At 36.3% G+C, this 288,358-nt stretch overlaps 11 protein-coding genes across 14 annotated transcripts; 6 read left to right on the top strand and 5 right to left on the bottom strand.

Moving 5' to 3' along the window:
• Positions 1–82,443: 82,443 nt before the first annotated feature.
• On the bottom strand, positions 82,444–127,468 carry LOC127176604 (polycomb group RING finger protein 3). The gene is made up of 10 exons (XM_051128366.1): positions 127,346–127,468; positions 115,358–115,461; positions 111,737–111,854; positions 109,230–109,326; positions 102,563–102,618; positions 101,824–101,934; positions 98,752–98,840; positions 91,088–91,225; positions 87,245–87,325; positions 82,444–86,855 (listed from the first exon to the last, which is right to left on the bottom strand). The coding sequence occupies exons 2-10, from the start codon at positions 115,370–115,372 to the stop codon at positions 86,808–86,810; spliced, it is 753 nt and encodes a 250-aa protein (XP_050984323.1). The 5' UTR covers positions 115,373–115,461; positions 127,346–127,468; the 3' UTR covers positions 82,444–86,807.
• Positions 127,469–129,313: 1,845 nt separating this feature from the next.
• On the top strand, positions 129,314–139,250 carry slc49a3 (solute carrier family 49 member 3). The gene is made up of 10 exons (XM_051128365.1): positions 129,314–129,763; positions 133,403–133,561; positions 134,593–134,809; positions 134,896–134,972; positions 135,061–135,198; positions 135,371–135,487; positions 135,661–135,813; positions 136,212–136,369; positions 138,017–138,129; positions 138,523–139,250. The coding sequence occupies exons 1-10, from the start codon at positions 129,599–129,601 to the stop codon at positions 138,687–138,689; spliced, it is 1,464 nt and encodes a 487-aa protein (XP_050984322.1). The 5' UTR covers positions 129,314–129,598; the 3' UTR covers positions 138,690–139,250.
• A 1,637-nt stretch (positions 139,251–140,887) lies between these two features.
• Positions 140,888–153,366, bottom strand: LOC127176602 (nuclear cap-binding protein subunit 1). The gene is made up of 23 exons (XM_051128364.1): positions 153,156–153,366; positions 152,368–152,459; positions 152,178–152,278; positions 151,922–152,078; positions 151,722–151,829; positions 151,521–151,642; positions 149,565–149,634; positions 148,982–149,197; positions 148,574–148,671; positions 148,153–148,216; positions 147,944–148,054; positions 147,762–147,826; positions 147,428–147,490; positions 147,253–147,327; positions 147,059–147,162; positions 145,836–145,958; positions 144,718–144,820; positions 144,435–144,528; positions 144,245–144,348; positions 144,049–144,166; positions 141,993–142,136; positions 141,586–141,699; positions 140,888–141,499 (listed from the first exon to the last, which is right to left on the bottom strand). Exons 1-23 carry the CDS (start codon positions 153,187–153,189, stop codon positions 141,386–141,388), a joined length of 2,394 nt encoding a protein of 797 aa, XP_050984321.1. The 5' UTR covers positions 153,190–153,366; the 3' UTR covers positions 140,888–141,385.
• Positions 153,367–154,531: 1,165 nt separating this feature from the next.
• LOC127176590 (thiosulfate sulfurtransferase/rhodanese-like domain-containing protein 2) lies at positions 154,532–157,983 on the top strand. The gene is made up of 9 exons (XM_051128352.1): positions 154,532–154,889; positions 154,968–155,242; positions 155,327–155,435; positions 155,522–155,644; positions 156,132–156,237; positions 156,798–156,910; positions 156,984–157,142; positions 157,218–157,356; positions 157,432–157,983. Exons 1-9 carry the CDS (start codon positions 154,776–154,778, stop codon positions 157,662–157,664), a joined length of 1,371 nt encoding a protein of 456 aa, XP_050984309.1. The 5' UTR covers positions 154,532–154,775; the 3' UTR covers positions 157,665–157,983.
• atp6v0e1 (ATPase H+ transporting V0 subunit e1) lies at positions 157,793–159,895 on the bottom strand. The gene is made up of 4 exons (XM_051128353.1): positions 159,662–159,895; positions 159,141–159,188; positions 158,563–158,682; positions 157,793–158,079 (listed from the first exon to the last, which is right to left on the bottom strand). Exons 1-3 carry the CDS (start codon positions 159,763–159,765, stop codon positions 158,589–158,591), a joined length of 246 nt encoding a protein of 81 aa, XP_050984310.1. The 5' UTR covers positions 159,766–159,895; the 3' UTR covers positions 157,793–158,079; positions 158,563–158,588.
• Positions 159,896–161,362: 1,467 nt separating this feature from the next.
• Positions 161,363–164,891, bottom strand: rpl26 (ribosomal protein L26). Of its 2 annotated transcripts, none has more exons than XM_051128307.1 (4): positions 164,801–164,891; positions 163,915–164,090; positions 163,661–163,801; positions 161,363–161,532 (listed from the first exon to the last, which is right to left on the bottom strand). In XM_051128307.1, exons 2-4 carry the CDS (start codon positions 164,080–164,082, stop codon positions 161,404–161,406), a joined length of 438 nt encoding a protein of 145 aa, XP_050984264.1. In that variant the 5' UTR covers positions 164,083–164,090; positions 164,801–164,891; the 3' UTR covers positions 161,363–161,403. The 2 variants fall into 2 exon arrangements, with proteins under 2 accessions (XP_050984264.1, XP_050984265.1); XM_051128308.1 differs by having other exon boundaries at positions 163,915–164,087; positions 164,801–164,875.
• A 3,426-nt stretch (positions 164,892–168,317) lies between these two features.
• LOC127176503 (interleukin-17B) lies at positions 168,318–169,826 on the top strand. The gene is made up of 3 exons (XM_051128210.1): positions 168,318–168,504; positions 168,589–168,908; positions 169,103–169,826. The coding sequence occupies exons 1-3, from the start codon at positions 168,481–168,483 to the stop codon at positions 169,353–169,355; spliced, it is 597 nt and encodes a 198-aa protein (XP_050984167.1). The 5' UTR covers positions 168,318–168,480; the 3' UTR covers positions 169,356–169,826.
• Positions 169,827–175,466: 5,640 nt separating this feature from the next.
• On the top strand, positions 175,467–247,516 carry ppp2r2ba (protein phosphatase 2, regulatory subunit B, beta a). 2 transcript variants are annotated; one of them, XM_051127795.1, is made up of 9 exons: positions 175,467–175,851; positions 230,448–230,545; positions 233,556–233,721; positions 234,216–234,328; positions 240,494–240,671; positions 241,234–241,398; positions 245,095–245,264; positions 245,763–245,854; positions 246,000–247,516. In XM_051127795.1, exons 1-9 carry the CDS (start codon positions 175,773–175,775, stop codon positions 246,277–246,279), a joined length of 1,341 nt encoding a protein of 446 aa, XP_050983752.1. In that variant the 5' UTR covers positions 175,467–175,772; the 3' UTR covers positions 246,280–247,516. The 2 variants fall into 2 exon arrangements, with proteins under 2 accessions (XP_050983752.1, XP_050983754.1); XM_051127797.1 differs by lacking the exon at positions 175,467–175,851 and adding an exon at positions 209,629–210,088.
• A 2,038-nt stretch (positions 247,517–249,554) lies between these two features.
• On the top strand, positions 249,555–251,588 carry gpr151 (G protein-coupled receptor 151). The gene has a single exon (XM_051127903.1). The coding sequence runs from the start codon at positions 249,850–249,852 to the stop codon at positions 251,131–251,133; it is 1,284 nt and encodes a 427-aa protein (XP_050983860.1). The 5' UTR covers positions 249,555–249,849; the 3' UTR covers positions 251,134–251,588.
• A 115-nt stretch (positions 251,589–251,703) lies between these two features.
• On the bottom strand, positions 251,704–272,266 carry tcerg1a (transcription elongation regulator 1a (CA150)). Of its 2 annotated transcripts, XM_051127965.1 has the most exons (21): positions 272,199–272,266; positions 271,566–271,767; positions 271,264–271,434; positions 270,465–270,753; positions 268,170–268,406; positions 267,567–267,629; positions 266,779–266,976; positions 266,355–266,464; positions 266,192–266,280; positions 265,843–266,003; positions 262,996–263,074; positions 262,480–262,615; positions 259,647–259,736; positions 259,428–259,546; positions 257,519–257,669; positions 256,614–256,778; positions 255,367–255,549; positions 254,287–254,466; positions 254,112–254,195; positions 253,908–254,008; positions 251,704–252,784 (listed from the first exon to the last, which is right to left on the bottom strand). In XM_051127965.1, exons 1-21 carry the CDS (start codon positions 272,243–272,245, stop codon positions 252,583–252,585), a joined length of 3,057 nt encoding a protein of 1,018 aa, XP_050983922.1. In that variant the 5' UTR covers positions 272,246–272,266; the 3' UTR covers positions 251,704–252,582. The 2 variants fall into 2 exon arrangements, with proteins under 2 accessions (XP_050983922.1, XP_050983923.1); XM_051127966.1 differs by lacking the exon at positions 267,567–267,629.
• A 1,180-nt stretch (positions 272,267–273,446) lies between these two features.
• exosc3 (exosome component 3) lies at positions 273,447–276,474 on the top strand. The gene is made up of 4 exons (XM_051127149.1): positions 273,447–273,718; positions 274,031–274,180; positions 274,301–274,452; positions 276,006–276,474. Exons 1-4 carry the CDS (start codon positions 273,491–273,493, stop codon positions 276,211–276,213), a joined length of 738 nt encoding a protein of 245 aa, XP_050983106.1. The 5' UTR covers positions 273,447–273,490; the 3' UTR covers positions 276,214–276,474.
• Positions 276,475–288,358: the final 11,884 nt, after the last annotated feature.

The raw sequence follows: 288,358 nt of genomic DNA, 5'->3' as shown, positions 1-288,358 counted from the left end.
TTGTGGGTGCTGTCAGAGCCCAGCATATTGTGCAACAAGCCGCTATTTTGCCAAAGACAGGAGAGGAGATGACACAAGGTGGGGGGTCTTTTCTCAGCACAGGGGTCTGTTTTCAGGCCTGGGGCTTCGTGAGTGTACAAACAGAGAGCTGACAGTGAAATGAGTCAGACTCTGCCACGGAGCCAGCGTTAACAAGCGATCTGGAGGTCCTCCTTAGCACCAAGACAAACAGAGGAAACTCTCATTTAACTCCTGATTAAGCCCCCCTGATTCTCAACAACGTCATGCTGGGAGCCTTCAGGTAATTGTGGGTCAATCACAGCACAGGACATCTAAAAATAAAGCTTTACAGCCAGCCTCTGATGCTGACATTCAGGCTGAGCGTGTCGTGAAGCTCGGCCCTGGTGCCAGGCGGCACAATAAGGATCCAGGAGGAGTTGAGAGAGCCATGGAGACATCGGGGGTTGACTTCTTCTCACCGGCAGACAGGAACGTTGTCCATCTGTCTCTCAAAGAGACAGAAAAAGCATGGCACAGTGCTACAGAAAGACCATGGCCCTATGAGATAATGAGCGCAGATGTATAGGAACTGTTATGAGGAAAGACAGAATTTGCTCATGGGTTTGAGATACAGGGACTAGATGTCACACTTCTTTTCTGGGTAGCCACATATTTTAAAGTCTTGGCTCTCAAAAATAAAAAAGGTATTTCCACCATCATTGCTGGTCAAGAAAAAAAAACTTTGACCTTTTGTGACAACATGCCAAAAACCATATGCTACAGTATATAAACAGCCTACTGTATATTGTCAATAAATGTATAAACTTGAAAATGAAAACCATTATATTAGGCAAAAATCTAAACTGCAAACATTTCAAAGTTGCCGTATAAAATAATCATATCTAAAAGTACAAAGCACAAAATCAGTATTTTAGAATGATTTCTGAAGGACCATGTGATTAAATTCACACTTTTGTGATTGACATACATGCTATTAATTATTATTATAATAGTATAATACACAAATAATATAAAGCCAGTGCAAAAGTAAACAAACTAGATATATTATATACAATTTTATATATTTTCTTCACAAATCATACAAAATTCATGAGTGAAGTTGTACAAATGTGTACAAATAAGCGACTTTGTAAAAATATATTTAAAAAAAAATCACAAGTTGTACGAATTTGTATGACTTAACCACCTAGTACAATATGTACGAGTTTTCACAAACCTTACAAATTCATATGAGGTCATACGAAATTGTAATAATTAGCCACCTCGTAAAATATGTACGCTTTTTCACAAATCATACTAATTCATATGAGTAAAGTCGTACAAATTTGTACAAATTGGCCACCTTGTAAAATATGTACAATTTTTCACAAATCATATGAGTGAGGTTATATGAATTTGTACGAATTAGCCACCTCCTAAAAAAAACTAACAATTTTTCACAAATATGAATTCGTACAAGTGAGGTCATACGAATTTGTACGAAACAGCCACCTGGTAAAATATGTACAATTTTTAACAAATCATACAAATTCATATGAGTGAGATCGTAAGAATTTGTATGAATTAGCCACCTCATAAACTATGTACGCTTTTTCACAAATCATACAAATTCGCATGAGTGAAGTCATACGAATTTGTATGGATTAGCCACTTCATAAAATATGTATGATTTTTTAGAATTGTATGAATTCATATGAGTGGGGTCATATGAATTTGTATGAATTAGCAACCTTGTAAAATATATATACGTCTTTTCACAAATCATACAAATTCATATGAGTGAGGTTGTATGAATTTGTACAGATTAGCCCCCTCGTGAAAAATGTATGATTTTTCATAAATCGTACAAATTTGTATGAGTGAGGTTGTACGGATTTGTACAAATTAGCCACATTGTAAAATGTGTACAAAATGGCATGAGATTGGGTTGGATTTTAATAAAACCGAACAGCAAAAAAAAAAAAAAAAAAAAAAAAAAAAAAAAAAAAAAAAAACATCAATTGGATTTATAGTACTTGAATAGCATCTATGGTTAGGGTTAGGATTAGGGTTTGGTTTAGGATTACTTGCACATAACTATGCATTATTTATTGTTATTATGATAGTAAGTATACGTAACGTGTAACAAGGACACCTTACAATAAAGTGTTATCGCATCTCTTTACAGGAGAGATTTGACTGAGTGAATATGATTTACACACCGTTTCAACAGTCACCTCCATACACACCATTTGAAACAGTGCACTGCTGCATTTGTATAGGTTCTCAAAGCTGCTCTTCTCTGTCTATTTGCAATCATTTGTGTGCCACATCACACAAAAACCTGCCACAAGCATATTTCTTAAGAGATTTCCTGGCCGTGAAAGGCCCTTTGTAGCATCTCTAATTATAAATCTGTTGTCCTCGCACGTTTTGTATCCTTGTTGCTACACTGAAAGACACTTTTCATACTCTGTTGTTCCATTCCGAGGTTGACTGAACATTTTTCAGACTCTAATTTCTGCAGCAATTTTAGACACCTTGCCCTGGGAACATTTTCTCTGTGAGCGGCATCAAAATAGAGACAAACTTCCTACTGGATTTGCATCAGGCTGTCAGATGCCGTTGATGAATGACAGAGACAGTGAAAGGCCAGACGGATCTTTTACACTTGCTCCTCATCAGCACTCAGACTTCTCCAAAGCTTTCAAAATCTCTCCAAAGTACACGTCAAATAAGTACACAAGAGCACAGAACGAAAATGTTAAATTGTGCAGAATTTTATGGCCTACTTGAGCGCTACTGAGAACAAGATGACAAACTGAGACCATAAAAATGATTTATTTGTCACTGAGAAAAAATATATTACAAAACATTTTGTATTTGCCACATTTAAGTGAGGCTGATGTGAAAAAGGGATCACTGTAGGATGCATGCAGCTTCATAATAGTAAAAACAAAGGAGTAGTAAAAAATAAATAAATAAATAAAAAAGATAAATGAGAAAAATACATGTCCACATTCATTGCTGCCCCCAAAAAAATACATAAATAAAATAATATGTTTGAAACTTTTCTTTTTAATTTTGAAATTCAATTAAAAAGAATTATTACAGTAAAAACTTTTAAATTGTTACAAATGTTTCTATTTCAAATGCTGTTCTTTTAATGTACGAAATTATTAAAAATGCATTTGATTACTCAAATATTATATAATATTAATAATAATATTAATGATTCAATTATTTTATGCATAAAATAGATTTCCACCATCATTTCTGCCCAAAAACAGAAGTTCAAAAAGTTCAAATAAAACCTTTTAAATTGTTACCAAAAACTCAAATAAAAGCCATTCATTTTAATTTTCCTATATATCAATATTGACAATATTAAACCCATTACAAATGAATGCACTTGATCACTCATAGTATTTATGATAAAATTATTCAATGCACAAAAATAGAAAAGTCTCACCACTAGATAATGATACTGATACTTTGCCACATTCAGCACAAGCAAAGAAGGGCATCGGGGAACCATAATAAATGTAGCACATTCATACCCGAGCTTCTAGGCGAGCAAAACGTGATTGCGATCATCTGACTTCCTGTCATCCAAGGACTCAACATTACATCTTCATAATAGCCGTAAAGCCCCATTCAATTCCCCTGACCGCACTCTAACCCCTCAAACCACCAGTCGCAGCTCACCGTTAGCAGTGTGTCGCATTGGCGTGCCACTCAGAGCTGGAGCAGTTTAACACCACCTGCTAACTGCCATCGTGAATGAAGCCCCAAATCCCTATGTGTATATCCTCCAACCACCTCTGCTCTGAGAGATTTTCTTTTCATCTCGATGGCTTAAACCTATTGTTTTTTGATCTGTAACTCCACTCCTCACAAGCAGACTGGTGAGAAGCCTGCCATGCCTTTACATGTTTTCCGTGAGACTGAAAATGACTTGAATGCCAACTGAATGATTGATTATATGCAGCCAGCTAGCTGTGTTGGTAGCATCAAGCCAACAGCTATGCATGTTTTCGAATGACTCGCTCATTCTAAATGGTCCCAGTCACGGCAATTTGGGGAACGTGGTCTGAAAGGCGGTTTATTTCACAGTCGATGCTGAGTTGGGGCACAGGAGAGGATGTGTATACACAGATAAAAGAGACTGTTCTAGGGAATACATTTCATTATGCATGAAGGGGACCCTGTCTGAATAGCAAATCTTCTATCAAAGTAATAACAATGTATTGTTTCTGCTTCTACAAATCAACCGTGGTGACTGCGCTGGAGCCTTGCCATTTACTTCCATTGTGTTGATGTATAGCTATGCAAGGACATGTTCTCTGATGGTGTGCTAACATGTACTGTAGGACATATTCATGGGTTCACATTGCTTACGGAAGCTATATTAATTCAACTTTAGCAATTTTAGCTATAAGAATCCTGGAGTATCTATTTATACTAAGTCCAAATAGCCTGCCTTGTTGGCAAAGGCTATTTTCAGTTACTCTGCCCACCAGGGTGTGATTGGACTAGAAGACAAGATGCCTACTAAACAGCTAAACAGCTCCAGTGGTGTAGGTCGTAAAAAGCATAGTACTGACTTTTTGACGCAATCGACGCGAGTTCGAATCCGCCTTTCTCGTTCTTCTCCCTTTTCACAACACAAATCAGATCGGAAAGGCATTTATTTAAAAAAAAAAATGAAGGAAATAATCAAAAAGTGGAAAATAAAGTGCCTCAAAGGTTTTTACCGGTTAGGGTTAGGTATAAGGAGGGCTTCATTGTCCCAATGTGGCAGCATCTGTTTAATAATTGGATTTTTTTTTTTTTTTTTTTTAATACAGCAAAACCAGTAGTATTGTGAAATATTATAACTATTTAAAATATCTGTATCATTTATTTTTTTGATAGTAATCCTCAATTTTTAGTAGTCTTCAGTCTCACATGATCTACCAGTAATCATTGTAATATTCTGATTTGTTGCTCAGACATCTTAATATTAGATAATAGCATATATGTTACAAAAGTATGGATATTTTATTGGAATATTTTACATACCAATGTCACATGATCCTTCAGAAATTATTCTTACATGCTAATTCTGTGTTTTTGTTTTATTGCTATCAGTGTTGAAAACAATTTTGCAGTTTAATATTTTTGTTGAAAATGTTACTTTTTTATGATTGTTAAATAGAAAGTTCAAAATAACAGCATTTACTCAAAATAGAAATAATAATTATATTCATATTTTTCATTACTGATTAGAAATAAAATATATTCAGTAATATATTATTTTTATATTCTCTCAAATTGTGCACACTATCATAATGGTTTTTAACTTGGGACAAAAAACAACCATCAATTTAATAATTTAATCCATTCCTGCTGATTAAAACTATTCATTTCTTTCTCTCTTAAAAAATAAATAAACAAATAAATAAAATCTGCCCTCAAAACTTTGAACAGTAGTGTATGTACACCTAAAAATAATCTACTACAAAATCAAATAATTATATTCATATTTTTCATTACTTGTAAGAAATCAAATATATTCAGTAATATATTATTTTTCTTTTCTTTTAAATTTTGCACACAATCATATTGGTTTTTAAATTGAGACAATAAACAACCATCAATTTCATAATTGAACGTATCCCTGCTGAATATAAGTATTAATTTCTTTCAAATAAAAAAATAAATACATAAATAAATAATCTGCCCTCAAATCTTTCAACAGTAGTGCATATACACCTAAGAATAATCTACTATAAAACCATATAATTGCATTCATATTATAATTACTATTGATAAATACAAATATATTCAGTAACACATTATTTTTATATTCTCTCAAATTTGAGACACTATCTTATTGGTTTTTAAATTGGGACTATAAACAACCACCAAGAACACCCCAGACACACACTAAAACCCACTCAAAACACTCCAGGCAAACCCCTAGCAACCTCTTAAAGACACCCTAGCAACCACATATCAACCATACAGTACACCTTTGTAATCACCCACAGCACTTTATTATCATGACAGTGAGCTCTGCATGAGCAAGCACTGTTTACATCCTCAGAAAACATAAACTTTCCATCATTACTGGGTTTTTTCATTCATGCTCAGCCAAGGAATGTTACAAATCATCATAAGAAAAAGCAATAATACCCAGTGAGCCATTATGCAAGCATTATATTGAATGAGATCACCAATAATTCCAGATGTAAAGTATCACAATACTAGTGTAGCCAAACACCTTGTCAAGAAGACAACCGAGCTCTACTACCATAATTGAGACCATAATAAAAGAAATCCCACTTTTCTGTCATTCTTTTGTGTTGTTCAGACAAACTACCCAATATGTGAGAATGTTATAGGGTTTCTATGATGAATACGAGGCTGATGGTTATGAACGCAGTTTAATCAAGAGACTTTGAGAGAGATGAAGGCAATCGTCCACAGAGGGCTGAGAGATGGGGCTCATGGGGGTTTTAGACAAACAGCGAGAGAAATCGTGATACATGGCAATGCGGGTCTCTAGAAACTGGAGCAGGAGAGTAACAGGAAAGTAATGGGGGAAGAATTCTTATTTACCTGCAATGGATTTTCCAAGAAACCAATTGAGCTCTGCATTAGAGGTTGTGGAAACATGGCCAGAAGGCTGAGATGAGTCAGTACAATGCAGTAAAATGAAGCAGAGTAAATCATTACTTAAAAACTGCACTCGGAAATGCACTCGGTTACTAGATTGTTTACTCTTTAGCTCTGCTGTAGATCAAGTTTCCATTTCAGGAGGCATCTGTTAGATGTTTTTTTCCATGCCAGTTGGGTCAAAAGCTAGCTGGCTACAATAAACTGCTTTTAGCTTAGACTGTGAGAGCGGCTCTGTTTTTAAAAGAGCGTAAAATACGAAGTTTAAATAGAGGGACTCTGGGGTTTGACTGGGGTTCAGTTTTAGATAGTGTCCCTTGACAGCTGAGATATGAGCGCTTTGATGTGCCAGAACTGTCAGCTCTAACACTCATCTAAATTCTTTTAGCTGAAGTCCAACAAATTCAAGTCAGCCATCAAAGCCACTGTCTGTTTGGGAGAAGCCCAAGAGTGCTAAAGAGAGGTCTTGGGAAGGGCTGAATCAATGACATAAAGCTGTGCTTTAATCGTTAGGACACTTCCAGAGAGTCTAAGGAAAGCGTGGCGAATAATTGCAGTACAATTCCATCACCTCTTGCATTAATATTTCAGTATAATCAGAGGATTTTGACACAAGTTAAAGCAAAATCTTGACCTGACATTTCACATTCATAACTGACCCTGCATAGACAGCAACGCAACTGACACGTTCCATTAAGGTATAAGGACATCGTTAAAACTGTCCATGTAACATCAGTGGTTCAGCCTTAATTTTATGAAGCTACGAGAATATCTTCACACACAGTACGGTTATTTAAGGGTGTGACAACATTCTGTAACCACACCGGTAAATTTTATCTACGTGAATGGAACTGGACAGCTAGATGTCTGTTACATCATACAGTGCAAGAGTGAGCTACTGCTTCACAAATATGGAAGGCAAAAACACGTCAACAACACATTTAAATAGGTGTTGCTTATGCGTAAAAAATCAGAACGTATTAAACGTGCAAACAACACATTTTAAATACATGTATTTTACATATTGTTGACGTGTTAAAATCCACATGTTTTTGAACCATTTGGCCTTCCATACACAAACGCGTGAATGCCATGTGTTGCGTGTTTTCATCATAGACTGTAAAAAATATGGACGTAGTGTCCATGACGTCACCCGTAGGTTTCTGAAGAGCATTTTTGAAGCTCTTAGTGGGCGGGAGTCGGCCGTCGCCATTTTGGAATCACGTCACTGCACGTCACTCCCGGATAAGTATTTACCAGAGAAAAATTATTTACCAGAAAATTGTAAATACACAACATAGTATTTCTTAAAAAATATATATAATAATAATAAATAAATAAATAAATAGCCTATAATAAATTAATTATTTATCAAATCTAATTATCCTTTATAAATTCATTAGACATGCTTTTGATTATTAAAATGTAATGAAACAACTAAAATAGAATCCAGATATTTAATGGAAAACAGATTTACAAAAACAAAACTGAATTTGAGAAAAGTAATAAAACGTATTTCATTACAGGGCCTTAAAAACAAAAAAAAAATGTTACTTTTCTGTAACTTTTAATAAACTGCTGTTAAATTGTTTCATGATTTCAATTAGTTAGACATGCTTTCTGATAAATATTTTTAATGTAGCCATTAAAATAGAGTCTAGAAAAATTAAAATGGAATTTAGGAAAAAAATAAAACACATTTCATAGGGCCCTGTTTAATTCATTTGTGTCTTTGTTTTATTGTAGTTGTCCTTTAGTTTGTTACTTGCATCTAGGTTCTTATTATTAATAACAAAGATAAAATAAGAAAAAATGACTATCATGATATAAATTGTTATTGTGAAAAAACTTACTATATCATGAAATAAGATTTGGCTTACCACTTACCAATATAGCAAAGATCTCTACATACCCGTAGGCTCAGTAGTTGCTCACCATAATCACATGCAATTATTATTATTTTTCTTTTTAAAGGGGGGATGAAATGCTTTGTTTTAATAGATAAAATAACTATAATCTCCATTTGGATCATCTATTATTCAGTGACTTTTCTTGTTGTTCTGTTTTTGTCATAGTATCGGTTCAGTAGTAGTATTGTGATATTTTTGTCAGGTATCGCATCAAAATCAAACTATTTTGGTAATTATCGCTATATGGTTAGATACGGGCTTGACTCTAATTGCACATTCATACAGACAGTATTTAAGACACTACTGTAAGCTGCTGTGTGAATGGGACATTTTGAGACTCACACCTGTTAAGTAATTGCGGCTGTCAGTTCCAAAAACTGACAGTGTGAGCGTAGCCTATTTGTTGTTTATACAGGTATAGATTTTTTTTTATTTATTTAAGAAAGAAAGGTAGCAATATGGTAAATGGTAAATCAGGTAAAACAAAGTTTAAGTACACATAAATGAGTTTTAATCAGTAAACACAACTGATTTGAGTAAACAATCGCAATTTATCACCCTTGGAGCGGAGACCCTTTACTGCTGGCACATTCATTCAGCTCAGCACATGAGTACTGCAGTTCATGAATATTATAAATGTGCTTTGTGCCTCTCATGTTTGATGGACACAAACAAGCGATTAAACCAATGTTAACTGGCAAAAGCCATGTAGGGGGCAGTTTTTGATGAAACCGCACATTCTGTTGCCAGCCTCTGCGGCAAATGCTAAACAGAGTTCAAAAAGCACTTCACTGTGTTCTAACAAGGAAGAAATTACATTCAGAGCACACTAATTAAGAGCAGCCAATAGTATGTATTATTGCGTCACTAAAAGCTGTTAAAAATTTCAGAACTTTAAAGCTGCACTGATTCAAGGCCAAGTCTTCAACTGTGATTTTATTTCCACTGCACAAAACGGAAACAAAACCAAAAATGTGAAGGAAAAGAAGCGTAATAGCGTTGAAACCAATCTCTCATAAACAATGAGGATCTCTCCTGTCACAGCTGCAGACGTACACCTGCGTGTCTCCTTTCATTGGTTCCTTTAATTTGACACCCTGTGTGTGTGTGTTGAGAGAGAGAGATGGGGTGAGAACAGGGAGAAAATACAGTAAGGGGGTGAAAGAGTAAAATATGGAGAAGGAAGGAAAAGGGTGAACGGAGAAACGCATCTCTCGCTTCACTAGTTTCACAGAATGACTTGTTCTTGCTATAATGTGGTCCTCACTGATATGTTCCCATTTAGGTTAGCAATAATTCACCCCGTCGTATTTAAACTTTCATTCAGAACCACATTTTGAAAAAGATAACACATTCTGTCTGTAACCTCCCTGAATTACCACATTTATATATTTAGTAGTGAAACGAAAGGTTTTCTTTCTGAACACATACTCAGATATATTTGGTGTGCTGTCAGGCTGTGATAAATGTTTCTGAAATCAAAATAGACCCTATTTAATTTCTTAATGCACATTCCTGCATGTTATTATAAAGAGATTACTGATTTGACATGCCTTCTTTGCCAGATACTGGCTAATGACAAATGAGTTCTATTTGAAGTAAATGCTGTTTGAACTTTCTATTTATGACAGAATCCTGAAAAATGTATCATGGTATCATATTAATCAGAACAACAGTTTTCAACATTGATGATAATAATCCACCTTATTTGTCCCGTTTGAGCGGGCATGGCCATTTGTAAATTTTATGGGCCTGGCTTCGGTCTTATCTTTCAAGCTGTACAAAACAGCTTGTTTTGCTGCCTGATATTGCAAACTGGTGTGTTTTACTATATTATTTTAATGTATTATCTTAATTATGAGCACACTGGTTTGTAGTGCAAACAGTTTTACCAATTCCTGCACGTTGTTATTCTTCTCTTTATTTTTGTTATTACTTTCACATCACTGTATATCAGTTTAGGCACAAATCTAGCTATCTGTCCATTTTGGGGATTACATAAAAGTCTCTTGTTTACTTTAAGTTACAAAAAAAGAAAAGAAAGAATGAGAGAGTGAGTGAGAAAACAATGAATACCTGAAATTCCCAGGACACACAGTATACTCTAACTTTGTGTTCAGAAGCAGGACAAGTATGTGAGGTCAAACCAAATTAAACATGAGCCCCTTATAGTGAGTTTGGATGGGTGACTGCATGATCCAGTGGGGCAGAGGCTCATCCGGGCTACAGCTGCATCTGAAGAGGACGAGCGTGTTTCTCATGGCTCCTCTAGGGTTCATGATGAGGAAATCAGCAGCTGCCAGTGATGAACATCAAAGTGGAGCATTCTGTAAATTATTCATGCTGCTCTGAGCTGCTGAGTGTGTGCTTTAAAAGTTAAATCCAGCCTGGACTGTTCATAATTTCTATGAACACATGCTAGTATATAAATGACGCATTTGCTTGTTATTAATAGTTTAATGAAGCTAAAATGCTTAGATGTTTTAGGTTTTTTTTTTTTTGGTTTTATGAACAGGTGTGATGTTCAAATTGTCCTGTTCATAGTGTATATCATGGATTCTCAACTCTGGCCCGTGAGATCCATTTTCGAGTTCAGCTCTAACCAAAATCAAACACACCTGAACAAGTTAATCAAGATCTTTAGGATCACTAGAACATTACAGGCAGTTGAGTTTGATCAAGGTTGGAGCTAAACACTGCAGAAAAATGGATCTTGCAGGCCAGAGTTAAGAACCCTTGCTGTATATGAACAAATAACCAAAGTTAAGCACCTTTTCTATGGCAATAACTGTGAATAACCCTGTAACCATAGTGACAGTGACTAAAGTAAATGTCAAAGATAGTGACTTTCATAACATCATAAAGTCTTATCGCAATTGACATGACATTATTTAATAAACGAGTCTCATCTAGGTGCAATTTAATCCGTCAAATCTTAATTAACCAAGTTGAGTGCAGCATTCTCTCATGTCATGCCCAGAACACAAAACTATGACTGAATCTAACCTCTTTGGGTGGCATAATTACAAGATTATGAGTTACAAGATCCACACATCAAAAACAGCACACACAAGCATTAGGTGACAGACAACTACAGTAGTTGCTCGCTGCATTGCATTCACAAAGCACAGGCTGAACTCAAGCCCAAAGTTCATCAGTGCTATTATAGTGCTATTATTAGTTTTCACTGATATGCAACCTGTACATATGTGTTAACATCTCAAAAAGGCCACGTTCACACTGTCAGTTTTTGGGATTGACAGCTGCATGTACTTACAGGTGTGAGTCTTGATATGTCCCGTTCACACAGCAGCTCACACATTTCTCGAATACTGTCTGTATGAACATGCAACAGGAGTCAAGCCCGTATTCCTTATGAGTAACCATAGTGATAGTGACCAAAGCAATATCAAAGAAGGCGACGTCCATAAAACTGAAAGTATTACCACTCTCTGACACGACAAGAGTCCAATCAAGCCGCAAGTTCATCCATCAAGTCATTCGAAACCACACATGAAAGCATGCAACACACGGCAGATGCGTGTTTGTGCAACAGAGCGTCTCTCTCGCACTGAATGATGTGATAGACAACTAATTGTCCAGTCCTGTTCCGTTTACACAGCGTGTGTGTTCCGAAAATGCGGTTGTGAGTCCTGAAAATTTACGGGTGTGAGTTCAGATATAGAATCCGTATTAAGGACTCAAATACACTATTGACAACCATATTCTGCTGCTGTGTGAAGGTGGCCAAAATGTGTTTTAGGGTTTCACTTTAATGAATCCTGTACTGTAAATGAGAGTCACTTCAGTTACAGAATGTAGTTGTCAATCTCACTAATAACCAAACTGTGCTTGAATCAGAGCTGTGGACCATTTAGATCTGAATTGAGCATGTTTTTAAAGATTTCAATTTAATTGGAATTAAATTTAAAAGGGGACATTGGATGTCCATTTTTCACCAACTGGTATGATTCTTTAGGGTCTTCACGAAAACATCTGCCACACACTTTGGCCAAAATTCCTCAATGGTCATGTAAAACAATACCCTTTCTACCTAGCCAAAAACAGCTCTGCTCACAGCGACCCGTTTCAGTGCATGTCTCTTTAAATGATAATGAGCTACTGCTCACCCCGCCCCTCTCTTCCAAGTACAAAACACCTGCATTGCTTATGAGACACTGTTGTCGCTAGAGCTGCTTGAGAGCGAAGAAAATAGTGGACAGCGTACAACTGGTTGAGGGCTGAAATATGGTAATACGGGACAGTCCATCAGCAGTCGAGGGCAGGGCTTGAGCAGTAAATCAGAGTGCTCTACTTTTTCATTTTGATTGGAAGTCATTTCACTCATGAAAAACAGCTGTTGTGATTCAAATTCTTGCTAAATTCTTGCAAATTCTTGCTATTGTATTCTAAATTATCTATGCATTCGAGAGACGCTTCCTTTTACGGCAAACGCCCATTTACACCAAGAAAACTATATTAGTGTCCACACCAACACATGTTCTATTTATTATAAGCACATGCTGCAGTCTTGCTTTTTACTGCTTAAAATGCTCAATCTCTTTACAGAAAGATGGATTCTGTTAGGCTGGAGTTGGAAAAATAAATCTTTGAAAGTCATTCCAACAATATCTTTCCTCTGTGTTATCACTATTATAGTTATGTGGCTCTGTTATTCTTCTATATTTTCAACGATTTTTAAAACTATATCTTTGCAGTTATCTTTACAGTTCTCGTCCTTGGTATGAATGGGCCTCAAATGCTTCTAAATCAAAATTGAAAGGGAAAAAAGGAGTCAATAGGAAAGTAAATGCGTGCTCATTCAAGAGATTGTCATGCTGAGAGCTGCAGGAAAGAAAAGCATGCTGAGACCCCGGTGGCTCTATGTTTGTATCTCTCTCTAGCTGACACCACCCAACATTGTGTGGGTGGCAGCCTATCCCAGGATGCATTGCAGAAACAGAGTTTCACGCTCCAAGGGCATACGTTTGAATCCAAATAACTTCTGTTAAAAGTTTTACTTTTTAGAGCTGTAGACCTAGTTTGCGCCTGCGTTTGTGAACGCTGTCATATGTTTATCTATGAATGTTTCATAACCGACAACAACAGCAACGGCAGCTAGCGCAGAAAATACCTAACGGAGCTGCAATACAGAGCGTGACAGTGAGGATTCTTTGAAAAGTCATAGTTTAAAAAAACACTGGCCCTCCAGTGTCAGAACTTGTTTCTGTATATCTGTTTGCTTTCCAGAGAGCAAAATAAGAAGATTATTTGAATTTTTTTTAATGAGCTGCAGGAAAATCATCCAGGATTCATCATTCATATGTAAATGGGATCTATCCTAAAATCCTGATGAATCACCTGCAACAAAGAAAAATCACACACACGTTTTTAATATCTCAGTTATTTCTCCTAGACAGCAAAGAGGTTTCACAGAGTTTTTTTCATGAGTTACATCAAACAAAATGATCTTGAACTCAGTCTAAGTATGTAAATGCATTTTGTAAAAATCCTGGGAGGTGTTTCTCAACAAATGGAGATTTTTTGCATACGCTGCATACAGTACTTCTAAGATTATTCTCCTGAGAAAAAATAATTTCACATACTGTACTGTATGTCCCCATCAGAAATTCTCAACGTCTCAAACCGTGCTTAGATATGAAAATATACTGTCCGCAATCAAACGTCAGAGACTCAAATATGAACTCAAATATTTCTTATCTAATATTGTCAAAATTAAATAATCTGGGTTGCTATTCACATTAATTTCATACTTCTATGCACTTGCTCTACAAGTTTATGTTTTTGAAAGAAGTCACTTATACTCACCATTGCTGCATTTAGTTGATCAAAAATGAAGAAAGGAAATAGAAATATTGTGAAATATTTTTACAATTTATTATTTTACGGTCTATTTATTCCTGTGATGCCAAGCTGTATTTTCATCATCATTACTCCAGTCTTCAGTGTCACGTCATCCTTCATAAATCATTCTAATATGCTGTTTTTCTGCTCAAGAAACATTTCGTATTATTGTCAACATTGCTTTTTTGAGAACTGAGAATTTTTTTTCAGTATTCTTTTATGAGTAGAAGGTTCAAAAGAGTGTTTATTTCAAATAGAAATCATCTGCAACATTATCCATGTCTTTACTGTAACTTTTGGTCAATTTAGTGCATCCTTGCTGAAATAATAATAATAAAAATATATAATACTGACCCAAACTTTTAAGTGGTAGTGTCAACCATGTGTTTTTTTAACACCTGGCAAAGGAAGTTCAATGAAATACAAGGAACCTTCTTACTCGTTCAGGCTGTTCTGGCCCAATACAGTTGTTTCTTTTGTCTGACAACATGGTAAATTGAAAGTGAAGGGACATTTAGAGTTGTAGTCACAGCCGTGAATCACGCAAGACCAGTGTCCATGTGTGCTGCTGTTGACCTTTCACTGACTTCACCGTTTTTACACGCACACAGACACAGATGCAAACAAAAGAGAGAAGCGAATGGTTCTGCATGTTAAAAGGCTGCTCTTAAAACCGACAAATCAATTCAACAAGGAACATGTGAGATATCAGACTGATCTAAATTACCATGTATGTATTTGTCTTCATTTCCTCCATGCTCACTTTCCTGCAGAAGTTGATGGGAATTAGAGATTTCCACAATGAGATCAAACTATCTATAGCTGTCTAGATGTCTTTGCCAGAGGCATCGTGGAACTGCACTGAACCGTACACACACTGTGTGCAGCAAACACACTGTCCCTTATCAGTTTACCCTATAGCTGCCTGTGGAATACTAATGCACTCTTACTGCAGTCCTGCATGTGATGCATACAGAAACAGAGCTTCCATTAGCTCGCTGTACATCCAGGTCACAAAACGGGAAGCTACATCACAGGAATGCTGAAAGAGAGAGAGAGAGATGTTGTTGAAAGTGATGGAAGGAAAAGAGAGATTAAAAATAGAATCTGTGTTGAATGTAGAGCGGTTAGTTCTTCATCTGTGTACTTCGGTTCAAAAAGGTAGGGCGAAAAGCTAAAAAAGATCCAACTTCAGAATCATCCAACATCATTGTTTTACCTGTTTTTTTTTACCTGTTTATCTGTTCTTTGTATGTTCGCTTTGTAAACACTGAGTTGGTACTTTGACCTATGCCACGAATGACCTTTCCAACGTGACTATGTAATGCGTAGTCGAGCTAGTGCAAGATTATCATTTGTGGTTAAAAAATATATAAATTTTTATTTATTTATTTATTTTCTAAAATGACCAATTGTTTCACTAGATAAGACTCTTATTCCTCGGCTGGGTTCATGTAGAGCCCTTTGAAGTCCACTATATAAAGAAAAATCCTGAAATGTTTTCCTCAAAAACCTTAATTTTTTTTCATCTGGACAAAGAAAGACATGCACATCTTAGATGACATGCGGGTGAGTAAATTATCAGGATTTTTTTAATTCTGGAAGTGAACTAAACTTTTAATGTGAAAATACTAGCTGTGTATATTGCAGAACTTCCTTACTAATTTTCCTGCCAGCCCACATTTTATGATTGATGGCAATGGCAGCATCCAAACATTTTAAATGGCACCCCAAAATGACAAACTATCATCATTAATCTTCCTTTAACAGCAGAACTACACCTGTTGCATTTACATTACGTTTACATTTATTCATTTAGCAGACGCCTTTATCCAAAGTGACTTACAAGTGGGGAATACATCAAGCGATTTGTCCTAAAGAGGCAAAATGACTTAGGAAGTGCTCATAATACCATATAACAGACATTGTTTAGATTAGTACAAGCTAGAAAGGGAAAAAGAGTAGAACAAAATTTATTTTTTTATTTTTTTAAGTCAAATAGTATCGAAAGAGATGAGTTTTCAGCAAAGTTGTTAGGGAGTCAGCATTCCGGATAGCGGTGGGAAGATCATTTCACCAGCCAGGAATGGTGAAAGAGAATGTTCTGGAAGGTGATTTTGTGCCTCTTTGTGATGATAGAACGAGGCATTGCTCACTAGTGGATCTCAGATTTCTGGAGGGAGTGTAGATTGGTAGCAGTGAGTGGAGGTAGGCGGGTGCTGAGCCTGTGGCTGTTCTATATGCAAGCATCAGTGTCTTGAATTTGATGCAAGTCGCAACCGGGAGCCAGTGCAAGGTGATAAAGAGAGGTGTGACATTGGCCTTTTTGGGCTCATTGAAGATGAGTTCTGAATCATTTGTAGAGGTTTGATTGTGCATGAAGGAAGACCGGCTAAAAGAGCATTGCAGTAGTCCAGCCTAGAAATGGCCAGAGCTTGGACAAGAAGTTGTGTGGCCTGCTCTGTTAGAAAGGGCCTGATCTTTTTGATGTTGTGCAATGCAAACCTGCAAGATCGAGCAGTTTTAGCTATATGCTATACCTGTTGCATAAAATACAGCTTTCAAAATGAATGGTGCAAATGGTACTTTCTAAAGAACCCACCAGCTCAATCACCCAATGGTCAATATCACGATTTGGCCACCCTGCCCTCAGTTTGACATGCTCTGACACTGCGTGGGCCAGTGTTCTTATCATTTGCAGTCAGCAACGGCCCGTGGGCCTCACCCTCTGTCTGCAGCCTTTGAGTAAGAGACATCTGTCAAACATTTATCCCACTCACAATCTTCAGAGCGGCTCCGCATCAAGAGAGTGACAAGCCTGACTACAGCCACGGATTCTACACATCACTGCAGTGCTTGATGGAACCACTTTTCAATAGTTTACATACAAAAATAGGAACAGGCAAATAGCGTCGCTATAGCAGGCAACAGAATTGTGTTGGTGGTAATGAAACGTGAGGCTCTGTTGGGTGTGCACCTCAGGGAGCGTGTGCCATATGTTTACTGAGGGGACTGAACCAATTAGGGTGTCACACAAGATTGTTCATCTAGACTGTCATGGCACTAAGATGGTCTCTTTTTTTTTAGGAATGGTTTCCACCACCTGCTGTGATCATTAAGAGAAATAATGCACCATGAATGCAACTCCAGTCGTTCCAGAGTGTTTCAAGGTTTTCTGTTTATAGATAAAACCTAGTTGGATGTTAATGCATTAGGGGCGCTGATAAAGAAACATTTTCTTCTCACACAGTAATATGAATATAAAAATGTAAAAAATAGTATTAAGAAAATCCCTTCAAAAGTCCAAAGAAATCCAAGAGTTTTCTGATCCTGCATAGACAACAATGCAACTGACACGTTCAAAGCCCAGAAAGGTAGTAAGGAAATCATTAAAATAGTCCATGTGACATCATTGTATATTTAAAAAATATATATTATAATATAATTTAATAATTTGCATTATTTAAAATAATAAATATAACAAATAATATAATTAAATATATATTATATTTATACAGTATACAGAAAGTCCCTGTCTACAGCACCATTGCAAAATCAAGTTGACCTGCTTTTATCTTGAAAGAGATTTTTCATCTTGAAAGGGATCTTTCATCACTCAGACATCATGTTAAACTCACAATAGCACAGCAGTGAAGTCATTGTGACTCTAGTGGCAATACAGTAAAGCATGTTATGTAAAATATTAATACTTCATGACTTAAAAATATCTTTCCTGAAACACCTGCAGTCAGAAGCTGTAATGCAAGTTAGAACTACACAAATTTAGTTACAGACAACATACACAGCAACAAAACTGACACGGTCTAACGTACTAAAGTAGTAAGGACATTGATAAAATAGTCCATGTGAATTCAACTGTTATGTTATGAAGCAACGATAATTCTTTTGTGCGCAAAGAAAACAAAAATAACAGCTTTGTTAAACAATTTAGTCTCTTCTTCAAATTAAATAAGTTAAATATTAATGGTATAAAAATTAAATAATGCATTCAGTATGAATCAATATGAATTTGAAATATTTTAGATTTAATTTAATAACTACATCTTTTTACATACATACAATAACAGTTTTATTTTGAACTGTAAACACTATATTCAACCAATACAAACTTGTTACTGCTGTAGTATTGTTACTCTGAATTTAGTCAGAATCATTTAATGCACAGCTCTATTTTTGACATCGCCTTGTTGGATGTTTTTCAGGTTATTACTGTCAATCATATCAAATGACTAGCGCATATTTAGCGGATTTACTTGCGTAATTTTGTACACTCGCATTTGTCATTCTTAAAATGGTATACATTTTTTGGTAAGCATTTCTCTGAAGAAAAGGGATCTTATTATAATTTTACTGCCCCTTAAACTTCAAGTTTCCACCCACGGTGCCACCAAGCAACAACGGTGTACCCGTTCTAACGCTATGGCGAAAGTTCAAGCAAAGCATGCTGTATATTACGCTGCTGCCACACAGATCCAATATAAACATGCAATTTATTTCCCAGCTGTTCACCTTCAGACATAACTGACTGTTTTTGTAACTCATGTGTTTTTAACATAAAATTTTTTAGCGCAATAAGACATGAAAAAAAAACTTAGTTTAGAACTCACACCCCGTGTGACAGCCGCTTTCTGTACGTGTGCTTTGGATGCGGGTGTTCAGAAAACCAGAAGAATCAAAAGGTTAAACTAATATGATTCAAAACGCATGATTTCAACACGATAGACATGATAATCAAAACCAAACAGATGTTCTTTGGCGTATCTGAGGTATGAGCTGTAAAGGCACAGCCCTATTCTGAAAAAGAGGGTGGGGAGCAGCAGCTCATTTGCATTTAAAGAGACAATTTAAACAGTGTGTTTCTACTTGCACTCAAAAAGGGCATTTTCAAAATGATATTATAAATGATCTGTGGGGTATTTTGAGCTGAAACTTCACTGAAACATTCTGGGTATCCCTGAGACATATTGTAAAAAGGAGCATAATAGGTTTCCTTTAATACACATTAGATATATACCTATTTAATAAAGACAATTAGTAAATAAACATTTAAATTCATTAAATCCCTAAGATGTTACCACTATCTTGAGTAAGTTTTTCATAGGTTGCCCTTCTAATAAGGACATACTGAATGTGATAATATTGTGACAAATATAAGTTATCTTAGAGAACAGTATATAATGTCACTTTCTGCAATTAGATACTGAATTCACATTGGGGGTGTGCCTATGATAGCCCCAAAAAGATCTAGATAAACAGCTCACTAGATTTTGAGACACATGAGCCCCTATTTTTTGTGCAATATTGACATTTGAAAAGGATCATGGGCTCATATCCTGGGCTCATATCCTGCCTTGCTCTCTTCCAGCAGACACCAATGACATTTGGCCTTTCCTCCTCCTCATGGGAATGGCCCTGTCAGCCATTTGCAGCACTGGAGAAGCATCTATCTATGAAATAAATCTCTTCCCCCCTTGAACAATATGAAGTTATCAGCTGATACATCTTTGTCTAAAAATACTAGCTACTAGAGCCACCTGGCATGTCTCCTGTTGTCTTTCTGTCACTGCTGGCAAAGAGTAGTGTCCAGCATAATATCAGATGTTTAATTTGATTTACATGTTTGACAATTTCCTGCACTGTGTGTATTTGGATGGAATCTACCCATGGTTATGACCATATGATCTATTCACAGCTAAGCCACATTTGTTTTGCTCTGAAGGTCATCGGCATTGCATCCAACACAACAAAGCAAGTATTGAGTTCATGTCAGTTTAAGCAGATAAAGGGTCCAAGGCAGCATCATTACACTGATAGATGCACATTATTAGAGGTAAAAGCATCAGAGAGTGCAAAGATGCTCCTAATTAAGGCTTGAACTCACTCAAATGAAATCAGAACAAAAGATTCATGAGGTATTATCCAAAACTATAAAGCATGCAGGACAGAATGGTAGAATGACAGAATGATAGACAGAAAGATCGAAAGGCAAATAAACAGACAGACAGACTACATGAAACAGCGTAGCAAATTCATTGCCAGGGACAACTGTCAATTATGTAGCTTACAAAAATATAAGACGTTGTAATTGACTAATGAGAATCAAGTATCCCAGAGGACAGAGAAATAAATTTTAATAGTTGTAGCCCCACAGTGTGAATTGTTTGTGCCGAAATTCCAGCTGAGCCAAAGTGAGACAAGCGGCTTTGTGGGTGGATTTCTCACATTATCCCTCAAGTAAACAAATATCTGTCAAGTTCTCCCAGGAGAACTATTATTCTCCATTGTCCAACAAAGTCGACATCAAACGTCCTTAGGCTTACATCTAATGGATGTGATATTTTAGGATCTAAGATACATAAGCTGTTGTAACACCTTAAGACAGATTTAATTTCTTTTCCAGATTTCAAAAAGTTGAAGAGAACACAGGAAGTGCTGCCCTGCTGTGTGTGAACATGCTTTATCACACTTCTGAAGACACATCAAACTCCAGACGGAACAGAACCTGTCATTTTGTAAATGTACAAAAAGCATCCTTGTTTATGTGGGTTGAAGAGGAAGCAGCGGAGTAAACATGTCGCAAATGGATGGTGATCACCGCTGGATGCTCGGGGTTGGTCGCTGATTGCTTTCCTTCTCACGCTCCTGAATCAAAATGTCAGCCAGCATGAGCAGGGCGCCCATGCTGTGTGTAATGATAATTAGGACAGCTATGGTCTGTCTGTGTAACCAAACACCAGGCATGAACCAGAAGTCTTTTGCCATGAAGTTACACTGAAGAAAATTTAAGTATGCCCTGTTTTGAACATCCTTAAAATAGGACTAGTTTTCAGAGAATGTATTTGATTCATACTCCAATGTTTTTCTTCTTTTTCATCATCTTCTTGTTTTAAGCATAAATCTCTGCCAAATGTTAGATGGTTAAAACAACAAAATCAATAGGGTTGTTTTATTCAAGCAACTTTGTCTCAGATGTTACTCTTAAAATTATTTAGGATAAAAATAGAAATATTTAGAAATAAAAATGGACACAAACGTTGACATTCACTGTTCAAAATGTTGAGGTTGGTAAGTTTTGGTGGATTGATTGATTGATTGAAGTAAGATTAACAGTTTAGTGATGAAAGCCAAAGTATTAAATGCCATTGATGTATATTTATTGAGTAATCTGCTATTTTGTAGAGGGGGGGTCAAAATGACAATTTTCACCTGAGATTTGGAGCCAGATTACAAGGGGTTAATAATGACTTAAGAAAGCTGGCAGCATCATCATGTTATTTTTACTCGAGAATGAAAGGTCTATTAGTAAAATCTGTTGACTTTAGCAATCTTTGCTACATTATGTGCCAATGGTGACCATTCAAAAATGGGGAAAAAGCACTTTTCAAGTTTCTTCTCTCAAGTTTGCATGCCTGTAACTCAAGAAGTATTAAAGATATCTTAATTTCCTTTTTAGATATTGGGTCTTGACAAACTTTCCTTGTGGCATCTTAATTTTTAAGGCCCTGTATGGTTCAGTTCCAGAGATACTGCAATTTTAATATGTCTCCAGGAGTAAATTGTATACATTTTCATTGGTCAAAAACCAAATGTGGATCACTTTTCATAAAGACGATACCTCTTTTATTTTGCATGCCCATAACTTAAGAATTATTAAAGATATCATAATATGATTTTAGATTCTAATTCTTAAGAAACTTTTCTTTTGGAGTATTCCTTTTTAGGTCCTGTATCATTCAGTCCCAGAGATATGAGGATCTCAATGCAGCTCCATATTCAGATTGTTGATTAATACCATTTTCAGTGGTTGAAAACCAAATGTTGGCCACTTTCTATACAGCTGATATTTATTGAGTTTAAAGGGGAATGTCTGAAGAATAAAAAAGTGTGTCTTGTTCTTGTTTCTCAGGTGAAAATTGTCATTTTGACCCCCTCTACAAATTTGTAGATTACTCAGTAAATAAACATTTATGATCGTTTGGCTTTCGTCTTCATTTAGGTATTTCTTTCACCAAAAAAAAAAAAAAAAATTAACAAAATAAAAAATTTGAGACTGGGACCTCTGGTTGAGTTGACATGGAATGACCCTATTACATTTTAAATTAACCAATGACTATTTTTATATATTTTAAAATGTAATTTATTTCTGTGATGGCTAAGGTGAATTTTCATTACTCCATACTTCATTGTCACATGACCATTCAGAAATCATTCTAATATGTTGATTTAATGCACTTATAATAAATGTTTTAACAGTGCTGGATTTCAGGGTTTTTATTTTTATTTATTATATGTATTTTTTTTCTGTTTTATATTTTTACATTTTTTACATGACCCCAAACTTTTGAACTGTAATTTACACTAAGTGTATACAAATAAAATTAATGATCATTTGATCTTCTAAGAATTTGATACAGTTCAGTAGATCATACTGTTCATACAGATTTCTGACTTTGGATTGCTGACTTTGGCATCTTGAAAAATGTAAGCACAGTTTGAGAAATTGTAGAGATGTATCTAGAATGAGACATGTCAGATTAGTTTTTTCGCAGGAGAAAAATCTGTGAGAAGCAAATTCAAATTGGGATCAATTTGGCATTTTCCTTTAGAAGGACTTTTAACCATATTTACAGTACATCTATTCCACATATTTATCATCTGATCAACAAAAGTACACATATTTAAAAAGTTTTTCTATGTCAATTAAGGTCAGATTGTTGTAGCCATTTCACAGGCCTCACACACAGTCCAGATCCCTGCGCATCCAGCAAGCCTTCTCGACGTGCCCGAATCCTGGATGTTAAGCATGATATCATGCCAAGTGTGCATGTGAAAGGTTTCCCCCAACAGCATTACCGCCGTTATTACAGTCCCGAAACCCGCAGGTGTGGGGCGGCTTTACTCACACAGCGCGGCAATGCAAACCTTCCCTGCATGCACAAGGTCAACGAACAAGACCAGCTGACACCTCTGTGTAGTCCTCCCACCAGGGGATCGCACTCGGTCAGAGACATAATTTCATAGCGCAGCATGACTGACTTGAAGGAAACCTGCAAAGAATCCAAAGCAGCAGAAATAATCTGAAGTATGTCTGATGTGTCCAATGGCGTCTTATCTACTGCAGCCTTGAAGATGCTTTGAGCATCATGCGGCAAAGCAAAGCAGTCTACGGTTTACGGCTTCAGCAGTCTGTGTCAATCATCTTCAATCAAGCCTTCCATCCTTTTCTGCTTTCTATTGTGCCAACCGTCCATCCGCCCCCCCTTCCTCCTCCTTCCGCCGGGCTGATTTTGAAAACACCACCTCTGATCAGTTTTAAGATGTTATGTAAGACTTAAAGCTGCAGACTTTAAGTTTGTCTGGAGGCTGTGTTGGTTTTCATGGTGAGTCACTAAACCACTTTCACAAGTGTTCAATGAACATTTTCACAAATGTGATGCTGTGAAAATGAGAAAATTAGGCCTTACGAAGCGAATGTAATGACTTTGCTAGTGTCAATATAATCTGCAAGAACAACATGCATTGTGTTATGCAATTCATGTCAAATTCATCTTAGATGTTAAGAGTTTAGGAGTGGAGGAAACAACATCACTATTTAAGTTAGACTAAAATGAACAGAGATTAAATGTAAGATGTTTATTCCGTTTGTAACCCAGAACAAGATCAGAACCTTAGGGTGACTAGTGTAGCATGTTCCTATAACTACTGTATGTACAGAGGTCAAAAGGTTACATACACCTTGCAGAATCTGCAAAATGTAATTATTTTACAAAAATAAGAAGGATCATACAAAATGCATGTTATTTTTATTTAGTACTGACCTGAATAAGATATTTTATATAAAAAACGTTATATATATATATAGTCCACAAGAGAAAATAATAGTTGAATTAATAACAATGATTTTTTTAGAAAGTTTACATACACTTGATTCTTAATACTGTGTTGTTACCTGAATAATCCATTTTTGTTTTGTTTTGTTTTTTGTTTAGTTACAGTTGTTCATGACTTCCTTGTTTGTCCTGAACAGTTAAACTACCTGCTGTTCTTCAGAAAGATGCTCACTGATGCCCCAGAAGGAAACACAATGCATTAAGAGCATTTAATTTGATGCATTCTTTTCGAATTTGAAGATCAGGGTAAATTTTATCTTCTGTAGCTTCTGAAGGGCAGTACTACATGAAGAAAAAAAGATATTTGAGCAAAATAAGAAAAATGTACACTTCTTCATTCTGTTCAAAAGTTTTCACCCCCAGCTCTTCGTGTTTCCTTCTGAAGCATCAGTGAGCATTTTAACCTTCTGTAATGGTTGAATATGAGTCCCTCAGTTGTCCTCAGTGTGAAAAGATGAAAAACAAAGAATCTATTACGGGATGAACGAGACGAGAGGCAAGCGGATCCAATTGCGAACTTTTATTTAATGGACGAGGCAAAGACATGGTCAGACAGGCAGGGTCAAAATCACAGCAAACAGGTATGTTGGGGCGATGCACAATAGAAGTCCGTGAGTCAGGCGTGGGTCGATCCGTGGCGAACATAATCCATAAAGGGGCTGAGCGAAGGGAATAATCCGTAAACACGAGCGAGGGTTCAAAAGGCAGGCGGCTAGACAGACGAGAACGAGAAGACCAGGCGATAGAACTAAACACTAGGAACTTGGAACCGGGAACTAGGAAACACAACAATAACAACAACAATACTCCGTGAGTGCACTGAGGGGGAGCGGGGTTTTTAAGGATGCCTGATTGGTCACGGGGACTGACGCAATAAGAGCGGTGGAGGATGGGAGATGCAGTCCGAGATTGATAGTGACAGTCAGAGTGTGTAAGTGATGCGAGAGTGACATCTGGTGGTTGGTGGACAACGAGACACAGACCAGATTCGTGACATAGCCCCCCCCAGGAGCGGCTTCCAGACGCTCGAGGGAAACAACAGTCCAGGGAGCGGTGGGGTGGGAGCGAGACAGGGCGAGGGCTGGAGGACCAGGTCCATGAGGGAAGCCCAGAGATTGAGGCAGGACCGACAGAGCAGGTACCCTCCAGGGTGGGGCCGGAGGCGGAGCAAGAGCCCTCCAGAGCGGAGGTGGAGCAGGAGCCTTCCAGGGCGGAGCCGGAGGCAGAGCAGGAGACCCCGGGACCTTCCAGGACAGCACCGGAGGCAGAGCAGGAGGCGCCGAGGCCCTCCAGGGCGGAACAGGAGGCGCCAGGGCCCACCAGGGCTGAGCAGGAACCCGCATAATAGACTGGGACCTGGGGAGAACAGTGACAGAGGAGGCAGACAGAATGAGGGAAGAAGCAGAGAGTTTGTAGGGGGGCGCCACCTTCAAGGGAGGATCCACAGCCACGGCTGACACCTCAGGAGGCATTGGCGCGGCTTCTCCAACTGACGGGACCTCTGGAGCAGACTTGGGACCAGACGGGGCGTGACTTGAGTCTGGGCCGTCAGGCGGGGCGTGACTTGAGTCTGGGCCGTCAGGCGGGGCGTGACTTGAGTCTGGGCCGTCAGGCGGGGCGTGACTTGAGTCTGGGCCGTCAGGCGGGGCGTGACTTGAGTCTGGGCCGTCAGGCGGGGCGTGACTTGAGTCTGAAACCGCTTCGGGAAGACCGGCCATGATGGGTGCCGACTCAGGAGCAGAAAACATGACGTGACCAGGCTGTGGCTTGACTGAGATGGCCTGAGCAGGCTGTGGCTTGACTGAGATGGCCTGAGCAGGCTGTGGCTTGACTGAGATGGCCTGAGCAGGCTGTGGCTTGACTGACGGGGCTTTAGCAGGCTCTGACGTGGCGGCCATCTTGTGCGGTGGCTCTGGCGTGGCGGCCATCTTGTGCGGTGGCTCTGGCGTGGCAGCCATCTTGTGCGGTGGCTCTGTAACTTCACTTGAGACAGGAAACACAGTTTTAACCCGACTTGACACAGGAACAACAGTTCTAACTTCACTTGCCTTAGGAAGAGCAGCTCTGACTTGACTTAACACAGGAAACACAGCTCCAGCTTGATTTGACACAGGAACAGCAGCTGTAGCTTGACTTGACTTGGAAACTTGACTTGAATCAGGAAACGCAGCTGCAACTTCATATGGCTCAGGTATAGCAGCTGTGACGTGACGAAGCTCCGTTCTCGCCGCCATTTTGCGAATGAGCTCCAAGTTCGCCATCATTTCGAGAAGCCGATCCAACGCGGCCACCCCTGCTTGAGCGTGCTCCAGCAGAGCCGCCGTGTCGTGAGCAGGCCAGGCGGCCGGCGTGTTCGTGGCGTCGCGCTCCGGCGCGGCCGCCATTTTTGCGAGCCGGCTCCACAGTAGCCGCCATTATATGACCGCGCTCCGACGCGCCCGCCACTCCGCGAGCGGGTTGCGCGACCGGCATCACTGGGGTATCGCGTTCCTCATTAGCGACCCCCACCGTGAAAGACGAGCCCACAGTCAAATAAGTACAGTCCATACCTGGATGATGTCCGTGAAAAAGTTGCTGGATCCTTGTATGACGGAGTATTCTATTACGGGATGAACGAGACGAGAGGCAAGCGGATCCAATTGCGAACTTTTATTTAATGGACGAGGCAAAGACATGGTCAGACAGGCAGGGTCAAAATCACAGCAAACAGGTATGTTGGGGCGATGCACAATAGAAGTCCGTGAGTCAGGCGTGGGTCGATCCGTGGCGAACATAATCCATAAAGGGGCTGAGCGAAGGGAATAATCCGTAAACACGAGCGAGGGTTCAAAAGGCAGGCGGCTAGACAGACGAGAACGAGAAGACCAGGCGATAGAACTAAACACTAGGAACTTGGAACCGGGAACTAGGAAACACAACAATAACAACAACAATACTCCGTGAGTGCACTGAGGGGGAGCGGGGTTTTTAAGGATGCCTGATTGGTCACGGGGACTGACGCAATAAGAGCGGTGGAGGATGGGAGATGCAGTCCGAGATTGATAGTGACAGTCAGAGTGTGTAAGTGATGCGAGAGTGACATCTGGTGGTTGGTGGACAACGAGACACAGACCAGATTCGTGACAGAATCAGTGGGACCTGAAGGATTTTTCCGAAGAACAGCGAGCAATTTAACTGATCAGGACAAACAAGGGACTCATAAACAACTATCACTAAGCCAAAAAAAACAGCTGTGGATCATTCAGGTAACAACACAGTATTAAGAATCAACAGTATGTAAACTTTTGAACGGGGTCACTTTTATAAATTCAACTATTATTTTCTCTTGTGGACTATATGTAAATGTCTTTTATTCAGGTCAGTACTAAATAACATTCTTTTTGCAGTTTAATACTTTGGTTGCTGTTGTACTTATCAGGACTCAATCCAGCTCCTCCCCACTGTGCTCACAAGATGAACCTCACTGTTCTTATGAGCTGAACAAATGTACCTCTAATTCAAACCTCCCATTCATAGTCATGCTTTCCATTTCTGACCAGATAAAAGGCATCAGGGCCATTAGAGCAAAGGGAGACATACTGATGGCTTATGATTGTACGTCTCCACTTGATGCTACTTGAGACAGGCTAAATAATGTTTTTTGTGCAGTCTTTCGAAATAGATTCTCCCAAGCAGAGGGAAAAGAACCATTTCAGTGTTCCGCAGTCATAGATTAAATTGACCTCTGTTTGAAACCTCATGAAAATGGAAGCAGCATAGGCACACCTAACCTCAGCTATATCAGGTCTACATCGTAAAGGCTTGGAAATGTATTCATAATTTAAATCATACACAGTAGGATGCACGTTAACTATAGATTTACTCCTTCCTTTGCTGGAAAGCACTCATGCTGCAGTTGCACCAGTTTTACACTGAGCCTTTTTGCATAAGTGCATCTATATTTGAACATTGCTTTTCAAAAGTATTAAAGGGGTCACCGGATGCCCATTTTACACAAGTTGATATGATTTTTTAGGGTCTCAATGAAAAGTCTATAATATACTTTGGTGGAAAATTCTCAGTGGTTGTGTAAAACAACACCCTTTTTACTTTGTCAAAATGAGCTGTGCAAAAATCATCCCATACTGAGGGATTGTTCCTTTAAATGCAAGTGAGCTCTGCTCGACCCGCCCCTCTCTTCTCTCTGTGGAGTGACGAGCTGCTCGGGGAGATTGTTTACTTTAGCCACATTTAGCGCGTTTATCTGCTAAACTTGCTAACTAGCACGTTATTAGGAAAGGTGATAGCAGAGGTTCATAAAAAAACCTCTTATACTCACTTCTGCTGTAGGTGAAGCTGGATCACAAATGATTTGCGCGAACATAGACACATTTATGTAGATCGGGAGGCGCATTCCATTCACAAACAAATGTAATCCACTGCATCTTTAGCGGCTCAGATGTAAAATGACGAACACTATGTTCATTATTACATCCAGCAACACAACACCTCAATCGTTCAATCAGAGATATTCTTGTCTAACTTACATCCCTGCTCCTGCATCGAAACAATGGAGGTCAGACTGTTACAGCTGATCTGAGGTAAGAAGCTCATGTCAATCAATCAGTCAAAGGCCGAATCCTGACTAAACGAGAGGAGGAGCTGGGGATGGAGAAGGGTAATTAGCTATTGAGCAACACATGAAAGCTGCTGATAATACTGAAGGACCTTATATATGAATGCTGAGATCATATTCCTATAGGTAGATGTGGATCAGCTGAGAGTCAGCTGATGTGAGCTTGACTGTCACCTGCCACTAATGCTACTCTTGATTTTCTCCCAACATCTGAGCCACTGAGGACCAGTGTTGGAGTAACGCATTACAAGTAACTTGAGCAATCAGTTACTTTTATTAAGTAACTAGTAAAGTAATGCATTACTTAGTAATTTAGAGCTTTTCAAATAAGTAACTCTGTCCCCATGTTGAGAGAAAACGGGAGTAAGTGCAGAGGCATTGTGTGCGCTGAACATGATGAGTACTGTAGTTCTAGACTAAATGTGAACATGAATTTACTCATCTCACTTGCACAAAAAACGGATTCAGGATTCTTCAAAATTAATAAAAACAGTGAGATGCAAATCCTGCAATAATTATATACGCTAATAATTGAACTTACAATTCCTCCAGCATGAGGCTTATTCATTTCACATTTGGGGTGAAAGGGCTTTTTTATATTAAAAATATACAAGCAAGCCCTGCCAAGATAAGAAAAAGTAACGCAAAAGTAACATTTATTTCAGTTTTTAGTGTTGTTGAACATAAATGCGTGTTTGCAGTGTGTGTACACATCCACCTTATAATTATAAAAAATCCATCCAGTGGTTTTTATTTAATCCTTAAAAATATCCCCTTTTTCAAATTAGGCCATTTCTCAGCTTGTCTGTGTGACGTCACACCAACCGAGGCTGCTCCCACAATAGTTGATTGACATGACCGCCTTACTTTAAACCCGCCCTGAGTGAGCTGTAACAGTCCGACCGTCATTGTTTTTCACGCTGGAGCAGGGACGTAGACAAGAATGTCTCCTAAGCAATTAAGGTGTTTTGTTGTTGGATGTAATAATGAACATAGCAGTCGTCATTTACTCCTGACATCTGAGCCGCTGAAGATGCAGTGAATTATTTTTGTTTGAGAAGGGAATGCACCTCCCGATCTACCTAAATGTGTCTATGTTTGCGCAAATTATTTGTGATCCAGTTTCACCTGCTGCGTATATTATTGAAGTCCGTTCTGTGGTGCTAGCAAACATGTCCTCCCTGCACTGTCGAGTGGGTTGCATGGCTCTGTCCAGTGAGTCGTGCCAATGACAGGTCAGCGTGGCGCAAACTCTGTTTCGTTCCACTTTTGGTATGTTTGGCTTCCTGTATGTACAGCTGAACACCAGTTCTCTCGCTCTCAGTCATGTTGCTTCTACCAATTGTTTATTCCTGTAGGTAAGCAAAGCAGATATGTGTACGCTACGCCCTCTTTTGAAGGGGGGGCAGGAACATGCAGCTCATTTGCATTTAAAGTGATACACACCAAAACAGCTTTTTGTTTTTAGACACGCCCCAAAAAAGACATTTTCCACATGGTATAATAAATGGTCTGTGGGGTATTTTGAGCTGAAACTTCACAGACACATTTGGGGACACCTGGGACCAATATTACATTTTGTAAAAAGGGGCATAATAGGTGCCCTTTAAACTTCTTTAAAAAAAATCTTGTTTACAAAAGAACCTTTGGAACTTAAGAATGGCAGTGTATGTGACACATGGTGCAGGAAATGACTTGCCAAAAAAAAAACAAAAAAACTGTTGCACTCATTTGGCATCACTATGCCATAATTAGTTTATGATTCACCTGGTACTGACCCGTTGGCAACTGACTCAGAATGCTGGGAATGATATAAAGAGAGTAGAAATGTCTTCCTCTTTGAATAATGATCAGCTCTGTGCTTAACACGACACTGAACATTCTGCTCTCTTTTGAGGGAAGGGATCAACACAGCTTCAGACCGCCATCTGGACCATTGGACACAGTTTGCACCCTTGTTAAATAAAGTCTCATGACAGCTGCAACTGAATCATAAAGTAAACTTCAGTTTCACAAGTCGCCCGCAACTTGGAAAGAGAAGCAGAAGAGGCTGATTATATGTATGTCAGTCTAATTTAGTCTGTACTTTTCGCGTTTTATCAGTTTCCTGCACCCAATGTTCAGCAATGGCATGGCTACAAATAGCTGTTATTTGAACTAGAAACAAGTCGGTTTTGATGTTATTTATTAAATCTTGTTGCTTTTCAGTAGCAGGTTAGCTTTGACACATGCTGCATTGTAACATTTTCCCTAACAATATTTCAGAAACTGAGATGTGTGACGTTTTCATCTGAAAAAAGAACTAGCTCTGTCTGATTCATGAATGAATCACCTTTTGAGTCAGTGTTATTTTCGTTTCATTGAGATACTATTATATATTTATCAATATTTTAAATGTTTTTTTAGTGTTTTAATATTAGCTAAAGCTTTAGTTTTGTTTAGTGGTTTTGTCATTTTTGTTTAAATATGTGTGTATATATTTTTTATTCATTTTGATGGTTTGGTTTTAGTTACTTTAGCACAAGTCAAACAATGAAAATGAGATACTGGAAATAAAAAATAAAATATATTTTTTATTGTATTTATTTGTTATTTAATTATTATTAATTTTTTTACAATATTATCCTTGATTTGAGTCTTTTTTTATGAATTTGACAAAAGTATCAGAAATCTTTTGGAGCTGTTTTTCTTTCTCATTCAGAGAGTATCTTCATACTTTAGAAGACTCAGAATGATTATTTTAATGCAGTTAGAATTTTTTTTTTTTTTTTTTTTACATTGTTTCCTAACGCTATTTTAAACTATTCTCATGGATGTTTCATCTTTGACAGTACAAACTTAGCTTTAAAAGACCACAAAACCAGTCATAAGGGTCAATTTTTCCAAACTGAGATTTATACATTATCTAAAAGCTGAATAAATAAGATTTCCATTGATGTATGGTTTATGACAGAACAATATTTGGCCAAGATACAACTATTTGAAAATCTGTAATCTGAGGGTGTAATATTGAGAAAATCACCTTTAAAATTGGCCAAATAAAGTTCTTAACAATGCATATTACTAATCAAAAATTATGTTTTGATATATTTACAGTAGGAGTTTTACAAAATATCTTGATGGAATGTGATCTTTACTTAATATCCTAATGACTTCTGGCATAAAAGAAAAATTGATAATTTTGACCCATACAATGTATTTTTGGCTATTGCTACAAATATACCCCAGCGACTTAAGACTGGTTTTGTGCACCAGGGTCACATATTAGATCAAATTACAGCTGCTGTGTTTAATATTTCATATTTATGAAAAGTACAAAGTAGATAAAATGCAGCGGGCTTTCGGCACTAATATCTACTTTACCTGTGGGAATATTTTCGCAAGACGCAAAATACGTACCGCCATGTTTTTTTCCTCGGAACAGATGAACGTACACATGGTATGTTTTGAAAATCTGAAATCTGTACTTTTCCCAACTCAGAGCGTGAAACCTGCACACTGACACACAATGATGAGAATGAAGGTTAATTAATGTAACTTCACGCAGAGTAACAAGCATATGCATTAATCATCCCTTCTGTATTTAATAGGCTTTACTTGCTTTTTTTAATTCCCTGTGCACAGACGAATGACACTCTGCAACTAACCTCAAGAGGTAGTAAACACATGGTAGATTGAATATATTACCACTGCTCCCTTTTTAACGGCGAATGAGACACTTCAGAAACATTTGCACTCACAATTAAGAGAGAGTGCAGATGTGGGCCTCCCTACAGGCTGTGGTGTCAGGCCAAATTTAGAGCAATATGGCGCCTCTTTTGTTTAGGTGCACCTGAGGTCTGTCCCCTGTCATTATAGTTGCTGGAAGGAAAGACACTGCAGATAGAGAACACATGTGGGCACTACTATAGAAGTATTTGGACACTACTAGTCACTTAAGTCAGGGGTTTTCAAACTGGGCTCCACGATGCAAAGACAGGGGGTCCACAAATTAATTTGGTATTATAGGCTATCTCATTTTCCAGACTACAACTCGTGTTTTTTATCTTCTGAAATGTGCTATGATTAATATTCAAGTGACTTAATGCTTAATGTCAAATAAGCAAAACGTAAACATTTAAAAGCAGGCACTTCAAGGTTTTTGATATATTTCATCTGTCTGTGTGACAAGTAGGCAACTGACACATTCAAGGCCCAGAAAGGTAGTAAGGACATTGATAAAATAGTCCATTTGACATTAGTGGTTTACACGTAATTTTATGAAGCTATGAGAATACTTTTTGTGCGCAAAGAAAATAAAAATAATAACTTTATTCAACAATTTTTTCTCTTCCGTGTCAGTCTGCTGTTTTAAGCAGATATTCAGACACAAGAGAACTTCTTTATGTAATAAATTACAGTTTAGCAACCACACCGTGTCTAACAATTCACTCATGAAAACGATTCATGACGAATGAGAGGTTTGCTTTTATTAGCTTTTAAATAGCTTTTAAATAGCTTGTAAATGCCTGTGCGCAGTTTACTTTCACTTTCGAATCAGCGGCAATTTGGCGTCAGTTGATTGAATTGACAACAACAAAACCATGACACCGCTGTGTAGTAGGCCTATCAAACCGAACCATGACTTTGTGAACCATTACACCCCTAATATATATTCATTTATTTCTGTTCTGTTTTGAATACCACTAAAAAACAATTTGGAGTGAGAGAAATTAAAAAACATATTAGTGTTTTCTCACGTTTCCTAATGTGCTAATGTGCCTATTAGTATTTACATTACAGGAAAATGTGACTTACATGTGACTTATGTTTTCTTCCCCCTGACCTGGTGCAACTTTCTGGAAAATATGGTAAATTTAATTATATTATGCTGTAAAAGGACATATACAATGGGGACCATTTGCACCAATAAAACAGTCATACTTTGTTCATTATTCCCACCCACATTAAACTTTAGCCTTAAACACTGTTATAATTATGAGAGGGTCCTTGGAAAATCCTCTCCTCTGTAAGGGGTCCCTAGCTCCAAAAAGTTTGAAAACCCCTGACTTAAGTTACATTAAATCAGTTATTGAAATACTAAATATCTGGTAATTAAACATTTTAATAATTGCATTAAATTACATATTTTTTTAAGAGATAGTTCACCCAAAAATTAAAATTCTGTCACCCTCATGTTGTTCCAAATCTGTAAGACCTTCGTTCATCTTCGGAACATAAATTAAGATGTTTCTGATGAAATTCGAGAGCTTTCTGACGCTGCATAGACAGCAACGCAACTGACACGTTCAAGGCTCAGAAAGGTAGTAAGGACATTGATAAAATAGTCCATGTGACATTAGTGGTTCAGATGTAATTTTATGAAGCTACGAGAATACTTTTTGTGTGCAAAAAAAAAAAAATATAATAACTTTATTCAACAATTTCTTCTCTTCCGTGTCAGTCTCCGCTGCGGGTTCACAAGAGTACCACGACGCATGAACGAGACAACATATTTTGAGTTTTAGTTTTTACTGTATTTTTGATCAAATAAATGCAGCTTTGTTGTGCATAAGAGACCAAAATCTCAATTATTCCAAACGTTTTGCCAGCAGTGCATAATGCAAAGAAAATTACACATTTTTAAGCAAGGCTTAAGTGCTTTAAGCGGTTAAGTGTCCAGATGCTTTTGGGGGCATTGCCTTCCATTATTGACAATCTGAAAGCACTACATCCTTTCAGCGCTATCCTCCATGCCTTCACTGCATCCATGCCAATGCTTATAATCCAGTACTGAGAGTTGGCCATCTGGGTAGGATGTGCATCAGTAATTTAGAGGGTGGGAGTGAGAATTAACATCAGATATCACAGATGCAATACAGTGAGCTGTGATAGTCTTGCAAAATCTTGTTTAGAATACGAGATGCTGCTTCGTGCACAAACAAACCTGCTGGATTCATTACAGCTTCATATGGAACATCTACAGGTCTGAAGCCTGATGCACCGCTGACCTCACATCAGCCTTCCGCACTGAATTTGTACTGTCAGGTATGGGTTCTTCTGTCCGTTCGTCTGTTGTTAAGCAACGCTAACATCTCATTATAGGCTCATCAGAAGACAGTGAGCACATCTAACAGAACACAGACAGCGTTATTTTAAGAGTGTTACAGATATAATTACCCATATACAGTACCACGCACAGCTCTAGTGCTTATGGCATGTGCTAATGACCACTCAAGAAGGAACATCCAGGTGTATAACTGTAATTATTGCCTCTAATAATAAAACAAAAACAAGCACCACAATTATCAAAGAACACGGTGTGTCATGACAGTATATGCTAGATGTGCTCACTGTGAAGGACGCCTACTCATTCTGAAAGTTTACTTCTAAAACTTTACTTGTAAATCGTGATGCGGTCTGAAATCGCAAGTAGACTTACTGAAAGTGCTAAATTACATTCAAAAAGACTAAGTCTGTTTAAATTGAGCCTCATGCCTGATCATTAATCTTCTTATTTAATGGACTGTGTCTACCAAGTGCTTTAGTCACTAGCTGTAATTCATTATACCCTGATGTTCAAATGGAAATTGTTACTGAGGCATGCATGAAATCATTTCTCATCTGGCATACAATAAAGCAGCAAAAAATAAATGAATGAATTAAAAATACAGTCAGGCCAACTGTATAGCAATGCCCTAGCAACCCTAGTGGCTACTGAACAACCACCCAGAATGTTTTAGCAACCATCTGCAAACCTGATAGCAAGCACTCAGAACACCGTAGCAGTTGTCAGAGCCACTGAGTTGTAACACTCCCATAGGCTTTCATAGGAACTGAGAAATGCAGAAGTAATGTGTGCTATGGAGCAGCCAATAGTTCCAAACAACCAGTAGTTCCACTACTGAAGCCCATTCATTTCAATGTTTCTCAAGCACGCATGTCAGAATGTTGAAGAAACTGCAGAATTTTTGACATTTTAACACATTAGTTGACCTCTCAGAAATCAGGTCAGTAGTGGTATTTTATGAAGCGCATTGTAGTTAATGTTTATCATTAGATAGTAGACAGTTATACTTACATGAGAAACACCTTAAAGGGGTCATCGGATGCCCATTTTACACAAGTTGATATGATTCTTTAGGGTCTTAATGAAAAGTCTATAATATATTTTGGTTAAAAAATCTCAATGGTTGTGTAAAACAACATCATTTTTACCTTGTCAAAATGAGCTCTGCGAAAATCATCCCATTCTGAGGGATTGTTCCTTTAAATGCAAATGAGGTCTGCTTGCCACGCCCCTCTCTTCTCTCTGTGGAGTGACGAGCTGTTCGGAAAGATTGTTTACTTTAGCCGCATTTAGCGCGTTTCAGAGGTTCTTAAAAAACCCTTATACTCACTTCTACTGTAGGTAAAGCTGGATCACGAATGATTTACGCGAACATAGGCACATTTATGTAGATCGGGAGGCGCATTCCCTTCACAAACAAATGTAATCCACTGCATCTTCAGCGGCTCAGATGTCAGGAGTAAATGACGACCACTACGTTCATTATTACATCCAGCAACACCTCAATCACTCAATCAGAGATATTCTTGTCTATCTTACATCCCTACTCCTGCATCGAAACAATGGAGGTCGGACTATTACAGCTGATCTGAGATAAGACGCTCATGTCAATCAACTATCATGGGAGTGGCCTCTTTTGGTGTGACGTCACACCGACAGACATCTGAGAACAGCTCGATTTGAAAAAGGGGATATTATTTTTACAGATTAATTAAAAACCACTGCATGGATTTTTATTATTTTAGGGTAGATTTGTACATTGACAACACACATTAATGTTCAAACTACATGTAAAAGTGAACTTTGCATCCGATGACCCCTTTAAGGGAGAAGTTCACTTCCAGAACAAACATTTACAGATAATTTACTCACCCCGTTGTCATCCAAGGTGTTCATATGTTCATGTCTTTCTTTCTTCAGTCGTAATTTTTTTTTTTTTTTTGAGGTAAAATTTCAGGATTTCTCTCCATATAGTGGACTTCTATGGTGCCCCCAAGTGTGAACTTCCAAAATGCGGTTTCAATGAAGCTTCAAAGGGCTCTAAATGATCCCAGCCAAGGAAGAAGGGTCTTATCTAGTGAAACTATCGGTTATTTTCTAAAAAAAAAAAAAAAAAAAAAAACTCCCATCTCATTTTCTTCTCCAACTTAAAAATCATCCTACATCACAATTTTACCTGTTTTACCTTTTTTTGTAAAGGGTGTTTGATCTTATTTGTATGTTTATTTTGTTAACACTGGGTCGAGACTTCTGCAGCGATGTAGGACGATTTTGTAGTTGGAGTTTTTTTCGACCTACACTAATTATCATGAACCACAATACACAGAGTTTGCGCAGAGCTAGACAAGACGAGCATTTGAGGCTAAAAAGTATATAAATTGTCCATTTTTTTTTAGAAAACAACAAAACATTTAGCTAGATAAGAACCTTCTTCCTTGGCTGGGATCATTTAGAGCCTTTTGAAGCTGCATTTAAACTACATTTTGGAAGTTCAAACTTGGGGGCACCATAGAAGTCCACTATATGGAGAGAAATCCTGAAATTGAAATCCTGAAACTGAAGAAACATAATAATCTTGGATGACAAGGGGGTGAGTAAATTATCTGTTCATTTTTGTTCTGGAAGTGAACTTCTGTAATAGCGACCATAACCAGATGCTAGTTGTCATATTTTTAAGCACAAGTGAACACAGCAAGTATTTCAGCCTCTGCCTCCTCACTAAATGAGCACATGAACACATAAATATACTCTCTAGAACTGCTCTGACAGTCAATTTATGAGCATTTTACTGATTATAGCGAAATTGTAGACTATTCTATTTAAACCCATTCAAACATATTGACAGCGCAGAGTTGTTTGGAACTATTGAGAGCTCCATGAACCACGTGACCACATGGCTGCGAGATCAAAGCATGTCGCAACTCTGTTTTTCAGCTGCTCTGTTAACAACCACCCAGAACACCCTAACAACCATCTTTCAAACAGCTTGCACCCACACTACCATATATATATATATATATATATATATATATATATATGTATATAAGAGGGAGCTGAGAGCCGGGGTGGAGCCACTGGGTCTGAGGGCCGAGGCGGAGTCCAGGACTCAAAGGCTGGAGGCGGAGATAAGGGATCCTCCAGCCATGACGCCGATGGAGACTGGCAGACCCATGGTGAGCCCACCGCACAGGAGACAGCGGTGGTGGGACTAAGGCAACCGGGACGATAGTAGGAGATAACAGAGGGAGGGTGGGTGGGTCATCTAGGCAGGCAGGTAGTTCAGGGCAGGCAGGAAGTTCCACATATATATCCTCAGAGAAATCAATCAAACCTTGTTCCAAATGGCATTCAGGGCAGACAAATAGTTCCAGGCAGTTAGTTCATTCCATTTCTATATCCTCAGTGAAATCAATCAAACTTTGTTCCATATTTAAATGTCCCAGATCCAGACATTGCTCACCCTCAGTGGCAGTACAGTGGGCGGTGCTGACCTTAGCACCCTCACGCCCCACTGGAACATCCACCGGCGGAGGCATTGTGGCCGGGAATGGCCTGTGGATCTGGATTGGGAACGGACACTCTCCAGACACTGGAGGATCCCTTCCCTCCAGCTCAGTCCTCTGGTGTCTGGGAGGTCCACAGGGCGGTTGTAATTGGCCCCAATCCAGAACAGAGAACTGATGGTGGCATCATCCAGCCCTGACATCATTGCCAGCCCACAGAACTCCCGGGCATATTCCACAAATGGGAGATCTCTGCAGGCTAGGGCTAGGGCAGAGACTGGACCTTTTTTTTTTCGTGTGAGGAAGGGGCGAACGAAGACGAAGGTCAAAGATAAAGTCTTTTTTATATTCCACAGGTAAATCCAAAACAGGTGAATCCACAGCAGGAGGGTAAAACTATGCATTAATTGACGAGACCGGATAACAAACACTGAACAGAATGCAACTTATAAAGACAGGTGATTACGATGAACAAAATGAAGGCACAGGTGATACAAGGTTAACTAATGATGATTAAACGAGGACAGGAAACAGGAACAACCAAATATGGGCACAAGAGGGAGAAACCAACATAAACAGTCCACAGGGGTGTGACACACACATTGAATACAATATTTAGATTTTTTTTTTTCAATATGTCATTATGGTTCCAAATGCATAATCACTCTAGTATACCTTATTTTATCTCACAAGCAAACAAATATTCAAGTAATTTCATATGGAGATGGCATATTGGTAGCATAAAAAGAAAAACACTACAAAATATACAAGATTTTAATATTTAGTTTTGATTGTACCTACACTGTGGTTCCCAATACTTTGTTTGGGCCTTAAGCGAAGTTTATAAATAATTTTCTTTGTTTATCTGTACCACCCAGTGGCCTTTCTGCACAAAAAGCAATTTTGTGTGCTGGATGTTCCCTTGAGAGCTGCCCTTTAACACTTCCTGAACCCAGGCTGATATCAGTATTCAAGCTGCGTACTGAACAGAATCTAAAACGACGCTTGAATTTTGCCAGTGTGGAGGTCTTGATGTGTGGCCTCCAAACAAAGCAGCAAGTGTGGTTTTCTTTAGAAGGGATAAGCAGCAGTTTAAAAAAAAAACAGCATGTAACCCTAAGACAAAGACTCCAAATGAGAAGCAAAACACCCTCGCAATCAACCCTTATTGTTTCTGCCTGGCCAACACTTGCCAAAAAACAGGATCATAATAAAAACAAATGATGCATCTTCTCAGGAGCAGGGATAATTTAGCAGGTGGGAAACATGAAAGAGATAGAGATTCTTTTATTTGAGTAAAGCAAGGAATGTCAACTCTTTCCACGAAAAGAGAGCTAAGGAGCTTAGTTTGCACGTTGGATTTACAGACAAATAAAAAAAACAAAAAAAAAAAAAACAATGAGTATTACTGCTCATATAAATCTCTATAATCCATTGTAAGTTATTAAGACTCAATGGATATTGCTTGTATCCTGGAGGAACAAGGTGGGATAATTGACCGTTTGCAGAAAGTTTGAATCTGCCATTTTGTCCTACAAACAAACCAGACAGGAGAGTAGATTTACGTTGGTGGACTTTAACTAGAAAAATGACATGTATTGACATCTTTCCGCAGTTGAAACAAAATACCTTCTGATGTTCATTCATGTTTATATCATCAACTAGTAAAGAGGAAGAGATGATCGGTTCACACGCTACAGGCACTACAGCGATCTGTCTCGACACATTAAAGAACTACAAACTGGCATATATTGTTTGAATTTCTTACAAAATGACAAAATTTGAAAACTGAGACCAAAAGTAACCTGCTCAGTCTTGTCTATCGGCGTGTTGTCAGTTTTCTCTTTGCTCCTCAATGTATTTTTCACTGTGTGAAAACATGATGTTTGGCATAAGAGCAGCATGGCTTGTCAGACGTAGCAACAGTAATGAAGGGAGTGGGTCTTTGCAAAGGGTCTGTTGCATTTATTGTTTTTGCAAATGGACCAGTCTGCATTACAACCTCTAAAATTGTACAGAATTCAATAAACAGTTTAATCAAAATCTAAATTAAATTACTCCAAATGTATTTACCAAGTATTAATGTAATACATGAGCAGTGCTTTAGCAGAGACATAAGACCTCAGCTGTGGGGATCTAATGAACACAGCTTAAACTGTTATTCCTACAGGATCAAATCTATACACATAACTTCAAATAAGCAGTTGAAGAACTAAAATACATCACTCAAAATTGGTTGATTATTTAAGTACAATCTAAAAAGTTACCACATGCATCTGTGATACAAACAAATTAGACTGCTGCCCACTGTGCACATATGCTATAGCATCCAATAAAATATAAGAATGCAAATGTGCTCAAGCTGGAGAAACAAACCCGGTTCCTCTGGGATTCAGTGATTCAGCCTAATTTGGCTCCTATTCCAAAGACTATCATTAAACAATTATATTTTTTATGTATGAGCAACAGATGTTTTGCTTTTGGTTTGTCTTAGCATTTCTTCAGATTCATTTGTTTTCCGTTGGTTCTTCCTGTGGTCTTCATTAATAAAGCCGACCTACAGCACTAGTGTAAAAGTAGTCTAACTCTGCGGGAAAACCACAGACTTGGCAACACTGGTCGGAAAATGTTAAATTAGCTTAATTGTGCATGTGTAAAACTTCATAAATCTCCCAGAGGTGATTCAGATAGAACAGGCATTTTTATTTACGAAAATATGGTATCATTCTCTGACACACCCAGGTCGTGCTCACACCATATTTAATCTATAACGCATGTAAAAATTTTTGTCATAAAGAGTGTACAAAGTAACATATCTTTGGCAACAGTGTGAAAGTGAATACCACATAGCAGGCACAATACCGTGTCCATTAACTAAACATTCATCATCGTTTTCAAAAGCCTAGATTTTCACAATCCACACGAAAACAGCGTTTCAAATTTGTCCACTTTCAAGCTCCATTTTCCTTGACAAAAACGCCCTCTCGGTGTGGATGGATGGCCAAAACAAAGAGAAATTGATGTATTTCTTTTAAGCAAAAACATATTAGGCCTAGTCTACAGTGCCCTCCACAAATATTGGCACCCTTGGTAAATATGAGCAAAGGCAGTTGTGGAAATAAATCTGCATTGTTTATCCTTTTGTTCTTTTATTTAAAAAAAAGTAAAAAGAAAAAAAAAAGTGGGGGGAAAATCTCATTATGAAATAAATGCTTTTCTCTATTTCACGTTGTCCACAATTATTGGCACCCAGTTATTGCAAAGTCCTTTTTTTCAAGATACAGCTCTGAATTTTCACCTATAATCCCTGGTAAGTTTGGAGGACACCTGACAAGAGATCAGAGACCATTCCCTCATACAGAATCTCTCCAGATCCTTCAGATTCCCAGTTCCATGTTGGTCCTTCTCCTCTTCAGTTCACCCCACTCATTTTCTAAAGGGTTCAGGTCAGAGAACTGGGACAGCCATGGCAGAAGCTTCATTTTGTCCTCAGTGACACATTTTTGTGTTTGTTTTGGATCGTTGTCCTGATGAAATATATCTAAACACGGCCCATTATAAGATTTCTAACAGTGGCAGTCAGGTTTAGATTTTTTTTTATCTCTTAGTATTTGATAGAATCCATGATGCTATGTATCTAAACAAGATGTCCAGGATCTCTGGATGAAGTTCTAGTTGTATCTGACAACTAAATATGCTGGATTTTTTTTTTGGATGAGCGAGCAGGATTTCTGTAGGGGCTATTTGATTTTTTTTTAGGCTTTTTGGCCCCCAGACTAATCTACAATTCTCCAGCTGTAATCCTTGGAGAGTCTTTGGCCACTCAAAGTCTCCTCCTCACCATCCATTATGACGATATAGACACACGTCCTTTTCTAGGCAGATTTCCCTGGTGAAAAAAAACAGCATGCTGGTAGGTATGTTTTGATGCTGGGATGCTGGTTAGGTATGTTTTGGTGCTGGTTTTTGCTGGTCCTTTGCTGGTTGATGCTGGTCCTTGACCAGCAAAGGACCAGCATAAACCAGCAAAGGACCAGCAAAAACCAGCAAAGGACCAGCATAAACCAGCTAAGGACCAGCAAAAACCAGCAAAGGACCAGCATAAACCAGCTAAGGACCAGCTTAAACCAGCATCAAAACATACCTAACCAGCATCCCAGCATCAAAACATACCTACCAGCATATGCTGTTTTTTTCAGTTGATTGGAACTTCTTTATTATTGCCCTGATGGTGGAAATGGGGATTTTAAATGCTTTAGCTCTTTTCTTGCAGCCATTTTCTATTTTGTGAAGCTCAGCAATCTTGTTCTGCACATCACAACTATGTTCTTTGGTTTTACTCGTTGTGATGGACAATTAAGGAAATTTTACTCATAAGAATTTCTAGGGGTGCCAATAATTGTGACCAACGTGAACCAGAGAAAAACATTTATTTCATAATGAGATTTTCCCCCCAGTTCCCATTGTTTTACTTTAATGAAAGGTTAGAATTTTGTGATTTTTTTGAATGAAAGATCAAAACGATAAACAATGCAGATTTATTTCCATAGCTACTTTTGCTCATATTTACCAATGGTGCCAATATTTGTGGAGGGCACTTTACATGTACACAGGTATTTTTATAAACATGAAACATGAGTTTTTCCTTCTTCGTCTGAAAGAAAAAGATCTTGTCCACATGGAAATGCAAAAACACACTATGAATCGCTGGCAAGAGCATGCCAAGCCAACATGTGACGACATACTGTAACCCTAACCGTAAAGCCATGTTGGCTAATAAGAAGCCAGAAAAAAGCACACACTTCCACGTACACAACCCAAAATCTCCAGTTTCACTGGCTACACAACCTCACTGCAACCAGAGTTTCTAAAAATCTTCACCCTGGCAGGAGTTTTCAAAAAGGTTCGGTTTCAGTGACGTGATACTGCATTTGCATGTGGATGAATGGCTAAACCACATAGAAAAGGCTGCAGTTTTGAAATACCTCTGCTCGTGTGGACAGGGCCTTAGTGTGAACGAGAGCTTTCTGAAACATTTCTTGTTGAATTTATCCACAAGTCTTAGGTACACGTCCCCATTTCTGTTTTCATATATCAGGATCAAAGGAATGAGGCTAAAATTCTGTAAGGAAATCTCCAATATAAACACAAGCACTTCCAGTAAACCAGTCTTGATCCTGTGGAAAAGAAATAAAAGAAAAAGTGGATTTGCTGAATGGACTTATGAAAAAAAATGTAAGACTTTGCTTCAGGGTTCATGGTGAGCACTGGTCTCTCTCACTCAGGCTGTACATACAGGCAGCCATGTGCTTCTCATGAAGGAAGCTGGTGGCTTTTGACTTAATTATGCAGAGTTAGACTTCAGTATGCTTCAGGCTCAATAACATTAGCGTGAGAAACCCAGGTGAGACAGGTGGGGGTTTTTACACACATGAATGGCCTGATGAATAAAAAATCCTGCTGAACCACTCTGCTAAATTCAGCATCTCCAAAGGCAATGACAATGCTAAAGGGCTAATTCTCACTTTTGTTTCAGTTTACATAAACAAACTTAATGGCGACATATTAGTAGCCATTTAGTAGCTGTAATGGTGTCATGTGGAGTCGGTTATCTTCCATTAAAGGCTTGTAAACGCAAAGAATAAAAGCTCTGCCCATGCACTGTAAAAGAGAAAAGTATTGATTTCACACAGTGCACTTGATTAGATTCTTAGCGAATATATTAGCTGATGATGTTGTTATAATAGAAATATAAAAAAATTGAATTAAAAAGTCTCGAGTTTATTTTGGGATTGTGCCACTTTGCAAAGCTACTTTGACATCAGAACACTGGCTATGTAAAAGATCTTCCATACCTCCCTTACAAGATGTTCACAAGCCCCTTCATACCTTTATTCAACATAAATCTCTAAACAATCTCAAGTGCAATTTGCATATGAAAACTTCAGCCTATTTTTCATCACTTCATTTGAAAAGGTCACTGTTGAACCTTTAAAAGATTATATTTTCTCACCTCATGCCCTAAAATTCCAGGATGGTAATAACATAAATACATACTGCTCCTGTATGACATTGCAAAGTACAATTCATTTAGCAGCATTACAGAAGAAATGTCTAAAATAGAAATATACGAAATTCTGCTAAAACAAAAATTCTAAAAATGTTATTTATTTTATATATATATATAAATATATAATTATATAAGCATCATGTGCTGAACAGATTTCTGTTTCTGTGATCTTTCTGATACATTTTGTCAGGACCAAACACTATTTCTGTGTTGAATTGAAGGAACAATGTCAAAAACATGAACACTGCCACTCAAACAATCCTGATCCACTGCAAAACAGGAGAAATAGAAGATAGGAGAAAGTTTTCAAATGTAAGTTTCGAGAGTCAAGCAAAAAGAATGATCTTGTTTATAAAACTTGAAATGCACTGGATACCCACACATCAACAGTAGGAGGTGTAAATACAAATGCCACTCTACTAAAATAATAAGAAACTCCCTAAGGCCAACTGTCTGGAACATAAAACAGCCTTACACCGTAGAATGTGCTGTGAACAACACGCATCCCATGTGGTAACATGACACACAACTGACAGTGAATAATCATGACCGAAATAGCACCGCCTTGGGCGGATTCACCACAGGTCTTTTTATCAGGGAGGTTGTGTAATAATCGGCTGAGAAACGGTCCCTGCTGTTATTAACGGGGAAAACAGACAAGTGGATTCTACCCGAAAGAATGTACAAATCCATGACAAAATCAGGATCATTGAAGTCACCCTACTGAGAGGACAAGTTCATTGTTGAGCTGTCTTACCTATTGCCCCGAGTTCAACTCTAGAAAATGGGCTAGAAATTGGTTGTTCAACACATTACCTTTAAAGACCTCAAAAAATCGTTTGACATTTTGCACTGAAAATTGGGGCTGGACATACTGGAATCTTGTGCTTTAAAGAAATAGTTCAGCCAACAATGAAAATGTGCTGAAAATGTATTGATCCACAGGCCACCCAAGATGTAGATGAGTTTGTTTCTTCATTAGAACAGATTTAGAGAAATTTAGCATCACTTGCTCATCAATGAATGCTAGAAGGAGAGTCCAAACAGCTGATAAAAACATCACAATAATTCACAAACAATCCACACCACTCCAGTTCATCAATTATCATTAGGTGAAAAGCTGCATGTTTATAAGAAACAAATCCATCATTAAGGCGTATTTATAACTTTATATACAGTTGAAGTCAAAAGTTTACATACACCTTGCAGAATCTGCACAATGTTATTTTAGCAAAATAAGAGGGATCATACAAAATGCATGTTATTTAGTTTTTTATTTAGTACTGACCTGAATAAGATATTTCACATAAAAGGCGTTTACATATAGTCCAAGAGAAAATAATAATTGAATTTACAAAAATGACCCTTTTTAAAAGTTTACACTTGATTCTTAATACTGTTGTTACCTGAATGATCCACAGCTGTGTTTTTTTGTTTAGTGATAGTTGTTCGTGAGTCCCTTGTTTGTCCTGAAAGGTTAAACTGCTTGCTTTTCTTCAAAAAAAATAAATAAATAAATAAAAAATCCCTCAGGTCCCACAAATTCTTTGGTTTTTCAGCATTTTTGTGTATTTGAACCCATTACAACAATGACTGTTTTGGGAAACATGTAAGTGTCTTCTGTAGGTTCTGAAGGGCAGTACTAAATGAAAAAATATGATAATTTAGGCAAAATAAGAAAAATGTACACATCTTCATTCTCTTCAAAGGATTTCACCCTCCAGCTCTTAATGCATCGTGTTTCCTTCAGGAGCATCAGTGAGTATTTGAACCTTCTGTAATAGTTGCATATGAGTCCCTCAGTTGTACTCACTGTGAAAAGATGGATCTCAAAATCATATAGACATTAGTGGAAAGGGTTCAAACACAAAAAATACTAAAAAACCAAATAATTTGTGGGGCCAGAAGGATTTTTCTGAAAAACAGAGGGCAGTTTAACTGTTCAGGACAAACAAGGGACTCAAGAAAAACTATCAACTATGGATCATTCAGGTAACAACACAGTATTAAGAATCAAGTGAATGTAAACTTTTGAACGGGGTCATTTTTATAAATTCAACTATTATTTTCTTATTCAGGTCAGTACTACTAAATAAAAAATAACATGCATTTTGTATGAACCCTCTAATTTTGGTAAAATAATTAACATTTTGCAGATTCTGCAAGGTGTATGTGAACTTTTGACTTTAACTATACAACTATATAACTTTATAACGTTACTTCTGGCCAAAATACGAGTTCATAATCTATAATAATACTTCCTCCTGAAAAAGTCTATCCCCTGTAGTCCCCTCACATCAAAATGCACTGACATATTTGTTTAGAAGTGTTTTCACTTGTAAACAATGCTTGATTTGTGAGTATTTTTCTCATGATTCACACAAGACAGCTTTTTCACTGGAAAAATAAATATTATGGATATAGGACCTGAAATTAAAAAGTTAAAAATAACCTAATGATATATTTGTTCTTACAAATGCGCAACTTTTCGCTTCATAAGATGTCAACTGATGGACTGTCCATGATGTTTTATCAGCTGAAAATTCATCAAAGAAGATAGTTTAAAGAAAAATGGTAACTAGTTTCAACTCCCATTGACATCCATATTATTTCTGTCCATACTATGGAAGTCAGTGGGAGCTGAAACTGTTTGGTTGCCAACATTCTTCAAAATGTTCCACAGAAGAAAAGAGGGTGAATAAATGATGACAGATTTTTCATTTTTGGATTTGCTGTCCCTTTAATAAATTATGTAAAAATGTGGTATTTAATAAAAGTTTTATTTTAAGTTTACTAACATATACTGTATATGACTTCTAGAAAAATGTGTTGTGATGGCGTTTTTTTTTCTAGACAACACAAAACTAAACTTTATGCTCTCTATATCAGAAATCATTATTATGGCCATGGTGTGTGATGAGGCCGATCTCTGCCACTGAAAACAAGCTCCTGTGCTACAAACAGATAGATACAGAAATCAATAAAATGTTTGGACTGTGTAACCACAGAGGTCAGTGGGTATTGCACAGGCTTCGTTAGCGGAACCAATCTCAGGTAATATAAGCTTGATGTGAACAGCGGTGAGAGAAAAACAAACCATCACTAAATGTTTACTGCAGCCTCCTTAACTAGCATGCAGTCAAGCCCGTCTGGAGGTCAGGGGGTCTGGTCTTGATCTGGGCCGTTTATGGCTGTAAACCTGCAACCCTCACTACCCATAATCCTCCCACCATGGGGATTAATTAGTGGTCAGCGAGGATTAGAGAAGGTTTGTGGCTTCATCAGCAGTGGTCGGAAAGACGGGCTTGATAAGGTTATTAGCTGAAGTCACGGTTCATTATGACTTGGGCTGTAACACCCACAGATGCACAAGAACCCCTGAGGAATATATGCAGAAATGTTTTTTAACCATTTAATTTAGTGTATTCTTAGAGCTGTTTATGTGAGATATTGAGAGAGACATGGTAAGTCGCAGAGAACCCAATCCAATCAAAATCTCATTTCTGTTCACTAATTATTTCTAATATCTGCCTGAGCAAGTGTTCAACTCTTTCCAGAATGTTTTAATGAAGAAATGTTCATCAAGTTTCGAGTTGGGTTGATTAGCATTTCATGTCTTATTTGTGCCGTTTGACACCTGTCGATGCTGCCTAATGAAGAACTGTTTACTGACTGATTTCCTAACTGCTAATGAGTGACGCAACATTTGAGGAGGAAGCTCGAAAACACTTTTTGTGGTTCATTTGAAGCTACTATGATAATTAGGATTTATTGATTAATGAGTACATTTTTACCAGATGTGACTGGAGTGCCTCGGTTTCAGGAGAATGTGAAACTCCAATGCTTGAAATTTGTCCTTCTCCAGCATTAAGAGGAAATTTTTTTATTATAATTTTAATTTTATAATAATAAGTGAGACTTACACGTCTCATTTTGTCTACAATGTTCTTGCTCTGATCCAAACAACAGCTGAGAATGAAGCCAGCACAAACTGTTCTAAGAGAATCCGCAATGACATATTTGCATATCCCTAAACATCTTTAAAAATGAACTCCAATGGAGGTTGTGAAAACAGATCAAATAATCTGCATGCATTTTGTATTCCGCCCGCAATGTTTTTTTCGATGAAGACACGGTTTGTGTTTTCAGGTTGTTGTAAGTCTCAATGTGCTCTTGTTCACTGATTTCTTGCGTCACTGTGCGCTTTTCACAGGTGTGAATTCCGCGTGAATATCTTTGCATATTTAAATGTGAATATTCAAATGTGACACATTTTTACTGCATTGAAAATCTGCAAATCCTTGATGAGGATGATCTGGTGTACAAGACAGCAACTTGTGCATATCTAAGATGGCAACAATTGCATTCATGTAATAGTAATAATAATAATATTAAAATTATACTTTTATAAAACTATAAATATGTAAGAGCAGTATCACACCGTATCAGTAACTGTGCAATATGGCTGTATATTGGCGCGGCTGTAATCCACAGGTAATCACAGTGTGCCGATATATAGCCATATTGCAGGGCCTAAAGTGTGATACCGCATTTATACAACAGTTAAATAACACAAGTGTGTAAATACATAAGAAACAACAACAGCGGAGTGTCTTTAAAAACCCTCTTCTGTGCGGCACTACTTCCTTCCGCCACAAATTCAAATCTCATGTTGTTGACAGTTAATAGCTGCACCCAATTACTAATTCAAAAATGTCATTTTAGAACTAGTAACGAAGGAACGTTGAGTTGTTTAATTGAAAGCTTATTGTATTACTGTATTAAAAGCTCTCTGTATTATGTATTATGAGAGAAAGACGGACTGAGTGAGTGTGATTACCTGCATCTCATACAGTAGGCCTATTCATTATTCAGCTCAATCTCATATTCACAATAAAACATTAGTTTGAATGTCTGATGAGGAAAGCAATATCTTTGTCGTACTATCCTTTCATCTGTTAAAGGAGAAGTCCATTTCCAGAACAACAATTCACAAATAATTTACTCACCCCCTTGTCATCCAAGATGTTCATGTCTTTCTGTCTTCAGTCGTGAAGTTTTTGAGGAAAGCATTTCAGGATTTTTCTCCATATAATGGTGTGAACTTCCAAAATCCAGTTTAAATGCAGCTTCAAAGGGCTCTAAACGATCCCAGCCGAGGAAGGAGGGTCTTTTTTTTGTCAAAAAATTGTTATATTAAGCACAAATCTCGTGTAGCACAGGCTCTGGGATGCGCGTTCACGACGCTACGTACTATTGAATCACGTCGAAAGGTCATGCTGAACGTAGGTGGAATGACAAACCCAGTGTTTACAAAGTGAACGCGCAAAGACTAAGAAAGTGCAAGTAAGATTGTAAACGCTGTATAGAAACAAAAAGGTACAACGATGTCCTCCTCTCAAGTCGTAGGAGAAAATAAGATGGGAGTTTTTGGCCATACTCAGTACACAGACAATGAACTTGCATGTGATTCGTAGTAGTGATGGGAAGTTCGGATTATTTTATGAACTCGGACCTTTGAGTCTCGTTCAGCAAAATGAACTAATCTTTTTTCGAGTCATTTCGTTCATTTTAGCGGAATATAATTAAAATGTTATGTGTTACTTCCCTAACACATCTACTGCTTACTCAAACGTTGATCACACTACAAACAAGACAAAACTATAATGCTATAAGAAACAGAAAAGATTAATTCATTGCTTACCTGGGTCTTTAGTCTATGATTAGCTCACCTCACCTCTTATCTGACAAGTTTTCGGGTTTGAGTCGTTCTTCCTGAGTCACATTAAAGATTCGTTCAAAATTAAAGAATCATTCAAGAATGAGCCATTACTAATTCGTAGCATCGTGGATGCGCATCCCAGTGCCTGTGCTACACAAGCTTTTGTGCTTATAATGTATACAATTTTTTATTTTTCAAAAAAAATTACAGATCGTTTCACTAGATAAGACCCTTCTTCCTCGGCTGGGATCGTTTAGAGCCCTTTGAAGCTGATTTTAAACTGCATTTTGGAAGTTCAAATTCCGGGCACCAATGAAGTTCATTATATGGAGAAAAAACCTGAAATGCTTTCCTCAAAAACCATAATTTCTTTACGACTGGAGACAGAAAGACATGAACATCTTGGATGACAAGGGGGTGAGTAAATTATTTGTAAATTGTTGGTCTGGAAGTGGACTTCTCCTTTAAGGGGAATTTCCGATGACAGCGCTGCTCAATGCAAGGTCTTGTTGAATGTAAAAACATTTTTATAAAACAGATAACTCTGGTCCTTGATTATGATTGGTTGAGCCATGTTCAAAGCTGTTGTAAATTATTCTATAAACATACACTTTTGTTATGTGTGTGTTGCTCAGCAACCACTTTGTCGCAACCACAACCATATCTGAGAAACTAAATTGTATGGCTAAAGAATAATGTTTTTATTAATATCACTACATTGTATTTGCTCTGTTTTACTTTGTGAAACCTTACTACATATATGGAATAATGGAATAACCATGTTATAAAAGCAATAAGCCCCGTGAAGCCGTGGTTTACAGTGAATTTATAACAGCTAAGGGGCGTTGTTAGGCACAACGTGAAGCGGTAAACCATGACTTCTTGGGCCTTATTGCTTTAACAACCCTGTTTTAGTCTCTTTGCTGACTCAATCATAAAAACGCTATCTTGCAGGCACCTAATAGTGGAAAGATGTAACTAAAATCACCATCACGAACATACACACACACACCATTTCGTAATACTATTATTAAATACTATATAAAATATTATTTATTGATTAATAATAATATTTAATAAACAACAATAGCCTAAAATCATAAAAGTTGCTAGACAATTCAGTCAAAAGTACAAAGGCATGAAAAATAATAGATTAATGAGACCAAAGGCTGCACGTTAGATTTACCCAAAACAAATTATATCTTGTGTTTAACCACTATGGAGATATCAGCGCCAACTTCAAATTCCAGAAGATCTGGCCGAGGTAAGACTGCTCTAGGTGGGTTCATGAGCACTGAACGGCTACTGGCATACTGGAGCTCACACCTCTAAAAACATCAAATATTAATGAACCGCACATTTATTAACAAACTGCATATCTCAAGTCTAAACAAGTACATTCTCGCCAAAAAAAAAAAAAACCTCCTAAAGCCAGAGTTCTGATATCACTAGAACATCACAGTCCTCTCAGCCAAGCAGATTCAAGGACCAGAAAGAACAGCTGTATATATTATATTGTATTGTATTATATTATATTATATTATATTATTATAATATTGCCTATTATTATAGAATCCTTGTGAAGTCAACAAAGCAAAAGGAGGTTAGCAGCTAGCATGACTTCTGACCTCATTTTCCTCTTGACTACATTCATTTCCCAGTTCATGCCATTTACATGCATGTCTTTTCCACCCACCAACTCCTTGGATATGCCTGTAATAATATCTAAATGATAAATGCTACCTTAGTCATTTCTGCAGCATGTATAATGTGTATAGTATGCAAATTGTTTGTATGCATGAAATGGCCTATTACTTTCTGCTAATTATGTGTAATATACAAAGATAATGCATAGGATATCATATCAAAACACTGCAATGTGTATGATTTTACCTTCCATTACCAAATGACAAATAAATTACAATAATATTGCAGTGACTTTTTTATTATTCTTTATTTAATCTACTGGCAAAAGTTTAAATATTTTACACAAGACTGGGTTTAAAAAGATGAAAGATGAAGCTAAATAACCTTTCAAGACAGCATTTGTGAAACTGACGCAAGTAATGAGGTATGAGATAAACATAGACTGAAAAAATGGATGTAGAAACACTTACAAAACTTACACTTACAAAGAAACAGTAACTATGTGAAATTTGAAAAAAAATAAAACACTATTTACAAATATCATAACATACCATATGCAAATGTAACATGCAAAAACAAATGCTACATTTTACACTCTATTTTCAAAAAAAAATGGAAAAAGTGTTCAGTGGATACTTCACAGTACGCAGTCGGTGCATATTCTATTTCGAACACAGCCTTTGAGTAATATCAATGCATTTAGTTTACAGTAGCTTCACGCAGTAAGATGTCTTAGCACAGAAGTGTTAAATGTGCTAAATGAGGTAAAAATGTCATGACCAGAATGGCTGAATTAAATAACATTTGTTTATGCCACGACAGTTTGAGCTCAGATAGGCGTACCAGGGGGTTGACATCAGAAACAGTGAACATGTCACCACAAATGATCTTTATTTCTGTGTCACAAAACGCTTCCCTCGTTAATTCAATTTAATGAACTCATCTTTGGCGGTGCTCCATAACAGCTCTTTATTGTTGCTGTATCCTTCCTGCTCATTGATTGCAAAGTCTAGATGTTATTAAAAAAAGACAATTATGGGAAAGAGCGATTATTAAAAAGATGATGAAACAACGGGCAAAAAAATATTTTGCACACATTTTTCATGCACTACGAAATCATTTCAGGGTTTTCTGTGTAATTATACAAGCTAATCTTACGAGAAAATAAGAGTTTTATTATCAGCTTGAAATGTATGCAAAGAAATGTGCTTAATTGTCACATTGCAAAAATATTAATGATCTTTAAATAAAACCTCTTTCATCAAGAGGTGTGATATTAACCTGAAATACTCTAGTATTGCTATCGTATCATGTAAAATTCCTTTAAATTCTGATCTGGGCGCTGATTGTCCGATTCTTAACCTGTTTGTGATGTAAGTCAGGGCAAAGAGCTTAAGGTAGTCTGGCGTCTTTTGAAGTCTACCTCAGCGTATGTCTCCACCCCTGTGCCTTCTTATGCATGTGTCGCCTTTGATCCTCCTGACATCCACTGATGGAAATCCAAGGAGGTATTAGAGATGACACAGGAAACAGAATAGAGACAAACACATTAATATGTAATCGAGGAGAAAGCGCAGATGACTGAGCCATCTGGCCTGCGAGCGGCTGAGGGACTTAAAAAGAGGGATGCTGGGGAGAAGAAAGGAAAAGGTGTGTGCGAGTGATGGGAAAACTTCCTTCCCACCCCGCGTCGTCAGCAGTCCTTATGTCATGGATGTACAAACTGCTGCAAGTATACTGACAAACATCTTGACATCTTGTTGTGTTTACCTGGGTGTTCATTTCAAATGGGTTTTAAGTATTATTTCAAGAGGCTGATACAGTATGCATGACAGTAATCTGGCAGCGTGATTGTAAGACATACATCTCAAATGTCAGAAATAATGTTAGAAGATTGAGTCACTGCTATGGCCAGCATCACTAACACTATTACTTAAAAGGTTATTTCAACCAATAAAAATTCAGTTATCATTTACTCACCCTCATGTTGTTCCAAACCAGGAAGTCTTTCTTTTATTTTCTAAACATAAATGAAGATATTTTTTTTTTATCTTTCCTTCCACTGACAGTCTAGGCAACTACCACACTCAAGCTTCAAAAAGTTTATAAAGACACAGCAGCAGATGACGTTCGAATCTACCTTTTAACCGCAGACTTACATGCGCTATTGCTAATTCCGTGAAATTTGGCTACGTTAACACTGTTGCGGCAAGTTGTTTTTCATGACCGCGGCTTGAAGCGAACCTCAATAATGTGATGTTTAGCCCCTGAAATGCGAATTTTATCAGGGGAACCCCAGCGACAAAACGTATATTTTACCCTCTGAAACGCAACTGACCCTTTGCAAAAACCTGTCCTCTTTAGTTACCGTTGCTATGTCAGACAAACAATGCCGCTCTCACACTACGCATCATCTTCTCAAGCAGTGAAACAAAATCGCGGAACAATAAGGAAACTGACAACACGCCGACAGACAAGACAGAGCCGGTTAGTTTTGGTATGAAGCTTTCGGTCTCAGCTTGAAAACGTTGTAATTTTTTTAAGAAATTCAAACAATAATTACCATTTTGTGGCTCTTCAATGTGTCATGACAAATCATTGTATTGCCTTACTATTACATCAATCGACACGTAAACCGATCGTCTTTTCTTCTTTACTTAAAGCATGAAAAAAACATGAATGAACATCAGAATGTATTTTATTTCAATTGCGGAAAGACGTCAGTACACGCAGAAAGCTCTCGGATTTCATCAAAAACATCTCAATTCGTGTTTCAAAGATGAATGAAGGTTTTACAGGTTTTGAACGAAACAAGGGTGAGTAATTAATGACAGAATTTTCATTTTTGCGTGAACTATACCTTTAAAAATATCTTTATTTATGTTCCAAAGACGAACAAAAGTGTTACAGGTTTGGAACGGCATTATGGTGAGTAAACGATGGGTAACATATAAACTATCCCTTTAAACTTACTGTTGTACCTAATAAGCAACCACCTAGCTGTCATACAAAACACCCTAGCAACTGCATAGCAGTATGATTAAAAAACACCACGTCTGCCTTAGAAACTGTATAGCAACATGGTTAAAAAAACCCACCAAGAACATGTTATCAACTGCTGGTTAACTCTTTGAAAACCATTTTCATGATATTCTGACAAATTTGAGGGTTGAAAGACTCTTCCGCACAACGTAAATATGAATGACAATGAGACAATTTAATCAAAATATATATATGGCAGAGGCTTCAGAAAAAGCTGCACTATTCACCTTCAAAGCCGCTCAATTTAAAAGGATCCTTTGGTTGAGGGGAAAAAAATAAAAATAAATAGTACTCCAAGTACACATGGAGATTGACACCAACACAGCTTAGCGGGAGACAGCAGAGAAAGCAATAAAAAATAAATCAAATAAAAAGAAAAACCTAATACTGCCTTGTACTTGGCTTGGATGACATAAATGCCCCTTATTTCCCTGTGTGAAATCAAAACGTCACCTTTAAATAACATGCAATAGCGATTATGCCAGCAGAATTAAAATGTGCCTTAAACTGTTGAACTTGCTAAGCTTTGCCACAGCACAAAAATTGCATTTCATAAAAAATTCACTATTTTTCCCACATTTATTAGTAATAACTCGCTCCCAATCTCTCAGGATTTTGTATTTGTGCTGCAAGAAGAGTGAAGAAAAACAGGGGTGGGGAGGAGAGGCAGACTGAGCTAAAGGTGTGTAGGTGGTTTCTGGAGGTGGAGTAATTCTGGGCCGTGGGATCCAGACATCCCACATGAAAAGTTTAATTACAAAGTGTCAATACCAGATCAGTTGGACAGAGCCAGTAATAATTGGGCATGTGTTTCTCTGTTCTCTGAGATTAGATGCATGTAGGTGTGGAAGTGGGAATTCAGTTTCCCAAATGCCAGAATCCTGAAAAAAGTATCACAGCTTCCAAAAAAACATTAAGCAGCACAATTTTACAACAACAATAAAAAAGTTTGCAACATTGATAATAATTGATAATAATAAAAAAGACATTTTTCATGCTTCTTGAACACCAAATCAGCATATTAGACTGATTTCTGAGACACAGGTCTGGAGTAATGGCTGATGAAAATTAAACTTTGCCATCACAGGAATAAATTACATTTTAAAGCATTATAAAATAGAAAACCGTTGTTTTAAATTGCAATAACATTTCACAATATTACTGTTTATATTGTATAGTCAGAGATATAAACTTGCAATTGAGAAAAAAAGCCTGAATTGTGAGATATAAACTTTTAATTGAGAGAAAAAAATCAGAATTGTAAGTTATAAATTTGAAATTGCAAAAAGCTATTTAAAATTGTGATATATAAACTCACAATTGCGAGAAAAAGTCAGAATTGTGAGATATAAATGTGCATCTGAGAGAAAAAAAGTCAGAATTGTAAGATATAAACTCGCAATTGTGAGAAATAAAGTCAAAATTGTGAGATATAAATGCACAATTTAAAAGAAAAAAAAGTCTTTAAAAAAATGTAAGATTTTGAGGAGGAAAAGGTCACAATTGTGAGATATGAACATGCAATTGAGAGAAAAAAGTCATAATTGTGAGTGTATATCTTGCAAATCTGACTTTATAATTCACAATTTATTTCACAATTCTGAGAAAAAGTCAGAATGGCGAGTTTATATCTTATATCTGATATTATAACTTACAAATGCAAGTTTATATCTCGCAATTCTGAGAAAAAAAAATCAGTTTATTGCCAGTTTTTTAACAGCCTTTAACTTTTTTTTAGCTTGTTAAAAAAAAAGATGGAAAAGAGAAAATCAGAAAAATATATATACAGTAGTCTAGTGAACATACCGATCAACTTTGTCAATCCATCTGTAGACTGCTGGACACTGACCCAGAGATGTAGCAATTTCCGTTTCAACAAAGAGCTTTTCTGAATTATATCTCCTCACGTCACATACCTCACAGCCCCCTGAGAAAGACTCCCGCAATACAGCCTATTGCTGCTAGTTTTAGTACCTATTTTCAGTGCCATTTATATCCACATGGTGCCACTTCTGAATGAGAGCCTTCTCTACCAGATCTTGTCTTTGAATGGGCATACGGCCAAAGCCATCAAATTTAATACAACAAGCTATCTATAGCTTCAGCAGACATATATATATATATATATATAGCACATACAGATTTGAAACAGCAATTCATTTTACACAAATTACATGCATAGCATCCATCACCAAAGGATCCCTTTTAAAATTCTATTGTATGCTGAAACTCTCTCTAATAGCCATGAAATCTCGAGAATATTACCCTGCACTTTCATGCTGCGAGGCTTTAGTTGTTTGTTCGGAGGTCGTAACAAAATGGGAAATGTTCTGAGCTGTTGATCATGGGAATGCTGGCAGAATGCAGTATTTCAAAAGCATACGCCTTTCTTTCTGGGGTCAGTCCAAGAGATCAAAGGCATTCAGCATCAGCATGACGCTAAAATCCCACAGCCTGTATACATAAAGTGCAGGCACTGGGCACGACCTCAAAGAACAGGTGAACCAGTCAGTGGGAAACTAAGAAGCAGAGAAAGAGGAAATGCGACAGGGCAAGAGCCCTTGTAAACGAATAGAGAAAAATTCATAATGCACCGATTCTCTGCCCACCCAGGGTGAAATTGAACACACACATTAAAACTACCAGAGCAAACTGAATCCCTTCTTAAGAAAGAGTCCAGAGCAAAATAAACAGACCTCACATTTGAGTGATCATATAGTTGGCTATGGAAAATCCTTCATCAGCCAGTGCTGTGAATGATGCAATCACACCGTTATAGCAACCGTTTCCCCTGACACATGATGTAAGAAGATCCCTATATAGAAAGCCAAGTACATCCACCATCAGCAAGATGTATAGAACTGACACTTTACAGCCAATCATCTCTAACAGGCCCAGACATGCTAGATATCATAAGCATTGCTTCTGTTCTGAGAGATTTTGATTGTCTTCACAGATGTTTTAGAGAAGAATTATACTGTTTTTTCCAGAAATAAAAAGTTGCACGTGGCAACAAGTTGCACTATTGAGAGATGAAAAGACATACTAGCGGCATCGGTGTATGTAGTCATATTTTATTATTACATTTAAAAATAAAAATTAAATACTGGTAAATAAAATAAAAACATTTATGAAAAAACATTATAAACACATCATTTAGTTTCCAGCACTCCACAACAGCAGAAAGGGATTTTATATGGAAGTTGTGTTAAAAAGACAAGAGAAAAACTTAATTTGCATAACAGTTAAACATATACAGTCAAAGTCAAAAGTTTACACACACCTTGCAGAATCTGCAAAATGTTGATTATTTTACCAGAATAAAAAGGATCATATGCAAATCAAAATGCAAGTTATTTTTTATTTAGTACTGACCTGAATAAGATATTTCACATAAAAGATATTTGTGACCCTGGACCACAAAACCAGTCTTATGTTGCACGGGTATATCTGTAGCAATAGCCAGAAATACACTGGATGGGTCAACTTTATCGATTTTTCTTTTATGCCAAAAATCATTAGGATATTAAGTAAAGATTATGTTCCATGAAGATATTTTTTACATTTCAAAACTTAATTTTTGATTAGTAATATGCATTGCTATGAACTTCATTTGCACAACTTTAAAGGCGATTTTCTCAATATTTCGATTTTTTTGCACTTCCTGCTGTTCTTCAGAAAAAATCCTTCAGGTCCCACAAATTCTTTGGTTTTTCAGCATTTTTGTGTATTTGAATGCTTTCTAACAATGACTGTAAGACAAAATAAGTCAAATTTACCCTGGTCTTAAAATTCAAAAAAAGTTTTCAGTTGTCCTCAGTGTGAAAAGATGGATCTCAAAATCATACAGTCATTGCTGGAAATGGTTCAAATACACAAAAATGCTGAAAAACCACAGAATTTGTGAACAACAGTGGGCAGTTTAACTGTTCAGGACAAATAAGGGACTCATGAACAACTATCACTTAACGAAAAAACAGCTGTGGATCATAACAACACAAGGTAGGTAACAACACAGTATTAAGAATCACGTGTATGTAAACTAGAACAGGGTCAATTTTATAAATTAAACTATTATTTTAATTCAACTCTTGTGGACTACATGTAAATATCTTTCATGCAAAATATCTTATTCAGGTCAGTACTAAATAAAAAATAACATGCATTTTGTATGATCCCTTTATTTTGGTAAAATAATTAACATTTTGCAGATTCTGCAAGGTGTATGTAAACTTTTGACTTCAACAGTAGCTCACCTAATAATGAAAAATCTGTAATCACTTACTTACCCATTTGAGTAATACCCTGACCTATGTCTTCTGTAGAACACAATTTCTAGGAATTGCTCTGGTTGCACTTTTCTATGCAATGACAAGCTTTCAAGCTAAAAAAAAAGCATTATAAGGGTGGTCAATATGACTCATAAGCTATGTTTCAAACCTTCTGAATTCAAAAGAATTGTTTGTTAATAAATCAGATACCGCTATTCTTTTTGTAAAATACACAACAGAGGGTTGGGCTGAGCACAAAATGCTTTCAAAAAATCTCTTATTCACACAAGTCATAATTTATGATACTTTTATGATACAGACAGTCAGCCTTTCTACATATTATCTCAGGAACAATATAAGCAGGAAGAAACTGACCATTTGTGGAAAATGAATAGGAGCAATTGCAGTGTTCAATACGACAATTATAGTAAAGGAAAACTTTCAGCTGAAATGGCCAATTACCTTATTGACAAAGGCACTACATGTGCATTAGCTCAACTAACCAGAAAAATTGCTATTTTATCTTGATTTAAGCTTAGATGAGGAAAATCTTTAATAACTTTGTCAGATTCTATTAGTGAATTTGACATTTTGGGATATTTTGGCGTTTCCCCATTCAAGTAGACACAAGCTATAATGGAATAGCTGACTGGAGACGTTACCACAATCGCCGCCAAGGGAACTGACTTGCTTCATTTTGTCTGAGTGTGAAAGTAGTTCATCTTTGTGGATTAATCAGAAAGTCCATGAGGTCTTTCCTAGACAATAACCTGATAGTAAATCAAGACCTAGCTGCAGCCTACCTCAATTTATTTTGCTGTAAAGCCTCTGTGCCTCAGCGTATGGCTTTAATAAACATGAACTCACGAAAGAAGAACTGAGCACTCGGGCTCTTAATGAAATGTGTGTGAGTAACACATCAAACGGAGGAGGAAAGCCCTTCCAACTCAAGGCGGGGGAGTAAACAACAGCCGCTGTGAGTTATTTTACTATGCTTCAGTAATGTGCAGGCACAATGAGAAGCATTCAATGAAGACAAAGACATTTATCAAATTCAGGCCGCTGGACGGTCAGTGTGCAGAGCGGTTAATGTCTTCTCTGCTGTGCTTGCAGGTTCCTCCTGTCCTATTATTGAGACGGTGACATTTTGCTCATTGCTATAATTCTCAGAAGTGGATTTTGAAAACACTAATCCTATAATGAGGTAAAACACCATTTTAATCCATTTTAAACCCTTTTACTTTTAATTACTGGATTTGAGCAAACTCCTAACCTTCAGCATTAAACTTTGGTGCACAACTTGTCATGCATCGTTTGTGCTGCTGACATGAATGATACCTCAAATCATGCAGATTTTTTAGGAGAGCTGTGCTGTTCTTTTTCCAAGCAATCTGACTGACAATTTCTGATGAATAAACAAGCACAAAAAGACATTGACGGATGATCTCAGGAACAGAATATCAGAGATTTTGCATTGGATTTCAGATTTCACACTGGATAAATAAGGCAAAATGATGGGATCAAAAAATAGCGATGTTGTTCTCAAATATGCCATGTTTTTTACAGCAGTATTTTGTGTAAATTGTTGTGGAGAAAGCTGCTGACTGAATGAACCACATGTACACAGAAGTAAAGTGTACACCAATTACACATTCCATATAAACATGATAAAAAAAAAAAAAAGGGCTTTCTGCAGTTTCGTATAAATATACGAACCTGACATTAATTGCGATCTTGAATTAATTAATTTGCAAAAGTTATTACTTGAGTATTACTTCTTGAGCCAATGTGGTTCAAACGAAAGAAGTGCGATCACATCATCACAAATAAACTCTGCATGCCCTCCTGACCTGAACAAACTGTTCTTTGAGAGACTCACGCTTTGAGAAATGGAGGCCAGATTCTCTCGATTCGAAAACAATTTAAACAGTTGAAATTTGGAAGATGCACTACAAAGATAAATTTGCTGTTCTGCCAGTGTAAAGAGCACTGTGTGTCCTCCATCTGTCAGTGATGCTGCACTCAGCATTTTATCATACCACTCGAGTTTGGAAATAGAAATGTGTGCAGTAAACATAATGAAATGTGCATATGCCACTTAGTATGTGGATGACAAATTTCTCAAAATAAGCAGTATTCAGTAATAGCTAAACAGCTGGGGTAACATTATTCACAATGCAATCCATTTGCATGCATACTTCGGGTACTGCATTTTAAATCTAGTAATTATGTAGACTAAGGCAGGGGACAATAATCGTGACTTTGAAAATGACCAAATAGCATGACTATGCAACATGATCTCATGATAATTCGTAAGACTATGTAGTTTATGTAAAACGCAGTTCAACAAATTGTATCTACTTACGTTTTTACAAACACTAAAACATACAATACTGACAATTAACAGCATCTAAACTTACAATACTGACATATTTTCAGCATTTTAACAGACAGTACTGACAAACCCTGGAGAATTTTGATGCTGGTTTATGCTGGTCCTTGACCAGCAACATGACCAGCTTAGGACCAGCATAAATCAGCAAAGAACCAGCATAAACCATCTAACGACTATCTTAAACCAGCATCCCAGCATCAAAACATACCTACCAGCATATGCTGTTTTTTTCACCAGGGAATCGACACCTAAAATGTTAATTATTTAAGTATGAACAACTTCACTGACTTTATTGATTGTATTCACATTATGTATTACGTTGGCCACGTCCACACAGCAGCAGCCCTTACCAAAAAGTAGTATACTTCAAATTTATTTTATTAAGTATACTTAAGTAAAGTTCAAGTATATTTTTAAGTATACTTTATGTAGTAATTATACAAATATCAGTGTACTAGTAGTATTCTTGTAAGTGTACTATTTCAGTACTCTTTGGGACTAAATTGGCCCACTTTCTAGTATATAAAAGTATACTTTTAAGTGTACTCCAAGTATAACAGTACTAAACTTTGAGTAAACAATTAGTTTACATCTAAGTTTTTAGTTTGTACTGCAACTACACTAAAAGTGAACTTATAGGTATACTGATAGTTTACTAATTAAATACTTGTAGCATTTTTAGTACACTTTGAAGTATAGTCTCAGTAAACTACTAGTTTAGTAGTTTCATACTGCAAGTATACTCAAGTTTTCTTTAAGTGAACTTTACATCATACTATCATAGTATACTACTATGTCCCTATTTAGGTATTATTTTTGTATATATTTTGTTGTATGAATATCTGAACATACGAAACATCAAAAGAAAGAACAGGGTATCTGCTTGTAAACAAAAACATTTTATTCTAGCTTCATGCATTCTTTTATAAACACTTGAATGTAGGTAAGGTTCATAATTAAAAAAATAAAGAAATAAATAAACAATATTTTGAACAAAACACTGAATAAAGTCTGAACTAGATTCAAAATAATAATCAAAACATGGAGTCGATAAACACCCCAAACTTTGGAAGACTTCATTACCTCTTCATGGGTCGACATTTTATTCCATAACATTACAGTTTTGATGATTTTTTTGGTCTGATGACTGTGTTAGATTACATGTGGAAGCATCTATTGTTTCGGTTTCTTCTACACTTACACTTACACTTTTTTTACAGAAGACGTGTAATAGCGCCCCCTGCCTATAACAATGAAAACATGGATTCTCTAAGCTTAGTACAGTATAGCTTTAATATATTTAGACCTTTTCTAAGTATAAGTCAAGCATACTTAAATGTCATTTTAAGTATATCTCTGAGACGTACATAAAGCACATTTCTGAGAAGCACTTGAAAAGTAGACTGAAAGTATACTTTTCTATTTTTAGTTTAAAAGAAGTATACTAATAGCACACTTGAATAAACTTCTATTTCGTAAGGGAGAATACGGCTGTCAATACCATATTTGAGTCCTTAATACAGTTACGTTCACACACAGTGCGGTTATTTACGAGTGTGACAACAGTATTCTATAACCGAACTCACACTCGTAAATTTTCAGGACTCACAACTAGTTGTCCATTACGTCATTAAGTGCAAGAGAGCCACTCTGCTACACAATTTCGACACAATTTCGACATTTCGAGACTTACACAAGTAAGTAAATGCGGTTGTCAATCCCAAAAACTGACAGTGTGAATGTGGCCAGTTATGTTTTCAATTGCATTATTAAATTGTTTACTTCTTTTTGTAATATGTAATGACAACATTTCCTTCTGTTCTGTGTGATTTCTGCTGCCAACTGGTTTTGAAGAATACATAATGTTAAACAAGACTCTAATTTAAACCCTTAAAATAAATAACATTTCTACAATTGTTTAGTCATTACTTATCATGTAATATTTACTTCGTTTGCCATGGGACACAAAATATTTTTTCACCAACATGCTGTGACTGACAATAGAATCATAAAATACACCAAAAATGCAACATAATTTCAAAAGGAATCAACTTTATTTGTGTGCTGTAATCCCAGTCTTCAGAATCCATACAACTACGAGGAACACAAAGTCAAGCCTTTATTTAGCGATCTTCATCTCCATCCCGAGCAGTGACCATAAGAATAAATATGCGCGCTGACGCATTTGTTACAAATTCAAAAGTTGACTCTTCAACAAACTTTATGGCAGAAAATCAAACGCTCATTGGTTCTCACCTGCTTTGTCACAGATTGAGCATGCTATGTTTCTGGTGAGGTGAGTTTGAATGAGAAATGCATGCCTTCATGGAGTGGATCAGGTTGGGGTAATAATCTGGATAGTAATTTCAGCAATTAACAACTTAAATTTTGCTCTGCATCTCATACAAAACTATTGTATTCCACCAGAGAGGGCTGCAGCAGCAACAATCATATAGTTAGATTACTTTTGGTTTTGGTACTGCTTTTGATATTTTTGCAATAAATAAATTATTGTGATTGGACCTGCATCTGTCTGTCAAGTTTTTACTGTACAAAAATAGTTACGGTTAGGTTTAAAGGAGTGGGATTAGCGACTATAAAAATATCTTTTTAATACTATATTTGTTAAAATAGTAATTTCCCTGCATATTTTGGTCAATTACATTTTTTATCTTTTTATATTCACTATAAATGGGTAGGTTTAGGTTTTGGGGTAGGTTAATGGATCCAAAAATCTATATCGCTTATCAATAAAATGATAAAAATGCATTATGAACATCTTGATATAAAACATTTGTAAATATTTGACATTTTTTGCTAAAAATACATAGCCATTTTTATGGTATGTTAAAATATGCCCAAATGTTTTAGCATCAGTAAAAACATACAAAAAGTATGTTTTGTGCTTCTAAAGGTTATGTACTAATTTATTTGTTAAGTCTGACGTCACGTGTCGCTTGTTCCGTGACTTCTGGGTCCAAACGCGCTATCAGATGAAACAAGAAAACAAAAAACAGTGCTAATTATACACTCGCAATGTCATATAATACTACCAAAAAATTATAATCCTACCCTTTAACTCCATACCGAAATCCCAGATAGCCAGACAATGAAAATATAATTATAAATAAATAAGTATAATATTTTTTTTATATTTGGGATGCTGTGAGCACAGAGACTGTAGTGTACACCGTAAATTTGAAAACGTTTAGCTTAAATGTTTAATATTAATAAACAGTGCTCATAAACAGCTGATAGTATTCTCAAGTGAAATGAGTTGGGGCTTGGACCCAGAAACAGCATTTGTTGGTGCGTTGTCATGTTTTTCTTTATACTGTACAAAAATAGTTATGGTTTAGAGGCTGGAATGGGATTAGTGACTATAAAAAAAATATATTTTTAATGCTATATTGTTACTAATATGGTAATTTCCCTGCATATTTTGGTCAACTGCATTTTATTAAATCTTTTTTTATACTTTTTTTTATGTTCGTTAAAAATAGGTTTAGGTTTTGGGATAGGTTAAAGTGTCTAAAAATCTAAATCACTTATTGATAAGACGATAAAAATGCATTGATACAAATATCTTAATGATATAAAAGATTTGCAAATATTTTACATTTTTTTAGCTAAAAATATATAGCCATTTTTATGTTTAAAATGCATCCAAACTGTACATTTTAGTATAAATAAAAACATACAAAAATGTACATTTTGTGCTTTTAAACGTTACATACTAATACCTACATATAAACAGTGAGACCAGGCTGGACTATAACGTGTGTACATTGTATATTAAATAGAATTCACTATACAGTACACACCTAGTCGCAATTCAGAATGTTACTTCTGCAAGTGTTTGATAAGCTTTGTAACATCTGATATCATAATTACAGTTCCATGTTCCAGCCAGCTGAGTATGACGTGTGTAAGCTGGGAGTCGCACATCAGGACGAGCCTGTGATCGCTTTGAGACCCTGGAGCAACTGCACAACCTAATTATTCTAAGAAAGAGATGTTTCTGAACAATCTCTGAGATTCTGAAAAATCTCTCATGAGTGCCACTGACTCTCTTTGGAAAACAGGACTCCCTAAAAGATATTAATACTCTTATTCAGCAAAGACACACTAAATTGATGAAAAGAGACAGTAAGGCATTTATAAAATTTAAAAATAGATTTATTTTTTAATAAACACTATTCTTTTGAACTTTCGATTCATCACGGAATCCTGGGAGAATGCATCATGGTTTCCAAAAAAACATAAAATAAATAAATAAATAAATGAAACAGCACAACTGTTTTCAACTTTGATAATAAGATATATTTCTTGCGCAGCAAATCAGCATATATAAATGATTTCTGAAGGATCAAGTGTCACTGAGACTAGGTGTAATGACTGCTAAAAAATTCAGCTGACATCATAAGAATAAATTTCATTTTTGAATATTATTTTGAATACTATTAGAATCATTTAAAATGTAAAAATAACTTTATAAAAGTTTAATAATATTACAAAATGTTGTTTTTGTGTTTTGATCAAATAAATGAAGCTTTGGTGAGCATGAAAGAATTATTTTAAATGCATTAAAAAAAAACAAAAAAAAAAAAAAAAAAAAAAAAAAAACAAATAGTATTCAGTATGCAACTCTTGAAGAGGCCCATCATAACAGAGGTTATTATCATATCAAAGTCTCACAATAAATAATAATCAGATATGCCACCAGAAATTTGTCTGTCTATACTGAAAGCAAAGATGCTACATAATGCTGCACAATAACAACCAATTATTATTAAAGATATTTGATGTTTTTTTTTTATGTTGTTTTTCCCCACAGCAGTCTATGGTTGTGAAACAATCTATTTCAGATAAAACCATCCATAAAAATAAATCCCACAATCTGGAGAGTCAAATGGTTTCACCTACCACAACAATGATGTAATAAAAATGGAAGTTTTTCCTTTATGTTGTTGCAAAGTTTCATGTACAGATAACGTCAAAATGATGAACTAAAACACTGTATTAAGCATCCCAGACCAGAATGAATATGTAATTCACATGCACATAACATCTCCACTTTCACAAATTTGCATTTTTGTAATTTACACATAGACGATAATGGCATTGATTTCAATAACTTGCATTATGAAACATGTTTTCAAACATGTTGCAATATAAGCGAGTGGCTAAAATGCATAAAACATTTTCTGTTTTAGTTGAAAATGGTGTTGCGTAAATGCCCCGCAAGATGCAATATGCACCAGGCTTTTTTATGAGACCAGAGGGAGGGTAAAAAAAAAAAAATAAAATAATCAAGCAAAATTAAAATTACGACTATTTTTGGAGCAAGAAACTGAGACTAACATTATAAGCAGACCTCGGGAACAAAAATAATAAAATACTACAAGACACTGTTGGAGTTTTGCATATCCTGAAGAATATGTTCGGTAGTGGCAAAACAGATAACGGCAAACACAAAGACTGTTTCTAATCATACAGGTCCAACATCCTGCATTATTATTAGAGTTTCCTGTGCTCATCAAAGATAAGGGCTACCTGTCTGAAGCTCAGAATGAGAGAGAAGACGACAGACAAAGAGAGACAGACAAGAGAAGGGCAACTGCAGAGTCAGCATAACACATTCATGCCTGAGCAGCCGCTTTCAACCTGTCATAAAAATTCACTCTCTCCACAGGAGCGGCCCAGCGTCGGTGAACTGGATGGAGCGCTGGCGTCTCTCCGACATCTCTACCATCAATCAGATGATGGCGGACGTGCTGTAAATAGCAAGTGCTCTGCTGTTTCCTCCTGGAGATGGGAGGATGTCTGCTATGCTGTTCTTTCTATTTACGCCCTGGTTTCTTAACATGTTGTGAGAAGCAGAGCTGCAGGATCAGAGCAGAGAATCAAAGAGAAAACCCCAAAGGACGGACAAGGTTTGGAGGGTGTGTAGACGAGTATTGAAAGAGGAAAGTGAGTTAACCCTTCATTGCATCGTGTTGCTTCAGGATAACAAACCTTTTTTAAAACATGGAAGTCATTATAAAATCTTTTTTCTCTAGAGAACTGCCCTGAAACAAAAATTATGTAGTTTTCATGCATCAAAAAATAATATTTGTTGCCTATAAAGATCAACAACTGAATAAATATTAATGCAGCAACTTCACTCTTAAAGTCAAAGCTTCCAAATAGAGGTTTCTACAGCGCTGCCTTATAGAAGAAATATTTCTGGTTCCCCAATAACATTTCAGTGAATAGTTCTTAAACTAACCATATTTTCTTAGTACAAAGAACATTTTAATCACGTAAAATAACTGTTTTTACTATAAAGTATATACAGTTGAAGTCAAAAGTTTACATGCACCTTGCAGAATCTGCCAAATGTTAATAGTTTTACTAAAATATAAGAGATCATACAAAATGCATGGGGGTGAAAACTTTTGGAATTTGAAGATCAGGTTAAATTTTAATTTATTTTGTCTTCTGGGGAACATGTAAGTATCTTCTGTAGCTTCTGAAGGCAGTACTAAATTAAAAAAAAATATATCATTCAATATATTCATTCTGTTTAAATGTTTACACCGTTAATGTTAATGCACTGTTTTTCCTTCTGTAGCATCAGTGAGCGTTTGAACCTTCTGCAATAGTTGCATATGAGTGATACGGTTCTATTCGTTATTTACTAAAGAGAAAATAGGTCAGTTGCTTTTTGAAGCAATAATTTGATCAGAATATTATATATGCCAGAGGGAGAAAAGAAAAAAGTAAAGAAAAATAAAAAAGTACTAGATACTTTAATGCTGTGGAAAATATTGAAGGCTCAGGAAAATATCCCAAAGGAAGATCAGATAATCAACAATAATAAAAACAAAACAAAACAAAACACACTCACTGATAAGCCAGAAGGAAAAACGATGCATTAAGGGCCAAAACTTTTGGAATTTAAAGATCAGGGTAAATTTAATTTATTTTAATTTTAATTTGAGGAACATGTAAGTATCTTCTGTAGCTTCTGAAGGGCAGTACTAAATTAAAAAAATATATATGATATTTAGGCGAAATAAGACAAATGTACACATCCTCATTCTGTTCAAAAGTTTTCACCCCCCAGCACTTAATGCATCGTTTCTCCTTCTGAAGCATCAGTGAGTGTTTGAACCTTCTGTAATAGTTGCATATGAGTCCCTCAGTTGTCTCAGTGTAATAAGATGGATCTCAAAATCATATAGTCATTATTGGAAAGGGTTCAAATACACAAAAATGGTGAAAAACCACAGAATTTCTGAAGAACAGCAGGCAGCAAAAAAAACAAAAACAAACAGCTGTGGATCATTCAGGTAACAACACAGTATTAAGAATCAAGTGTATGTAAACTTTTGAACAGGGTATTATTTTCTATATGTAAATTTCTTTTATGTGAAATATCTTATTCAGGTCAGTGCTAAATAAAAAATAACATGCATTTTGTATGATCTTTCTTATTTTGGTAAAATAATTAACATTTAGCAAATTCTGCAAGGTGTATGTAAACTTTTGACTTCAACTGTACAGGTCTAATCTAAAACTGTAGGTTGAGGATGGCAAAACTACACAAGCAGAAAGTGAGTGAAAAAAGAATCAGAAAAAAGTATTACCATGTGCATAGAATGTGGTGGCAAGATATTTCCTGCACCAAATTTTCTCACCAAACGCACATGACATGCAGTTGTTTTGCATGAATCCTTTTACTGCTGCAGCTTTAGGGTTCACATTCAAAGGAAACAGGAAAGCAACATCTAAAAGAAACATATTTCCTGTCAAGGTTTCTTTCATAGAGACTAGAAAGCCCTTATTTTGAATCAGCACTCTATTGACTGCCATTTTGGAGGCATACAGAGGCGAAAAACAACCTGAATGATCTAATCTGCAAAGGCCCTAGATTTAAAATAAGAAATGAAAGAAATCCAGCTGCAGATATATGAATGGTTGCATGATGGATAAATGCTGTCAGCGCAGACTGTGTCAGTTTCATCACGAAACCATAATACCAGATTGTGGTGTTGCAGTAGAAATGCTATTTGTCTTTGCTGCCGGCTCTACTCGTGATTTACTAAAGAGAAAATAGGTCAGTTGCTTTTTGAAGCAATAATTTTAGATATAAAATCAGAATCTTATATACGCCACAGGGAGAAAAAAGAAAAAAATACTAGATACTTTGATGCTGTGGAAAATATTGAAGGCTCAGGAAAATATCCTAAAGGAAGATCAGATGATCTGAATTTATAAATTGATTCATATTATGCTTAGCATGGAGCAAGAATTGCATTAGTGAAAAATATCTTGATTATGCACATACATAATCACATTAATATGATGATTTAGGTAAAAAATTACTTAATAAATTACTACAACTAAATGTTAACTTAACGTTGAAATTGATCTTAATTAAATTATTTTATATAATAATATTCTATTTATTATTATTTATATATAATTTGTTTTTGTTTTTTTTTTATTATTAAATCAGTGAAATATGAGACAAATCTACTTTTTTACAGAAATACGGAAATCATCATTATGTTGCTGTGTGGTTGCTAGGATGGTTGTTTACAGACTCAATTCAAAAGAGTTCAGTCTATGTTTTTTTTTTCCACCTGTTTTGCCCTCCACCAAAGTTTCTCTCAGTTTATGACACTGACATGACTTGAAATAAAGGTCCTGGTTGACAGAGAAATAGCCTGAATACAGCAGTCTTCATCATCTCCGACAGAATTGAGGAAGGCGTTTTAGCAGAGGTACCGCTGCGGCAAATTGCTTTAAAACTAAAGGCGGGTCAACAGATGGGTCACAAACGGAGAGATCAATAGAGAGTTGTTGAGATTCGAGAAATCAATAGCAACAAACACAGGAACAGAGTTTTAGCGCTGATGTCTTCTCTCACCGAGGTCCTTCTTTGAAAGACTGGTCTGAAGAAGATTACAAACTTGAAAGTGAATGGATTGGTATATACTTTAATATCAAACAGAATGAGTTTTGGGTCCCGAAAGGATTGATTCGCAAGAACAAAAGATTCAAGCTACTCTGTCTGAGCTATTTGTTGATTGAGCAGTCAGTGTTCAGTTGAGTCAATGGTATGGCGGATGGGGCAGAAATAAATCAATAAGTCAATAAATTAATGAGCTCTAACCTAAAGCAAAACTACGCTTCAGGCCCTTTTCCTAGGTTTTGTATTGCATGCATTTTCTAGAAAGTCAGCTCAAGGACAAACGTTCCAGGATGACTAATCACAAGCGGCTCTGATGTCCACTGAGGTGGAGATCGCATCGGAAATCCATCAGCGGTGAGGGACTATTCAATGCTTGTCCGAGGCAGTCCTGAAAAAGTTTCCCGTGGGGCTTATCTAGCCCGTGGTCACATGTGCTGTTGCATAAGGAGCTTTATAAAGTGCAACAATGACTGCCCATTTTTCCAGCTGCCTAGGAAATATTTTTTTCCCTTTTATTGTTTTCTCACACATTTGAAAAAAACGGCTAGGGCTGAGTGATTAAAACAATAATGATAATTATCGTGATATAATTTTCCTTGATATTACCTTTTGATAAATGCTTGATTATTTTGTTTATGCACTAAAAGCGGAATGAAAGCGCTACTCATTTGATCTGCTCACCCCAAAGTTCAAACGGCAGCACAGCGTGAGCTTACTAAAGCAGATGCATTTACTCGCTGATGAGTCTTGGTCACGCAAGCACTAAATAGCGCTGTGAAATCCAGTGTGAAACGCTTGAATTCAGCGAAGAACACAAATGACTATGAATCTTTGCGATTACCTTTCCTAATAACGTGCTAAATGCGGCTAAAGTAAACAGGCTCGTCACTCCACAGAGAGAAGAGAGGGGTGGGGTAAGCAGAGCTCATTAACATTTAAAGCTACCTCGACCAGAACAGGATAATTTTTCCAGAGCTGATTTTGGCAAAGTAAAAAGGGTGTTGTTTTACACTACCATTGATAATTTTTAACCAAAGTATATTAGAGACTTTTCATTTACACCCTAAAGAATCATATCAACTTGTGGAAAATGGGCATCCGATGACCCCTTTAAAAGAGTAATGGAATATAATTACAGTATTTTTGAGACTGCACTATAGTGCTTGTGCATTTACCGTGGTATTAAGGTGCTATATGTGCACCTATGCTATATGTGTATTTTAACTGTGGTTATCATGATTTAAATGTATGCTGCTAAGACCAATGGTTAATTTCAATAAAACTCAAATGGTTAGAACAAATTACACCATATAAAAATAAGGTTGTTACAATTTTTTGCAAATGTTACTGTTTGTGATAATAAAAAATAAATTTACATCTGTATCCTAACTCACTATTACTGCCAGCTGAAGTTACTGTCAAATGTGCATTTCTAAGAGACAAAAATATGTAATATGCCTTTACTCCAAACTATGCTGAATATACTTATCAGGCAATACAAATCTGTGTCATGATTTGAAACAATATTACTCAATAGAACATGTAGAAACTAAGAAATTATTTCTTTATACACTGTAAAAAATATTCCGTAAAATTTACGGTAAAAAAACGGCAGGTGTGGTTGCTGGAATTTTACTGTAAAAAATATGGTAGCAACATTTTGTTTTGCGGTTTTCACTTACATTTACAGGTAAATACCGTAATTTCATTAACTGATATGTTAATGTACCAACTTATTGAAGTACTGAAATCTGTTTGGTACCTTTATAATACACTGATAACCACCAAAAGCAGGTGGTGATGAGAAAGTCAAATTATGAACCAAAGCTCATCACAAACAGCTTTTAAATATTAACATATAGAAGATGCACAGTGTCATTCACACAAACACTAAACACCATCATGGTAACACACATAAAACTGAAATAATGCATAAACATTAATTTAACAACATTAGATGCAACAAATTAAAAAAAAAAAAAAAGTAACACAGGGAATTCTGGGAATGTCAGTTTACGGTTATTCACTGTAAATTTTACCGTTAACCATTTAACAGGTTTTTACTGTAGCATTTTTACAGTATTTTTACCGTTAAATTCACGGTAATTTTTTAAAGTGTATTAGATACGATTTTTTTTTTTTTTTTTTTAAGGTAAAATGACTGGAAAAGTGTTAAAAAATGTGTTACATTCTGACCATAAAGATTATTTCAAATCCAGAATTAACAGTCTCATTTCTACAACTTCAACTTGGGAGCAAATGTCTGCCTTTAAACTCAAAAGAAATTTACATCTAAAATTTATTGTGATAATTATCAATATCAACTGATATGAAATCTTTTATTGTGATAATTTTTTGTGTCCATATCGCCCAGCCTAAAGCCCAGCCAAAAAAAAAAAAAAAACATTGTGATTGATGATGTCTAAAAGTATAAAATATAATATATAAGACGTAAATTCCAAAATTAAAAGTAAAATGAATATTAAATTATTACAATAAAATAACATTACAGTATAAAATAATAGGAAAGTACAAGCAGTTTGGGAAATGAATGTGTGGAAAACAGAAGAATAGAATAGAATAGAATAGAATAGAATAGAATAGAACAGAACAGAACAGAACAGAACAGAACAGAACAGAACAGATATTACAAGTGGTTTAGAAAATTTATAAATGTATAATTTAGTGGGTTATGGTTTATATATTATATAATATGATATGTAACATATTAAAAGGGGTCCTATTATGCTCTTTTACAAAGTCTTGATTTTGTTTTGGAGGTGTACCAGAAAATCCTTTAATGCTTGGTGGTTTGAAAAAACGCATTATTTTTAACATAATTTACATTATTACAATACATTTCTCCCAGCCTGGCACATATGGCTCAATTAGCCTCGGGTTTAATGAAGGCCTGCCTTCCCAAAAAACAAAATGTGTTGTGATTGGTTAGCTGTCCCACTGTGTTGTGATTGGCGAACAGCTTAGACGGTGTTTCAGTACTGCCACACCCCTTGTCAAAGAAGCAGGATCTGTGTACAAGTGTTGCAAGCTAGATTAAAGTGATTCTTACATTTTAAATATGGATATTTTTCTTACAAAAATGCATTGATTCACTACAGGAGGCCTTTACTGACCTCCCGGAGCCATGTGAGGCACTTTTTATTATGGATGGATGCATATTATTGGACTTGTTTTGGACTGATGAGGAGAAACACCCGAAACACCCGCGGTTCTCTGCAATGCATCGCTAAAGTTAGGCTAATCCCCCACCTAGTCCCTACCCTTCCTCCAACAATTTGAATTTCTGCGGGCGGTATTTAATTTAATAATATTCTAATGGACCACGTTGTTGCACTGCATGCGCAAAACAAACACTGACACTGCAAATGTCAAAGTGGCATGGATAATTTACAGATAAAAGGAATAAAAAATACTGATAAGAGGGTTACAGCAAACATGTTGTTTGCAACATAATATAATATATAATATAATACAATATAATAATATAATATAATATAATATAATATAATATAATATACAGTTTGAATTTACTGATTAGCAATGTCCACTCAGCATTGATAATATACAGTTAAAAAGGGATTTAAAAATACTGATAAAAAGGGTTACAGTAACAGGTTGTTTGTGTTCCAAATGCAACATTTTTTTTTATTGATAATAATAATAATAATAATAATAATAATAATAATAATAATAATAATAATATAGCGGCAAGCAGCGATTACCGGGGTTCAAGCACTCTATGGAAGTTAAGCATATGTGACCCTGGACCACTAAACCAGTCTTAAGTCGCTGGGGTGTATTTGTAGCAATAGCCAAAAATACATTGTATGGGTCAAAAATATTGATTTTTCTTTTATGGCAAAAATCACTAGGAAATTAAGTCATGTTCAAATTAAGTTAAATCACGTTCCATGAAGATATTTTGTAAAATTCCTACTGTAAATATATGAAAACGTAATTTTTGATTAGTAATATACATTGTTAAGAACTTTATTTAGACAACTTTAAAGGCAATTTTCTCAATATTTGATTTTTTTGCACAATAATAGAGAAATGTGAGTTGCTTTGGGTAAACGTGCTTTGGGTAAATGCATAAATTATAAAATATTAAATGACCATTTAACCAATTACTGGAACTTATGCTGGCCACACATTTCCAGCAACATTTGTTCACAGCAATGTGGCACATCTGCTGAAACACATCATAAACTAGCACTAGCAAGTGTTAGCTGACTAGCAAGCGTAATTTCTGATGACACAGTTGCAATCTTAGGCCTAACGCCCATCAGAATGCATACGTTACTAGCACGGGAAGAAAACTAGCAGGGAAGAGAACATCTGAGTGAACAAGTTGCTCATGGCAACCAGCTGAAGCAGATGCCAAAATAAAAACACATACTGCGCAAGACATGCAACACTCCATTGCTTTTAGTAAACACGTTTATGCATAATATGGAATATACTGCACAATTACTCATGCAATCAACCGTTTAGTATTAAGGCAAGACTTAAAGAATGTTAAATCACTTTAGCATCACAGAGGGATTTCACAATGAGTAATGCAAAGTTATCCTATTATAATGAGTGGCTAAAGGGCCTTAAAGGTCACTGTTACATTTACAACTGACAAATATAACACAACCTTTTCTTTTTGCTTTGTGGTTAGAACATAAAAAATATACACATTTTCATTAAACATTTAAAATGTGATTATGCAAATTAATGTATTACTAAAAAAAAAAAAAAAAAAAAAAAAAAAAAAAACTAAATTAAAATTTAAACACTTTCTTGTGAAATGAAACACTCTATTGACCAATCACAACCACCCATTTTATAATGATTTTGTTATAGCTACAATTTCTGGACCTGCACATAATAAAAATGCAAAAGTGACATTTCCCTTCAAGGGACTTAAAACTAGTTTCTCTCAGCTAATATTTGACAATCAAACCCTGAAACAGAATTTAAACAAGGTAATATTTTACCCAATCATTTTGGTTTACTTATTAGACTGTTTCTCACGGGGCCGATTACCCTTCGGCTTTGTCAAATGTTTCTTTTTTAATGTAATCATGAGGAACTAAAATTCTCAACGAGGGGAACCAGAAATGACTCACGCAGCCTTTAGCCATTTATTGCTTCCACAGCCAAATTTCATTTATCCTGAGCACAAAATTCCATGCCAAGAATTTTTAAACTAATTGAGACTCATTCTCATCCTAATTTGTTATTGAATATTCTGTGCAAGACGTTGAATTACTTCCAATTTCTCTGAACTCTAGCAAACAATGCACAGGCTTCAGAAGACTGCAATTTCTTCATGAATACATAATCACTCTGACTTCAACAGGTGGCCAATATACAAAGAAACGCACCTCGTGGACGTATTTGGCTTCCGTTGTCAGTCGACTGATATAATCAGAATGATGTCCTAGAATACTCTGTGTTCAAAAGCCAAAGCTATGACAGCTACAGTCTCACTCGCATGTCTCAACTTGTCCTTAAACGTCAGAGACAGAAAGACTAAAAACAAAGTTCAGTGGTTTGATTTAAAAAAAAAAAAAAAAAAAAAAAAAAAAAAAAAAAGGCCTATGGATGTGATAGCAGTTTATTATTCGAAAAAGAAAAGAGCAGTATCAAAATAAATGTTACGACATCTTTGATGCTTTACAATAAGGTTAAATTTGCAAAAATTTGTTGATGCAGGTATGAACTAGCATTTAAATTAATAGCAGACTAATTCAGTTAATAATGAAGTTATTAGAGAGAGAGAAACAGAGAAAGAGAGAGAGCTGTATTGAGAGCTTGTCTGCTCACCCTGCCCCTGTCTGCCATGGGATGATGAGTATATATATATATATATATATATATATGTATGTTTGTGTATATATATGTATGTATGTATGTACGTATATATATATATATATATATATATATTTCCAGAAATACTCCATCTGACAAAATAAAAATTAATTTGACTATTAATGCCCATTTATTCCCCAATTTAGTTAATACATTTATATAACAATTTATAAAACAGCATTTTAAAATATATTGATAAATAAATAAATAAATATTCATATATATATATATTCTGGAAATAGTCCATGTATGACAAAATTAAAATGAACTTGACTAATTATGCCAATTTATTCCCAATTTATATAATACATTTATATAATAATTTATATGCTAACAATTCCACTGGGTGGATTTTTGTCATTATAGGGTGGCTGTGTACTCACACTGCCAACACATGCTCAAACATGTAAAAGTGAGTTTTGCATCCGGTGACCCCTTTAAGAACAGCGCTATTATTACCTTGTTCGAGTAAAAGGTACCCCTTCAGCATCATTTTTTTAACATACAGGGTACCCCTTTAATGTCACTTTACGACGTGCAGGGTGCTCCAATGCTTTCAGTTGTTTGTCTTAATTTAATGGTTTGCTTGCATTTGTAAAAGTAGAAATCATTTTATACAAATTTATACTTTCATTAGATCACGTAACCCCACTCCTACCATAAACCTACCCACTTCTGAACAATATAACACACGTAACAGGCCAATAAAAATACAATGACACGTATTTATTGTAAAAACTAACCATAAAAAAGCAGTATAAAAGTATTACAAACAAGTCGTGTTGCATTCCAAGTCTTCTGAGCCCGTAGAATATTTTCATGCGAAGACCAGAGTACATCATAAGGATTTGATTGCTGACAATGGAATTTTACAACACTGACGTAACGCTGCTTCATTTTTAAATTACACATCAAAAAATGATGCTAAGTGGCACCCTGTGTGTCAAAAAGTGATGCCAAGGGGTGCTGACCAAGCATCAATATGTAATGAGTTGGGAGTGAGAATGTGTTGGTTTCTGTTCGTGTTCCATGTGTGCGTTTCTAACGGAGAGAAAGCGTGAGAAAGAGAGTATGTGATTTTTGTATACAATAAAGCATAATTTTATGGCAAAAACATTTTGTTTGCTACATTTATTTGCTTAGTGTTGTTATGGTTTTTGGTTAGTTGTTGTTGTTGTAGGCTTTAAGGACTAAAATAATAGTATAACATGCAATCGTTTGGCGAGGTGATATGGACATGTAATACGGTCAAGACTTGCCTGGAACTACTTTTGCTGCAGGTTTATATAAAAATAATTGCACACCTTGAACGTTCGTCAGTCAATCAGATTCAAGCATTTAACAGCCCCGTAGTATAACTAATGTTAACAAATTGAACCATATTTTTAAGAGTTACCCATGTCAACAACAATTTCGGCCATTTTATAGTGGCTTCCTCTTTGAAGATATTTAACAGGCTTTCTAATATCTTGAGCTTGCAGCCTCAAAGCCCAGCTCTGGCACTGTGATGACTGACTGTTTAAAGTCAACATGACACAAACTTCACAACCCACTCTACTTCTGTAACCTGACATATTTATAAGTGAAAATAAAAGAGATTACTGACATCCAAAGAGGCCTGTAATGCCTAGAGAAAGCTATAAATGTAATTGAATTTTAGCAATTTGCAGCATGTACACTAACATTTTTTTCTTTGGAATAATGTGGACTGACTGACTATAAGACTAGGAACATGTATCTTGTTGACTCTAACAAATCTTATTGAGTTTGGGTACTATACTTTTGCAAGCACAACAGATCAAAGCACTGAAATGATCTATACAACTGACATTCATTTTAATATTTACATATTAAGAACAGATGCATGTTCAGCGACGTAGTTGGAAAGCTCATTTTACAACTAGATAAAACTGTGGGTCACTTTGCTTTGAATACAAATAAAGCAAGAGAAATGAACAGCACCCTCCATTCCTGATACTTCATTAGACTGCATTTTTCCAAACGTTCAGAAGTGAAATGAAAAGGAATGAGGACATTACAGGCTCATTACCTCGGTTTTTGAAAGTCTGACTGCCACCTTACCAAATCGTGGTGCTCCGTTTCGTTCGTGCCGTGCATCTTGAGGCAGTAGGGTCGGCCCCGTCACAGTTTCTTTAACATGGTAAAAAAGGCCTCATTTCAATGAGTGTTCACTTGGGAATTTACAAACAAAGAGAAAAGCAAAGCCATTATATTTGGTCACACCTCTGGGATTTCTAAAGGGGTAGCTTTGTTGTTTATATCCTTTGTTGCTTTCCTTCATTCATTCAGAACAGCTTTATGGCATGAAATGCCTGAATAGAACTAAAGCCAAATGGTTGAACTGGAATCTGAATTGGAGTGACAGAATAGAAATTTACTGCATTTGAAATACTTCACCTTTAGATTGTGCCAAAACACATAGTTTTTCGAATGCAGTTAATGCAATTAACTTGACTAATCGTGGCAATAAATTCCCCAATTTATATAATAAATTTATATAACAATTTATATAAAAGTATTTCTACATTTATTTATATAAATAAATAAATAAATATTCCAGAAATACTTTGTGTATGACAAAGTAAAAATGAATTTGACTGTTAATGCCAATTTATTCCCCAATTTAGTTAATACATTTATATAACAATTTATAAAACAGCATTTTTAAATGTATTCAGAAATAAATATTCCAGAAATACTCCATCTATGGTAAAATAAAAATGAATTTGACTAAATATACAAATTTATTCCCCAATTTATATAATACATTTATATAACAATTTATATAACAGCATTTCTATATTTATTTATATAAATAAATAAATATATATTCTGGAAATAGTCCATGTATGACAAAATTCAAATTAATTTGACTAATTATGACAATTTATTCCCAAATTTAGTAAATACATTTATATAACAATTTATATAACAGCTTTTTTAAAATAAATAAATAAATAAATATTCCGGAAATACAAAATTTAAATTAATTTGACTAATTATGCCAATTTATTCCCCAATTTAGACACATAAATATGGAAATACTCCATGTATGACAACATTTAGATTAATTTGACTAATTATGGCAATTTATAAATGAATAAACAAATAAAATAAAATAAAATAAAATAAAAAATAAATTCTGGAAATACTCCATGAATGACAAAATGTTTATAGGTAATTCATACTAAAAATGCAATAAAATGTAAATAAAGTCATATAGTAAGAAAGTAAAATTAAAATGCAAATTGCATTTCTTTATCCTGTTTACTACCATAATACAAATTCAAGAACTGAACTGATATTTAAAAGGAATCCTCAAAAGTTATTTGAGCAATAAATTAAAGAATAAATTAAAAATAAATAAAGAAATCTAAAAAACAAAAACAAACAAAAACAAATTATTAAAAAAAAAAAAAAAAAAAAAAAAAAAAGTATTTAGTTTAACTTTATGCATTTAGCATGCAAAATAACTAAATCTAAAACAAAAATGAATAAAAACATTCAAAATATTAATAAAAACTATAATAGTACCTATATTATGCTCACAATCCTGACACTGATAAGCACAAGACAGTTCACTCATATAAAAATGAATGTGAGAACCAGTAACATTCAATATGCCAGCTTTAAAATCTGTTATTTAAATGTAACATGAACAGAAAGATTCATAGATATTTTTGGCCATTCAATACTTGCCTGATAACTTTAAACTCCTTAAAAGGGATGTGATCAAATTCTAATTTAATGCAGTCTGTTGTAAGAAGAACAGAAGACAAAAGACACACTTCTTTTTAAGGCATTTATTCATGAAATACACACTTTCAAAATTTCAACAAAAGCTTCCATAAAATTGTAAGAAACTCCAGCCCAGTTTAAACAAAACTCCTTTGTGTGACTATGGAAACCATGTGCAATAAATAATCATTATGCCAGACGGAAAAAAAAGAGACAAGGAAAAGGACACTATTAAATGTCAATATTTTACCACTAAAAGAATCTTAATAGCTGTTACAAAAAGAAAAAAAAAATGTGAGGAAAACAATGTGCTATGTATGGAACATTAGTGTGAATTGAGCCAAGCAGGCACCCGTAGAATCAGAGGGATGAGAACTGTATGGACTCTATCTGTGACCTGAGCACCTAACGAACAGATATAAATCGAATGAAGCTTCCAGAGCTGAAACCAAGAACCATCTGAGAGACATATATTGCACATTTTTTTTTCCTTGGATACATAACGATCGTTCCACACGACCCAATCTGAATGCTTTTCCCCAGTCCCACCACAACCTTAAAATGAATTTACAGCTTCTTTTATACACAAAGCGCATACATGGATAAGACTATATGCTGGATGACAAGAGAAGGAAAAGGGATATAATGCTTAAGTGATAGTATTTCATCATGTTCGAGTCCTGTAAATATCAGTCAATCAAAGCATGTACAGATGAAGGCGGCGGCGAATCTCAACACGCTTTATATTTCAAATCGCTTCAGTCTTTACAGTATAAATAAATAACATTTAATGGGGGGAAACAGTTTGGACAGAGAAGTGTGATAAATATGGCTCATTTGGAGGTGCCACCATGAAGGTTGGTTTCCTAAAATCAGTCTTCAAATACATACCTGCGAATAATTGCAAAAACCGGTTTCCCAAACAAGCACCTGCTGCCAATTAAGACAGATTTCTTACAGGGATGTTGCAATGCTTTTAACTGACAGCAAACAATACCCACAGTGACATACCTGGCAACCACCGGCAAATCAGGCTCACAATCAATGCAACCTGAAAACTGACCAATCATAGTAGCTCAATCAATGCAACCTTAGAAAAGCCGCCCGCTAGCGCGGGATTGCGGTTTCTGTGTGTCGGTCTCATAGTCTGATTTTACAGACTCTCAGACATTAACGCAGAGTGCTCTTTAAACACATGGCTCTAGTGAGAATACAATCACGGCAGATGACTCAAAAGAGAGACAATCCTGACTCGAGAGAGTGACTGGAGAGAGATGATATACAGAATGAGAAATAAACCAAAATGGTGCCCTTTTAGGGCTGCTGTAAGCTTTTCAAAAGACAATAAATAAGAAGTGCTTTCCAGCGCAGCTGAAACCTCGCACAGTGGAGAAATGTAGAGTTCTTTTTATTGAAATGTTTTCTGTTGTTAGAAGTCACAAAGAGGTGAATCGGGAAACATGTCTAGGTCAAATTTCACTCCAAAGTTATTATATTTTACACATTTTTCACAAAATGAATCCTTTTCTTGGACCATTAATGGTATAGTTCTCCCAAAAATGAAAACTGTCATCATTCCCCCACCCTATAGTTGTTCCAAACCCATGTTTCTTTCCTCTGTTGAATATTAAAGAACATATTTTGAAGAATGTTGGTAACCAAAAGATTTCTTGTATCCATTAACTTACACTGTATGGGGAAAAAAACACTATGGAAGTCAACGGCTACCAGGAAATGAAAAAGACACGCATACAGGTTTAGAAAAACATGAGGAAGAATAAATGATGACAAAATTGTCATTTTTAGGTGAACTCTACCTTTGAGGTTTGTCACAACATGGCATTATTTTCCATGACAATTATGCAAAAATTGTCATTACTAGAACATATCTGGCTATTTTCCTTTTTTTTTTTTTTTTTTTTTTTTTTTTTTTTACATTGAATTGCATCAGCATAAACACCTAAGAAATATTACCATGTGTAAATAATTATATATACAGTTGAAGTCAAAAGTTTACATACACCTTGCAAAATCTGCAAAATGTTATTTTACCAAAATAAGAGCGACCATTCAGAAAAATCATTCAGTTCCCACAAATTCTTTGGTTTTTCAGCATTTTTGCCCTTTTCAACAATGACTATGTTTTTGAGATCTATCTTTTCACACTGAGGACAACTGAGGGACTCATATGCAAAAATTACTGAAGGTTCAAACACTCACTGATGCGCCAGAAGGAAAAACAACGCATTAAGTGCCGGAGGGTGAAAACTTTTGGAATTTGAAGATCACAGTAAATTTAACTTATTTTAACTTTAATTTGAGGAACATGTAAGTATCTTCTGTTGCTTTTGAAGAGCAGTACTAAATAAAAAAAAGGCAAAAAAGCAAAATGTACACATCCTCATTGTTCAAAAGTTTTCACCCCCAGCTCTTAATGCATCGTGTTTCCTTCTGAAGCACCAGTGAGCATTTTAACCTTCTGTAATAGTTGCATATGAGTCCCTCAGCTGTCCTCAGTGTGAAAAGATGGATCTCAAAATCATACAGTCATTGTTGGAAAGGGTTCAAATACACAAAAATGCTGAAAAATCACAAAATTTGTGGGACCTGAAGGATTTTTCTGAAGAACAGCGGGCAGCAAAAAAAAAACAGCTGTTGATCATTCAGGTAACAACACAGTATTAAGAATCAAGTGTATGTAAACTTTTGAACAAGGTCATATTTATAAATTCAACTATTATTTTTTCTTATGGACTATATGTAAACATCTTTCATGTAAAATATTTATTCAGGTCAGTACTAAATAAAAAACAACATGCATTTTGTATGATCCCTCTTTGTTTGGTAAAATTATCATTAAGTAGATTCTGCAAGGTGTATGGAAACTTTTGACTTCAACTGTATACTGTATTTTTTACATTGCAGTAATGAGATATTTTTGCATTACATTAATGACAGTTGGAGGAAAATGTGTTGTTAAAAACATCATGCTGTCTGTTATACAACAGCAAAATATAACTTCTTTTTTTATATATATTGGGTGAAATACAACACAGACATGTTACAGATATTTTCCTGAGATTCACCTACGGATCATCCTCTGATATCATCTCTACATCTCCAGCTTTGTAGCTCAGTTTCGAATTTCAAAATCAGTCACGGAGCACCATTGTCACAGGGCCACACGCTGCCAAAAAAACTAGCAAACGGAAATGATAAGAAGACCAGCCTCCAGTCTTGGCAACTTCAGTCTGGACACAGTCCACAGCCTCTAAAGCAGTAAAGCAGGTCTCTAGTAAGCTTCTTACAGCCTGCCTGTCAAGTGAAGTAGCGCTGATGTCTCAATGCAAGCCTGATAACACGGCCCAACCATCGATCCATCCCAATACTGCGCAGTATAGCGAATCTACACACCTCTCATGCACAATGAGGCCCTGGGAGAGCAAAAAAACCCTGTCTTCCGACTTGCCTTCAAATTGGAACAACCACACTGAGATTTGCGATAGAGGTTTAACAATACAGTTCCAGAACAAGTTGCTATGTTCAAATCCTGGGATGATCGAGCAATGCTGTGGAAATTATATACGACAGGGTTTACTCTAAATGCCGGCAGATGACAACGACGGTGTTATTTTGCCATTTAAGACTCAGGACAGCAGTAAACGAAAATTCATGAATCCACATCCAACTTTTCTAAGACAGGCTGTGAAAACAAGTTTCACAAGACCTGAGAGCACCAAACATGTCAAAAAGCTAGGTATGATGAATACAGGTGTTTTAAGACTCGCTCCTGGTCTGCACCATGTTTAGTTCAGTTTATTTCGGTACAAAACATTAGCACCAGTTATTGGCTCAAATGGGAGAAACACCAGCAAACACCAGCACAAAAAATGGCAACGACCTCTTCAACCCCACAAAAAAAAATATAGTGAGTAACAGTAAAATCATGCATTTGTTGCATTTTCATCACCAGGAATAAACCTGCAGTCTGTGTTTGGAACGCTAGCCATATAAATGTTCGCGTTAAACGGCTGATACATACAAGAACGCAATATTGAAACCAAGACATCATCCTCTTTACAACAGCATACTGGTGATGCAATAAAGCAATATGCAGTGAAGCTGAATACAGAATGCATACTGAGATAATTCACATTATGAGAGCGAAAAAAGACTCGCGGCCAAATGAAACTTTGTTTCTATGCAAGACTGCAGTACTGGATGAACAAAACGTCAGTAATGATGAGATCCAGAGAGATTTGGTCAAGCTGGTTTGGCGTTTACCCGTGTAAAAGTTGACCGCTATAGTGAATGACGCAGGTCTGCTCATTGTTTTAAAGTAAAAACAGATTTTTAAAGTCAATGTTGGGATATAAAAAGTCAATTAGCTCTTTGAGAAAGGTTTAGACCTTAGAAATCTGATTAGAGCCCTTAAATGTTTGATCAGTTGGGGGCAATTTGCCTCCAAACATCAACTATGGAAATTAAAATGACTATAATTGAGGGCTCACAAAAACAATCAATTTCAACAACCAGCCAAATTTCATTAAACTTGAAAAATCGTACATATAAAACTCTAATCTCAATTTGCCAAACGCTGTTTGCATTCTGCCATTCATGCAGCTTGCCATCCGGAATAGAGTGAAGGAACATGAAGCCTTTGGCACTAAAGACAGTGATAAAACAAATAACTGTACAATACATATGGACGGTTACTTGTGGGTTACATTCGTACTGCGGAGGAGCGGAGAACTGACATCACGTCATTGTAAGGACTGAATGTTTCATATTTTTTCTCAATTAAAAGGTAATGCATTGCATATATGACATTGAGGCTGTGGGATTATATGACTGGACATACATGTACATGAGGGGTTGGCTGTTTATGAAAGCAAGTTAGAGATATTAACATATTAGGGATTCATTCGAACGCATCCTTAATGATTCTAGAGCTGTAAATTAACATTTGGGAGGATCAAATGATTAAAAGCACCTTTCCAGAAATCGATTTCAATCACTGATGCATTTAATTAGATACATAAAAATCCTCCTTAATTAAAGAGAACTAAAATATAAGCTTTTTGCATCATAAAATGTCTAAAAAAAATAATGTACTGATAGGGTGAATTTCATAGCTCTTGTCAAATTGCTTGGGTCATATTTTACCCCAAAATCTAATGAAAAAAAGATAAATATTTATATATTTTTTTATAAAATTATTTTATAAAATAATAATAATTATTATTATTTTTATAATTAATTTATTAAATCATATTTAAGAAAAAGTAGAATGCTTTTAATGACCATTAAGATTTTTAGGTTATTTTCTTAATTAAATATTCACTAAAACGCAATGCAAATACAATTTTTTTAATTAAAAATTTGTATTTGTATAATTTAAATTGTATTTATACATCACAGATGTATAGACCATACTGTATAATAATAAATAATAATTCAAAGCTTTTACTGTAACACACAGTTTCAAAATGAGAAAAAATAAAAATCATAAAAACATACAGATGCGTTATGATAATGTCTGAATTTGGATAGGGGATTTGCGCAATTGTCATTAAAATAATGGCAAAAACAAATCTTAATGGTCCCAAAACCAAGCTTCGTTTTCTTTAAGCAAAATACACATTTTTTCTTTTGATTTTGGAGTGAAAATATTTCATGAGATTCACCCAGTTTGGAATCTACTTGAATTTAGCTGAATATTCATGTCTTTTCCATGTAGCCACATAAACGTGGGCCAAAAAAATAGCACTTTTGGAAACCCACTCTAAACGGTCTCTATTTTTCTAGCCTTTTAGTCTTTCACACACACTTTCAATACGTCTTTCATCCCTTCTCTCCACCAACAACTTTTATATACAATATTGGTAAATAGAACATAAATACTACACATAAATTTGCCTATTCACAATTCCACTCGTAGCGACGCCGAAAAGTAAAGAAAGAAACCGCTCTGAAATAATACACTCATATAAACTGCTTTATATAAGCTTAGAAAGGCTCTGCGCTCCCGAGAAGTGTTGGGTAAGACCTGAGAGAGAGCGGTCAGTACGAAACGCCTCCTCTCTTCTGGTTAGCAGTGTAAAAGTGGACACTTCCACGGAGGACGGCAGACACCGAGCACCAGCCCATAATTGAAGTGGGAACAAAGTCCAATGGTACAAAAAACTGTTAAACCTTTTCTCATGACCTTTTTTTTTTGTCTTTTTTTGTTTTAATAGTGTAAACAGCGCACCAATAGGGTCTTGGTTCCACTTCTCTCATCTATACAAAAGTATAAATATATGCTTTCTCTCAATTTTTCACATATCTAGGACATATAGCGGACGAACAGACAGAGAAAAGCGGTTGTTCCCGTAAGTCGCCAGTGTCGCAGTGGCTGTGCTGGTTTTGTTGTTTGCTGGCTCGTATCTGTGTTGACGGGTGTTTGTTTGGTGTGGGCGTTGATGGTCTCTGCATATATAGCACGTAGCACAGTCCTCAGCCACTGGGCCAAAACAACCAAGCGTTTTTGTCCAACTACAGCAGATCCATTTTGGGTCTGTAATGAAGGAGGAGGGGGGATTTCTGGAACGCACACAAAACACACAAGCATTCATGTGACTGAAGTCATAGAGCCACTAGAACAGAAACAAAGGCACAGACAGTCAAGTGCATCTATTGTTTATGCAATGGCATTTCAGACAGGCAGGATTAGATATGCAACCAGCATCTCTGCATTAAAATGTCAATTTCTGACTCGCTGTTCAATGAACATTGCTCATGATGGAAGAGATGAATATATAATACTGGTCAAGAAAATTTCAAATACTGTACTTGATTATGCATGCATGAAAATTATGCAAATTATCCATGCATGTATAGAAAGTGACATGCACATCAGTATGGCAAATGGGAAGACTAAACCAGGCTAATGTACGGCAAGCATGCATGCACACAAATTTACCACTGATTACCTTAAATCTCCATCTTGTTACCACAACAAATTTCAAAGTATGGTCCTTGCCCAAGATTTCTTCATTGCATAAGATGTCCAGCTGTGAATAAGCACACAAATATAGCAAACAAACCCAAAATGATACAAAGGTCTAAACAAAACTGTTTTCAATGATCTTAAAGGGTACTATTAAAAGGTTACTTCACCCCAAAATGAAAATTTTGTCATTAATCACTTACCCCCGTGTCATTCCAAAACTGTAGAAGCTTTGTTTGTCTTTGAAACACTATTTTAGATATTTTGGATGAAAACCAGGAAGCTTTTGACTGTTCCATTGACTGCCGGCAAGTAAATACCAATGTCAAGGCCCAAAAAGATGTGAAAGACATCATCAAAATAGTCCATCTGCCATCAGTCGTTCAATCTGAATTTTATGAAGCGACGAGAATACTTTTTGTATCAGACAAGACAAGATTTTTTTTTAACTTTTCTTAAGAAATCCTCAATGATGAAATATGTAGGGAAAATAGTCTTTTATTCAACTGAAAAAGAAAAAATGCAAAAATAAAAACAAACAAAAAAAAAGTAGGTGCATTTTGAACTTTATGAAACTAAACTTCCATTTTAATGAATTATGTGCAGTAATAAACAACATTTAAACAAGAGCTTCATGATTATGAATAAACTGAGAATCCCGTAAAAATAACGTAATTTACTAGTGGTTCTGACAAATTGTTCACTGCGTAAGTCTTTTAAAAACATATATTCATTTAAACAAAATAAACATTGTAAATTTTTTTTAAAAAAAGTCTTCATGTCTCACTTCATTAAGACTCGTTCGACTATTGAAATCTCCTTGATTCAATGACATAATTTTTTTAAACGGGCAGTTCCCGCCACCTCCTGGCGGAAGAAGATAAGCGTTACAATACATACAAGTGTTAAGATACTTTCGTTTTGATTGCTACTGTAGACAGTAAGTGTTTATACCCAAACTATAAACTTTTATCCCAGTACTTCTATTACTTAACACAGAAATAATGATTATAATGTGGTTGAAAAGACTGTCTGTGTTGCTCTTTCACATTTACCCCGACTCTCTGATTCATTAACAATGGCTGCGACAAAACGTGCTTCTCACGCTCCACTGACACTGGCGATGTGAAACAGTCGTAATAGACATAGCTCAATCGTTGTCATTCAGGAATAAGATTGCGTGGGTGTTTGAAGTCTCGATATTTTAAGGATTAATCGTGCAGCTCTAATGTAAACACTGCAAACTGATATTTCACAAGATCTCGCAAGACACATCGGAGCTCGTCACATTCCTATCATTCATACTTTTCTGGGCCTTGACAGTGGTATTTATTTGGCAGTCAATGGGACAGTCAAAATCCCCCCAGTTCTCATCCACAATATCTTAAATTGTGTTCCGAAGATGAACAAAGCTTTTATTAGTTTGGGACGACATGGGGATAAGTGATTCATGACAAAATTTAAATTTTGGGGTGGAGTAATCCCCTAATAAGTCAGCTGATCATAATTGCACAATAAACTGAATAGAACCCTTATAAGGGATGGCTCAGCACTGCAAAAAGATGCTTTTCTTCTTCAAGTAAAAATTATCTTGTTTTCAGAAAAAAAATAAATAAATAAAAATCTTTTTTTCTGAAAACAAGACCATTTTTACTCGTCTACAAAATCCTTCTTGATTTAAGAAGTTTTAGATATTTTGGCTGGAAACAAGACAAAAAAATCTAAGTAAGAAAAGCATTTTTTGCTGTGAGGATGGTCAAAGTGTCTAGTTGGCCATCCTGCATGATTCTTGGTGAGCTTATCTTGATTATTTTTACAGTCATAGTTCACCCAAAAATGAAAATTCTGTCATTAATTACTCACCCTTAAGTCATTTCAAACCCGTAAGACCTTTGTTCGTCTTCAGAACACAAGTTAAGATATTTTATTGAAATCCGAGCGCTTCTGACCCTGCATAGACAGCAACACAACTACCACACTCAAGGACCAGAAAGGTAGTATATGGACATTGTTGAAACAGTCGAACACGGAAGAAATGAAATTGTTGAATAAAATTGTTATTTGTTGTCTTTGCGCACAAAAAGTATTGTCGTAGCTTCATGAAATTACTGGTGAACCACTGATGTCACATGGACTATTTTATCAGTGCCTTGAACATTGTAGTTGCATCGCTGTTTATGCAGGGTCAGAAAGCTCTCGGATTTCATCAAAAATATCTTTATTTGTGTTCTGAAGATGAATGAAGGTCTTACAAGTTTGGAACGACATGAGGGTGAGTAATTAATGACAGAATTTTCATTTTTGGGTGAACTATCCTTTGAAGTTTAAACATTTATAGCAACCTCAGACCTCATGGAGAAGGTTTTAGCACACTTACAACTTTAGCATAACCATTACAGCAATCAAATTGAATTCACCGCCTCAAGTTAACATTTAGGCAATTACCGTCAGACTCAAATGAACATTTTCATGACATGAGTGGTAAGTTTTTAAGATAACTGTCAAGTTAAAAACATTAAAAATTCATCTCGAGACCTTATACCCCACAGCTGATAGTTGCTTTCAAAACATCTAGTTTTGCAGAGACACTCTGACATATTACAGAGCTAATCACCAAACAAATAAACTCTCTTTCTTTCTCTCTCTATACACATTTTTAAATTGTATTATTACTCATATGCTTGATTTTTTTTTTTTTTTTTTAACTTAGAACATAATTAGGACAATGCTCAAATGTACAGTTTATCAGCCATTATACAAAAATATGACCAGAGAATGCTGCAACTGACCAATCAGAATAAAGTAGTCCAGAGAACCGCATAATCAATTGCGTACAAACGTCTCTAGGGACAGGTGGGATTTTATGGTGTTTTACAGAAGAGTGACAGTCCTTTGTACACTCAAAATATTCAGTTCCACCTATTATTCAAGCCAAAACAAAAGACGCAAAACCTTTAATGCACATGAGCAGCCATAACCGCCCAGAGGATTATGTGTATCACAGTATAAGGGATGCAAATCTCTCTGGAATAGTGCACAGTGAAACACCAGTGCAGTGCATGTGTGTTTTGGCTCGCTGTGAGTAGAACGAGAGCAGCACGACCACAGCAACACCTGCTGGAGGCCACAAGCTCTCGGCACTATTCAGAGTTTTAAAGTCATGAAGGATGCGAGCCAGGGATGTTCAGAGACGGAAACGTCTGACAGTGAAACAATGAAACTTTTGATGCGTATTAGAATTTAGTTCTTCAAAGATTTTGCTTTTCTCATGTACTTCAAAGCAGAGCCGCTACACAAACGGAGTCGTATTTTTTTTATCTGTCTCCGAGCGATATTGTGCTGTTGGCAGCTATAACTCTCGATACTCGTGGAGAACAACAGGCATCTGACAGTATTATTGCGGGGGAAAGTTTTTGACGGATGTGTGCGGTGGAATAGCCCACACATTTCTAGCACAAAGGAGGAAAAAAACAGTGATGGAGCAGCAATAATTAGTCAAGTTTTGTGTTAAATTGCACTATGAGACGTTGGCAGGCTGCGAGATACATGACAGAGAGCAAATGATATTACAGGCTATTATTTGTCTCTGAAAATATGAGGCATGCTGAAAGCTTTGTGGGATTTGTGACAGCGCGGAGGAGCTTTGAAATCCTTGTGGTGACTCACGCAAGAGCCATTGTCGTGAAGGGAACGCCGATGCCGGCCGGCGTGGTGGCAAAGGTCTCTAACGAGTTAACTTCAGGGAAAAGGAAGATAATGGGTTTCGTCTCGAACTTTGCTTGCAGCATGAGGGCCTAAAGAGCTTCAGGTCTGGTGGATCACATACCTCATTGAAAGATGTCAGGTTTAGCTTCTTCGCGATGAACTTCTTGAGGTGGAGAACGGTCGCCTGAGCCGAACAACGAATCCACTTCCGCTTGAGTCCTCTGAGCTTACTGCTGTTACACTCCAGACAGATACTCACCTGAACAGACGAAAGCGAGAGAGAGAAAGTTTGACTTAGCACTGATAATCACATCCGATTGGAGCGCTTTGAAATAGTGAATCATTTTGCGATGCAAGGGTTACTGATATGGAGTTTCAAAAAGCTCTGTTTCACCCATCACTACATACTTTTTTAAAATCATTACAAGTGATGGCGAAATTCGAAAATGAATGGCTCTTTTAATTTCATCTGGTTTTTGCTATTAAATCGCGAGATTGAATTAATCTGTGCGGTTCCAGCATAAATGACTTAATTGATTTGGTTCATCTGTCCCTCTTTTCACATTTTCAGGCATGTTTACATGACACTGTCAGTACTAGCACTTTTCAACTACCTCTTCAGGAATATTACTATTTTCAAAGGTTTTCCAGGCCTGAAATTTCAAAAGCGCTTTAAGCACCTTGTATGAACTGGCACATTTAAGGCTCAGAAAGGTGAGGACAATATATGGACAAATAGTCCATTTGATATCTGTGGTTCAACCTTAATTTTATGAAGCTACAAGAATACATTTTGCATGCAAAGAAAACAAAAATAACAACTTTATTAAACAGTTGAACCACTGATGTCACATGGACTATTTTATTGATGTCCTTACTACCTTTCTGGGTCTTAAACGTTGTATGTGATGAAATGTGAGAGCTTTCTGACCCTGCAAAGACAGCAACACAGCCAAGGTTCATACAGGTACTGTAAAATGAAATTCCAGGGCTTTCAAGGCACTATTTTTTTGATTTTCAAGGACTTCAATCAGAGATCTCACTTAGGGTTTGATGTTTTCCACTGTTTAAGAAAAAAAAAAAGAAAGAAAAGAAGAAAAGATAGCGAAACCACTCCAAAATCCTGATCTGAAACAAATGATCCACGATTTGTGCTCTGAATTGAATCACATGATTCACAAACCTCGGAGCATGGATCGCTAATCATTCCATTTGCGGAATGATTCAGGAACCCGCTCTGAAGTTTCGATCTAAAGCAAAAGATTTGCGAACGAGCTTCTAAGTCCTTCTATAATGATTTGCGAACCATCATTTCAAATCAGGAGTGTGGATACGCAAAGTCCCAATCTGAATCAAATGATTTGCGAAACGCGAACTTCTGATCTAAATTAAATGATTCTTCATACGTGAGCGTAGTCCTGATCAAAATCAAATGATTCGCGATACACAATCCAGCTGGAGCACTTTGAAACAGCGAATCATTTTGCAACAAGGGTTACTGATTCGGAGTTTCGAAAAGCTCTGTTTCACCCATCACTACGTGCTTTTAAAATCATTACAAGCAATGACAAAGTTTTTGCTAGTGAATCGCTTGAAATGAATGATTGAAGTCACAGGTTTGAATCAATCTGTACGGTTCTAAAGTAAATGACTCAATTGATTTGGTTCATCTGTTCCTCTTTTCGTGTCTTCAGCCTGGTTTAAATGACACTGTCAGTACTACTACTTGCTTAGCTCGATAGTTTTATGACATTAACTGAATAAGCGAAAAAAGTATGTTTTTTTTAATTGCATGAAACAACGTGCTTATTGAAAAAAAAAAAAAAAAAAAAAACAAACAAACACTGATTTCATAGATAAAAAACATAGATCAAAAAGTGAAATTCAAGTGCTTCAAGCACTTAAAGCTCCTTGTACGAACCCTGGCAACTGACACATTTAAGGCACCGAAAGGTAGTAAGGACATTGTTAAAATAGTCCGTGTGATATCTGTGGTTCAACCTTAATTTTCTGAAACTACAAAAATACATTTTGCGTGCAAAGAAAACAAAAATAACAACTTTATTAACCGGTTGAACCACTGATGTCACATGGACTATTTTATTGATGTCCTTACTACCTTTCTGGGCCTTGAACGTGGTGGTTGAGCTGCTGTTTACTGAGGGACTCACAAACTTCATCAAAAATATCTTAATTTGTGCTCTGAAAATGAACGAGAGTCTTAAGAGTTTGGAACGTCATGAGGGTGAGTAATTAATGAGAGAATTTTCATTTTTGGGTGAACTATCCCTTTAACTGTAGACCTTGGCTGTTAGTGTAAACGCATCTTTATGCTACTGTCTCTGTAGAATGAATTTTTCATGTTAAAAGCGTCCGCTAAATGAATTAATGTCACTGCAAACCTAAACATAAACCCAGAAAGGTCATCAAGCCAAGAGTCTAAGTTAAGCAACATAATGCTAATTAAAAAAAAATGCATCACCACACAAACAAATACCATCGCCACCAACGCAATTTCCACAACAAAGCAGCAGGTGTCAGCGAGGGCTCTGCCATCTTTCAAAACTGAGCTGAGGGGTGAGTCGCCAGTGGACTGCGGTTGCCTCAGGCTGCCCGGCAGGTGCAGTGGCAGAGTGAGGGCTTCAGAGAGTCAAGACGCATTAAGGATTTCATGCCTCTCTCTCTCCCCGTCCCTCTGTCCTTCTGCCGATAAGTGACTGAGCAGTGCAGAGTGGCACAGCGGCCTATTTGGACCAGGCCTCACCAAGAACAGACAGTAATGGAGAAGGATGAGGAGGGGCAGCTGCGCCTGGCGGCTAAATGCCAGTCCATTTCAAGGGCAAACGGTGCCGAGAGAAAACAGAGGCTTTCTGAGGGCTACGTACAACCACATTCTTTACAAGAACAGTGTGCTGTAAATCGGAGATTTGCTCTGTTAAAGGTAGGTGGTGGTGAGATGTAATAAAAACATAGGCGCATTATTAAACACAAGCAAGGAACTTTGCTATTAGCTGCGTATGTGTGTGTGTGTGTGTGTGTGTGTGTGATTACTGGGTCATTACTGCACGGCCTGGGCTGCTATGCTCACCGCAAACAGTCACACAAATGACTAATGGTGAACTCACTCAACCAATTAAACCTCCAGACCCCAGAACGGCCGTATAAGAGGTCTTTTATTTGCAGCAGCCACCACAGAATATCCTTCGTTCCTGAAGATGCCACAAGCTGTTGATTATTGTTATTTAAAATCTAATTCTACAAGGGTAGATATTCTGGTTTGTGTGAAGTATCACTACAGGGTGGTATCTATCACATACTCACCATAATAATGTAAGCCCATATTCAGAGGTAATTTTAAAAAGGCCGTATTCTACACTTGCAGTGTTTTATAGTCCCCCTAGAACTAATCAAGGTCTCTTGCACCAAAATCAGTCAGTATAATTTCAAATATCCATTCTCTACCCTCTCTCTAGCCCTTAGAATTAAATCAGCTCTTTGTAATCTATTTTACAGGCAACTGGTGATATTCAATATGTGAACAAATCATTCTTATGCGTCATATGTTCTCAGTGACTCCTGTGATCTGAATTATACAAACTGGACTCATTTGGTCCTAGTGGTACTTCAGAGACTCACTCCACTATTTCAGACACATCAGACTCGCAATAATTTTGATTAACAACATGTGACGTGGTAACTATTATGTGAGGACCAAAAGTAACTACTGAAAATTTAATGTATAATTTTTTTTTTTTTTTTTTTTTTTTTTTTTTTTTTTTAAACAAAACACTTAAAAGACCCAGCTTGCAGAAATAAGTTGACTTCTCATTATTAAAGGTAAAAATTACAAATGTAAGGCAAAATAAACATGCTTTTAATTAGTTAAATGGAAAAAAATGACAATAATTTTAAATTAACTATTTTAAACCTTTAATTTAAAATAGATGCAGGTTGAATCGGACCAAGCAAATTCTGACTCACAAGCCGTCGATTAGATTCAATTCAATATTGATTATTTTGGATATATATCAGGTGCCAAACTTTCTCAAGGACTAAAAAACTAATTAAAATTAAATTAAATTAAAAACTAATTAAACTAATGCTGTAAAATATAAATGAGGATCAGTTGGTACTACATTACTATAATATTAAAGGTCAAAATTAACTGATTTATATGGAAATGCTTAAATGACAGTACTCGGTAAAGTTGTGAATTTTTTATAATAATAAAGATACAATTACATAATTATATTTCTACTCCAATTCATTTTTTGAAATATAAACAAATTCATAAATCATAAAAACTTGACGGATTTCTTCAAGTGTAAATTAAACATTGAGGTAACAGTAACACAAAATATAATGAATATTATATGGTGCATATATGGCATATATTTAGCAAATAACAAGTTTACATTGGAGTTGGATGGAAGGTGTGCTACAATGTTCTGTTCATTAACTGAAAACAGGCTAGGGTAATCGATTCTTGGGATTTAACAATTTTACGTTTTGTAAAAACAGGAATCGATTAAAATAGAGAATTCAGTATTTTTTACCCAGCCCTTCTTTTAACAGTGAAGTGCAACATTCTGCAGCAATAGTACTAAATAAAACATTAATGTGAATCACTCGGTCTGAATGATTTCAAAGACTGGACTGAATTGCTCCCAGTGTTGAAGTAAACAGTTCAGAGAAGCACTAAACTGACTCTTTTGGACAAGTCAGCCTTTCAATGATCTCAATTTATAACAATCATCATGTGATGATTATTGTCTGAGGCCAAAAAATAACCACTGAACCACCATTTCATAAACCAATTGTTAAAAACTAAAAACGGCTCAAATGATCCAGTTTGCAGAATTCCCATCATTTAAAGCAATCCTGTAATTTACATCAATTCAAAATGATGAAGCATAATGCTTGTAATTAATTAAACAGAGAAAAATAATTAGGAAGTTAATGGACAATTTTATGGACATTGAATCCCCACTTTCCACAAGTTGGTATGATTCTTTAGGGTCTTCATGAAATGTCTGCAACACACTTTGTTTAAAATTCTTCAATCGTCATGTAAACCACTTCTTTTACTTTTTCAAAAACAGCTCTATTCACAGCAACCATTTTGGTGCATGTCTCTTTTTTTGGCCTTTTTTTTTTTCATACTTTTTAACCATAGACTGTAAAAAAATATGGACGTAGTGTCTGTGACGTCACCCGTAGGTTTCTGAAGAGCATTTTTGAAGCTCTTAGCGGGCGGGAGTTGGCTGTCGCCATCTTGGAATAGCGTCGCTGCACGTCACTCCCGGATAATCGAAAATGGCTAAAGAGGCGGGACGTGGGTGGAGCTGGTTGCTGAAACCACGCCCACCTAGCATGACTGTGATGACAAGAGTGGCAATCCACCTGTCACTCAAGTGGCCACACCCTAAATTATGCAGAACTTTAAGGCTTAATCTAATTTAAAAGGATGGGTTATAAAAAAAAATTCAACGCCCTCACAATTGATATGAAGGGAAAAATTAGCTATATAGACCAAAAACACTTTTTGTACCAGGCTGTAAACTTTTTTTTTTCTGCTGTAAAGTTGGGCATTTTAACATGGGGAGTCTATGGGATTGACTCCCTTTTGGAGCCAGTCTAGCGGCCAGTCGATGAATTGCAGTTTAAGTCACTTTTGTGTTGGTTTCAATAGAGAGAGCGAGAGGTTACTGCTTGTTTTTAACAGACAGGACAGTGGAGAATGACAGGAAAGTGGGCGGTGCTAAATATGCTAATACAGGACCATCTGTAAGGGCCTGAGCAGTATGACATCATACTGCAAAAAAAAAAAAAAAAAAAAAAAAGGAGTGAATGGATTATCATTGTATGGTAATTGTGTCCACACACTGCTAAGACATATTAATATGCAAACCGATGTCCAATGTCCGATGTCCCCTTTAAACCAGATACAGAGTGAATTTTACCCAGCAATTTTTATATTAGCAGTGGAGTTAAATTTTCTGCACAAATGGTACTAAATAAATATCGGTAAAGCACTCTATTAATAAATCCATTTAATTCGTTTCTGCACGGGCTGGTTCTTTTTGGCCCCAATTCTCCTCACAAGGTCACACCGGACAGCTCTGACCTACAGACACATTAGCAGAAGTGTTCCACAGCCATCCGAGTGTAGCTGAACGAGCGCTGCTGAAATTTTTATTCACTTTTTACATTATATATGAGGCCAAAGTGCCTGTCTCAGCTTTACTACAGCAGACCACATGAACAGACAATCTGTCCTCACATTTTTGCAAGACAACTCATGACCACAGGACATCAGTAACTCTGAAATCTTCATCGATCTCTTCCTCCAACAAACAAGAACAAACACCCATACTTAAGCCATTCACACCCTAGCATAATGTCTCCATACCTTCTGTTCTTATCTGTGCTTCTGCTCTATAAATCTTACTCACACACTCCACTAGGGATTCTTAGATCACAGTATAAGTTACTTTATGAGTTGTTTTTGCTGGAAATGCAATCATTGCAAAAAACGGTATACATTTTAATATTGCCAACCATGCAAATACATCTAAGATGGTATATGCAGCATAACTCACAGAACACCCTACACTTGGCATCACAACCTGTATAAGGAAAAGAATCTGTATTCTGAATGCAGAAGCAGTGAGTAGACAGCAGCCGCACAACCTTCTGTTATTACATTATTAAAAAGCTCAGAGGAGAGCAGGAATACAAACTCCCCTATATAAGAGTCTTTAATGAAACTACCATCCCTCTAAAACACTGAAATGGCTTTACATTAAAGTCTGAACACAGACTGGATATTACAGACAGGAAGGGCAGAGCATTTGACATGATATATATATATATATATATATATATATATATATATATATATATATATGTTTTGTTTTTTTTTTTTTTTTAGATAAAACTAAATGCACTATGCAATGATAATAGTAAACAATATTATGCTACACATGACCTCATGAGAAGTCATGTACACGTTCAATTTAATAACTTATTTAAATTTAAAAAAATTAATTTAAAAAAATAATCTAAAGAATAATTATTAAATACATATTGAAATGCAACACTTTAAATGAGTAACTAGATTTAAACTAAATCATTTGATTTAAAAAACAAACAAACAGATCTTTAACTTGTAATAATATTTTTGATGCCTTTTTGTCAGCCTTGGTGAACATAAGCAACTTCTTTCAAAAAATATTTTTTATGAAAGTTTGTAACAAAAATGTCTTAATGAAAAAAAATTGTTATAAGTTTATATAACTGGTTCATTCATCACTCATTACATTATAATACATTATGGGAGTTGTTATTCTATGCTGGATCCGCTGTTGTACACTGGGAAATATATCAAGAGTTAATTTGCAAAAACAGACAATTTTCAAAAAATCATGTTTTTTCATTGTGCATCCCAATTAATCTTGATCAAAATTCAGTTGTGTTATTTTGATTAAGAAAAAAATACAGCTAACTAACACAATAAAACAAAATAAAAACATGACAACATAATAAAAAAAAAAAAGATTTATGAAAATGTAAAAAAAACAAGTTATCTGTTTTTTGCAAATAAACACTTCATATGTCAACCATGTATTCCAAAGTACAGTACACTGCATAAACAGACTAGTACAGTAGTAGGATATTCCAAACATAGCCCTAATGCGTTCTTACTAACTAGGTCACGCCAACAGAACGTGAGGCTCCCTTGTGGGACATTAATACGGTCAGATGGATACGGGGGAAATCTACCTGCTCATCACTACGATGGTAGTCATTGTCCTCCTCTGCCTTCTCATCTCCTGCTTCCTTATTGGCTGTATCTTCTGATTTCAGGTCACCTGGTAAAGTAAAACGTAAAAGAAAATTAACAAGACGGTCTCCAGACAACTATGAGAATCACTGTTATTATGCACCTCCATCCATCCAAAATTCTGCTTTCAAAATAATGTAGAAATAAAAACATGCATTTCTTTCCAAACATCATCTTTGCATTTTAAAACAATGTTATAATTCGTATTGAAGGGTTAGTTCATTTTCAGAATAAAAATTTCCAGATAATTTATGTCATCTAAGATATTTATGCCTTTCTTTCTTCCGTCAAAGAGGAAGGTTTTTGAAGAAAACATTCTGGATTTTTCTCCAAATAGTGGACTTCAATGGGGAACAAGGTGGATGAAGGTCCATACTGCAGATTCAATGCAGCTTCAAAGTGCTCTACGCGATCCCAGCCAATTTTGTGCATCACGTAGTCACGTAGTCACGTTAGAAAGGTCACGAGTGACGTTGGCAGAAGTACCGACCGTGTTTACAAAACAAACATGGAAAGAAAGTCAAATGCCCTTTACAAAAAAAGGTAACACAACACCCTACCCTACATTTTTGAACCGAAATAGATGAAGAACTGACAACACATGACCCTTCCAACATGATTATGTAATGCATGAAGTTGAGCTGGTGCAAGACAAGCATTTGTGGTTAAAAAGTATACATTTATTTTTTTTTAGAAAATGCATGATCGTTTCACTAGATAAGACCCAAGACCCTTATTCCTCGGCTGGGATTGTGTAGAGCCTTTTGAAGCTGCATTGAAACTGCAGGTTGGACCTTCAACCTGTTGGCCACTATTGAAGTCCACTATGTGGAGAAAAATCCTGGAACGTTTTCCTTGAATACCTTAATTTCTTAGCAACTGAAGAAAGTAAGACGTACATTATCAGGAAATTTTTATTCTGGATATGATCTAATCCTTAAAAATTCTAAGAATTCTCAGAGCTGGAATTATACTAAGTACAAGTTTGTGACTCTGGGAAGAGTTTCTTCATTACACAGCAGAGATATTCATCAAACACAAAAAAGCAATTATCTCAACCTGTTCCTCCACGCATTCGCTAGTCTCCAAAACAAGTCTGCACCTCATCAATAGAAACAGATTAATTTGTGATTCAACCTGCCTAAAGAACGCTTCAACACCTCAGACAGGGAGACAGCTGCCCACTGATCAGGTCAGAAACTAGGGCTGCATCTCATTACAGATTTATGGAAGCCTAAAAATACTCTGCTTTATTAATATTTATGAGAGGGATTCAATATAACCTATACTACCATTCAAAAGTTTGGGGTCGGTAAGATTTCTTTAATTTTTTAATCAATACTTCTATTTAGCAAAAAAGCAGTGACATTTATAATGTTGCATCACAGGAATAAATTACATTTGAAAAATGTATTAAAACAGAAAATTGTTGAGAATAGGATTTTTTTTCTGTGGCTGTTGACAGCAGGTCACAGATGCAGTCAATACAGTTTAACTATGAATAATTTGCATTTAAATCCTTAAAGCAACATTTTATTAAATATCAACAAAATCGGCCAATGCGGGATGGAATTAGATACACATGACCAGTACAGTAGAGTATGGTTGACTTATTTTACTGCATTTCAACGAATGACTGTCCACACACCCTCATGGTTTTGTATGAGGGGCTGTCAAACATCACCATGACATTGTCATTGCATCACCAGAAATCTCAACTGCAGTAATGGGAAAGGGAAAGAGATTTCGTGCATCTGGACGAAGCGAAGTCTGGGTTCAGTCATTCTTAAGCCTTGACTGCGACAGCGACGGGTTCTTCCCAGGACACTCCGAATATCCTTTCCGATAGTTAAAATGTTTCCCGACTGGGGAAAAAGTTCACGGAGTCTGAGCTAATCTGCGGCAAGCAGACTGTGAAGGAGCGAAAAAGCAAGACTTCCAGCGAAATAAGTTTCGTTAGGTTGGTTAATAGACAGGGTGCCGCTATAAAGCTGTCCGGGATGAGGTGGACAAGCACAGGTAGCAATTTTACCATGCTTTCCAGAAGGGTGACTTCTTTTTCAAGCTTGGCAACAGTCTGGTTAATATCCACTGTGATGGGATTTGAGAAGCACTGTCAGGCCTCTCTAAAATCACCTTTACAAAAGCACACCTGTGACACCAAGCCTAAAAAGCATTTTCGATGCTAATAAAGCTCATAAATAAAGACTGTCATGCTTTGCGTGTATTTGTGGGCAGGTAATGTAGTAATGCAGTCAATTACATCATCATTTTACCATGTGCCTCTCCTCTCGGTTCAGTTTTGATAGTTCTGTGAAGTGCTTGAGGACTGAAGACTTCAAATGAAATACTATTCAGAAAAACAGGTCTGCTAAACTAGCTGAGACAATGTGGAACAAGAGACCACTTACGTCTGAGCCTTATTTACTACAATGCATGAATCCAGCCATTACAACTGCTGACTCAACCTGCCTGAGGGCCAGTATTTGCACAGACTTTATCACTGTGCACAGTCCTGAAAGATGAAAAGAGCAAGATACTGCCTGGGTTTAGATGATTGTTTCCTCAAACAAAGGTGAAGGGCCTGTTTACCACCAAATAAACTGAAATAAAGTGCTTGTTTTGAGTCTAGAGGCTTTCAAACACTCTACCTTAACAGCTCCTTTAGACTAATATAATAGTCTATAAATTTATGCCAGAAAAAATACTCCATTTCAGTAATAACCAAAAACACTGAGATTAGAAAAAGCATCCAAACGTAAATCTGTACGCATTACAGTAATGAAGAATCATGGGGAAATATGCTTAACTACCATGAAAATGATGTCAAGCTGCAGTCCTTCAATATGCGAATGATAATTTCTTTTGTATTTTTGGTGGAAGGAGTGGTGAAGTGTGACATAAACGTTTTTTTAAAGATTTAAAGATCTTTAAAGGCACACTGTCCTACTTCCACTGTGATCGTAGATGGGCTGTACCACCTACAGTACATAAAGACAGTTGGGACGTACCATTGCGCTGTGAGTCCAGGTGGGTTTTCATGTTACATAGTTCTCCTTTGATGTCTCCAGGCACCTCCATGCCTAACTTCTGATAGAATTCTCTCTGTTTCTTCATCTCCGCTACACACAAGAGAGCAAGAACGAAAAATCATACATGTCATAAGATGCTTCATAAAATAAGCATTACATAAGGAAAACATGATTCGATACGGAGGATATTTTTGCTACCAGTCCACATTTTTATTGGAAGACCATATGTGACCCTGGACCACAAAACCTGTCTTAAGTAGCACAGCCAAAAAAACATTGTTTTAATGTTTTAAAATAATCACTTGTTTTAAAATGAATTTTTAAGTTTATGCCAAAAATCATTAGGATATTAAGAACATGTTCCATAATGATATTTTGTAAGTTTCCTACTGCAAATATATAAAAACCTAATTTATGATTAGTAACAGGCATTGCTAAGAACTTCATTTGGACAACTTTAATGGCAATTTTCTCAATATTTAGATTTTTTTTTTTTGCACCCTCAGATTCCAGATTTTCAAATAGTTGTATTTGGGCCAAATATTGTCCTATCCTAACAAACCACACCATCAATGGGAAGTTTTTAGATGATGTATTAATCTCAATTTCAAAAAAAAAAAAAAAAAAAAAAAAAAAAAAAAATCGACCCTTATGATTGGTTTTGTGATTCCAGGTCACATACTAAAACACAAATAAACAAAAAAATAGAAAGACAAACCTTCTTGTAGTCCTGGCACCAACTTGTAGACAATATCTTGCATTGTTCGGTCATGGCTGAGGAAAAGGGAAACACAATAATGAATATAATTTATTCAAACAATATGCATTATTACACCAAGGAACACAGCTGAAGGACAAAAAAAGATACGCACAAAAAAGAACACCAAGAAAATTGCAATTCGCATTTGCATTCGGTGGGCATGTTTCCTCATAACTATGATTGTTAATTAGCATAAAGTGTAGTTCTTTCTCATGTCTCTAACTCTCCTGTGACTGGCGGGTCCCAGGGCTCGGAGGTAAAACCTATTAAGCGTGTGTTGACATGTTCATCTCTGTGGCGCCTCTGGTATGGCTGCCCGCCTCCGAGAACATGTTACCATGCCACAAAACCCACGAGTGCCAGTTCCAAGCATCCAACAGCCAAAACAAGCACCCGCTTTGAGATTCACAGCTCTTGTTGTGTAGCTCATACTTTCTAGGACACTGCAAATGAACTCATGAAATGTCAAGAAGGTTTACATGAGGACTTAAAGAAATTTGCCTGCATTGTGTTGTTATTTTCATGAAAATTAAAATCTAATTCTCATTACTGTAATAAAAAAAATAAATAATAGCAATATTAAAGCACTTACACTACTTTGTACTGAGATTGTAAAATGGCAGGCCCCTATAAGCTGACTGAATCCCTGCAACAGGAGATTGTCCAGATGAAGGCCAAAGTGATGACTCTTTCAGCCATTGCAAGAGAAGTTGGTCATACTAAATCTGTGATTTCTTGAATATTGCAGGTTTACAATGACACTAATTCATTAAAAATTACCCAAAAAGTCTGGTTGTCCACGTAAGACAAATGTACAAGAAGACAGGATAATGCAGAGACTCAGTGGGCAACTGGTTTAACACTGCAGCTGACCCTTACCCTGTTTAGCACTGAACTGGCAAGCAATTCCAGCTGCGGTGCTAAACCGATTCCCCACTGACAGTCTCTGCATTATCCTGTCTTTGTTTTTTTTTTTTTAATGTAATTTATTTCTGTTGTGTCAAAGCTTAATTCTCAGCAGTCATTAATCCATTCTTCACATGATGCCACATGTGCCACATGATCCTTTAGAAATCATTCTAATATGCTGATTTGGAGCTAAACAGAACAATTCTTCTTATTATTATCAATATTAAAAAAGTTGTGCTGCTCAAACCATCATTTTTTTTTCTGGATTCTTTTATGAGAAGCAAGTTCAAAAGATTGATTTCTCGAAAATTGCAGGTTTACAATGACACTAATTCATTCAAGTCCCCCAAAAAGGCTGGCTGCCCACGTAAGACAAATGCACGAGAAGACAGGATAATGCAGAGACTCTCAATGGACAATTGGTTCAACACTGCAGCTGGAATTGCTATAGCTATTGCAAACACACACACACACACTGAAAGTGTGCCATTCAGTCCGACTTTTCTTAAACATGCCGACATCCTTACCCTGTTCAGCACTGAATTGGCAAGCAATTCCAGCTGCAGTGTTGAACCGATTCCCCATTGAGAGTCTCTGCATTATCCTGTGGTAATTTATTCCTGTTATGTCAAAGCTTAAAGGGATCCTATTATGCCTTTTCACTTTTTGAACTTTATTCAGTGTGTGGTGTGTATTTTTGGGCATAAAAAAGATCTACAATGTTACAAATCTCAAAGTCCACTCCAAAGGGAGATATTTCGTTTTTTAAAAAATCCCTTTTCAAGAACTACAACAAACGGCTCCTTTGGACTACAACGTTTGTTTTCCGCATTCAATTATGTCACAAGGCGGTCCATTAGAATATCATCAAATTAAATACTGCCCACGGAAACTCGAATTGCTGGGGGGTGGATGAGGTGGGGGATTACCCTAATGATGCAGCGTGGAGAGCCGCTTCAACAAACCACAGCGCGGTGGGTATAAACACAAGCATTGACTAGAACAGCCGATTCACAGCAGTAACACACCGCAGACCTGTGCAGGGGGTCGAAACATATGGTGAAGCCACGGTCTACTCCGGTTGCCGTGTCAGAGCCATAACGCAACCGCAGACGTGTGCAGTGTGTGGTAAGAGATTTATTCATCATACAGTGTAGATAATGTTAGCTTTACTTATAACGCGAGTGTTTTTTAAAATGCATAAACTTGCACTAGAATAGGCTAGGCTAATCAGTGATGTTCTCTGATAATGTTAGGCTGCTTTTAGCCTTATGCTGGAGCTGGTTTCAGTCAATGAAACCAAGTATGTAAATAACTAAATACATTAGCATGATAATATCATGTATTGGCGATCTCGCAGGCTGACGATAGGACCCAACACTACTGTAGTGTATTATTTACTCACCCTCCATGCATCCTAGGTGTATATGGCTTCCTTCTTTCAGGCAAGTGCAATCGGAGTTATATTTAAATTTGCCTCACACGGCTCCGGGGGGTTAATAAAGGCCTCCTGTAGCGAATTGCTGTGTTTTTGTAAGAAAAATCTCCAAATTTAAAAAATCCATATTTTTTCGGAACACGGAACCCGGAACTAATAGAGTCACTTGTGCCAGGCTGGGAGAAATGTATTGTAATAATGTAAATTATGTTAAAAATAATGCATTTTTCGAACCACCAAGCATGAAAGCCTGTTCTACTACGCCCCCAAAACAAAATCAAGACTCTGTTAAAGAGCAAAATAGGACCCCCTTAATTCTCAGCAGTCATTAATCCAGTCTTCAGTGCCACATGATCCTTTAGAAACCATTCTAATATGCTGATTTGGAGCTCAAGGAACATTTCTTATTATTATCAATGTTGAACACAGTTGTGCTACTTAAACTAATATATTTTTTTCAGGATTCTTTGTTGAGAAGCAAGTTTAAACAGCATTTATTACTTGAAACAAATCTTTTATAACATTATATATATATTTTCTGTCACTTTTGATCAATTAAATGCATTCTTGCTGAATAAAAGCAATTTCTCTAAAAACAAAACAAAATTAATCATCATAATGAAAATAATGTCACGATGCAAAAAACATTACGCATTTTTTATTTTTGAGATTTTTGGGTCTAGTTCAGTGTATGAGCCCTTGTGCCATATCAGTTCCTCTTAATAGCACATAAAGACTCAGACCAGTTGGAAACTGATCTTAGATCTGCACTCGTGCCACTTTGAGAATACAGGCCACATTCTGTGTCAGAGTCCAGCTCGCTGTTAGCTGATCTGCTCCCTGAGGGCATGATGAGAGAGACAGAGACAGAGAGAGATCAGGATTGCAAGGCAGCGGAGCACCTGTGTCCCTGGTGCACAGCCAGAGCTGCCACCTGTTCCCAAATCCCAGCAGCCTGGCAGGGAAGGTAGAGGTCCAATTAGCCACCACCGAGCCTCCACAGAGGGGGCCGGAAGGCCTGGTGGTGAGGGGGTGACTGGCATTTAGCTAGCTGATCAACAAAAGCTCGGTTTTGTGTGTGTGGGTGTATGTTTGCGCAAGTGTGAGAAAGAGCTGAGGATCAATGAGCTGCCACTGTTAATACAGACAAATCCAGTTTTCATTCACGATCAAACAGTGTGGCTCATAAACACTGCGGTGTTAAACTAAGGTCAGATTAATCATGCGGAAAGGGAGGCGAGCTGGTTTGATGGCGTACGACGTAATGTAACTGACCCCGAACTCTTATATTGTCTCTTCCTCTCGTATCCCACACGGCTTTCATCTACCAACAGAGATGGGGCGACTCTTTTCCGCCCCATTCAGAAGGAAGCACTGGGACCGTGGTGAATATTTAATGTGTTTGGAAATTGTTTCTCATCAGCGAGTGACTGCAGGCTTCTATGTTGCTAAATGACAATTATGAAAGAGCTGGCACCCGGCCCAGTGCACCAGCGGATCCATCAGACACAGAGGCACCGCTGCTCAGGGGGCAGATGGACGCCACACCCCAACAGTTTACATACACCTACACACCGAGCGCATCTGCGCGTCTCTCAGCAGCAGTTTTTGCTCACAGCATAAAAAGGTGAAGGCCTTTTCCTAGAGATAGAATTGCAAAAGGCTTGTTTGGTCAACTCTTAAAAGTACACATGCATACAGATGACCCAACGCTAACATAAGGTTATACATAAGGTAAGTTTTGCCTCTCTTTTTATATAAGTCTATAAGACTTTTATACATCTAATATTGTCTAACAAGCAAAAAAAAAAATCATCTCTCAGGAAAAGTCAGATCACTTAAAGGGATAGTTTACCCAAATATTTAAATTCTATCATTATTTACTCACCCTCATGTCATTCCAAACCTGTAAGAACTCTAATCTTCGGAACACAAATTAAGATATGTTTAATGAAATCCGAGCACTTTCTCAACCTTCATAGACAGCAAAGCAACTGACACGTTCAAGGCCCAGAAAGGTAGTAAGGTCATCATTAAAATAGTCCATGTGACATCAGTGGTTCAACCGTAATGTTATGAAGCTACAAGAACACTTTGTGCACAGTGAAAACAAAAATAATGACTTTATTCAACCATTTCTTCTCTTCCATCTCAGTCTTCCACACACGTTCACGAAGGTACCATGACGTATGCTTGACATGCTGCTGATGCAGGAAATGGCATTCATCGCTTTCAGCCATTGCAAGAGAAGTGATTTCTTGGATATTGCAGGTTTACAATGACACTAATTCACTCAAGTCCCCCAAAAAGGCTGGTCGTCCACGTAAGACAAATGCACGAGGACAGGATAATGCCGAGACTCTCAATGGGCAATCGGTTCAACACTGCAGCTGGAATTGCTTGCCAGTTCAGTACATGTGCATTTCAGCTGCAGTGTTGAACCGATTCCCCATTGAGAATCTCTCAATGAGTGTTCTGATGTAGAAAGTAGGGGCGTGACGAGACACTTATCCCACGAGACAAGACGAGATGAGACACAAGACTGGGTTCACGAGAACGAGACGAGATGAGATTTTTCATCCTCAATGATGAAATATATAGGGAAAAGTGCCTTTTATTCAACTGAAAAAGACAAAATGCAAAAAAAAAAAAAAATCTAGGTGCATTTTGAACTTTATGAAATTAAACTTCCATTTTAATGAATTATATGCAGTAATAAACATTTAAACAAGAGCTTCACGATTCTGGATAAATTGATAATCCCAGTTATTTTTAATACATTGGGGACCATGATTCTCTCACGATTCTAGAGAAAAAAAGATTAGAAAACTTGACAAAATAACGTAATTTACTAGTGGTTCTGACAATAGTCATTAATTGCTTAAGTAATGACTATTGAAATCTCCTGAATGAATGATTCAATGACATACTTGTTTTTTTTGTTTTTTTTTTTAAACGGGCAGTTGTCACCACCTCCTGGCGGAAGAGGATAAGCGTTACAATACATACAAGTGTTAAGATACTTTCGTTTTGATCGCTACTGTAGACAATAAGTGTTTATACCCAAACTATAAACTTTTATCCAAGTTTAAATGTCTGTAACACAGAAATATTGATTATAACGTGGTTGAAAGACTGTTTGTGGTGCTTCTTCTGCGTTCACATTTCCCCCGACCCTCATGGGCAGCGACAAAACGCATTTCTCACGCTCCACTGACACTTGCAATGTGAAACAGTCATAATAGACATAGCTAAATCGTTGTCATTCAGGAATAAGATCGTGTGGGTGTTTGAATCGAGATCTTGATGTTTTAAGGATTAATCGTGCAGCTCTAATGTAAACATTGCAAAATGTTTTATGTGGATATCGTCACGAGATCCCATCATATCCCCTAGTGGAAAGTCATTATTTGTGTTTTTTTCGCACCCAAAAAGTATTCTAGTGGCTTCATAAAATTAAGGTTGACCCACTGATGTCACATAAACTATTTTAACAATGTCTTTACTAACTTTCTGTGCCTTAAACGTGTCAGTCGCTCTTGGATTTCATCACAAATATCTTAATTTGTGTTGCGAAGATGAATGAATGTCTTACCAGTTTTGAACAACATGAGGGTGAGTCAGATTTTCACTAGTTTTTACTGCATTTTTGTCTTTTTTCAAAATATTAAAACAGATGTGTCTACAAAGTGCATTTTCTATTATATGCCCTTTTTAAAATGACACAGCATGCTTCAATTGTTTATGCACAATGCCCCTAGAGGTCACTTCCTTCTATGGCCACTTCCTTTCAAACTATAAAAAAACATGAACATCTAAGAAGGTGCAACATTTGGCATGATAAAGAAACACCCTGCAGTTGTAATCTTGAGTTTCCATGTGGCAGCTCTACCCTGATTCACAGTCTGGATTTGTAGCAAACCTGCAGCCGATGGTTTATCACAGCTGCTGCCCTTAAAATGACATCATGCGGAGCGATCCAGTTCCAGAAGTGCGTAAAACTTTCAGGTCACATCAGCAGATGTTTTCTCTGGGATGTGTTTACCGGAGAGGAACGCTGCACCCTGGACATCAATAATTCACCCTTCGACAAAGACAGCTGGAGGGTGCCACGTCACCTTTAAGTACCCACGTGGCTGCACAACATGCAACTAACATGAACAGAAGCCAGCCATCAAAGACTACGCTATTCACTGGTGTGCCTTGATGGACCCCTGCTGGGCAGCTCTGGGGTTTACATTGATTAAGAGGTGTTTGTCTACTGCGGTAAACTCTTACCCGATGTACTGCAGTGGATGGCTCTGGTGAATGACAATCCGACATGTGGGACACGTGTTGTTTTCTTCTAGGTACTTCACCAAACAGCTCCTGCAGACTACATAAACAAACAGACAATTTAGACACTTCTAGTAAGTTGATTCATTCTGTACACATCACATTATAAGTCAAAATGATAATTATATTGATTTCCAAGAGACAAGAATGTTTAAATGACTCAGCACAAACCCAAAGGCAAAAAATAAATAAATAAAATAAATAAAATAAATAGCCCTTCTAGTTTTATGACTCAAACTAAAGTGCTCTTGGTCTGTGGCACAATGACTCCCTCTAGTGTTCAATTCAAACACTGCTGTTTAAAGCAACAAAACCTGATGTAACAGACTAGTGATAGCTTGACCTGATGTACTTAAAGGATTAGTTCACAATAGAATTATAATTTCCTGATCCAAGATGTTCATGTCTTTCTTTCTTTAGTTGAAAAGAAATTAAGGTTTTTGAGGAAAACATTCAAGGATTTTTCTCCATATAATGGACTTCAATTGGGACCAATGGGTTGAAGGTCCAAATTGCAGTTTCATTGCAGCTTCAAAGGGCTCTCACCAAAGGAATATGGGTCATATCTAGTGAAACCAATGGTCATTTTCTAAAAAAAAAAAAATAAAAAAACATCACAAATTACGTAATAATGTTCGAAAAGTCACGTGTGATGTAGCTTAAGGCACCGACCAAGTGTTTACAAAGCGAACACGCAAAGAAAGTCAAACGCCCTTCACAAAAAAAAAAAGTTTAAAACAACGTTCTCGACCCAACCTTTTTGATCCAAAGTACACAGAAGAAAAACTAACCGTATGTGACCTTTCCAACATGATAACGTAATGCATAAAATTGTAGACACGCATAGCAGAGCTAGCACAAGATGAGCATTTGTGGTTAAAAAGTATACCGATTTTTTTTTTTTTTTAGAAAATGACCAATCATTTTGCTAGATAAGACCCTTATTCCTTGGCTGGGGTCATGTAGAGCTATTTGAAGCGGCATTGAAACTGCAATTTGGACCTTCAATCCACTGATGCCCACTGAAATCTACTACATGGATTTCATTAAGCAAGACATGAACATCTTGGATGACACGGGGGGTGAGTAAATTATCAGGAAATTTTAATTCAGGACCCAACCTCCTTTGATCTGGAAAATAAAAAATCTTTTTGCTGTTCAAACCACATGACTTTTGCAAAAGGAGATTCTGAGTCAGATCCCTTTAATGAATCAGTTTGGTTCACAAAAAAATATTAAATCACTGCGACTGCAACATTGAGTCAGTGAGCTGCACTTGATTCAATCTGATTCATGAATGAATCATTGCAGTTTTGAAAACTAGATCTTTCTTTGCTAAAACTTCGACTCAAATAAATGACCAGTTAGCAAATAAAACATTAATTCTTAACTGAACTGCTAAGAAGAGCTAGGGTAAAATAAGGTTTCATTGACCTTAAATTCAGGTCTGTTCGTCAAAGATATCACATGGCTTCAAAAGACTTGGAATTTAGTCATTTGGACCACTTTTATGATACTTTTACATTTTTTTTATCATTTCATGTCATGTAATGAAAAAGAGTGGCCAGGATGTTCTTTGCAATCCACCACTTATGGGCCATGAAATAAAGAGTCTTAAAGGAGAAGTTCACTTCCAGAACAAAAATGTACATTTATTTACATATTTTTTAACCTCAAATGCTCATTTTGTCTAGCTCTGCGTGTACTCTGTGCACTTCGGTTCAATACAGTTAGGGTATGTTAAAAGACTCCCATCTCATTTTCTCCTCCAATTTCAAAATCGTCCTACATCGCTGCAAAAGTACCAACCCAGTGTTTACAAAGTGAACGTGCAAAGAAGGTTAAACAGCCTTTCCCAAAAAAAAGGTAAAATAGCGATGTAGGACGATTTTTAAGTTGGAGGAGAAAATGAGATGGGAGTTTTTCGACCTACCCTAACTGTCTTGAACCGGACTGCACAGAGTACGCATGTGCATGGCAGAGCCAGACAAGATGAGCATTTAAGGATTAAAGGTATTTACATTTGGATTTTTTTTTTTAAGAAAATGACTGATTGTTTCACTAGATAAGACCCTTCTTCCTCAGCTGGGATTGTCTAGAGCCCTTTAAAGCTGCACTGAAACTGCATTTTGGAAGTTAAAACTCACAGGCACCATGTCCACTATATGGAGATAATTCCTGAAAAGTTTTCCTCAAAAAACAATTACTTTAAGACTGAATAAAGAAAGACATGAACATCTTAAATGACAATGTGGTGAGTACATTATCTGTCAATTTTTGCTCTGGAAATGAACTATTTCTTTAAAGGTGAATGTATGAGTCAAATTGCAATTTTTGGGTAAAGCACCACTTCTGCATACAATATATATATAACTGTAGACAATCCAAATTCTAAAATGTCATTCATAACTGAAATAAAGACTAGATATTGGTGTAGCAATGGCACTTACAGGTGTGTAAGCACTCAGTGACCGTGGTGGCGTCGATCAGGTACCCCTCGCACAGACGACAGGTGATGTGGGCGTTGATGTCCCACAGTTTAATCTTCCTGGTTAACATCTCGGGGTTCTGGATGTGAAAGAGAGAGAGAGAGAAAAGAGAGGTTAGCGCATTTGACAAAACCACAATGCAAACTGCAGGCTGGAGAATCAGGGGTCAAAAGGGTGATCTCATAGGTCACTAGGGTCACAAATATTAGGTTGCCTTCATCCATTACATTAAAAAAAAGGTAAAAAATAAGTGTTAGCTTAATTTCATGTTACAAGTGAAGTCACGTTTTTTGTTCGGCTAAATTGTAGTCTCCACTTTAAAGACAAAGTGTTGTTTGTTCAGGCACATCCCATGTGAAGCAGCCAGACGACTATATTGACCAGACACGTTATCCGGTGAAGTACAATCTGTGTCAGGACACATGATGCTCATATTCAATACAAATTAAACAGATTATTCACCACTCCAGTGGCCCACTGGAAAGACAATAATTAGATCTATGTTGCTTCAATATTTGGAATCCAGCTTTTAAAGAAAATCTGTGAAAATTTAATGTAGCGAATGATCAGAGATTGCCTGAAATCCCTGTTTTAATATATGAATCAATTTAGATATTTTTATTAAGATGAAGTACACAAATATTACACAAACATCAACATTAAAGTCAACACACTCCATTTACTTCCCTGTCTCACTGCGCATTGTTTATCAATGTTATTCCAGATTTGAAGGATTTTTCTATAATATTAACAAAAAATAAAAACATTAGAGAAAAAAATAAACGTTCATTCATTCTAAATAATAGTCTAAGAAGCATTTTAATTAAAAATTATTATTATTTTCTTAAATAACATGCACTGATAACGGAAATCACAAAAACTCTGAATAGTGTACACATTAGAGCTGATTGGAACGGAAACTGTTGCAGCAAAGTGTGTAGAAGATGAAAGAGAGACACTGCTAGCACCACAATGAGGCTAAATGTGTTCACTACGGCATAACCACAGGTGTTTTATGTTATGGCACTTCCTCATAAAAGATTTTCAAACCTCACTCATGAATTCAGCTACCAGCCTTGTTGCAATAGCATAATCAGTGCAGTGCAGTGCAGTGTCAAATGAGGACAGAGAATTGCCACGGGCTGCAGTGAATATTACACTCTCACATTAGTGGGCTTCAATAAAAGTTGGAGCTTCAAAGCCATTCATTTACCCATGAGTCTAAATGCATTATACTGAGGAAAAAGTTACATCCAAGTTTTAAAAACTCATTACCAAACAGATAGAATTTTTAGTCAACAACATGCAGAATTAAACATGGAAAAAAAAAAACAAAAAAAAAAAAAAGACGCTTGTGACCTCCAGCAGAGGAGATGACTATCAGCAAATAAAAACTTAAAGGGATAGCTCACCCAAAAATGAAAATGTGTCATTAATTACTCACCCTCATGTCATTCAAAACCCGAAAGGCCTTCATTCATCTTCAGAACACAAATTAAGATATTTTTGATGAAATCCCAAAGGCTTTCTGACCCTGCATAGACAGCAATGCAATTGACTCGTTCAAGGCCCAGAAACGTATTAAGGACATCGTTAAAATAGTCCATGTGACATCAGTGGTTCAACCTTAATTTTCTAAAGTTAGGAGAACTACTTTTTGTGCACAAAGAAAAGAAACAACTTCATTTAAAAACTTCTTCTCTTCCCTGTTCAACTATTTTAACAATGTCCTTCTGAGCCTTGAATGTGATAGCTGTGTTGCTGTCTATGCAGGGTCAGAAAGCTCTCGATGATTTTCATCAAAAATATCTTAATTTGTGTTCTAAAAGATGAACGAAGGTCTTAAAGGTTTGGAACGACATGAGGGTGAGTAAGTACTGACAGAATTTTATTTATGGGTGAACTAACCCTTTAAATTTCAGAATATAAAATAATATAATCTATGAATATAGCACACAAGTCATATGGATTAATTTTACTGGACGTTTTGAAAAAGCATAAATCACCGTTTACTTTTGTTTAACAGAATTCTGCAAAACATCTATTCATGAAGAGAGAAAATATGGAAAACAACAATGGAAATTTTGGGGTTAAACATTTAAGATAGTTCAAGGAATATTCACTCAAAAATTAAAATCTGATGAAAATGTATTCACCCTAAGGCCTTCTGCAGTGAATGGGTGCCGTCAGAAAGAGAGTTTAAATAACTGAAAGAAACATCATAATAATGCACAGGTAACCTACATAACTCCAGTTCACCATTTAACGTCTTGTGTGGTGAAAACCTGCATCTTTGTAATAAACAAATCTATCAAGATGTTTTTAAACTTCAAACCATTGCTTCTGGCTAAAATATAAATCTATCCATAAAATTATGTCTATCCATTACTTTTTCCAGTGAAAAAGTCATTTTGCCTGAAACAGGAGTGAAACACATCAAGCACAGTTTACAAATGAAAACAGTCCAAAACAGTTTTAGTGTGTGTTCACACTTGTCATGTTTGATTCGATTTAAACAAACTCTGGTGCGACTGCTCCGTTAGTGAGGTTCATTTGAGTAAGTGTGAGCGCTGCCATCTGAACCCTGGTGTGCACCAAACAAGCAGACTGAGATGGCTTTGATCCGCTTCAAAACAAACTCTGGTGTGGTTCGAATGAAATAAGAACGCAACAGGAACCAAATACTTATAAACAAACCAAAAACAGGAAGTATTGACGATGCGATGCTACGCAACATGATTTCACAAAGAGAACAAGCAGTGTATCCAAAACAAAATGAGCAGAGGGCAAACATGGAGCAATGAGGAGGTAAAATGCCTTTTAAAAGCTCTTTGTGAGTTTGCAGGTGGTGAAAATAAAATCATATACACACAGCGAGTGCGCATAGTCCAGCAGACGCCATTAGGTGTATTCAACTTAAAGTGACGCTGAGCAGACCGATCAGTCAATGGGTACTTTGATGTCATACACCCACAACGCCGCTTTAATTCAAACACACCTTCTCCTTTCATTTGGAGTGTTCGTGAGTTCTGACACGAAATATTCGTCATTCAACCCGACCAATCAGGTTGTGGACATATCACCATGCTGTTAGGTTCGGTATCTTTAGGTTTGCTGTCCAAAATTCCAGTGTCAACGCTAAGCGGACCAGGACCAAATGTATCATTTTGATGAGAGAGGACAACAAGGAATGGACTTATTAGACATATGATATTTTTGCCAGAAGCTGCAGTTTTAAGTTAAGAAGTCTCAATAATGGGTGTTTATTACGAGCACACAATTTTTTTTAAAACTTCACAAGACAATAATTGATGGCCTGGAGTTGTGTGGATTACTTGTGAATCATTGTGATATTTTTATCAGCTGTTTGGACTCTTCTTTTGACGGCACCCATTCACTACAGAGGATCCATTGATGAGCAAGTGATGTAATGCTACATTTCTCCAAATCTGGTCAAACAATTCAACTCTTCTACATTTTGGATGGCCTGAGGGTGAGTTTCTCAACAAATTGTAATTTTTAAATCAGTCCTTTTAAGTCAAATTAAACATTGTGCAGCATAAAAGTAAGTGATTCACTTACCCCTAATGCCGCCATGTGTCTACTGCTGAGGGTCTGGCAGCCGGGCTTCTTCTGCGAGACACAGGGTGGTGTTAACTCTGCATCCTGTGCTCCACTTCACACAGCTGCAAACAAACAAAAAAAAACACAAAGGCATTTATTTATTTCTACACATTTATACACAAAATGATTGCAAGGAAACTATTTTCCCCTTTGCCTTCAGAATGTTGTCAGCAAATAATATTTTCCGTTTTTCAAAATTAAGCCAAACTGCAAATAGCAAGGAACATTTTCCTCATGTTTTTCCTACAAATGTACTATTTGAGTTACAAAAAAAGGTGCAAAAAAAGCATGAGGCATCTTTAAGATAAAAAAAGAAGTTGACAAAGATATGCATGATCATGTCGGTGGAAAATATCACTTATACAAATTACAGTTGGCTGACACTTCTCTAAGATGCCCACACATACGTTTCTTGCTGGCCTGCTTGAGTCCAGACAGAAAGACTCCCGGTCTGGGAGTTTCTGTCTGTTCGCTATCCTGTGAAATTAGTGCACTTAAACCAAAGACATGAATGTAGGTCATCTAAGGATATGAGTAAGTGTGTATCATCAGAATCACAGCAGAACCAACAGTTGAACAATTTTAGAGTAGAAGATTTAACTACTCCTGTTTCACTCAGAAATACATCACACTATGAAATTAAAAATGGTCGTGAATACAATTTTATGTTGACTTCAGTAATTCTCTTTGTAAACTTAGACTCTTGACTTCCCAAATTCCAGTTTACGAACTAAACTTCCTGAACAAATCAACAGCAATTTAATCTACCATTGCTGAGGGCGGCACTTTACTTTGTTGTGGTACTACAGTGACATAAAAGAAAACAGATCTCTTTACAATACAGGAAACGGTGACTATCACAGCCTGCAGACTGGAGCCATGCGAATCTCAGTGGGTTTTAAAATAACATGACCAATAGTTAGATCGCTGCCACACAGACTGTCCAACATTTGCTTCTACTATTTGAAGGATCAAACCGACATTGGTGCAAATTAAATTAGCTATTATCTGTTAGGCGTGAAAACACCTTTGAGACTTTGACCGGAGATGGAATGTTTTGTCATGTTCTTATCATTAAACCTACTAAGGTAAACGCTCTGCATTTTATCATCATCAAAGTACACAGACAACTGAAGAACAAAACCAAACATGTGTTATCACGACAAACAAGAATTCTTGATAAGAAATTTCAGAGAATTTGCAGTCAAGATGCAAATATTTCACAGAAACAACTTAAACCCAAGCTCTTCATTCAATACACTCAGAACCATAGAGCTAAAAACACTCACAGAGCTAAGGGCTGCACGATAAATCGCATGCGATTGTCAGGCGCGTTTAGTCAGTAAAGCCGGTACTTTGATTAGTAGTAAATCTCCATCACGTGCGATCAGCTGGAGCAGCAATTAATACACAGAGCCGTAAATCACTGACAAGCTACGCAAAATCAAGCTCATAATCGCAGATGAATCGCATTCGATTATGCGCGCGATTTTGTGTAGCTTGTGACTGTGTAGCTTGACAATCGCATGCGATTTATCGTGCAGCCCTAAATTTGGGTGAATGAAACTTAGGTATATGTATACACACACTGCTCAGCTAGGCTAATTGACCAATACTTGGTTATTTTGAAATAACCATTCATGAAACACGAGCAGAATTCATTTTTGTGTAAATCGTTCATGAAGCTGTTCTCACATAAACTTTCAAATTTATAAAAGTGTTTGTATTTTCAAAATGTTAGTTCGTACAAAAGCTCTTGCCCTCTTTTTTAAAAAAAAAATTTGTGTGTGTAGCTGAGTTGATAACTGTAAAACGCAGCACTTGTCACTGTCAGTATTCACCCGACCGTAAATAGAGGAAGGGCGGGACAAATACTGACCAACCCAACCATCCTACTTGTACAACGACTGCCTACATCAATAGAGAAGTCAATATTACTGGTTACTGCTTTTTTATATTTAATAAAATTTTTAAAAATGAGATACTAGTAATACGTTGCCACTGTGGATATTCCAAATCACTGCAACTAAAGCGTCTCAGCTGGAAAAACGCTGTGCCAACAAAGCATTCTCAAGCGCCACCAGCTTGTCATTTTCAAAAGAGCACCGACAATTTTTCAGCAGGCTAAAAACTTTTTGGTGGACACACATTATTGAATATTTATTGTTAGGCATATGGCCTATTAATCCTTTTTGCATTTATGCAACATACTGGAGCCAAATCTGAGAAAGTAGACCAGAATATTCCACTGCGTTCCTGGACATGCAATTATGAATGAGCACTAATTATGACAATGCTAATTATCAATGAGCGTGCACTACTCAGAATTTACTCATATTTTTACGCAAGTTTCATGAATTAGGCCCATTGTTTTCAAATATTTTTCTGTAAATTTTGAGTAATAATTGTGTAAAATTCACAATAATACATATAGTGACAATATCACAGCTAATAATAACAAAATTAGTGCAAACTTTAAAACTAAATATTACAAAACACTTTAACTTACAGAAATAAGCTGAAATAAAGCAATTGTATGCAATCCGTCACACAGGAATTTCTGGAAACATCTTTTTACTAGGCCTGGGTAAAAAAAAAAAAAAACAAAAAAAAAAAAAACAGATTTTTTTATTTTAATCGATTTTCATTTTTACGAATCTAGCTATACTGATTCTTAAATGGCCAAGATTCAATTAGTCCAGCCTGTTTTCAGTTAATGAACAGGACATTGTAGTGCATCTCCAATCCAATAAATCGCAATAAGCTTTGTGCTTTGTTACTCTTGATATGAAACAAAGTCTCAGATTTCAATTTTTTTCTATTACAGTATTAAAACAATAAATTCTGTTTTGCGCTGTGACAGATCGCTGTAGCGCCTCAATTCAAAAGAAGCTGCAACGAGAAGTGTGAACTGATCATCTCCTCTGGTTTAATACTAGTTTTAGAAAAAAAAAAAAAAAAAAAAGCACAATGTACCAAAATCTGTATTCTGTTTAATGTAATCACTCCGTCAGTGTTTCAACCGCGGAAAGACATCAATATAACAGCGTGTAAACAATAAATGTCACATAACGTCACATTTACCTTACAAAAAGACATATTCGGTGACCATACGCATATTAGTCAGCTAGAAAAATGAACTCTAGAGGAGAATTTGCTAAATATACGCATCATATAACATATTCATTATCATTTTTACTGTTCTTCAATATTTAATGTTTGACTGAATAAATCAGTCAAGTTTTATGACAGCCACCATTTAAAGGTTTAATGTTTCAAGAAAATGAACTGGAGTAGAAATATAATTATGTAAATGTAACTTTACTATTATAAAAACTTAAATTAAGTATAATTTGTATACAAATCAGTTCATTTTAACCCCTAATATTATAACATAGTATCAGATAACTCTCGTGTATATTTTACAGCATTAGTTGAGAGTATTTTTTGCAAATTTGCAATGTACCTGATACACATCCTAAATAATCAATACTGAATCTGAATCAAATCACAAGCATCTTAATAGAATTTGAATCGAATCCTAAAATGTGCCAATACCCAGCCATTTTTTTTAAATCAAAATTTATGTGGTAATTCATGTGACTTGCAAAAAACGTACAGCAACAATAAAATTACATGTTAGTTATTTAGCGTATGTTATGGTAACTTACAGTTAAGCAATTAACAGGTTTTTACTGCATTTTTCTTTTTTGTAAAAATGATTTTTAGTTTACATTTAAAGGGGTCGTTCACCTAAAAAAAATTTTTCCTATGCTCATGCTGTTTCAAATGCATATTCTACAGTTTTCTGAATACAAAAGAACAAACTTCACACTTCTCTTTTCTGTACAACGGCACTGACTATGGCCAAGGTCAGCGTGTTATGTTGTTCTTATCATAATGAAAAACATTACACAACATTATTTTGTTTTTAGGCGCTAAGGTCACAGCAAGCCGTCACTGAAAAAAAAGGAGAATGATTTGTGTTAATTTACCTCATGAAGCTAAACTGTTTGATATAAAAAGTCAAATAAACCAAGCATTTTAAACAGCACAGCAGAATAAACCTGAGAGCAGTTTAAACCTCTCAAACACAGCTCTCTCTCCGTTACACATGCAGTCAAAGATTATCACAAATGCAATCTCAGCTCAAGCTTTCTACAAGAGAAACCAAAATCCACATTCAGCCAGGGCACACAGTGGAGTTTAAGAACAGAAACTTCCTTGACGGGAAGCACTCGAGCAAGTGGTCGAGTCATAGGCAATGCCCTTAAGTGACCTTAAATAAAGGGCGTCTCATACGCCACAGGTGAATATGGTTTTCATAACAGGGTGTGTCAGACGTTCTTATAGAAAGCGTCCAGCAGTAACACCTTTCGCCCAGTTTCTCACACATTTGCTGCTACAAAGGATTCGCTGTTATCCGTCAGCAGCTATTGAAGTGCTCTGGGAGACGGCCGGGCACACAGACGCTGCCAGCTGTATGAAGCGCTCTGTGAGGAGCTAATGAGGCGCCACAGTACGACAGACTTACTAAGCGGAGCAGTTTTGTCTCTGGAAAAATGGGTTTGTGTGCGACCCCAACGCTTAAATGAACACGGCCCAGCAATCAGACAAAAATAGTGGTTCACGCTTGTTACAAACAGTCTTTTATGGCCTGGCGCTAAAAAAAAATCATCAATTGAGGAGTGTCGGGTCTGTTTGAGGAGCTGGGAGAGACTCTACGCCTACAGAGCCGGACTATAAGATTGCTGAACAATTGAGATTTACTGATGTCATTCAGCAACCTGATAATACTGCTTTTCAGAGTGCAAGAGCACCTGGCCTAATGAATTATTAAATGACAAATTCAATAAACCCTTACAAAAAAAGTATAGTGGCGGTACCGTGGAACAGCAATGATATATGATTGTAAAAGCATGGTACTCTGATATGATGAGTGATTGAATGCTTAAATTTGCATGGTAGTAAAAGGCACTTTAAAGAAAAGCATGACATCACGTCCAAAAAATAAATTTGTATAAGTAAAGCACAAACATCACATTATTATTAAGTCACTAGTACACCTAAAATGCACATTTAGATATAATCTGACCCACTTACTTTCTTAATATACATTTCTTGTCTTGTATGTCAATTTATCAATGCACATCATGTCACATTACAGTATAAATTCATTAATAAAAAAAAAAAAAAAAACTTGTTTCTGAAGTTTTCACAAAATTCATACCATAACAAAACAAACATACAAACAAAAAAAGTCAAAGACGCTGGTCTAGGAAGTCAATTACAAACATTTTTAAATATCACTAGAAACCTACATTTTTAAGCAACTCGATGAAAGTCCAGCCGAGTATACTGTAAAAAAAAATAAAAGTCTTATACAAACAAACTGAACCTTGTTATTCCAGTAGCCAATTGGAAACAGCCCAAGCCACAGTTTCTAGTTTAAATACTTAATCAGAATCAATGGTGTGAAAAGTATTTCAACACACAAGCCTTTTAGCAAAAAATATTTTTCTTGAGATAAGCGTAGATGTAGTAACCATTTCATAAGTACAATAATTGATCTGGCCCTATTACCACACATTAGGATGTGCAATAATTTTAAATAGTTCAATAGTCTATCAGTTCGTTCCTAGCATATACTTTCTTATCAGACTTGTCTCTGTTGCTGTACATCTACCAAAGAAGAGTGACCTTTGCAATACTGACCCAGATCTGAAAGCATCACCACCAAATAATTAATAAGTTCATCAGACAAGGAGGCAGTAAAATCCCATATCTCTTAAATTCCGGTAGTTAACCTCATTAAAAACATCAAAATCACACTTAATCTGAGTTCATCGGCTTATTGCATGAAATCCTTTATCAAGGAATCCATTGTTCAGCTCTCTAAAAACTTCACCAGTTAAACAGGCTATAGGAGAAACTTTTACATTGACTTGAGTCTTGTTTGTGTTCCAGAATTCAATCACACACAGAGTTTAAAGGTTGGCTCCTTGAGATAAAATACACACAAAGCACTCAAGTAGCATGTTGACTCTTGCGTAATTCAGAGACTGTATCCTGAAAGACTGACAACATCATACGGGGAACTTTGAGCAAATACTCTGAATCACTTCCCCTTACACTTCTTAAAAGGATGAGCATTTGAAAACCCAGGGGTTGTCATTTATGTTCATTCGTGTGCTGTACGGCAGTACCACAGCATTTACATACCACTTTTTATGTGATCTTGATAAAGCCTGGTTCACAAATAAAACACTTTAGGTTTACACCCAAAACCATTATCGTTTACTATCATTAATAAAACACAAAATGAGAATTTCAGCACAATCTTTATACAACACTGGTTTTCAGGACAACAGGGATGGACCCTGTGATATAAAAGTACTCAAAAAGTAGTCCATATGGTTTACATTTTAGTCTGTTTCCTCACACAAAGCTATCATATGGCTTCTGATGTATATATATATATATATATATATATATTATTATTATTATTATTATATAAATCACGATTAATCGTTTGCCAGCCCTACTTGACAGCATCCATCCATGTTCACTTTCACTTGTAGCAGCATAAACATTATCTCACACAGAAAAAAGGAAAATCATATGTTTACAGTAAGTGAGCAAATTATGACAATATTCATTTTTTGGTAAACTAAAAAAACTCTTCTTTTTTAAAATGATATAAATAAAATCTTTCAAAAGTCCAACTCTCTATATGCTGTATACAGGAATCATCACAAGCTCTGACACGACCCACATTTACGGAAGTGGGACTAAAAGCCTATCAGCAGAATTCATCTACTATGACCCTGGATGCTTACAAAAGAGGAGTAGAAATTGCAGAACACTTAGGCCAAAACAAAGCAGCTTAAGACAACCTGATAACTTTCATAGAGTTAGATAACCTAAAATGAGCATAAAACATATGTAAACCTGAAGTAGACAACCCTAAAAACTACACTGTAAAAAACGATTGTGATTTATTAATGGTAAAAGACTGTAAAAATGCTACAGCAAAAACCTATTATTTGCTTAACAGTAAGCTCCCTTACTATATACGATGAATGGACATTTCATGTCATTTTGAAGTAAAATACAGTTTTTAGAGGAGTCATCGGATGCCCATTTTCCAGTTGATATGATTCTTTGGGTCTTAATGAAAAGTCTATAATATACTTTGGTTAAAAATTCTCAATGGTAGTGTAAAACAACACCCTTTTTAACAAATTTTTTGCCAAAATCAGCTCTTCAAAAATCATCCTGTTCTGGTCGAGGCTGCTTTAAATGTTAATGAGCTGTGCTCACCCCGGCCCTCTTTTCTCTCTGTGGAGTGACGAGCCTGTTTACTTTAGCCGCATTTAGCTTGCTAACTAGCACGTTATTAGGAAAGTCGATCACAAAGATTCATAAAAAAAACCCTTACACTCACTTCTGCTGTAATCGAAGCTGGATCACCAATGATTAGCGCAAACACAGACGGATATATGTAGATCGGGAGGCGCATTCCCTTCACAGACAAACGTAATCTACTGCATCTTCAGCGGCTCAGATGTCGGGAGTAAATGACGACCACTATGTTCATTATTACATCCAGCAACACAACACATCAATCACTCAATCAGAGATATTCTTGTCTAACTTACATCCCTCCTTCGGCATCGAAACAATGGAGGTCTGACTGTTACAGCTGATTAGGCGGGTCTGAGGTAAGACGCTCAACCACCGGAAACCACATGGATTTTTATCATTATAGGGTAGATGTGTGCATACACTACCAACACACATTAATGTTCAAACAACATGTAAAAGTGAACTTAGCATCCGATGACCCCTTTAAGTGGAAAAAAAAAACATAATTTACAGTGAAAAATTGACATTCGCAGAGTTCTCTGTGTTACATTTCAAATTTGAAGCGTTTTTCAGTTATGGTCATTATGGTTGTATGCTATGTCTACTATTGTTAAATGAATGTTTATTGCATTATTTCAGTATCATGTGTGTAATCATGATGGTTTAGTATTTGTGTGTATGACACCGTGCACCTTCTATATATGTTAGTATTTTCTTTCTCAGCTTGTGAAAAAGCTGCTTATGATGAGCTTTGGTTTATCATGTGATTTTCTCACCACTTATGTGGTTATCAGTGTATTACAAAGATACTAAACAGATTCAGTACTTCAATAGGTTGGTATATTAACATTATATCTAGGGCCCTATGAAATCCATTTTAATTTTTCTGGATTCCGTTTTTTTCCATTTTAACTTTTCTGGATTCCGTTTTTTCCCATTTTAATTTTTCTCAACTCCTTTTTAATGGTTAAATTAAATTTTATTAAATGAAAGAGCATGTCTAATTAATTAAAACCATGAAACTTATGCAATTACACATCAGTTTAATAAAGGTTTAACAAAAATGACATGTTTAGGGACCTATGAAATGTTTTCTTTTTTCTCACCATATGTTTTATTGTTATCAAATTCTGTGTTTTTGCATGTCTAATTATTTAAATGCATACTTAATTTATTCAAATTCATTCTTAAAACAGCTTTATGACAGGTTTTTTACCCTCAGAAATTCTGTGTTGTGTTTTTAAAAAAATGTTCTGGTTATCAAATGAAGGCATAAAACATTAATTTCATTTATCTTTTAATTATTAAATAATTAAGCAAACTTTTTTGGCAAACAAAGGGGAATTGACTATTAACATTAAAACATGGAAGAAATGTTGAGTGGTTATACCCTAAAAAATAATGTTTGTTTCATTTTAGTAGTAGCAGTAATAGAAGTAATATATCTGGAACAATGTCTTCAAGTTAAATCGGACTTTTATTTTGACGGGTTGCTGTGTCTACCTTTACATTTGTGTGTATGATGTAACGCTAGTTTTCCCAAAATGGAACGGTCAAATGCTCATGAAGTGACTCTCAGCAGATATTATTGATGTATTTATTATTTATGTCCTCATTTAGTAAGACGACAGACGCTGAAATCACCGCGAGCGTCACGCGTGCTTCATTGTGTGTAGTAAACAAAACCGCTCGTCTGCTCCATTCATTAAAACAGAGACACGCAGAACATGCAGGATTCACATTCAAATGGTATTTCTGCGGCGTAATATTTACAGATACTAGTCCATATTGCAGTGTGATTTAAGTTTAATGACCTACTTTTGATTAATTCATTCAAACTTTGACAAATTCTGTGACATTCCGCATTATTCAGTAAATTCCGTTTTTATGATTGGATTCTGCGATTCCGTCCACGTTTTCCACATCACGGGTATCATAGGGCCCTACATTATATCATTATAGAAATATGTTTTTTAATGTAAATTTAAGTTACATTTGTAAAACCTAAAATGTTGCTACTGTATTTTTAAGGTGAAATTTTAACAAACCTAGCTGCCAGTTTTTTACTGTAAATTTTACTCTTTTTATTTTTAAGGTGTAGTGATACTAGACAGGCCAATTAATCATCAAATATTTGTCAATTTTGATATTATAAGCTTTGGTCAATAACATGTGGCAGATAGAAATGTCAGTTAAAAATAGTTTGATGTTAAATATTATCCAAAATAAGTGCTTGTTCAATGTGCTCATGTGACTTTATTAAATTACGTACTGACTTTTTACACCCTAAGGCACTAGACAAAAATAATCCGGCTCATTGTAAAAAATGTGCCTGTGGCAACATTTCTGCAGAATATTGTGTTGCTTCTTGCACATTTTGCAACACTTCCAAAATGAAATGTCCTATGAGTGGCACTAAAAGCATGTTTTATCCAATATGTTTTATCCAATGTGAATTTGACCAGGTGAGCTACCGAGCAAGCTTTCTACATCAGAAAGCTGCAGTGGTAAGTACATCATTGGAGTTTTGCAAAAAAAAAAAAAAAAAAAAAAAAAAAAAACAATAATAAAAAATAATACACATATATGCATCACATATCTTAAAAAGCCTTTAAAAATCTCTTAAAAAGTATGAAGCTGAACAGATGATTAAAGCAAAACTGAAGTATGACATAACAGTTTATGAAGTGAGAGCTGAATCAACAACAAAAAAAAAAAAAAAAGCACGTTACCTATAACTGAAAGATGCTTTTTGATACACCGCCTTTAATCCACCTGATCAAATCTACATAATTGTAAATGTAAATCAACACCTCAGCAAAACCAGGGTCACATTTCACCGGCTCAATATTAAACTCATTTGGTTTAACGTGAGATAACTTCACATCAGTGTGAATAACTGCCTACACTGCTTAATGCCAGACCGCAGGCTTGACCGGTTTTAGAACTCGCTTTTCTGGGTATGCACTAAAAACATGGACAAACTGAAAGGCATTGTTTTCACTGAAAACCACTTAACTGTTGCTGGCACATTAGAGGACTGCGCAACAGCCATAGGCCACATGCTTTAGCCATTACTACAAAAGAACATAAAAGTGTTTAAAGCTTATTAGCATAAACAACACGCTTCTCATGATGACATGTACAGACGACATCAGGCTATCACACACTTTTAACACTCACGAAAGGCATGATATTGACTAAGCGATTAATCATGGATTAATGAAACATCATATGAATGTTTGACTCACTAGTTATGTCAGCAACTATGGTTAGTGTGTAAATCTTTTAAAACCTAATCAAAAATATTTCCAAAAATATATGAAAAGTTTTTTATTTTCATACCGTTAATATTTTTTAGCATTGAATCAGATCATTCTCAATGGAGAATCTAAATACTGTGATACTGTTTTTGCAGGATGCTGATGAAAACTATCAGGAAAATAATGTAACAATATACAGAATCTTGATGGTCGTCAAATCAGACTTAAAAATTCTTATTTCTTACCTTTTCGTTTGCAGTGAAATGCAACCTGGACTCATTTACAGCCTTCATGCGATTTACCATAGTAAAAAGGGCTAAACTGTACAAGGCCTCACAGTGCAAAATTGTAAACAGCATCACCAAGGTGGTGTCTTTAGAGCAATATTTAAGAAAACACTCTAAAAACCAACAAACTGTACATGTGGACATAGGACAAATCCATTTTCAATGGTCAACATGGTTATTAGAAAGCCGGAACGCGGAAATTTCACAGCTGATTCTCAGCAGAAACCAGATCAATGTGGACATCAACCAATGTCCAGACCTGACGACTTAATACGTCCATCATTTAGGGGTGTAGCGTACATCCCATGGGACGTAAGGGGGACACGTCCCCCACAACTTTGGGACAACTGAAAATTGTCTATTCTCCAATCAATACCGTAACAACGATATCCTGTTTGCCGTCCCCCTGACAATAATTTAAAGCATTCACAAAAGTGAATGTGTCCAAACACATGAAGCGGGACTTGTTGGTTGTTCCTGCTCCAGGAGTCTGGGGTGCAGGTTTGCACATGCTTCCCCAAAAAACCCTCTGGGCTTTAACTTTTTTTCTGGCCCAGATTTCATTTTAGCTTGCATGCAAAGCTGCCAGAGCATCAAACCCTAACTTTGAACACACAGATGGGCATATGATGATTATGATGGACAGGAAGCTCTCAAGAACATTCCAGGCAGGAGGAAGAGGAGGAGAACTGACCAACACAAGAACTGTAATCAGACACAGGAGTGCATGCTTATGAAACTCCAGCTACACTAAATTACACTTTTTCCCTTCTTACAAAAGATGACCCCGGTTAGGAGCTGCAGGGCCCGGCGTCGCCATACACACACACACACATTTACACACGTATACACACACATACAGCACGACCGCACATATAACAGCACGTATAGCCATGCAGAGCTGCCATCAAGCGGAAAAAACACAGCGAGAATAAATGAAAACTCCCCGTTTGCCGTCCGAAAGAAAGCTCGGGAGACGCATTCGTGCAATGATCAGCGGGAATCGGTTCAAGTTTAAAGGAACAAACCTGTTTATGGCCAGAGCGGTCCGCTGGATATTGGGTTGAATCCGAGTTAAATCCACTATCAGTAAAACAAAGAGGCGAAAATGTCCGGCCAGTGCCGAAACAGGCCGAAACAGCGCACTGAAGAGCCCTGCTGCGCATGCGCAGACTTTGTGGAAGGGAGGAGGGGTGCAAGAGAGATTAAAACCATTGGATTATACTTTATTTAATGTGTTTCATTCATTTGAAAAAAGTTACATGGATCTTGGTCAATTACATTTAGTGATTATGCTTAATAACGACTATTAAAATAAAGCACATTATATATAATTACATTCATTTATGTATACTAATAGATATTAACCTATATAATTTTTAAATAAAATAAAAAATCAGGTTTCTTTGGTTAATAGAAAGTACAGAAGAACAGCACTTTATAAATATATAGCACTTTATAAATTTTGATCAATTTAAAGCACCCTTGCTAAATAAAAGTATTAATTTCTATAATTTCTCCACAAAAAATATGCTGACTCCAAACTTTTGAATAATACAGTGTATAATGTTACAAAAGCTTTTTATTTCAGATAAATGCTGATCTTTTAATTTTTCTATTCATCAAAGAATCCTGAAAAAATGTACTCAACTGTTTTAAATATTGATGATAATAATAATAATAATAATAATAATAATAATAATAATAATAATAATAATAATGTTTCTTGAACAGCAAATCAACATATTAGAATGATTTCAAAAGGATCATGTGACACTAAAGACTGGAGTAATGATGCTGAAAATGTATCCATGATCACAGGAATAAATTACATTTTAAAATATATTCAAATAGACAGCAGATATTTTAAATAGTAAAATATTTCACAATATTACTGCTTTTGCTGTATTTTGGATCAAATAAATGAAGGCTTGGTGAGAAGAAGATAATTTCTTTAAAAAACATTAAAAATCTTATGGTTCAAAAACTATATCTATCTATCTATCTATCTATCTATCTATCTATCTATATATATGTATATATACAGTAGTCAACATTTGAAGTGGATCAAAAAAGTTCACTAAAGTTAACAAGAACAACAAAAATGGGCATTGTTTTTGGTTTTAGGACAACTTTGATGAAATGTCTATATATATATATATATATATATATATATATATATATATATATATATATATATATATAGGTTTTTTTTTATTTTTAACGTTCCGAGTATATTTTTATTTTTATGCTTTTGAGACACAAATCCTTTTTTAAAACACATTAATGTAATAAAATATTAAATATAAAACTATAAATAAAAAAATTAAATAATAATAAAATAAATTTAAATAATTAAAACCATTAAATACACTTACGATTTAGGCGTATCTCACTTCACAGGTCATCATGAATAACTATATTCAACATTTTAAATCATACCACAATGTCAGAATTTTGATATGATCAGTTCGGTTTATATTCATTCATTTTAATTATTATCTCATTTTAATTACCAACAACATGATTTTTAGCCGTGTATTTACCACCGTTTTACAAAATGTGACACCCAGAAAGCTTTAGATCCTTTAAGTAAATAATTTAATTAAATTTCCACACAAATATTAGTAAGAAAAAAGATCAGCATTTTCTTGAATTTAAATTTAATTAGTTCATCAGTTACTACAAACAAAGATTTGGTAAACTAGCTGATAATTGCGGTGATGATGATGATGATGATGATGATGATGATGATAATTATGATGAAAAATCTATAAGGTTTATACAGTCCCTGATCAATAGTCTGCATGACATAACAATGATGTGAATGTAGTGTTGACATTTTTTGGAACTGGGTTGTTTTGGAAAACTTTTGAACTACTGTACCTGATGCTCACCAAACTTTAGCCAGAATATGTATGGAGTTTCAGGAAACCGACCGGCGCTATGACAGCGAATCACGGGTTGAAGGGAGTGGTGATGTGATTGTGGATTGGATGAGTGTTGATAGGTTGAAGGCGCTTTACAACTCTCATTCACCGGCTTAAAGGTGAAACCAAAACAATGGTCTTTCTAAACAAAGCAAATAATCATGCTTTCGAGTTTTAGCTGTTCACTGTTTGGAAACGTTTGTCTGGAAACTGGTTAAACTGTGTAGATTATTGACAGAATTGTTTTTGGACCCAAATGGCTACACCGCTCTCAGAACCGGGTTTTTTCAAGAGTTTTTAAAACTCGTTTAATGTGATCGTGTGATCTAGCTGTGGTTCGAGTTTGTCATCATGGATGATGGAAGCGCGGAGACTCAAGCGCTCATCGGGAGCTCGAGAAAAGATGTTCGGTCTCACCTGAACGGAAGAAGAAACACGGCTACTGAGTTCAAAGTTTACAAAAGGAGATGGTTCATCTTATTTGTACTCTGCCTGCTAAATGGTTCTAACGCAATGGTAGGATGTTATACTCATTCATTTACATAAATCATGTTAATGTCTAACTGTTTGTCTTAATACTCTTTTATCAAAATGTTCTGTAGGCTATTTTTATATAATTAATATTATTGTTTTATCAAGTACAAAAATGCCAGGGGAAAATATCTGAATAGATCCAAAGTTGTGATGGGTCGTTCTTGAACGATTCGTTCATTTTGAACGAATCTTTAATGTGACTCGGGACGAACGAGTCGCCTCGGGGAGTGATTCGTTCAGTCGCGCATGCGCAACATCCTATTAGGTTCTGTACTGGAATTAGTTCACCTGTTTTAGAGTCGTTCGTTCACCTTATGGGGCTGTCACGTGATGAACGAACGACTCAAACCCGAAGACTCAAAAGATGAACTAATCAATTCTCCTTCCGGCTCAAGCTGCATAGGTTAACGTTACAGGGCTGTCACGTGATGAACGAACGACTCAAACCCGAAGACTCAAAAGATGAACTAATCAATTCTCTTTCCGGCTCAGGCTGCATAGGTTAACATTACGGGGATGTCACGTGATGAACGAACGACTCAAACCCGAGGACTCGAGAGATGAACTAATCAATTCTCTTTCCGGCTCAGGCTGCATAGGTTAACATTACGGGGATGTCACGTGATGAACGAACGACTCAAACCCGAGGACTCGAGAGATGAACTAATCAATTCTCTTTCCGGCTCAGACTGCGTTGGTTAGCTAATTGGGCTGTCACGTGATGAACGAACAACTCAAACCCGAAAACTTGTCAGATAAGAGGCGAGGTGAGCGAATCATAGACTAAAGACCCAGGTAAACAATGAATGAATCTTTTCTGTTTCTTATAGCATTATAGTTTTGTTTTGTTTGTAGTGTGATCAACGTTTGTGTAAGCAGTAGATGTGTTAGGGAGGTAAAACGTAACATTTTAATTATATTTTGCTAAAATGAACGAAATGACTCGAAAAAAGATTCGTTCATTTTGCTGAACGAGACTCAAAGGACCGAGTCGGTAAAATGATCCGAACTTCCCATCACTAGGTACTTCTGAATTACTCCGCCTCTAAACAACTTTTGTTTTTAATGACGTCACGAATCCCTCTTCCCCAAGCTCCCCGGGGTGTTTACTTTAAAGACCCAATGCAAATAAAGTTTACGTTTTATCGACTTAAGTCTACTATGTCTATTAGCTTTCAAATAATGTTCATACAAGTTGACACAATTGTGTTTTAACAAATGTATGCAATTTGCAGTCCTCTTCTTCCTGTAAAACGACTAAAAACTGACTCATCTTGCATATCCACTTTTTTGTCCAATAAAATGTTTCCATTTAACACCCAACCACATGCCACTGATTTGCAATCACAGCTATGATGTAAAATAAAACATATTGCCAATTTACATGAAAAAAAGAGATATTGCAATTAATTTGATCATTAATCAGCATATCATATTAAATTGAAATGCCTCTATTGATTTACTATGTCTGTTGCTGCTTAAGTCTCCCAATTTATCCAGGGTTAACACGATGTAGGAAATGTTCACACTTTCCATAGTGATCAGGGTCATAACAGGGTCTTCCTGACGGCCCAGCTGTAGTAGGACATGGATACGTCCCCCCGAGGCTATTATCTCTGAAGAGGGCGTGTGCCAGAAAGGGGCTTGTCAATCTTAATTACGCACCCGTAGCTCCCGTGGGACATGTCATTTGCACGGACACCATTGTATATGTGTTACAAGGCCAAGACGTCCAAAGCTGTTCATCTGAAATATGAGAAATCTACATCGTGTCTTGGCACACTGTGTTAAAGCTTAGCAGATGGTGTAATTCTGGGCTTATTTAAAGATTACAATCTTGAGGTAATCTGATGATGGCCTAAACCTGTAGATGTGATTCTGGATCGTGGTCACATGCATGTGTTAAGAATTTTTACAAAAATAATTTTTAAGTACAATCAGAACTGACAGTTCATTTTAGCAATGCATCCTGTGTTACACAAAGGACTTTGCACATTGACTGTGAAAACAGCAGCTATGCATTTGAATTAATGTGAAACAGCGTCCCAGTAAGTTGTGCAGTGGTGCATAAAATGACTGTATTGTGTTTTGGGATCAGCTGACTGCCATCTGTCATGCTGCTGCATGCATATAAAATTCCTGATAGCAAATAAATAAATGCTATTGTGTACAACACTGCAAATGGCCACTGTAAAGTAGTCAAGTAACTATTCTTCATCACCAAGTGTTTATTTGAGTAGCACTGAAACAAAATACTTGTATTTTATACTCAGTCCCATTCTGAAGGAAAATAAAATCATATACAATTGAAGTCAGAAGTTTACATACACCTTGCAGAATCTCCAAAATGCTAATTATTTTACCAAAATAAGAGGGATCATACAAAATGCATGTTATTTTTTATTTAGTACTGACCTGAACAAGATATTTCTGAACAGAAAAATCCTTCAGGTCCCACAAATTTTTTGTTTTTCAGCATTTTTGTGTATTTTAACCCTTTCCAGCGATGACTGTATGATTTAGAGATCCATCTTTTTACACTGAGGACCACTGAGGGACTCAAATGCAGCTCTTACAGAAGGTTTAAACGCTCCCTGATGCTCCAGAAGGGAAAACGATGCATTAAGAGCCAGGGGGTGTAAACATTTGAACAGAATGAGGATGTGTACATTTTTCGTAATTTGCCTAAATATCATATTTATTTCATTTAGCACTGCCCTTCAAAAGCTACAGAAGATACTTACATGTTTCCCAGAAGACAAAATAAGTTAAATTTACCCTGATCTTCAAATTCAGAAAGTTTACACCCCCAGCTCTTAATGCGTTGTGTTTCTTTCTGAAGCATCAGTGAGCGAAACCTTCAGTTGTCCTCAATGTGAAAAGATGGATCTAAAAATCATACAGTCATTGTTGGAAAGGATTCAAATACACAAAAATGCTGGAAAACCGAATAATTTGTGGGACCTGAAGGATTGTTCTGAAGAACAGTGGACAGTTTAACTGTTCAGGACAAACAAGGGATTCATGAACAACTATCACTAAACAAAAAAACACAGCTGTGGATCATTCAGTTAAGAACACAGCATTAAGAATCAAGTGTATGTAAACTTTTGAACAAGGTAATTTTTATAAACGTAACTATTATTTTCTGTTGTGGACTATATGTAATCTTTTATGTGAAATATCTTATTCAGGTCAGTACTAAATAAAAAATAACTTGCAATTTGTATGATCCCTCTTATTTCTGTAAAATAATTTAACATTTTGTAGATTCAGACTTGTATTTACTCCTTAAAATGTAATTTAGAATGTGGCTTGACTTGTATGATTGTACTAATAATAGAAATTCAAGTATAATTTGCACATAAACTTGCATGTGACTTGTGTTTGTCATATTTAGCTAATGTGAGGGGCCCTCTGACCTGTGGTTTCTATTTTGTGCAGCTTCAGCGGTTAAATGTTGAACTGAGACTTTGTGTCATATGAGTAACTTCTTGCACTTAATATATTTTATAAATGGCATATATCCATACATATATAGTTGTATTATTTGACTAGATATCAGAATAATCTACACGTTAAGCTACACCTTCATTTTTATTGTGTTCTATTTCTCCACAGGCATGGCTGACTTTTGCACCTGTGGCCGACCAGACAGCACAGTATCTGCAAGTCTCTCTAAATCTGGTCAACTGGCTGTCGCTAGTCTATGTAGTGGTTGCTATCTTCGTCAGTTTGATCACAACATGGGTGCTAGACACACTGGGACTGCGCTTCTCGGTATACAAAGATGTATTACTCTCAAATCTAGCTAGTTTACCAGCTTAAAAAACAACAACAATAGAAACCATCAGAGAAATTCTAATGGTTTCTACTACAAATACCATTACAGACATTACAAACCATCAACTATTAACCATTAAAACCATTACAATTTTGTATTTTTGGGACATATTCCATTAGGATTTAATGTTTTTAAAAAGCCACCAGTAGAAGATGATAAATTACCAGTAGAGACCAAAAGGGACAATTCCAAACTAATACGATTCTGTGATGGTTTCTATTGTTTTGTTTTCAGCAGGGCATTGTTGAAGTTATTGTTCTTTCTTTCCTGCATCTTTGTCAGTGTTGACTAATATCTCAGTTTTATTGTAAATATACATTTTTAGTAAATGTGGTATATATTCAATTGTAGTGTGACAGCATGCCATGTTTAAAAAATAGCCTAAAGGTTTATAAAGGTCAGTGGTAATAACAAAGTAATATTCACTTAAGTAACTAATAGCTTTCCATTAAATTACAATGTGTTTGTGCCAAATCATCTGTACTAACCTGCAAACTCACAGACTCAACTTGGTTCTTGAAGTGCAAAACATTTTGTCTTTAAGATAATTAGATTCACTTGTTTTAGGCTGTCACCTAGTGGGCACCTCACTTCAGTACAGCTGATTCTTCAGTAACCTAAACCAACAATAAAAGATGACGAAACACATGTAACCAAGTAGAAACGTAGGAAATAAAACTATATAATATATAAGGTTAAATATATTACAAATGTACATTAAACCTTTTATATATAAAACAGAATATTTAAGTTAAATATTATTCAATTGTGTTAGGAAGCAAAATGCTGTTAATTCTGTTTATTTGCTTAACACATTCATTACTAATAGTGTAAAATGTCATTTCACCCCAGAAAGTTATCAAACGCAATATAAATTTGGGATGTAGCCTATTGAAAAAAGTCACTGTGATGAAAATGTTCATGACAGTTCACAGTCAATATACTTTCTTCCTATCTTCTGAAACAGCTAATCCTGGGCTCATGGCTCAACATGTTGGGCGCTATCCTGCGTGTCATTGGCATGTTGAGCAGCATCCCAGAGCGGGCCATGTTCCCTATAGTCATGGGAGGCCAGACACTGTGTGCCTTTGCCCAGCCTTTGGTCATCTTTGCCCCCACCAAGCTGGCAGCTCTTTGGTTCCCTGATCACCAGAGGGCCACGGCCAACATGTTGGCTTCCATGGGTAACCTTTTTACAGCTCATATCTTATATGGTATTTCAATGACTGTACCTACTGTGGAATAGTAATATTCTTCTGCTGTTTTCCAGCAAACACTGTTGGCCTGCTGTTAGCGAACATCTTCTCTCCAATGATACTTAAATACACCAATACTCTTTTCATGCTGGTAAGACAGAACTTGGGCACAAAAGAATTGTATTTCTTGTATGATGCACATCTCTAACAGTCCCGTCGTCTCTCTGTCTGACTTGTAGCTCTTAATATATGCTATACCTGCCATCGTAGCCTGTTTCCTAGCAACTGTGGGGATCCGTGAACGCGTTCCCCCGACGCCCCCTTCTGCCAGCATGGTGACCTCCAGCTCTGAACCTTTTCTACAGGGGGTGAAACTGGTACTACACACAATTTTAAATAATCTGACATGAAAACTTGAATGAACTTTAATGCATGAGTAATGTGTGTTTTTCAAGAATTTATTAAATATAGCCTCTAATCAAAGGTGGCTTTTATGTTATTTTGTACTGCTGTCTGAGATTCACAGTGTTCTGTCACTTTCATTTACAGCTATTGACAAACAAAGCATATGTCATCCTGCTGGTGTGTTTTGGTTCAGGAATAGGGATATTCACTTGCTTTTCCACATTGCTGGAGCAGATACTGTGTGTTAAGGGCTACTCAAATGTAAGAATTATACATCCATACATTACACATTTACCTCAAACCATAAAAGCAACGTGTGCCATATTACATTATTAATATCACTTTCAATCATCTGCCAAGTCTGTAGAATATTAGTAGTGTTAGCTTTGTCAAGTCAAGATGATAACTTTGTCTGTATATGTTTGATGTGGCAGGACTTTGCAGGAGTGTGCGGTGCAGTTGCTATTGTATTTGGTGTTCTGGGTGCTTTTCTCCTTGGCCTGTACGTGGACAAGTGCAAGAAGTTTACAGAAGTAACTAAAATAAATATGAGTCTGACATCCCTCGGTGCCTCGGTTTTTGCTGTGGTGAGTAGAGTAAATGATTTCAGTGTTGTTAAAGGGTTAGTTCACCCAAAAATGAAAATTCTGTCATTAATTACTAACCCTCAAGTCATTCCAAAACCCATAAAACCTTCACCTTCAGAACTCAAATGAGGATATTTTTGATAAAATCCGAGAGCTTTCTGACCCTGCATAGATGGCAAGGCAACTGACACGTTCAAGGCCCAGAAACAGTCTATGCAGGGTCAGAAAGCTTTCGGATTTCATCAAAAATATCTTAATTTGTGTTCCGAAGACGAATGAAGGTCTTACGGGTTTGGATTGACATGAGGGTGAGTAATTAATGACGGAATTTTCATTTTTGGGTGATTTTGGTTTAATATGTGCTTGACCTGAGATGTTGTTGTGCTGCTGTCTGTCAGGTTTCGCAGTTAAGTGATCAGAAGTTCGTAATCGGTGCAGTATGTGCGTGGTTTGGATTCTTCGGGTACTCTGTATATCCCATCGCAATGGAGCTCGGAGTTGAATGCTCGTACCCTGTGGGTGAAGCAACATCCTCTGGATTGATCTTCGTGTCTGGGTAACTTTTTTTTTTTGTTGTTTTTAAACAGTGTTTTTAACAAAACCTGTTTCAGAAGTTATAGTTTTTAAAGTAATAGTTCACCCAAAATTGCTCAAAATGTATTCACCCTCAGGCAATCTGAGATCAAAGATCAATTGGAACAAATTTGGAGAAATTTAGCAAAAATTTATATCACTTTCTCATCAATGCATCCACTGACTCTAGTCCATCAATTTACATCTTGTAAAGTGAAAAGCTGTGTTTGTAAAACCATCAACACATTTTTGGATTGAGGAATTTGTTTCTTGCAGATGTGGTCAAAAGTTTACATACACCTTGCAGAACCTGCAAAATGTTAATTATTTTACCAAAATAAGAGGGATCATGCAAAATGCATGTTATTTTTTATTTGGTACTGACCTGAATAAGATATTTCACTTAAAAGATGTTTTCATATAGTCCACAAGAGAAAATAATACCTGAATGTATAAAAATGACCCGTTCAAAAGTTTAAATACGCTTGATTCTTAATACTGCATTGTTACCTGAATGATCCACAGCTGGGTTTTATGTTTTTGTTTTTTTGTTTAGTGATAGTTGATCATGTGTTCCTTGTTTGTCCTGAACAGTTAAACTGTCTGCTGTTCTTCAGAAAAATCCTTCAGGTCCCACAAATTCTTTGGTTTTCAGCATTTCTGTGTATTTGAACATTTTCCAACCACAACTATATAATTTTGAGGTCCATCTTTTCACACTGAGGACAACTGAGGGACACATATGCAAATATTACAGAAGGTTCAGATGGAAAAATGATGCATTAAGATCCAGGGTGTAAACTTGTGTAAACAGAAGGAATAACGATTCATTAAGAGGCGAGGGGTGAAAACATTTTGAATTTGAAGATCAGGGTAAATTTAACTTATTTTTTCTTCTGGGAAAAAAGTATCTTCTGTAGCTTCTGAAGGGCAGTACTAAATGAAAAAAAAAAAAAAGATATTTAGGCAAAATAAGAAAAATGTACACATTTTCATTTTGTTCAAAAGTTTACACCCTGGATCTTAATGCATCATTTTTCCATCTGAACCTTCTGTAATAATTGCAAATGAGTTCTTCAGTTGCCCTCAGTGTGAAAAGATGGATCTCAAAATCATACAATCATTGTTGGAAAGGGTTCAAATACACAAAAATGCTGTAAAACCAAATATTTTATGGGATCTGAAGGATTTTTCTGAAGAACAGCAGGCAGTTTAACTGTTCAGAACAAACAAGGGACTCATAAACAACTATCACTTTAAAAAATAAATAAATAAACAGCTGTGGATCATTCAGGTAACAACACAGTATTAAGAATCAAACCTATGTAGACTTTTGAATGGGGTTTTATTATAAATTCAACTATTTTCTTCTCTTGTGGACTATATGTAAACGTCGTGAAATATCTTACTCAGGTCAGTACTAAATTAAAAATATCATGCATTTTGCGTGGTCCCTCTTATTTTGGTAAAATAATTAACATTTTGCAGATTTTACAAGGTGTATGTAAAATTTTGACCTCAACTCTGTCTCAGGTAGTCTGAGGGTGTGTAAAGTTTTGGTGAACTTGTCTCTTAAGCTTACCAACTTTTTATAGACGTAACTGATGTGTTTAATGTGATGTTTAATCAGACAAATTCAGGCCGCCCTTTATTTGCTCCTGCTACAAGCTCTGGCCACACCAGTGGCAGAATCTCCATTATCTGTATGTGCTTCTGGAACAGATGCTGATTTGAGCTGGACAGGTGAGTGCTGCATTTATTTGAAATGTTAAAATACTATTTACTGAAAGAGACTATGCAGTGCACAGTGTTTACTGTGCAGTATGCAGTAAAAAGCACGGCCTTATTCTAGTGGGAGTAATTTTCCTCCCTTGACCGTTTCATGTCTCCCACCATGCTTTGCAAATCTAGTGTGCCTGGTTAGTGTACAATTTTCACTTCCTCTTTCCAGATAAACTGAATCCAATGTGGGTAGGGAAAATGTTTAAAATGGGAACAAGTCCAAATTAATCCAGCCTTCTGGCTTTTCCTGGTCGCTTGATGTCTTGATGAGTTAATGATAGAGTTGGGCTGAGCTCCAGGCATTCATTTGTTTCTTTCTCTCTTGCTCTTTTTCCTAAATGCACACACACATAGTGCCAGTGCTGGTGATGGCAGGCCTGTGTGCTCTGGGCACCTGCTGCTTTGTTGCCTTTTTCCACACGGATTACCGGAGACTCCGTGCGGAAGCCACAGCCTCACCAAATACGGTGACAGACCAGTCAACAGGAGGAGACACCTGGGCAAACAGCATTGATGCATAAAAGGATGGACTGATCTGACAGCAAGAGAAACCACTGACAAGAGTGTTTACGAACACTTTAAAAAGTCTTTTACCTCATTAACATTGAACATGCATGCCTTAAATGCTAGTTTGTTTTAAACTCAGAAGTGGTACCACCTCAGCTGCAACTACTGTTACATAAAGCCAAACTCATTAAGTAAAAAAAAAAAAAAACAGTTTCTGTCAAAGGTAACTAAGACAGAATGTTTTATGCAATTTTAATCTTAAATTATAAATGTTTTTACTGCAATACAGGGTACAGGAATCTAACGTTATATTTAATGCATTAATAATGATTTATAATGTAGTCTTTTTAAGGTACATAAGTTGTTGGTAGTTGTAAACTAATGGTATTAGTCATTTTATGAAATTACAGATATATTGAGTGCAATAAAATGTCCTAAGGACTAACGTTCTACCTTAAGTAATAGTAGAAATAAAGATCAGTGGAATAACCACCATGGAATTAAAAAAAAAAAAAAATCCTCACAATTCTGATTTTTTATTTTTTTTCCTCATTTGGCAAGATATATACGCAGAATTGATAAATGTAAACTCACAATTATAAAAAAAAAAAAAATAGTAAGGTACACTACCAATCAAAAGTTTTTGAACAGTAAGATTTTTTTTTAAAATGATTTTTTAAATAATTTAAATGATCTAAAATACAGCATAAGCAGCAATATTATGAACTATTTTTACTATTACTATTACTTTCCGCTTAAATATATTTTAAAATGTAATTTATTCCTGTGATCAAAGCTGAATTTTCAGCATTATTACTCCAGTCTTCAGTGTCGCATGATCCTCCAGAAATTATTCTAATATGCTGATCTGCTGTTGAAACATTTAATTATTATCATCAATATTTGAGTACATTCTTTTAGGATTCTTGATGAATATAAAGATCAGCATTTATCAGAAATAAAAAGCTTTTGTAACATTATACACTATACCATTCAAAAGCTTGGAGTCAGTATAATTTTTTGGGGGAAAAGAAATTAGAGAACTTTTATTATGCAATGCTTGAAATAAATCAAAAGTGATGATAAAGATATTTATAATGTTACATTTCTATTTCTATTTCAGATCAATGCTGTTCTTCTGAAAAAAATTCTACTCAGCTGTTTTCAACATATTAAATATTTTTGAGCAGCAAATCAGAATATTAGAATGATTTCTGAAGGATCATGTGACTGGACAAATGATGCACAAATTAAATTTTAAAATATTAAAATAGAAAGCAGTTATTTAAAATAGTAAAAATACTTAAATTCTGTTGTTTGGCTGTGCTTTGGATCAAATAAATGCAGGCTTGGTGAGCAGAAGAGACTTCTTAAAAAAAAAAAAACATTAAAAATCTTACTGTTCAAAAACTTTTGACTGTGTGTGTGTAAACTGTTTTGTTGTTTCCATCACCTTCTTTTAATAATAAAAAAAAAAGGTAATGGCAACTTTTTCTCCCAATTGTTTTTTTCCTGCAGTTATAAGTTTACATCTCACAATTCTCAGAATTGCAAGGTTTTATGCATTTTGTTTTTCAGAGAATTGTGAGGAAAAAGTTGCTGTTACCCCTTTGTTTCTATTTTATCATATTAGGAAAACAAGCTTCCATCCTATATAGCTATACTAGCGCTTAAATTGTGGTATTGATGCAAAATATTGCACAACTTTATGCAATACTGAATTCTGATCAGTAAATGTCAAAAAATTTTGTAAGACTGTATATTTGATGATTATCTTCCTCAGTGCTCCTTTTGCCTCTCAGATCTATGGTCTCTGACCTCTCACTTAAGTGAAGTATTTTCAGGTCTAATCAATATTTCATGGTCAATTATTTATTTAACAGAATTGCCATGTAATAAGTGTGACTGTACAGTGTGATGTACAAAAGGGTGCTCAGGAAGCATTCAAAACCTATATTGTACATTGCTTCTTATCTATTCTTGATAACTGGACCAAAACATTTGTTTGTATGTTAATAAAATTAATTATACAAATCAAGAACATTGTTTTTGGGAAAAAGTCACTTTTCACTCAATATACTCATCATCTGGTTGTCTCGTATATTTTATCTTAATTTTATGAACAGTTCCCAAAGGACTTGTGTCAGTTCACCTACATTTTTTTTTCCCAAAATATGCCGAGATGCATGCAAGAACAGAAGACGTAAGCATGGCAATTTTTTTTTTTTTTTTTTGGTTTTGTATTTTTGTAAAAAAAAGAGGAAGACATTTTATCATCCAAAACATGGCATTACAGTGGCAAAAGAGCTCAATCTGCTTTACAGAGGCACGCCATTGATAATGCAGAATTACTTGTAACTCAACTTGACTGAATGATTTTCCAATCAAAATGACATAAAATGCATTAAAATGAGTAGTTCATACCATGGTTGCTTGAGTAAAACAAAGCTCTTCATCATGGTTTCCTAAACACCTGGCAATTTAAAAGATCTACACTTACCACAGTGCCAATGACAATGGGTTAAAAAAGAAAAAAAAAGAAAACAAAAACACTACATAAACATATCAAGGGCCCCAAAAAGGGTCTGGCATTTCCCAAATCACTACTTACGAAACAACCATCTCCAATGATCCTGATGGATATTACTAAACCTTGCAGTGCCACATAAACAGGCAGGTGTGACAGTTTGAAGTGATGCATTGTGGGATTTCAGAGCTGAAGAGCACAGAACTGCTGGTAAACAGCCAGGATATGATGATCGAGCTCAGCGGTGAACAGCAGGTTCTCCAGAGTGCCCATATACTGCTGGATTATCACATGATGCTGTGGACGACAGTGAAGATTGAAGGCAATTAATAAGGGAGGTTAACTGACCAACAAAACACAGTATACATGTGGATCAGGACTACCATGAGGAAGATCTGCTGTAGCCTCTCGATGCAGTTCTTGTACCAGGTGGTGTTGATGTCTACGCCGCTTGTTTCACAGCGAACCAGGTGCTCTGTCAGTAACATAATGAAGCGCTGAAAGAGGAAGAGAGATAACAACAGTTCTTTTGTCATATTTTAGCTCCAGGCAGTGTCTTCAAATATCAAAATGAAACACAAAAGACACACAGAGAGAAAAGACATGAAAAGAATGTAATGTTTATCCTCTCCTGACAAATAGGAACAAGGTGTAAAAGGAGTTGTGACATTAACAGGGACACATCTTTTGCACCTTTTTTAATGTAGTTATGAAGCCCTTTATAAAAATGGATTAAGAAAAAAGCTTTTTGTATTCAAGATAAATTGGATCTGCATTGTCATGGACACACCTGGAATATAACCAGGAAAAGATTCTTTTGTTCACTCTGGGCCGACTCCACTTTCTCCTGCAGCCTTTCGATCTGTTCCTCCAACTGGCCCTCCTCATCCTCGCTGTTCTTCTCCATGTCCTCTTCGTCACCGCTGTCCCGCTGCTACAGGAAGAGAGAAACTTGTCAGATCTCAAACATAATAAGGCTCCAGCGCTCTGAGTAATTAGTGGGCATCACTCTGTATCAAGCTTCACATTAGTTGTTTAGGCCCAGAAAGGCAGTACGGACATTGTTAAAATAGTCCATGTGACATCAGTGCTTAATTTGTCTTCATTTGTGTTCTAAAGATGAACGAAGGTCTTGTGGGTTTGGAACGACATGAGGGTGAGTAATTAATGACAGAATATATATTTTTGGGTGAACTATCCCTTTTAGTATACATACTATTGTATTTTTTAATGAAAATAACCAATCGGTTCGCTAGATAAGACCCTTCTTCCTTGGCTGGGATTGTTTACAACCGCATTTGGGATTGTTTGAAGTCACATTTAAACTGCATTTTGGAAATTCAAGATCGGGGCACCATACCAGTCCATTATATGGAGAAAAACACAGAAAAGTTTTTCCTCAAAAAAACCATTTCTTTACGACTGAAGAAAGAAAGACATGAACATCTTGGATGACAAGGGGGTGCGTACATTATATGTGAATCTTTGTTTTGGAAGTGGACTCCTTTAAGGCATCCAAGCACATAAAAAAGACATTACATATTATTTAGGAAGCCTGTAACCATCTAAATCAATGATTTAAGAAAATACAGGTAACAAATACAGGTAATTTGCCATAGAAATATGCAGTTTTTTAATGTTTATGACTATTATAGCAGCAGCTGTGGTCCGATCTCCCTAAAACTTTGCATGCTTGTTTAGAATTGCCTGTGGCATGTGCTCACCAGGTTTTGTGAAGTTTTGAGTTTTCATTTAGGTTTTATAGGCTTTTGGGTATATTTAGACAGACTCCTTTTCTAAACATTATAGATTCCCAAAGAGTAAATTTCAACTTTATATAATTGACCTAGAAAGTACAGAAAAATTGTACTGCAGTGTTTTTTTTTTCCCAGATTGAGCAAAAACTTAGTTTTTAGTTTGCAAAAGTAGGTTTTTCACATCTTCAAGCATTTAACAAACAGTTTGATTGACAGCAGTGGTTCTAGAGGCAAAGTTCTTCAAAACGAGGAGGTCAATCATATGATACGAGTACTATGTGTATGTGTGAAAAACTGTGAAATATACAATCGTTTTGATAATAATCGTTTCAATACTTTTGATCACTGTAGTGTCCCCGTCAGGCCGTTTGGGGCGAGCCTTGGTGACGTTGCAGACAGACGGTTTGGTCTACCCAAACAGTTTTACATGGACATTGCTGATCCTTGGCCGGTCTAACAATTACAATAGAGTTTCAGGGCTATGCACTTGAACCCCTAAAAATAATCTAAAATAATGGGGGGCTTTGATCAAACTGACAATGCAAATATAATTTGTTCATTTATTTATAATCTGATAAGCAGTAAATAAAAATATAGATTCCAGACACCATACTGTGTGATTTATAGTACATTTACAATGTCTAAGAAATTAATTTCATCTGAATGAAAGTAGATTTTGTAAAGTAGTGTCTGTGACTCTAGGTACGATGTACAAAATTAAATGTAGTAATAACTCCTCAAAAGCACATGTTTTCTCAGGCACCTCATGAATTCAGTGCTGTGGCTAGACATTGTGACGGACACGACCACATTCCGTCTGGTCTATCCTCACTAGTTCCTGGATGAGAAAATCTGTTGCCGTTAGGCCGACACCTACATTATTACTACAGCAACCAGTGTTGACATTACAGATATTATCTGTCTGCACTGCACAAACATATGATGCAATGTAAGCCCTTATGAAAGTAACAGTGGGGAAAGTCTATCCCAAAGATCAGGAGTGCAAAAAACAAATCACAATGCTGTGAAGTTTAAACAAAAGCCCATGCGTACAAGTGTCTTGGCAGTCAAACATATTTGTTTCTCTACCTTTTTGTTGTGTTGCTTCTCCAGCTTTTCTTTTGCCTCATCCAACTCTTTCTGGATTTTCTGCACGTGTTTGTTCATCTTGCGGATGGTCGAATGTAGAATCTCCCACACGTAGAACCTGCATACACCCAATGAATGTAAATCAGATACAGCTGCAGTGACCTCACCAACAGGCAAGTGTGTTCTGCAGGTTTACCTTGTGAAATCATGAGCCATTTCGGGAGAAAATACCCAGTTGGCCACAGCTGCACAGTCCACGATCTGAGTCCGAATCAGCTTGTCCACCAACACTGAGATCATCTGAAAGAGTAGACTGACAACATGAGCTTTCACAAATGCAATGTCTGGTGTGCAATTATAGAAACAGGACCTCTGAATGATCCCACCTGAGGATGGTTCCTCCAGAATTCATACAGAACCCTAAGGATGTGCAGTTTCCCCTCATCGCTGTCTGTAAGGGTCTTCAGAACCTCGTGGAACCTGAGAGAGACAAGAAATGCGTTCATTGCTATTTACCAGAAGAACGGCACCTGAGTATTTTACAAGCTTTGATACGTTCTCAATGATCTGTGCTTTTAGCAATTACAGGCAGCGTTTGTGAGCAGAAGGAGAGGGAACACGGAGCCAGCCGCTGGCAGGCCTGTGTGGGGTTTGGCAGGAGATACTCACTTGGCCAGGGCACTGAAGGAATGACTGAAAGACTTCGCAGCCAAATGGAGCAGCGTCTGCAGGAACACTTCAATCTTTAGAGGGTTGAAACCATCGCCCTCGTCTGGATAGAGAGGAGAAGTGCAGTTACATACAGAAAACCACACATTTACATTCACTTAAGACATACTTTTATTCAAAGTGATATACAAATTTGAAACACCAAACAACCTGTAATAAAAGTATAATGGCACAATTCTGTGATTTTATGAGTAAAACTGAAATGTAATATTTATTTTTGTGGTAACATGTAATAGTTTACCTCAAAGGCCTATTTGATTTAACCCATATAAATTAGTTTTGCTGGTATAAATTGCATATACTGTCAAATTGCAGTTTCAATGCTGCTTTAAAGGGCTCTACACAATTCCAGCTGAGGAATAAGGGTCATGTCTAGCGAAAGCATGACTTTTAAGACCAACCACACTCCTGGAGGTCCCCCAACACTGCATGTTTTCCAAGGGTCCTTAATCAAACACACCTGATTCAAATCATCAGCTCATTAGTAGATACTCCAAGACCTGAAATGGGTGTCAGACAAATGAGAGATGCAAAATGTGCAGTCTTGGGGGGCCTCCAGGAACGTGGTTGGGAATAACTGGGCTAAAGAATACCCATAATGCACTATAAGAGTCATGTGCAGAATGAATTCCCGCATCTCACCCGCAGCTAAATCATCCTTCCATTCATTTTACAATGCACTCGTCTACAGCATTCAAATGTAATATAACACGGGTATAAATTAATTGTAAGTTGATTATTAAATTGTTTAACTAGGGTTTATACATAATTTCCATGAGAGTTCAAGATCAATCTTTTAATCTTACTACAGGAGCTGCCAGTTTAAAATGATTAAACTGCAAGCACAAGTTATGCAAAAGTGGCACAACCTTTCTGAATTCATTAATTCCTTCCAGTGGACTATATTAGTGGACTAATATAAGGAACAGTGAATGAGGATATAGGGGCAATTTCGGATACAGCTCCAGATTCGAAGACCCCTGCCCTAGACTAAAGATGTTGGACTATGACTGGCAAGTGATTTTAAAATGACATATGAGACCAAAAGGCAGACCCACCATCATCATCATCCTGGTTTGGATTAGGGACATCTTTTAGAACAATAAGAATCTCCTCATTAGATGCCCGGTTTTTGATAGCATTACCCACTGTTGTTGCCACCGCAAATCCTGGTAATGAACCTGAAACAAATGAAAAGATAAAAACAAGCCACATTACACAACAGTATCATCAAACCATACTGAAATATCACAAAGCTGTAAAATAATAAAACGCCACAGAACTGGTCGGCTGTCACTACAAAAATGTAAAATGAAAGACTTCTAGTTTCATCACAAACGTGTGATGCGATCTGGAAAAACCCATTAGATGTCACACTGGGACGTTGTCAGGAAATTAAAAAAAAAACAGGTTGAATGTCAATTTGTGTGTCCACATTAGGTTCTCATGACATTATTATTCTCTGAGAATATCTCTTAAAATATCTTGGCGAAATTCACCTGTTTAGTGCAGAAAAAGGCGTTTTATTGCAGCAAGCAGAAATGACTGTCTTTCTCTTATGTTAAGAATGTGCTGCTGAGGTGCTCTCTCTTAACACCACAGAAACACTTAACCTATCAAAATAAACCACGTAACATTTAATAAAGGTGTATGAATGCATATTCTCCGCCAGCCCTGTGTAAACTATGGCACACAAAGTTTTTTTTATTTATGCATTTATTTTTTAGTATCGTGAGGTGGAGCACAACAACGCAGTCTGAAATACTGTAGCTGCCCACTTAAACTGTCTTACTTGTCTCCATCTGCTCAATCTTGGTGTCAGTCTTATGTCAGTGCCCTAAACGATGTTATAATGTACTATTTCACATCCAGAGATGAAGGATCAGATGAAGGATCGGATGGAGTTACTAAAGAGGAGTCGTCAGATGACAGTCTGTTTTATGCCCATGAAGAACGTTAGTCTGTTTTGTGTAATGATGCAGTATAGCGCTCCTGACTTGACAGACAGCTCTCGTTAAACTCGTAAAGTGAAAGATGTTTTTCTCTAAATTCCATTTCTAAAAATCATCGCTATCAGCCAACTTAAGATAGCCATAACTTTTGTTACATTCAAACTGTGAACAAAATAAAAATAGTTTTGACACCAGCTTTCGTACGGCATTAAAACCTAAAAAGGGTAAATTTCACCATGTGTTGGGTTTTCCTAGATCACATCACATATATACACAAGCATGCATGCAAAGACAATGTACACACTGAATACACTTGTGTCTGAACATACCCTCAGCCTCCTCTCCATATTTATGGGTGCACACAGGGTTAGCTGGGATCAGAGCAGAGAAACTCGGAGGAACGATGTCCACTATCCGCTGATGGTATGACAACCTGCAGGTTTATAATCAAGGCTCAGTGTAAATACACAGAAGAAACGTGCATTAACCGGTTAGCAATTATAAAAAGAAGTGCAAAATTTACCTCATACACTTTTCCAAAACTTCTTTAACAAACTTGGGTTTGGGCTTTTCAATGTCTTGAGTCAAGCAGTCAGCCCTGTAGAGATCAGAATTCAATACTTAAATATAATAAAAACATCTTTTTATGCACAAACAGAATGCACAGGCTGTACAAATGATTCCCAGAGGATCCTCACCAGTCATCCCAGCTCCATCTGAACTGGAAGTTACTCAAATGATGAGAGAACCAGTTGATGAGCCTGAAACACAGAATAAACCACCACATTAAAGAAACATTAAAAGGACAAAAGCTTTGAAGTTTCTCAAGCCTCTCTGAAGTCAGTGTTGCTAACATTTCTTTTTTGCTGTAGTAAGAAAACTTTTAATGAGGATTAAATTCAAAGTCGGTCAAAATTTTAGACTTGGAAAACTCAGCTGGGCAATTTTACTTTGTCAGGACAAGATATATTATTTAAACCAATGTAGTTCATAAAAATAAGCCAACTATTCAACTTCAAATTGAAGACTCACCGGTCTATACAGGTTGTGTTCATTGTGTCCAGCCTCATGTACATCATTTCTGTGGCTTGAGCGAGCTGAACATCAGCAGGTTAAAGAAAACTTTACATTTTAAATTTGAGACAGCTGTGGCACAATGTGTAAAAGAAATCAGTTAATAAATTCATATGGCTTTCAGTCAGTATGAAGGATACAACTTGTGGTAAAGAGCCTGGTTGCAGTTTGCAGAGCTCAATGAGTAATGCGGTGTACATGACATCAATGTGAGGAGGATTGGGCAGCTGGAATAATTCGCCAAATATCACCTACAAAAGATACAAATATAGCATTAAATTAAAATATCCAAGTGCACATTTACTGCATTAACAGTAGCCAAAATATTTAGCCAAATGACACATTTTACCTCCACAATATGGTAGTTAAGGGGAATCTTGTTTTTTCCAGGGTAGCTGAGCAATTGGGCAGCACTGTGAAAATACAAAATATAGAGGAATAAAATAAGTTTAAAAAAGTCCAAGTTTAAAAAAAACAAAAAAAACAAACACTAAGGCCTGGTTTCACAGACAGGGCTTAAACTAAGCCAGGATTAGGCCACAGTTCAGTTAGGCCATTTAAGTATTTTTTATTAAAAAAAAAAAACATTACTGGTGTGCATCTTTAGACAAAACAAAGGCACTGATATTTTTTACGATCAGTCAGCGAAAGTTTCTTTCAGCTGAAACAGCTCAGACTTGCATTGTAGTCGGGGACTAGGCTTAAGCCTTGTCTGTGAAACCAGGGGTAAAAGTAAAAAGTAATGCTATCAGCACATGCAAAGGACTGACCAGGTCTTCCTCTCCCTCCAGTGAGACTTGATGATGCAGTGCAGGTTCTCCTCAATCACAAAGCGCTCGACTGAATGACTTCCTGGCATCACAGGCCCCTAACAAAAGACAGACAGATGTAAACACACTTACATATACAAACAGCATTTACAAGAACATGAAATGAAACAAATTTAAATTAAATTAAAAGAATTAATAAAACCTTTTTTGTAAGAAATAATCCTTTTATTTATCCTTTTATTTAATCCTTTTAGAAAGAATGGATTAAATCAATCAAAAGTGACAGGAAAGGCTTTTGTGTTTTCCATTTCAAATAAATGTTTTGAACTTTCTATTCATCAAAAGAATTCTGAAAACTATGTAGCATTGTTCCCAAAACAATGGACTAGATTAGAAACATTACTGCACCTCTGGGGCATCAGTGTAGTCAAACATGCGAAAGACGACATGGGGCATGGGGTAGACAGCGTCATCAGAGTGGGCTGGAGGTGTAAAAGGGGGCAGGTTGTGCTGCAGGGCTTCACACAGCACGCTGTCAAATGCAATATAAGGCCGCAGGATGTGACGCTCCTGCCAGCGATCCTTCTTCAGCTTCTGTACCTGAGCCCAGAGACAGTCCAGATACTACAAAGAGACACACAGGACATTAATTACAAAGAAAGGACAGAGCAGCTCTCAACTATTGAGCTGTAAGTCTGTTCTGACATGGTCACTGACAAGAAGAGTCATGTCGTTCCAAACTCTCAAGAAATTAAACTTCAAAACAAGTTTACAAAAAAAACATCCTTTCAATTAAACCTGCAAGATTTCGGTCCCTTCATCTTAAAATACATGAATAAAATGCAATACAAACTGCATTAACTGGGTTTCAAATTGTTGCGTCGCCACTTGCAGTCCGACGTTTTAAAGCAAAACTAGTTTAGAACAACTGTAATTAATCGCTTATAGGTAAAGTGATGGGCATGGATGAAGCCTGTGGTCAGACTCTCACCTCTTCCTGTGGGTGGGGCTTTTCTGCAGTCCACACCTGCAGCATAGGAACATGAGTCTTCTGACGCCGCCTGTAACAAAACCCAGATCATGACATTTCACAGCAGACTCCTCTGAATTCTGTCATCTGCTTGTAGAACCACATATGAGCTGTCATTTATCATATTATCAACATGATAATAATTTAGCTACAAGTTATGGTTTTAAAGAATGATATCAAAACAAGCACCTTTTTCTATCAGTGCACAATATAAAGGGATACATTTTAACCCTATAAAGCTTACTGTATCAGATTCGATATACAAGTTTCTAAGGCCTCTAAATTGTCTTCACAATCAAAACTTTGCTGAAAACCTATTGTCCAAAATCCTCATTCTGTCATCTGATTGATAGTTTGTTTTTGTTTTATAAGTAAAAGACCTTTTTAAAAACATATAAAAACGTCCAATTCAGTTTGTGCCTCACATGCATTTTTTTGCTGTATTTAAAATGATTTTTATATACAGCTTACATCTTAATCATCATTAGATTGCATTTAACTGTATGTTTTGCATCATACAAGCTTTAAACTATTCATTCAAATATGATATTACCAAGACAATATTTGAAAACACAGACTGACAACTGACATTTATATGAATTTTTATTTAAGTAGTCTGCTAGACTGTTATAGATCTAACTAATTTACATTACAAGCCATTTTTGTCAATAAAAAATTAGAATATTTAGAATATCAGAATAAATTTTTTTTTTTTCATCCTTGAGTTTAATTTCTTACAAAACATTTTGTCTGAAAGTTCAATAAACTTTTATTGCCATTTAAATTTAAGATTATTATTTTATACACTAAAAATTAAATGTTTTTGAACTAAGATTTTAAATATTTTTTTAAAGAAATCTCTTCTGCTCACCAAACCTGCATTTATTTGATCAAAAATGCAACCAAAGCAGTAATATTGTGAAATATTTTTTTACCATTTAAAATAAATATTTATCTGAATATATTTTGAAACGTAATTTACTCCTATAATCAAAGCTAAATTTTTCAGCATCATTACTCCTGTCTTCAGTGTCAAATGATCCTTCAGAAATCATTCTATTATGCTGATTTGCTGAAACATTTATCATTATTATTATTATTATTATTATTATTATTATCATCATCATTATCAATATTTAAAACAGTTGAGCACTTTTTTTTTTTTTTTTCAGGATTCTTTGATGGATAGAAAGCTCCAAAGATCAGCATTTATCTGAAATAAAAAGCTTTATAAATCTTTATATTAAATACTATACCATTCAAAAGCTTGGAGTCAGTATACTTTTTTTCTGGGAAAGAAATTAATATAAATTAATACATTTATTTAGCTTTAAATTGATCAAAAGTGATGATAAAGACATTTATAAATGTTACAAAAAAATTATTTTATAGATAAAAGCTGTTCTTCTGAACTTTCGATTCATCAAATCAACCTGAAAAAAAATAATCTTCTCAGTTGTTTTCAACGTAATAAATGTTTTAATGTTTTGTGCAGCAAGTCAGAATATCAGGATGCTTTCTAAAAGGATCATGTGATTGGAGTAATAATGCTAAAAATTCAGCTTTAAAACCACAGGAATAAATCACATTTTAAAATAGAAAGCAGTGATTTTTAATAGATAAACATTTTAAAGTTTTTGCTGTAATTTGGATCAAATAAATGCAGGTTTGGTGAGCAGGAGACTTCTTTAAAGAAAATCTTACAGTTCAAAAACATTTGATTGGTAGTGTATGTCAGGCTTTACAGGGTTAATATCATAGCCTAACATGTTTCAAATCTTGATGGTTCTACATTATTTCTCCATCAATATTATTGGGAAATATACTGCACTACAACAGATAATGTGTTGCAACTTACGTTTCATGACATCTTTTTGGGCAAATGAAAGGAATTCTACAACTGAAAGAGGAACCTACTTTAAATATCCCTCAATTTGGTTGAGCAAGCGATCCATTTCCACATCCTTCTTCTCGTACAGCTCCTTGCCAACCCATGGCAGACTGGACAGCACAGCGTACACATACCAGTCAGACCGCACCTGTACGGAAACATCTGTCAGCCTCACGATTATCTAAGAACATGACCTGCTAGGCATGCTGAGGTCACATGACGTTCACCTGTGGTATGTCTTCTTCCTGTGTGACACTGACAAAGTTCTCAAACATAGCCACCATGGATGGAGCCGCAATGACATGACAGTTCACCAGGTCGCTGAGAAAGCGCACCTGCAGTGCACATAGTGAATTAAACATGATTGAAAGTTATAATAAAGCTGTGATACGTATTTTTTCTTTCATAAACGCTGAACAACACATACCAAGTAAACGGCTTCAGAGTAAAGGTTTGATTTTAGCGTCTCCTTAAGTTGTCGGATCATGGCCTCCACAAACTCTCCTCCAAAGTTGTAGTTGCGAGCATTGAGAAGTCCAACAAGTGTAGTGTACACCGTCAACTTCTCCGGCAAAAGTCTTGCGCTGTGTGAAACAGACAGAACATCAGCTGCATAGTTAGATACACTTTTGAAGCAAAAGGAAACATTGAACATTTGGATTTGTACAGGGCAGGTCACTTACACAGCGCATAAAATGCGCAGGATTTTGCTTTTATAATTAGGAAGATCAGCCTCCAGGACACCAGCAAGACCCTCCAAATTGCTTTCTAAGGAGGATGTACTCTGGAAGAATATACATTAATCAGCTATTATGTCCAAAAAAAAAAAAAAAAAGAACTTCCGCATGATCAGTAAGATGTGCAAGACTATACCTTCTCTCCCACTCGACATATCAGCGACTCCAAGCGGTCTTCAATCTCAATGGGTTCAGATGTCCTCCTCCGTTTGTGAGGCTGGGAGCCAGCTGGAATGAAAAACTCAAAAATATGAGTCTTAAACGTGAACTTTTATCTAAATTTAAAATTGACCACGTATATTATCCTCTAACAAGGCTCTATGTAATTTTTACAACTGACAAAGTTGACAGTGCTATCAGCCAATGCTGACAACAAATAAACAGCCAAATAACTAAAATCAGGCATAAAATTTGTCACTTTTAACATATATCCAACACAGTTATCTAGATTCTGTAGTGCAGTTTTGTGGATGCCTTACTGCAAAAACGCTAAATAAAAGTAATATGACAGATGCAATGAAACAGTACTAAATAGTGCAAAGTATAAGCAGTTAAAAAAGCTCTTTCTCTTGTTAAAACTAAAAAAATCTGTTAACAAAATGTATAATCATTTGGAACCAATCGTCCTAATAATAGCATAGTGTCTTGAAGAGACTTGCATTCTGTACTAAATTAGTATAATTCAAATTCAAGTGCTTTGTTTATCTGAAAAAAGTAACGTTTAATTGGTTACTTTGGGCTTAACGTTAAATGCAAATGCACTTAATGCAAATAACAGACTACATATGCCAAATACTGCTCCTTTCGGCTGTCATATTGTTGGAAAGTCTTTTATTCACTTCAAAAGAGTCAGCAAACGTGCAATATGAAAATTACATAAACACATCTCTGTCAACGTGCATGCTACCATGCTAACCCACTCACCATCACTCTCATCGCTGTGCCTTCGCCTCGACATTTTTCAAATTAAATACTCAATACTTCCGTTGAAATACTATGAAAAAACCGCTAAGAACACACTTTTTGGAACTGCTCTATAGCACCCGAATTGCGTTCCGCAAAGCTTACAGCTTTGAATGGTTACAGCCGTTAGCCACACTAGAAAAATAAAAGCGGTTGATTTAAGGAGAACACATCCGGGCTAACAGCTGCGTCAACGGAAACACGTGTATTGTTGCGACTCGTGCTGAGAAGTCCGATTCATCACCGAGAATCGGTTCCTTCGAGAGGTTCGTTTTCAAACAATTCAGTAAATCCTTTACGCCACCATGTAAGATTATGATTCTTTAAAACGGCATTCCTCAGGTATATTTTTTCACAAATACAGGCAGAAATCATTCTAATATTCTGATTTGCTGCTCAGAAAAAAAAGTTGTTATTATTATTATTATTATTATTATTATTATTATTATTATGCTGAAAACAGCTGAGTATAATTGTTTCAAGTTTCTTTGATGAATAGAACGCTCAGAAGAACAGCATTTATCTGAAATAGTAATCTTATGTAACATTATAAATGTTTTTATCATCACTTTTGATCAATTTAAAGCATCCTCGCTAAATGAAGGTATTAATTTCTATAATTTCTTTCTAAAAAATAAAATAAAATACTGACTTCAAAGCTTTTGAATGATATAGTGTTTATAATGTTATATAAAGGTATAATGTTACAAAAGGTTTTTTTTATTATTATTTCAGATAAATGCTGATTGTTGGATCTTTCTAATTATGAAAGAATCCCAAAAAATGTATTTAACTGTTTTAAATATTGTATATAATAATAATAATAATAATAATAATAATTTTATAATAATAAAAATAATAATTTTTGAAGGGCAAATCAGCATATTAGAATGATTTCTGAAGGATCATGTGACACTAAGACTGGAGCAATGATGCTGAAAATTTAGGTTTGATCACAGGAATAAATTACATTTTAAAATATATTAAAATAGAAAAAAGTTGTTTTAAATAGCAAAAGTGTTTCAAAATTGTGCTCTTTTTGCTGTATTTTGGATGAAATAAATGCAGGCTTGGTGAGCAGAAGAGATTAAAGAACATTAAAAATCTTACTGTTCAAAAACTTTTGACTGGTTGTGTCTTTACACGTTTAATGTTTGCAAGTGAACGGAAGTGTGTCATATTAACTGTTCTTGCAGAGTAAAAAAAAAAAAAAAAAAAAAAAACACGCTTTAAACTTGCTGTCTCTAAGCGTGTTTACCTGATAAAAATAATTTAGAATCAGATTCAATGAAAAGATCCGACTCAAAAGAATCATTCGTTCGCGAATCGGACACCAGTAGATGCGACTCATTTGATCTCCACAGCCATGAATGCACGTTTAGTTTTTGTGTGTTCAATTTTATTAACCTGTCAATAGTGTTTAATAAACCGGTTAAGAATTGCACGAAAAGACGTTAACATTCTTTATATGACGGTTTTTATTATGGCGTTTTGTTTTTAAAGTATTAGACTGTGAACTGTGATAGGTAATAGTTGGTTTTATCTCATACACAATTATTGGAGATCAACATTATAGTTATAATGGCAAGTGTGCTTGTTGATTTGGATGTTGAGAGTCTTGGACCAGAGGTCCGTAAAGCAGACAAACCTGACTTTTCAGCAACAAGGAAATTGTACTCTCATGTCAAGAAAACGGTGAGTACAGTCACTTTAGGTCTGCTTATTAATATGATGATTGTAGTGTTTAATAGCTTCTTTTCCCATGGTGTTTAGACGTTTGCAAAATTTGTGGCTTCCAAGAAAGTTCCTCCAACCTGTGAAAACCCCTCACTTTGGCACTGCTGTGGACAGTCATTCAAAGAGTCATCATCAATCCACAAACATGTTGCCAACAACCATGCCAGTGAGATTCACCAGGTGACCACTGAGATGCTGGACGTGATGCTTCACCTAGATCAAAGCGAAGAAGAGTCCATAAATGAAGAATCAACAGATATATCATCCTGGATCCCTGATACAAGCCACGTCCCAGAGGATGAGCTTATTAAGTAGGTGCACTTCATGTTTCTGATATCATCTGCTCTGCTTATATGAAGACTGATCATAGTTTTCATGGAGTTCATCTGTTTTAGGGGTCCAGGTGAAGTTCTGCTGTATTACTGCTACTGTCAGTTAAATGATCCTCAGATGATTTGTCAGTGGCAGAAAGACCTTTGTTTAAAACTTAAACTAACAGGAAAGGTAAGTAAAATCATCCACAAGTCACTAATACAATTTGTTCAAGACACTTATTGCAGTTTTACTAGATTGAGGCTGTTCTTCCCCAGGTACGAGTGGCTGCTGAAGGTATCAATGGTACAGTTGGTGGCACCAAAACAGCCACTAATCTTTACATCAAGGCAATGTTGTCACATCCGACCCTCAAAATAATGCAAGTGCAGGATTTCAAGGTAAAGTGTTTGTGCCAATGTTCAAATTACCATAGATAAGATGCACAAATTGAATTCAAACAATGCTCATAATAACCGGAGGTTCTCATCTTAGTGGTGCTAAATGTTTCCAGCAAATCAGCATATTATAATGATTTCTGAAGAATCATTTGACACTGAAGACTGGAGTGATGATGCTGAAATTTTAGCTTTGATCACAGGAATAAATTACATTTTAAACTATATTCAAATAGAAAGCAGTTATTTTAAATACTAAAAATATTTCACAATATCACTGCTTTTTTTATATTTTGGATTCAGTAAATACAGGCTTGGTGAGCAGAAGAGAGTTCTTTAAAAACCATTAAAACTTTTGTCTGTTAGTGTTTGTTTTTCAGGAAAGAGAAAGAATAATACTATATTTAACCAACTTTCAAGTTTTTGGGACTTCAAGTTAAAGACATAAGATTTAAGAGGATCTAATGCTCTTCAATGACTTTTCCCTCAGAAAAGTGAAGGAGGTGCAGAATGCTTCTCTGATCTGAAGGTTGGTGTTTACAAAGAAATTGTCCCTATGGGTGTAGACCCGGATATCATTTCCTACAGATTGGCTGGTAAGAGTAACAACTGGCTTGATACATAGTACAATTGCTTATTCAATGTGCCTTTTTAAATATAATTCTGTTGTATTTACATTTCAAAAGCTGGTGGTTAGATGTTTTTAAAGAAATTAATACTTTTATCCAGCAAAGATGCATGAAATTGTTTAAAAGTGACAGTAAATACATTTATAATGTCTATTTTAGATGTTTCAAATGCTGTTTGGTTGAACTTTTATAAATTATAAATATTAAGCAGCACAACTGTTTTCAACACTGATGATATGTTTCTTGAGCATCAAATCAGCATATTATGATTTCTGAACGATCATGTGACACTGAAGACTGACGTAATGATGCTGAAAATTCAGTGTTGCCATCACAGTAACAAACTATGTTTTAAAATATGTGCAAATAGCAAAGAGTTATTTTAAATTCTAAAAAAATATTTCAGAATATTAGTTTTACTGTATCAAATAAATGCAGTCTTGGTGAGCAGTCTTTCTTACCGACCCTAAACTTTTGAACGGTTTTGTGTTAATTGTTAATTTACGCAAATGTCGTACTTCACAAAGGAATACATTTAGAACCAGAGGAGTTTCACAAAGAAGTAAAGGCGTTTGTGGAGAATCAGTCGGACAAAGATACAATACTTCTGGACTGCAGAAACTTCTATGAGAGCAAAATTGTAAGTAGTTTTCAAAAAAAAAAAAGTCAACAATACCAGAAGTATTACAGCTAATATTTCAGTATGTTTTCAGGGTCAGTTCAATCAGTGCTTGGCCCCCGACATCCGGAAATTCAGCTACTTCCCAGACTACGTGGATGAAAATTTAGATCTCTTCCGGGACAAAAAGGTCCTGATGTACTGTACAGGAGGCATCCGCTGTGAGCGAGGCTCGGCGTATCTCAAATCAAAAGTAAGTTTGAATCGAAAAACCATATTCTGACATATCTTTGTTATCCCATTCTCAAACATGAATACTGTTCTTCAGAATGTATGCAAAGAGGTGTACCAGCTGAAAGGAGGCATTCACAAATACTTAGAGCAGTTCCCCGACGGCTTCTACCGTGGTAAACTCTTTGTGTTTGATGAACGTTATGCGATTGCATTCAATGAGGACGTCATTTCAGGTGCGTACTCATGCATGTTCTTCATAAATGATTGTATAGAGTGACAAACTTAACATTTACTTCTCCTTTCCCCAGAGTGTCGATACTGTAGTTGTCCGTGGGATCGATATCAGCTGTGCTCCACAGACTTCTGCTGCCAGCTGGTTCTGTCGTGCACCACCTGCAGAGAGCGCGGCCTGACGGCCTGCTGTCCTGTATGCCAGGCCAAAGAGCAAAACCGCAACGACATCCCCTCCAATGGGCTTTCTCACCGAGAGGAATGCGAATGCACAATGTCGCGACCCAGAATCCCCAAAGATACACTATGACAAACTCAACGAGTTAAAAATCATCTTAGATGGCCTGTAATCTTGTGTGATTTTAAGATGTTTGCAAACTGCTTTTTTAAACTGTTAAAAACTGCACACAGTGCAAATCTTCAATAAATTACAAATCATTCTCATTCTTAATTTTATTTGACATTCAAAATCATACATGCGCGAATGGGACGGCTAATTTGTCCAACAATAACCAACAACACTCAATCTAGACACAGACAAAGGTGATGTACATATACACACATAAGATTAAATTGCATATTATTTCCTTGAACATGAAATCAAATTAAAAAAAACAAAACAACAAAAACACGTGGTAGTCATTCTTTGAGTGAGAGAACAGCATGTAAAGCTTCAATTAAATAGAGTTTCCCGATGGTTTTGGCAATGTACAAGTTTCAGGCATCTGCAAAGAAGTGAACAGGAAAACATTTAAATTATTTACAAAATAAAAGATGTTAATGGACTTTCCTTATCCACATAAACCTATGGTCAAGACTTCCGGTTCATTAGCAGCTATAGACCATTTTGCTTGATGTAAACATACTGGTCCCGATACACTTTTTTTTTTTTTTTTTTTACACAAACATCACAAAAAAATACAACCAACATAACATTTGACTGGATGAAAATGTTACATTAGCACCTTTAAGATGTATTTTTATATGTGAAATAAAAAAATACATAAAAAACAAAAAAACAGGAAGTGCTTCTGGACCAGTGTTGTTTACATCTAGCGAAATGGTCTACAGGGAAATAATGAGAAGAATAACTTTGTGCAGTAAATGGTAAAACTGTTGCACTAAAAACAACTGGACATGGTGAGACCAGAAGCCAGAACCATAAAAATTCCAGCTCCTGGATAATGTAAAAAGGATGATCTGCTAACCTGCTTTGTAAAGAAACAACTGGACCCTACGGCCAGTGTTGATTGAGGTACCAGATGGTATCATTGCTCAGTACTGGTCCAAACAACGGATTCAGCTGTGATAGAATAGCAATCAGCCAGCTGAAACATAACCAGAAGTAGAGTGAGCAACATAACAGTCAAAAGAAAATATTGCCAAGAGACTGAATTCAGGAACAAATGAAGCAGCAAAAAAAAAAAAAAAAGGTTTGCACTGCCTCCTAGTGGCTGTTAGAGAACAAACACTATCATATTTCTTCAAAATAATAAATAATTCACATCAAAGTACTACAGTTCAGACCTATTATGAGCTTATTTAACACACTGCAGATTTGAAAATAGTATTTGTAAGTTTACTATCTGAAACTGGGGTAAACTGCATATTAAATGGCCTGGATGTGCTGTATTTCTTTTATAATCAATACTGGAGTTGCCCAAAGGCTGTGTTTGACTTTCAGCTGATACAGAATGGAACAATCTCTCTATTTTACCACATTAAACAGCAGCTATTGAAATGTTAGACATGTTAGATAAAGATAATTTAAAGGCAATGTACTTACAAAAGGTAGCAACAGACTGCAGTTAGTACCAGCATCGTCACAGTGACTCTAAAGGACAAATATAAATACATTTAACACTTATCATAAATACATTCCACGTGTTATAACTGTAAATAAAACGTATTATAAATAAACATGTAAAATAAGCATACATGTGTAACGTATATGTGTTCGTCCACTTGGCACAGTCACATGATCCACACACTCATATATTCATTTTACAACTAAAACTAAACGTATTTGCTTTTAATTTACACTAAATACATTACTTTTGAATTTAAATGCATTTCCTATTGCCACACAAGTCAAATCACAAACTTTATTTTGTTGTGACGCTGACTTGTTGGCTTTCGTAAAGTCTTCCTGAACGGACAAAAACGAAAAACTGTATTGTTTAAGAACACTTTTTTGTTAATAAAGTTTTTGTCTTTATAACATTTCAAATACATCGATAATTCGAGGTTCGTACAGATGGTTTAGTACATGAAACTTTCGGTTAAGGAAATGCTAATGTTGCTCACCCTCGATTCGGTCCTTTAGGAATAAACCAGGGAATAACTCCACCAATAAGACCCCAAAACAAAGTCATAACTGACATAGCTATTACAAACGATGTGGCCGCCATTATATTTCTTTGTAGGTCGAGGTTTAATAACTTATTTTCTATAAAATAAACTTCGTAGACTCCACTGCGCTCTCGCTCCACACTGCTGTGTGGACGGTGACGGTCATGTGACTCCTCGGGCCCTGAACAGAACAGACATATGACTGATGTCTCACTTCTTCCTCTGCACGTCAAACTAAATATACAACCTTCTTTTGATATTGCAGATCGTTTGGTTTGTACATAATGTGCATTTTGTAGGATATGTGCCCTGCATATATATTTAATCTACTCTAGAGTCACATGAAACCTTTTCACCAGCATGAATTATTTAAAATGTCATCCGCTGACTTCTTGCATTGTTAAAACTAATTAGTGCGGCAATGAGAAGCAAGGTTATTACAGTTAATTAAAACCATTAAAAAAAAACATTATCCTTACTTGAAATAAAACAAACGTTAACTTCAATAAAATAAAAATAATTTGAAAAAAAAGCACAAAATCTTGTACTAAAATATAAATCAGAAAAACAATACCAGTCAAAAGTTTAACAGTAAGATTTTTAATATTTTTTTTTAAAGTCTCTTCTGCTCACCAAGCCTGCAGTTATTTCATCCAAAGTACAGCAAGAGTGAAATTTTGAAATATCTTTCCTATTTAAAATAACTTTTCTATTTGAATATTTAAAACGTAATTTATTCCTGATTTCACAGCTGAATTTTTAGCATTATTCCAGTCACGATTCTTCAGAAATCATTCTAATATTCTGAATATTGTTGAAAATGGCTGAGTTGGATTTTTTCAGGTTTCTTTGATAAATTGAAAGTTCAGAAGAACAGCATTTATTTAAAATAGAAATCTTTTGTAACATAAATGTCTTTATCATCACTTTTGATCAATGAAAGTATTAATTTTTATCATTAGAATGATTTCTTAATGATCATGTGACACTGCAGACTGGAGTAATGATGCTGAAAATGTAGTTTTGATCACAGAAATAGATCACATTTGAAAATATATTCAAATAGAAAAGTTATTTTAAATTGTAAAAATATTTCACAATATTACTACTTCAATGTTACTTCAACTAAATGCAGGATTGGTGAACAAAAGATACTACTTTAAAAAACAAAAAGAGTTACTGTTCAAAACTTTTGACTGGTAGTGTATTTTAAAATGTAACTAGGCAGACATTAAAAAATAAACTAAACTTTGAACTTAAACTTCAAAATTAAAGTGAAAAAATATAAACATTCAAAATATTCATAAAAACTTAACACCCTGAATCCCCACTCTCCTTGCCACATTAATTTCCAAATAATTAATTATACACTACAAGTATATGCATTGAAAACACCCATGAGCTAAACAAGTGGCCATATAGGAAGTAGATTTGTTCTGTGTCTGCAAAGTATAAGAATTTCCCCAAGTCTCATTTTTATGTTTAGAAACCAGTTATTGCTTAACCTGTAATGTTCCGATGTTACATAAATGAAAACATAGATGGCACTAAAGCTGAGCTTAAATCCAAATTCTTCCATTTCAAGTTAAATTTGGTAACAAATACCATTTCAAACCAAAGAATCACTTTTATATAAAAGACAGAAGCACAGAAATGTCAGGTTTTTACAGTCTTTTATTGTTAGCAAAAGAATCATTTCACTCCTGCATTTTCTCAATAGTCTCCTCCTTGTATTTGCCCTTCTCCTTTCCGTCCTGTCGGGACTTGGCCTTACGCTCAAGGATCTTCTTGCGATCCTTGTCGAGCTTTAGCCTGGTGATCACCACCTGAAGAACAAAAAGATTCATTTAATTAACATTTCCATCAACATGAAACAGCACAAAATTATGCAAGTTTACACCGTTCAAAAATAATAATCATAAAAGCTATAATAAAACGGTTAAGATGTCTAAAAGCACACATTTAATTGCATTAACATTAACTACATTGAAATGCTAATGCAGTGAAACAATTTGCTATCTAAGAGAGGATTGTGGTTTATGGATTATGTAATGATGGATTGAGTGACGCAGTAGAAAGACTATTTTATTTTGTATTTTTTTGTATATTTGGTGCAATACGACTAGAGAAAACAAAGGACTGTATTGTCTTTTGCAATAATGCATTTTTGAATTTGACAGGGCTACAAATGCGGATATTCAATATGTAGTTTTCAAAAAAGTCCTGACAAACGCATCACCCGGCAGACTTTTGCTGACAAATACACAGGGACATCTGGGTGCAGCGACAGAAGAGTACACCATGTTCATTTACATATACTACAGACACTGTAACAATACAACGCTGGTTGAAGCGCTCTACTACAAGTAACTGAAACGCAGTCCTGTATGCTTATGACAATCAGACATTGTCTCAAAATAATCCACAATAACTGTAAATATGCACATTTTGACATTTAAAGTGTCAAATAGAGCACTTGTTAAAACGCTTTTGTCTGTGATGTGGAAATGAAGGAATGGTGTTATGACATTTACCATTTTTATCAGACAAATGTAAGAAATTTGTCAATCCAAGAGTGCATGACAATTCAGCAGCAGAGTGTTTGTTTTGATGTAATAAAACTAGTTCCAGACTTAATGGTCTACCTTAAAATTGGATTTACCTTAAGCTTTAGTGCTACTGATGTAAAGGTCAACAGTTCAATTCCAAGCGAATAAAAGAATTAGTAAAACGTGCATCATAAATGCAATGCAAGCTGCTTTGGATAAAAGCGTCACTATTGACAATATACCTTTTTTTTTGTCAGTCTACCTGCTAAAATTTTGCTGTGTCCAACTCATTGAGTTCCAAGCTCTACTGACAACACTACATTTATTATGCACGGTTAAGGTAAATTTAATGTATTTCACGATGCCCTTTAGGTCAAATCAGACTTCGTTAGATACTTAGTAGCTGGTGTAAAGTCTTACCAAACAAAAACAATTAAAGGAAAATTTCACTTCCAGAACAAAAATTCACAGATAATTTACCCACCTCCTTGTCATTCAAGATGTTCATGTCTGTCTTTCTTTAGTGGATAAGAAATTATGCTTCTTGAGGAAAACATTTCAGGAACGTTCTCCATATAGTGGACTTCAATGGTGCACCCAAGTTTGAACTTCCAAAATGCAGTTTAAATGCAGCTTCAAATGGAAGCGATCGGCCATTTTTGAAACAAATTGACAATTTATATACTTTTTAACCTCAAACGCTCATCTTTTCTCATCTCTGCGATGCACATGTGTAGTCTGTGTAATCTGGGTCAATACAATTAGGGAATGTCGAAAAACTCCTGTCTCGTTTTCTTCAACGAGCGCTTGATCTTCTTTGCATGTTTACTTTGTAAACACTGTGTTGGTACTTGTGCAGCGATGTAGGATGATTTTGAAGTTGGGGAAGAAAACGAGAGTTTTTCGACATACCCTAAACTGTACTGAACCGCCAAAAACAGCTCAAGACAAGCCTTTGAGGTTAAAAAGTATATAAATTGTCAATGTGTTTAGATAATGACCGATTGTTTTGCTAGATAAGACCCTTCTTCCTCGGCTGGGATAGTTTAGAGCCATTTTAAGCTGCATTCAAACTTAAAGTTCAAACTTGGGGGCACCACTGAAGTCCATTATATGGAGATGATTCCTGATTTTTTTTCCTCAAGAAACAACTTATTGACTGAAGACAGACAGACACAAACATCTTGGATGACAAGGGGGTGAGTAAATTATCTGTAAATTTTTGTTCTAAAAGTGACCTTCTCCTTTAAACTGCATTATCTACTAAAACTTACTAAACTGCATTAAGAATAGATCAGCCATGATGCTCTACAGATATAGGGCAACCACTAGTTGTACTATATTTTCAATGACACTCATATCTCATGTTTCACATGCAAACACACATCTGGATATAAAATCATACCTTGCTGGGGTGGATGCCAACATGGACTGTGGTGCCATTGGCCTTCTCACGCTGCACACGCTCGATGTAAATGACGTACTTCTTCCTGTAGACCTGGACAACTTTGCCAATCTGCTGGCCTTTGTAGTGTCCCCGGACAACCTGGTAAAGCGAGGGAAAAAAGTAAGTAAAGTTACACCGAGTAAGGTGACTAGACATTTCAATGCATCAGACTGTAATATTGAGCAGGTAGGAAAAACTGGGAACGTCCTTACCTGGACCTCATCGTCCTTACGGATGGGCATGGATCTCACGTTGTACTTCTGGCGGAGCTCTTTGGACAGAGGGGAGGACATGATCTTCCTGCGGATGTGTGAAGGGGCATTGAAATGCCTCTTGCGGTTCTTGCGCCGGGAGGAGGTCACAAATTTATTGAGCTTCATGATGGCTGCTGATGAGAAAGGACAATGACAATTTAAACTCAATCTGAATTTTAAAAAAAAGGCAGGTGATAAATGGTTGGGCTGGCAAAAAGTCAAATTCAACACGTATAAGAAAAACTGAGTTTGCAGAAGAATTAAACTGTGTCAAGCTTTACGTTACTGACACTAACTTGGGTTTGTCTGATACACTTCAACTCATCTCTCAGTGGACAAAACAGCACTGATATTACGTAAAACACATTACATGAAAAATATGTAACGTTACGAATAATATAATCCGCTCATGTCTTGATAAAACACGGTGTATTTGAAAAGCATGTTCAAAAACTCGTGGTATTGCTACATGGTAAATCCAACTTGACATGACAGTATAAGCACGTACACCTTAAGTTTTCATATTTACGTTGTGCTTCAAGAAGGTTTAGACGCAACACAATTTAAACAAACATATAACACGCACAAACGGAAAGCTTTGGGCTTGTGTTTTGGGTGAAATTGTAACTATCCACACGGGAGACAGCACAGCTCCCGTAGCAGCCACTGGCTGAACTTTGGCGACTAAATCAACCAAAATGTCGCACGGTAAACGTAAAATAACACATCTAAATTGAAAGTAATGCTATTATGTAGCGGTAATGTGTGTTTTAAACTTTGAGGGCGTAAAATCCACGAGGATGGCAAAGGATGTTTAAGAAATGCTTTAGCAATCTTGGCTTACCCTGCCGACTTGTCGCTATGGCCGCCGGAAAAGAGACTCTAGAACTACTTCCGCCAGAATTAGTTGAAGCGCAAATCTCGCGAGATCGTGAAAAGAATGGGATTTCGAAGTAGATGTCAGTTTTATGGCAGGTCACAGTAACGTAAACACAAATGAACATTGAATTCATTTAATTCATTTCATGAAGATTACTACATTAGAAAAAAAAATAAAAGGTATAAATTATTATATATATTATATTAATTATGGTACCACCGTAAATAAATAATTAAGTGGACGCGTTGATTTGGTGTACTAAAAAAATGCCATATACAAAATTAAAAAATAATAATAAATTCAATAAAAACGGAAATTAATACGTTTAAAACTCAGAGAATTGCCAGTGTTTTACTGGTCGTTTCTTTAATTATCAAAAAGTGATAAATTGTTCACATCCTTATTATAGTGCTGCTCGAAATCCAGTTTTAGCTGGTAGCTGTGTTTTGGAAAGTGGTTTATCACTGGATATTATCTGGTCCTGTGGTTAGCCGGTGGACCACCATGCAAAAACCAGCTACTGTTTTCCAAAACACAGCTTGAACTTGACTCTCCAGCACTTAACAATCTTATTATTTCAGCAAGTAAAAACATAGAACATGTCATGAATTGCCATGCACCAATAATATTACATATAAACATTATTTATTTACAATATTTGCTTCCTGACATAATTTACTCACCCCTATGTCATTTCAAACCTGTATGCATTTCCTTTTTCTGTGAAACACAAAAGAAGATATTGAAGAATGTTGGTTACCAAAACGTTTTGGTTTCCATTGGCTTCCATTGTATTTTTTGTCCATACAATGGAAGTCAGTAGGAACCGAAACTGTTTAATTGCCATCATTCTTTAAAATAAAAAAGAAAAAAAGAAAGTCAAATAAATTTGAAACAACATGAGGGTAAGTAAACAATAAATTAATTTTCATTTCTGGGTGGGATACCCATTTAAGAAAGTAATAGTCTTGTTGGCTTTTATTCACTCCAAAAAATAATTTCTTGTGAAGTTTCACAGGTGCTTTAACTAAAAGAAAAAACCTGGGGACTTCTTTTGTCGAATGGTTACACAGAAGAAGAAAGAAGGAAAATCTGAGTCACTAACCATTTTATTAGAATTATATAATTGTCAATGAATTTGAAAACAGTTTTTATTCAACACAATATTATGTGTACCTGTTTTTTGTCTTTTATCCAACCAACCCTCAAAAATAGCAAAACATGGTTTGCCACAAGTGTTCTCTTTGAAACTGCAGGTCTACTACACTGCCCTGACATGTCACACGAGCAGGTGTTCTTTTGCACAACTCAATGGTGTCCATTGTGAAAATGAATATAGCATTGAATGGGCCAGATCAGGAGAAAACATGGATTGACCAAATCTGTAGCTGTAGACAGTGTTCTTTAGCCTGTAGTTTGGTTCACAGAATGGGTCTAAGGCACATAAAGCTCTGTCTGGTCGTTTGTTCTCTCTGGGCTTTGGGACTTAAGAATAAAAAGGGTCTTTTGAGTGTACGCGATTGAATAGACACACATGAAAAACAACAAAGGTACAAAGGTTAGTGTTCTGTAAAATTGGACAAAATTCTATTGAAAACCTTTCATGCACCTGTAAATTTGTAATATTACACTGTCTTTTAACTAATGATTAACTTACGACCATTCATCTATCTGTCTATCTAGTCAAAATATTTGACACTTTGGAATTGAATCTGAATTTGTTTCTCATGATCTTAAAAATCTTTTGATCTAAAATTTATGAAAATAAATCTTATATAAATGTATATCTATCTATCTATCTATCTATCTATCTATCTATCTGTCAGTTATTCTGTCTGCTAAATATCTGTCTGCTGTTTGTCTGTCTACCCGTCTGTCTGCTAAATATCTATCTGTCTGCTGTCTGTCTGTCTTCCCGTCTGTCTGCTAAATATCTATCGGTTTATCTGTCTGCTAAATATCTATCTGTCTGCTGTCTGTCTGTCTACCTGACTATCTGCTAAATATCTATCTATTTATCTACCTGTCTGCTAAATATCTATCGGTTTATCTGTCTGCTAAATATCTATCTGTCTGCTGTCTGTCTGTCTACCTGACTATCTGCTAAATATCTATCTATCTATCTATCTATCTATCATCTGTCACTTAGTTTGTCTGTCTGCTAAATATCTATCTGTTTGCTAAATATCAATCTGTCTGCTGTTTGTCTGTCTACCTGTCTGTCTGCTAAATATCTATCTGTCTGCTGTCTGTCTGTCTACCCGTCTGTCTGTTAAATATCTATCTGTCTGCTGTCTGTCTGTCTACCTGCCTATCTGCTAAATATGTATCTATCTATCTATCTATCTATCATGTGTCAGTTTGTCTGTCTGCTAAATATCTGTCTATCTATCTGTTTGCTAAATATCAATCTGTCTGCTGTTTGTCTGTCTACCTGTCTGTCTGCTAAATATCTATCTATTTATCTGTCTGCTAAATATCTATCTGTTTATCTGTCTGCTGTCTGTCTGTCTAACCATCTGTCTGCAAAATATCTATCTATCTATCTATCTATCTATCTATCATCTGTCAGTTAGTCGGTCTGTCTGCTAAATATCTGTCTATCTATCTGTCTGTTTGCTAAATATCAATGTCTGCTGTTTGTCTGTCTCCTGTCTGTCTGCTAAATATCTGTCTATCTGTCTTTTAAATATCTATCGCTCTATCCGCTAAATATCTATATGTCTGCTAAATATCTATCTGTTTATCTATCTGTCTCTCTGCTAAATATCTGTCTGTCTGTTTGCTAAATATCTAAACTGCCCTCCAAAAGTTTGGAAACACCCCTGGCAAAGTGTGGTTTTGGACGATATCAGGATAAATCCTTATCTTTTTTTGGTGCAAATACATTTAAGTAACTTGACATCATCATTGAAGACCAGCAATAATAATTTTCATTTTGATTACATAATAATGGCAATATATACATGTCAAAGTCAGACATGCCCCTTTGCCAGCTGTGATGTCTGGTTACTGGTTTAAACTTGGCCCAGGTTTCCAAAAGATTTTTGGGTCAGCACACCTTAATAGCTTCAACAACTGATTGCCAATTAAGTTTAGAGTACAGTGAATTTAGGCCCAGATTATGCAGAGCTGTAATAGCTACTAATGGTGGATATTTTGTAAGTTTTTTTCTGTTTAAACTGTTTATGTAATAAAATGTGTTTTCATAGTTTGTGTTGTCCTTTATCAGTGCAAATTTATCACAAATTAAAAAGGACTCATGCCAATATTGTCCAAAACCCCACTTTTCTAGGGTGTTGCCAAACTTTTGGAGGGCAGTGTATCTGTCTGCTAAATATCTATCTGTCTGCTAAATATATATTTGTATATCTAACTGTCAGTCGATCTATCTGTTTATCTATTTAACTGTCTATCTATCTAACATGTTTGAGAGGGTAACACAGAATAGGATTATTCTTGTATAAAGCTATATATCTTGACGTGGCCCCACCTTGAACTGTTTGGTTCAGGTGTGTCCCTGTAGGCTACTGTGTCAGTGTGAGGCGTGACACTTCAGTATGAGTAATCCCAAGCTCCTTCCACTCAATACATAACACAGCGAGGAGACAAATGTGACAACTTATTGCACTCTGACTGAAAACATGAGGAAAAATATATGGAACAAGGTGAGTCTCAGAGAAGTGAAATATTTGTTTACTTAGTAAAGCTTTATGAGAATTCAGTGAAATCATCTGTACTTCATATTGCAGGTGTTCATGGTCCTGATGGTGGGGAACCTGTTCATATCCACTGACACAAAGCTCTCCCGTAGAGAAGGAAAGCCTCGGAGACGGAAACTGGAGTCTCATCCTCGTCAGAATGCCTCGTCTGTCAAAATCTCCCCGGATCCGATGATGACAGGTCCAGAATCAGGAGTGATGCCCGGTGCTGTTGAAATTGACTTTGACAAGAGTATTGAGGACATGGTGTCTCAGGTCCGAAACAATCCCAACTTATCCATAAACAAATGTGTGGTGGATCGCAAACTTTGGATGTCCAACAGCCGCAGTCTCTCTCCCTGGTCCTACAGGTGGGTGTAATATAAAGGTCACTGTTAGGTTATCATCTTTGAAATGCAAACATTATGATTATTATTATATTATTTAACATCTTTGATACATGAGAGTCTTCAGTCAGGCATGTTTCAGGATTCTTTAATGAATAGACAGTTAAAAGAACAGCATATATAAAAGAACATTTTACATCATCAATGTCTTTGGCCAGAATCAACCACGATGAGACCCGTAAGCCCGTGGACATCCCGGAGGCCGTGTGCTCGTGTGTGGGCTGCATCAATCCTTTCACCATGCAGGAAGATCGCACCATGACCAGCGCCCTCATCTACGCCAAGATCCCCGTCCGCAGACTCCTGTGCCACCGGCCAACCAAGAAACCGACGAAGCAGAAGAAATGCGTTCCCCGTTACAGAACAGTGGTGGAGAGCATCGCCGTGGGGTGCACGTGTATCGTGGGGTAGCTGAGTGGGACCAACACAGCCTGTTTTACTGCAAATAAATCCGGATCCTAATCGTGAATATTATTATTTTCTGTAGGGTGAGCTGTGTTTTCGCCTTTTTGAAAAGGTGATTTTTTATTTAAGATTTTGAACATTAAATGACGTTAAGTATTAATAATTTGCATTGTGACATCACATTAAAAAAAAAAAAAGATGTAGCATATAATATTATAGTAGGCATAGTAATAGTGGGCATAAAGCTGTGCCTTTAAAAAGTATCAATGTTGACAGTTCTGCAGATCATTTGTAGTTGCTATATTTTATGAAACTGTAAAGTGTTTTTTGTGAAAGAAAGAGTATGTCTACAAATAGCCAATTTTCAGTAATAGCTTATGGTTTAGGGTACAAGTCATGGTATTAGGGTTGACTGTTTAGGATCGCCCTCTACTGACCAAAATGATAAAGTGAAACAAAAGAGGAGACACTTTTATAATGTCGTAATGTTTTTTTTTTTTTTTTTTTCTTACTTTCTTCTGTTTCTTTTATGGTTTTATTTCATTTTAATGTGGGGATGGTAACTGGGTTTACATAACCCGAGGACACAATTTTAAAGTATTTTTAATAAATATTATATTCATTTTTTCTCATATTTTACCAAAATATAAAGTATTTTCAGGTTTTTAATGTATATATTTGCAAATAAAAGACCTTACAATCAATGTATTTTTACCTAAATAAAATCTACGAAACATAAATAAACAAATTTACTGGATTCTTTGTCTGTTATCTTGTTAAGAGATGCGTATAGTAAATATTGTATCGTGCTAGTTGCTGAAGTCAACGTTTCTACACATGAGTGACACTAATGTACACTTCAGGGTAGGAAATTAACGAGGGCGCAAAAATGCCCTATAAATTCAAGACAAAGGGGAAAAAATACCCTTGCACACTTAAACAATATATTACGACTGTCGCGATTAAAATTAAACGTGAAAATGAAGATTGAATTTGATTGCTTTTGTGCAGCGTTGAACCGTACAAACAATCAAACTCGTTTCTGTTGAATTTAGGAACGCATAAGCCAATCAGAGGCGCTTAGATTAGTCAACGCTGAAAACGCCGGAGCTGTTGTTGAATGCGCATACTCGTGAATTCCATCATCATAAACAACACAGTGAAGATACGCTGTAGATAAAAGATTATTTTCGTAGCTTCAGTGATTATAACGGGAGTTTTTGCATAACTTGTGTCAGCTAATGTCATGGACCAACATGTTTGTTTATTTTGAAGCTAGAATGTGACTTGCCCAAAACGAAACAAAAACGTTTTGCATTGTTTTCTATATGGATGTTAATAATCTTTTTACAGTATAAAGAGCAATAATCTACAATAATTATTTTTGTCATATTTTTGCAGCCCTCAGAGCTCCTGTTTTTTTTTTTTACACGTATAATTTTAGCCTACAATTTTATAGTCTATTGTTATTGACACAGTTTAAAATAAAATTAAAGTAATTAAAGTAATTGGGTAAATTTGACATTAAAGACAATATATGGTTTATATAATAATAAAATGATTATAAAAATCACAAACGTAAAAAAAAAAAACTCCTGGAAATCAATTCCAGAGGAGAAATATTGTCCATAATGGAGAAGTTAATTTCTGATGATGGCACACTTTGCCATTTTTTAAAAACATTTATAATAATTTCATGATTATGATTGCAAGCTCTTGTCATTAGGCTATAATAAGGAGAGTAACTTACGCTTATTGTTTTTACAATATGATAGCCAAAATTTAATTAAACATGTTCTTAATGTCTTAAAAACGACTCAAAGAGATACTCTGATACTTGGGATGTTCGCACATCTACATTAAAATTAAAACAAGACATTTCAGCTTCTGGTCTCATGTGCGCCATCAGCAGGATTTGAACAGACGAGTCCTGCATCATCATATTAGTGATCAGCGAGGAACAGTATAGAGAAAAAATACAGAAGACGAACGCATCATGCCCGGTATGTGTTTGGCTGATGAGATGACAGATTATCTTCAACTGAAAAACTTGACTTTAAGTCTGACTGTTACTGTTGTTTGATTACTTGCGAGAAGGACGCGGTCCAGGTGAACGAACCTGGTGTTTGGTGCAGGTGAAGGGTCCAGCGGAGGTGAAGGCAGCTGAAGGTAGGAACTGACATACATCTGGACAACAATGCACTTTAAATGATTACTTTAAACATTTTTAATGTTACAATCTCATAATGATCTCTCAGTTATTAACGTTTAATGTGATATTTTAAATAGCGGATTTTTGACGTTAAGGGCTCAAATATTATGACCCCTTCCTACAATATATAGGCATATATATATTATTTTTAAATATTCTTTAAAAAATTGAGGAAATTAAGTGTGCTATTTTAAAGTGATATTATAATAACAAAAATGTCCTAAAACTATATATAGACAGATATAGTTTTTATTCTTACTGTTATAAACTTCATACCATTATTGTAAGCATCTCCCCAGGTTCTGTACACACTATATGCTTTATATATGATCACTCAGTATAATTGTTCCACTTTCTGCAGTGAAATGTATGAGAAAACAGTCAGCTTTAAAGTTTTCCCTTCTCTTTTGAGAAACAACCTGTTGTGTTCTTATTATTGTATATTTGTCAAGAGCGCAGACGTGACAACATTATGCTAGTGAAGCAGAAACAGTCAACTTGCCAAGATGTTGCCATTCTGAGTATGAAATATCGGTTTGAGCCAGAACATAAAACTCAGAAATTAGGCCTAATCAATCTAACAGCTACTCTCATAATTTGAAGAATGCCTGTGAATTAGTGGAGACTAATATACAGTCAATTGAGCGGCAAGCAGAATAATCCATTTAACTATTCACTGAAACATTGCACAGAATTGCATATTGCAGCTGGACTGTTGTACGTCAAGTCCTTTTTATGGCTCTGTACTATATACCAACACCAATCTGTAGGCGACCGCTATTTCAGCTTTTTGGATTCAATATACCCACGACTGTCAATCTATATTTAGAAGCTCTTGTGGCTCATAAATATTCATTGAGGTTTTAGTGCTTTCTTAAAAAAAGACGCCATGCAGCGTGAGTTCCCAACAGTGAGTCAGGCAGCGTGTGTCAGAGAGTGGGAGGAGAGAGGGATGGTTGGTGAGAGTGAACTCTTTGATATTTTGATATGCTGATACCCGGGGGACCAGCACAGATGGCACCTGATTTCAGATGCACTGGCCACTCTCGCTGACTACTCAGTGTGTGATTTCCGTCACCAAATATCATACATGAGTCTTCACATTTGCTCTGGGGGGTCCGGGTGGCATTTGTCTAAATAAATAAATAAACAATTAGCTAAGTGTCTGTTCGTTTTCAAAATTATGACATATGTTTCTGTTAACTGTGGGAATTTCAGACAGTTTACAGTGAAATATTGTAGAAACATTTTAACTTGTAAATCTCTGAAAAAGGTGCAAAATCTGTGGCAAATAGGGTGCTAATAGGTCTTAGATAAATTCTGTATAAAGTATAGGTCACATTTTAATTTATCGTGAAAAACAAACAATGTTCCCAAAATGTGACAAGTTACAACTGATTATAATTTATTTAAATTATTTATTTAAATCACTTCTATTTAAATTAATGTTTTTGCTATTACATTAGTGTTACTCTGATGTTTACATATGCTATATAAGACTTTAGTCAGGTTAGACACCATCCCAGCTAACATTCTCATAACTTGAACTTTTTTTTATAAGTTATATAAATGTTAGGACAAAATGTTCTTAGAACAACATTCTCGCAAAGTCCTTATAATATTAATTGCATTTGATGAACATTATCATAGGCCTATACTGTAAATAAGTGAAGGAAATTAACATTTTTCATCATTTTCATCAATATAATTATTTTGTTTACTTTAAAATACGTGTCATATCAACAACCTGTTAGCTCAGCATACTGCTGATTACCTTGCTATTTTAGCATATTGTTAAATGATAAGCCTGCAGTGGGTGGTTGGTCACATAAACTACAAAGTAAGCCAGTTTTAAACAAATATCTGGCTAGCCAGTCTAACATGAAGCTGAACTAATACAAACTTAACCCTATTCACCATTTTTGACAACTGGACTCTATCCACTTTATTCTTCAATGTGGAAGAAAGCCTATGGATGAGATTTATTAGCAGCTCTAGAGTGTTTTCATGACACGTCATCAATCGGACCAATTGGCAGCACGGAACATAACATAAACAACGCCACTGAAATGAACAAACCTCGCATATTTTGCTGATTATTGCTGCTGAAAAAGGTCAATTATTGTCACGTTTTGGGCTGTACTAATCGGTTGGACTGGGGAAAACATTTGGAGTACTATAGACTGCCAAAAGTTTAAACAAATCAAGGAGAAGAGTGCAAAAACTGTCTGAGGAATTTCACTGTCTTGTGGTATTTTAAACCAGTATTTTGAGGGCAAGGAACTTGACAACATTTGTGTTTGTTCTTATCATTTCCAGTCAGGTAGGTGAAATATTTGGCCAATATTTTAATTAATGCTGCTCGTACATATCTTCACCAGTATTAACTTTAGTTTGTCAAAATGTTGCACCCTTTTCTACAGACACCTTTCCTTTAGACAGCATATTAGCAGAACAATGTATTCAGTAGTACATTAACCATGCAACTGATGCTGTTGTTTACATCCAAGTATCTCCAATATGGCTGCACATCATTGGTGCGTTTGTTGGACGCAATGCGTCACCACTTAACAAATAGATAGGGACTTAACCAGAAGAAAAACAACATGCAGTTAACGGTAAACCTGGTTGCACTACAAACCAGTGTGATCATAATTAAGATAATACATTAAAATAATATGGCAAGACAAAACAATTTGCAATATCAAGCCTAGCTAAAAAGACCCCTGGTGAAAAAACCAGCATATGCTGGTTAGGTATGTTTTGATGCTGGTTTAAGCTGGTCCTTAGCTGGTTTATGCTGGTCCTTTGCTGGTTTAAGCTGGTCCTTTGCTGGTTTAAGCTGGTCCTTTGCTGGTTTATGCTGGTCATGTTGCTGGTCAAGGACCAGCATAAACCAGTATCAAAACATACCTAAACAGCATCCCAGCATCAAAACCTACCAGCATATGCTGTTTTTTTCACCAGGGACCGTAAGTCAGACCTATAAAATTTACAAATGGCCGCGACTGCTTTTGCGGTAAAAACAATATAAAGTAAAATAAAAAATAAGGTGGAAAACTGAACTCACACCATTATATTTTCAAGACTCACAACCGTATTTTCGGCAGCGCCCTGAGGTGTAAACAGAATTGTATAATGAACAACTAGTTAAGCTAATATTGACAGAAAATGCTCAGAACGTTGTAGGAAACTTTTTGTAACATTTAAACAACGTTACAATCACGACACAAAAAATGGGACATGTCAACGTGTTAGAAACATTTCAAAACATTGTCCCCATAGCCGGAATTTGTTATAGCCCTGGTGAAAGAACCAGCATATGCTGGTAGGTATGTTTTGATGCTGGAATGCTGATTAGGTAGGTTTTAATGCTGGTTTAAGCTGGTCCTTTGCTGATTTATGCTGGTCCTTAGCTGGTTCATGCTGGTCCTTGACCAGCAACATGACCAGCAAAAACCAGCAAAGGACCAGCTTAAACCAGCATCAAAACCTACCTAACCAGCATATGCTGGTTTTTTCACCAGGGAGGATATTGAATTTAATGCTAAAACGAGGGTGTGAGAGACAGACTGACATAATTACAATGGCACACACTGTATAAAGGTTCTAGCTCACGTCATTTTCACAACTCAAACTTTAAAAACTTTTTTTGAGTTTTCTGAAACACGTTTCGTCAGTTGAACCTGAATCGATTTGTTGAATTAATTAAATTGATTTAATATTAGTACAGAAATTGTATTAATATTAATGGCGGTATACATGACACCCATTAGATGGCGCTATTGCACAGCTTTAAATTGAACAGCAAAAAGTTTACAGTCCCTCTCATAAACATGAGGGCGATTTCATGTCATGCTTCGCGCTCATCTAAATAAAGCTCTGTGATCAGTCGGGCTGTGCGCAGTACGTTCCTGGCCAGAGAGGGTAAATGTCCATGTAACAGTGTAACTGCCCTCATCATCGCCCCTCCCAACTGAAGCTCAGGAAAACAGCTCAACCCTCCGTCCTTCTGGGAGGAAAACATGATGAACTGTGAGGATGCACAGCACGTCTCCTTGACACACGCGTGAGAAGTGTTTAGGATGCTGCCGTAACTCCACACGCATCCAGGGAGCAACAGCAGCATCCCTCCTCCGGTCCGGATCTGCTGTCATCGCAGCGCGGATGGTGGGAAAGGACCCTCCCAAAGGAAAACAGACGAAAGAAAGATGAAATGTTTCTCCCGGTACCTGCCTTACCTCTTCCGACCTCCGAACACCCTGCTCTCCTCGAGCTGTCACACGGAAGGTAAGAGCCGAGCCGCACAGACAGCTGGACATTGATTTTGCTGGGTCACAGCGTGCTGAAGCGATGCTGCGTAATAACAACTTTCTGTCTGGAAGTGCAAAGAGATGGCTGTCATAAACATAGCTTATTTTACAACTCTGTGGGGTAGTATGTGATCAAGAATGAGTGGGATTTTTAGAAATATTTTTATTCATGGAATTATAGTATTCGAATTATTATTATTCTTATTATTTATTAAATTAAGTTATGCAATCGTTTTATTTTATTTTAGCTCTAACTTCCATGTTTAAATAGAAAAATACCAGTTTTTCAATATTAGTGTTAGGTACTTTTGGATATACAAAATAATTACAGCTGACATACACAGTTTTGACTTTATTTATTATGTATTTATTTATTTACGTTTTTCAATGTAGTCTCTTGGACTAAAGTGACTGAAATACTACTGATGTGTGTTTTTGTTCTAAAAAGTAGGATAAGATGTAGATTAAAGATGACGCTATATAATTATAATTGATAGACATGAGGACTTCACATTAATGGATGTTGGATATAACACAATTTTAATTCTTGTGCACTGTATTATTTCATAAGTCTCCAATACCTGAGCAAATGAATGACCATGCTGTTCTTCTGACTTAAGCATTCTTCTTTGCTTTTGTGACAGATTTTATATAGTCTGGTTATGCAACTCTCTGCCAAATGTGGTAAAATAAAACAGACTGAGTTCATTTGCATAGAGGAAGTCTTATTATCTAGTCCAGGAAACATCCTTGTGAGCACTTGTGTGTATGTGTGAAATTTTATGTGGCGGTCAGGCTGCCCTACATCATGTTTACAACACTGTCGAATGGCAGAGCTTGTCGACCGTAAAAGTCTGATTTACTTTCGCCTTCAGTTGTTTTTTTTACCGTTAAACAAGAAAATGTGACCCTCCACGCTTTTAAAAGATCACTGGCTATTCAAATAATACTGTATTATCTCCAGCTACATGTTGTTATTGATCTGCACTGTGTAGGAATGAAAGACCTAAGGCTGCACATTCTCGGCCTGATACTGTAAATCATTCTTAGATTATTTCTCTGGACACCATGATCAGATTTAGTGCAGCAGAGAGCAAGAAAAACAAAACTGATGCTGTTCAAAACTAATCACCTTCATTGCCCTTATCTCAGAGCAACCTAGTTTCCTGTGAGCAAACAGCCATGTGATGATTTCCCATCCTGATGTGAATATAAAGACTAAAACTGGTGCGTGACGTCAGAACTGTGGCACGCCGGTAAGCGCGTGTGCTCATGAGACATAAAGAGTCATTGTGTGTCTTTAAATCCAGCCTGCGTCATGTTAAGATCCTATTGCCCTTACCTTCCTGTTTGTTCTTTAGTTTTAATACAATGAAAGGCAAAAAGCCAAAATCAGCACTATAGCAAAGTTTATTCATTAAGATACACCTGTTGTGTCAAAGTGTACCTCAAACATTAGGATGTTTCTAATAGTAGATGAAGCGTGAAACCAAGGGGTCAAGGTTTGGCCGTGTAGCATGACAGCATTAGCCAAATGCCATAACTACAAAATCTATACACTACATTGTGCATATAATTGCATTCATTCATTCGTTTGCTTATTAATTATATCACTGATTATTTTCCATATAGGGGCCATTCTACAGAATTGGTGTAAACTGCTGTCCCACAACCTAAAAACACATTTATGTATTCAAATAATGTTTACTAAGATACTTCTATTATCTACTGAAACCCACAATAATATTTAAAATATCTGTAAGTGCAATATATATAAAATGATCATTTATTGGGTACTTGCAATTGGGAGGTGGTTGTTCCGAACTCTAACCCCTAAATTTTAAAACTTTAAAACTTTAGAAAATGATATTCAAATATTTTTTGAATTTTATTCCATTGTTGTTTTTAAAAATATCTTTTGGATTTTTTAAAAAAGTGAAGTAAAAATATATATATTTATTTTATATTTCCTTATATTTTCAAAACAGTGTATGTTTTACTCCACTGGCTGAGATTGATTTTAACTACACCCCTACATTTATGATCAGGAAATATTTATGCGTCATTCTCTCTCTACATCTACATCTACATGGTAGATAGGTCCTATCATTTTTAGGTAAATATATTCAAAGGTCTGAAAAATCTGTGTGAAACTTTAAAGAATGTCACTACCGAACACCATTTTTCTATAAACAAATACACTTTTTTGGGGGTTATTCCATAACATTTATTCCATATCTTTGAACTAGGTTCAGAAGTATCTAAAATTGTCACTACCGAAACATTTGGTGTAGTTTCGGTAGTGACAACTTTGTTTGGGTGTTATTATCCCATAAAATTGTCACTACCGTAACAGTCACAACCATAACTTGTCATCATTGTTTAGATAGTGACAAAAGGGAACACGTAATCCTTTATTTGGGGGAAATAAACAACATTTTAGTACAGTTACGCATTTTTTGAATTTTTAGTATGTTTTAGTAGTGTTTTTCTATAAAAAATCTATAATTTGATGTGGTTGCTACCAAAACATTACTGTCACTACTGAAAATGTGAAGTCACGACTGAAACACGGGATGTTTTGTTAAAAAGTAAAGCATACTGAATTATGATAGTCTCTGGTTCAATATATATTCAAACTAATGAATGCTTAACTTTGAAGTCAGTATGATCAACGTTTTGCCTTTTACAAAGACTGGATTCAAAATACAACAAATCTCCTAAGTCACACTTGAAATATTGTTAAAATTGTAATTGTTATTGATTCACCTCTACAAACTTAATACAATAGAAAAATACAATATATACAAGCAAAATCTTAATAGGTCAAAATAACCCTTCTTATTAAAATATACATTACTGTGTTTCAGTAGTAACAAATCTAGGGAGAGAACAAATATTTCAAAATTTTGTGAAAATACAGTATGAGAATTACTACTAATACTAGAAATGTGTACTTTATATATTATACAATTTGTGGAAAAAGACACATTTTTTCAAGATGTTTCCAACTCTGACTTTGAACCAATTCTGTAGAATAGCCCATATATTATACTTCCCAAAAATTATATGTTAATATAATTAATATACATTATATAATTTTTGGCAAGAATATTATGTTAATAGGTGCTTCTTCAGGCATTAAGGTTAAAGAGACAGTTCACCCATTAATGAAAATCTATTAATTACTCACCTTCATGTTGTTCCAAACCTGGAAGACCTTCGTTCATCTTCAGAACACAAATTAAGATATTTTTGATGAAATCCGAGATCTTTCAGACAACAACGCAACGTTCGAGACCCAGAAGGATGCACTTTGTTTACAAGCAGAGGAATGGACACACATGCATCAGAAGAGAAGAAATTGTTGAATAAAGTAATTTTTTTTGTTTTCTTTGTGCACAAAAATTATTCTTGTAGCTTCATAAAATTACAGTTGAAGCACTGATGTCACATTAACTATTATTATTAATGTCCTTACTACCTTTCTGGGCCTTGAACTTGTCAGTTGCTGTCTATGCAGGGTCAGAAAGCTCTTGGATTTAATAAAAATTATCTTAATTTGTGTTTCAAAGATGAACGAAGGTCTTGCGGGTTTGGAGCGACATAAGGGCGAGTAATTAATGACAGAATTAGAAATAGAGTTTTGATTTGCTCAGAAAGCTCAGTGAGTAAAGACGGCAGATTACCAAATGAATGAAGGCTAATGAAACTGTAGACTTCTTTACATAAAATCAGCTATTTCCAATTAATTTTAATTGTGTGGAACTTAAAATATGGTGCACTCATCTCATATGCGTGACGAAATAAACAAGTCACATTAAAGTGAGTCTTAACAGCGATTATGCAAGATTTAGCTATCATATGCCTCTGTTTAGAGCAATGATAGTCACAAATTTATTGGACCGTTTTAAAGATACAACAGTAGATTAATTATTCATCACTGGCTGGCTGTGTTGGCAGTCGTGCCAGCGAGTCTGTTTTAGAGAAGCCTTGAGCTCCTGGTCATTTTGAAACAGTTGTAACCTCTATAATCCAGCATTTCATAACAACAATCGGGGTCACGTTGGCTTCCCGACCCTGACAGGCAGTTTGAAAGACACTGTATGCTGACCAGCATCAAAAGCTCAGCTGTTGCCACCAGCAAGCGTGCAGAAAAACTGATGAGTAAATGAGTGAGAGAGCTTGCAGTTGTGTAACAGAGGTCAACGGCGATGACTCTGAGGACACGAGCGTGAAACAGGGGTGTTATGGATCTTAAAAATGCTTCATCAGGCTAATGAAGTGCACTTTGGCCCTTCCGAGCAAATGAATTGGGAAGGTTGCGAGCCGAACTGAGGACGGTTGGACCAGCAATGCCCAGGGGTATGGCTGAGCTTTCAACGTTCAATATCCGGTCGTTCATTAGTGAAATGACCCGGAGGCCCCGAAGTGAATTTTCTCAGTGCCGCCGCACAAACTAGTTTTGAGGATGCTTGTTTATGTTTGTTGGCCGAATGGCTAATGTAATATCAGGGTGTTGGCCTAGAGGCCGCGCAGCAGATCGTTTATTTCAGCATGAATTGGGGCTTGAACTAGAACCACTGTTACAGCACCTAGCAAACGGGGGCAGAAACCCAACTGATAAATTGGTTTTTCCGAACCCCCGTTGACTTGAGGAGGAAGCATGCTTAGTCACTGCATGCTTTCCATTGGGTTATTCATGAACGCGCGTGTGTGTGATGTCTGGACGATCGATAAAGATTGTGATGGATTAACTTTTAAACACTGATGAAATCCACATATTTTGCTTGTGTCAGTGAAAAACAAGAAGCGGCTTGTCATGAGCGCACACATGTTTATACACTCACACACACTTTACCGAAGCCTCGCTGTTAATGGGAATTATACAACATGAGAGCATGTGCGTGTGTGTGGCCTGAGCTATAAAGCAGATATCATGATATGAGAGGAAGAGTTGTGAGAGGTTAAGTGGGGGAGGAAAGACACCAGAATGAAATAGCAGACTGTAGACACATTACATAGAGAGAACAGGTCGATCTTTCAAAGTGCTCACATAACCTCTTAACTAAACAGATTGTAAGACTGTAAGATTATAAGCAAGGAAGAGTGCATGTGTGTAATGTTATTGCTTAGAGGATGCTCTTTCATCACTGAAGAGACTGAAGTTATGTTGCCACTTGTCTCTGCCGTTTTTCCTTAAAATTCCTTAATTGAACATTAAGTTGGGTAGAGAAAATGTTTTGTTTCAAATACAGATCATGATTCTCCCACGAACAAAATAATGTGTAAATTACTAGAGGCTGTGACAAAATATGAATTGCTGGCGTCTACTAAAAAAAGGTTGAATTAATTTGAATGAATTATTTTAAAAAAAAGTTTGAATGAATGATTCAGTGACTCTCTCATAAATAGTTCACATGTTTCATTGCTGAATGAATCAGCAATTTTGAACGAATCTCTTGAATGAATGATTTTTTTAACCAGTGTTGCCAAGTCCATGGTTTTCCTGCGAAATTGACCCTTCTCAAACAGCTTGATTGACAGGCGATCTGACCAATCATAATGTTGGATCCACCGATCTGTCGGACAAACAAATCAGACAAGACAGTAGATTAACTTCGTTGGACTTAAACTTGAAATTTTGTGCGTACTGACGTCTTTGTGGTTGAAATAAAATACATTTAGATGTATTTTATGTACATTCAATCTTTTTGTGCTTTCAGTAAAGATCACAACACATTAAACAGCCACAAAACATTATTCATTGTTTGAATTTCTTAAAAAATGACAGCATTTTAAAGCTGAGACCTTGTTTGACCTGTCTTGTCTGTTGGTGTGAGTTTCCTCTTTGCTCCTCGATATATTTTTCACCGCGAGAGAACATGATGTGTAGTGTGAGAGTGGCATTGTTTGTCGGACAGTAACTAAAGAGAGCGGGTTTTTCGAAGGGTTAATTGGGCTACTTATATACTGTTGCCGTGGGTTGTTTTTCATGTTTGCAGGTTGAAGTGACTCCAATAACTCCTGGAATATGAATTTTACTAGGAGAACCCTGCCAAAAACAACGCATTTTACCCCCAGGAACGCTGGGGGACCCCCTCCAAAACGTAATTGGGCTAGTTTTTGGCTAGTATAAAGTAGCAATTGGGTGGGTTTTTTTGTGAAAACCTGGCAACCCTGTTTTCATCAGACATTTGTCAACACCCAGTGGCAAAACAATGTAACCAACAAATGGTATTTGAAGCATCAATTACTTTCAAATCATGATTCGCTCTATTTTGATCACTTGATCAGTGTTTATATCTGAACTATAAATGGTTGAAAAGACTGTTTGTGAAGCTGTTTCATACCTAAATATGATTCACATACACGTACGAAATTCGGTAAAGACGTGTAACACACCAATACCTACAAAAAAGGTCCCCCGTACAAAGTCCGAAACCCAACATGGAGTCTGTTATTTTAAATATTCTTTGCAAGTTTTGTGCCGTTTTTGCCATTTCAGGTGTTGTATTTAAATTCCTCCTAAAAATTTAAACAGATCAACACCAAATTTGGTCAGTGTAATCTAAAGCCCTTTGTGACGTTAAATTGCGAAGAGAAGTCCACTTCCAGAACAACAATTTACAAATAATTTACTCACCCCCTTGTCATCCAAGATGTTCATGTCTTTCTTTCTTCAGTCGTAAAGAAATTATGTTTTTTGAGGAAAACATTTCAGGATTTTTCTTCATATAATAGACTGGTATGGTGCCCCGATTTTGAACTTCCAAAATGCAGTTTAAATGCGGCCTCATGTTACCCTAACTGTCTTGAGCCAGAATACACAGAGTTCATGGAAAGAAAGGCAAGACGAGCATTTGAGATAAAGAAGTATTTAAATTGTATTTTTTTAATGAAAATAAAATATTGTTTCGCTAGATAAGACCCTTCTTCTTTGGCTGGGATCATTTACAACCGCATTTGGGATCGTTTGAAGCTGCATTTAAACTGCCTGTTGACAAATGTTGACAACAGGATGTCAATTTTTACACTAACTCAAACATACCATGTTCAATCTGCACCAAACTTCATATGTTTGATCAAACATGGCTTGAAGACATCTACATGGCAATATTCAGTTATAATCATAGCACCACCAGCTGGCAGCAGGAAGTTTGACACATAAAACTGACTTTGAGATATTCCTCCTATATTTACCACTTTAAATGCATATTTCTCACCGTTCACTATTCCCCTAAAGCAGGGGTGCCCAACTCTGTTTCTGGAGATCTACCTTTCTGCAGAGTTTAGTTCCAACCCTGATCAAACACACCTGTCTATAATTATCAAGTGCTCCTTCAGATCCTAATTAGTTGGTTCTGTTATGTTTGATCAGGGTTGGAGCTGAACTCTACAGGAAGGTAGATCTCCAGGAACAGGGTTGAGCACCCATGCCCTAAAGCCTCCAGGTGCTGGTGAGCCCAAGTTCGAGGGCCCTTTCAACGCTGCTTGCAGCTTTAATTTAGAATTAAGATTGTGTGGGTGTTGAATCAAAATCACAATTTTATTAACGGTTAACTGTGCAGCTCTAGTAAACAGCTTGGAAAATAATTACGATTTCAATTAATGAAATTGAATTTTAACAATCTCATTTGGTGACTTTTCTTTTCTATGTGTGTTTATGTCCTTGACAGATATAAGACATGCACCAGGTGCCCCAGACAGACTCTGACTCACCCATGGCCTCATGGGAAATGTAGTAAAGTTGAGCTATGATTCCCCTGAGAGGACAGGGCGGTCTGTCCAACAGCTGGGGTCCCTGTCTGCTTCTTTATTCTGTCTAGCATTTGTTCTTCCAAAAAGTGTTTGGGCACCTTTTTTAATTGTCGCCTTGTCTTATATAACAAAATATCCGAGAAAATCTAATTTATAATAAAGAAAGCTAGCACAAGCACACTTCTCAAACTAAATATTTCCCATAAAGATCTGTAATAGGTTTTAACCCTATAAAGCCAACTGTCTGTTTGATCCAAAGTCCTAAGGCCTCTAAATTATCAACATAAAAACTGATTGCTGTCATATCTGTTTTTGATTAATAAAAGTTTTTTTTAGGTGATTTCAGAAGGATCATGCACTGTAAAAAATAAAAAACACAATTTGTTTGAGTCAGCTTAAAATAATTTGTTACCCTGCTGCCTTAAAATTTTATGTTCAGTCAACTAAAATAAGTTTATTTAACTTGAAATGTTAAGTTCTACTAAGTAACAACTTAGATATTTGTGTTTGCTTAACAGATGGGTAAGTAACCCAGCTGCCTTAAAATTTTAAGTTGATTCAACTCAAATATCTAAGTTGTCACTTAGTATAATTTAACATTTCAAGTTGAATAAACTTTTTTTAAGTTGACTGAACTTAAAATTTTAAGGCAGCCAGGTTACAAATTATTTTAAGTTGACTCAACAAATTGTTTTTTACAGTGTGTGACACTAAGTAATGAAAGCTGATTCAGCTTAAAATCACAGGAATAAATTATGTTTTAAAGTATATTAAAATAGAAAACCATTATTTTAAATTGCAATAATATTTCTAAATAACATGTTCAAATATGTTTGGCACCACTGTAAACGAAACTCTCTGAGAGTAGGACGTGTTTCATCAGCTCAAAGCTTTCAAATTCTCCGAGCCAGGTGTTTGTGCATTCACACACATGCTCACACATACACACACACTTTGCCTTTGTCTAAATCCTGCATCAGTTTCCTTTCTAAAGCAGTGGATGCATTAGTCTTCCGTCCACTCTTTCAGCGAGTGAGACGAGAAACCACAGCAGCACAAATCCTGCTTTGTGTTCTCCAGACTGAGGGCAGGTCAGCTGATTCAGATCTGTGAAGAGACTCCAGGAAGAAAGAAAGAGACGGAGGGAGGGAGTGAGAGAAAGAGAGACTCCTCAATGCATGTTACCTATATTTATGCTCGGCTCACAGACGTTTTTGGGACTGTAGCTTTGCAGTGTTCTCAGATAAGGAGCTCTATTGTCTTGGCTATATTCTGCACATCCAGGAAACACTGAGCAGAAGGGAAGTGCAGCTTTAAAAAGAAACCTGCTGGATCAATTACCTTTTTTTCCCTTCTGGCACATGACTAAGCAAGGCAGACATGGGCCAAATGAATCAGCACTGTTTCTGTATATTTCCTCCTCACATGTTCTGCTATGCTGTGTTGTCGTGCTTCTTCACACATACACATTTTCACCTGCTCTTTCTTTCAAAGGGAAGTCAGTAGCATAGACGCCAGGATTTGGTTTAATTATTGATGTAACATACTGTAGGTGAGTGTACGTGCAAGTTGTGTTATTGCATAATGCTTTGTCTGTTCATGCGCGCATACTTGACTAAGTAGGCCAGGAACATCCATTAGTATGCTATGCAAATAAACATACTTCCTTACTTTCCTCCCTCCCTCCTTAAAATTATTTATACCCAGGATGGCTGTACCGGAGTACGCTTTTCTTCACGTTTAATGAAAGTTCTCGGAAAGACGCCAGGCCCGTTGCAGCTGATGAATCACGAGCAGCGTGCAGTTTGGAGAAAACAGCAATACCAAACTCCCACACCATTGAAAGTGACAGACTTTAAGGTCATCTAGCTCTACCACCGATCAAACGCAGGAAATCTGTCATACAGGCCCCTTCAAAAAGGGCCATACTCTTGCAGAATGTATGCATACAGTTGAGGTCAAGGTTGAGCTTTACATACACCTTGTAGAATCTGCAAAATGTTAATTATTTTACCAAACTAAGAGGGCTCATACAAATGTAATAAAAGATGTTTACATACTCTTGATTCTTAATACAGTGTTACCTGAATGATCCACAGCTGTGTTTTTTGTTTTGTGATAGTTCCCACAAATTCTTTAGGTTTTCAGCATTTTTGTGTATTTGAACCCTTTCCAGTAATGACGGTGTGATTTTGAGATCCGTCTTTTTACCCTGAGGACAACTGAGAGACTCATATGCAACTATTACAGAAGGTTCAAATGCTCACTGATGCTTCAGAAGGAAATGACGCAATAAGAGCGGGGGGTGAAAACTTTTGAACAGAATGAATTTCTTATTTTGCCGAAATATCATATTTTTTTCATTTAGTACTGCCCTTCAGAAGCTACAGAAGATTCTTTTCCCCAGAACACAAAATAAGTTAAATTTACCCTGATCTTCAAATTTCAAAGGTTTTCACCCCCCCGGCTCTTAATGCATCTTGTTTCCTTCTAAAGCATCAGTGAACGTTTGAAATTTCTGTAATAGTTGCATATGAGTCTCTCAGTTGTCCTCAGTGTGAAAAGATGGATCTCAAAAACATACAGCCATTGTTACCTGAGCGGGCGGTGAATTTTTTTAATAACTTATCTTTTTAAATTATATTAAGCCATAAATTTCTGCATAATTTTGGGGCGTGTTCACTTGAGTGACAGGTGGATTGCCGCTGCTGTCACTACCGACGCGCTAGGCGGTTGTGGTTTCAGCAACCAACTCCACCCACGTCCTGCCTCTTTGGCCATTTTCGATTATCCGGGAGTGATGCGCAGTGATGCGATTCCAAGATGGTGGCGGCCGACTCCCCGCCCACTAAGAGCTTTAAAAATGCTCTTCAGAAACCTACGGGTTATGTCACAGACACTACATCCATATTTTTTACAGTCTTTTTTTGCCTAAATATCATGTTTTCATTTAGTACTGCCCTTCTGAAGCTTCAGAGGATACTTACATGTTTCCCAGAAGACAAAAATAAGTTAAATTTACCCTGATCTTCAGATTCCAAAAGTTTTCACCCCCTGGCTCTTAATGCATCGTGTTTCCTTCTGAAGCATCGGTGAGCATTTGGCATTGGAACCTTCTGTAATAGTTGCGTATGAGTTGCATACTGAAGAACAGCAGGGAGGTTTAACTGCTCGGGACAAACAAGGGACTCATGAACAACTATCACTAAACAAAAAACACAGCTGTGGATCATTCAGGTAACAACAGTATTAAGAATCAAGTGTATGTAAACTTTTGAACGGGGTCATTTTAATAAATTCAACTATTATTTTCTCTTGTGGACTATATGTAAATGTCTTTTATGTGAAATATCTTATTCAGGACAGTACTAAATAATGTACATGCATTTTGTATGATCCCTCTTATTTTGGTAAAATAATTAACATTTTGCAGATTCTGCAAGGTGTATGTAAACTTTTGACCTCAACTGTATAACTGGCTAACATCTTTTTGCAAAAAACATTAATTTTTTTTTTTTTTTTTGAATGACCCCATTTCTGCAGCTTAGTTTCCATGTTCTGTGTGACCTGGGGTTGAGCTTTACATTAGTACATGAAATAGGTTAATTAAGAAAAAGCAAGAAAAATCCTGCTTTCAATTACATGTCAACAGTTTTTGATCAATCAGAACTAAGGACTATATTTATAGCTTAAGACTGTTCAAACCAGATGCAGAAAGGTGACATATATCAGCACATGTTGCACATTTGAAGCGTGGAGCTGATCAGACACCTGCTTTTTCATGTCCAATTCATTTGACTAATTGAGCAATGCGACGCAGAAACCTCCATTGGCTCTTTTTATCTAACACGTTTTATGCTAATGACCTTTGGACTGGAGGGCTCAGAATAGATCTAACAGGGCCTTGATGAGAGACCCTCCTCCTCTCTTTCTATCTCTGTGTTAGTGGTGTATGAGTCATAGCTGGGCTGCTGGGGCTAACACACACCAGCACACAAGGGACACAAACACAGCCATGCAGGAACAGATGATTGACAGCTGCATGCAGACAGTCCTCAGAGGAGGTTTGGTTTCGCTTTTGGCTTTCTAAACAGAAAAACCAAACAAATCTGTTGACAATAAGTCATACAATTTAAACTGGACATAGAATGGATCCGTATACACCCTGCGATGTTCACAAAGTCCTTCCAGAACGGGTCATTCGGTTATCAACAGGGTGATGATGTCACAACAGTGAGGATATTGGAATACAGCCACCCACATTTACACATCAACATCTATTCATTTTTAGGCAAATCAGTCCGCCTGATAAATGCGGTTTATTTAAACTTCTGCTGCAGAAAACATCCCCCAAACCATGACACTTCCTTCTCCACCTTTCACTGACGTCTTTACGCACTTGAGATTCAGTCTTTCCTCAGTTTTGCTCTCATCACTAAAGTAAACTTTGGAGCAGTTCTTATCCCTCCACACAACAAGCTCCTCAGCAAAAGTGAGCTTAGGCTTTTGATTCTTTCTGCTGATGAGAGATTTGGTCACTGCAGAGTGCACCTTCAGTCCGACTTCTCTTACCCTGTTCAGCACTGAACTAGCAAGCAATTCCAGCTGCAGTGTTGAACCCATTCCCCATTGAGTGTCTCTGCATTATCTTGCCTTCTCATGCATTTGTCTTAAGTGGACGATCAGCCTTTTAGGGGGACTTGAATGCATTAGTGTCATTGTAAACCTGCAATATTCATGAAATCACACATTTGGAACGACCCCTGTACAACCACCTGTCATAGGGTTTTAGTCACCTTAGAGCGACCTGCCATCTTGCGATCTCAGTGAAAACTGGAGGAATGCTGGCAGTTAAAAAGGGTTTATCATATAATAAAGGAATTAGCACCAGGTGCCCAATTAACACCAATAACCTTGAGGTATTTGTAAGTGTTCTCTAATTTTGACCAGTTTTCTTTTATAAATAAAATATTTTTTATACTGTGCTTCAGAATACAATTAATTTATGAAATATGCTTAAAAACTGCCCTTCTACTCCTATTGGGATAACTTCAAATAAGACTAAGCAGTGACCTTGAAATATAAGAAATTGTTGGTTGTTCTCTAATTTTGATATTCACTCTATATCTACCACTGAAGCATATGCAATTTTTTTTTGTATTAAAATATAAATTTGATTTTTTTTGTGGAAATTATTCATTATTATTGAATTATTAAGTCTTTTTAAAAGCAGCCTCGGTGAGCATTTAAAACATTTTAAAAAATCATAATCATCCACAAACTTTTGAACAGTAGTATATATTTCTTACCACATACTGTATCAGATTGGACTGCATAAAAATCATGTCTCATCATATCATATTGTAGTGTATCATGTATCATATATAGTAGCGTATCATATATCTCAGATTTGATCATATCTTATAACATATTGTAGTACTTCATATGTCATTCAGTGTTACCCCTAGATTCACAGCTTTGGGAGAGTGTGGGGGAGGAGCATGGATGGGGCAAGTACCCAACGGCACTTTTTTTCTGTACTTTACTCTCTGTATAATAACAAAAACATTTATTTCAGTGAAAAAAAAAGAGTCCAAAACTCTCAGTTTCAACATTTTGAACAATATGTGAACAATGAACATATGAACATGTGAACAATGTGAACATATGAACAACAATCAATTTTTTTTCCCCCAGAAATTTTTATTTTAATTTTAATCAAATTCAAATTAAACCCTTTGATTTTTTTGTCAAACAAACAACAATTTTTGTTAAAATGAATACATGGAAGAAAATGTGTAAATATTCTGTTAAAAAGTTTTAATAATAATTGTAGAATTTTTTTTTCTATAATTAAGTGGTTAATCTGGTTGTAAAATTTATTTTTATCATGTAATTGTTTTATTTAAATTTGCCAGAAATAGAAGTATATAATATATAGTATACATTATACTGTACAAAACTAATACAAGAGTAATATATTTCTGTTACACATTAAACCGTAGTTTTATTTTGACAGGTTGCCATGAAGTTTCTGTGTGTATACACTATGATATGATGCTAGTTTTCTCAAATGAAATGTTAAAATTCACATGAAATGACTCTCACAGCAGCTCTGGAGATGAAGTTTATGTGATCATGTCGTCATATAATGAGACGCAGAGGCCAAAAACACTGTGAGCCTCACATGTGCTTCAGTATTTATGTAATAAACCAAAACATGTTTCCGCCATTCATACATACAGGTCCAAGCGGGACATGCAGTATTCATATCTAAACCGTCTTTTTGCGTTTAATATTCACAGACATTAGTCCATATAGCGATTCGAATTAAGTGACAGACCCAATTTTGATTTATTTATCCAAAAATTGACGAATTCTGTGGCATTCCGCGCTATAGAGTCAATTTTTATGAATGGACTCCGCAATCCCATCCGCGTTTGTAGACATGCATTCATGTAGAGACAGAAATGACATGCCGTCGTGTAAATTAGATAAATAACATAAGACCGTTTAGTTTGTTAAATAAATGAACAAGGTATAGACCTGTTCTATAGGAATGGTAACCTTAAATGACTTTTGTTGTGGTCTGGCGCTATATAGAAAATAAAATAAAACAAAATTAACTTGACCTTCAAGGGAGCGGGCCACCCCCTAAATATAAAGGTAGGGGAAACACTGTCATTTCATGTAGGAAAGTAAATGAATGGCTAAAATAAGGTTGTTTTGCTGGAAGTAACAGTTACACCACCAAAATGCTTATTTCTAACCCTTTTTTTTTTTTCTTCATTTTCACTTTCAGGCTGTGCTGTTTGTCTATTAATTTCGATTTCAATTTGTGTCAACACAACAAATATACATGTCTGTGTACTGAGGTCACTTCTTTCCTTCAGAGATTACATTTGCTCAGAAAAGTCAATGTTTGTGTTTTGATAGTGAAATCTGTTTTTGGGAAGTGTTTTACATGCAAGGCTTTTACATGCGTCTGATAATCCCACCACTTTCCGTGATTTCCCTTCGGCTAGTGGGATTAGGGACTTGAGGATTGTCCTCGCATGATTGAATGGGATCTCTGGGATCAGGAAGAAATGCACATCTGGGTCATGCACTTCCAGGTCAAAGAGCCTAAAACGTTTACACACACATGTATAGATATAAACAGAGATGTGATGAATCGAGGCAATACTAGCGACGTTTTGAGTCTTGCAAACACTGCTTTGTCTCCTTCAGGGCACTTGTCAAGTTAATATTTTGGTGCAGGTATATTGTACAGAAGCAGAAATAGGGTAAAAAGCAAAAGAGAAAAAGGCAAAAGAAGCCAAGTAGAGCTTCTCCAAAGTTCTCCAAAAGGCTTTTAAATTATTTTTCAAAATGCTTTAAACTAAAATTTGTCATATACAGTTGAAGTCAAAAGTTTACATACACCTTGTAGGTTCTGCAAAATGTTAAATATTTTACCAAAATAAGAGGGATCATACAAAATGCACGTTATTTTTTTATTTAGTACTGACCTGAATAAGACATTTCACATAAAATACATTTACGTATAGTCCACAAGAGAAAATAATTTATAAAAATCAACCCGTTCAAAAGTTAGATTCTTAATACTGTGTTGTTACCTGAATGATCCACAGCTGTGTGTGTATGTTTTTTTTTAGCAAGAGTTGTTCGTCCCTTGTTGGTCCTGAGCAGTTAAACCTGCCCGCTGTTCTTCAGTAAAATCCTTCAGGTCCCACAAATTCTTTGGTTTTTCAGCATTTTTGTGTATTTGAACCCTTTCCAACAATGACTGTATGATTTTTAAGATCCATCTTTTTACACTGATGACAACTGAGGAACTCATATGCAACTATTACAGAAGGTTCAAACACTCACTGATGCTTCAGAGGGAAACACGATGCATTAAGAGCCAGGGGGTGAAAACTTTTGCAATTTGAACTTATTTTGTCTTCTGGGAAACATGTAAGTTTCATCTGTAGTTTCAGAAGGGCAGTACTAAATGAAAACATGATATTAAGGCAAAATAAGAAAATTTTCATAAAATCTTCATACTGTTCAAAAGTTTTCACTCCCCGGCTCTTAATGCATCACGTTTCCTTCTGAAGCATCAGTGAGCATTTGAACCTTCTGTAATAGTTGCATATGAGTCCCTTAGTTGTCCTCAGTGTGAACGGATGGATCTCAAAATCATACAGTCATTGTTATAAAGAGCAAAAATGCTGAAAAACCAAAGAATTTGTGGGACCTGAAGGATTTTTCTAAAGAACAGCAGGCAGTTTTACTGTTCAGGACCAACAAGGGACTAATGACCAACTATCACTAAACAAAAAGCACAGCTGTGGATCATTCAGGTGACAACACAGTATTAAGAATCAAGTGTATGTAAACTTTTTAACAGGGTAATTTTTATAATTTCAACTATTATTTTCTCCTGTACACTATATGTAAACATATATTATGTGAAATATCTTATTCAGGTCAGTACTAAATAAAAAATAGAGTGTATTTTGTATTATCCCTTTTATTTCAGTAAAATAATTAACATTTCGCAGATTCTGCACAGTGTATGTAAACTTTTGACCTCAGCTGTATGTACTTGTCAACGTGAAGTACAATTTCACTTCCATAAGAAATGTATTTCATAATGCAGAATGGGAACTGATTTTATCAGAAAAGTGAAAAATGGGTGTTTAATACTAGAATAAATCTTGAATGTGAGCTTGCAGAGGATGAAAATGTTGTCCCAGGAATCAGGCCATGTTTATTTGAGCCTCCACCTGCTGGGAACAGAGATAGAGACCAGGACACAGAGGCTTAAAGTCAAGTTCACCCACCAGAGCATCTCCAAATGATAACACTTCATTTTCTAATCAATCGTTATCATTGCTGTAATTTTCATTACGATAAACAGCATTACATTACTGTTGAATGCTTGATTCTGATTGGTAAGTCACAGCATTCAGTGATCAGATACGTACTATTCTGGGCAACTAAAAACAGACCTCAAATACATTACAACAATCCTGCATTATTATGAGTTATAGAAACTTAATTTGTCCAGAAGTGATGGTTTAAAATTAAAATTCCTTGATTAGTTTGTTTCTCACAAACATGCAGCTTTTCACTTTATTATACATTAATTGACTGACTGGAGTCGTGTGGATTACATCTGGATTATTGTGATGTTTTTATCAGCAGTTTAGACTCTGATGGCACCCATTCACTGCAGAGCATCCATTTGATGAACAAGTGATTTAATACCAAATGTCAGTTTTGGGTGAACTATTCTTTTAAGAAAGTAACCAGTGTCAGTTTTAATTTCATCTTGACTTTAAGAGTCGTGTTTCTCTCAGTAGTAGCACGGGTTGTCATAGAGACACTGTGATTCTGCTGGTATTGATCAAAGCGGAACAAAATGCCCTTGCCCCATTAGTGCTTATTTACACAGCTAATGAGCACTTTTCCTCTTTTACCCTCAATAACACACCATATCTGCTCTAGTCTGGGCTTTTGTTCTCAGATTAATACACCCGATATATCACTTCAACAGCACGAGAGTTATGGGCCACTTCTCGTGTCATGAACTCTGTGAGAGGGCTCTAATTTTAAGGTAATTACCTCTCGCATTTGGTTTCGGTTCAGGCAGGTAATTGGACTGAGGTATCTGAGCTCGAGTCCTTCTGTTCTGGTTTATAAAAAACAGCCTTTTTAGATAAGGAGTTCTCTCTTTCAGCTCTCCATCAAAGGCTGAACATCAAAACTCTCAAGGCTGGAGGAGGTTGGTTTTGAAATATGTGTAGTTCTTACGTGTATAGCTAATGTATGGAAAAGAGTTATTCAAACATCAAATGTTATAAATGAAAAATGCGATTTTCACTGTCATTCAAGTTATTTTAAAACCATAATTCAAAGACTTTCAAGCATATACACAAAAAGGAATTAAAGAACTCTGTGTAAAGAACAGAAGTCCAGAATCAATACACACAGCTCTTTAAAGAACATCACAACTAACTGATTTGTTCCCATGTCATGTAAGGGGAAGTCATTTGAGTTCACTTCCTCCACAGTCCAAAAAGACCATCTATTGAAAATAAGCTTAAAAACGCCTCGCCAGCTTACTGACAATACACAGTTGAATTCATTAACACATGGCCACCCGTATTTACATGTCAATGACGCCTGTTTGGAACAGAAGAAGCCACATTTTTGCGCTTTACAGTAGGTGAAGCACTGACAAAATGAAGGAGGTTCTAGAACCAGCAAACATTTTGCAGTCAAAGCAAGTAGATAAAAACAGAAGCAAATTTACAACAGCTTTGAATGCGGCTCAACCAATCACAATCGAGGACCGGAACTATCTGTTTTATAATAAAGCAATAAGCCCCAAGAAACCATGGTTTACGGTGAATTTATAACAGCTAAGGGGCGTCGTTAGGCACGTCGTGAACAAAACAGCAACAGCAATGGAGGAGGAAAAACAAACAAATCCTGCCCAATTTTCAACGAGGGCAAGTGTTTGGAAAAATATTATATTAACTATTGATCTTTTGTTATTATGGGAAGTAGGGATGTGCCTCAATAGTGAACCTGTATTCAGAAAGGGACAGAAAACAAACAACGCGTTCCACTAAAGGGACATGATTAGTCGCTTGCTGTCGGTAGCCTGTTACATTACAGTACATAATATATAATCTGCTTACAACATTGTGTTATTTTTATGAAAATAACCGATCGTTTCGCTAGATAAGACCCTTCTTCCTCGGCTGGGATCGTTTACAACCACATTTGGGTTCGTTTGAAGCCGCATTTAAACTGCCTTTTGGAAGTTCAAAATCGGGGCACCATATCAGTCCATTATATAGAGAAAAATTTTTCTCAAAAAACATAATTTCTTTACGACTGAAGAAAGAAAGACATGAACATCTTGGATGACAAGGGGGTGAGTACATTATATGTAAATCTTTGTTCTGGAAGTGGACTTCTCCTTTAATGCTAAATATATTACAAACACACAGCTTTTCGTTTCACTTATTCGATTGTCGTTATTTGATGGTTCATTTTTAAAGTTCAGAGAGAGTGGAAAAATTGAATGAAAAATTATAAGTGAAACATCATAACTAGACTTTATAACTAGTACAAAATTAAACTGTGTCCCATTTAAAATGGTGTGTGGATGAATTTGCTGGTGGGAAGTCTGATATATTTTTGTAGAAAGGAAACCAAAAAAAGGGGGAAATTTTGATACTCTGGAATCTCCCATCTATACCAAAACTAAACTTTTCTGAACTAAATCTGTAATAGATTCTGCACTTGATAAGGAACCATCTGTGTTGGACTTGCAAACTGGTCCTCCACATGCCAACTGGCTTTTATCAGCAAAACAAAAGGGATTCATTGTCATCTCTGACGTTTCTGGGTGTCTCCAGTACAGACAGAGTTTTTGATGTTGCTCTGATGCAGTTTAGTGTGGAACAGTTGGAGCCTCAGGACTGCAAATAGTCCTACAGCAGAGCATTGATCTAGCTCTGTTTCCTCTCAAAAGCTCAGGCTCCAGGCACTCATGCCGATAACTGGGGACACAGTCTTGTCATTTTGTTTCATATTACATAAAATGGGTGAACTGCAGTACAGCATGCTAGTGCGCATATATGTGTGAGAGTTTGTGCCTCAAAGAGAAAAAATTGTTGGTTTGTTTGGGTTTGTTTGAGTTTTGTCAGACAGTGAAACAACATTTGCACAAGTGTGAATGAGGTTAAAACCATCAATGGCCATGTGAAGGGCTCTTTAACACCTTAATTGTTTCTCCAAGACAGAATGCATGAAAATCAAATAGAGGCTTTCACCTAAAAACAAGCTCTCTCACATGTGTCCACTTTTTGTTCTTGGACTTTCCAAAATACAAAGTTTGGCTATTTGTTTGGCTTCTGGCTGTTTATATGTGTGTGTGTTTTATGGCACTGTAAATGTGTTTGGTTTTGACCTTTGACTCAAACTGTGAGAACTGTACCAAACTGTACCAGCAGGTGATGGAGATAAATATAGCAGCACTTTTTGAACTCTATTTATGTGTGCTCTTAAAATGCAGTGACCTGGAGTGGACGGTAATGTATTTTTTTGTGTTATAGCACTCTCTGCTGCTCAGTCTGGAGAATTATCATTTTTATTTCCAGGACAAGAGAAGGGAGATGCTCCACTAGAAAATGAATATATATATGTGTGTATATACATTACCGTTCAAAAGTTTGGGGTCAGTGCATTTTTATTGTTTCTTTTTTTTTTATTTATTTATTTTTTTTTTTTTTTAAGAAATTAATACTTTTGTTCACCAAGGATGTATTAAGTTAATAATTAAAAGTTTATTAAAAGTTAATAATAAATAATTTACATTGTTATAAAATATTTATATTTTGAATAAACACTGTACTTTTTAAACTTGTTATTTATGAAAGAATCCTGAAAAAAAAAAATTCACAGGTTCCAAAAAATATTTGGCAGCACAACTGTTGATATTATCCAACATTGATCATTCTAATAATAAATCCGCATATTAGAATGATTTCTGAAGAATCATGTGACACTTAAGACTGGAGTAACAGCTGATAAAAATTCAGCTTTTCATCACAGGAATAAATTCTATTTTAAAGTATGTTAAAATAAAAAACATTATTTTATATTGTAAAAACATTTTGCAATATTACTGGTTTTTTTTTCTATATTTTTAACCAAATAAATGCAGCCTTGATGAGCATAAGAGACTTCTTTTAAGACTATTACAAGTCTTACTGACCCCAAACTTTTGAACGGTAGTGTATATATATATATATATTTAAATATATATATATATCCACTGCCATTACTGTCCATGGTATCTCCACAGTACTGTAGTGTGGGGATCAAACCAGCAGATGGTGCTGTGACATTATATCATCAAGCAGAAGATTCTGAGGATGCATTATCTGTCTGAAAAATCCCCAAATTAGTAAATAAAATATATTTGAAATATTTGAATTTTACATATTTTGCTTCTCTCTATATCTTTCTATGTAATTCCATTTAATTTATTTTCCTTGCAGTCTTTCTTGACATCACATAAACATTTTAAATAAACTACATGCCCAGTTATAATTCACAGCAGTTTATGGCAGGGTGAGTTTATAGGTTTGATGAAGTGTCGATATGGTGAAAATAAAGTAGATCATACAATGAGAATTCATTTAAAAGCAAAATATGGTTTGAAATGGCTTAAATCTCTCTCACACTCAGGTCTGTCTCGGTACAAATGACAGGATTCTGTCTCTGACTGCCACATGGCCATCACCATATGTTACGGGCCCATCCTATCAGCCAGACTCGCTGTAGCGTGCAAAGCCTGCTTTCTCTGGAGCACCTGTATCCTCCTCATGCTCCACTGTCACAAGGAGCTCAATGTCTCTCACAGCTGATAAATTACACACAGTCTGCGTGTGATCAAAACCATGCAGCATACACTGAGCAGATTACTGGGTCACTGTATTGATTTGACCTTCAGAGTAATCAATGATAGCCTCGTTGAATTACTTGAAATGTGCTCTATAAAGGAACTGTTATTATTATTATTATTATTATTATTATTATTTACAAACACACATAAAATGTATTAAGAATCTATATCATAAAAAAATTTGTAACAACCTATACCCCAACCTGATATATGGTTAAATTTAGCTTGAAATCTACAATGTAAAATAAATAAATAAATAAATAAATAAATAAATAATAAAATCCATGTTGCTACAAAACACATATTACTGGAGTATGTATTATGACAAAGTATTATTATTATTATTATTATTATTATTAACACACACACCTAAAATTTATTACAATTTATTACAATTATAATTACAATATGTGTGTGTGACAACCTACCCCAGCATAACATATGGTTTAAATTTAGGTTAAAATCTACACTGTTAAAAAAATAATAATAATAAAATAAAATAAATAAATAAATACATTTTTCAATGTTGCTATTAAAACAAATGTGACTGGAGTATGTTTTATGAAAAAAAAAAAATTGGGAAAAGAAAAATATTATTATTATTATTATTATTATTATTATTGTTGTTGTTCTTCTTGTTGTTGTTTACACACACACACATATAAAATATGTATATATATTAAATATATATATATTAAAAAATTAAAGCATGTGACAACCTACACCAACCTGACCTATGGTAAATTTAGGTTAAAATCTACTCTGTAAAATAAAGATTTTTTTCAATGTTGCAATTAAAACAAATATTACTGGAGTATGTTTTCTGGAAAAAAAAATTATAATTATAATTTTAATTTTAATTTTAATTTTAATTATAATTAATATTATTATTATCATTATTATTATTATTATTAATATGTTGTAATTAAAACAGATATTACTGGAATATGTTTTTTTGAATAACAACAAAACATGTTGTTATTACTATTATTTACATGCACACACATACCATTAATTAAAATCACATAAAATTGTAATACATTTTGTGTTTGTGTGTGTGTGTGTGTGCGTGTGCATGTTCACAATAATAATAAAATTAATAATATTAATAATAATAATGATAATAATAATTTAGGTTAAAATCTAAAAAAAAAAAAAAAAAACATTTTTGATGTTGCAATTAAAACAAATATTACTGGAATATGTTTAAGAGAAAAAAATCTTTAAAAAAATTGTTATTATTATTATTTACATACACACAAACACACACGAAGTTTATTAAAATTATATATTTTAACAAATTATATATATAAAAAATAGTTAAATAAAATAAATAAATAAGTATGTGACAACCTACCCCGACCTAAATTTAGGTTAGAATCTACACTATAAAAATAATTTTTTTTTAAAATGTTAAAACAAATATTACCGGAGTATGTTTTACAATAAAATATTATTACTATATTTACACAGACACACAAGTACACACACACTGTATAAAAAATGTATAAAAAAAAATCTACACTGTAAATAAAAATAAAAATCTAATTAAATTATTTGTAAAATTATGTAGCAATAAAACTAAACCATTTTTTGTATGCCATCATTATATATACAGTTGAGGTCAAAATTGTAAATACATCCATCTGCAAAATGTTAATTAATTTACCAAAATAAGAGGGATCATACAAAATGCATGTTAGGACACAAAATAAGATAATTCACATAAAAGACTGAAAAAAAAAACACACAGGATCATTCAGGTAACAACACAGTATTAAAAATCAAGTCAAGGGTCATTTTTATAAATTCAGTTATTATTTTGTCTTGTGGAGTATATAAAAACATGTTTATACGTACTGTACTAAGTAAAAAATAAAGTTTTCATGATCCCTTTTATTTTGATAAAATTATTAACATATTTGCATATTCTGCAAGGGGTATGTGCTTTTGAGCACAACTTTATACACACACACACAGTACTTTATATAGTTGATTCTTACTCGAACAAGATTTTTCACACAATTTTACTACAGTTCATTTCATTAAATCTATATAATCTGTCATAAATATTGATTTTTTTGTCAAACGCCAACCCCACTGAGTTCTATTCTCATTTGATTCACTTCAGTCAGTGTTTTCTCCGCTTATAATGGTTCTGTCATCGCGCTATCAAACGCTAACCCGAGATCTGTGCCAGAGAGCAGGGACAGTAAGGAAGCCTAGAGTCCTAAAGCGCCTCTGGGCACAGAAGCGTGAAAGGGGGGAAGGGGGCGTGAATACGTGAGAGTGAGAGATTCGAACACTGAGAGAGATAGAGGACAGAGTGATTGAAGAAGACAGGCAGAGAAAGAGTGGGAAAACAGAGCGGGTGGCCGATGTCGGGCTCTCCGTGGACAGCTTGGCATCCCCGCGGGGGAAGACTGCAGCAGCCTGCCTCAGATCAGTCCTGGCAGCTGCTCGGCCAAATGGGATTGTCCTGCAGATTAAGGGTCTGTGTTGGGGCAAAGAAGAAGGGAGGGGCCCCCGGAAGGGAAGGGAGGGGCTCCGGGGCCGGGCAGGGCAGGGCTGTGTAAAAACCCGCCGGTAACTCTAGTGGGGCTTGTTAGGGCTCTGGCAGAGCACGCTTGTTGAGACAGACTCGAGAGATCTAAACCCCTGTTCTCTCCCAGTCTCTATTAAAATATTCATTATTGGAGTAGAGTTATTCCAGTCATGCCAGACAGAAAACCCTGGAGACTGACTGCCAACCTGAAAAGCTATGCTTTTTATACTATAATTGGCTGACCGAAAAATAGATCTTGTTGGTGTAGAGCAGAGACGCCGGGTGATGGTGCAGCCATTGTAGATAATTACTACAGGCCACAATTAAATGATTACACATAATTACTATAATGGTGCAAATTTGGACATCAGTCAGACAGGAAAGAAAAAAAATTCTGACCTATAAGCCTAGTTTAATCTCTTATCTCAGCTCAAGGCTATTTTTCGCTATTATTTTTTATTTCTTTTTTTCCAGCCGCACAGATTTGTAATGGTCACTGTGGACCAATTACAAGTCTAGATGACAATAAAAAAGAGACAAGAGCAGTTTCCAGGTCTGCACCAAATGAGCCACTAGGATGCTCTCCCTGTAGCTTAAAAAAACAGTGCTTGGAAATAGTCTAGACTAATCCTTAATGTGATTAGCAAAATCATATTAAAATACTATTACTCTACCTATACTGTAGTAAATCAGTTCTTCACCTAAAACAGGTAATTTCAGCGCTTTCTCTTGTTTGGGCGATTAACCTTCATGTTAGGCGTGCTTGAACTGCATTAGAGCAGCTATGGTTTAAATTATGACGTTTAGGATTTTTAATGATCCAATTATAAAAACAGCTGTTGTGCTGCATAGCAATGTTTTGTTCCATAAGCAGTTTCCTAGCAACCGGTATGATGGTAAAGGATTGAACGGCTACGCTTTCCTTCCTTTCAGTCGCAACAACTGTGAATGGCTGTGAAATGCTGTGGGGGTTTTGGTATTCTTATTCTAGGATTTACAGTAATACATTTCCTTGGAAATGAGTGGAAATGTGGGCTTGTGTTACTGGGGCGCAAACACACAATATTTGCACATGTCTTTTGAGACCAGAACACACTTTTACTTTTTATTCTTTCATTTATATTCCAATGTATATATAAGGGGCTTTCGCACTGGAGAAACCTTTTCATGGTTCCTAGAGCTATTGGTGGTAGTTCCTGCTTTTTGGTGTGTTCGCACCACAGGAACTAGGAATGTATTTAGTTCTAGGAACTCTGCTTGGAGTAGCTAGAGTAGGGTCTAAAACAGTTCTGTAGCCTTGTGTAGTCAGACCTTCAGACTGACAGCAGAAGGTATGGGAACCTTGGTTGTTTTGAATGGCCAAGGCCGTCCAAGAGGCCATATGACTGACAGGTAAAGCAACCAAATCATGTTTCGTTTTGTGCTGCATCATGTTTAGGGGTGTAGAAATGTACACAATTACAGACTGGTGTGTAAAACTCTTGGATGTATTTTAAAGATTTCGTACCATGAACTTCAAATATTTCACAAATATTTGAATACTTCCTGATAAATGCTCATTGTCACAGTTGTAAACACTATGGCTTTCTTCTTCCATGAGGGGGTTTGGCATCACGGAATCAATAACCGCTTTTTCACTATCGGGCCGAATGGTTCTTAGAACGGTCAGGTACGGTTCCGGTTGTGTTTCCACCTGAGCCTGGTACGATTACACACCGTTATTACAAACCGATAGAGTGTGTGTGCTAAGTGGAAGCGCGCTATTTGATCAAACAGCGAAGTAAACAGCTATGCTGTGTTCATAGCTCATGCATTAATACTGTCAATAAATGTATTATTTTTAGAAAGGAATTTTACCTTCTGTGTCCGTCTCAGCATTTTTTTGTAGCGTTATACCTGTGGTCGCCTTCTGTTTATTTTATTTTTTGCGGCAAGAGTTAAGTAAATATCAGATAAAAAAAACTTAAATATCTAATAACCGTCCATATCGCTGTTTGCATTGCAATTACATTACCAACGACTGACGCATTTGTATTTACATTACAAAGAGTTCCGTTATCAGCAACACGGTGGAAAATGAAACCGTATCCGTGCTGACTTGTTTTTTAATTTCTAATCTTTCAGCTCATTCATCGTGAGTCATGTTTTTCACGGGATTCGTAACCAAGGATTCTGCATCCTAAGTCCAATTCCGTGCTGGCTGAGCTACTGAGCAAGCTTGTTATGTCCAGAAAGCAAAACTGTATACGAAAAAGATTACAAGCAGTGGCTGTTTCACTGCATCTAGTGTTCATTTCTGTTGTAAATGGCAGTGGTATGTATTTTGTGTCTTCATGTTCCCACAGGTACGTTTTTATCATGAGATCAGGTAGATATATAAATTAAATTATATGTTAGCAGCACAACTATTTTCAAAAATGTTTCTTGAGCCATGAATCAGCACATTAGAATGTCTTCATGTGGCTCTGAAGACTGCATGCAAGAATTGCCATGTTTGAATGAATCAGTTGAGTAAATGAGTCACTGACTCACTCACTTGTCACCACCTAATGGAAAGAAAACAAAAATCACTGGACAATCTTTTTCTTTTATCCAATTAAACAAAAAATTTGTCATTAAACTTTAGATGGCGCAGGCTAATGGGTCATTAACGCAAACTGATGATATTAACAGCATTACACTACTGGGCACAAGTTGATTGGATCATGTTGTATACGCAGTCAATGAGCTTGCTACTTTACATTTAAACAGCTGGTTTCCTCTGAAACCTCCACCTCCCCAGCTCCACCTTTATATATCTACTACGGGTTATTATATGTGCTACCTGTGCAGCTGTTAGTTTTGTTAAAAGTACCGACCATGATACCAGTTAGTACTAAAAAAAAAATGTCCATTTCCCGCTAACATTTCAGTGCTATTGAGTGGATTCTTCAAAATGACTGATTAGCCATATATATGATATACATGATAGATATGACTGTGATTGGCTACAGTGATCATCGCTTCACGCTCTTCACCAAGCACTCACAAGCATTTGAAAGCCGTGTCTATCAGAAGATCCCTAATGTAGCTACACATAGATGGATCCGCTGATAGACGTGGCTTTCAAATACTCCCGTGTGCTTCTGTGTGAGCACTCAGTGAAGAGCTTGAAGCGATGATCTTGCTTTGCAGCAGCAGCAATTTAGCAGTGTAGTAGATTTATTCCGCCAAAACAAAATACATTACCATTGTAATATCCATTACCATTAAAATCTTCCAAGAGATGTCGTGATGAAATGCTCCACTCAGCATGCAAGTCTTTGTGTCAGTGTGTTAAACGCATTGATGGAGTGAGCTACTCAGTCTTTTAATTGGAATGACTTCACATGTAAACTCGCCCGACAAAGGCACTTGCCTCTGGGCTGGGTTTAAAACGTTCAGCCCAAACTATGCATCCATCTGGTTGTCTCTCCCAACCCCCCTTATTTTTCTCTCGCTCTGTCTCTTTCACTCTCTTTTCATTCACTTCCCATGATCGTATTTTCTTTGTTTATAACATTTGTCGCACCTGCTCATGTTGATAAATGTTAGAGTCGGTTTATACTTATTATACTGTATGCTCATAAATACAGGTAGCACATATTAGATATAAAGGTCTTGTTGAGTCAGATACTGTTAAATGGATCCCAGTCAGTACTGGTTAGTCCTTACAAGCACCTTTAATAGATGGATCCAATAAATCTCTAAAAATTCAAGTGCACTTTGCATAATTGCGCACTATTCTATGCCATGTTTTCACACTGAAAATTCAAAAATAGTGTAAGTGCATAGTGCATTTCGGACTGATTCAAGATAAATAATGACATTACTGTTATCTGTAAAGCTGCTTATAGCTGATTTTAACTTATTTCATAATCAATGTACTTTACACAGTTATTGAACTGAACTGAATCAACACTGAACTGACTTGAGCTAAATAAAAGCACTATGGTGTTTTTAGAGCTGCTTTACATAATATATACATATAATTTGCATTATTGATTCTGATAGTTTCCTGTTTAATATAATGAAGTCACTTCGAAACCATTTGGTGAATTGACTTCTGTATTTTTTTGAAAAGGCCATTTGATTTAGTGCTACCTATTGATTTTGATACACTAATCACTGCCCACAACTAATCTTGAATCATTTCTGCAGGACGCACGATTGAGGATTAAGGATCAATAGATATGTATTGATTAACCATTGTGAGATTACCATGACTGTTCTCTGTTACGAATTCAGTGATTGGTCTGTAGCGCTGCAGGCATTCAAGGACCGGCATCCTCAGGCCAACACAATTACTGCACATCAGTGCGAGCAATTGGCCATGAAGATATCACAGCATTGCAATTATCTTCATGTTTTGTGTCGTAGCCTTGATGCACATCACTGCATGGACTAAGCTGCAAGAGAAAGCCCCAGGCCTTGAGTGCTTTAAATAGCTGTTTATACATCTCTGTGAGACCAAAGGTCTTCCACAGGCACAGAAAGTTCATTTCTAAGAGAACATATTGATCTTACCATATTTGCTACTGCAGACATGCGATTCAAGAAGCAAAGAGCAAAACTGACATTATTCACATTTATAAATGCAGGGTGGAAGAGTGTATCAGGTGGCCTTGAAGAGACATGCACAGGCAAGCAATACTACAGCTGTGATACTCAACCCCAAAAATTGCGATTTTGTAAGCATTTACTCACTGTCATGTTATTTCCAAGCTATCCAAGTGCAGGCGCTGCCATTTGTAACTTGAATTTGTTTCCAATGTCATCCACATCCTGTATAAAAACAAAACGTTAAGCCACATGATATATTAACGTACTGTCATAGTTATAAACATACTGATTTGTAGCACAAACAGTTTTCATTTTTACTGCATGTCTGCCAACTAATGAATTGGAAGTCTCTCAAATGAACTGAAAAGCTCACTTCCACGTTGTAAAATAAAGTGCACATGGCAGTTTTATTTTTTTGGAAAAGTATTTTTTACACTTTTCCATACAATAAGTTCCAGATCTTAACGACCACCTCAGTCAGGATTGAAAAGGGACAAACATACAGTAAAATTATTTTGGAAAAGTTGTTTATACAAACTGTGCATCATATCGTATGATAGTTTTGTGTGATGAAAAAATGAAAATTTAAGTTGTTATTGACAGAAAAACTTTAAATATCAATATCAACACACTAATATAATTATGTATTTTAGTACAACAATGCGAATAACAACTTAAATTTCAAATCATATGTTCTCATAATACTTAAAATATAGCGTTTGAGTCATTTTTATATTATAGGTTATTATAGTTAACTAAAACTAAAATGAAAACTATTAAAAATGTCATTACTCAAATAAAATAAACATTAACTGAAATATGAAATAAAATATAAAAACCTTTTAGTTGATGTACTAAAATAACTAAACTGAAATTTACAATAAATAAATAAATTAATTAAAATAATACAAACTATACACTACCAGTCAAAACTTTTTTAACAGTAAGATTTTAACCCTTTAACTGTCACTCCCATTTTTGAACACAGACATAAAAATGCACTACTTAAATTAACTATAATTAATGAAAACATTTTGTAATATGATTTTGATGTGCAATGTCTGATTTTAAAATGCCTTTCAAAGGATGAATTTTGAGATTTTAAGTTTTGAACTAATATATAATTTCCTATGATTTCTTAATTGTAATAGGGACAAAGGCAACAAGAAATTCTTTTGTGACAAAGGTCAGAACTCCTGTTATGATGTAGATTTTTTAAGTTGCACTCTCGACATATATTAATCTATTACTTTTCCTACATGATTTGTAACACAAAAATATGGTAAAATATCTATTTAAGAGTCTTAGACCTTTCCAACGATGTATAGTTTGTCATGATTAGATTAGGATTTATTTGTAATATGGTGAAGTAAACTTAAGAGTCCCACAGAGGGGACGGTGACAGTTAAAGGATTAAATGTTTTTTCCAAATTACAGCAAACGGTAAAATGTTTAAATATTTTTACTACTTAAAGTAACTCTTTATATTTGAATATATTTTAAAATGTAATTTATTCCTGTGATTTCAAAGCTGAATTTTTAGCATCATTACTTCAGTCACATGATCATTCAGAAATCATCCTAATATTCTGATTTGCTGCTCAAAAACATTTATTATTATTATTATGTTGAAAACAGATGAGTAGAATTTTTTCAGGTTTCTTTGATGAATAGAAAGTTCAGTAGAACAGCATTTATTAAGTAGGAATCTTTTGTAACATTGTAAATGTCTTTATCATCACTTTTGATCAATTTAAAGCATTCTTGTTAAAAGTAATAATTTCTATAATTTCAGTTCATCAAAGAATCCTGAAAAAATGTACTCAAGTATAGGGCGAGTAAATAATAACAATTCCTTTTTTGGTGGCACCATCTCTTTAAGTCAGTGCTACAAATATAAAGTCAGTATGGCAAGACTTTAATTAAAGCACCACCATTGATCTTTAAGCAGACTGCTGATGCTGTTGGCAATGTGCAGCTCTCACTCTAATTATACTGTAACACAGTCTGTCCCACTCGACTGTCTCCCTCTTTTTTTATTAATGCATCTCTGCATCTCTGTCTTTCCCCCCGTATCTCTCGCCCCCTCGGTCCCTCTGACTGACAGATAGCTGCTCTCCCTGTTGATCTTTAAAAGATGCCAACTGGAATTTGTCATCGTCCTCGTCCTCCCTCTCCCCTGACAGAAAATCATTGATTTTTGTCGCCCTGTTGGAATAATGATAAGGATTGTTGTCAGGGGAGAGAAACGGCATGAGGGTTCTGGGCTTAGATGCTTCAGATACGTTCAGTGGGGTGGAAAGGTTTGAAAATCACATGAAAACAGGTGCAATGCAATATGCCTGATTACAGCTCGGCCAGACATGCAGCACACATGCATTCTAATGGAAACGAATGGGTGATTAAGTGGAAAATGTGGCATGTGATGATGGACTATATTTATGAAATTGTCTGAAAAGGCCGATAGACCGATTTTACCCGCAAATTGGCTTTTGGAATTAAAAGCCTGATGCATTTAGGATCCTTGGCACATTTGTTCTGCCTCTGTTTTGGTTTTGAATTTCAAACCAGATTTGTTTTAGTCTGGTATCAGGTAGATTACAGTGGAAAATATGCTTAAAGACAGAATCAGAGTAGCAGGGGAAAGTCCCTGCAGAGTTTCATATTAAAATCAGCATGTAAATCAAATCTATCCAAAATGAACACGCCAGCGGCTAGACTCTAATCGAATTAATCATCGTCTGGTCTGCACACTTAAGGAGAATGAGACCCTAAAGGGATCTGACTAGAATCCAGTGTGACAGATTTGAGAATCCTCTGTGCACGTATCACTTATCCAAATCAAGAGGCTTGTTTTCACATTTCAAACTGGACTAGATTTGCATTTCCTCAAGGAAATATCAGTGATTCAAGGATAGTGTTCAAAAGTAACTGCTGAAAGGAAGAAAGCAAGGGAGAGGGATTATTAGTAAAATTCTGTCAGTATCTATGGATTTCTATTTTCTATTTTAAAATCAAAATGTTAGCTTTAAATGCAAAGTGCCTAGTTTAGATTCTGTTAACTGGTCATCTTTACTTTTGTTACTTTCTATTCTGTTCTTTTGTGTTTTCAACATCTTTTTCCCCATCACTGGCTCATTTTAAATTCTCCTGCTGTGTATCAAATAATTTATTAAACTAGAAATATTCCATGTTGTTTCTCGATTAAATGAGGCATTAAACTTGTGCATGCATAAGAACTGTAAAGAATCAGCAAAATGCTGTTTAAAATGGTTTTAAATGAAGTATAGCTTGTCAAACCACAGAATATATCAAAACAAAGAGTGCAAATCATTATTCAATGACTCTCAAGAGGATCGACATTTTAGGAATTTCTGTTGTTTAAAAAAAAAATTGTAGTCATTTTAGAGAGAGACAGAAACACCTCCGGTTCATCTCACGAAATGTGAATAGTTGTTTTCCCAGCTAGCGTCATTAACTAACAGTAATTTAAGATGTTTTAAACAAAACACTGCGTTATTTATATGCTGTTAATGTTTTTTTGTGAAATATTTTTACATGTATATTTATCCACCTTTTTCTTTAACGCAGACGTAAGCCTATGGGTCAGACTTCCGGTTCATTAATACGTTGTTCTGCAAATTTATGCTGTCTAAACCATGAAAAAAACGTGGAAACTGCTAAATCATATAGAGAAGGACTTTGTAAGCAGGAAAGGGTGCAATATTTTGACAAACTACAGTTCATAGGTGGTAAAGATACGCAGTATTAATTAAGATATTAGCCTAATATTTTCACCTGCCTGACCGGAAATGATAAGAACAAACATGAATGTTGTCAAGATTCTTGTCTTAGAAATACTGGTTCAGTTTGGCCAACCACAAACGCCTTTTGTTCCCCAGACAGTTTTTTGCACTCTTCTACTTGATTTGTTATAACTTTTGGCAGTCTATAGTACTCCAAATATTTTTCCAAGTTTGACCGATTAGTACAGCCTAAAACATGACAATAATTGACATTAGCAGCAATAATCAGCAAAATATGCGAGTCTGGCTTTGTTTACATCCAGTGCCGCCAATATGGCCGATTGATGAGGTGTCGTGAAAACACTCTATCGGAAATAATGATAAGAATAACAACGTACAGTAAAAGGCAAAACTGTTTTGTACTACAAACCAATATGCTCATAATTAAGATAATACATTAAAATAATATAGTAAGACAACAATTTGTAATACCAAGCAGCAAAAGGAGCTTTTGTACAGCTAAAAATTGCCGGACCCGGATGAGACAGAAGAGAGACCTATAAAATTTACAAATTGCCTTTCAGGAAGAAAAAGGTGCATAATAAAATGATAAATATTGACAAGACTTACGTTTATTGTACAGCCCGATAGGGTTTAGGCGCATGCATTGTCTGTTCACGTCAATCAGGACGTCTTGCGGCCCAAAAACCTACATATTTGCGCATTTGCGCATATTACACATTTAATTGCTTTTAATTTTGTTCACATTTTCGCTTTTAATCATGAACCTACAGCACGACAGCACAGTGTTTAAAAACAACAAAATGCCCTAGGGCTGGGTAAAAAAAAAAAAAAAAAATCGAAATAGATTCTCATTTTAATGGACCAAAATCAATTCTTAGATCACAATCGATCTCTTGGTCTGTGCTGTTTTCAGTTGATGAATGGACAGTGCATAGACGCACTACTTCCTTCCAATAAATAGCAATAGGCTAGGCTTTGTGTTACTTTTGATATGAAACAAAGTCCCAGATTTCAAATTCTGTCAATTTCCTTAGGAAATTCAAGCAATAAATACCGTTTTGACGCTCTTTAATGTGGCGTGATAGATCGTTGATGCTACTGTGTACTCGCCTGTGCGTAGTCAAACGCATAAGAAAACATTCGTGATAGTTCCGTTTTTGTTCTGTATCTTGTGCTCTGCTGCCAGAGCGCACTCGCCACAAACTGGACAGGGGTGGGAATTACAGCTACAATTTACAGTACGTCACTATATGACAGACGACCTTCAGATTTTTCCGTCACTGATTAAAAATTTCCGATGAATTGAATGGAAGACAACACAAGGGGAACTTCATTCATGCTACATGGTTTCAGTGCCTGATGAATTACAAGCAATGACATTTAATACAAATTGCGTAAAACGAGTAGCAGTTATCGTGTTTACGTCATTTGTTCGCTGTCATTCGTATTGACACGTGCTGTGATTTCAGCACTGGACAGCGCCTGTGTGAATGGGAGGAGCTCAGGCAGAACTTCTAGAACGACAGAACCCTATGAAACTACGAAACAGACTGTATGTCCTCAGCAGCAAACCAAGATCTCGAGAGAGAGAGAGAGAGAGAGAGAGAGAGACGTGGACGGATAGAGCGCTTGACGCATAACCCCGCCTCCTCGGCTCAGAAGGTGGAAATCCTGCCCTAGTTTACCACATTCAGCGCACCTCGTTTACCAGGGTACTAGGTTTACGCATTCGTCATCCATTCAGCCTTTCAAGCTAGGAGATCTCCTAAACGGATTTGCTAGTACACCTGTTTAAGAAGTGCTTCACATGCGCTAAGTATGAACTGCTGAGGGATTTTTCTTGCCAGTCGAGCTCCAGCTGTATCACCCCGGGCATCAGATCATCCGTCACGTTCATGAGAGGGGCGACAGACACCGCGATGGACCCGCAAACCGCCTGCTGATGTTCAGGGTCCACGATGGATTCCTGCGTGTCTACTTTAACATTCCCATATAACGGAATCATAAATGGAGGAGGAGAGTGACAGCCGCAAAATTAACAACAGCTTCCTTCGGGACCACAACTATGCAACCGAAGGTATTTGGAAAATCGAATTAAATTCGATTCTCACTTATATTAATGACGGTGGGGGTGGGGGGCTTCTCTTCAGGACCCCTCCTGTATGTGAATGTACGTTGGGCGTTAGTGCTGTTGGTGCATTGATGATTCTCAGACTTGATCTGAAGTCTCACATTCATGCAGTGTGCATTGGATCATTGGCATTATGTGAGGTGCATTGTGCTTTAGATCACATGATTTCACAAGACACCTTGATAAAAGATTACAGTCCTGTTTTTATAGGCTTAGGACTATATATAGACCTTGCATTAATCTGAGCTCTGGTTTTAGGTGTTACTATGGGGCAGTGGCCATTGAGGTGTGACGTGTACAATGAGTCAGATATGACTGGCATAACAGAACACAGCAGACATTTTTTTTTTATGAGTGACAAGTCATGTTATCATGTTTTTCCATTAGTGTAACTCATAGAAATAATTAATGACTAATATATAACAAAATAACCAATTTCAACATTGCTTTAAGTTGTACAAGATTCAACCCAATTTTTAAAATCAGTTTAACATAATTTGTTGAAATTACTTGTACAGCCAGTTTGATTATACTTTAAAATTTAATTTGATTATAAAAATTTAAGGCACTCACTTTTTTAAAATCTATAATCACTTTTGCATTTGATATTTCTCTTAAGCAAGTAAGTATACATAATCTATATTCATGATTATAATCGTAATGCTGCAGGATTCTGGCAATTAACAGTAAAGATGCAGCAAGAGGAAGGAAATCATCAATTATTGTTAGGTTCCTAGCTAATAATGCAAACCTGTACTATATTAGCTGTGCATTGATGCAGGGAGGTAGTGGTTGGAAAGTGAGGGTGTGTCTGAGAAGAGCTTTATAATATATAATATCATTCACAGTAAAACTTTAAAATCAATGGAAGTAGACATAAATGGAGTCAACTAGCAAACACTTTCAGTGCAAAGCAAATGTCTTTCACAGCGCATTGGAAGGTATGCATACTCAAAAGTTTACATAAAAGATTTTGTACGTGCAATGACTATATTATCAGTTTATTTTCTAACCACATGTTTAAAATGCAGGTGTAGTTACCCATTTTATGCAAACACACTCCAGCGCAGGTTTCACCTCCTGTCATGTTTGGAGAGCAGATCTACAGTGGAAAAGAAAGCTCTGGGTGTGGCAGCAGTGGGCATCTTTCTGGGCGGTGATTAATAGCTGTGGGAGGTTTTGCAAAACAGATATAATGAGCAGAATCAATCTGTAGCCATTGGACTCAAATGCCCCCGGTCTTCTTGGTTTATGTCTTATGCCCACCCCAGCTTCTCAGTAAATCACACAGTTGCAGTATTTCCTCACACACACACACACACACACACACACACGAGCTGCACAGCATCTTTCAAATTTGGCCCTCGATGTCTCTCTGTGTGGCTCAAAAAGAGTGTGGCCGAGTGCATTCTGCTCGCATTCATGCTGGTACCTGCAATCATAAGCAGTTTAGGTTAATTATAAGCAATTTGGCATTTGTCTCACACAATATGTATGAATGAGGTTTTAAAATGCTGTCTCAAAGCATGCATTGCAGACACTATCAGTCAATGAAGATTTATTCTCTTTGCAGTATAGTGAGTGACATGTGGCTTCACTCAACATTTCCAGCTGTTTTCAGTGCTGTTCTCAAATGTGTTGCTGCTGTTTGAGGAAAGAGCTATTTGATGAATTTAATATCTGTTCTAATTACACAAATTCACAGTTGTCACTTTAGAGCTGCATGATCATGGGTACAATCCAGGATATAACCAAATATTCAAGACTGGGAGGGACTAAAGGTTCTTGAAATTGAAAATCTCATACTACATACTGAGTAAAAGAAGGGACGCATCCTTCATAATGACTGCGTTCACATGCACATGAATATTAATTCGAATTTGGTCATATTCCAGTTATGTGAGTGTTATTTAAACTCATTAACCTATTCATTTATATGTGATTCCGGGTGATTGTCCACAGCAAAAAGTTCACCCAATAATGAAAATCTGTTATTAATTACTCACCTTTATGCTATTCCAAACCCATATACTCCTAAAGGATTTCATGTTTTCCTTTGTCTTGGGAGTGTTACAATTTGGATTTGGATAACACCGCCCAAATGTATACTCAAAGACAGAAAGCGTAACTTTTATTCTTGCTGTAGTACTGTTGCAGCCACCGCCATATTGTAGAGACGCTGTGTGTTTCGTTGCGAAAGCGAAAGTACTTAGTTTGACCTTCCAAATGAGTACACAACTAGAAATCAGTGGTTAAGTTACTACACTCTTCCAGAACAGTACAACACAAATGTACGTGTGTGCAGCGCATTTAACGGAGGACTGTTTCCTGAACCTGGGAGAGTAGCCTACAATGCCGGCTGTGCACACTATAAAGTGGGGCAATTCCAACATTGCAAGGACAGTCTGGCACTTCTGACTTTTGACTTCTGAGTTTTGAGCAGTGTAGAGTAATGCTTGTCATTTCTATGATCACAAATGCAGACATGGTGTTATGTTTACGTGGCACGGCGCAACACGTAAAAAGACAGTATGAGTCATTATAATCAGTAATTATGTCCTCACTGGACGCAACAAATTCCTCATTTATAATGGGCTTTATTGTTTTTGTCTCGTTGGGACACGGTATCAATACATGGTAAGGGGCTTAACATTTCCGTCACACATTTGAAGTGTTCGGCCAATCACAACGCACTGAATATCTGGCTAATCAGAGCACACTGTGCCTTTCAGAACAATGAGCTTTGTAAAAATCAACACGTTTTAGAAAGGCAGGGCAAAGAGGAGCAACAATAATGTACAGTATGTGGAAAATAATGTGTCTTTTGAACCTCTAACCGTGTAAACATAATGCATTACACCAAATACACAAAATAATATTCTTTTTTCAACATCATATGACCCCTTCAAAAATAAAGGTTCTTGATTGGCATTGATGGCTCCATGAAAAACCTTGAACATCCATGGAATTTTTCCAATGCAGAAAAAGTTCTTTATAATGGAAAATGGTTCTTTAGATTTTTTAAATGTTCTTCAAAATGGTTCTTTTCAGAACTGTTTACTGAAAGGTTCTTTGGAGAACCAAAAATAGTTCTTCTATGGCATAGAAGGAAAGCTTTCGTATTTCATCAAAAATATCTTAATTTGTGTTCTGAAGATGAACGAAGGTCTTACGGGTTTGAAATGACATGAGGGTGAGTAATTAATGACAGAATTTTAATTTTTGGGTGAACTAACCCTTTAGTTTAAAAACAAGTGCATGTAAACATGGTCATTGTTTGTGGTTTTTACAGTTTTGGATTCAAGCCACACTGAATTTTTAAAATGCCAAAATGGCGCACAAAACGTGCTTGCATATAAGTGGTACAGTCTAGGTTGCTCTAGTCTAGACTGAATGAATGTGTGTCGTTCACCCCGCCCCCTCACCACATACCCATACTGCCTTGCTCACGTGATGCAGTAGATGATGGTGGTATTTCCCCACTGCAGACATCCTCAGAGGCGTAATTGAGGTCTGGGGTTACTCTCGCTTCGTGTTGCTCTCCCGCAGGCTGTGGAGGCTGATAGACAGAGTTTAATAACACAGCACTATAACCTTCGCTTCTGTCTATAGACACACATAGAAAATAGGCATCTGAGTTTAGAGTGGTTGCAGTTCTCCATTGGGAGCACTTACACCAGAGACTAATGTGTGTTGATTCACATTCCAGGCATGGTTTGATTTTGATTATTGAGTGCACTCTTTTCTGAAACAACCAATGCTGTCTGGCCTTTGACCCAGGAATGTGACCTACCAGTGGACTACTTCTTTTTCCCAATTTGTCTAATTTACTAAAGTGCCATGGCTGTCGTAATTGGATTTCGCAGGGGTAACTTTCTAGTCCCAGTAGTGGTTTGTTGGGTCCCAAACCTAATAAAGCCCTGACAGATAGGTGATAGAGGGGTGTTTCTGAAACACCCAATATTGGCATCCCCTTTCTTAAGCTAAATAGAAATATCAAATTACGCCATGAGGGTTCATAAAGACCTTTTAGGTATGGAGTTAATATTTCAGGAATGCAATAAAACGCAGTTGATTCATGCATAGCTGACCTGGATATTAGTTTTTTTAATAGCTTCTTGCATATTGCGTCTTTCCAAATGATATCCACGGGAGTCGTGTTCGCTCACGCTCGAGAAACATTGACGGCGCAGTTTCATTTGCACAGGGATTCCTGGCATTTCACACCTTTCCTGCATCGAAACACAAGTTATGCAGTGATAGACGTCTTGTGAAATAAAATGAAATAAATGAAATTTAGTTTTATTAGCATACCACAGATGCTTCAGGGTTGACAGCACTAATAGCTGGAGGATGGATGCGACCATGCTGAGACAGAGAAAGAGATTCGTTTTTTGTCTTCATTTGTGTTGCATGGGTGTAATTGACCAGAACGCTCCCCCCTACATGCTTACACATCAGTCCATTCCACCACCCACGCTACACAACACACTAATGAATGAGAAAACGCCCTGAAACACTGACAAGATCATCAATCGCTTCGAGCTAGCAAAGTAGCTGAGCTCTGAAACTCATAGGGAGAGAGAAAGATTAAAATATTGCCTGGCAGAGAAATAGCTTTGCGGTACTCCAATCTGCACTGCAGGGCCTGGAGCCAGCAGAACTTAGCCTGGACAGACAGTAATGGCCTCACGGTATTGCGCAGGCAGCTGGCCCAGGCTCAGTTACATTACTGCTTATGTAGGCACTAGTGCACTGAAAGGAGGAGATTGCAGTTTTAAGATTTAAGGTTACCTCATTCTAGGCCAATCTTATCTTAGTCTAATATAGTCTAACCTCACCACAGTCTTACCTCATTCTTACCTCACCACCAGGCCTCAGTGCATTTTAATAGAAGATTACCTCAAGTAGAGGATACATAAAATAGCACATGCATTATTCACAACAGCACTTTGAAGTCCAACACTAACTGTCGAGAAAAATATCAAGAAGTTGGGTTTGTTGTAAAAGCACCGCTTTGATGGCTGTAGAGGCGATTCTTGACCAGGGGTACATGTACTCCAGCTGGTTCAAGGAGGTACTTAGATAAAACCAATAAAGGTTCTTCATTGGCATCTATGGTTCCATGAAGAACCTTTAAAATCCATGAAACCTTAACGGTTTTTTTTAGATTATTCAAATGTTACACTTATTTGTTACACTTACCTTGTCATCCAAGATTCTCATGTCTTTCTGTCTTCAGTTGTAAAGAAATTATGGTTTTTACATGAACGCACATCCCAGAGCCTGTGCTACACAAGCTTTTGTGCTTAAAAAGTATACAAATTTTAATTGAAAAAAATGAAAGATCGTTTCGCTAGATAAGACCCTTCTTCCTCGGCTAGAATCATTTAGAGCCCTTTGAAGCTGCATTTAAACTGCATTTCGGAAGTTCAAAATCGGGGGCACAATTGATGTCCATTATATGAAGAAAAATCCTGAAATGCTTTCCTCAAAAACCATAATTTCTTCACGACTGAAGACAAAAAAGATGACAGGGGGGTGAGAACATTATTTGTAAATTGTTGTTTTGGAAGTGGACTTCTCCTTTAAGAACGGATCACTGAAAGGTTACTTGGGGAACCCAAAAATGGTTCTTCCATTGGCATCACTATGAAAACCCTTTTTTAAGCATGTATAAAACAAAAATGATGACCCTCAGGGCTCTCAATTGACCGTTTGCAAACAGCTTGATTGACAGGTGATCTGACCAATCATAACGCAGAATCTGCCATTCTGTCTGACAAACAAATCAGGAGAGTAGATTAACTTCGATGGACTTAAACTTGAAAAATTGTGTGTACTGACATCTTTATGCGGTTAAAATAAAATACATTCTGATGTTCATTCATGTTTTTCTCATGTTTTAACTAAAGAAGAAAACACAATAGGTTCATGTGTCATTGATCTAATGAGGCAATACACTAATCTGTCAGAACACATTAAAGAGCCACAAAATGGTATTTATTGATTGAATTTCATAAAAAATGTCAGTATTTAAGAATGTAAGAACATGACCTGTAGTGTGAGAGCGGCATTGTTTGTCGGATACAGCAACAGTAACTAAGGAGGGCGGGTTTTTACAAAGGGTCAGTTATTTAAATTAATCTCTAATAATCTCTGTTCTTCACAGCAAACAACATCAGTAACAATTGCCCTCAGAACAGTCAAAAATTGACAGGACAAACAAGCTCAAGTGTCTCATTAAAGAGAGAGGATGAGACCAACAATACTGAGTGTTTTATTTTAGTAAGTGAATCACTGTAATTATGGCATTTTAATAATGTTAGGAAATGAAATCTAGCAAAACACATTAGAGCATGGGTTTGATTCCCAGGGAATGCACAAACTGATAAAATCACTTTGGATGAAAGTGTCCTCCAAATGCATAAATGCAAATGTATAATACAAGTAAAGGAACACAGTTGTTGTTGAAGTGGTATTTGAAACATATGGGCTAGATAAAACAAATGTTGGGAAAAAATGTTGGGAAACATTGCGCTTTTAAGAAGATTAATTTAGAGGCACTATTTATGTGTTATGTGTACCACGCTGACAGTTTAACAGTTAGCAGCACACTGTCAGCACAAGAAAATCTGTTTATAAAATCAGTTTCTTCTGTCTGTAACCTCCTCCTTTTTAAAGAATGAAAATTACCTCATGATTTACTCACTCTCAGGCTGTCCTAGGTGTATATGACTTTCTTCTTTCAGACAAATATAATCGAAGTTATATTAAAAAAATGTCCTGGCTCTTCCAAGCTTTATAATGGCAGTTGGTAGTGGTCTAGATTTTGAAGCAAAATAAAATGCATCCATATCCATATTTACAACTTTATAAACTGTAATCTCTAGCTTATGCTAACTGTCGTACATGTTTTCACAAGAGTGGTGTTCCAGCAGATGACAGTGGAGGAAGCAAAAGAAAACACAAGTCATGAATTAGAAGTACAAAACTAGGATTTGCAAAGAAAAATGTTGAAGGTGTTTGTTATATTTCAATATCTCGCGAAACTAGCATATTCTAAACAGAGCTTATGCTACGCCTACGTCCTACATCATCCGCTGGAACGCCACTCTCTCGTAAACGCGTGTACGACAGTTAGCAAAAGCTAGAGATTACGGTTTATGAAGTTGTAAATATGAGTATGTTTTTAGCACAAAAGCATCGCTTCATTTCAGAAGGCCTTTATTATCTTTCAGAGCTGTGTGGAGTACTTTTTATGATGGAATGACGCACTTTATTTTGCCTCAAAATCTCAACACCCATTTACTGCCATTATAAAGTTTGGAAGAGCCAGGACATTTTTTAATATAACTCTGATTGTATTCATCTGAAAGATGAAAGTCATAAACCCCTAGGATGGCCTGAGGGTGAGTAAATCATGGGGTCATTTTCAATTTTGGGTGAACTATCTCTTTAAACAACCACAGCTGAAAACCTAAAAAGAAATGTAGATAAACTCACTAGTCAGCCCCACTAATCCATTAAAGCTTCAATGCAATCTCCCCAGACTACCATATAGTTAATGGAATTGTTGTGTGTAAAAATTGCTGGCATGAACAGTATATATTTTCAATGCCTCAGTGAGGGAATGAAATGACTAAAAGAAAAAACATGGTCATTATAACTATTATCCTTATATACTATTCATTCTGCCTTGCGGGCATCTAATCCCATTTCCTTTTCTGTGCATTATCAAATCTTAGTTTCTACATTGTACCATGTGTTATTTTTTCCTCAAATGGTTCACAGACCTCTCTGCTGCTGCCTTGTAATGTCCTTGTTTAAAATAGCTGTGCAGTACATCAGTAGGGAGGACGCAGCACAGAACGGCCCAGCGGGGGTGACCCTGCCACTCTAACCCCTACAACACAATTTACACCCCCATGCTCTCACATCAGGGATAATGACATGCACCACCCCGCACGGGCCCGGTGCTATTATTCAAGAGATAGAGAGAGTGACAGACAGACAGACAGACTGCATCAGCAGCGGTTGCCAACACAAACGGCCCCAGGCTACACTTTAAGACTTTAATCATAAAGAGAAATATTTCTCCAGCCCAAAGGGCCCCATTTATAATTCAGAGGGAAACAGTGAGGCACTAATGTTGTTCCCCGGCGTCAGGCTGAGTGCAAGAGGAGGACAAACAGCGAGGGGCCGGTCGCATTAAACATTCAACTGCTGTCAAACTCAGATTGAGGTTTTTATTGAGGGATGTAGTCAATGAAACATGAGGAGAAATTTAAACTCATCACCTAAAGAATGACTTAGGCTTTAAGCCTTAGAAATGTCAGGTTCTTTAACAGTAGGAACAACATTCACATTCATGTGAACACAATGGCTCTGTTCCCTGTTGAAAAAAATAGCATATACTGGTAAGGTATGTTTTTGAAGCATGGCTGCTTGGTTTGAGCTAGCTTAAGTGGGTGCTTAGCTGGTCATGAGCTGGTTTAAGCTGATCCTAAGCAACTAGCTCCTGCTCAAGACCAGGATAGGATCAGCACATGACCAGCTAAGGACCAGCGTAAACCAGCTCAAACCAGCATAGGCTGTTTTTTTAACAGGGTGCCAATACCTAGTTAGCTAATTTGCTGTCTACTGCCTACATAGGCAGCTGCTGTCTAAGACCACATTCTAAATTAAATGGAACTTCTTAAAAGACTGATATGGAACACCCTACATAGGCAAAAATTATAACACATAAATGGGAGATTTGACTAATATTACATTAGCATGTTGCTAAGCTAATAGTCAGAATCAGGGTTGCCAGGTTTTCACAACAAAACCCACCCAATTGCTACTCAAAACTAGCCAAAAAGTAGCTCAATCGCGTTTTGAAGGGGGTCCCCTGTTAAAGCGTTTCAGGGGGGGAAAAATGCACTTTTTTTTATTATTTTACCCAATATTTGTGTGTACTAGGCACATTCTGACCAGTGTTGCCAGGTCTGCAGAAAACCGAAATTTATTATCAGTTTTAATTTGTATTTAACTTTTTTATTAGTACTTTTCGGTACAAAATTATGTATAAGCATAAACATAGTGAACATTTCTTAAGCTCTTCAGTTTCAGTTTCAAAATCAGTTTCCACAAAAATGCTACGCAGTTAATGCTTTACAAAACTGTTTTTTAACATTAATAATAATAAGAAATCTTATATTAGAATGATTTCTGAAGGATCATGCATGTGACACTAAAGACTGGAGTAATGATGCTGAAAATTCAGCTTTGTATCACAGAAATATATTACATTTTAAAATATATTAACATAGAAAACAGGTATTTTAAATTGAAAAAAAATAAATAAATAACAATATTAACATTTTTATTGTGTTTTTAATCAAATAAATGCAGCTTTGGTGAGCATATTTATATTTTACCATCCCGGAGTTCTCCTTTTTAGTGATCTGGCAAAAGGACACACTAAATGTAAATGAGATCCTGTAAACACACACGCAGCCTGTCTCTTTTCTTATGTTCTCTGTGGTGTCCTACAGCTTCAGTTCTCCACATCTGTAGTTAAATTATGTATCTGTTAATGATGTGTGAAATTCAAACCAGTTTCCCCCACTCGAAGTTCAGCCCCCTACATGCGGCCTTTCTCTGTGCTCTTTCTCTCAGATACATGCACAACACATATTCACCCTCCCCTCCCAATCCCTCGAGGCCTGCGCCACCTCTCTCTTCCCATTTCCACAGGGCATTTTTCCAAGAAATAAGGTTAATTAGCTTTTTTTTGGTCTCAGTCTCAGTCGCTGTGCAGTGGTTGGATGCAGGCAGCGCCATGACTGTGTGTATTAGAGAGTCACTGAGATTGTTGTCGATCAGCAGGTGGTCAAGCTTATTATAACCAGCTCAAATCACACCCATGTTTGGTGAAACTGGTCCAGACCTGCGTCATTCAGCAGCGGGCCAAAGGCAAGGCTTTATTCCACTGCCTTTAAGACCACCAGACATTGACTTAAAGCAAGTCGATGGAGTCATCCATCGATACAATCCACGCATGTTAACAAAACAGCATGCGCTGCCTACCTCATGTTGTTTTGTTTGCTGTTCTGGCTGTAAAGTATGGATTTATCAATCAATATCATTTGATTTTCATGCTGAACAATCAAAAGAGAAAGAAGGAGCATCACAAAACTGACTGTGTTTGTTCTTTGATATTAATTTAACAGTAAATCTGAGCTGTACAGTATTTGGTTAGTTTTCACAACAGGACCCTGTTGGAATCATTCTGTGCAGCTTTTGGCCAGCAGTTTAATTTACAGTGTAAATAACAAGGCAGCAATGCATGAAGAGTGAATATGGGGAATTTTCTGGACACAGATCCATGAAAATTTAATTATAAAGACAGATCTGGGCACACTTGGCCAGTCTCGCATACAGTCTTTAATTTGTGGGGGAAGTTCAGTGTGCATATTGTACAGTGCAGAAGAAATTTAAAGGAACAGTGCATCCAAAAATGAAAATTCTGGCATTGCTTTCTTACTGAACCTCACTGATGATCAATCTTGCATGAATGAAAAAAATGAAAGGGAATGATAATCTTTAGCTTCAAACATTACATAAAAGCATTATAAACAAACAGCAGATCTGAATAAAAATTAGTATGTATATGAATTATAATTTATAACTATATTAATTTGTAAAAACTCATTTTTTCAAGCTTATACATTTTATTTCTTTATTGTACATTTATACATTTATCTACACTATTTTTTAAAAGTTTGGAATCTGTACAGTTTTTATTGTTTTGAAAAAAAGTCTCTTAACAAATCTGCATTTATTTGATCGAAAATACATTAAAAATGTTAAATTACCGTTGTCAAACTTGGTCTAACCTTTTTTTTTTTTGTATGTATGTATGTGGAGAATTAAAGAAACACTCCACTTTTTCAAAATAGGCGCATTTTCCAACTTCCCTCGAGTTAAACAGTTGAGTTTTACCATTTTCGAATCCATTCAGGTCTGGCGGTAGCACTTCTAGCATAGCTTAGCATAGATCATTGAATATGATTAGACTGTTAGCATTTCGCTCAAAAATGACCAAAGAGTTTCGATATTTTCCCTGTTTAAAACTTGTGTAGTTACATTGTGTACTAAGACCGACGGAAAATGAAAAGTTGCGATTTTCTAGGCTGATATGGCTAGGAACTATACCCTAATTTCAGCGTAATAATCAAGGAACTTTGCTGCCGTACCATGGGTGCAGCAGGTGCAACGTTATTACGCAGCACCTGAAAGTAGGCTAACTTCCGTCAACATAACCAACGTGACCACCTGCTTGCACAGGGAGATTATTTCCAAGCGCTGCGTAATATCATTGCACCTGCTACAATTTTAAATAGGAAAAATATCAAAACTCTTTGGTCGTTTGATATTAGGTTGCAGTTCTGAGAAATACAGTCGTAATTTTGAGAAAGAAATTCACAATTCTGAGAAATAAGGTCAGAATTGTGAGATAAAAACACACAATTCTGACTTTTCTCACAATTCTGACTTAGATAAATTGCAAATGCAAGTTTGTATTTGATAATTCTAAGAAAAAAAGTCTGAATTGCGAGATGTAAACTCACACTTGTGAGAAAAGGTCACAATTCTGAGAAAGTAAGTCTTTCTAGTAACATTACTAAATATACACTCGAAATTCTGAGAAAAAAAGTCAGAATTGTGAGTTTTTATCTCACAATTCTGACTTTATTTCTCATAATTGCGAGTTTGTATTTAGCAATTCTAAGCAAAAAGGTCATAAATTAAAATATCTTTTAAATTTGCAATTCTGACTTTTTTGTCACAGTTGCAAGTTTATATCTCCCAATTCTGACTTTATAGCTCGCAGTTATGAGTTTATATGTCACAATTTTGAAAAAAAAAGTCTGAATTGTAAGATGTAAACTCGCAATTGTGAGAAAAAAAGTCACAATTCTGAGAAAGAAGGTCAGAATTGCGAGATATAAACTCTAAATTCTGAGAAATAAAGTCGTAATTCTGAGAAAGTCACAATTCTGAGAAATAAAGTCAGAATTCCGAAATATAAACTCGCAATTCTGAGAAAAAAAGTCAGAATTGTGAGATGTAAACTCAATTGTTTGAAAAAAAGTCACAATTCTGAGAAGGAAAGTCAGAATTGCAAGATTTGAACTCACAATTCTGAGAAATAAAGTTGCAATTCTGAGAAACGAAATCAAAATGACTTTTTTTCTCAGAATTGCAAGTTTATATCTCCAAATTCTGACTTTATAACTTGCAATTGCAAGTTTATATCCCACAAGTTTGAGGAAAAAGTCTGAATTGCGATTTTTTATTTGGTAATTCTAGAAAAAAAGTCAGAATTGCGAGATGTAAACTGTTTTTTGTAATCAGTGGTGGAAGCTGGCTTCCATAGATGCCGATCCATCCTCATTCGCTTTTAATATAGAAAAGAACATATAAAGAAAGTCATATATGTGGGTGATTAAATGAATACAGAATTTTCATTTTAGGGTGTCAGTGTTGTCACACACTGTTTGCTCACCAAACCAATCTAGCAGTCTGAATATATGTAAAACATTTCTGAGAACAGATACGTTAAGGCAGCTGTAATCTTCTTTTACGGGTTGATCCTATGAGGTGCTGAACTCAGCAAAAGGGCTGTAATCTCACAGACAGTGTAACTGTGCATTACAAACATAGTGCTCTATCAGGTCCTGTGATAACTGCAGATTCCATGCAGACATGCTTCCACACAGGATTTACACGCAATCATTTCATTTTGGCTGTACTTCAAAACAAGCATTGATTTTGTGTTTGGGAAATGATTGGATGTTCTTTAGCCCGAGACAGGCTCAGCAGACTCTGGCTGACCTACTTTTCCATGAACCAGCCTCTCTCTTATGTTTCAGACAGCTGTGCTAGACTGAAACCACAATGAGATCTTGACTGTTTGTGAGGGCTACACTTCAAAACGCATTGCACTTGTTTTTCCTCCCAGTCTTTGTTGACCTGCTGTCCCCTTTCACTGCATAGTGGCATTTAACGTCTTGATATGCTGCATCATCTTGATCTCATTCTCATTTTATCTGTGCGAAGGCACAGAAAATCAATGTGTAAATCAATATAAGCTAAGTGTGACTATATTAGACTTTGTTCAGGCGATGTTGTTAGTATGCTCTGAACAGTAGGATATTGCACACCGACTGTGTTCAGAATGGAATACTAGCAAACGGTGGAGAGCTTACATTTTGTTGAAAATAGGAATTAAATCTTAGTATTATATAATGCTAAACATTTAAATATGCTACACTGTAAGTAGCATCTTGTAAGATCACAAGATTTCACATTTAATTCTTTTTTTTTTTTGTTATTGCTTGTGAAAATGAGCAATTTTGGGGTGAAAAATCTTTCTTATTTTGCTTCTATAACCAAAATTTGTGGAAAAAAAGTAATTTGTCGCAGTTAAATAAATAAGTCAAAACAGAAATGTAAAAAATTCATAAAAAATAATATACACACTGTGCACATTATACATATTGCTGAAATTGTATGCTAATATGCCATTCTGAACATTATATTTTTGGTATTTCCCATGAAACCTTTGTGATGGGGAAGCCATGATCATACATGCTCAAGAGCTGCCGGGCCTGCTGGGATTAGACAGGTTGGCACGGTAACCCACTTTATGGCGTGTGAGTAATGAGAGCGGCTGCAAATTACAGCACGAGAGAGATCGGTTCTTTCCCAGAAGCACTCTGGGTATATGAGACCCTGACCTTTGACCCTGCTGTTGCAGACATGGGTGCCCGCAGGATTTATTGACTGCACTCTGTAATGCATTGCCCACTTTATTTGTCATAGGCAGCTAAGCATAAAGACATTCAAAATAAATGACTAACCTGTAGGACGTTAGACGTGTAATCCGATTCCCTTTGAATCGCACCAAAAAGGAACAACACGTCTGGATAATTTCTCACCCTAAAAGAAAGAAAGAAATATGAAATTATATTTTGTGTAAAGAAATGAAGACTGCTTTAGAAGAATTCATTTGTGACCCTGGACCACAAAACCAGTCTTAAGTAGCACAGGGGTAGCAATAGCCAACAATTCATTGTATGGGTTAAAAATAATAGATTTTTCTTTTATGCCAAAAATCATTAGAATATTAAGTAAATATTATGTTCCATGAAGATATTTTGTAAATTTCCTACCGTAATCAAATCCTACTGTAATCCTACCATAATTCCTTCCTTCCTATCAAAACTTAATTTTTAATTAGTAATATGCATCGCTAAGAACTTCCTTTGAACAACTTTCCAGGTGATTTTCTCAATATTAACTTTTTAATTAATTAATTAAGTGACGACGTATTGTCAACTATGGCGACCCATAGTCGAAATTGGTCCTCTTGCTCAAGGGCACTTCAGTCATGGTAGACCTCCAATTCCTGCTGGTGCGGGAATCGAACCAGCGACCTTCGGGTTACGAGCCCGACTTTCTAACCATTAGGCCATGACTGTTGATGACCTAATGATAGTTGATAGTTGCATATTAGTCAACTGATAGTTGCATATTAGTCAAATATTGTCCTATCCTAACAAATTATTAAGCTTTCAGATGATGTATAAATCTCAGTTTGAAAAAAAAAATGACCCTTATGACTGGTTTTGTGGTCCAGGGTCACATTTGTTTTACTTTATAAAATTATTTTCCAGAATGCATCCAGACATTTTTTGGATTCCTGTTAGATTTTAAGTTGGAAAAAACTGTAATATAAATTATGTTTTTAATTAAATTATATTAACACAAATTAAATATGAATAAGCATAAATTAAAGGTGACGTATCATGATACGTATCATGCATGTACCAACCCAGAAAATGTGAATAAGAACAACCCAGTACATTTTTTTGGTAAGCCTTTCTCTGCAAGCTTGTGAAAATACAAGCGGCTCAGATTTTGTTCCCTCTGTGACGTAGGAAGAGGATTTTATTATAATATTACCGCGCCTTAATCTGCACGTTTCCACCCACGGTGCCGTTATTTTGTTTTCAAAAGCGACAACGGTGTACCAGTTCTCACGCCATGGCAAACGTTTGAGCAAAGCATGCTAACTGTTCTGTCATTGGCTGCACAGCTGAGCACAGAACACTATTTAGAGTCCCAGCCTCAGAGCAGACAAGAGAGTAGCAGATTTATTGATTTATTTACTGTATATTACGCTGCTGCCACACAGATCTAATATAAACATGCAATTTCTTTCCCAGCTGTTTACCTTCACAGACATAATTGACTGTTATTGTAACTCCTGTGTGTTTTTCACATAAAATTAAGTGTATTTGACAGTTTAAGTGCAATAAGACATGAAAGAGAATTTAGTTTAGTACTCACATGCCGTGTGACAGCCGCTTTCTGTGCGCGTGCTTCGGATGTGTGTGCTCAGACAACCGTATATCAGAAGTTTAAACTAATATGGTTTAAAACGTATGATTTCAGTGTGATAGACATGATAATCAAAACCAAACAGGTGTTTTTTTAGCAGAGTATTTGAGGTATGAGCTGTAAAGGCACAGCCCTATCCTGGAAAAGGGGGCAGAGAGCAGCAGCTCATTTGAATTTAAAGAGACATGCACGAAAACAGTGTGTTTCTGCATCCACTCAAAGTAGGCATTTTCAAAATTATATAATAAATGATCTGTGGGGTGATTCTGGGAACACCTGAGACTTATATTACATCTTGTAAAAAGAAGCACAATAGGTCTTTTTTAAAAGCTGTAAAACTATTATTCACTACACAGTGATGACAATTGGTCATTTACTGTGTTTTTACGGAATTTGTAATGAAAATAATGTTGCAGAGCAAAAAATTCTTATATATTATACTACCCTAAAATAGGTTTCATCTTCTCACCTTCTCACCCACACCCATACTGTTGTTCCAAGTCACTGAAGTAAGTTAAATAGGGATATCAAATTGTGAAATCCCCTTCCCTGGGTGTTTCCTTGTCAAACAGTAACACGCAAGGGAACGCTGGACCACAGGGCCTTGAAATTGCTTTTATGAAATCCTTCTCTCTTTCTGAGTCAACAGATGCTTTGATTATAGGACACCCCCCATTCTCTCTCTCTGTGTTTTCCCTTTCAATCTTTGCTGTCCCATTTATCCTTGAGTGTAAGATGAGGAATAACATGTCTGTAATTGAGCAAACTCATTAAAACATTGTCATCAGTTTTCTCCCTGTCTCAGACTGCATTGTGCTAATGTGTTTATAATGAGAGAAAGGCCTGCGTTATTGCCAAGCAGAGGGTGTACGGTTAGGTGCACCTCAACGATTGATGAAACATTGCTACATCCAAAGCTGCTTCTGTATCATCACCTTATGTCCATCCAACTCTTCAGGCAGCTTTGCTGAGTCTTTTTAAAAGCCGCTCACTGTTGAGAAACAAAGAACAGAAAGATAATCAGTAAATGAATACAATGCTGTGTGGTCTTGACTGTAACGACTTTGTTCTCTAACTCACCCTCACTCATAAAGCAGGGGGTTTCATAGTCTTGTTCTGTGCACACAAAGATAAGAAATACAGAATCCAGATCAATGGGCTTGCTTTATTTTTTGGCAAGGGAATGTCTAAATCTTCCCAAGATTTCACAGCCATTTGAGACTGCAGGATTCTTCTGATGTCCCACCTTTCAATGCTACTGTTCATCAAATAGACCTTGAGAGAAAATGCATTCATGCAGTTAATACAATACAATGCAACATACTGTATGGGAAAACAAGAAGCAGTAGGAAAGAATGTGCCGTTGTGAACAAATTTTGCTCCTCAGCTATTTGTGGCTATATTTCAGGACTGTGTATTTCAGCATTCAGTAGCTATGTTTAAAAATAGACATTTTCTCTGTCTCTCCCCCACTGTGCCATTGACCGGCATCGTGCGCTGTAAACCACGCGTTCAGGCTGTTTAACATACGCAGCAAAGTCTTTCAGTCAAATGTAGCACAAGAGTAATGGAAGGGGTCTCCATGGCAACCACTTCCTCCCGTTTTCAATTCAGCAAGCAATAAATCCATTGAGGGTGTGTGGGTTCTCAAAAAAAAAAATTGAAGCACGCTTTCCTACTTGTTACATCTCAACCCCTTCGTCTTTCATAAGCGGATTCCACTAAAGACGCAACATCTACGAAAGCAAGTCTGTAGATTTCTACTGAACAAAACAGAAAAATCAAGCAATGTGATCTGCTGTTTCGAGCTCATCAGCCTTTAAACAAATGCATCTTTTTTGAGGAAGATAAAAGAAGATTTCTTAAAGGTAGGAAACCCTCCTACAGATGCAATCTAGAGGTTCAGAAACATTTGGCTGAATACAATCAATCACAGTATTTGTGATGTTTTCATCACTACTGCTCATTTTGTATCGTACGCCTGGAAAAGATGAAAGACTGTTTTTTGATAGATGAATTTGCGTCTCTTTCTCTGTGTACCAGCATTATAATCAGTCTTTCTAGACTGATTTATTAGATGTCTCGAGTTAATCCTGTCGTATGTAAATTGCGTGGCAGTTTCTGTCCTCTGCGGTGAATCCCGTGGATTTAGTGTTGAACGTGAAGGATGTTGTGTATTTCTGTGTCAGATGATAATGAATGGAAGGAAAATCACAGTCGGAGGAGGGGAGCGTCGTCTCTCTGGAGGGGCGGAGAAATCGGAGCTGTTCATTCTGCGGGAATGGCAGCTCATGCTCTGTCTTTATCTGTTTAAGTGCACTGAATGTTTTTTCAGCCTTCTGGTTTGATCCAGGGATGATTTTGAGGGATTATTTTATGTATTTGTATGCACAAAAACTTCATTGCTTCTCCTAAGTCTCTTTTAACCTATTTTCTTTCAAATGTGGGGCAGTAGCACACCTTTCTTCCGATCGGTGTTGACAGAGGCAGATTTTCAGCGAGCGCATGCTTTTAACATATGCAGATGGAGAACTAATTGCTGTTTTCCTGCAAATCACATGTTGTTTGACAAACAAAGGCATTTGTGGAAGCTTTTAATTTTGTTGAGATTAATAGATTAGACAAAGCTTATTATTTATTGCATTCTGGTATTGCAGAACACAATGTCCCTGTGATTTTTTCATACACATTCCCAACACTGTCTTGGTATAAGAATAGTGTGGAGTAGAGCTGAGAATAACTGTCCTGTGAATTGATATTGTTCTGGCAACCTGCATTATTCTAATGTAAAATGAAAGAAATAGTTCACTGAAAAATCAATTACTCACCTTCATGTCTTTCCAAACCTGTATGACATTTTTCTTCCACGTATAAAGCTTAGCAGAATGTTCACACTGTCAGGGGTCATACAACAGATTTGTAAGGGAAAAACAAACAAACAGATGTTAGAATATTAGAAATGTATCATCTTTTCTTTCATCACAATTCTCAAACATCATTGGTATTTACCTCCAGTCAAGGCATTTTTATTTGTACAGCCCTTTAAAAAAAAAAAAAAAAAAACCTCGATTTTAGTTTAGTTTAGTCTCGAGTTAAGTTTTCATTTTTACGAAACAATATCAGTTCTTAAATATCTAGAGTCGATTAGTCTAGCTTGTTTTCAGTTGATTAACGGAACATTGTAGCGCATCTCCCATCCAATAAATCGCAATAAGCTTTGTGCTTTATTTTTGATCCATAGGTATGTTACAAGATGTTACAAGATGAAATCCGTATCCTGTCTCATGAAATTGCTTAATCAGTGTTTCAACGCGGAAAGACGTCAATATAACAGATTGTAAACAATATCACGTAATGTCACATTTACCTAAGTAAAAACATAACTGGTGACCATAAACTTAGTCAGAAAAATGAACTCTAGAGAGGAGCATGTCGCTAAATATATACACCAAATAACATATTCATGCTAATTTTTATTGTTCTTCAGTGTTTGTTTGAATAAATCTGTTTTTATGACAGCCATGTTTAAATGTTTATATTTCAAAAATTGAATTAGAGTAGAAATATAATCATGTAATTGTAAATTTATTATTAGAAAAATTTCTTTGAGTAATTTATGCATTTGTATATAAATCAGTTCATTTCAATCTTTAATATTATATAGCAATATCACACCAACTGACTCTCATGTATATTTTACAGAATTAGTTGAGATATTTTGTTTCCTTGAGAAAAGTTGGCATATGGTCTACCTGATATACAGTATATCCAAAATAATAGATATCGAATTGAATCCAATCGTAAATCAAATCGAATCACAGACTTGTGAACCAGAGTCAAATCAAATCGTGAAATTTGTGTCAAAACCCAGCCCAATATGTGACCCTGGACCACAAAACCAGTCATAAGGGAAAGTTTTTAAAGCTTTTGAAAGTGAAATTGAGATTTATACATTATCTGAAAACTGAATAAATAAGCTTTCCATTGATGTATGGTTTGTTAGGATAGGACAATATTTGGTCATGACATAATTATTTGAATTATTTGGCTACAAAATTTTTTTTTAATAAAATTGAGAAAATCGCCTTTAAAGTTGTCCAAATGAAGTTCTTAGTAATGCATATTACTAATCAAAAACTAAGTTTTGATATATTTATGGTGGGAAATTTACAAAATATGTTCATGGAACATGATCGTCACTTAATATACGAATGATTTTTGGCATAAAAAAATCTGTATTTTTTTAACTCATAAAATGTATTTTTGCCTGTTGCTACAAATATACCTGAGCTACTTAAGAATGGTCTTTGTGGTCCAGGGTCACATATTGTTTTTAATTTTTAAAGTCTTGTACCAACTGCAAGAAACAAAATGTGAACATGTGCATATTATGTGTTTTGTTCTCTGAATTTGACACAGCATGCAATATCTTCTTGTAATCATCAGCCACTGGAGTGTGTCTTTGTTTGTATACATAAACTTATTACGCAGTCTTAATTCTTATTGAGCAAGCATTCTGTGATTAATTTTTATTTTGTATGATGCTAAACTGTATAAATGACCGATTTCCTACCTAGTTTAATCTTTCCTATTACTCCACAGTCTCTTTTTTGTTATACAACAAAACAATGTATGCTCAAATCAATATTTCATGTCCACTTATTTGTTTAGTAAGTAGCTGTGTAATAAGTGGGATGAGGTACAGTGAGCCGGTCATTAACCTCCAAATAACCCTCATCAGAGAGATACAAGATCAACTTGTTGTGGTTTATTTTACGATAATGACCTTACCCCTTGAAAAGAGTGGTAAGTCTTGTATACATAAAGGCTCTCTTGTGTTCTATTGCAGCTGACATCATCTCTACTGTGGAGTTCAACTCTACTGGAGAGCTCTTGGCCACAGGAGACAAGGGAGGAAGAGTTGTGGTTTTTCAAAGAGAGCAAGAGGTAAGACAAAACCATCAAACCTTTCATATGCATTCATTTCTGTAAACAAGAGTGCCACACTGCATGACAGCAGGTCAATAAAATCACTGCTTTTCTTACTGCAAAAACCATAAAGCCACACCCTGTAACACAACTTCCTGTGGCCTTTAACAGGGTTTCAATAGAAACACAATGTCAACACAGGTGAGGACTCTATAAACCTCAGGTGCACATGCTCAGACGTGAAGCTTTTTAATGTGTTTGTTCATTAAACAGTGAACAGCGAGCATAGTTTTGGAGAAGCTTAGATGTTAGCTACAGTGTAAGCTTGTAACAATACTGAACTAACTACAATGAACTTAAAGGGATAGTTTAACAAAAATAGACATTTACTCACTCTAATGTCACTCCAAACCTGAATGACTTTCTTTCTTCTGTGGAACATAAAAAAGATATTTTGAGAAATGTTTTAGTGTTTTTTTAGTGTTTTTTTTTTTTTTTGTAACCAAAACTGTTGGGTAAAACGTTTTTATATATTGTATAATCAGAGCTGGGTAGAATACTTACAAATTGTAATACGTTACTGGTTCCAAATTACATTACAAAAACTATGGTTAGTAATGTAATCCATTATATACACATTTTAGGTAACGTAATCAGACTACTTTTAGATTACTTTTGACCGTTTTTTGTACCATATTGACATAAAAATACAAAGAGTAAGCAAATATGTTGCATTGGCTGTTATAAACAACATGAATTGCATTAAACGTCAAGGTTTATGAGTTTAATAGAAAGCTAATTATCAGTTAATTCATAAAAATGTTAAATTAAAATAAATCATTTTGAAATCAAACAAAAAGACAAACTTACTAAAAAAATGAAATATTTTACTTGTTTACCATGTCATGCGACCATTAACTAATGCCAGAGAACCAATGAACATGCAAATGCAATACTTATTTATTAAAATATTTATTTTAAAATCTCAGGGGTACTTCAAGTAAATATATTAGGTAAAAGAGGATCGGAAGTGTAAATAAGCAGCAGGCTATATTAGAAAGGAAAATTTAAAAGATGAAAAAGAGGAATTAGGGAGAATAATTTATTATTATAATTTTTATTATAATTTATATTTTTATAATTTATTAATAATTATGAATTTTTTTTTTGCTAAATAATATGTAATCATGTAAACAAACAACCCCAAAAAAACTTGTAGTTCTATTGCAAGTATTTTAAAATGTAATTTAATCTAATTACAAGTACTTGGAATTTGGAATCTAATTACATGTAATCAGTTACTACCCAGCTCTGTGTATAATTATCCAATATTTTAGGGTTAGGGTTAAGTTAGGGTTATAGCATCTTACTCCACTTCCAAAATAAAAATGTCCTGATTATTTACTCAACCCCCATGTCATCCAAAATGTTTATGTCTTTCTTTCTTTGGCCACAAAGATCGTTTTTTGAGGAAAATATTCCAGGATTTTTCTCGATATAGTGGACTTCAATTGTGCTCAATGGATTGAAAGTTAAAAATGTGATTTCAGTGCAGCTTCAAAGGGCTCTAAGCGATCCCAGTCAAGGAATAAGGGTCTGATGTAGCAAAACGATCTGTTATTTTCCAAAAAAAATAAAATACAATTTATGCACTTCTTAACCTCAAATGCTTGTCTTGTTTAACTCTGCAATGCGCATGTGTACTCTGTGCACTCCTTCAAAATGTAGGACAATTTTGAAGTTGGAGGAAAAAATTTGATTAAAGTTTTTCGACATACCCTAACTGTATTGAACTGGAGTACACGGAGTACGCATGCGCATCACAGAGCTAGACAAGCAGAGCATTTATGGTTAAAAAGTATATAAATATAATGTTTTTTAAGAAAATGACCGATCGTTTCCCTAGATAAGACCCTTATACTTCGGCTGGGATCGTTTAGAGCCCTTTGAAGCTGCACTGAAGCGGCATTTTTAACCTTTAATCCTCTGGGGACCATTGAAGTCCACTATATGGAGAAAAGTCCTGGAATGTTTTCCTCAAAATCCTAATTTCTTTGCAAATGAAGAAAGAAAGACATGAATATCTTGGATGACTTTGGGGTGAGTAAATTATCAGGAAACTTTCAGACTAATCCTTTAAACAGCAAATTTTAACAGAAAATTTTACACTAAATATTCATATTCAAAAATCCTAAAATGACATTTGGAGTCTCAAATCACTGAATCCTTTTTTGAATCTGTTCAGTTACATAAACAGGAACCAGATTCACTGAAATAAACTGAAATAGACTTTCCAACGTACCATATGAGAGAGAGCCATTTAGTAATGCTGTGAGCAATACAGTGTATTGGTGCATGGTCACGCTGCACTGCTCCTCATTAAAAAAAGGGGCTTGTAATTGGAAAACTGTCAGTTTTAAACTACTGTAACATTACACATACACCACTTATTCATGATTTTTCTGTTCAGTTCAGTTTATTCTACCTCTAAAACAGATGCTATGCTGTCAGCCAATACAGCCACATATGAACATGCTCTAAACGCTGCTACTTCACACACACAGGCTCTTACAGCCCCCTCTAGAGAGGGACTCCTCTGTTTACTTTAATTTAACTGCATGAGTGGCTTACACAATTATTGATTTGATGGTTCTCAATGTGAAAACTTCCTTATTTCCATGCTGCCATTGATTGCGAATGCATTAATGTAATCGTCCAACTGTGACCAGGGAAACTTGCAATTAGCTGTTAACAGAATCAGCAGCACATTACGGGATATTCACGTGCAGAAAGCTCTGCGGATTTCCATTGATCTCAATCCTCATTATTTACAAAGTTCTACACATCCTCTATCCCTTGCGTGTTCATTTATTATATATTTTTGACGAATCTGATTATGCTTTCCATTACCAATAGGAAAGAGTTTTTTTTCTCGCCCCACATATAGTATCTATATACAAGCATAACAGCTGGTAATGAGCTACACAGCTCAACTTAGATGATTGCATTTCTTTCCTCTCGCCCACAGAGCAAGAACCAGCCTCACAGACGTGGGGAGTATAATGTTTACAGCACGTTTCAGAGTCACGAGCCGGAGTTTGACTACCTGAAGAGTTTAGAGATTGAGGAGAAGATCAATAAGATACGCTGGCTGCCTCAGCAGAATGCTGCCTACTTCCTGCTCTCCACCAATGGTGAGTCTGTGTTTGAAATCTCAATGCAGTTGCAGGGAAAGTTCACTCATCTTCACGTTGCTCCAAATGTGTATGGCTAACTTTCTTCTGTGGAACACAAAAGGGAGATATTTTGAAAGTCAGTGAGGTCCAAGCAAAATCAAACTTCATTAACAAATGCGCTAGACTGCAATCTAGGATCTCGGTCTTAATGTGAGCTGTTATTTATATGCAATATCTGCTGTCGTTTTAACAAAAGATTGGAACAGTAGGGAACAGTCGAGTCTTCCAATGACATCATACATCTCCCCACGTTCAGATGGTATGGCTACGGTTTATATTCTCTGTTGGTGCTGGATCTTTTCCAGCCGTGTGCCAGATTGTGTCCCACAGACTGCAAAATTTCCCACTGCCCACCTTCTTTTCTTCGTTCTCTCGATTTCTCTTTTTATCATGCTTTGCCTGCTTCCAAATGGTATACTGAAGCTGCGCTGTGTGTAATGGTCTATTTTCAGACAAAACTGTGAAACTGTGGAAGATCAGTGAGAGGGATAAGAGACCGGAGGGATATAACCTGAAGGATGAAGATGGAAGAATCAGAGACCCGGCCACCATCACCTCATTACGGGTTAGCATGCATGTCTAATCACCACCTGCAAATACACAATAAAGACAATTAAAATGTTTAATATGGATACTCAATATTTATTAGAACTGTTCATCAGATATGTCAGAATGATTCTGACAATAAAAAAGGAAGCATAAAGCATTTTTGCATAAAGAAAATGAGCATTAATAATTTGCGCTTTGTGAGATTTTTTTTTATAACAATTAATCACCATAATTTTCATTATCATTAAATTCCCATTAGGGTAGTATAATGTTTTTATTTAAATCAGCATGGGCCAATATGGCAAAAAATTAAAATCTCAATTTTTTCAGAACGTTTGAACGATTCTTGATTTTTTTATGATTTTTAACTAGTAAACTTGAAAATGTAACTACAATACGATTCAAGTAACTTTTTCTTTATTAACCCTCTAGTTAAAGAAAATTCTACTCCTTCACATATAAAGTTGTCAACATGATGTAAATGTTAAACAAATCACTTGTTAAATATCTTTGCAGAAAAGATGCATGAACTACAACTACATCTTGTACAAACTTGTCTGTCAGAAATAATACGAGGAAAATGCTTTAAAAAATTTTCAAAAGTCAGGGTAATTTAAATACAAAATGACTGAAGGTATAACACTAGTAGACTATTATTAACTATAAATGTTCTGTAAAAACAGTGAACAGCAGCTTTTAGCCTGTTATCATGATGCAAACGTGAAATATTAGACATACAGTAGTAGTTCTTCACAGGTTTTTTATTTGATTGCTCTGCTTTTCCATTGTTTTTTTCTGTGTAAACATGGACACGTTTGACTGTTGCACTCGCATCTCTTGCAGCGTCTAATGCATGAAAAGGCATTATAAAAATGCGGCGCTCAAGTTAAAAGAAAATAATTCCATGTTTTTCCTATTTTACTGCCCGCGTTGTGTCTTTGTCAACACAAAATCGCATTCTGTGTGAATGGCGCCTAGCGATATGAGCGCGTCACGTGAACGGTAAAACGCCGACATACAGTTGGATCATTATTTTCTCTTTACTGTTATCACTGGAATATTGTCAAAGTGTCCAATTCTAACTTTTGGTAATATTTCTATTCAAAATCACGATTCCTCGATTTCTAAAAAATAATATCATGGTAAAACATTAAATTTGAATTAATCGATAAAATCAGAAAAATTGCCCAGCCCTAAATCAGAATAAATGAAACTTTGATCAATTAAATAAATTAAAATAAATTTATAAATACGTTACCATTCAACTAATATTTTTATTTATTCATTTCTTTTGTATTAAAATAATAAGAATGGCTTTTTTTCATTGCAGTAATAAGAAAAAATAAAATAATGAGATTGTCTTGAAAATGCTCACAATACAGGAAATATGAATACTCATTCTTTTTCTTTAAGCATAAGCTTTAGCTAACAGTAATGCATACTGAACTCTGTAGTTAGCTTTTGGAGAATCTGTTTCTTGGAGAAGCTGAAATGGCAGACATTTGAACAGTTAGACTTCATCCTCCACTGAAGTACATTTATTTTAATCTTGTACCTGGAAGTCAGAGGTTTATTATAAATCTGCTGGTGCATGTTCTCATTAACGCTTTGAGAAGTAGCTGCTGTTCGGCCTCACACTCTCACATGAAAATCTCATTCTCTGTGTTCAGCACCAACGCTGACAAATGATGAGCTGTCAGCGACCAAAAGGCATTCATTCATAATCAAACAGCAAGGACAAAGACAGACGATAATGTGCAGTGAAGGGGCTCGCAATCATTCCTCCCTCTGCTCTCCTTCTCACTCGTTCTCCACTCATCCCTCCAAATTGAATACAGATACAAAGAGGGCGCGACTCCGAGTACCCATTAATGTTTGGTGCGGTGTCTGTTTTCTGCTCCACGGCCTAATGGATTAAAGCACTCCACTCCTCCACCATTGTCTGTCCGGGCAGAAGATTAGCCTGACACCGGGGTGATGGCATGGAGCGGGCGGCAATCCCATTTCGACCGTGAAATGTATGTGCGGTGGAGATGCGGAGACAGGTTTATCGGGGAGCACCGGTAGTGAAGGAGGAGGGGAGGGATGAGACACACGTCATGTGTTTTGGCAGTCTCTAGTGCCAGCGCTGTGATCTTACTCTTGTCTCAGTATGCAATTTTACCCCTAAGGTTTGCAATGGTCTACTTTCTGCAGTCCGTGAGCTGACGTGATACAAGATGTGACCGGCGTGCCATTTAAAGCCAGCGGATACCTGACCTTTTATAACAATACAGCAAATCAAAATGGATTCTTGTGATATTTAACCTACTAATGCTGTCTGTGCCATAAAAACTGAAAGCAAGGTGTTGGCCAATCCCCCATCCCCCTGCCCGTCTCAGTGGTCTCAAATGCGTTTTCTTAGCTATTGCATGGTCTTTCGCTCCCTCCTTTCCTCCTGCGTGATCTGTTTGCTCTTTGAACTAATGTGGTACCGCTGAGTTTGGCACAGGAGGTTATCTTCCCTCAAGAGACGTTAGAAACAGAGGGATCTCTTTAGATTCCACAGTTATCTTATATGTAAAAAAAGGACAGATTCCTGTAGCCAGACATCAAAAAATAAAGGTTCTCTATCAGCATTGATGGTTCCACTAAGAACCTCTAAAATTAATGGAAACTTTCCAATGAGAATTGTTCACTGGAAGGTCCTTAGGGAACCCAAAAATTGTTCTTCTATGGAATTACAGTGAAAACTCCCTTTTGTAATCTTTATTTTTTAAGAGTGTATCAGCATAAAGTTTCCAATTTATTTAATTGTTAACAAATAACTGACAGTTAATGCTGTTTTATAGCAGTGGCTTTCAATCAGGGGCTGGGGACCACTTTGAGGCGTACTTCAAGGTGTGCCACAAGATGACATTTATTAGGGGTTCCAGCGTGTAGTCCTGAAACCCTATTGTAATTGTTAGAATGGACAAGGATCAGAATTCTCCACCTAAAAGTGATCGGGCAGACCTGGAGGGATGGCAGTACTCACACTGTATACAACAACAACTGTATACAAGTAACTATATGTAGGAAGCACTGCCATTTCCAGTTAAAGTGAACACTAGAGGCAGTAAAACTGAGGCGACTTTTATTCGTTTTCACACGAAGTATGATTTGCAGGTACAGAGTTTTGATTAATAAAGCCTAATTTTCACACAATAACATGCAGAACATTATGTTATGACTTCAAAATTTTAACATCTGCGCGATTTGAAAACTGACACTTTTGAACATTGTCGTCACATATACAGCTTCATATTCATGCGTTTTCTAATTCAGTACATTTGCTCAGTAGCTGACGTGATTGTACTTGAGTGATGGAGAGCTCCGGTACAAACCCTGTGAAACTACAGTTCGACAAAACTCAAATCCGCATAAGGAAGTTAAAATAGCACGGCTGCATAAACAAATGCGTTTTTATATCACTTTTGCATTTATTAACACTATCGGGTAGGTTTAGGGTTAGGTTTGGTGTAGGAAATATTTCCAACATAGAGCAATACCCTTTTGCGACACTCCCTGGATATTTGAATTCTGAACAGTCGCAATACGTACCTCAACCAGCATAATACAAAAACGCAGCAATACATGCCTGTTCTAACGTAATAAAAACATGGCATGGTCACGTATTGAATGTGTGTTTTAGCTCCACTCTCTGGACATTTCACTTTGAAACTGCTGCGAAATGTGCAGTAAAGTACGTAATTATGGTGTTGCAGAAATGTATATACAGACACATATTTTCATGAGCCTGGGTTGGTACACAGTGTCACTAAGGCTCATCCTAAACGACCTGATGGTGGCATTACAGTGATCAATAGTACAAAATCGCTCATAACTCTTAAACCATTCATTGCGGGCACAAGTGCCTTATATCAATGGAATCGTTGGCTCACATGGACAAAACACACAGATTCTATCATCACCCTGGTGAAATTTTTGGGTATTTTGGATTTCTTGAAAGCCTACTTTTGCGAACTAGTCCTACATTTGTCATCCGATCAGAACCAAACCAGTGAAGAAAGATTCTCTGGAGAGTAAATATCTGTAATTATCAAAACAAAAGTTAAACCTCTGACCCAGCGTTGTGACAGGATGCCAAAATGTTTTTAAGGGTCAGAGCCATTTTTACTAAAATGCCTATAACTCTTGAATGGAAAAAGATATTTTCACCAAACATGGAACATGTATGTAAGAGGTCACAGTAAAAAAAACAAAAAACATGGAGTTTGGCCACTTGGTGGCACTATGACAGGAAGAAATAATGGTATTGGTATGCCGTGTCTGTGTCCTCATACTGAGCAACTTTGCCTCAAGAACCACTGCTGTCAATCAAATTGCACATTAAATATTCTCAATTATGTAAAAAAATTTAAAAAATAAATAAAAAAAACTACTTTTGCAAACTAGTCCTAGGTTTTTTGCATAACCTCAGTATAAGCACTGCAGCATGATTCTCTGGACTCTCTAGATCAACAATTATCAAAAAATGTTTAACTTTACCTTTTGGGTAGCTTTAACGGAGTCGTTTAAAAAAGAGGGGTTGGGCAAATATACCCAAAAGCCTATACAACCTAAACAAAAACTCAAAACTTCACAAATCTAGGTAAGCATATGTGACAAATGATTCTAAACAAGCATGCAAAGTTGTATGCAAATCTCACCATAGGTGGCACTATTACAGTCGTAAGTGTTAAAAATCATCACATTTCTATGGTAAATTATCTGGATTTGCAGAAAATGCTTTTTATAAACACTGATTTAGGTAGTTACAGGCTTGCAAAATAAGACGCAATTTCTTTTTTCTTATGTGCTGAAATGCCTTATAGCATTAATGCGATAATCACTGCTTGCAGCTATATTTTCAATTCTTATGATATTAAAACTATCTAATGTAATTAAATAGCTTTTTTCACTTTTTGTCCACTAACAATAACTATTGAAGTACATACAGTTCTTGAAATTTCTGGAATATACAAAGTGTTATTACTTGGAATAATTGTTTTGCTCATTGATTTACTTGACATTAGGTGCCTCATCTGTTGATGACAACATGGCAGATCCATTGACTAGTTCTTCTTAAAATACATATATTGTACCCTTATGAAAATATCAGATGCTTATGAAAGCATCAGATGGTCAGTGAATAAACTGTGGGTGGTCCATGGGTGTGCCATCTTATGCTGAGACTAATAAAAGGATGACATATAAATCTGTCAGCATGATAAACAAACAGCACATGAAATGCTAATGTGTGCACTTGGGCGTGCACAACTAAACCAAAACAACCTGATATACATATTCCTCTTTAAAAGCTCACTGCAGTCATCCTCTGCATTTGAAAGCAGCTAAAACATTACAATAGTGGTTTAAAAGCCTAAAGGGGTAATTTCAGAGCTAAGGACTGATTTAAATGCCTCTCACATAAGGCAGAGGTGCTTCTGTGATGTGGTAATGAGTGACTCTCTTTTTGGAACGACATGCGCTGCCTCTAAACATCAGCGTCAGTTAAACAGGCCACATCTGCATACTGCAATTAGGACCTGCGGGTGGGGCATTGGTGCTGTTCTGGGCATCAGCTCACAGCAGGACATGTAGTTCAGTGGACTTTTATAAAATGTGTCCCGCTGGATGGTCCCAGCCCACAAAATGCCAAATGCATGTTGAGTGCCATCATAATGGTCATTAGCCCCAATTAGATGTGAGGTGCCAAATATAGAACTCTAAAAAAAGGTTAATCGTGCATTTTTAATCAGTTCTACAAATTATTAAAGACCCCATGATATGGTTTGAGGAGCTTGGTTTTCTTCCCTGTGTTAATTAATGTATACACTCAATAGCCTTTAGTTTGCAATACAGCCCTTGACGGCTTGAACTATGGACAAAAGTGATGACACTTTTAAAATGAATGGAAAAATAAATAAATAAACAAATAAATAAATAGGCAAAAATGTCTCCCGACTCTGACCTGCTGCTTAATTCAGCATTCTTTAAATAGGGTTGTGATTTATTATGTCCCAGTTCTTGCTGATGAATGACAAGAGGGTCCCTAGTGATGATATGACCAACAATCTTTGAATAAAGGATGACTATGTTGTGGCTGTTGTAACTGTTACAGCAGATTCTGACCTTTTTTCCTCTCTTCTTCTCTCAGGTACCAGTACTGCGGCCCATGGACCTCATGGTTGAGGCCACACCTCGAAGAGTGTTTTCCAATGCGCACACATACCACATCAACTCAATCTCTGTCAACAGCGACTATGAGACCTTTATGTCCACTGATGACTTGAGGATCAACCTTTGGAACCTGGAGATCACAAACAGAAGCTTCAGTATCCTTTAAATTTGACCAAAAAAATTCGTAAAAGAAAGTTTACCTTCAGTGCTGGGCCCAGCACAACTGACCCTTCGCAGGGAGTTTGATTGACAGCTGATCTGACTAATCATAAAGCCGAATCTGACATTTTTGCCTGACAAACAAACCAGACAGGAGAGTAGATTAACGTTGGTGGACTTGAACTTGAAAAATGGTGTTTTGAGTATTTTCGTGGTTGAACCAAGAAACCTTCTGATGTTCATTCTTGTTTATTTCATGCTATAACTAGTAAAGAGGAAGAGATGACTGATTAACATGCCACTTGAACTGAGGCGCTACAGCGATCTGTCAAGATGTATTAAAGAGCCACAAAACTGTATTTACTGTTTGCAGTTCTTAAGAAATAACAAAATTTAAAAGCTGAGACTTTGTTTCATACCTAAGTAACCTGCTCTGTCTTGTCTGTCGGCACATTGACAGACTCTGTCAAAATTCTCTTTATTATTCCCATTAAAATTCCCATTAATTGTGCTACAATTACCTACAAGTTGGTGAGTTTTCCTGAGCTGCTTTTTCAGACATTGTAGACATTAAGCCAGCGAACATGGAGGAGCTGACGGAGGTGATAACAGCAGCAGAGTTTCACCCCCACCAGTGCAACACCTTCGTCTACAGTAGCAGTAAAGGCTCCATACGACTGTGTGACATGAGGGCATCAGCGCTCTGTGACAACCACTCAAAATGTAAGTCAATGCAACCCTAGAAGACAAAAAGACATACATGAGACTAAACTATTGTTCAAAAGTTGGGGGTCATATTTATCAAAGAATCCTAAAAAATAATGGACAGCAATATTAAGTGTTTGCTTGAACACAGATCAGCATATTAGAAAGAAATTCAACAGAAAGAAACAAAGCCTGAAAAGTACTGTGCAAAAGTTTTAGGTCACTAGTATTTTCACCAACAAAAAATGGTTTTAAGTCAGTTATTTCTAGTGTGTCAGTATGAAATATCAGTTTACATTTCCAAACATTCATTTTGCCATTAATCGTAATAATACAGTGAGATTTTTGTTTGCACAGGCAGTCTGACAACAACAGTGCTCCACACAGAGATCTGATCTCATCATCATCCAGTCTGTCTGGAATGACATGAAGAAACAGAACAAACTGAGCCTAAAGACAAAATCCAGCAGAACCGTGGCAACATCTTCAAGATGCTTCAAGAAACCTACCTGCAAAGCTACCTGAAAAACTATGTACATGTGCACCTAGGGCAAAAGCTACTTTAAACGCAAAGGATGGTCACACCAAATGTTGATTTAATTTAGTTACTAGAATTAATTGATAAATAAAATCTATTTATGACAGTATTTTTGACAGCATCCTCATTTTACAGCATTTTTACACAACTTTTAACAGTACTGTAGCTTTGCAGGTAGGTTTCTTGAAGCATCTTGGAGACGTTGACAGTTCTTCTGGATTTAGCCTGTCCTTCCAGATAGACTGGATGATGATGAGATCAGATCTCTGTGTGGAGCACTGGCTGTTGTCAGACTCCTTGTGCAAACAAAAATCTCACTGGATTATTACAATTTATGGCAAAACGAATGTTTACTGTGTTTAACATTCAAATGTTTATACTAGTGACCTAAAACGACTGCATAGTACTGTATAGCACAGCATTTCTTTACCAAACTTTAATGTATTATTCATGTTTCTAGCACAAATAGTGCAGGATGAGTTATTATCCATCATCGTAGGGATCTGAACAAAGCCCCAGTAGGTAATCGTGATGCTTGCATTAGCAAACACCAAAATACAGCTTCTTTAAAGTCGTTAACATATTGTACACCTTTTTAGTCCTTACTGCATTATTGTAACATTACAAATGCAAGGGCCAGTACAGCTCCAGAAATACTATTGTCTCTAGAGAGCAAAGCCACTACATACGCCATGACAGGGATTAGCCTCTCTTCCACCTAGGGCGAGGGCGTTGGAGGTGAGGATTATGCTAATTTTAATATGATTGTGTCTCCTTGAGCTTAACTGGCTAATTTCATTTGGGAATTGGACACAATGCAGACTGATGAACCTGTACTGGTGCTATAGTGGCATCCCTGTTGGCTGCACATGGCTGAATTGATAACCACAAATTGACACATTTCCAGTTTAGTGTGGGAGGCTTCCATGTGCATTTGATGATCAGATTGAATGCATTGACATTTAAGCTTGGCATAAAAATCAATGCTCAAGGGCAGATAGCTGTGCCTATAGTTTTCACGCCGCTGAAAAAATTTGGTCATTTCCTTTGCTTTATCGACGTGCTCACTGGTCCATGTGTTCGCATCCTGTTGAATAGATATTTACATACCGCTGCTGAATTTTAAAAGGCCAGATTTGCTGGAGGGGGTACCAGCTGTGAGGGCTTCGGTTATAGCGGCCTTGGTTTGTATCTCCAGCGCCACACTGACCTAAATTATACACACATCTGTCAAATTTTTCCTTGGTACATGATCTCACAGCAGGCGGATGTGCCAGTCTGCCTCAGGAAAGACCTCCTCAATGTCTTCTCTATTGCATAGTGTGTGCATGTGTGTTGCTCCTTCCATCCACACTAATAAATCTTCTAGGCATCCCAGAGAATATTCTTGAAAATCAATCTGCGGTGTCATGCGGGGGAGGCTAACCAAGCTCAGCAGGGCTCCGAGCAGCAGCGGAGACTGGGCGGAGGGCCGTAGCCCCTCACATCACTCCCCAGAGGACTCATTAGCCCCCTCTGAATGACACCCAGCAAGACTGCAGGTGGACAGGCTTACAATGTGACAAGGCATGCTCATGACAAACACCTGCAGTCCACCAGTGCCCAAATATCCCTGCTAGCATTGATCTGTTTCCTCCCCCTCTGCCTGTGTTTTTTTTTTTATCCGCTGTGTAGACGCCCGCAGACACATCACAGGATAATCCGCAACTGAGTCAACAAAACAGTGAGGGGATAATCGATAGTGGATGATAAATATCTGTTTCTATGCTCTGACAGGTGTATTATTTCCCTGGCGAGCCAGGCAGATTTATGACATGTTGGGAAGCAAACAGTGAAAGTGATTTAGGAAAACTTTCTTTGGAAAGTTGGTTTGTTTTTAAGGCCATCATGAAATGCATCTTTAATGATTTTTAATGTTTTTTTTTTTTTTCCTCCATTTCTGCTCATCAAGGCTTATTTGATTAAAAAATACAGCAAAAACTGTTTTGTGAAATATTGTAGCAATATAAAATAGTGGTTTTCTGTTTTAATATTCTTTAAAGTAGAACTTATTCATCTTTTCATCAGCCATTACTCCAGTCTTCAGTGTCACATGATCCTTCAGAAATCATTCTAACATGCTAATTTTTTATCAGTGTTGGAAAAGGTTCTGCTGCTTAATATTTCTTTTAGAACCTGTGATACATTTCTTTCAGGATTCTTTGATGAACTAAAGAAAGAACAGCATTTATTAGAAATTAAAAAGAATTTATTTAAAATAGATATCTTTAGTAACAATATACATTACTGCTCAAAGTTTGGGGTCTGAAAAGTTTTTCTTTATCTCTTTTTTTGAAAGAAATTAATACTTTGATAAGTAAAAGTGATAAAAAAGTGATAAAGGCTTTTATTCATCAAAGAATCCTAAAAAAAAATATCACAGGTTCCAAAAAATATTAAGCAGCACAACTGTTTCCATCACTGATAATAAATTATCATATGTGACCCTGGACCACAAAACCAGTCATAAGGGTCAATTTTTTGAAATTGAGATTTACACCTCATGTGAAAGCTATAAATATTTGGCTGAGGTACAACTATTTGAAAATGTGGTACCTAAAGGTTGCAAAAAAAAAATCTAAATATTGAGAAAATCACCTTAAATGTTGTCCAAATGAAGTTCTTAGCAATGCATATTACTAATCAAAAATTAGGTTTAGATTTACGGTAGGACATTTACAAAATATCTTCATGGAACATGATCCTCACTTAATATCCTAATGATTTTTGACATAAAAGAAAAATGTATTTTTGGCTGTTGCTACAAATATACCCATGCAACATAAGACTGGTTTTGTGGTCCAGGGTCACATATTAGAATGATTTCTGAAGGATCGTGTGACACTTTAGACTGGATTAACAGCTGATGAAAATTCAGCTTTACATCACAGAAATAAATTAAATTTTAAAGTGCATTAAAATACAACACTGTTACTTTAAATTGCAATAATATTTCATAATATTTCTTCTGTATTTTTGATCAAATAAATGGAACTTTAAAGAGCATAAGAGACTTTAAAAAACATTACAAATCTTACTGATCCCAAACTTTTGAACAGCAGTGTACTTCTAAGAAGACGGGGCATGTTTTATCCTCATTTTAACATTTCCAAATTTGATTTCTCATTCTCTTCTAGTTTTCGAGGAGCCAGAAGACCCAAGCAATCGCTCATTTTTCTCCGAAATCATCTCATCCATCTCTGATGTAAAGTTCAGCCACAGTGGGCGCTACCTGATGACACGTGACTACCTGACGGTGAAGGTCTGGGATCTCAATATGGAGAGCAAACCACTGGAAACCTATCAGGTATGACATTGAGTAATTTAATTGCGAACTATTTTGATTTAACAATGTATTGATGACAGAGCTGGAGTAGATTACTTACAAACTGTAATTCGTTACTGATTCCAAATTACATCCATTACATTACACTTTTTAGGTAATATAATCAGACTACTTTTTGATTACTTTTAGATTACTTTTGACCTAACCTATTTATTACATTGATTTAAATAGGATAATCTTGGCATTTTTTTTTATTATTATAGGCATAAAAATACAAAGAGTGAAAAAAAAAACACCTACCTCTACTCATGGTTTGCTGATATTTTTGGTTTCTCAAATAGCCACACTTTACTTCTTCAGCCTGCTAGGCCCAAATCAACACATTTTCCTCCAATAGGCTAGAAAATACGACAGGAAATGCTCATCAAATGACATAATGGAGTATTTAAAAGTCACACACTGTCTAAAAAGAGTATTTACTAAATTGACAATCAAAATTGTCTTTGTTTCATCCACTAGGTACACGATTACCTAAGAAGTAAACTCTGCTCGCTGTATGAGAATGATTGCATCTTTGACAAATTTGAATGTGTTTGGAATGGATCAGACAGGTCAGTGTTTTACATATCTGTAATAAATACTTATTTCAATAAACATACTCATCCAATTGTGAATGATAAATCAATGCACAGTTACTTAAATGCAAAATAACAATCTAATAATGAATATTGTTATTTCGCTTTGTTCTGTTTCCAGCGTGATCATGACTGGTTCTTACAACAACTTCTTCCGAATGTTCGACCGTAATACGAAGCGAGACGTGACACTGGAGGCCTCCCGGGAGAACAGCAAGCCTCGGGCGATCCTGAAACCACGCAAGGTGTGTGTGGGCGGCAAGCGTCGCAAAGATGAAATCAGTGTGGACAGCCTGGACTTTAGCAAGAAAATTCTCCACACCGCCTGGCATCCTTACGAGAACATCATCGCTGTGGCAGCCACCAATAACCTTTACATATTCCAGGATAAGGTCAACTAGCACAACTGTACCACCTCCACACGTACCTGAAAAGAAAGAGAAAGAGGAATGAAATGCTGCAGCTCAGCAGGATATTGCAAGGTGTCTTTTGTGATGAAAAACAGGAAGTTGCCTATGATGTAGGGAGAAGTGTGGACAGATAATGCTGGCCATGTGCAAGGATGCTGCCAGACTTTCAGCATCCTGCCCCGCACAATCATTCTTCCTCTATTAAGTATCTGCATTTCTTCTTCCGTAAACTTGTTTATTTATCGTATTTATTCATTTCTCTCCTGGAAGGAAATGCCTGACTCTTTAAATCTGGACAAATGTGCATTTTCACTGCAACTATGTGAAAAAGACAGGCCTTCGCTGACATCCTGGCATCGGAAACAAAGGGGTGCCTTTACAAAAAACTATGGATTTTAATTTCCTTTGAAACACAATGCCCTACAATTTCCTCTGAAATGTCTGACTGATCCGTAATAGACTAAGAATGTGATCTGCGCTGATTGTAGTGTCGAAACAAACAATCTGTGAACGGAATCACAGTCCCTTGCGACCTGATTATTTCTCTTGAAAGGAGCTCTGAAGTAAAAGTCAATCCCATTGGTTCTGTTTTGTCATTTCATGTTGTCCTCTTATTTTGATGTAACCATTAATAAGCTGTGGTGCCTTCTTTTCGTATGTGGGTACTCGGGCGGCAGACAGGGTGGAGGGTGGGCGGGTTTTCGGAAGGGTGGTATTTGGGTTGTGAAGTGTGAATGTTTTTACAAGAAATGTGAAAAATAGCTTTGTGTAAGAAGGGAAAAGAATTGCAGCGACATGGATTTTCAGTACACAGAATTGAAGTACTTGAATTTTGCATTATAGTCTCCTCCACTTTATCTCAGTATGCTCATAACTTTACAGTATACCCCTTTTTTTTTATTCTTCAGTGCCGTGCCGGGTGAAAAAAAGTATTATTGCATGCAACATGTCATCTATAATGAGCCAATGAAGAAAATACCTGTACCATTGAATGAACCTGTAACAATCAGACGTCATCTTTTTCCATTGTTTCCGCTGCATTTGTCTGAGACTGTTAAAACGTCATCGTTCAGTTATGTCACTTTGGCCTGAGGATGACAGGAATACCGGTATCATGATGTAGCCTATACATGACGTGAAGGTTAAATGATATCAGGGAATTTTATTATGTACAAATGAACCAGTAATGTTCTCTTCTGAAGAAAAAATAAAACAACTTCAGATGTAAACTTCTTAATGAAACAAAGTTTTATAGCTCAGAATGTATCTACATGCAATTATTTGCCATGCAGTCTTTATGCTTAATGGAATCCGTTGAAAATAAAAAGAAACGAAAAAGAAGTTGAAATAAAAAATTTTCATGCTCTCCTTTTCACTACACGTATATTAAACAATGGCGCCCTCTTGTGACAGTTCAAGAGACAGACAGACATACTGTCTATTTTACACTTTCATTCAAATTAAAATACATGTCATTTCCTCACCACATGATGTTCCAAACCCATATGATTTTCCTACCTCTGCAGAGCACAAGAGGAGATATTTGGCGGAATATTAGGGACTGACAATTTCAATCACCATCACCATCCACTTCAACTGCAATAGCAGACTGCAAATTGAAGACAAAAAATACCAAATTAAAAAAAAGACAGAAGAGGACCGAAAAAAGTCTGAAGAAGATGAGTCCATACTAATTTATTATGATTTTACAGTTGGAACAGTAATTGTCATAAATATGCCCTAAAACACAATGCAATGAAATACAAAATTTACAATACATGTAAAACACCTGATAGATAGACAGATAGATAGATAGATAGATAGATAGATAGATAGATATCAAAAGTTTACATACACCTTGCAGAATCTGCAAAAATGTTGGAAACACAATGCTCAAAGATCCGGAGGGTGAATTTGAAGATCAGGGCAAATTTAACTTATTTTGTCTTTTGGGAAACATGTAAGTATCTTCTTTAGCTTCTGAAGGGCAGTACTAAATGAAAAAAAATCTGATGTTTAGGGCAAAATAAGAAAAATGTACACATCTCCATTCTGTTCAAAAGTTCCTTCCTTGTGAAGCATCAGTGAACATTTGAACTGTCTGTAATAGTTGCATATAAGTCCCTCAGTTGTCCTCAGTGTGAAAAGATGGATCAAAACACCATATAGTCATTGCTGGAAAGGGTTCAAATACACAAAAACACTGAAAAACTAAAGAATCTGTGGGACCTGAAGGATTTTTCTGAAGTACCGCAGGCAGTTCAACTGTTCAGGACAAACAAGGTGGAAAAAATACAGCTGTGGATCATTCAGGTAAGAACATGCATGTAAACTTTTGAACAGGGCCATTTTTTTTAAATAAATTTAACAATTATTTTCTTTTCTGAAATATCATGCAAGTCAGTACTAAAATAAATTGCATGCATTTTGTATGATCCCTCTAATTTTGATAAAATAACAATTTCGCAGATTCTGCAAGGTGTATGTAAACTTTTGACCTCAACTGTCGATAGATAGATAACCGATAACTTTAATTAATAAAAAAAAAAAAAAAACATTACCAAATATGAATTATATATTCGTTAATTTGCATGCAAATAATTAAAAAAGCAATTACACTGTAGCTACTACAAGTGGTAACTAAATGGTAACTAAATACCACTTGTACAGGGATAGTATGTTAAAAGCACATTTTAGTTTATATTCATAGTGTCCCAAAATAGCGCATTTGAGTACACTTATGTTCTTACGATTATCTTAAGAAGTACTAAAGGATAATTGTTAGTATACCAACCACAAAATTTGTGAAAACAGAGCACTTTAAGTACATTTTGGAAGTCCATTTGTTTTTCACCTGGGATAAACCGTGTTTTTCCTGCGGCAATGTTAAGTAATTTTTGCGGTAAAGGTGTTTACACACTTCAATTCAAAAGTACAACAAACTTACCATGAGGAAAAACTCAAGTCCCGTTCTCTCCTATTTGGATAGGAATATACAACATATATGGCAGACATTAAAAAAGCTGCAAATAACTTCTTATAAAGTGTTACCATAACATTAAATATGTCATAACGTATAGGCTAACATACATTATTTCAGTCCGAGGAAAGTCAGTCAATGCTACTGAGGTAAAAACTCTCATCAAAATTCATTCACATTCCTGCTCCTTCATATTTCCATTTGCAATCACCGAGCCTTTGTCTCCGGCAGGAAATAAAAAATCCATCATTTCCAGTGACAATAGAAGCAATAAGTTTAACTCCGTGTGTAGCCGTCAGTGCTTATTACCCGAAATCATTTTAATTGGCCTCGGGAGGATCGCTAGAGGCGAAATTAAACGCTGTCAGTCAGCTGGGGACGGCACCTGTCAATCAAAACGTCCGTTATAAAGTCACTCCGCTTTCGCGCCGTCTAGTCAAACGCGGGAAGACAGCACAGGGACTGATCAATTCCACAAGTGCGCGGAGTTTATTCGACTATTGACGCAGTTTTGAGAACATTTAGTTCTCTCTGCACATACTGTCAAATTTATCTTCATTTTCCAATCAATCACAGAGGAAATGGATAAAATACCTGCTATGAATATCAGCGCTGGAAACAGTTCCGTGTATAGACGCTCATTTCTAGAGAGAAGTGGATATCAGCACCTGGATCACGGAGATCTGAGGGTTTTGATTCCAGTGGTGCTGGGAGTCATCTGCGTCCTGGGTTTCACCGGGAATGTAACGGCTATGGGAGTCTTGATCACCAACGCGCGTAAAAGTAAGCTGTCGTTGATCAACGCTCTCATCCTCAACCTCATGCTAGCTGATGGTCTGGTCCTGGCGTTTGCTGTTCCCTTCAAAGCCACTGCTTATTCCCGTGCCAGCTGGACCCTGGGATTGTTTGTCTGCAAGACCTGTGACTGGTTCTTGCACTCCTGCATGGCTGCAAAAAGCTTTACAGTGGCCATCATGGCCAAAGGTTGCTACAGGTACGTCAGCAACCCCACCAAGCAGGTAAGCATCCGTCTGAAGACTATCCTGGTAGTCCTACTTTTTACTTGGCTCATGGCGTGCGTGGTCCCTATTCCCCAGTGGCTTTTTTCCACCCTGCAAAGAGAAGCCAACGGAATGATCTGCGTTCAAGCAGTGCCAGCCGATGCCCATGATTTCATGTCTGTGTACGTCAAAGTGTACCCTCTCCTGGCCTACTGCACACCTTTGAGTTTCGCCCTGCTTTATTTCTGGAAGGCATATGGACGATGCCAACGCAGGTCTAGCAAGACTCAAAACCTGCGGACGCAGATTCGATCCCGCAAGCTCACCCTGATGCTCTTCAGCCTGACAGTGGCCATGGCCACCATGTGGCTCCCGCAATGGGTGTCCTGGGTTTGGATGCGGCACGCGTTAGAGACCGATGGTGCTTTCCCTCCGGTCCTCTTCACTCTCTCTGCCCAGCTTCTTATGTTCTCCATCTCTCTAGTCAACCCTTTCATTGTTCTCGCCCTCTCTGAGGAGTTCAGGGAGGGCTACATTGGCTTGTGGCGAAGGCTCACCCTACGCAAACAACCGCCAAAACAACACAAGCCAGGACCGCACACCCCGACTGCTCCAAAGTCACCCACTCCGAGACCTGAAACATCAGCCCACCTCCCTCCACACCGGCCTGGGCGAACAGAGGAGCAGAAGCCTGAGAAGCAACCAGACCAGAGTGGAGGACAGCAGGAGAGCCCAACCAACAAAGATGGAATAGTACTGCAAGATGTAGAGCAATTTTGGCAGGAGAGGGAGACTGCCTCCCAGTCACAGGAAAATGATCCTGTGCCCTGGGAACATCTGGATCCAAAGGAGGGGAAACAGTAAGAAAGTGGGAATCCATGTTCTTTTACATTTGTCAACATGAAAGAATTAAAAAACACAACAGATCAGACCTCACCTGAACTTGGCCCACTTATTGTGACTAACCATGTTTGTTATGGTTTTAATTTGTTTTTGTGTCTGTGTTCAACTCTTCTTAACAAGTGCTAAAGCTGGTTTGAGTATATGGAAATGTTTTGTATTGTATTATGTTGTTTAAAAAAATGATGTATTATATATTAAAATGGGTAGCGGTATCACTAAAGAAACCAGTGTGTGTTGATGTCTTGTGCGCACAGGTTCACCAAAACAATAAAAATGCCGAAAAGCTGTGAATAGCTCTCTCCTGCCTATTGTATTAAAAATAGATGTTGAAATTAAACATTGATTTTTACAGATTTAGAAGGAATGAACATGTCTGCAGAATGAATATGCTATAAAGAAAGTATTTAGGGAATGGATTTGTGTAAAATAAATGTATATATATATATTACCTACAGAGGAGTTGTGTTGTTTTTGTGGTCTGCTTTGAGCTGTTATTTCACACACCTGGAAAATGTAAAATCTAGTCACAAGTAAAAAAAGAATGGTTGCTTTTATTCAACTTCAGCTGTACATAAAGCAAGTCCAAAAAACAAGATCTTTTTTTAAGAAACATCTGAACAATTAAATTAAACCGTAGGACCAGTTGACATGGCCAACTGCCAGTGCTCATACGGTCAGTCGTAACACATTGTAAACAAACTAATGAATACATATTATCCATATATATTCATCATCTAGAAACATCTTACATGTTAACCCAACAGTCAGTTAAAATTACATATACACAGAGAGGCTTTCATAAGTCTTGAATATCCCTGTGGGTGACTAAAGTCACCAAAAAATGTTCACAAAACTGGGAGGTTCTCCCAATTTCAGCAAATCACAGTTTGGAGCAAAAGATGGGACACATGAAACGGAACTGATGTTCGCAATTTGAAACTGTAGCAGAGCTCTGGAGGGAAAAAAATTAGGCTTGGCAGGCACCAGGTGGTCATACCTCCAAAAAAACGTTCAGGACAGTTACCCAAACACAAGACGGACTCTCTACAATCACCACTGAGCATCTAATGTGGCTTTAACCCTTGTATGGACGGATAAAGAATTTGTGTGAGAACATGAAAACACTGGCTCCTCAAGGAGATTGCCTAGAAATGCATCATATAAAAACCCTTCCAGTTGGTCAGAATACTTACTTTGTGTCTTACGCTTGATTAAATTGATTGGTCATTATTCCATCATGTCCTCTGTGGCAAAAGCTTAGTGGATAAGTGGGGGTATACCATTCACTTTGAAAGGTTTGAAAAGTAGAACCTTTGACCTGGAGTGATTTACCGTTTCTGTAAGTCTATCGTGAACGGTAGTAGTGTGGGCCCAAGGAGTGGGGAAAATATATCTAGGAGGTGTGCGTTATCATTTAGTGGACCGTCGAGCAGGTTCAAAGGCAGTGGGAGGAGGAGGTGGTCCCCTGCGGTCCAGCTCCTCCACATATGCCATGAGGAGTTTGTGCCTCTCTTCTGACATGCAGTCCAGGACCAGGTACCTTTTATCCTTTTGCAAAATCTTCTCTATGTCCGACAAGTGCTGCTCTGACTCCTGCATCAACTTACGTGATCTGGAGATTAAAAAAAAAAAAAAAAAAAAAAAAGGTCAATGAGTCAGAAGAGCTATAACCCTTTTTTACCAACTTTTTAGTTACACTACCAGTCAAAAGTGTTTGAACAGTTTTTTTTTTTTTGTTTTTTTTTTTAAGTTTTGTTTTTAAAGAAGTCTCTTCTGCTCACCAAACCTAAATTATTTGATCCAAAAGTGCAGCAAAAACAGTAAAATTTTGAAATATTTTTACTATTTAAAATAACCGTTTCCTATTTGAATACATTTTAAAATGTAATTTATTCCTGTGATTTCAAAGCTGAATTTTTAGCATTAGTCACATGAACTGAAGACTGGAGTAATGATGCTCAAAATATAGCTTTGATCACAGGAATAAATTGCATTTTAAAAAATATATTAAAATAGAAAACAGTTATTTTAAATGGTAAAAATATTTCCAAATTGTACTGTTTTTGCTGTATTTTGGATCAAATAAATGCAGGCTTGGTGAGCAAAAGAGACTTCTTTAAAAACATAAAAAATCTTACTGTTTAAAAACTTTTTACTTGTAGTGTATTTCTAGTCATGATTACTATTGATTATACTTGGGGTTAGACATTAGCAAAGTTTTCTTTTGTTTAGCAAAGGAAAACCAGTCTCTTTTTGGCTTATATCAAAACCCTCTGACAATGTTCTTTACAAACCCTCAATTTATACTTTGTAGTTTGTGACTGGTGTTATGTTTTGTTAGCGGAAGCTATAGATTACCATTTATAATGTTTTAAATATGGATTTTTCACTCACAAACATGCATCAATTCACTACAGGAGGCCTTTGTTCGTTTTTATGATGGATAGATGCTCTTTATTGGGAATCTTTTGGACTACTGAAAAATAACACCCATTCACTGCCATTATAAAACTTGAAAGAGCCAGGGCAATTTTTAATAGAACTCCTATTGTATTTGTCTGAAAAAAGAAAGTCATATACATCTAGAATGCCTCGAGAGTGTGTAAATCAGAGTAATTTTCATTTCTGGGTGAACTATCCCTTTAACAAGACAGTGATCACAGTTTTTACATTTACTCTTTTCTCTTACTAAATAAACTTTTATACAGCGTAGAATTCAATTTGGAGCTTCTTACTTGTAGGTGATGAACTTGGTCTCTTTCAGAAGAGTTCGGAAGTCCGCTTTGGCCGTGATGTACTTGTCTTTGATGTAATCACCAAACTCCCTCTGTCTTTTCTACAGTAAAAAAGGTGAGCAGCAGGGACAGTTAGAAAAGACTTACTCTATAGCTTTAACAAAGACATAACTGTTTTGATCAAGAGGCAAAGACAGGCCTTACTCTGTCACTGCTGGAAAACTTGATGCATCTTGGATCTTCTTTAATGAGTTTCTTCACTTCCTTCCAAGATGTCATCAAATTGATCTGATGTAGAGGAAGAAATTTAAGTCAGATTAACAGATTAACTGACAACAGAGTTAGAGACACGACCCAGGTAATGGAGGGCACTACGTACCGAGGTCGTCTCATCCAGAAGTTGGCGAAATTGCTCCTTTTTCTTCTTTGCGAGGGCCTCGATGTGCTCGTTGAAGAGCCTTTCTTTCTCATCCCTCTCCAGCAGTGAGGACGACTCCCAGCGGTGGTCCTTCCTCAGCGTCCGACGTGTCTCCGACCAGTTTGCATCAGATGACTTCACCTGTCACACGCAGAAAACAATTTTCAATGACAATTTTACACTGTTAGATTTAAGATTTAAAGGGGTCATTGGATTCCTATTTTCCACAAGTTGATGTGATTCTTTAGGGTCCTAATGAAATGTCTATAACCTGCTTTGGTTAAAAACATTTTTTCTTTAAATGTTTCTCAATGGTAGTGTAAATAACACCTTTTTAACCTTGCCAAAATCAGCGCTGCAAAAATTATCCTGTTCTGGTCAAGATTGCTTTAAATATTAATGAGCTCTGCTCGCCCCGCCCCTCTCTTCTCTTTGTGGAGTGACGGGTCTGTTTACTTTAGCCGCTAAACTTAGGAAAAGCGATCGCAAAGATTCATTAAAAAAAAAACCCTTATACTCACTGGATCACGAATAATTCCCGTGAACATAGACGGATATATGTAGATCGGGAGCTGCATTCCCTTCACAAACAAATGTAATCTACTGCATCTTCAGCGGCTCAGATGTCGGGAGTAAAGGATGACCACTACATTCATTATTACATCCAGCCATACAACACCTCAATCGCTCAATCTGAGATATTCGTGTCTTACTTACATCCCTGCTCCTGCATCGAAACAATGAAGGTCAGAGTGTTACAGCTGATTTAGGCGGGTCTGAGGTAAGACGCTCATGTCAATCAGCTATTAACTTTTTTAATTTAAAAAAGGGGATATTTCTTTTACAGATTAATTAAAAACTACTGCATGGATTTTTATCATTATAGGGTAGATTTGTACATATACTTCCAACACACAATGTTCAAACATGATGTAAAAGTGAACTTTGCATCCGATGACCCCTTTAACGTTCAAGGTTCAAGACTAAGAATCTCAATCTGGCATCATAAGAAGAAGCCAATACTTGAACAATGTCTATTACCATATCAGACATGAGTGCTTTAAAATTCTGGATGGCCTCCTCCCTCTTGTGTTGTTCTCTCTCACGGTCAATCTCTTTGGTCTGCTCCGAGCGGAATCTCTGCACCATCCGCTCTCTTTCCCTTAGACTGGCCTCTATCCGGGCCTGTTTCTCTAGCTCCTTCTCTTTCTCAGAGTTTGGATTCTGAAGGAGTATCAAGATCAACGAACAGGAAAAGCTGAGAAGTCAACACGTACAGTTGAAGTCAAAAGTTTACATACACCTTGCAGAATCTGCAAATTGTCAATTATTTTGCCAAAATAAGAGGGATCATACAAAATATAGTTATTTTTTATTTAGTACTGACCTGAATAAGATATTTTACATAAAAGACGTTTACATATAGTCCACAAAAGAAAACGACCATGTTCAAAAGTTTACATGCACTTGATTCTTAATACAGTGTTTTTTTTTTGTGATAGTTGTTCATGAGTCCCTTGTTTGTCCTGAACAGTTAAACTACCCGCTGTTCTTCAGAAAAATCTTTCAGGCCCCACAAATTCTTTGGTTTTGCAGCATTTTTGTGTATTTGAACCCTTTTCAACAATGACTGTATGATTTTTGAGAGCCATCTTTTCACACTGAGGACAACTGAAGGACTTATTTGTAACTATTACAGAAGGTTCAAATGCTCACTGTTGCTCCAGAAGGACAAACGATGCATTAAGAGCTGGGGGGTGAAAACTTTTGGAATTTAAAGAACAGGGTAAAACTTAACTTATTTTGTCTTCTGGAAAACATGTAATTATCTTCTGAAGGGCAATACTAAATAAAAAAATATGATATTTATGCAAAATAAGAACAATGTACACATTCCGGGCGTCCTGTGTTCGAATCCCGGCTCAAGGACCTTTCCTGATCCCACCCCCACTCTCTCTCCCACTTCACTTCCTGTCAAGTCTGATCTATCCTGTCACAGTAAGCAAAAATTCTAAAAAATACATCTTTAAAAGTTTACACCCCTGGCTCTTAATGCACTGTTTTGCTTTTTGGAACATCAGTGTGCATTTGAACCTTTTGTAATAGTTGCATATGAGTCAAATGGAAAATAACATGCATCTTGTATGACCCCCTCTTATTTAAAATAAAATAAATACATTTTTCAACTGTATTTATCATCTAACAATTTTCATGAATTTCAAAATGTTATTTCTCACTTATTGGGCTTACACCCAAAGCATGGTGTAAAGTGAAGCAGCTTCACTAACCTTGGCAAGACGCTCCACGTAGTTCTTAAAGAGTTCTTCTCGAGCTGCAGAGGTTTCCACAGCCTTGTAGCGAGGGTCAGTCTCCATCTTCTCCTTCACTTTGCTCCAGCGCTGCTGACCATCCACATGGTAATCAGACAGGAGCTCAAAAAAGTCTTGCTTGACCTTAAAGCAAACAACAGCAACATAAATCTATACGTTCATAATGGTTACATTTCAAGAGATAAAACATTTGAAGGCAAGTTAAATGATTAGGAACTAATACTTGTACTGATTCTGTGACAATGTTCCTTCACTTCACTATACATTTAGTCACATATGTCTAAAGCCAATGGTTAATGAGTGACTACTGCCACCAGCCATTGCAACAGTTCAAAAATGTGACTAAAACACATGATCGTTGTTAATACGGTTTGATTATCACGGAATTAGATGGGCATCCTCTGGTGAACCCCACCTGGTGAACACTCCCTCCTAACCTATGGCCCCCCCACACAGGTGACATTTCACTGGCATTAATGTTTGATGGCTGACCTTTAGCTGCCAAAGGCAATCAGCCCAGACGCTCTGCACTTAACCCTAACCACAGAGACAGCGAGTGTGTGGACCAAACGCCAGGGCAGATTACAGCTCACAAACAGACAGTCCCAGTGTCTTAGTCTCTGTCTGCGAGTGTATTCATCTGTGAACATGCAGTGTATTACATGACAATGAATCTGAAGTATTTAAAAAAGTTATACAATGTATAATAATGTCTGGGTAGGGGATCCTGGTTCTTCTGTGTGCACCCATTGAGCACTTGCTCCTATTGTATTAAATGTCAGTTAAATAACAAGCACGACTTCCGAAAGTTTAATAGGATTGACAGGTAACAGTTCTGTGAAGAGGAAACTTCTTTTCCTCACCTTTTCTCCACGATTCTTTGAGTTCTCCTTCTCCTTCTTTCTGAAGGCCGTCATATACTCATTAAAAATAGCTTCACGATCTTTCATCTTTTCGACGGACTTAAAGCGTGAATCCTTGGCATGTTTGGCAGCGAACTCACTGAATGTTGTTCTATAAAGATAACAAAGACACTGTTATTAGATTACATATTTAGCATATTTACATTCACTGCAAAGCAAAAAGTTAGCTAAACATCATATACAGCCTTTTCTTTTCTTGCTACAGTGGTCTTTACTCACCCCCACCACGGGCTTTAAAATAGCTTATCATAGTTGAATGAACTACAAAAATAATGACTTGACTTTGATGTTGTGGAAACTGAGACTTTATCAGGTTATTACTGAATCAGGGATGTCAATTAGGTAAATATTTGAATATAATTAATTACACTACTGTTCAAAAGTTTGGGGTCAGCGAGATTTATTTTAAAGAAATGAATACTTATTCAGTATTGGCATATTAAACTCATCATGTGACATTAAAGACTTTTACATTGTTATCAAATATTTCTACACTACCAGTCAAAAGTTTTTGAACGGTAAGATTTTTAATGTTTTATTAAGAAGTCTCTTCTGCTCACCAAGCCTGCATTTATTTGATCCAAAATACAGCAAAAGCAGTAATATTGTGATTTTTTTTTCTATTTAAAATAACTGTTGTCTATTTGAATATATTTTAAAATATAATTTATTCCTGTGATCAAATCTAAATTTTCAGCATCATTATTTTAGTCTTCAGTGTCATGATCTTCAAAAATACTTTTTTTTAAAAGAGTTAGTATTTATAGAAATTAATACTTTTAATTACTAAGGATGCTTTAAATTCAAAAATGATGATAAAGACATTTATAATGTTACAAAAGATTTCTATTTTAAATAAATGCTGTTCTTCTATACTTTGTATTCATCAAAGAAACCTGAAAAAAAATCTACTCGGCTGTTTTCAACTTAATAATGTTTTTTTTTAGCAGCAAATCAGAATTTTTGAATGATTTCTGAAGGATCATGTGACTGGAGTAATGATGCTAAAAAATCAGCTTTGAAATCAAAGGAATAAATTACATTTTAAAATATTTTCAAATTGAAAGCAGTTATTTTAAATAGTAAAAACATTTCAAAATTGTACTGTTTTTGCTTTTACTTTGGATAAAAATAAATGCAGGCTTGGTGAGCAGAAGAGACTTCTTAAAAACTTCTTGAATTCTTACCATTCAAAAACCTTTGTATATCAAATGGATATTGTTCTTTTGAACTTTCTAAGTTTCTAAGTGAAAATAAATCTACTGCTGTTCCCACAAAAATATTTTCTGTGTTGATAATGAGAAATTCCTATATTAGGAAGGTTTCTGAAAAATCATTTGACACGTTTGGAGTAATGGCTGTTGAAAATTTAGCTTTGCGATCAAAAGAATAAATTACATTTATTAAATATATATATAAATATACTAAAACAGAAAATTTTAAATTGTAATACTATTTTCACATCAAATAAATGCAGCCTTAGAGAACAGAGAATTTTATTTTATTTTTTAATTTAAACGGCAGTGTACATTATGTTATTAATTTGATTAATTATTCAGACATGTCAATATCTGTTGTGAAAAAAACCCCCAAATGAATACTGTTATGGTAGACAAAACATTAAATAAAGAAAAAGAAACTTACACAGGACATGTTCTTGCTATTTTTTAATTGTTTGCAAAGCCCAACATGTTAAAATAGATTGTTTTATAACCTACTTGGTTTATTTCTGATAAACACCTTTAAAATAAAACCAAAATAAAAGTAAGTGAACAACAGTATACTAACAGGTCTGATGAATTAGGTTTATCCTGATGATCCTTAATGACTTAAATGTCTAAGCATGTACCTGACACCCAGTTTAGCTTCCTCCATCATTTTCCTGAAGTCATCTTTAACCTGCATGATTTTATTCTTTTTCTCTTTCCTCTCCTCCTCAGCACGCGTCTTCACATATTGATCGAACACCTGCAGAGTAGACAATGTCGAGATGAGTGGGAAAATGTACACTATACTTGGAGACGATCAATCTGTTTAGTGGCTCAATATAGTGTGTGTGTGTGTGTACCTGTTTTCTCTCTTTGGGATTGAGCAGCAGATAACGTGGATCAAACACAATCTTATGAAGCTCCTTCTCCCAGGTAGAGAACGCAGAGACCTAATAAAAGATGAGAAAGATGTTGAGAGATGGAGAAAAACAGTCACAGAACCATTTCAACCCCCCTTCCTCTTAATTAGGGCCATTATAACGAGTAGAGAGCGTTCAGTAGGTGAGCCCCTCTGAGCGTGTCCCCCTCCTGTGGCGTCGGAGTCAGGGTGTGTGAGCCCACTGCTTTTCATCCTCCATCCCACCATCCCTAATGAATGACACACACCGACAGGTGGTCCTCAGCTTCCATCTCTCAGCCTCCAACCCTTTCTTTTCCCACCATGCTAATTGGCGCAATGAGAGAGGTGTAATTAGATGGGGGTGAACGGGCAGGCCGTCTACTCGAGTGATGACTGTATGTGCTGATGTACGGCACTTCTCAGACACGTGGGGGTCCGAGGATGAGGAGAGGGGGAAGGGGTCTTGCCTTGATGATGAGACCCTTTGACTGCAAATGTGCCTTTCATCTTTGGCACTGGACGGCGTGGCAAAGGGCAGATAGCTCTCTACTACAGACTTGAAGGGATCTCCATCACATAAGCGACATATGCGTTTATCCATATTTCATAGTAGAAACATCAAATCTGTTGCCAAAAGGGTGGGGGGGGTGGTGAGACTCCACTGATCAGTGCTTCTCTGATCACCTGAAAATGTCAGGTGAGTATTTTAATGAGGACCGTAGCTTAAAACAAATGATGGGTTTAACCTTTCAGACCAGAAAATAAATATATAAACCGCACTGCGGGAATCACACCCAGCCAAATCTCTCTGCCATTTTGTTAGGAAATAAACAGTTTGATTTGCGTTGACTTTGTAAGTACATTAGTACAAACTGGATGTTAGCTTAATATTTCACAAATGATAAGAACAAAAACAAATGTTGTCAAGATTCTCGCCCTGGAAATCCTGGTTTAATTTGGCCAATCACAAACGCCTTTTGTTCCTCAGCTTTTTGCACTCTTCTCCTTGATTCCTTATTACTTTTGGCAGTTTACAAATGTTTTTCCTGGTCCAAGCGATTAGTACAGCCCAAAACATGACAATAATTGATCATTTTCTGCAAAAATAATTAGCAAAATCTGAAAGTTTGTTTGGTTCAGTGGCATTGTTTACGTTCAGTGCCGCCAATATGGCCGACTGATGACGTGTTGTGAAAACACACTATTTTTAGCAGCCACAGTTACAGTAGCAGTACTTCAGTTTTTAGTCTCACATGATTCTTCAGAATAAATCCTTCATATATACGGAACAAGAAATTATTTCAAGATTTCAGATGAATAGTAAGTTTAAAAAAAAAAAAAAAAGAAAGAAAGAAAAAAGCATTCATTTTATTTGATCAATTTGATCAATTTAAGGCACCCATGCTGAATAAGTGTTAATTTTTTTAACCCTCTGGTGTGAGAATACAGAGAATTTTTTGTGTGTACAATCTACAAATCAATTATGATGCAGAAAGAGTGCACAGCAATGAAGGGGTGACAAAATATCAAGATTTCAAAACAGACACATTCCAAATGAACTACTGTGATTGTAAAACACAAAGCATTGTTTTTGCAAATGGGTGAAATATAATCAATAATTCGGCCAAAAATGCAGTAAAAACAGACACCAAGGACAGGGTTACACTCTAAAACAGGGGTGTTCAACCCTGGTCCTGGAGATCGACTTTCCTGCAGAGTTCAGCTCCAACCCTGACCAAACACACCTGAAACAGCTGATGAGGATCTCAAGGGGCGCTTGATAATTACAGACAGGTGTGTTTGATTAGGGTTGGAACTAAACTCCGCAGGAAAGTCGATCTCCACGAACAGGTTTGGGCACCACTGCTCTAAAACATCAAGAGTACAAAACAGACACACACACACACACAATATACTATTATACAGATACAAATTAACTGGTGTGGCTGTAACAATATAGCAAAATTGAGCCAGAACACTCGAATAAGATGTGTTAAAATCAGATTGATTACCCTCTGATAAAGCATTCCTGTTCATTTTTGTTACATTTTTGTTGAATTTTGGTGTTGCGTGTAACAAAATGTCTTTCTCTGTATTCAGGTTTGACTGTAGTAAAATCCATGCAAAAACTGACATTTTAAACCAAAATTGCAAACAAACAAAAAATCTAAACCTTTACAAAAACTTGTCTTTGAGAATGTCAAAGATATATCCAAATCCACAATTTAACAAAAATAAGTTAAGTCTAAAAACAACTAGAGAATTTATAAGCATTTTATATAGAGCAGGAATTTAGTGGCTAAACCATGGAATTGCAGTTGTTTTTCTTTTTTTTACTCCCACCAGATGGCACTAATCTGAGTTCAAAAATTTGATTTTTGAGACATTGCCGCTATTTTAACATTCAGTACTGCCATAATAGAAGTTACATAAAAATTGTGTATATATATATATATATATATATATATATATATATATATATATAATAAACAAACAAACACAAAAGTAAATAATATGCATGTATGTATGTATGTATATATATATATATACACATATTAAAAAAATGGGAAAAACGTATCATAAATATTGCATAAAGTTACATTTCAGGTGTCCAGTGAGTTTTGACAACAAACAACAGAAGTGTGACTCCCAAATGAACAATACCAAAGGGTTAAAAAAAAAAAAAAAAAAAAAAAAAAAAAAAAAAAGCATGTCAGAATTTTGCAAAGAAGTTTGTGTATGTGTGTATATGCACACACACTTGTTATAAATAAAATGTATATGTGTCTTACCCCTCTTTCAAGCAGCATGTCTTTAAACTGACTCATCCGAGCTTCCTGAGGAACGACGGCTCTTTCACGTGCTGCCTTCAGCTCTGCCTCCATAGCTGCCTCCTTCTCCGTGTCGGCCTCCTTCTTCTCTTCTACCCTAATGCACAAAACAACTAATCAGTCAGAATACATGTGATTAAGCCTAAACCAGCCTATTCACATTCGATCTGAATTTTTGGCATGAAAATGCACAAGAATGTCAAAACAAAATGTCTTTGACTTCCTTCACAGTCCATAATATCATCATAATTTGTTGTCTTATTATTTAGAGACCAGTCACGTTTTTAATTATTTAAATGCTGTTTAATTTAGCATCCAAAAATTTTTTAGAATGAAGAAATTTTGACATCTGACTGCTGGAAGATATTGGAGATAAGTATTTTTATGCAACTCCCTCTGAAATGGAACCTTAAAGTCAACACAAAGTCAAAACTGACCGTTTACTTTCTTAATACAAGTTCCTGGAAAAATTCTCACTTTCGTCTTTTGGCCTTGCTGGGTTCATCATCAGGTGTATCTTCTGTTATAGCAAACTCCGGCTCCTCTTTAGCCAGCACTGTGTCCCAGGAAACACACAAACATGCAACAGAAGGTTTAGACAGTTATTAACAAGCTGTTTACGGAGTCTGACATGGATAGAGAGCGCTTAACGCTCACAGCTGACATACAGACAGGAGTTTTCCCCACTTTTGTCTCCGAAGGAGTAGACAAATTTAGAAACATCTAAAAACATTACATGTCAAATTTGTTTTTACTACAGGGCTCCAGACTGCACCTAAAATGGCTACATTTGTGACCAAAATATTTTAAGTCAACATAAATGTACACATTATGATTTCAAAATTTGCATGGAATGTCTTTCACCTTCACATACAGAAAATATTTTTCCATGTCTGTCAATGAACACTCAAATAAAAGGCATTTGAAAATTTGCATGGCTTAGGTATGATCATCTTAATACTGTGTTGTCACCTGAATGATCCACAGCTGTTTTTTTAGTTTAGTGAAAGTTGTTCATAAGTCCCTTGTTTGTCCTGAACAGTTACACTGCACTCTGTTCTACAGAATAATCCTTCAGGTGCCACAATTTCTTTGGTTTTTCAGCATTTTTTGTGTATTTGAACCCTCCAACAATCAATGTATGATTTTGAGATCCATCTTTTCACACTGAGGACTCATATGCAACTATTACAGAAGCTTCAAACGTTCACTGATGCTTCAGAAGGAAAAAACGATGGAACACCAGGGATGTCTTAATGCAACTTTTGAACAGAATAAAGATGTGTACATTTTTTCTTATTTTGCCTAAATAGGGTATTTTTTTTCCCATTTAGTACTGCCCCTCAGAAGCTACAGAAGACACTGAGTCCCTCACTTGTCCTCAGTAGGACCTGAAGAACAGGGGGCAGTTTAACTGTTCAGGACAAACAAGGGACTCATGAACAACTATCACTGGACTATATGTAAACATCTTTTATGTGAAATATCCTATTCAGGTCAGTACTAAATAAAAAATAACATGCATTTTGTATGATCCCTCATACTTTGGTAAAATAATTAAAGGAGAAGTCCACTTCCAGAACAACAATTCACTAATAATTTACTCACCCCAATGTCATCCAAGATGTTCATGTCTTTCTGTCTTTAGTCGTAAATAAATTGTTTTTTAAAGAAAGCATTTCAGGATTTTTCTTCATATAATGGACTTGATTGGTGCCCCAATTTTGAACTTCCAAAATGTAGTTTAAATGCAGCTTTAAAGGACTCCAAATGATCCCAGCTGTGGAAGCAAAACAATCTTTTTTTTATTTTTGGGAAAATAAAAATTTGTATACTTTTTAAGCACAAAAGCTTGTGTAGCACAGTCTCTGGGATGCACGCTCACGTGCTATTGAATCATTTCGAAAGGTCACGCCGAACGAAGGCGGAACTACAGACCCAGTGTTTACAAAGCGAATGCGCAAAGACTAAGAAAGTGCAAGTAAGTCAAATGCTGTTTACAAACAAAAAGGTACAACGATGTCGGACAATTCTGAAGTTGCAGGAGAAAATAAGAGGGAGTTTTTTCACCATACTCTACCTTTTTTAGCCGGAGTACACAGACGATGAACTTAGACGTGATGGGAAGTTCGGATCATTTCACCGACTCTGACCTTCGAGTCTCGTTCAGTAAAATGAACAATTCTTTTTTCGGGTCATTTCGTTCATTTTAGCAAAATATAATTAAAATGTTACGTGTTACTTGCCTAACACATCTACTGCTTACACAAATGTTTATCACACTACAAACAAGACAAAACTTTAATGCTATAAGACACAGAAAAGATTATTTTATTGTTTACCTGGGTCTTAAGTCTATGATTAGCTCACCTCACCTCTTATCTGACAAGTTTTTGGATTTGAGTCGTTCGTTCATCACGTGACAGCCCCATAAGCTTAACCAATGCAGTGTGAGCCAGAAAAAGAATTGATTAATTAATCTCCTGAGTCTTCGGGTTCGAGTCGTTCGTTCATCGAAAAACCCAAAGACTCGAAACAAGTGAACTAACTCCAGTACAGAACCTAATTGCGCACGCGTGACCGAACGAATCACTCCCTGAGACGACGACTTCTTCCCGAGTCACATTAAAGATACATTCAAAATGAAAGAATCATTCAAGAACGACCCATCACTAATTCGTAGCGTCAAGAACACGCATCCCAGAGCCTGTGCTACACAAGCTTTTGTGCTTAAAAAGTATACAAATTTTTATTTTTTGAAAAAAATGACAGATCGTTTCGCTAGATAAGACCCTTCTTCCTCGGCTGGGATCGTTTAGAGCCCTTTGAAGCTGCATTTAAACTACATTTTGGAAGTTCAAAATCGGGGCACCAATCAAGACCATTATATGGAGAAAAATCCTGAAATGCTTTCCTCTAAAACCATAATTTCTTTACGACTGAAGACAGAAAGACATGAACATCTTGGATGACAAGCGGATGAGTAAATTATTTGTAAATTGGAAGTGGACTTCTCCTTTAACTTTTTGCAAATTCTACAAGATGTATGTAAACTTTTGACTAGGAGCCAATGAATAGGAGCCAATGGCTTCTTAATTGATATTTTTGACTAGAGCTTTGCTTATTGGCTGTTTTATCAATTACTTGATGACAAAAAAAAATTACCATATTCCACATAGTTTACATACAGTATTATTTAAATTCTTTCTAAATATTAGTTTAAAAATACATTATCTATCATTTCTACAAAAAACGCAAATACTTCATATGCGAGATATTGAACATTAAATGCAACAGGTGCATTTCTATGGAGATGACCTTTACCCAGTTTGTGGCTGTTGTCCAGACCTCTTTTGTGGGGAGGTTCTTGAATCGCTTTATCTACATCAACCCGTCCCACAAGCTCATCCGGCCGCTCCCACATGGACAGACGCGTGGTTGGGTTATAAAAGAACACCCGCTCGTCGCCCGTCCACACCACACACCTGAAACATATTCATAAACATTGGGCACATGTAACTCCAACACAAAAAACCAACATCCAAGAGTTCCAACTAAATGATCTTTCCACTTTACGAACTCATTTTGAGGGGGATTTACAACTAAAAGTAGTAAAAGTAGTTGATTTGATTTGTGAGGATCAAATAAATCTGTGTAAAAAGCGGCAGCGTACCATGGTGTGCCAGGAATAGGTGTGGTTGCAACAGGCTTTGCCTTTTTCGCTGCCTTCTGTTCCTCTGTCATCTCTTCCTCTCTCAGCTCCTAAGAATAAAATACAGATGATGTCAGAAACGCTTTTTTTTACAAAAATTTAGAAAACTAGACATGCTACCAACCTCTTTCTTCTCTTTTGGCGGGTCAATTTTTGGGCTTCCATCTTCCATTTCCATGATTTCAGCATCAATCAAGTCAAGACCCACATCCTTGATCTTCTCACTCTCTTTCTCTGTTATGAAGACAAGAAAAAAAAATATATTTATATAAAATTTAATTTAGGAAATTAATACCAACTGTAAATAACGTGTTACAATCATCTTTGCTAGCTAAAGGCGTTATGAAACATTTCAGCACTCATCTTCAAACCTGTAACATTAAAAAACTGAAAAAATAAAACTAAAAAAACAACAATTTTACAGATTTAATGCAAAACCAGTTTTGAAAAGCAAAATGTCAATGCCAATTAAAATTTAACTAACTTATTAATTTTATTTTTTTCCAAGAGTCATCTCCCTAGTGGTCATCTTTGTCCCAGTCTCTAACCTGTCTCTTTGAGTTCTTCTGGTTTGTCCCAGGTGGTCTCCTGTGTGTGTTTATTGTAGTAGTATGACTTTCCCTCTGGGGTTTTAAACTCAGTCCAGTCAGATGTACTCAGAGCTCCAGGCAGTCCTGAGGGTCCAGCCATTGCCATTTGAGGGGGCATCATGGGTACCAAAGGTGGTGCCATGCCAGGGAGCATACCTTGATATAACATACACAAAATCAGAATCGGTTCAAGACATGTAGCTCTTCTCTTCCACAATTAAAATTATGGAATAATGATTTAACAGTTATATTAGTTACACATAATGTTACAAAAAAATATATATATATTAGTTTCTATCAATAGAAAAAAAAAAAGATTTGGCCATTATACAATCTTTGTTGGAGGATTTAACTACTGCACAAATATCATTAAAACCTAAACATTTAAATTAAACAAGGGACTAATGCATGCAAAGACAATACCACCACAAAATCACATTAAAAACATTAAAGAAAAAAGGGACACAAGGTAGGAACACAGTTACGACAAATCACAACACTGTGTTATCTGAATTTCTACAGCAGTTTATTATTTAGGTTACTGCCTACAACTAGATTTCAAAGGGGGAAAAACAGATCTACTCCAACTATGCAAAATGTTAAGTCAAAAACAATAGAAAAAGTGAGTCTTCAAAATGTCTAATTTGTAAGAAACAGAGGGGCCTCTAATTGGAAATGATTACATTTAAAGAAAGCATAATGATGCACAACAGTTACTAACATGCCATAATGGGGAAGGGAATTACCGTTTTTGGTAGGAGAGATAGTCTTTACATAGGGACAGCTGACTATCTGCATCATTGCTACACCTGAAAGAGCGCATAAGCAAGCAAAGAGTGTTGGAAAAGACACAAACATACGTCACCTACTGCTTCCAGGTGTCAGGATAGCAAAGATCATTTATGATGAAAACACTACAGTTCTAGCTGATCTATATTCGAGTGAAATTAGGCAATAATGTCAGGCTATGTTGCTTGGCAACAAGTGCACATGAAAATGGCGGATTACTGCCATCTATAGAACACTGAATGTCACTTCTGCAACGCAACAACATTAATGCAGTAGTTAAGACTGCATTCATTATTTAATATACTACAACAGGAGCTTGCTTTGCTTTCCATGATACAATTTCATTAAAGACGTTAGTTAACTGTCATCCAATAAGCAGTGAGGGAAAAAAAGGGCATCTTTTAGAGTCTACAGGTTCCAGTTGAACTACAGACATGCACTGGATAGTGTGAAGAAGACAGAAAGACAAGGAACAGAGGAGAGAAAGGCAGTCGCGTACTAGAGAAGAATTCTTAACGGGGGGAAAAAATAATGCGAACAAATTCAAAGGTCAAACTTACCGGGCAGTGGAATGGGCATGCCTGGCAGGGGCACTCTGAAGGGTGGCACCATGACAGGAGGGAATCCTGGCATTGGAGCAGCAGGCTGTGGCACAGTATGGGGCAATGCCACCGGCAGAGGTGGCGGTCCTGTAGTCATGGCGACCGTCACCGTTGGAGGATTGACAGCTGCTATTGGGGTCGCCATGGCACTGGGGGTTGTGGTTACAACTGATGGCATCTCCACAACATCATGGGCTGCAAGGTCAAACAGTTGGGTATGGAATGATCACAGATTAACTTCTGACACCCAGATAAATAAACAAACAAATGGAAAACAAAACAATTATTTCAGAAGGCATTTTTGACTCAAAACAACTTCTGACACCCAGACAAAATAAACAAACAAATGGGTAACAAAAAAATTATCCAAAATCCTGATCCAAAACAATTTCTGACACACAGAAAAATTAAAGAAACAAACAAATAAATGGGAGACAAAACTTTTCCAAAGTGTGTTTCTAATATATAACAACTTCTGACACCTAGACAAAATAAATAAATCAAATGGGGAACAAAACAAATTTCTCCAGAATGTGGTTTCTGACCTAAAACAACTTCTGACATCCAGACAAAATAAACTAACAAACAAACATATGAAACAAATTTCTCCAGAATGCTGGCCAAAATCTTTCACGAAATGTCACCCTGGACCACAAAACCAGTCATAAGTGTCAATTTTTGAAATTGAGATTTATAAACATCATCTGAAACCTGAATAAATAAGCTTTCCATTGATGTATGGTTTGTTAGAATAGGACAATATATGACCTGAGATACAACTATTTGAAAATCTGGAATCTGAGGGTGCAAAAAAATCTAAATATTGAGAAAATCGCCCTTGAGTTGTCCAAATGAAGTTCTTAGCAATGCATATTACTAATCAAAAATTAAGTTTTTATATATTTACGGTAGGAAATTTACAAAATATCTTCATGGAACATGATCTTTAATTAATATCCTAATGATTTTTGGCAAAAAAAAAAATCAATAATTTTGACCCATACCGTGTATTTTTGGTTAATTGCTACAAATATACCTGTGCGACTTATGACTGGTTTTGTGCTATTTTTTATTTCAGGGTAACAATATATATCATAACATAGTTATTTTTGCTTTAAATAAGGTATTTATGATGTCAAAAGTTTTGATACAAAAGAAATTCCATAGTTCTTGTCACTAGTTTCAATATCACAAAAAACTAATACTAGCCTACATATACTGTATAACCAAATATATAAAAACACGGCATATTCTTCACTGTGTAAACTACATATATATTTTTCTTCTTATTACAGTTACAAAAGTGATTAAGTCAATAGCAGTGAGAGATTTTCTCTCTTTTGATGTTTGATTAACATGAATTACAGACAGAGGAATATTAGACTGCTGTCACTTTAAGAGCTGCCCAGATCCAATATACTGTTACATGTGTTCACTTTCTCAACTGTTTGCTTTTACTTAAGACCTAAATTACTGTTTGCAAGGGTACTTGAAAAGGCATTTTGACACACATTACAGTATGTTCCAGGCCTGAAAAGCAGCAAAAATAGACCAATTCAGTCTTTGCAAACAGAGATGACGTTTTTTTTGGGCGGAGCAGAAAAATAGAGTTTTCAACTGTCTATGAAAAGCATGGATTTAAAGAATAAAAAAGGAAAATTTGAGTTTATATTTGAAAATTCTGACTTTATTCTTGCAATTCTGAGATTATTTCACACAATGCTAATTAGAAAAATCAATGATTGCATTCCGATTCTGACATCCAAAGGCACAACAATAAATTTTCTCTTATTCTCTGGATTTTTCCACTTGTTACCAGTGCTTTTCTGCCACCACAATGAGCTCAGCTGCAAGTGACATAACTGTGACATCTAATCCAAATTGGTCTATAACTCCGTTCAAAACTCTCACGCTCTATGAGCACCGTCTTCATGAGCACGCTTCTCTTACAGCTTCTCTCAGACAGTGCACGCATATATCGAAATAAGTTCTTTTGCTTAATTTCAACGACTTGTTTTTAAATCGAAATTCTTAAAAATGCTTGCAAACGATTTGTGACAATTTGTTAAGTTTTCGTGACAATGTAGCACAGCAACATCACGTAAGAGTGTACCCACAATAAATGGTTGAAAAATTTCTACCAGTTAATCGTGTCTAGTATATCGCCCACCCCTACCCAAAAGCTTGTAAATTATTGGTCAAAAAATGATCTCATAAAAGCTATTATTTAGGTCTCACTGAAATGCCATTTACCTGACACAGGTGTTGGGAGGAGAGGTGAAGCTGCTGTGATGCTGGGAGAGGAGGTGGAGCTCATGACTGGTGTGGGGCTCTGAGAGGTGTGTGTGGTTGTAGTGCTGTTGGCTACAGCTGGGATGCTGATGGATGGACCAGGCCCGGTGGAACCTCCACTGGCTGCTGCTGCTGCCACCGCCGCTGCCTGACTCAACATCATCGGACCTAGCTCAGCCTGCTGGATCACCTTCACTCCTTCAGGCTTTGTCCAGGATGACTCCCTTGTACGTGCATTGTAATAATACACCTAAATAGAAAGGAAACGCAAACAGATTAGGACTTTGGATCAAACTGTTTGAACAGTAAAGAAAGCAACAAAGTATTTATTTATGGTAACGTCTATCTGCATCAAGTGAGGAGTATAACAATGCAATAGTTCACTGTGTTGCACTGATTTGGCTATGAAAGTGAAACAAATAGTGAACTTTAAAAACACACTAAGCAACATCCAACAGATAATGCGTTTATTATGTAAACAAAATAGAATTTTTAATATTCTCATAAGAAGAACATTTAGTTCTTAGTATATTTATAAATATATAATATTATTTAATTTGTAAGTTATTTATTATTTTATTCAACAGGAGTTAATTAAATTGATTATAAGTGACAACAAAAATAATGTTATAAAACTTCTTCATTTCAAATAAAAGTGGTTCTTTTGACCTTCTTATTCATCAAAGATTTCTGAAATACAACTTTCCGTGGAATGCAAACCAAAACACCTTGCCATAGGCAACCAACAATGAACTCATACCTTTCCCTCAGGACTCTTATTCTCCACCCAAATTTCTTCCGTTGAGGGCATGGAAGGAGGAGCAGGAGCAGGAGCAGGAGCAGGAGAGGCTGTAGGTGGTATTCCTGGTGGGAAAATCATGCCAGGTGGAGGCGGCATGGATCCTCCAGGAGGAGGCATAAATGGAGGTCTCTTAAAGTAAAAAAAAAAAGAAGTCATAGGTGTCAATGAAACCTTCCCAATTCCCAACCTTTTCTTTCCATTCCAATTAAAACAATGCTGAGGAAATATATAATAAGGGGTATCTGATATAAGATACATACCTGTAAAGGTGGGGCACCCATGGGAGGGGGCACGCTAGGGTCAAAGGGAATCCGTCCGAAGGGCGGCCGGGCAGGTGGCGGAGGACCCCTCATCATAGGAAAGGGAGGCACAGGGGTGCTCAGTAAAGGCTGCCTGCGGGTGGAGGGGTTGGCAGGAGGAGGGGCAGTGGCAGGGAAACGGAGTGCTGGCTGCTGAGCCATGCTGATGGAGCGGAAACAAGTAAATGAAAACAAAATATTAACAAACAGTATCCGTACAGTACTCAACGGCTGCTGCAGATAGACACTAAACAGCAAAACAACACAGTACAACTCATTCTAACGAACCGTAACGCCCATTAAATCTTCCTGAGGTGCCATAATATAATTTATATGACTCAATTATGTCTAAAAACACAACCTATATGTTGAAGTGCGAGAAAAAGTCGAAACATAACGATGTGAAAACATTCAGCCGTATGCTGTTATGATGCTTTCATTGTCCACGAACCAACAGGCCAGACGAGGCTTAAAAGAGATTAAAGTTAGCCAACTGCGAAACGTTATTCAGTGCACTATTATGAAAAAACTGAAGATAGCTCTAACTGGTCGTTTGTGCTAGCCGGTGTATGAAAAATAATACAAAATCCGCACCTGTTAACGGCCAGGCCAATGCCTTCTGCCTCTGTGTGCTCCGCCATAACGGGAATACAATAAAAGTCCCCTTGACGCACTTCCGTTGGAGTCTGGTGTACGGCAATCAAATGGATTTTTAAATTCATTTTTAAAAATACATTTTTAAAAATGTAAGCTAATGGCTTTTCATTTCACATCATTCTGAGTAATCAATATATCTGAAATGGTCGTAAATATATTTTTCTCCAAACTGGTTTCATCAGGGAAATGTTTTATTTTAGATTTGTTAAGTGACGAGTGATAAGATTTTTAAAATATGTAGTGTAAAACAGATTATAGGGCTACTTAAAAATTATTAAACATACCTGGTTGTTGCGTATACTACCAGTCAAAAGCTTTTAACTTGCTTAACTTGTTAAATGTTTTTTTTTTAAAAGAAGTCTCTTCTGCTCACTAAGCCTACATTTATTTGATCCAAATTACAGTAAACAGTAAAATGCTGAAATATTGTTACAATTTAAAATAACTGTTTTCTATTCGAATTCATTTTAAATGTAATTTATTCCTGTGATTTCAAAGCTGAATTTTTAGCATCATTACTCCAGTCACATGATCCTTCAAAAATCATTCTACTATTCTGTTTTGCTGCTCAAAAAACATTTATAAACATTATAAATGTCTGTATCATCACTATTGATCAATATAAAACATCCTTGCTGAATAATAGTATTAATTTCTATAATTTCTTTCCAAAAATAAATAAATAAATAAATAAAAATGGCTCCCACCTTTTGAATGGTATAGTGTATAATGTTAGAACAGCTTTTTATTTCAAATAAATGCTGATCTTTGGATCTGTCTATTCATCAAAGAATCCTGAAAAAAAATTTACTTAACCGTTTTAAATATTGATGACAATAATAATAATAATAATAATAATAATAATAATAAATCTGCATATTAGAATGATTTCTTAAGGGTCATGTGACACTGAAGACTGGAGTAATGATGCTGAAAATTAAATTTTAAAATATATTTAAATAGAAAGCACTTAAAGCAGTTATATTAAATAGTAAAAATATTTCACAATATTACTGGTTTTGCTGTGTTTTGGATCAATAAATGCAGGCTTGGTGAGCAGACGAAAATTCTTTATCTTACTGTTCAAAAACATTTGATTGGTTGTGTATATACATTTGAATATTTTTAGATATTAAATATTATTTCTAAACTTTTATTTTGAAAATAATAAGAGCGTTTCCCGGTTCCGGAAGTACACAAACACAGGGCACTCACGTTGCTTTTTTGCAATGGATACCATACATGCTTGTTTCAAAGAGAAGATCGGTGAAGTACTTTTACCCGGAGATGTGTTCTCATTTAGTTTTCCTGAATCTGGAGATGGTAGTATTAAAACAGAAAAGGTAATATGCGGTCCAGGTCTCCGGAGAAATGGAGAGGAGGTTCAAGTGTGTAAAAGTGGAATTTTGCGCCATAAACAGCCAAATATGTACTGGATAGACTCTCAGCAGAGACGGGTGAGGAACTGGACTGCAGTAAACCCATAATTTATGTGCACTTATTATTATTATTATTATTATTATTATTATTATTATTATTATTATTATTTTAACTCAGTTTATGTTTGTTCTGTTGGAAATTTTGTAATTTTAAGCATTTTTTCTTTTTCTTATTATTTTTAATAAATGATTAATTAAAAAAATATATATATATATTTTTTTTGGTGCTTTTCTAAATACAGTTTAACATAAAATATAAAATTTAAAAAGCCCAAAACAAACTTTCACTCATTAGGGGTAATTAGTTCTCCTAATCCTTATTTCTTCCAGTATGTACCAGCCAAAGGTGAAAGTGTGATCGGTATTGTGACTGCAAAGTCTGGAGACATCTTCAAAGTGGATGTGGGAGGAAGTGAACAGGCATCTCTTTCATATCTGGCATTTGAGGGAGCAACCAAAAGAAACAGACCTAATGTGCAGGTATTTTCTCATATATTGCTCAACTCCCTTATACCCCACTTGCATTATTATTTTCTTTACAAGCACTATTTGTGTTGTATTATGAATGTAACAATGATATTGTGTGGTTTTGTTCTGCAGGTTGGAGATCTGGTGTATGGCCAGTTCACAATTGCAAACAAAGATATGGAACCCGAGCTGGTGTGTATAGACAGCTGTGGCAGGGCTAACGGGATGGGGGTCTTTGGAGCTGATGGGCTGCTCTTCAAAGTGTCACTGGGACTAGTGCGCAGGTTTGTGATTTGTCCATGTAATGCAGCTTAAAAATCTATAGACTGATTTATTTCATTAAAGTGATCGTTCACCCAAAAATGAAAATTCTGTCAATAATTAGTCATCCTCATGTTGTTTCAAACCTGTAAGACCTTTGTTCATCTTCAGAACACAAATTAAGATATTTTTGATGAAAAGCGAGAGCTTTCTGACCTGCATAGACAGCAACGCAACTGACACATTCAAGGCCCAGAAACGTAGTAAGGACATTACTAAAATAGTCCATGTGACATCAGTGGTTCAACCTTAATTTTATGAAACTACGAGAATACTTTTTGTGTGCAAAGAAAACAGAGATTATGACTTTATTTAACAATTTCTACTCTTCCGTCTGCGCCAATAACCTTGTGGTTAGTACGCCGACATATAACGCACATGTACTTGCGGCGACCCGAGTTCGATTCCCGTCCCGAGGTCCTTTGCTGATCCCGCTCCCCTCTCTTTGCCCAGTACTCCTTGTCACCCTCTACTGTCCTGTCCATTAAAGGCACAAAAGCCCAAAAATACAACTTAAAAAGCAAAAACAAAAAACAATTACCGTGTCAGTCGTAGTCATTCACAAGGCGCATACGTTGTGTTACTGTCATGAATGCGCATCAAAGACTTACACAGAAGAGAATAAAATAAATAAAATGAATAAAATTCATTGAATAAAATGTTGAATAAAATTATTATTTTTGTTTTCTTTGCATACAAAAAGTATTCTTATAGCTTCCGGACATAAAATCTGAATCACTGATGTCACATGGACTATTTTAATGATGTCCAGACTAACCTTCTAAGCCTTAAACATGTCAGTTGCATTGCTGTCTATGCAGGGTCAGAAAGCTCTCGATTTCATCAAAAATATCTTAATTTGCTCCAAAGATGAACGAAGGTCATACAGGTTTGAAACAACATGAGGGTGAATAATTAATGACAGAATTTTCATTTTTGGGTGAACTATCCCTTTAAGAATTGCAAGCGTTTCGAGCAATTTTTGCAGGTTTTCTTAAATGTTGTTTAAATATGCAAAAAATGCATTATGTAATTAAATATGCACTGATCTGCATACATTCCAAGAACAGAAATATAAACATTAGATAAAGCCAGGTTCAAATTTTTGTTTTCATCTCTTTTTATAACTACATACATGTATACATACATGTTTTAAAAAGATTGAAAATTGCTAGTAATAAACTGTAAAATGTTTTGCATGTTAGTGATACTGAAGTGGAGATTTGTGCGGAAAAAAATCATTTTGAGAAAAATGCTTTTAAAGATGTGTATTATAATTGAAATCTACAGAGGTAAACAGATAAAAATGCAATAATCTTACATTTGTGTTATATTCCATCTCAGCTGTGTAATTCCTGTATCATGTATGTTTGCACTATGTCCGTACTTTCTTCTGCACTGGAAGCTCCTGTCACCAACTCCCCATAAATTCCTTGTGTGTGTAAATATACTTGGTAATAAAGCTCTTTCTGACTTCTGACTTCTAAAGTAAAGTGTGTGTTGTTCTTTCCATCAGACTTCTGGCTCCTCAGAGTGAAATAGTGAAGGACCTAGAGAAGATTTTTCCCTTTGAGCTGGTTGTTGGGATGAACGGCAGAGTGTGGGTGAAAGCAAAGACTGTTCAGCAGACGCTGATAGTGACCAATCTTCTGGAGACATGTGAGAACATGACCTCACAACAGAGACAGACGCTATTCAAGAAAGTGGCAGAAGGCTCCCTCTAGAGGATATCGGAAACACCCCTTTTCCCACAATACAACTGGCGCTGGACATGCCGAAAACACCCATCATCAGATTTCAGATGTTCACACGCTGTGGAAAAAAAAGGAAAAAAAAAAAAAAAGCTTACAATGGACATCACTTCCTTTGTATTTCCAGTTCTCGTGACAGAATAAGAGAGAAAGGGGAAGTCAATACGTTTGCCTTTGTTTCTTAAAATACATTTTTGTATGAATAAAAATAAATAAAATACTGGTGAAACAGCAGATGCAACCTGTATTTTAGTGATTTATAAAGTTGTAATAATTGCTTTAGGTTTGCTAGGCTGTTCTGGTCCAGAAGGGGGCACTTTATCTCCATTTTCATTAGCCGGCTTGTGGTTTTAAACCATGCTGCTACACTGGTAGCTGCAGGAAATGACTTCAGATGTTTGGATAAGAGAAACCCAATGACTGTAATCAGCATCATTTTATATGCAGTTATTGAGAAACATCCCTTTTTATAGACATGCTGAGCATTAATAATTTCTCTAGAGCAAGCTTATGTCAACAATAATTAAATAATAAATGTGTATCTAGTCTTTTTTGCTTCAAGATTAACACAAATATATAAAAGACACAAGTCCACAAAGCCTTGTACACCACCTGTTCTCAGCAACTACACAGGTAAATTTGATATTGCAAATAGGTGTGTCTTACCACATTATTTGAATATATATCCTACTTATGATCAGTGGTATATAGTGCAAACAGTTTTATTGTTCACCACACGTTATTCGTCTAGTTATTCCCGGACATCTCGCTTAAAGGATTACTTCCGTGTTGAAAAATAAGGTGGGTAAAAGAAATAGAACATATATAATAAAATATTTAGCGAATATGCTGTAAATAAGGGACATGCAATATTGACATCCGGTGAATTTTTGTCAACTGTCAGTAGTTTGCCACAGAGCCGTTTAATAATATTGTTTGTTTAGACCAGTGGTTTCAAACCGGTTCTGCCAGCACCCCCAACACTGCATGTTTTCTGTATCTCCCTCATCTATCACACCTGATTCAACTCATCAGCTCATTAGACACAGCAAGACCTGAAATGGGTGTGTCAAATATGAGAGACCTACAAAATGTGCAGTGTTGGGAGTGCTCGCAAAACCGGTTTGAAAAATCCCTGATTGTAGACTAAGCATTTATAGCTTGATTAGTCAGTCAGAACATAGATGCCACATCCAGATGCAGTCTGATTCTGGCCAAGTAAACATTTCAGTTCCCATGCGCTTGTAAATGAAAGTGAAAGATGCTGATCAACATGGAAAGATGTGTCTGGGCATGTTTTCCCTATTGAATGCGTTATGTATGCAGATAAGTGTCCAAGGCAGAACCAGGGGCATGGAAGCTTTGAGTCACTGTAAGAACAATGACTTTGAGCTCCTATTCTACTAGAACTCCAAATCTGCCTCACATTAGACGTGCAGACCGCAAAGCCTGTAGCTATTTTTCAATAGTAATTAAGGAGCTACGCTATTAAAGTTGCAGGAGAAGTATGATTTCTGCATGAACTGCTTTGTAAAAAAAAAGTTTGAGCTGATTTGCAGCTAAGTGATGCATTTTTATATCTTTATTGAAAGTGTAAAAAGTATGGGAATCCCTCAGCTAATGATTTCTCCAAAAAGTCTAATGAGACCGGATTGAAGGTGTTGGTCAGAGCCCCTGCCCTATAAAAACACTTACAAATGCTGAGTTTCTAATTCACAAGAAGCATGTCCTGATGTGAACCCCAAGCCTTAAACAAAAGAGATCTCGTAACAGCTCAAAATGAAGAATCATTGCATAAAGCTGGGAAGGATTATAAAAGCATTTCTGAGAGCTTTCTGTTCATCAGTCCTCTGTAAGACAAATATGTCTATAAATGGAGAAAGCTCAGCTTCTACTCCCTAAGTGGGCGTCCTGCATGAGGACGGCAAGAGCATGGCACAAATGCTCAGTGACGTTAAAGACAGAAATACTCTGACAACACAAACGTGAGTTCCTTTCTTCTGTTGAACACGAAAGAAGATATTATTTAAGTACAGTATGTTATTTAAGTATAAGTAGAAATACTGAAATTATCTTTTAAAATGTACTCCAGTAATCTTGGGAAAAAAAGTACTGTAACCATGTACTGCAACTTCCTGAATTTCTAGAGTTTTCAAATGTCTTGCAAAGTTTTAACAGTAGTAAAATTGACCCTCTGGGAGAGGGGAGATTCCTGAAACTGTGAAAATTTTACACTTGTTTATTACAGACATAAAACACATCTTGTGTTTTTGTATTATTTAACCATACTACATTTGTCTACAGTTGCAACTTAAAAAGCAGATGTTATGTTGTGACCGATGTGGAAGTTCATGACAAATCCTGCTGTACTTTGTATGTTCTATATGTTACCAAAGACTATAGGGACTTTGATGCTACCGTGTTTTACATACAGGTTCTACACCTCCTTTACCACACTGTAAAGTGCCTGTGAAGTGGGTCCAGAATGAACCTGTTCAGACAAGCACTTGTGAATTCTTCCCACTTCTTCCCATATGTTACAACACTATGACAGCCAGGTGTGACTGGTGGGCATTCCTCTCTTTTAAATCTAATGCGAGACTGTGCTATGAAATGACATTCAAACATATTCACTAGACAACCAAATGAAAAGGGGAAATATTACCCTGAGATTTGCATAATAGAAAGGAATGTGCCACACAAATGATTGAAAACTCACTCATATGAAACTGATATTTCTTCATATTTCTAACCTGTGTAATTAAAAGCTGGGAAAGATTATTTTTATTGACTATTACCTATCAACTAGTCAACTATCTTACAAATAATGTAAAAATAAAATAATATAAATATAAAAAAATAACATATATATATTTTTTTTTATGTTAAATACCTTAAAAAGGTGTTCTTTTAATGAGGGGAACCATCATTTCAATGAAACAGCGTGTAGCAATGAGACTCTGGTTATTTAAAGGCGTCCTGATGTGGATTTTTTTAATTATTATTTTAATATGTATCTTGTGGTTTAATTATAATGTTAATAAAGGTTTGCAAATAAATAAATACATGGAAAAATTATTAATTTCAACCCTTATTCTGACTATTCTGCACTCTAAAACAAGCTGTTTTAAGGGGCAGGTCCTTTAAGGCATTGGATAGAAAGCAGTATCAATGCCCCCTCACTATTGCATGTGAGTGTTTTGACAACATGATAAAAAGAAAAGATAATTTCCAGAGAAAGCATTATGAAATAATTTGCTTACCATTTGTGATGAAGCTGCAGTCAGATCTAATATTGCTTCATCTGTCAACAAATGTTTCTTTGTAAACTCTCCATGACACTGTGCCTCATTTACAAAACAACATGCTCCAAAGTCCGAACAGTCCTCTGACACTCTACTTGTTCCTTACGCTGGGCCTTCTGATATTTGTACAAAGATGCGAACGAGCTGTTTAAACCAACGCGTCAAACCGAAAGTTCTTAGTACTGCCCTTCAGAGGCTACAGAATACTTACATGTTTCCCAGAAGACAAAATAAGTTAAATTTACCCTGATCTTCAAATTCAAAAAGTTTTCACCCCCCAGCTCATAATGCATCGTGTTTCCTTCTGAAGCATCAGCGAGCATTTGAACCTGTAATAGTTGCATATGAGTCCCTCAGTTGTCCTCAGTGTGAAAAGATGGACCTCAAAATCATACAGTCATTGTTGGAAAGGGTTCAAATACACAAAAATGCTGAAAAACCAAAGAATTTGTGGGACCTGAAGGATTTTTCTGAAGAACAGTGTGCAGTTTAACTGTTCAGGAAAAACAAGGGACTCTACAACAACAACAACAAAAAAAAAAAAACACAGCTGTGGATCACACAGGTAACAACACAGTATTAATTTTAATACTTTTTATAAATAATAAAGTTTTAGAAAGTTTTAGAAAACTATTTTTTCTCTTGTGGACTATATGTAAACATCTTTTATGTGAAATATCTTATTCAGGTCAGTACTAAATAAACAATAAGCATTTTGTATGATCCCTTTTTAAATAATTAATATGTTTAATGATTCTGAAAGAGGGATGTAAACTTTTGACCTCAACTGTAAATATTTTGAGTAACAATAAAAAAGAAATCTTTTAAATCATTTGAATTAATCAAAATGACCAGCTCAAGAGTCTGGAATTTAGTATTTCTGATAATATTCATTTTAAGGATAGTTCACCCAAAAATAAAAATTCTGTCATTAATTACTCACCCTCATGTTGTTCCAAACTTGTAAAACCTTTGATCATCTTCAGAACACAAATTCTGTCGTGATATACTCTTGTGAACGTGCATCAAAGACTGATTTGGAAAAGAAAAATGTGTTGAATGAAGCCTTTATTTTGGTTTGTGCAAAACATATTCTCGTAGCTTCATAAAATTTAGGTGGAACCACTGATGTCACGTGGACTATTTTAACAATGTCCTTACTACCTTTCTGGGTCTTAAACGTAATAGTTGCGTTACTGTCTATGCAGGGTCAGAAAGCTCTCGGAAAAATATCTTAATTTGTGTTCTGAAGATGAACAAAGGTTTTACAGGTTTGGAACAACATGAGGGTCTAATTAATGACAGAATTTTAATTTTTGGGTGAACGATCACTTTAACTTTTTCATACTTGAAACTCATGGAAGAGACCATTTATAAAATGATTCTTTGCTTTCATTTCGGATCACTGAATATTGCAGATAACTCCAGGGAAAGAGTTAGATGTGCAGCACGTCAGCCTAGGTAAGAGACCGCAAACGTTCGCTCCTTCTCCGTCTGCCACTGTCTTTTGCGTCTGCATATTCCGTGAATGTGCATTTAATGCTTCTCCCGGGGCCTGAGCCTATGAGCAGCACTGAATCTTGGGCCGTGCATTCGGTGCCAACAAAAATAATCCCTGCCGAGGAAGGAGCATTAGCCAAACGCTCTCTCGCAAGTAGAGAAAACTCTGCTAAATCTTAAATAACAAACACAAACTTGACACTGACGACCCCGTTGTCTGAATGGACACGATGGCTTTCGTGGCTCTCTGTGCAGAGTTAAACTCTGAGTACACAGTTCATCATCATTAGCTTGACATCATGATTTAATAACAGGAAACCTCCCTTTTCCCTTAAAACTGCTTACGCTTAGGGGATGGTGCTAAAATGGTCAATACATGCAAGAGTCAGCTGAACGTCCTCCCTCTGCTGTGAAAAGCTGCCGTCATGCTTTAGCTGGACATTTGCCTGCACAAGCTGCAGCTGCCCGGCCTCAGTTGTGGTCCGTGGTCATATGCTTTCCAGAATCCTCTTCCTCATCTTTCTCAATGCGTTTTTTGTTCACCGTCCTCTTCACCCTCCTCCTCCTCACCTCCCTGCTGGCCAGAGTCTTCTACGTTCATCTGTAAAGCTACCCGAAAAGCACAAACAGATGTCCCTCAACAAATTGGATACATCTCTGCTTCTCATTAGCTCTTACAAGGTTGGCTGGATCAAAGTCGGTCTGGCGTCTGCATTTACTGTTCTGCCAAACACAGGAGGAGCGAATCTGAACACGGGGAACTGATGTGGATTGTGTGGTTCATACCAGTGATGACAAACCCTAGAATTTTCATAATTATCTTTACATACTACAACCTGTGGTTATCTTGTTCTGAAAGTAGGATTTAGTTGCATAAATGGACGATACTAAAGTAAGTCACAACATACCATAATAATACCACCTAGTAAGACATTTTAAAAAATTAAACGATTTAAAAGAATTAAAATTCAAACAAGAGATCACTAAAAGTTTTGTTAAGAATACAATAGAACCAAATAGAAGATTTTGGGCTATATGCTTTCTCTAAACTTCTTATCAGCTTATCTGACATCACGGAAATAAACGTAGTGTCTGGTGATGTTGACGAGCTATTTTATTGATGTCCTTATTGGGAGAACATGAGATGATAAGTTTCAAGGGAATACAAGATGCTTTGTAAATAACTAGCAGTAAAAACAAGACATGAGTATTTCACGCATGCACCGTGCTGTCGTTAAAACTAACCACGATAAAATGGACATAATCTGAAAACTGTTCATTTGCTTTAGCAAAATAACAATATAAAGAGCCGAATTCAATTTATTTTCTTATAATCGCGTTTCTCCAAAAACTACTACACTGTAAAAAACACTTTGTTGAGTCAACTTAAAATAATTTGTAACCTGGCTGCCTTAAAATTTTAAGTTCAGTCAACTCAAAAAAGTTTATTCAACTTGAAATGTTAAATTATACTAAGTGACAACTTAGATATTTGTTTTAAATTTTAAGGCAGCTGGGTTACTTACCCATATGTTAAGTTTAGCAAACACAAATATCTAAGTTGTTACTTAGTACACCTTAACATTTCAAGTTGACTAAACTTATTTTAGTGGACTGAACTTAAAATTTTAAGGCAGCAGGGTAACAAATTATTTTAAGCTGACTCAACAAATTGTGTTTTTTATTTTTTACAGTGTACGAATCAAAAATTACATAGGCCACGTACAGACTGCAAGTTTTTTAGGAGTGACAAAAGCATTTAAATAAATTATCGTTCCATATGTGTTCGGAACAGGAGCACTCACGAGCCCTGTGGTAAAGTGTCAGTGTTGCCAGATCTTCATAGAAAAAAAATACAAACAAGGACAAGCACAAAAAAAACACTTGCTTTATGTTTTATAACACTAAAAAAATCATATATCTTATATCTGCAACAGACTACGTAAAGTGCCTAGCTTTATGAGCTAAGACCAAACAACATGCCTAAATGCGCTTCTAAATATGAGGACATGGCAACACTGCAAGACAACGCCCTTAAAGCAGCCTCGCGAGCATAAACAAAACACAGCACATCTATCAGGGGTAGTTTAGTTAAAATCGACGGACAAAAAGAGTCTTTAGCCAAAACATGGCAGATGACAAACAGCTCAATTCTTATTTACTCCCACAAGATGCCAGGAGTGACAACCGCATTTAAACGCGGGAGTGAGTCCCGTAAATTATCGTTCCATGTGTGTACGGAACAGCAGTCACTTCAGCATTTGTAACCATAGCAACATTTTGGCGTGAATAAGAATTTAGCCGTTTGGCATCTGCCATTTTTGGCTAAAGACTCTTTTTGTCCGTCGATTTTAACTAAACTGCCGCTGATAGACGTGTTTTTTTATGTGCTGTCTTCACAGGTTTGGAATGACATGACAGTGACTGACTGACAACATAACTTTCAGTTTTAATTGTTCCTTTAAGATCAACATGAACATTCTTTCATTCTGCAATTCTTGTCAATTATCCTGCGGCAAATATGTGCCCTGTGTTTTTACTGTTGGATTCGACTGTTTTTAACAATGTGATAAGAAAAAATGGTCTTAAAAATGTCCCTTGTGGTTAGGAAGGGTGTACTTAAATATTTACCATTGGTGTTGTTCTGTTGATTTCAATGTTGAAATTTCAAGGTTACAGTAGCCTATATTGACTTTCCCTTCCTGGTGCTTTGCAACTCAGTCTGCATGGCTTAAACATTACATTTTTGTTTTTTGAATCAAGACTCAGCCTGCCTGGAATTCAGACAGGACATGTGGGTCTCAGAGGCCCCTATATTTTAAGACGTGACAGCCAGGTGGGTCTTTCTTTCCTGCAGTAGGCTCTCAAGGTCACTTCACTTCCACACAGGAAAAAGAAATGCCTACTCATAGTCTGTTTATACCAGCATTACTATAACTGACTTCATTATAAATTTCAGGAACACGTCAACACGTTGCCAGATAACTTGATCGTCTATCATGCAATCATACTTAATTTTCAGGTCAAAGATGGAATCGAAATTAGACATTTAAAAAAGAAAAAAGTAAAAGACACACACAAATATTTATTCACAATTAATAATGTGTCAACAGTATAATCCACACACACACCTATATTTGAACTCTTGATATGTAACCATTATAAAACAGCCTATTTGATAATAACAAATCATTTATTTTGTAAATGTTTACAATTAGGTGTACTTATATTATGTATTAAAATTATATATTATAATAATTAAGCAAATGTTCTCCCCAAATTTTCATAACCAAAATGTGTTCTCATCGTTTTTTTTTAATTCTCATTATTGTAATACAATATATAGTTTAATTAAATTAACCTAAATTAAAAGCAGTACAACAAACATCATGTAATAATGCTTGTTTAAATCATTAGAAAAGAGACCTCATATTATAGTAATAAGAATTTGGGGAAAATGTGTGTAATTGTCTTTTTGCGATAGGTCGTTTTTTTTTTAATTATTTAGATTTTAGGGTGAAATATGAGCTGCATGTGTTTTCAACAGGTCAGCGGCAGGCCATGGATCATTAATCTTGTCTTGCTGGTTTCTGTGCACTGAGGTGACCCTGAAAGTCTCTGGCCAGTTTGTCTGCCAGGAAACAGGTTTGTCTCTCCAGGGCAATACAGACTTTGTGAAAACAGAGTTTTAATTCCCACTTCATTCTCTCTAAGTTCTTAAGAATTCCCCAGTTATTTCATTGTAAATGTTTAGCTAGACCAGCTGGGGATTTCAAGTGGAATTGCACAGAAATGTTCCACACCTGTGATCATCATTTAGCTAGAACAACCTGGAATTAACCACCGTAACGACAAGGGACGGCTTTTAACTTTAAATTCACTGTTATAATAAGCTATTGTTGTAGTAAACACCTAAAGATGCTACATGCAAAAATGTGTGTATGGTGCCTTGTTCCACGTCATGCAAACAGCAGTGGAATTCCATGGAAACACTCCACCCAGTAACAACACTGAACTGAACATTAACTACAGTGGCAGCTAATGACATTCCCATTGGTATTGGCTCAAGTTCACATACACGCCACCATGAGAAAACCAAACCATGGCCTTATTGTTTATGAGGACTTCCTGATAATGCTTTTTTTAGCACTGCTTATTTGGTAGATTTAAACAATATGTAAATAAACAGCAGTTTGATATGTTATCTGATTCAAGAGAGGGAAATTATAAACATGTTTATCTGAAAGATAAGATAGAGTATTCATCCATTCAACCTTCTCATTATATTGATGTTTTTCTTCAACACGGAAGTCAGTGACTTTTAACCTGAAGAATGCTTTGCATTTCCGTGTCCAGTGTTTCCAGTCAAATTAGCGCATATTCCGAGTTGATAGTCTGATGTTAAACCTATTAATATGTTTTTAAAAAGCGCCATCACTTTGCAATGACCGTCATTTGTCAGTGCTTCCTTCCTCAAAGTTTAATGAGCGTGTATGATGATTACTCTATTTTTAAAGCATAAATTTGATTTAAACAATAGGTCTACATAATATTCACATATGCTGTTCATAGGGGATGTATTGTATTAGCCATACAGTTACAGCATGAAATATTATTTAAACCTATTACTATTAACATTTTTTTTATTATTTTTTATATTTGTCTCACAATTCTGATTTTTGTTTCTCACAAATGCAAGTTTATATCTCCTAATTCGGACTTTATAACTCGATTTAACAAAACTAGTGAGTTTGTTAATTCTGAGGGAAAAAAGCAGTAGTGTGGGATATAAACTCTGAGCCGAGGGGAAAAGAGAGAATGACGAGTTGTTTTTCCTCTGGAGTTGTGGGATATAATCTCGGAATTGCGAAAATAAAGTCAGAATTTTGAAATATAAAATCAAATGTACCTTTTTTATTCTTTAATTCCATGGCTCCATAGACTGCCACTTGAACCGCCCATAAAAAAAACGTCATTCCTGTTTCGAGTATGTAAGACTATCACTATCTAACGTCAATTTCGTTAAATAACATTGCTTATGGCTGGCTGACAAGCTGCTGTAATATCCGAATAACATTTTAAAAAATGACATCTAATCAATATCATCTATACTCTTTTTAAATCTAAGTATTTTGTGCCGTATCCTTGTAATTCTCTAGCTGTAAAGGCGATCTCTCCGGGTTTTCTGCAACCATGCTGCGCGCGCATCCCGAATGTTTACAAACAGATAATTGGTGTATTTGAATGGGTTCCTATGGAAACCGGAGCAGAAGAGCATCCAATCGGAAACTAGAATTTTCGTAATGGCGGCGCTCATCGTTTATTCAGGAAAAAAAGTCTATAACTAGAGAAATAAACCATTCGTTTTGATATACTATATGGCCCTAAATTTCAGCGTTGTGGAAAACACGATGTAGACTTGTGTCTGTTAATGTTTAGCCGCAAAAGGACTATTTAAATATGAATCCTGCATGTTCTGCTTGTCTCTGTGTGAATGAACGGCGGAGACGCGAGGTTTCCGTTACTACACAAGAAATGCGCGTGACGCTCACGGTATTTAAATTTCAGCCTTTGCCGCCTTAATACATGAGTACATAAAACATAAATATAATCTGTGGAACTGCTTTGAGAGTGACTTTATATGCATTTTACCGTTTCTTTTGAGAAAAGCTACGGTCATATCATATCCACCTTATTCTTCAACGCGGAAGTGTGGGTGACACTTCCAGTTCATTAGCTGCTCTAGGAAAATAACCAGAAGAATAACAATGTGCCAGCAACAGTGTTGGGCATGTTATTGTAAAAGAGTAATTAGTTAGAGTTACTAGTTACTTCTCACAAATAGTAACTGAGTTAGTAACTGAGTTACATGATTATAAAAGTAACTAATTACTAGGGAAAGTAACTATTGTGTTACTTTTTTTTTTTTTAGAAAAATGCTCAGATATGTCAAGTAACTTGGATGTCCCCAATATTAAGTATGTTAAATGAATGAAATGGACACTAAATAGAATAAATTATTATTATAAAACATTGTACACTAATCTACTATAATGTATTTTAATGTTGATGTGAGAGACACCTATCAAATTAAAAAAATATTGTAAATATTATCAACCTTCTGTGGACACCTTGGCAATAGAATAGCCATTGGCTGGTACATTTTTTGTTGTTGTTGCTAATTTTATTTTTTTGTTTTGTTTTTATATATATCTGAAAGTACACTTTTGCCGTCAAGCAGTATAATATGATATTATAATAATTTAGCATTGAACTTTAGTAATTAGAACTACTAGAATAACCATGTACGAATGCATTTGTCATGTTGACTGATCTTAGGACTGGTGGTGGTGCTTAAGATATTGTTTGTCATGTAGTGTATCTATAAAAAAGGGGGGGAAAAAATAATACTGATAAAACTACTACCAATTCTACTACTAACAACAATATAAAATGCACTAAAGATTAATGATCTGCGGGGCTCATGAATATTAATTACGTTGTCTGCGTTCACTCGAACTGATTTGTTGAAATCAAAAAAGGGACGATCATTGGTGAGCGCCAGCCAATGAGATTGCCGTTTGCGCATTAGTTCCGCCTACTACCGGAGAAACCGGCGGTTCTTAGAAGCTGAAGAATTCCGAAGGACCTCCGTTATTTTGACAGGAAAATACAACAAAGAATATTGTTTACATATAGCGCGTCAGTTCTGCATGATATCAAAAGACTTTCTCGCTCTGTATCTTTCTTTCACAACAAAATCCTCGTGATTCTGATTCTAAGAGAAAGCCACGGCTAGTCGTGTGCCTTCACACTAGAGTCTACGGCTCATCAAATACATTGATGTTTATTTCTAACGCCGTTATTCCCATCACTGGCCAGCAAACGATAAACTGTTTGCACTACAAACAAGTGTGTTGATTATCAAAATAATGTTTAGAGCCCTTTGAAGCTGCATTTTGGAAGTTCAATCTTACGGGCACCTTTAAAGTCCACTATATGGAGAAAAATTCTGTTTTTCCTCAAGAAACAATTTCTTTACGACTGAAGAAAGAAAGACACAAACATCTTTGATGACAAGGGGGTGAGTAAATTAACTAAATTTTTGTTCTGGAAGTGAACTTCTCCTTTAAAGGGCTTTATAGCAACCTGTCAAAATAAAAGTTCGGTTTAACTTGAAGAAACTGTGACACTGATATACAGATGTGGCTACTGGGCATGCGCACATCAGTCTAGCGTAATGTTTGTCACAATGTACAACAATAATACTGTTTTTGGGTTATAGTAAGGGCTAGGTTTAGGGTTAGGTAGGT

This window comes from Labeo rohita, chromosome 14 (assembly GCF_022985175.1).
Source record: "Labeo rohita strain BAU-BD-2019 chromosome 14, IGBB_LRoh.1.0, whole genome shotgun sequence".
Taxonomy (NCBI): Eukaryota; Metazoa; Chordata; class Actinopteri; order Cypriniformes; family Cyprinidae; genus Labeo; species Labeo rohita.
Note: the sequence above shows the minus strand (reverse complement) of the source record. Positions and strands in the feature narration are given on the sequence as shown.

Excerpts from the sequence above, each read along its gene's own strand:
- LOC127176604 (XM_051128366.1), bottom strand. Across the intron at positions 101,935-102,562 it reads GGTGCCAGGACTACAAGAAG|CGGAGATGAAGAAACAGAGA; the intron begins GTTTGTCTTTCT and ends TCTTGTGTGTAG. Across the intron at positions 91,226-98,751 it reads ACCATCGTAGTGATGAGCAG|GTGAGTATCTGTCTGGAGTG; the intron begins GTAGATTTCCCC and ends TCGTCTGTTCAG.
- slc49a3 (XM_051128365.1), top strand. The coding sequence starts at position 129,599 with ATGGATGATGGAAGCGCGGAGACTCAAGCGCTCATCGGGAGCTCGAGA. Across the intron at positions 134,810-134,895 it reads CAACATGTTGGCTTCCATGG|CAAACACTGTTGGCCTGCTG; the intron begins GTAACCTTTTTA and ends GCTGTTTTCCAG. Across the intron at positions 138,130-138,522 it reads TGCTGATTTGAGCTGGACAG|TGCCAGTGCTGGTGATGGCA; the intron begins GTGAGTGCTGCA and ends ACACACACATAG.
- LOC127176602 (XM_051128364.1), bottom strand. The coding sequence starts at position 153,189 with ATGTCGAGGCGAAGGCACAGCGATGAGAGTGATG. Across the intron at positions 148,217-148,573 it reads TGGAGGGAGAGGAAGACCTG|TGCTGCCCAATTGCTCAGCT; the intron begins GTCAGTCCTTTG and ends GTATTTTCACAG. Across the intron at positions 147,491-147,761 it reads AACACAACCTGTATAGACCG|GCTCATCAACTGGTTCTCTC; the intron begins GTGAGTCTTCAA and ends TCTGTGTTTCAG.
- LOC127176590 (XM_051128352.1), top strand. The coding sequence starts at position 154,776 with ATGGCAAGTGTGCTTGTTGATTTGGATGTTGAGAGTCTTGGACCAGAG. Across the intron at positions 156,238-156,797 it reads CATTTCCTACAGATTGGCTG|GAATACATTTAGAACCAGAG; the intron begins GTAAGAGTAACA and ends TACTTCACAAAG. Across the intron at positions 157,357-157,431 it reads CAATGAGGACGTCATTTCAG|AGTGTCGATACTGTAGTTGT; the intron begins GTGCGTACTCAT and ends TCCTTTCCCCAG.
- atp6v0e1 (XM_051128353.1), bottom strand. The coding sequence starts at position 159,765 with ATGGCGGCCACATCGTTTGTAATAGCTATGTCAGTTATGACTTTGTTT. Across the intron at positions 159,189-159,661 it reads CCTAAAGGACCGAATCGAGG|AGTCACTGTGACGATGCTGG; the intron begins GTGAGCAACATT and ends TTTGTCCTTTAG. Across the intron at positions 158,683-159,140 it reads GCAGTCTGTTGCTACCTTTT|CTGGCTGATTGCTATTCTAT; the intron begins GTAAGTACATTG and ends GTTATGTTTCAG.
- rpl26 (XM_051128307.1), bottom strand. The coding sequence starts at position 164,082 with ATGAAGCTCAATAAATTTGTGACCTCCTCCCGGCGCAAGAACCGCAAG. Across the intron at positions 163,802-163,914 it reads GTAAGGACGATGAGGTCCAG|GTTGTCCGGGGACACTACAA; the intron begins GTAAGGACGTTC and ends TCGCTTTACCAG. Across the intron at positions 161,533-163,660 it reads TTGGCATCCACCCCAGCAAG|GTGGTGATCACCAGGCTAAA; the intron begins GTATGATTTTAT and ends TTTGTTCTTCAG.
- LOC127176503 (XM_051128210.1), top strand. The coding sequence starts at position 168,481 with ATGAGGAAAAATATATGGAACAAG. Across the intron at positions 168,505-168,588 it reads GGAAAAATATATGGAACAAG|GTGTTCATGGTCCTGATGGT; the intron begins GTGAGTCTCAGA and ends TTCATATTGCAG. Across the intron at positions 168,909-169,102 it reads CTCTCTCCCTGGTCCTACAG|AATCAACCACGATGAGACCC; the intron begins GTGGGTGTAATA and ends GTCTTTGGCCAG.
- ppp2r2ba (XM_051127795.1), top strand. The coding sequence starts at position 175,773 with ATGAAATGTTTCTCCCGGTACCTGCCTTACCTCTTCCGACCTCCGAAC. Across the intron at positions 234,329-240,493 it reads CCACCATCACCTCATTACGG|GTACCAGTACTGCGGCCCAT; the intron begins GTTAGCATGCAT and ends TTCTTCTCTCAG. Across the intron at positions 240,672-241,233 it reads GATCACAAACAGAAGCTTCA|ACATTGTAGACATTAAGCCA; the intron begins GTATCCTTTAAA and ends CTGCTTTTTCAG.
- gpr151 (XM_051127903.1), top strand. The coding sequence starts at position 249,850 with ATGGATAAAATACCTGCTATGAATATCAGCGCTGGAAACAGTTCCGTG.
- tcerg1a (XM_051127965.1), bottom strand. The coding sequence starts at position 272,245 with ATGGCGGAGCACACAGAGGCAGAAGGCATTGGCCTGGCCGTTAACAG. Across the intron at positions 259,737-262,479 it reads ACATGCTGCTTGAAAGAGGG|GTCTCTGCGTTCTCTACCTG; the intron begins GTAAGACACATA and ends ATCTTTTATTAG. Across the intron at positions 257,670-259,427 it reads GAAGCTAAACTGGGTGTCAG|AACAACATTCAGTGAGTTCG; the intron begins GTACATGCTTAG and ends TTATCTTTATAG.
- exosc3 (XM_051127149.1), top strand. The coding sequence starts at position 273,491 with ATGGATACCATACATGCTTGTTTCAAAGAGAAGATCGGTGAAGTACTT. Across the intron at positions 273,719-274,030 it reads TAGACTCTCAGCAGAGACGG|TATGTACCAGCCAAAGGTGA; the intron begins GTGAGGAACTGG and ends TATTTCTTCCAG. Across the intron at positions 274,453-276,005 it reads TCACTGGGACTAGTGCGCAG|ACTTCTGGCTCCTCAGAGTG; the intron begins GTTTGTGATTTG and ends TCTTTCCATCAG.